This window comes from Canis aureus, chromosome X (genome assembly GCF_053574225.1).
Source record: "Canis aureus isolate CA01 chromosome X, VMU_Caureus_v.1.0, whole genome shotgun sequence".
NCBI classification, from domain to species: domain Eukaryota; kingdom Metazoa; phylum Chordata; class Mammalia; order Carnivora; family Canidae; genus Canis; species Canis aureus.
The window spans coordinates 63,723,617-63,967,409 of NC_135649.1; the positions used below are offsets into that span (position 1 = coordinate 63,723,617).

At 38.3% G+C, this 243,793-nt stretch overlaps 5 protein-coding genes and 1 pseudogene across 16 annotated transcripts; 2 read left to right on the top strand and 4 right to left on the bottom strand.

Annotated features, from left to right (window-relative positions):
- Positions 1-23,643: 23,643 nt before the first annotated feature.
- TAF9B (TATA-box binding protein associated factor 9b) lies at positions 23,644-34,030 on the top strand. Its single transcript, XM_077890116.1, has 8 exons — positions 23,644-23,662; positions 24,938-25,054; positions 25,685-25,766; positions 26,080-26,216; positions 26,478-26,612; positions 27,935-28,010; positions 31,048-31,158; positions 32,047-34,030. The coding sequence occupies exons 2-8, from the start codon at positions 25,004-25,006 to the stop codon at positions 32,214-32,216; spliced, it is 762 nt and encodes a 253-aa protein (XP_077746242.1). The 5' UTR covers positions 23,644-23,662; positions 24,938-25,003; the 3' UTR covers positions 32,217-34,030.
- A 3,440-nt stretch (positions 34,031-37,470) lies between these two features.
- PGK1 (phosphoglycerate kinase 1) lies at positions 37,471-59,396 on the bottom strand. Its single transcript, XM_077889063.1, has 11 exons — positions 59,223-59,396; positions 52,647-52,697; positions 49,126-49,281; positions 48,870-49,014; positions 44,727-44,830; positions 43,934-44,053; positions 40,670-40,784; positions 40,241-40,420; positions 38,882-39,059; positions 38,329-38,427; positions 37,471-37,954 (listed from the first exon to the last, which is right to left on the bottom strand). Exons 1-11 carry the CDS (start codon positions 59,285-59,287, stop codon positions 37,914-37,916), a joined length of 1,254 nt encoding a protein of 417 aa, XP_077745189.1. The 5' UTR covers positions 59,288-59,396; the 3' UTR covers positions 37,471-37,913.
- An 18,246-nt stretch (positions 59,397-77,642) lies between these two features.
- Positions 77,643-232,331, bottom strand: ATP7A (ATPase copper transporting alpha). 12 transcript variants are annotated; one of them, XM_077889246.1, is made up of 26 exons: positions 232,067-232,331; positions 211,966-212,051; positions 208,764-208,798; positions 189,378-189,439; positions 186,569-186,709; positions 156,736-157,225; positions 155,335-156,060; positions 144,998-145,201; positions 141,467-141,630; positions 136,113-136,274; positions 134,566-134,642; positions 133,963-134,188; positions 132,628-132,861; positions 131,150-131,241; positions 129,778-129,905; positions 128,618-128,772; positions 128,270-128,404; positions 107,184-107,378; positions 105,455-105,637; positions 102,987-103,203; positions 97,374-97,520; positions 95,280-95,422; positions 85,369-85,572; positions 84,728-84,845; positions 82,126-82,228; positions 77,643-81,576 (listed from the first exon to the last, which is right to left on the bottom strand). In XM_077889246.1, exons 5-26 carry the CDS (start codon positions 186,686-186,688, stop codon positions 81,300-81,302), a joined length of 4,500 nt encoding a protein of 1,499 aa, XP_077745372.1. In that variant the 5' UTR covers positions 186,689-186,709; positions 189,378-189,439; positions 208,764-208,798; positions 211,966-212,051; positions 232,067-232,331; the 3' UTR covers positions 77,643-81,299. The 12 variants fall into 12 exon arrangements, with proteins under 12 accessions (XP_077745372.1, XP_077745374.1, XP_077745373.1 ...); XM_077889248.1 differs by lacking the exon at positions 211,966-212,051; XM_077889247.1 differs by lacking the exon at positions 208,764-208,798.
- LOC144308246 (solute carrier family 2, facilitated glucose transporter member 3 pseudogene) lies at positions 117,385-120,762 on the bottom strand (annotated as a pseudogene).
- LOC144308534 (large ribosomal subunit protein P2) lies at positions 172,026-172,490 on the top strand. Its single transcript, XM_077889152.1, has one exon. It carries the CDS (start codon positions 172,085-172,087, stop codon positions 172,430-172,432), a length of 348 nt encoding a protein of 115 aa, XP_077745278.1. The 5' UTR covers positions 172,026-172,084; the 3' UTR covers positions 172,433-172,490.
- A 5,732-nt stretch (positions 232,332-238,063) lies between the features above and the next one.
- On the bottom strand, positions 238,064-242,913 carry COX7B (cytochrome c oxidase subunit 7B). Its single transcript, XM_077887448.1, has 3 exons — positions 242,753-242,913; positions 239,385-239,509; positions 238,064-238,262 (listed from the first exon to the last, which is right to left on the bottom strand). Exons 1-3 carry the CDS (start codon positions 242,790-242,792, stop codon positions 238,185-238,187), a joined length of 243 nt encoding a protein of 80 aa, XP_077743574.1. The 5' UTR covers positions 242,793-242,913; the 3' UTR covers positions 238,064-238,184.
- Between the last annotated feature and the right edge of the window lie 880 nt (positions 242,914-243,793).

Genomic DNA, 243,793 nt, shown 5'->3' on the forward strand with positions numbered 1-243,793 from the left:
AGCCTCGGTGTCCATCAACAGATGAATGGATAAAGAAGATGTGGTCTATGTATACAATGGAATATTATTCAGCCATTAGAAAAAACAAATACCCACCATTTGCTTCGACATAGATGGACCTAGAGGGTATTATGCTGAGTAAAATAAGTCAATCAGAAAAGGACAAACATGATATGGTCTCATTTAATTGGGAGATAAAAAAATTAGTGAAAAGGAATAAAGGGAAAGGAGTGAAAATATCAGTGAAGGTGACAAAACATGAGAGACACCAACTCTGGGAAATAATCAAGGGGTAGTGGAAAGGGGTAGTGGAAAGGTAGTGGAACAAGGGGTGGGTGGGGGGTTGGGGTGACTGGGTGATGGGCACTGAGGGGGGCACTTGGTGGGATGAGCACTGGGTGTTATGGTATATGTTGGCAAATTGAACTCCAATTTAAAAAATTAAAAAATAAATATAAATAAAAGTATATTAAAAAAGAATTCTGTTGGACTATCTCCTTTATTATGAAATACTTCTCTTCTTTCTTTGTATACTTTTTACTGGAGTTCAATTTGCCAACATATATCATCACACCCAGTGCACATCCTGCCGAGGTCCAGCCTCAGTGCATGTCACCAGTCACCCTAACACCTCCCTTTCCACCACCCCTTGTTTGTTTCCCAGAGTTAGGTGTCTCTCATGTTATGTCACCCTCACTGATATTTCAAACTCATTTCCTCTCCTTTCCCCTTTATTCCCTTTCCTTATTTTTTATATTCCTCAAATGAATTAGACCATATAATGTTTGTCTCTCTCCAACTGACTTACTTCACTCAGAATAATACCCTCCAGTTCCATCCACCTTGAAGCAAATGGTGGCTATTTGTCGTTTCTAATGGCTAAGAAATATTCCATTGTATATATAGTCCACATCTTCTTTACCCATTCATCTTTCGATGGACACTGAGGCTCTTACCACAGTTTGGCTATTGTGGACATCGTTGCTATAAACATTGGGGTTCAGGTGTCCTGCCATTTCACTGCATCTGTATCTTTGGGGTAAATCTCCAGCAGTGCAATTGCTGGGTTGTAGGGCAGTTCTATTTCTAACTCTTTGACGAACCTCCACACAGTTTTCCAGAATTGCTGTAACAGTTCAAATTCCCACAAAGTGCAAGAGGGTTCTCCTTTCTCCACATCCTCTCCAACATTTATGGTTTCCTGCCTTGTTAATTTTCCCCATTCTCACTGATGTGAGGTGGTATCACATTGTGGTTTTGATTTGTATTTCCCTGATGGCCAGTGATGTGGAGCATTTTCTTATGTGCTTTTTGGCAATGACTATGTCTTCTTCCGTGAAATTTCTGTTCATGTCTTTTGCCCATTTCATGATTGGATTGTTTGTGTCTTTGGTGTTGAGTATAATAAGTTCTTTATAGATCTTGGAAACTAGCCCTTTATCTGATACGTCATTTGCAAATATCTTCTCCCATTCTGTAGGTTGTCTTTTAGTTTTGCTGGCTGTTTCTTTTGCTGTGCAGAAGCTTTTTATCCTGATGAAGTCCCAATAATTCATTTTTTATTTTGTTTCCCTTGCATTCATAGAAATATCTTGCAAGAAGTTGCTGTGGCCAAGTTCAAACAGGGTATTGCCTGTATTCTCCTCTAGGATTTTGATGGAATCTTGTCTCACATTTAGATCCTTCGTCCATTTTGAGTTTATCTTTGTGTATGGTGTAAGAGAATAGTCTAGTTTCATTCTTCTTCATGTGGATGTCCAATTTTCCCAGCACCATTATGAAGAGGCTGTCCCTTTTCCAGTGGATAGTCTTTCCTCCTTTCTCGAATATTAGTTGACCATAAAGTAGAGAGTCCACTTCTGGATTCTCTATTCTGTTCCATTTATCTAATGTGTCTGTTTTTGTGCCAGTACCACACTGTCTTGATGACTACAGCTTTGTAGTACAAACTGAAATTAGGCATTGTGGTGCCCCCAGCTATGGTTTTCTTTTTTAATATTCCCCTGGATATTCGGAGTCTTTTCTGATTCCATACAAAGGCTAAGATGATTTGTTCCAACTCTCTGAAGAAAGTCCATGGTATTTTGATAGGGATTGCATTAAATGTGTACATTGCCCTGGGTAGCATTGACATTTTCACAATATTAATTCTTCCAATCCATGAACATGGAATATTTTTCCATATTTTCCATCTCTTTGTATCTTCCTCAATGTCTTTCAGAAGTGTTCTGTAGTTTTTAGGGTATAGATCCTTTACCTCTTTGCATATGTATATTCCTAGGTATCTAATGCTTTTGGGTGCAATTGTAAATGGGATTGACACCTTCATTTCTCCTTCTTCAGTCTCCTTGTTAGTGTACAGAAATGCCACTGATATCTGGGCATTGATTTTGTATCCTGCCACGTTGCTAAACTGCTGTATGAGTTCTAGCAATCTTAGGGTGGAGTATTTGGAGTTTTCTCGGTACAGTATCATGTCATCTGCAAAGAGGGAGAGATTGACTTCTTCTTTGCCAATTTGAATGCCTTTTATTTCTTTTTATTGTCTGATTGCTGAGGCTAGGAGTTCTAGTACTATGTTGAATAGCAGTGGTGAGAGTGGACATCCCTGTCATGCTCCTGATCTTAGGGAAAGGCTCTCAGTGTTTCCACATTGAGAACTATATTTGCTGTGGGTGGGTTTTTTAGGAGGCTTTTAAAATGTTGAGGAATGTTCCCTCTATCCCTACATTCTGAATAGTATTGATCAGGAATCGATGCTATAATTTGTCAAATGCTTTCTCTGCATCTATTAAGGGATTATATGGTTCTTTTTTCTTTTTTTTCTTTTTTGAATTTTATGTTAAAAGTGAAAGTTTATTTTTTAAATTTTTTAATGGAGTTCAATTTGCCAAAATATAGCATAACACACAGTGCTGATCCCACCAAGAGCCCCCCTCAGTGCCCATCGCCCAGTGGATCATACGGTTATTGTTTTCTCTTTTTTTTAATAAAATAATTTTTATTGGTGTTCAGTTTACCAACATACAGAATAGGACCCAGTGCTCATCCCGTCAAGTGTCCCCCTCAGTGCCCGTCACCCACTCCCCCCACCCCCTGCCCTCCTCCCCTTCTACCACCCCTAGTTTTTTCCCAGAGTTAGGAGTCTTTATGTTCTGTCTCCCTTTCTGATATTTCCCACTCATTTCTTCTCCTTTCCCTTATATTCCCTTTCACTATTATTCATATTCCCCAAATGAATGAGAACATACACTGTTTGTCCTTCTCCTATTGACTTACTTACTTCACTCAGCATAATACCTTTCTTTTTAAAAAAAAATAATTAATTAATTAATTTAATTAATTAATTTTTTTAATTTAAATTTTAAATTTTTTTAAAATTCCCCTGGCTATTCGGGGTCTTTTCTGATTCTACACAAATCTTAAAATAATTTGTTCTAACTCTCTGAAGAAAGTCCATGGTATTTTGATAGGGATTGCATTAAACGTGTATATTGCCCTGGGTAACATTTTCACAATATTAATTCTGCCAATCCATGAGCATGGAATATTTCTCCATCTCTTTGTGTCTTCCTCAATTTCTCTCACAAGTATTCTATAGTTTTTAGGGTATAGATCCTTTACCTCTTTGGTGAGGTTTATTCCTAGGTATCTTATGCTTTTGGGTGCAATTGTAAATGGGATTGACTCCTTAATTTCTTTTCTTCAGTCTCATTGTTAGTGTATAGAAATGCCACTGATTTCTGGGCATTGATTTTGTATCCTGCCACGATACCAAATTGCTCTGAGTTCTAGCAATCTTGGGGTGGAGGCTTTTGGGTTTTCTATGTAGAGTATCATGTCATCGGCGAAGAGGGAGAGTTTGACTTCTTCTTTGCCAATCTGAATGCCTTTTATGTCTTTTTGTTGTCTGATTGCTGAGGGTAGGACTTCCAATATTATGGTGAATAGCAGTGGTGAGAGTGGACATCCCTGTCTTGTTCCTGATCTTAGGGGAAAGGCTCCCAGTGCTTCCCCATTGAGAATGATATTTGCTGTGGGATTTTAATAGATGGCTTTTAAGATGTCGAGGAAAGTTCCCTTTATCCCTACACTCTGAAGAGTTTGATCAGGAATGGATGCTGTATTTTGTCAAATGCTTTCTCTGCATCTAATGAGAGGATCATATGGTTCTTGGTTTTTCTCTTGCTGATATGATGAATCACATTGATTGTTTTATGACTGTTGAACCAGCCTTGTGTCCCGGGGATAAATCCTACTTGGTCGTGATGAAAATTTTCTCAATGTGCTGTTGATCCTATTGGCTAGTATCTTGTGAGAATTTTTGGTCCTCTTGTTGGATAGATCCCTTAAGTATGATATAGTGTCCCTCTTCATCTCTCACTACAGTTTTTGGGGAAAATTTTAGTTTATCTGATGTAAGGATGGCTACCCCTCCTTTCTTTTGAGGACTATTCGAATGGTAAATGGTTCTCCAACCTTTTATTTTCAGGTTGTAGGTGTCCTTCTGTCTAAAATGAGTCTCTTGTAGACAACAAATAGATGGGTCCTGCTTTTTTATCCAGTCTGAAACCCTGCGCCTTTTGATGGGGTCATTAAGCCCGTTCACGTTCAGAGTTACTATTGACAGATATGAGTTTAGGGTCATCATGATATCTATTCAGTCCTTGTTTATGTGGATTGTTGCACTGAACTTCTTAAAGGTGAATTTTAAAAGTCCCCCTTAAAATTTCTTGCAGAGCTGGTTTGGAGGTCACATATTCTTTCAGTTCCTGCCTGTCTTGGAAGCTCTTTATCTCTCCTTCCATTTTGAATGAGAGCCTTGCTGGATAAAGTATTCTTGGTTGCATGTTCTTCTCATTTAGGACCCTGAATATATCCTGCCAGCCCTTTCTGGCCTGCCAGGTCTCTGTGGAGAGGTCTGCTGTTACCCTAATACTCCTCCCCATAAAAGTCAGGGATTTCTTGTCTCTTGCTGCTTTAAGGATCTTATCCTTATCTTTGGAATTTGCAAGCTTCACTATTAAATGTCGAGGTGTTGAACGGTTTTTATTGATTTTAGGGGTGGATCTCTCTATTTCCTGGATCTGAATGCCTGTTTCCCTTCCCAGATTAGGAAAGTTTTCAGCTAGAATTTGTTCAAATACATATTCTGGCCCTCTGGCCCTTTCGTCGCCCTCGGGAACACCAATTAAACGTAGGTTTTTCTTCCTCAGGCTGTCGTTTATTTCCCTTAATCTATCCTCATGGTCTTTTAATTGTTTGTCTCTTTTTTCCTCAGTTTCCCTCTTTGCCATCAACTTGTCTTCTATGTCACTCACTCGTTCTTCCACCTCGTTAACCCTGGTCGTTAGCACTTCTAGTTTGGATTGCATCTCATTCAATTGATTTTTCATTTCTGCCTGATTAGCTCTAAATTCTGCAGTCATGAAGTCTCTTGAGTCCTTTATGCTTTTTTCTAGAGCCACCAGGAGCTGTATAATAGTGCTTCTGAATTGGCTTTCTGACATTGAATTGTAATCCAGATTTTGTAACTCTGTGTGAGAGAAGACTATTTCTGATTCTTTCTTTTGAGGTGAGGTTTTCCTTCTAGTCATTTTGCTCAGTGCAGAGTGGCCAAAAACAAGTTGTATTGGGAAAAGGAGGAAAAGAGCCAGAGAAAGAAGGAAAGAAAAGAGAAAAAGAAAAGAAAAAGAAAAACATAAAAAAGAAAAGAAAAGGAAAGAAAAATAAAGACAGGAAAAAATAGGTTGGGGGAAGCTAACAGATATCAAAAACCAAAAAAAAAAAACAAACAAACAAACAAACAAACAAAAAAACCACGGGGGAGTATCTTCTGTTTCTGTATACTTTAAGTCCCTTGACTTCCCCTGTAACTTGTCCTTCTAGGTGGTCTTCTGGGGGAGGGGCCTGTTGTGCTGATTTTCAGGCGTTACCACTTGGGAGAGCTGCTCTGCCCGCTGCCTAGTGCAGGGCTCCGTGGATGTTGTTTACCCTGTGAGGCCCCAGGAGGAACAACCCCAGTGGTGGCGGCCAGCCCTGGAGCCGTGAATTCAACTCACACATTAACTACAGAGCTCTCAGTCTGCAGGGCCTGGAGGCTCCGGGGTGGGGCCCTTGATCTGCTCATTTCAGGGCAGGAGTGTCCTTGCTCTCCTGGGCCCTCCTGGCCTCTGCCTGTCCCGGGGGGAGGTCGGGTCCTGGGCTGTGTCCCGGCGCCCTGTGCTCCCGGGCCTGTGCTGTTGGATTCGTGCTCCCATTGGCGCAGCCCCTTCTGCGGAGCCGCCGCCAGAGCCCCTTCAAGCTGCTCTGGGGGCGCTCAGCCCCCTCCGTGGGAAGCCTCTTCCTCTGCCTGAGCCCCTCCAAGCTGCTCCCTTGTCCCTCCATGCGGGCTGAAGCCCTTTAGGGAGCTGGGCGCACTCTCCCCGGGGGCGCAGGCATCTGTTAGTGTCCCAGGGAGCCCGAGAGCATCCCCGCCCTCCTGAGGTCCTGCTCTAACTCCCTGCGGGAGCCTTTGTGTCTGGGAAGATTGGTGAAGCTCCTGCTTCCAGCTGTTCTCTCTTTAAATCTCAGGCCGAATTCATAGATTTTCAGGATAATTTGAAGGTTATTTAGGCAATCTGGTGGTGACAGGTGACTTGGGGACCCTACTCTTCCGCCATCTTGCCTCCTCCACCTTTTGTTCTTGTATTGTTTTAGTCCCGCTTCATTATCAGATTAGTACCAGCCTCATGGAATGATTTTGAATATGTTTCTTCTATTCCTTGTAAGATTTTGATAAAGACTGTCACTAATTACAGTTTTTTTAAATGTTTGGTGGGGTTCACCAGTGAAGCCATGTTGTCTTCGGTTTTTCTGCGCTGGGAGATTTTGTATTCCTAATTCAAATTTCATTCTTATTGTTGGTCTAAGAACATCCCCTATTTATTGGATTCAAGATTCATGATTCAATCTTGGTAACTGGTGCATTTCTAGGAATTACCTGTATTTTTTTCTAAGTTAACTGACTTGTTAGTATATAATTGTTTATAGTAATCTTATCATACTATGTATCTGTGGTTATCTGTTGTATTCTTTCCTTTTCCATTTCTCATTTTTTAAAAAATATTTTATTTATTTATTCATGAGAAACAGAGAGAGAGGCAGAGACACAGGCACAGAGAGAAGCAGGCTCCATGCAGGGAGCCTGACGTGGGACTCGATCTCCGGGTCTCCAGGATCATGCCCTGGGCTGAAGGCAGATGCTCAACCGCTAAGCCACCCAGGTGTCCTATCCATTTCTCATTTTTTGTTTTCAAGTCATCTCTTAATGTAGTTAAAGCATTTCTAAATTTTATTTATTTCTGGGGGGAGAAAACTGGTCATTAATTTCAGTGTTATATAATTATATATCCTGGTCTCTATTTTATTTATTCCTGATTTTTCTCTATTATTTTCTTCCTCTACTAAATTTCAGCTTTCTTCTTTTTCTAGTTCCTTGTTGTAATGTTGTTTATTTGAAGTTTTTTTCTTAATAGTAGCATTTAAGGCATAAATTTCACTCTGACATCTGCTTTGTTGCATCCCATAGGATTTGGAATATTATGTTTTCTTTTTCTCTTGTTTTGTGATAAATTTTTATTTCTTATTTGGCCCATTGCTTATGCAAGAGTCTGTTTTTAATATTTACATATTAAATATTTAATATTTTTAAAAAGAAATCTATCTTGAAAATTAAAAAGATAATGACTGATTTAAAAAAAAAGACAATTTGAGTCAGAGTATCTCTTATTTGAAGCTGAGGACAATCTAACCAATAAAATTTCCAAACATAGAGGAGGCAATCACATATTTTAATTTGATCCAAAATGTAGTCTTTATAAGCTCATCTACAAAAATCTTCATCATGCTTCTGAAAGTTAAAAAAGAAAAAGTGTATTATTACCTAGAGGTGAGTTAACAGTTTCTGGCAAACCTTGACTTTCATTTGATGTCACAGTTAACAGCTTTGAAGTGACAATGGGGTCTAATTGTATCACAAGCAAATTGAACTATGCCCTAGAGAGCAAAATGAGAGGAATTCTGAGTAAAAGAATATGATTCTATAGTTGATTGATGAGAGGCAATAGCAGGAAAAAGAATAAGAAGTTTGTGTAATCTCATTGTATACTTGCTTTGTTAGTAATATTCTTCAATGCCAAGATTCAACCTAAAAAATTGAATGATCACAAAAGATATTACAATGCTTTGGTGAAGCTCCTTTCTTCTAATGGATTCATAATTTCTTTTAGAAGTCATTAGATACTATCTCATTCATCCTTACTCCATCCCTGTGATTATTTTTGTTGTACAGATTGGTAAACTGAACTTTTTGTGGTCAATGGTAGTACCTTGTTTAAAACTATCCTTTGGCAAGGAAGAAAAATAAGCAAGCAAGGTTGTCTATTGCAGAGTGAAGGTAATGATACTAGCTGCCTGGAGTGGAACTAGAATCAACAAGGTAAAAGTAACAGGAACCACTTTTAATTCACAATAAAAAAGTTATCATAGGGACTCCTGGGTGGCTCTGCGTTTGAGTGTCCACCTTTGGCTCAGGGCATGATCCTGGAGTCCTGGGATTGAGTCCCACATCGGGCTTCCTGCATGGAGCCTTCTACTCCCTCTGTCTGTGTCTGTGCCTCTCTCTGTGTGTCTCTCATGAATAAATAAATAAAAACTTTAAAAAAAGGTTATCCTAGCAAGTAAAGGCCCAACCATGGAGTTGGCTGCTCCAAAGATTCTTGCTTGAATGTAACTTCTCATCATTATAAGTTTGGGAGCTACATCTATCAGGAATGCAATAGAAAGGATTCTCCCATTGTTGTCATATCCAAAATTCTATGAAAGTTAAGATTATATGATTCTACTCTCAAATACTGTAAGAGAAATGACACTCTAGTGAGTATTGGTATGCATAAAAAGGTAAAATTATTAGAATAGCTAGAAGTTCAAGAAAATAAATTATTATTTCTTTAATAATCATGACTGTAGGCCCAAGAGGGTAATCTGGGCACCAGTTCTTCCACATATTATTTATCTACTATGCTACCAATCCCATGAAAGGACCAGAGATGACTCCCTTACTTTCCTGGAAAAATGAAGAGATAGGAAGGTTTAGCACACCACTTATAAGTGCTGCTGACTAATGAGATAAGTGAATGTATTTATTTTTAAGAGTCTGAAATCAGTATTGATTTATTTTACCACTGGAACCCTATTATACTTGTCTCTCTGGACTGTTCACTCACTCTCCCTCTCTGGCTTGTCTGTCAACCTTCTCCCTGTTGAGTGTGTACCCACATACTGTGTTTGGTGATTATATCACTGTTTGGCTGGACAGCAACTAAAAATCACCCTGGGTGGCCTGACTCCAAAAATAGTATCTACTCATTAGGCCAATGGTTCCTTGTCTATCTGGGAACAATCTGGGAACAACTTTTCTCATTAACGTTCTTTATCTACCCTATCCCATTTTTGTTGCCCTGTCTATGTTTGTCTACATCTCCATTCATGTACTCTTCTAAACAAAAGCTATTATAAGGCAGCGAGGGAAATCTCAACATCATGACATGCCAAAAACTCTTTGCATTATCCATTACAGCACTTATCGCATTCTATTTTTTTAGTATTCCTGTCTGGTTTTTTCCATTAAACTGTGAGCTTCAGGGAAAGAACTGTGGCTTCATCTTCATATCCTCACTGTGTAATTCAGCGTTTGGCATAGGGTAAGTTTTCAATGTGTACTTAAATGAACAAAACTACCAAAATGCTTACTATCAATATGTTCATAGTGAGTATACAATAATCTAGACAATATAGTTTTATACTTGATCAAAAGCATTCTGACCAACATAATATGCCTGGAAAAGAACACAATGCCTTTTTTTAAAAAGAAGGATGAAGCGCTTCTCAGTTCTGTTTTATAAACTCGCTTAGATACTTTGTTTTGTCACACTATAAGAGTGAGTTTGTTAAAAATTTCCTAATCACACTGAGTTACTTTACTGTGAAAATCACAAAGGCTAAGGATTACATAGTCATTTATGGTTATAAAATACATGTACTTAGGTAAGTGTGTAAAATTCAAACTTCTAAAGGACTTCAAACTTTGAAAACAAGAGTGTTTGTTGGGCACAGTCTGGAGATAAATTAGGAGTGTTAGCAGATTTAGAATGAAGGCTGGAAACAAAAAGGATTCAAAATAATAATATAGATACAATAAGCAACATGAAGTAATTTTATGTCTTTATTTTTATGATTTTTATTTTTTATTTTTATGATTTTTAAATTAATAGCATTGTGTTTTGTTTTTATATAAGGAGTGTGTGCTTATAGGAAAAATTTAAATTCACCACTATAAAAACAAAAAATCACTTGTAGAACTATCATAAAAAATAATTATAATTAGCAATTTGGTGATGACTTTCTAGTCTTCCTTTGTTGAATATTATGAATAATTATAAAAGTAATGGTATGACTGATTTAATTTAATAGCTGCATTAAGGGGAGGAGCTAAGATGATAGCATAGGTAGACCCTAGGCTCATCTCATCTCTCAAAAATCACTAGATAACTATCCATTCTAAATACCCCAGAAATCAACCTGAAGACTGACAGAATAAACTCTACAACTAGAGGGGCAACGAAGCCACAATGAAGAAGGTTAGGAAGTGTAGAGATGTGGTTTGGGGGAGAAATGGATCATGGGTGCTGTAGAAGGGAGGGAGCCATGGTCATGGAGAAAGGCAAGAAAGAAGAACAAATGGAATGCATAAGGAGAACACTTCCCCAAAGTCATTGGTTGGGAAAAGCACAGGGGCTGATTTTTGTGAGTTCTTGGCAACTACCTGGGCTTAAAGCCTGGAGTTTTGCAAAAGCTTCTTATCTTGATGAAGTCCCAATAGTTCATTTTTGCTTTTGTTTCTTTTGCCTTCGTGGATGTATCTTGCAAGAAGTTACTATGGCCGAGTTCAAAAAGGGTGTTGCCTGTGTTCTTCTCTAGGATTTTGATGGAATCTTGTCTCACATTTAGATCTTTCATCCATTTTGAGTTTATCTTTGTGTATGGTGAAAGAGAGTGGTCTAGTTTCATTCTTCTGCATGTGGATGTCCAATTTTCCCAGCACCATTTATTGAAGAGACTGTCTTTCTTCCAATGGATAGTCTTTCCTCCTTTATCGAATATTAGTTGCCCATAAAGTTCAGGGTCCACTTCTGGATTCTCTATTCTGTTCCACTGATCTATGTGTCTGTTTTTGTGCCAGTACCACACTGTCTTGATGACCACAGCTTTGTAGTACAACCTGAAATCTGGCATTGTGATGCCCCCAGATATGGTTTTCTTTTTTAAAATTCCCCTGGCTATTCGGGGTCTTTTCTGATTCCACACAAATCTTAAAATAATTTGTTCTAACTCTCTGAAGAAAGTCCATGGTATTTTGATAGGGATTGCATTAAACGTGTATATTGCCCTGGGTAACATTGACATTTTCACAATATTAATTCTGCCAATCCATGAGCATGGAATATTTTTCCATCTCTTTGTGTCTTCCTCAATTTCTTTCAGAAGTGTTCTATAGTTTTGAGGGTATAGATCCTTTACATCTTTGGTGAGGTTTATTCCTAGGTATCTTATGGTTTTGGGTGGAATTGTAAATGGGATTGACTCCTTAATTTCTCTTTCTTCAGTCTCATTGTTAGTGTATAGAAATGCCACTGACTTCTGGGCATTGATTTTGCACAGCAAAGGATACAGTCAACAAAACTCAAAGACAACCTACAGAATGGGAGAAGATATTTGCAAATGACATATCAGATAAAGGGCTAGTTTCCAAGATCTATAAAGAACTTATTAAACTCAACACCAAAGAAACAAACAATCCAATCATGAAATGGGCAAAAGACATGAACAGAAATCTCACAGAAGAAGACATAGACATGGCCAACATGCACATGAGAAAATGCTCTGCATCACTTGCCATCAGGGAAATACAAATCAAAACCACAATGAGATACCACCTCACACCAGTGAGAATGGGAAAAATTAACAAGGCAGGAAACAACAAATGTTGGAGAGGATGTGGAGAAAAGGGAACCCTCTTACACTGTTGGTGGGAATGTGAACTGGTGCAGCCACTGTGGAAAACTGTGTGGAGGTCCCTCAAACAGTTAAAAATATACCTGCCCTACGACCCAGCAATTGCACTGTTGGGGATTTACCCCAAAGATACAAATGCAATGAAACGCTGGGACACCTGCACCCCGATGTTTCTAGCAGCAATGGCCACGATAGCCAAACTGTGGAAGGAGCCTCGGTGTCCAACGAAAGATGAATGGATAAAGAAGATGTGGTTTATGTATACAATGGAATATTACTCAGCTATTAGAAATGACAAATACCCACCATTTGCTTCAACGTGGATGGAACTGGAGGGTATTATGCTGAGTGAAGTAAGTCAGTCGGAGAAGGACAAACATTATATGTTCTCATTCATTTGGGGAATATAAATAATAGTGAAAGGGAAAATAAGGGAAGGGAGAAGAAATGGGTGGGAAATATCAGAAAGGGAGACAGAACATAAAGACTGCTAACTCTGGGAAACGAACTAGGGGTGGTAGAAGGGGAGGAGGGCGGGGGGTGGGAGTGAATGGGTGACGGGCACTGGGTGTTATTCTGTATGTTAGTAAATTGAACACCAATAAAAAAAAAAAGAAAAAAAAATAAAATAAAGCCTGGAGTTTTATTTTTTTTATTTTTTTTTAATTTATGATAGTCACACAGAGAGAGAGAGAGAGAGAAAGAGAGAGAGGCAGAGACACAGGCAGAGGGAGAAGCAGGCTCCATGCACCAGGAGCCCAACGTGGGATTCAATCCCGGGTCTCCAGGATCGCGCCCTGGGCCAAAGGCAGGCGCTAAACCGCTGCGCCACCCAGGGATCCCAAAACCTGGAGTTTTAAAAGTCAGTGGGTTTGGCTGAGGCCAAACCCTAAAGGTACTGCTAGGTCATAAATCAGGCCTCAACAATTACAAAAAAACTGAGATGAAAGCATGCATATTTTCTGACCATAACACCATGTAATCTGAAGTCAACCATAAGAAAAAATCTGGAAAGGCTACAAATACATGGAAGTAAAACAACATGCAATCGAACAATGAATGGGTCAAGTTAGGAAGTCAAAAAAGAAAAATACAGGGAAAAAATGAAAATACTATGGTCCAAAACCATCCCATGGGGATGCAGCAAAAGTGGTCCTAAGGGGAAAGTATATAGCAATACAGGCCCACCTCAAACGGCAAGAAAAAAATCTCAAATATACAACCTAACTTTACATCAAAAGGAACTAGAAAAGGAATAACAAAAGAAGCCCAGAGCCAACAGAAGAAGGAAAATAATAAAGATTAGAACAGAAATAAATGATATAAATAAGTAAAATCTTTTGGAAAAAAATAAATAAATGATATAGAAACTAAAAAAAAAAAAAAAAGAACTGGTCAATGAAGCCAAGAGTTGGTTCTTTTTCTTAAAAAAAAGATTTTATATATTTATTCATGAGAGAAACAGAAAGAGAGGCAGAGACACAGGCAGAGGGAGGAGAAGCAGGCTCCATGCAAGGAGCCTGATGCAGGACCCGATCCCAGGAATCTGGGATCATACCCTGAGCCAAAGACAAATGCCCAACTGCTGAGCCACCCAGGCATCCCCAAGAGTTGGTTCTTTAAAAAATTTTTGATAAACCTCTAGCCAGACTCATCAAAAAGAAAAGAGAAAAGACAAAATAAACAAAATCACAAAGGAGACTGGGAAGTATCACCACAGAAGAAAAACAATTAAAAGAGAATTATAAGAGAATATCATATAAAGAAAAACTATATGCCAACAAATTGGACAATCTGGAAGAAATGGATAAATTCTTAGAAACATATAAACTACCAAAACTGAAACAAGAAGAAATACAAAACCTGAACAGACTGATCATCAGCAAGAAAACTGAGTCAATAATTAAAAATTTCCCAACATACAAGTCCAGGGCCAGATGGCTTCACTGGTGAATTCTACCAAATATTTAAAGAAGAATACCTGTTCTCCTCAAACTATTCCAAAAATAGAAATGAAAGGAAAACTACCAAATTCATTCTATGAGGGCAACATTACCCTGACACCAAAGCCAGATAAAGACTCCACTACAAAAGAGTACAACAGGAAAATATTTCTAATGAACACGGATCTAAAAATTCTCAACAAAATACTGGCCAATCAAATCCAACAATTATTAAAAGAATCATTCATCACAATCAAATGGGATTTATTCCTGGGCTGCAAGTATAGTTTAATATTCATAAATCGGGCAGCCCCAGTGGCGCAGCGGTTTAGCGCCGCCTGCAGCCCAGGGTGTGATCCTGGAGACCCCGGGATCGAGTCCCACATCGGGCTCCCTGCATGGAGCCTGCTTCTCCCTCTGCCTGTGTCTCTGTCTCTCTCTCTAGCTGTGTCTCTATGAATAAATAAATAAAATCTTTAAAAAAAATAATATTCATAAATCCATCAATGTGATATACCACATTAATGAAAGAAAACATAAGAACCATATGATCCTCTCAATAGATGCAGAAAGAGCATTTCACAAAGTACAACATCCATTCATGATAAAAACCCGCAACAAAGTAGGTTTAGAGAGAACAGGCATCAATATAAGAAAGGCCATATATGAAAGGTTCACAGTCAATATCATCCTGAATAAGGAAAAACTGAGAGCTTTTCCTCTACAGTCAGAAATAAGAGAGAGATGTCCACTCTCACCACTGCTATTCAACAGAGTACTAGAAGTCCTAGCCTCAGCAATAACGCAACAAAAAGAAATAAAAGGCATTCAAATTGGCAAAGAAGAAGTCAAATTCTCCCTCTTCACAGATGACATGAAAATGTACGGAGAAAACCCCAAAGACTCCACTCCAAGATTGCTAGAACTCATACAGCAATTCGGCAGTATGGCAGGATACAAAAATCAATGCGCAGAAATCAGTGGCATTTCTATACACTAACAGTGAGACTGAAGAAACAGAAATTAAGGAGTCATTCCCATTTACAATTTCACCCAAAAACATAAGATACCTAGGAATAAACCTAACCAAAGAGGTAAAGGATCTATACCCTAAAAACTACAGAACACTTCTGAAAGGCATTGAGGAAAACACAAAGAGATGGAAAAATATTCCATGCTCATGGACTGGAAGAATTAATATGTTGAAAATGTCAATGCTACCCAGGGCAATTTACACATTTAATGCAATCCCTATCAAAATACCATAGACTTTCTTCAGAGAGTGGGACAAATCATCTTAACATCTGTGTCGAATCAGAAAAGACCCCGAATAGCCAGGGGAATATTGAAAAAGAAAACCATAGCTAGGGGCATCACAATGCCAGATTTCAGGTTGTACTACAAACCTGTGGTCATCAAGACAGTGTGGTACTGGCACAAAAACAGACACATAGATCAATGGAACAGAATAGAGAACCCAGAAGTGGACCCTGACCTTTATAGTCAACTAATATTCGATAAAGGAGGAAAAACTATCCACTGGAAGAAAGACAGCCTCTTCAATAAATGGTGCTGGGAAAATTGGACATCCACATGCAGAAGAATGAAACTAGACCACTCTCTTTCACCATACACAAAGATAAACTCAAAATGGATGAAAGATCTAAATGTCAGACAAGATTCCATCAAAATCCTAGAGGAGAACACAGGCCACACCCTTTTTGAACTTGGCCACAGTAACTTCTTGCAAGATACATCCACGAAGGCAAAAGAAACAAAAGCAAAAATGAACTATTGGGACTTCATCAAGATAAGAAGCTTTTGCACAGCAAAGGATACAGTCAACAAAACTAAAAGGCAACCTACAGAATGGGAGAAGATTTTGCAAATGACCTATCAGATAAAGGGCTAGTTTCCAAGATCTATAAAGAACTTCTTAAACTCAACAGCAAAGAAATAAACAATCCAATCATGAAATGGGCAAAAGACATGAAGAGAAATCTCACAGAGGAAGACATAGACATGACCAACACGCACATGAGAAAATGCTCTGCATCACTTGCCATCAAGGAAATACAAATCAAAACCACAATGAGATACCACCTCACACCAATGAGAATGGGGAACATTAACAAGGCAGGAAACCACAAATGTTGGAGAGGATGCGGAGAAAAGGGCACCCTCTTACACTGTTGGTGGGAATGTGAACTGGTGCAGCCACTCTGGAAAACTGTGTGGAGGTTCCTCAAAGAGTTAAAAATAGACCTGCCCTACGACCCAGCAATTGCACTGCTGGGGATTTACCCCAAAGATACAGATGCAATGAAACGCCGGGACACCTGCACCCTGATGTTTCTAACAGCAATGTCCACAATAGCCAAACTGTGGAAGGAGGCTCGGTGTCCATCGAAAGATGAATGGATAAAGAAGATGTGGTCTCTGTATACAATGGAATATTACTCAGCCATTAGAAATGACAAATACCCACCATTTGCTTCAACGTGGATGGAACTGGAGGGTATTATGCTGAGTGAAATAAGTCAATCGAAGAAGGACAAACATTATATGTTCTCATTCATTTGGGGAATATAAATAATAATGAAAGGGAATAGAAGGGAAGGGAGAAGAAATGGGTAGGAAATATCAGAAAGGGAAACAGAGCATAAAGACTCCTAACTCTGGGAAACAAACTAGGGGTGGTGGAAGGGGAGGAGGACGGGGGGGGGGGTGAATGGGTGACGGGCACTGAGGAGGGCACGTGACAGTATGAGCACTGGGTGTTATTCTGTATGTTGGCAAATTGAACACCAATAAAAAATAAATTTATTATTTAAAAAAATAAAAAATAAAATAAATAAAAGATAAAATAAAAAATAAAAAGATATTAAAAAAAACAAAGCTGTGGTCATTAAGACAGTGTGGTACTGGCACAAAAACAGACACATAGCTCAATGGAACAGAATAGAGAATCCAGAAGTGGACCCTCAACTTTATGGTCAACTAATATTCGACAAAGCAGGAAAGACTATCCACTGGAAAAAAGACAGTCTCTTCAATCAATAGTGCTGGGGAAATTGGACATCCACATGCAGAAGAATGAAACTAGACCATTCTCTTACACCATACACAAAGATAAATGGATAAAGAAGAAGTGGTCTATGTATACAATGGAGTATTACTCAGCCATTAGAAACGACAAATACCCACCATTTGCTTTGACGTGGATGGAACTGGAGGGTATTATGCTGAGTGAAGTAAGTCAATCGGAGAAGGACAACATTATATGGTTTCATTCATTTGGGGAATATAAAAAATAGTGAAAGGGAATAAAGGGAAAATGAGAGAAAATGAGTGAAAATATCAGGGAGGATGACAGAACATGAGAGACACCTAACGCTGGGAAATGAACAAGGAGTAGTGGAAGGGGAGGTGGGCAGGGTGGCTGGGTGATGGGCACTGAGGGAGGCACTTGATAGGATGAGCCCTGGGTGATATGCTATATGTTGGCAAATTGAACTCTAATAAAAAAAAGATTGAAGCAGAAATAAATTGTACAGAAACTAAGAAAAAAATAGAACAGATCAATGAAGATTACTGAAGTAAATAAAATCAGAAATGAGACAGGAGAAATAAACAATACCACAGAAACACTAATCATAAGAGATTACTGTGAAAAGTATATGGGGCAGCCCCGGTGGCGCAACGGTTTAGTGCCGCCTGCAGCCCAGGGCATGATCCTGGAGACCCTCTCTGCATGGTGCCTGTTTCTCCCTCTGCCTGTGTCTTTGCCTCCCTCTCTCTCTCTATGTGTGTCTCAATGAATAAATAAATAAAGTCTTTAAAAAAAAGAAAAAGTATATGGCAACAAATTGGACAACTTGGAAGAAATGGATAAGCTCCTGTAAACATAAACTACCAAACTGAAACAAGAAATAGAAAATTTGAAAAGATCAGTAACCAGCAAAGAAATTGAATCAGTAATCACAAGACCCCAACAAACAAAAGTCCAGAGCCAGATGGCTTCACAGGCAAATTCTACCACACATTTAAAGAGTTAATACCTATTCTTCTCAAACTATTCCAAAAAATGAAAAAGGAATGAAAACTGCCAAAATTATTCTATGAGTCCAGCATTGCCCTGACACCATAACCAGATAAAGACATCACTAAAAAATGTACAGGCCAATATTCCTGATGAACATGGATGCATAAATTTTCAACAAAATACTAGCAAGACAAATTCAACAGTATATTCCCTCTGATCAAGTGACTTATTCATGGATTGCAGTGAGGTTCGATATTTGCAAATCAATCAATGTGATACATCACATCATTAAAAGAAAGGATAAGGACCATATGATCATTTCAATAGGTGGAGAAAAAGCATTTAACAAGGTACAACATTGATTCGTGATAAAAAAAAAAAAGCTTCAACAAAGTAGGTTTAAAAAAAAATAAAATAAATAAAAAAAAAACAAAGTAGGTTTAGAGGGAACTTACTTCAACATAATAAAAGCCATATATGAAAAACCCACAGCTAACATCATCCTAATTGGGAAAAAACACAGCCTTTCCCTAAGGTCAGGAGTCAGACAAAGACAACTCTTTAAGGTCAGGAGCCAGACCAGACAACTCTCACCACTTTTATTTAACATAGTACTGGAAGTCCTAATTGCAATCAACAACAGTAAGAAATAAAAAGCAACAAAATCAGTAAGAAAAAAGGTAAACTTTCACTATTTGCAGATGACATACTATATACAGAATACCTGGAAGACTCTATGAAAAACCTGCTAGAAGTGATATACAAATTCAGTAAATCTTCAGGATACAAAATCTATATACAGAAATCTGTTGCATTTCTATATACCAATAGTGAAGCTGCAAAAAGAGAAATTAAGATAATCCCATGTACAATTGTACCCAAAATAATAAGGTACCTAGGAATAAACCTAACCAAAAGAGGTGAAAGATCTATATTCTGAACACTGTAAAACACTGATAAAAGAAATTGATGAAAACACAAAGAAACAGGAAGACATTCCATGTTCATGGATTGGAAGAACCAATATTGTTAAAATGTCCATACTACCAAAAGCAATCTACAGATCTAATGCAATCCCTATCAAAATAGCAAAAGAATTTTTCACAGAACTAGAGAAAATAATCCTGATATTTGTATGGATCTACAAAAGACTCCAAATAGCCAAAGAAATCATGAGAAGGGGGGGTGGGGAACAAAGCTGGATGTATCAAGCTCCCAGATTTCAACCTATACTACAAAGCTATAGTACTCAAAATAGTATGATACTGGCAGAAAAACACATGTATCAATGAAAAAGAATAGGGAACCCAGAAATAAAGTCACAATTATATGGTCAATATTCAATGACAAAGGAGGCAAGAATGCACAATGGGGAAAAGACAATCTCTTTCCAATAAATGGTATTGAAAAAACCAGACAACATGCAAAAGAATAAAAGTAGACCTCTTTCGTACACCATACACAAATATAAACCAACTAGATTAAAGACCTGAAACCAAAAACTCCTAAAAGAAAATATAGGCAGTAAACTCTTGGACATCAGTCTTGGCAATATTCTTCTGGAACTGGCTCCTCAAGCAAAGTAAATAAAAGCAAAAATAAACAATTGGTACTAGATCAAACTAAAAAGCTTTGGCATGGCAAAAGAAGACACCAACAAAACAAAGGCAATCTGCTAAATAGGAAAAGATATTTGCCAATGATATATCTGATAATGGGTTAATATGTAGAATTCATACATCTCGGGGCACCTGGGTGGCACAGTTGGTTAAGCATCTAACTCTTGGTTTCAGCTCAGGTGGTGATCTCACGGTCATGAGATTGAGTCCTGCATCAGGTTCCACACTCAGCAGGGAGTCTGCTTGAGATTCATATTCTCTCTCTTTCTCTCTTAAATAAATAAATCATTAAAAGGTAAGAATTCATACAATTCAATGTCAAAAGACAATCATATTAAAAAATATATACCATGGTGAAAACAGTTTCCAAAAACTTAAAAGATATAAATACCATATGAGCCAGAAATTCCACTTCTGGGTATTTATCCAAAGAAAACAAAAACACTAATTTGATATATGCCACTATGTGTATTGCAGCATTATTTATAGTACCCATGATATGAAAGCAATCAAATGTCCATCAATAGATAAATGGATAAAGAAGATGTAATATATATATATTAATATATATATATAGGGGCAGCCGGGTGGCTCAGCGGTTTAGCGCCGCCTTCGGCCCAGGGCGTGATCCTGGAGACCCGGGGTCGAGTCCCACATCGGGCTCCCTGCATGGAGCCCGCTTCTCCCTCTCCCTGTGTCTCTGCCTCTCTCTCTCTCTCTCTCTCTGTGCCTCTCATGAATAAATAAATACAATCTTAAAAAAAAATCTTATACACACACACACACACACACACAATAGACTATTATTCAGCCATAAACAAGAGTGAAGTCTTGCCATTTGTGAAAACATGGATGGACCTAGAGAGCACTATGCTAAATAAAATAAGACAAAGACAAATACCATATGATTTTACTTATATGTGGAATATTAAACAAAACAAACAAAATAGACTCATAAATACAGAGAACAAACTGGTGGTTTCCAGATGGAAGGGGTTGAGGGGGATGAGCAAAATAGATGTAGATTAAGAGGTACAAAATTCCAGCATAAAATAAATAAGTAACTGGGATATAAAGTACACCATAGGGAATATAGCCAACAATATTATAATAACTATGTATGATAACTAGATTTGTCATGTTGATCATTTCATAATGTATATATCTAATCACTATGCTGTATACCTGAAACTAATATAATATCGTACGTCAACTATACCTTAGTTTTAAAAATACTATTAAAAAAATAGAAGAATTTTTTAGGTGCAGGGAGGAGCAGAGGGAAAGAAAATCTTAAGCAGACTCCACATCCAGTGCAGAGCCTGATGCAGGGTTTGATCTCATAGCCCTGAGATCACGGCCAAAGCTGAAATCAAGAGTTGGACACTCAACTGACTGAGCCACCCAGATGCCCTAAAACAAAAGAATATTGATATCTTGTCCAAATACATATTTTGTTCATCCATGTTCATATTCAAGCAGAGAATGTAAATATAAATTTTGACATATTCCATTCAGTCTATAAACTTTGAAACACAGAAAATGAAAAGATCTTATCTGCTTAGGGTACATACATCTTATATACAATACTGCTTTAAAAAAAAAAAGGAATGTGATTTCTTACCTGGGCATTTGAGGCTTTCATAATGAAGTTTTCTTCACTTTTAAGTTTTCTCAAAATGTGTACAAGGGCCTAATGAGATTTTTTTCCTAAACTGTAATGTAAGGAATAATCTCCATAAAACATGTGCCTTACATGATGGCTATTACTGTTACTGGCTGTAGAAAAGGTGTCAAAATGTTGGCCTGCAGGCGCCTGTGTGGCTCAGTGGTTGAGCATTTGCCTTTGGTTCAGGCTGTGGTCCCAGGGTCCTGGAATCAAGTCCCACATCAGGCTCCCCATGGGAGCCTGCTTCTCCCTCTGCCTGTGTCTCTGCCTCTCTCTCTCTCTCTCTCTCTCTCTCTGTCTGTCTCTCATGAATAAATGGATAAAATCTTTTTAAAAAATGTTGCCCTGCTGTAAACTTGCTTTCAAAATGTAGGACAAGGAAAATGGCTTTTAATTTATAAATACATTAAGGATGAGAATGGTGAAAGGATTACAGTAAAACAAAGATGTATATGTTGTCTCTCTAAAACTGCTTGATATTTGAAGAGGCCATATGGACACTAGAAAAGAACTGACTGTACCCAAGTTGTCTAATGTTATGTGCAGACTATAACAAAAACTCATACAGAAAAAAAGACTCAGTTTTTGGAAACAAGTCTACCTCAGAACAACAAAAAACTCACCAGAAAGGCACCTAAGTTAAACAAGACTCTCTAATTTCTTTGCCAAAATTTTAACTTATTTGGAATTTAACTTCAATTTCACAAGTTGAAATTCCCTCTGCACTTTAAAATCTTTTTCCCGAAGGAAAAAAAATTAATTTATGTTGACATCTAAATGCTTTGGAATGTTAAAAAATTATGAATGTTTTAGTCATGGACAGTTTAGTGAATGAATGTATAGCTGCAAAGGACCTAACTGGCTGGTCTACCAAGACAAGCCTCTAGTACTAAGTGAATAGACATTTCTAGAGAACTGAAAACTAACTCCTAAACATCTAAAAACCTGCAATTCCTAATAAGTAATACTTAGGAATATTATTCAAACACCTTTTTTTTGAAAGGACACTTATGTTGATGAAACCATACTGGACTGACACCAAGAATCAGTCTAATGTGGGCTTGATAAGACCAGAGATGCATATCAAGTGAATGTTATGTTAAACTACATTCAGTTTTACCACTACATAAAAGAAAAGAAGGATGTCCTAATGGCTGCAGGCAGTTCAGAAAAACATTACTGGAAAAAAAAGACGAGTAAAAGTATCCTACTGTACCACAGGGCCAAAAGAAACATTTGATTGTTATTTTTTACTAAATATAGGTGATAAATGATATGTCTAATTTGTCATATTGTATTTATATTCTCCTTTTATTATTATTATTTTTTATTTATGATAGGCACACAGTGAGACAGAGAGAGAGGCAGAGACACAGGCAGAGGGAGAAGCAGACTCCATGCACCAGGAGCCCGACGTGGGATTTGATCCTGGGTCTCCAGGATCGCGCCCTGGGCCAAAGGCAGGCGCTAAACTGCTGCGCCACCCAGGGATCCCTATATTCTCCTTTTAAAAAGTCTTATATTTATGTATGTTAAGAATATATACTACAGCCTATAAAATTTAAATATTTAAGAATTAAGATAAATTGCTGTAACAGGGACAGAAATATGAAAAATACTGTCATATTTTCTCACACAAAGTATTTACTTAGTCCTACTATTAATGCTAATTGCCACTGTTAACTAGTCCTATTGTTTTGTTTAAATAATAGCGTGTAAGTACAGAAAAGTAAATAATATGGGAAAACATTATTTTGAATATCTATTTTCATATTTTTATATTAAAGTAAGAACACTTTGTGCAATTATTTATTATATATCATAGGTCTTTTCATCTAATCTAGCTGTGTCCTGTGTTGGCACTCTAGAGGTTGGTCACCCCAACAGTATAGTACCATTTGGACAGGGAATAAAATAATAAATAATAAAATATTTGTAAATTACATAGATAAGAAACTGGTAAACTGTGGTGCCTTCTGTGAAAGATAAATTAGTGTATGGAACATGCCAGAGAGAGTTTCTTTTTTTTATTTTTAAATGTATTTTTAGAACTGTGCAACCTTGTGCATGTACTACCTAGTCCAAAGGGAGAAAATCATTATTAGCCTTAAACAGTAATTGCACACAGTGAACTGGGAAAGGTGCCGGTGGAAGCAGAGGGATCAGGGTTCCCGCTGGAAACAATGTGTTAAGAACACGTGGCTCTTGGGGGACCAGCCCCAAATTCAAGATGGCTGCCTGGTGGATGACTGATTCAGATGAGCCTGATGAGGTAAACTGGTGCTCAAAACTGAAGGGTCTTCTAACCCCCCAAAATCAGTATGAATTTGTTTTGTGAAGGAAGCCATTAGAGGGTTTTAAAGAAAGGAATATAATTACGTGATTTATGACTCAGAGATCACTTTGGTTGTGAGAAGAACGTGGGGTAGCTCAATCTTGAGGGCCTATTTCTGTATTCTTGGTGAGTACCGCTGTTGGTTTGGACTGTTAGCATGGTAGCACTGAATGAGGATGTGGAGACACAGACATGGTGTGACCTTGGGAGTTAGCCCTGGTAAGACTTTCTATATAGATTGAGTGTGGATTGTGGAGAGAGGGATGCATAAGATGGCTAGCTGCTGTTTCTGACTTGGGTAGCACAGTGTGTCTTTTTGGGATGGAGAACACTAAGGCATTGGTGGATTGTAGAAGAATAAGGAAGAGTTCTCTTTGGGGCACTTTAAGCCAAAGATGGTTAACTAATGCATGGTTTTTTTGGAAGTCACTCAGGTTATTGTGTGGAGACTGGGGAAGGGAGGGCATCTGTGAGGCAAAGTGACAGCCCTGAGTGGGCCTCAGCGGGGACAGAAAGAAAACTACTTGGGGCCAAGGGACAAGGCTAGAGGGGCTCTGGCAGGGATTCTTGCAGGCCTGCAAAGTCTTTAGCTTTTCATCAGTGTGAAATGGGTGAGAATGACAGGGCTTTGAGCTTGATGAGAGTTGACCAAAGGCCTGCTGTGTAGAGGGCAGACTATAGGATAGAGTTGCCAGATTTAGCAAATAAAAATACAGAATGCCAAGTTAAATTTAAATGTGAGATCAACCACAAATAATTTTCCAGATAAGTATAGCCCATGTAGTATTTGGGATATACTTTAGCTAAAAATGTATTCGTTGTTGATCTGAGAAATTTAACTAGGTGTTATTTTACTCAAGGAACCCTATCACAGGGGCAGGTGGAGGGAGCCTCTGCAGGCATTACAGGGAAATGAAAGGGGGCAGAGTAGCAGCAGGGAGGATGTGAGGAGGGGCCACAGAAAAGACAAAGGTGACCCATTTGGTACATTTTACCGGAGAACAACTCTAGGAAGACGAGCTTCTTGGCCCTTCCAAGTGTTGGCCAAGGGCTCCCCAGGGAAGGCTTAACTGTCTCTTCCAAACCTCCTGAGACCGCGGCTTCACAGCTACAGCTAGCCCTGCTCCCCTCAGCCTCCACACAGTTGAGTAGCAGCTGAAAAGCAGCAGGCCTCGGGGCGGGCGCTGTAACCCCGCCTTCCGCACCCCGCAGGGGTGGAGCGTGAGCGAGGAGCCTGCGAGCTGCCCTCTCTCCCCGGATGACGGGTGGCAGGATAACATGGAGTCGGGCAAGATGGCGCCTCCCAAGAACGCTCCGAGAGATGCCTTGGTAAGTGCGAAGGATGAGAGGCGGGGCATGAAGCTCCGCGCTGCTAACATCTTGGGAGGCAGGCCCTGGCGGAGGGCCTCAGGGTGGACGCGTGTGCCCACTTCAACCCAGTCGGGGCGGCCGGAAGGAGTGGGATTCCGGGGTGCCGTGGACCCCGGGGCGCTTCTCCAGTAGCCCCGCTAGGGGGAGGCTTGCGGCCCGCCAGAGTGCGCGCAGTCCAGCCACCCGGCTTTGTCTCCTGGGCCTTGGGCTCCAGACGCTTTGTCGTCTCACCAGGTCTGTGAGCCCTGACTCTCACGTCCAGTATTCTGATGCTAGCTTCCCCCATCGCCACATCCGAAAATGACAACCAGCTGTAGCCTCCCCTACCTTTTCCGGTGGGAAAGCCAACCCAGGCCTTTTTCTTCTCCTTGCCCCCGCCCCCACCCCCGCTAAAAAAAAGTTTTCAGCAGAGATTAGGACGGGGTTTGGTGTGATCCTGACACTCACTTGAGAGGAAAAGTATATGAGTACAAGTCTGGAGCCCAGAGAACGGGGACCTTTTATCTTAAACATAAATACTACCTTCGGTCTAGTCTTAATTTCTAGTACCTAGATTATGCATCTGGCGTTTTTATTTTAAATCCACAGGTGATGGCACAAATCCTGAAGGATATGGGAATTACGGAGTATGAACCAAGGGTTATAAATCAAATGTTGGAATTTGCTTTCCGTAAGTTAAAACACCAAAAATTTGTCTAACTTGTGAATTTGAAAACATTCTTTTATCGTAAGAATATTTTCAACTAAATCGTTTTAACAATCAATATCACAGAATTCAGCCTAAAGCAGTAAAAAGGAGCTCAACCTATGGAAACAGTAGTATTTGTACTGTGATATCGTTTAAAATTAGTCATATTGCTAGGACAATTAGATACTAGAACCAAAATTAATAAATGTTCTAGAAGTTAGAAGAACCTTACATTAAGAAAAGTGACCATAAATATTAAGCTGTTTTCATGTTTAATAATGTTTTGTTCTTAAAGGATATGTGACTACAATTCTGGATGATGCAAAAATTTATTCAAGTCATGCTAAGAAACCTAATGTTGATGCAGATGATGTAAGGCTGGCAATCCAGTGTCGTGCTGATCAATCTTTTACTTCTCCTCCCCCAAGAGATGTGAGCAAATTTATTTGAAGTTCATTTTACTTAAAATTTCCTAAATTGTAGTTTTTTTTAATAGTAAATTTTTTATTGGTGTTCAATTTGCCAACATACAGAATAACACCCAGTGCTTATCCCGTCAAGTGCCCCCCTCAGTGCCCGTCACCCATTCACCCCCACCCCCCGCCCTCCTCCCCTTCCACCACCCCTAGTTCATTTCCCAGAGTTAGGAGTCTTTATGTTCTGTCTCCCTTTCTGATATTTCCTTTTTTTTAGTTTTTACTAGATATTGCAAGGCAGAAAAATCAAACCCCTTTACCACTGATTAAGCCATATGCAGGACCCAGACTGCCACCTGACAGATACTGCTTAACAGCTCCAAACTATAGACTGAAGTCCTTAATTAAAAAGGTAAGAATTTTTAGTCAACAGTTTTTTTTTTAAGGTGAGATGTGTTAGGGGAATTTGTAAAAAAGCAGAGTCCTGTAGATAGATTATAGATTAAAGACTAGGGATCCCTGGGTGGCGCAGCGGTTTGGCGCCTGCCTTTGGCCCAGGGCGCGATCCTGGAGACCCGGGATCGAATCCCATGTCGGGCTCCCGGAGCATGGAGCCTGCTTCTCCCTCTACCTGTGTCTCTGCCTCTCTCTCTCTCTCTCTCTCTGTGACTATCATAAATAAATAAAAAAAATTTAAAAAAAAAGACTAAAATAATTTGCTAATATTTTTTAAATTTATAGCCTTGAAAATACCATGTCTGCAATTAGCTACTATGTTAAAATATAAGATCCAAGATTTTTAGAGCTAAAAGGAACTTTAGTGTTCATCTAATTCAGCAATTAGTGTTCATATCAAGGACTTGATCCTCAATTCATCTATGGAGTTAGTAGCAAAGCTCAGACTGATTCCCAGGTCTCATAACTGCCAGTATTTCCACTATATCAGTTCTTTGTGGCACCTGGTAACAGAGTAAATTATGTACCATCAGGAATTGGACTTGCTTTCTGAAATACAACCTAGGGTTCTCCCACCATTGAAAAAGTTCTCCCCATATATTCAGCTAGCTGCCTTTGTTGTCTGAAATTCTCCTACAAAAGAGTATCTTTCTTTTTAGGTTAAGATATTGACTAGTTAAGATTAAAAGTTGTTGTAAGGATGTTAACTGTTATCCCCAAATAAGACTCTACCCTAAACAAACTACATAGAATTTTATATGTGTGTGTTCATATCCATGTTCATATAGATATGTATTATGTTTATATATGTTTGTGAAGACCCTAGTTTAAAAGTTGAATTTAAAACACTGATGGGAGGGATCCCTGGGTGGCTCAGCGGTTTAGCGCCTGCCTTTGGCCCAGGGCGCAATCCTGGAGTCCCGGGATCGAGTCCCACGTCGGGCTGCCAGCATGGAGGCTGCTTCTCCCTCCTCCTGTGTCTCTGCCTCTCTCTCTCTCTGTCTATAATAAATAATAAATAAATAAACCTTTAAAAAATAAAATAAAAAAAATAAAACACTGATGGGTTGGGCAGCCCGGGTAGCTCAGCAGTTTAGCGCCGCCTTCGGCCCAGGGCGTGATCCTGGGGACCTGGGATCGAGTCCCACGTCGGGCTCCCTGCATGGGGCCTGCTTCTCCCTCTGCCTGTGTCTCTGCCTCTCTCTCTTTCTCTGTGTCTCTCATGAATAAATAAATAAAATCTTTAATAAAAAAAACTCATTTTTTTTAATCCCTTAGGGACCTAACCAAGGAAGACTAGTTCCACGGTTAAGTGTTGGTGCTATTAGTAGTAGACCTTCCACTCCTACTGTAGGTGAGTGAGAGAATGAAATGACTTTTCTATCTGGTAAAGAAGTGCCTCGGCACTTGATTTTGAACAATAATCCAAGTCAAAACCTGAGTCAGAAATTCCCAAATATGTGTTGTCATTGATACATTTACTCATCTTCTAATAAAACTATAAACATATATTTGATCAGATTTCAAAATGAGAAAGCCACAAGGAATATCTTGCCCAAATGAGTATAAAATTAGACATTACCCAACGTTGTCATTGGTATAGACTGAGTACCAAAAACAGTTTAAGCTGTGTTCTGCCTCTGTACAAATCAGGCTGCCAGACACTCAGTGCAGTAGCCTACTTGTCAGAAATTGAAGAAATTTGAGTAAACTGGCAAGAGAATGCAACCAAAAGAAAGAACTTTAAAATGTGCAAAAAGCTTAAGTATATCAAATTTTAAAATCAGTATTTTTAATACTAATCTTTTCTAAAGTAGTATTGACCATCCTATATTGCTCCTTCAAGCTGTCTCCTGTGTTCCTTGTGACAGGTCTCCCATCATTCTTAGAGCATTTCTTGCTTTCTGGCACATGTTCTAAGCTTCTTTACCCCAGTCCTGCAACCAGCCACTTTCTCCAAAGAGCCCTGGTTTCTTTTAGTAGAGAATGGTACTTAGAAACCATTGCTTCCTTTTAATGTCATTGTTTAGGTAATAAAACACAAATGGATTTGGATTTCCTGATTTCTTTGTCCTACATTCCTGCTGGATTTCTTTCAAAATTGAAGTATTTTCAGAAATTATCCTTCTCTTTGACCAGTATTGATTTCTTGGAATGCTCTTATAGTTTATAAATTTGAATCCTACAGATGTAATATAGCTCTAACATAGGTAGCATTTGATTTTTGCAATGTGTAGACAATCTCTTCATATTCTCATTTTAACATTTTAAAACCAATCTGGTATATTATACACTTCTAATTTACCTTCATGTGAACTTTGTGGACAGAAATTTACATATATAATTTGTGCAACTTTTTGGTCATATATTATTTGTGGATTCATACTACTTCATTGAATACCAGGTTTACAAAACTCTAAGCTGTGGTAATCCGTTACACATGTTGGCAAGTTAACCAATTTTATTTTTTTTAAGATTTTATTTATTTATTCATGAGAGACACAGAGAGAGAGGCAGAGACACAGGCTGAGGGAGAAGCAGGCTCCATGCAGGGAGCCCAATGCAGGATTTGATCCTGGGACTCCAGGATCACAATCTGAGCCGAAGGCGGCGCTAAACTGCTGAGCCACCCAGGCTATCCAAGTTAACTAATGTTAGTTATCTGTTGTGATTTTTATCCCACTTAGACATTATACATGTTTTAGAGATTTTTAAATCTAGAATGAGGGAGCCACTAAAACCTAGATGTAAGTTTTAAACTTTAAAAAAATTAATTTTATAAAGCATTCAAGATTTAAGCATCTACTGTGTTCAATTTTAAAGCCTAAATTCCATACTTAAATGTTAACAAATCCTTATGGTAATGGCCAAGAAAACCTCTACCTATTGTGAATTTCCTTGACAAAATAAATACATAACACTGTTTCATTAAGCTTCACCAAATTCTTTGAACCAATCCTTCATCAGAAAACTTGACTAGGAATGAAGATATGTCAGAGTAAGGCCTCACATTCTGAGTTGGGGAGAGAAAGCACTAGAACCAGATTCCTGGGTACCTTTGAGCTTTCTTCCCCCATTTCCCCATTTAAACTTTCTTCCTCTTTGTCCCTGGGGAGGATAGTTGTAGTTTCTTCAGCAACTCTTCCCTGGGCCGACTGCTGGTTCCAGGGGAAAGGATGATGTATGGAAAGCCTGAATTCCCAAAGGAAAAACTAGGAACAGACATGTTTCTATAAATATATTTTTTAGAGAGCTATATTGTCAGTATATCTTTGAGTCTTGCAAAATTCATTCACTAAGAAAAAATTTGTTGAGTGCCTGTAAGGAGTAAGGCACAAAAACCATATGCTCATAAGGATAAAAAAGTGTCAGCCAAGGCTTATAATCTTGAGAACAAGATAAGATACTAATAAAGGCTCCTATAACAAAGGAATTTCAGAAGCAGGCAATGACTTCTGAGCAAATCAAGGAAATCTTATAAAATAGGGTGGTATTTGAGTTGTACCTGGAATAATGGGTAGAATTAAGATGAGGGGAGTTTGGACTAAATTATCTCCAACATCCCTTTCTGCTTAAAAAAGTACCTGGATGTAGAAAAGGAATAGGACTGGGATGCCCTAGTGGCTCAGCAGTTGAAGGTCTTCCTTTGGCTCAGGGTGTGATTGTGGGGTCCCAGGATGGAGTCCCACATCAGGCTCCCCGCAAGGAGCCTGCTTCTCCCTCCCTCTGCCTATGTCTCTTTCTCTGTGTCTCTCGCAAATAAATAAAATCTTCATAAAAAAAAAAAAGGAATGACTTTCGTGCTCACCTGGGGACCCTAAGAGGTATATTTGATGGGCTTTTTGTTACTTGCATGTTGATTTAGCTTCACAAGCCTAGTAGACATCTTCTAATTCTCAGTAAGTAACAAATTAAAAATGCCACCTAAGGTAATGAATAGCAAAGTTGGGTCTTTATTCTGCTAGTTTTAGACATCCAATTTCACAACTTCATGTAGCTACAATTCAGTGTCAGATGCTGTTTGAAGAGCTTTAGGTAGATTATTTTAATTTTCACAAGAATTTTATGTAATAGGTACTGTTATCCCATTTAACAGATGAGAAAACTTAAGTACTAAAAGATTAAATAACTTGCCCAAAGACATTCAGCTAGTAGATGATAAAACCCGGATTCAAACTCAAGTAGGTAGGCTCCAAAGCCTACATTCTTTACCACTATACTATCCTCTGAATTTTTAGCATCTATAAACTATTGAGCTTGTACTTTGCTTATTTTGATGATTTTTCTCACCTTTATTAGTTCCCTGTGCTTTGAAGGTAGTTTCTGATATGCCAAAGAGTACAGAATAATGAAGTTATGTAACTAACATGGTATGTTAATTACAACTACAGCAACCCCACAAACAGCATCTGTCCCAAACAAAGTTGCACCTCCAGTGTCAGTGACAAGCCAAAGATTTACGGTGCAGATTCCGCCTTCTCAGTCTACACCTGTCAAATCAGGTAACATGATGGGCGGCAGGTGGGGGTAGGGGTGTTGATAGTGTTTTTCTTTTTTAAAGTTTTTCTGAATTTTAAAATTTGTGAATAATTTTTGATTATAGAACAGTTTATATTCCTATAGCAAGAGTTGTTTTAATATCATACCAGGAAGGTGGCAGTAATGCTACAAATCAGGGTTCTTCAGAAGGGCCTATATGAGCCTACTAAAATTGTATGAAATTTTACATATATGTAATGTTTTGATAGGAGAGAGTATTCAGAGCAATCATCAGATTCTCAAAGAACAATGAATTAAAATAAGCTAGGGTCCACAAATCTAAGGCATTTTCAGGGAAAAGCACTAGGGTCAAAGCTCAAGAAAATAATATAACTTAGTGTATATCAAAAATTATACCTTTACTTCACGGAAGGATACATATAAAGTTGGAATAATATATAAGTAAAATTCTGCTATAGCATGATTTATTACTGCATATATTTAAATTTTACATCTTCTGAAACCTAGCTGTACATAGTAAACTACTTATATAAAATATTGGCATATAAGGGAAATGTGATTCCTAATCTTGAACATGGGCCTTTAGTATGTTCCATGAGGAGTCCAGTGCACTGCTTCCCATGGCTAAGTACTAACTAAAATTTTAGGTAGTTAAGTTTTAAAAAAAAAAGAACTTTAATGTTGTCCTAGATACTAGTTTAAGTACTTTAAAGTATTAAAAAATTATATCCAACTCTTAATGCAACATAAATACCCATTTCTTCTATGATGTAATTGCAATTCATGTTATTAAAGTTCTAATTAGAATTATATTTTGCCTTGTTGAATACTATTTACCATGTTTCTGATTTGGGGTAATTCAGTTTGAGGGTGTTTTCTCCTGTTTACAGTTCCTGCAACAACTGCAGTTCAAAATGTTCTGATTAATCCTTCAATAATTGGGCCCAAAAATATTCTCATTACCACCAACATGGTTTCATCACAGAACATGGCCAATGAATCAAACCCATTGAAGAGAAAACACGAAGATGATGATGATGATGATAATGACACTATGTAAAGAATACAATCAAGATGCATTTCAAATGTTGGTTTGGAGCCCATTATACTAAACTAGAATATTCTATCTTCTCAAGTTTTATCTTAGAAAACTTAAAAGTAGCTGCAGTATTTTTCATATTAGCTTAAACTGTTAGATTTCTCTTTTTTAAACTGTTAGATATCGTAAGTAAGCATACCAATGCTTTTTCATTAGGCTTCAAGTAAAGAAGTATTTGTTTCTTAATATTTTGATTAATGTTGAATTCTATAACAATTTTATATTTGGAAGCAGTTTTCTGCCATGTATTATCATGGACAGTAGCACTCAAGTGTCAGCTTCTACAGCCTTATCAGTGGACATTAGTACAGCATAATTTCTAATTTACATTTAAATACTTTCTTTTGTAAGGTAAAATAGTCACAATTTTTGTTTTCACCAACTTTTTTGACCAAACCTCTAAATTTAGGAAATATTTTTTGGAAAGGATAGATTTAAAGGGATTCTAAATTCATTTTGAGTGTATTTGTTTCTTGGTATTCCCTAACTTCCCACCTCCTCAACCCAGTTTCTAGATCCCATTCATTTCTGTATCACCTCTTCCCCATAGGCCTAAGTTTCTACCAATACTCTTAGAAGGCCAAAACTTGAACTGAAAAAGTCTAATTCCTAATAGTACAGTTCAGTGTCATTTTCCTATTTTTAAAACCTGCTTTACATGCCTAAAGGTTTGCTTTGCTGTTTTTCTCTCCATATTAGAGCAGTTGAGTTTTATCCATTGCCTTTTATGCTGTTTGAGCTTTCCTCTGCTTTTAACAGGTAGTTTTGGGTCAGTTAGTTTGTCTTATATTGCAAGTGGATAACACCACATATTTCATATTTCTAATGTTAACAGAGATGCCATAGCTTAAAATCTGCCTTGAAAAGTATATTTACACTGGACCTAGGCAGAAACCACTAAAGAGCAAGTGTTTTTTTCCTACCATACATATATATGCTATGTTCACTACTGCTTGAACCCTTCTATTGGTATAATTCATTTTTCTAGCTTGTTGCTGAGGATATCATACATGAGATGGCATCAGACCTGAAAATCCTCTAGAAGGCCAACAACAAAATCAAATCAGTGTAATGTGACCTGCATTTAGGTGTACTATGCATAGGTTTCCTGGTAATGTTGCTAAACACCTTTCATTATTTTCCACTTATACACATGTAAACATCTTAGGGGAAAACATTGCAAAGCTTTCAAAAATATAAATAGGCTTGTTGTTTTTAAGTAAGTTTGACATATTCAATATAGGAATACTTTTGCAGAGTTTTCTAAAATAAATTTTCATATATCATAATTTAGAACTTACAGCCAAGGATCCTCAAACTTAAAGCACAAAGTTTCATGTTAGGATGGTGCTTGATACATTGAAGAGAAATAGTCCAGTGACAGAGAAGACCTGTCTTATCACAGTTTGAGTGTTTTTAGATACTAGGAAAAAGGTGGTATCAAACTTATAAAAACAGGTCCAATCATGATAGGAGAAAGATGTTCATTATATAGCATAGGATTATCATTACTTGAATGTTCTCAGGGAAGCAGCATGTCAAAAAGCCTAGGTTCTAGTCCTGGCTCCATCATTTACCAACTATGTGACCTTACTTCACCTCTGAACCTAGTTCTCAGTAATAGAAAAATAACACCAACCCTGCCTACCTCACAGGGATGTTGTGAGGGTTTAATTGGTATATGAGAAAATTCTTTCAAAATTTTAAAATGGTTTATAACACCAAGAAAGTGTTAATGTATTTGTTCTAAGATTATTAATAAAAAATTGAACTTACCATTTATCTTTTATTTCTGATTTAAGGGATTCAAAGATGAAAAAGATCCAGTAATTCTGAGGTCCAACAGGCAATTAAGATTTAATGGGTGACTTAATCTTAAATCAGGGAATTGCTTGCTTTTATTTGTAATCAGCATGTAACTCATAGTGAAGCAAAATAAAAATGATGAGGCTTAAGTCTGTTAAAAACATAACATGCCTAAACATGTTAAAAACATAACATGCCTAAACATGCCTAACATAAAATTCATTGGTAGGAATTTGTACATATAATTGAAGCTATAGTCTGAATGTTCATCCATTTGCTAGGTCAGCCAGTCTTCAAATGAAGACAGCTTTATCTTGCATAACTCCCTCATTAGGTCTACCTAATATAGCTTCTAGAAGGACTTAAGGCAGTTCTTGTCCTCCAGCTTCCAGGTAGATTTTTTTTAAAAGACATACTGATGATAAATGTGGTGAGGACATTGTTGTCCTTTTACAAGTTCTTCCTTTTAAAAATAGGAAACAAGTGTTTTTGATCTGAGTATGAATATAGGAATACAGCCAGTAGTGGGTAAAATAGAAAACATAATGCACACTGGTCCTAAGGAGTCCTGAGTGAAAGGAAGTACTCGAGAGTTAGGAAAGACAACACTAATCAGAACAGCAGGTACAAAGCAGTGTGTAATATATTAACTACCATGTTTTAATTCATATGTATACATATACATGGAAATATGCTTTTATATGCATTAAGCAGCTCTAGACCAAAGGAAACCATTCTGAACAGTGGCTATTTCTAAAGAGGAAAACTGGTAGCTAAGGGACTAAGGTAAGAAGGTATCTTTTCATTTTATACCCCTTTTTGACTTTTGTATCATGTGCTAGAGGGGGGTTTGGGACATAAAAAGGAAAACAAGGGAAGCAGGAAACAGTGAGCTTAAGAGCTTGAATTAGTTTCTGACACAAAGATTGTCATTTCTCTGTACAGGCATACACATCTATGCTACACTTATGCCTAAATCCTCACAATATTTTATCAAAAATTCCTAATTCTTTATCAAATCAGGAAGCATATCCTTATACTATTCTAGTTTATGTGCTCATAAGTTAATCTTCCTCAACGAGGTTGTAAATTCCTTCAGGACATAAATGCTATCTTAGATTTCCTCCATTATGTCCTAAGCATATTGCAGGTACTCAAATATTTGGCTATTTATGTTTCTCCATCCATTCTCTGGATTAATGACCCAAATAAATGGGGAATAATCCTGAAAGCAGGGTCTAGTAGAAAGCACTTAAAAGGTACAATCAGGGATTGATGGATGGATGGATGAATTGGCAGTTGTGGAATCTAAGTGCTAAGTTTATTGGTATAAAATTCTTTTAATCCCTCTGTACATATGAAATAATAAAATACTGAGGGAAAGGTGATCAGTAGGGGAGAAAAGTCATCAGTATGCTAGAGTTCTAGCCAGGCTGTGACATTAATTTGCTGGATCTATGGGTAGCACTTCTGGGCCTCCTCTACAAAAATAGATCGAATTCCTGCTTCTCATACTAGGGTATACTGTACCCTGTATGCAGAAACATGGTACATTTTAAAATTAACTACAACTGTGGGGACAGTATTAAGATGCAAATGAAGTTTTAAAAATTTCAAGTCTTCAAAATGGTTTTGTGTAAAGCAACCACCAAAATTTTCTTCTGCTATTCTTTCCAGAGTTAAACAAATAATCCTAGGCTAGAAGTATCATTTCAAGGAGTGGGACACCATGAAAAAGCAGCCTTCAGAATCAGACAAACCTGGATCTGAATCCCTGCTGTTGCCTACCATCTCTGTGATCCTCCAAGAGTTTATTTCTCTTAATAAAGGTGAAATACACATCTAGTATGTAAAATACTCAGCAGAGGAATTCTGATTAAACATGGCCTTTTGAAATCCCATGTTTACCTTTGCTCACTCCCAAACCTCTATTAAAATAGCAGAAAGAGAAAGGAAGGGAAAGTTACAAGGACAAACGAATCAGAATGACATTAGAATCACTTCTCAAAGACAATTATCATATGGTGTCACTCATATGTGGAATATAAATAATAGTGAAAGGGACCAAAAGGGAAAGGAGGGAAACTGAGTAGGGAATAATATAGAGAGGAAGACTCCTAACTCTGGGAAACAAAGGGTTGCAGAGGGGAGGTGGGTGAGGGGTTGGGGTAACTGGGTGACGGGCATTAAGGAGGGTGCATGATGAGATGAGCACTGGGTGTTATACTATATGTTGACAAACTGAATTTAAAATAAAAAGAGATGATTATATTTAAAAAATAAAATAAAAAAGAAATCACTTCTCAGCCTTTTAGCTAAGATCAAGTGTAGAATGTCATTAGATTTTAAGCAATGACAATAAAGCAAAGCCTTCAAGTCTGAGAAACTGATATGTAGGTGGACATTCTACATATAGCCAAACAAGCAAGTATTAGGGGGTTGAATAAAGATATGTTCAGACATAGAAGGTCTCAAAAATCTTGCCTCCCAGGTATTCTTTCTCAGGAAGCTAGTAGTCTTATGTGTCACAAAAAGGAAAATAAACCAAGAGGGTAGGGGAGGGATCCAGGAAAGGGGAGATCCAACACAGGAGGTAAAAGGAATCCCCAACAGGGTTACCCCAAAGTGATTTCTTCAGAAAGGAAATCCCAGAGCAACAGCTATACAGCAAACTTAGAAGGCAGCCAGGGCAAATTGCAGTGGAAGCACAAAGGACTCCAGGAGGGATTATCTCTAATAAAAATGAACAGACTTATAAATTTGAACATACTGGGAATGAAGAAGTACATAGAAAAAAAAGAAAACTTCAAAACTTACTAACACCAAAGAAAATAAAAAGGTACATAACACGATCATATCATACAACATAGCTCAGCTGTGAATACTTTTAATCACAATATACTCTATTGATCTAATCTAAGATTGTAATAAGACTATACTGGGCAAATGAAGAAGGGCAAGTATATGTGGAACAGAGGCTATAAGAGAGCTAAATCTTCCCATGTGTTAAAGTAATAAATAGCTTTTTAGAAAAATCAAGAAATTAAAAGTTTGTTACTTAGGAACATGGAGGTAAAAACCCAAAAATGCTAAGAGGTAAAAAGCAGTCATCTCTGGGGAATGGGAATCACAAATGGGAGGAATGGGCTGAAGCCTATATTTTGTTGTTGTAAGCCTGAACTTTTTAAACTATGGTCATGTGTAACAGATAAAAATAAAACCTAAAATAAAGCACATGTCACATTATGTGCCATAAAGTAGGACCTCAGTAAAAGAGTAGACGTTTATCTAATCTCCCCTACCACCCCCACCAATGCTGTCCCATTTTTTGCATTCAGAAAGTAGCTGATTTGACAGATTTCTCGAGATTCTGTTCTCACCCTGACAAAGTATAACAGGAAAAAAAAAATCCGTTTCAGTGGATACTTTTATTGATTTAATAGATCACCAACTTTGTCTTCCTACCTACCTACAATTGGAATTTCATCTTATTTCCATACTGAGTAGTGAAACAATGACACAGCTATAATCAGAATAAGCTACTTCAAAAAGAAAAGCCAACACAGCTCATTTTCTTCTAACAGGCAAAATATAAATATATGCACTCTAGAATGCACAATGGTTTAGTCACTAAGAAATTCAAATGGGATCCTGAAGAATGTAGGCAAATCCAGGGTGCAGTAAAGAGGAGCTGAGATGCTGTGCGCCTGTTTAAGGGTTCCTGGTACTGCATCTCTTGGCCACTAGCTGAATCTTGACGTGAGGGAAGATTTTAGCTAATGCCAAGGAGAGATGCAGCAAGTGCTAGGTTGACTTAGGGACTGTGCACAGGAACCAAAAGGCAGGAAAGTACTAAACACTGCTGAGAGCATCCACCCCAGGAAGGACTTTACCTGTTTTTGAGAGAGCACACATAGACAGCATTACTGTAAGACCCACTGAGCCAGATACGCCTATCTTCCCAATAATACATCCCTATAATATGTCTGCTCTTCCTTAGAATATATGACCAAGACTTGGGTGACTTTTACATCTTGGGTCCCAGGTCTACTTGAGTATAACCTCTCTGGAATAAGTCTTCCTCTATGCCCCTCCCCACACAAAATTGATGCCAAGAAAATTATCTGAAGTTCCTCCATTTGTACTGCCCAGATAATAATGAACACTAATGATAATACAACGTACGATCTCCACTCCATTCTACCCACCTGTCACTGCATCACCCCAACCTTTCCCCCAACAAGTCAAATAACAGGAAGAATCTCACCTTCCAAGAGTTCTAAACTCGCACCACCCCCAGTGCTCACATGGCTGACTTTATCCTCTGTGTTCCATTTGGCACAGCAAGTGGCAGTGTCTCCACCACCTGTTGAATGAAAGCAAAGTTAAAAGGAGAGAAAAGAAAAAATTAAAAAGGACTGGCACCAAACTATATGACAGTATGCTCTCTTTTTTAAAGATTGTATTTATTTATTCATGAGAGACAGAGAGGCAGAGACATAGGCAGAAGGAGAAGCAGGCTTCTCAAGGGGACCCCGATGTAGGACTTGATCCTGGGATTCCAGAACCCATGCCCTGAGGCTCAACCATTGAACCACCCAAGCATCCTAAGGCAGTATGCTCTTAAGCCCAAAAGGTAGATGATGAATCCCCAACTCCATCTCATTAAGAAGGCCCTCCATGAATTGTACATCCGTTCAGCTCTTAAGATTCATCTGGCACCAAGAAACCCAATAAAAGTTGATTATCTCCCTTCAACTTTCCTCTGATCAGAATTCTGCCAGATTACACTGGCATTAACTTTGTAAAGGACCCTTTACCTATGATGGTGATGCAGCCCCTAGCAGTGGCTTTCACCACCTCATCCATGAGGGCTTTGGTTCCTTGGGCAAAAGCTTCCCATTCAAATACACCCACAGGTCCATTCCACACGATCTGCTTAGCCCGAGCAACTGCCTCAGCATATTTCTTGCTGCTCTCAGGACCACAGTCCAAGCCCTAAGGGGCAGAGTTAAAAAAGATGAGCTACCAAGAAAAGCTTCTTAGAGGAGTAATCACCACGTCCACCAAGACCTGAACTCAAGGTTGAACACTAGAGTTTCTTGTAGAACCAAAAAATACCCCTCAGTCCTTAAAATTATAAACCTGCTCATGTCCGTTATGAACGATAAAATGGAAGGGAAAACCTCAGATTAAAACATTTTTAACCACACTATTTATGACTGTGAAGAACTAAGTCAGTAGTTTTAACCTAGGGTTAATTCTACCCCTCCCCAGGGGTCCCGTAGCAATGTCTGGGGATATGGTGGTTGTCACAATTTGAGGAGGGAGGTCAAGTTCTACTGACATATAGGAGACAGAGTCAGGGATGCTGCTCAACATCCTGCAATGTGGAGGACGGCTCCCCACAACTATCTGAGACATCAACAGTGCCAAGGTTGAGAAACAATTATCTAGACTCAGTGGTTCTCAAACTTTGGCATGTGTCAGAATCACCAGAAGGGCTTGTTATAGCAAAAAATTGCTGGGTCCAACACCCAGTTTCCAATTCAGTAAGACTGGGATAGGGCCCAGAAACCTATGTTTTTTAAGTTCCAAAATGCTGCTGATGCTCTTCTTGGAACCACACTTTGAGAAACACTGAACAAAATAATGCCCACATGCTTAATAAGAGGAAAATAAGCAAACTAGTATATCAACATGACAGTTTTATACAGCTATTAAAACGACAATATGTACATGACATTGCAGCCAAATATTTAGTCTTTATTATACACATACATTTTTTCCCTGTTTATAATCAGCATATTTCTGCTATCTTAAGGTTTTCATTAGAGTTCTTATACAGCTTTCTAGGTAACAACATAATCCAGAACAGCCCAAATCATGAAAGTACATAGCACCAACCCCAGCACATAGTTAAGTATTTAACAAACATTAAATAAAAGAAACAAAAAATGGTTTTGCCCCCACATTACTGATGAAGACAGAGGCAATCATGCTTTTCCCCCTCAGATTCCCTCTTGAAGAAGGCCTCAATGCTACATCTGGAGCCCTCTCTGACCGAGATCTCCCGTAGAGATTCTTTTAAAATCCTTGCTGGTTGGTTGAATGAAAGAATGAATGAAATAAAAATGTTTTTGTTCACTTGTACTACCAACCCACCCAAAGTGACTCACCATCCAGCCAGCAGGTATGCCAGAGGCCACAGTGGCTTGGCCAATCTTGGCATGCTCATCAAACTTTTCAGCAGTGACAAAGTCAACTGGCAAGGTAATTTTCACACCATTCTTCTCAGCTTTGGACATCAGGTCTTTGACGATCTTGGCTCCCTCTTCATCAAACAGAGAAGTGCCAATCTATACAAGGGAGCCAAGATAAAGATCAGCCTCTATACTAAGAACATGATTACCTCACAAAGGAGACAGGAATAAGATACAACACAGTATAAAGAAAAAATTCCAAGACAAAAGATATCAACTTTCCAAAATAAGTAAGAATAGGAGTTTTGAGGGCTCACATCAGAAGCTGACTTTCTTTTTAAATTTACATAACCTGATATTTCTCATGGAGAGCCATTTCACATCCACTTGGCATCGGTTTCCTACCTCCATGTTGTTGAGCACCTTCAGGAAGGTAAAAGCCATTCCACCACCAATAATCATCTCATTGACTTTGTCCAGCATATTACTGATCAGCTGGATCTTGTCTGCAACTTTAGCTCTAGGAGGGAAAGCAATCAATAATCATCACCAAAAGAACAAATGATGGACTAAGGAAGTGATATTACATAGTGCCTGAGTTTTTATATCAAGGCATAGGAACAGAGAAATGTCCCACAAGTTACAAAAGTATTGGCTAACTACACAGGAAAATAGTATGGAAGTTCCTCAAAAAGTTAAAAATAGAACTACCCTATGATCCAGCAATTGTACTACTAGGTATTTACCCAAAGTACACAAAAATACTGATTCAAAGGGATACATGCACCCCAATATTTATAGCCACATTATCAACAATAGCCAAATTATGGAAAGAGCCCAATGTCCACTGACTGATGAATGGATAAAGTTGTGGAGTATGTATATGTGTGTACACACACAATGGAATATTACTTAGCCATAAAAAGTATGAAATCTTGCCATTTGCAATCATATGGATGGAGCTAGAAAGTACTATGCTAAATGAAATAAATCAGATAAAGATAAATACAATATGATTTCACATATATGTGGAATTTAAGAAAAACAAATGAACATAGGGGAAAAAAGAGAGACAAACCATAAAACAGACTCTTAACTACAGAGAACAAATGAGGGTTGCTAGAAGGGAAGTGGGTAAGGGGATGGATTGAGTGATGGGTATGAAGGAGGGCACACATGATGAGAACTGGGTGTTGCATGTAAGTGATGAATCATTAAATCCTACACCTGAAACTAATATTACACTGTATGTTAGCTAACTGGAATTTAAATAAAAACTTAGAAGAAAATAATTTTAAATAAAAACTTGGAAGAAAAAAACATACTGGCTAACTTTGCCCCATGTTTCTTCAACCAAAAGGCCCATCTGTTTCTAAGAAAATCTCTTAGAGGTGCAATCCTAGACAAAAAGGACTTAGAAGACCTACTATTGTCTAAAGAAACCGTGAGACCCAAATACATCTATTTTGCCCCTACTCTCCACACAGAAACCACAGTCAAGACAGATAATTATACCTGAGCAAGACTGCTAATCATGGGATCCCTGAGCCCACTCAAAACTGTCCCACAACTCAGGGTGCCTGGGTGGCAGTCAGTTAAGTAGTCTTGGTTTTGGCTCAGGTCACGATCTCAGGGTCATGAGATCAAGTCCAGTGTTGGGCTCCACACTCAGCACAGTCTGCTTCAGATCTCTCTCCCTCTCTTTCTGACCCTCTTGCCTGTGAACATACTCATGCTCTAATAAATAAATCTTTAAAAAAATGTGGGATAGACATTCTACAGCTCACATGCCCTGCTTCTTCAACAAATCAATGGAATGAAAATAAGAAAAGGGGGACTATTACAGAATAGAAAATGCCTAACAACCAAATACAATGCATGAACTTCATCTGGATCCTTATTCAACCAAGCCAACTATGAAAAGACATTTCTGAGATGACAAAGAACTTCTGAGTACAGGCTAAATGTTAGATGACACTAACAAAAGTGTTAAATTGTGTTAGATAGAACATGATGGTTATTTAAAAAGAATCTCTTTATCAGTTATGAGATACATACAGAACTACTAAGTGAAATTATATGTCTAAGACTTGCTTACAAATACTCCTGATAGGGATCCCTGGGTGGCTCAGCGGTTTAGCGCCTGCCTTTGGCCCAGGGCGTGATCCTGGAGTCCCAGGATCAAGTCCCACACCTGGCTTCCTGCATGGAGCCTGCTTCTACCTCTGCCTATGTCTCTGCCTCTCTCTCTCTCTCTCTCTCTCTCTCTCTCTCTCTCTCTGTGTGTGTGTGTGTGTGTCTCATGAATAAATAAAGTACTCCTGACAAAAATGTCAGTAATTATTCAAACAGGGTTTAGGTATCTGGGGGCTTATACTGTTCTCTCAACTTCTATACATGCTTCAGTGTTTCCACAGTAATGACTTAATAAAATGTAAAATTTCCCCCAAAACTGTTAAAGGTCTAAGAAGACTACACTGGAAGAAAGAGTTGGCAAAAATAAAATAAAATAAAATAAAAAATAACCTCTACATCAACTTCTCCAAAACAGCTATTTCAGGCTGAGCCTAAAACCTAATCATAATCACTAAGTGGTACTCACTTCCATACTCCAGATCTACAAGAAAAATGGAAAACAAAAATCAGCTCAAATCCTCATCTCCATAGAAGATGAGTGTGACCTTATTACACAGTACACAAGAGGAGTAATGCTTCTAGAATACAGATAACAACCTGTACCCGCCTGAATTATTTTTAGAACCCTGAAACTGGACTCATGAAGTCTGAAGAATAACTATGCTACCTGAAATTGACACCCAACTCCAGTCAGCTATCATAGGAAAATGCTGAGTGTGTTCAATCCCATGGGAAAAAAAAAACATAATTATAGAAGGGTCAGTGGCATTCAGCCATAAAGAGGGTGCTACCTAGATAGCCAGGCCAAGTGACAAGAAGTTCTCTTATCCAAGCAGTACTAAGGTCCCTGTCCCCACTCTAAAATTTATCTTCCTAGGTTCTTAACCCGCAATTCTCAAAATTTCTACTCTAAGCCATTAGAGTACCATTATCCACATGATACACTTTCCCACAGGAAAAAATATAAAAAGATATATAATCTGGAGAAATAAGCTCTAAATGATATATTAAATACATGTGAGGAAATGTTCATAGTTACTCTTGCCAGACTTTATGTATGTGAAAGGCTCAAGTGCTTCAAAAATTTAGGTAAGCACCTATGGTGAATCTTTCCCATTATTCCTTCCAAAAACACTTACTATCCTTCTTGTCCCTGTTTTGTCCCAGGAGGCTGACCTGCATGGACTGCATCAAGGGACTCTTGTATCCCTGAACCCTACCCACACATTTATAGATAGTCCCTTTATTAAATTCTCCTCATTGGGCACCTGGGTGGCTCAATTGTTGAGCATCTGCCTTTGGCTCAAGACCTGGGATTAAGTCCCACATCAGGTTCCCTGTAGGGAACCTGCTTCTCCCTTTACCTATGTCTCTGCCTATCTGTGTCTCTCAAGAATAAATAAATAAAATCTTAAAAGAAATAAAATCTCACTTACTCAGTTTGATTATGCTTTCTGACTATAATAAACCACCCAAGTCATAGGCTACTACCATGCAAATACACTAAAGCATGATCTTAAGAGTCCTTCATACCCGCCCAGGATGGCCAGGAAGGGTCGCTCTGGGCATTCCAAGGCCTTGGCAAAGTAGTTCAGCTCCTTCTTCATCAAGAAACCTCCGGCCTTCTGTGGCAGACTGACTCCCACCATGGAGCTAGAAAAGACCAGAGACATTTAAATTTTGGTAAATCCTTACCAATTCTCCCAATTCTAGAAGCCATCTCATCACTGAAATACTTTCACTTCTGAGATTCCAGGAGACCACAGTTTTCATCCGTAAACTGCAACAAAAACAGGTATAAGATGAGGTTTTTGACTAAAAGAGTAGGGACAAAAATAATTAAATAAATAAAATAAAAGAGTAGGGACAAGGGGAACAAGTAAAAAGCAACAATCTTAAGTAGAATTTAAGATACCCAATTAATAGTCTTCAAGTCTATATTAAACAATCAGCCAATTGATGACAACAGGAGAAGATTCCTCAACTTGCTTCCTAATGACAAGATTCTGATCCTACAATGTTAACAAAGGGAGGACTCTACCTGAAGTATCCTAAGAGCAATCTCTTCCTGAAGCTTGACAAAAAGCTCCACAATTCTCAACACATTTTACTTTTATTTCCTCAAAAAAATAAGGACCAAGCATACTCAAAAAGAATCACAGTCTAACTGGCAGCTCCAATTAGAGAGAGAAGCTGAAAGGATGATGTTTCATATAATTCATCATTCTATATAATACAGAATTCTCCAAAAACAACCCAGAACTTGGGCTGCTTGAGTAAATAGAGGAATACTGCTCCTAGCTCAACATCAAAAGACTCTTGGTACCTGTGGGCTCGGTGAGCAGTGCCAAAAGCATCATTGACATAGACATCTCCTAGCTTGGAAAGTGAAGCTCGGAAGGCTTCTATTTTGGCTGACTCAGCTTTAACCTGCAGGAAAAAAAATGGGAAAAAAAAAACACAGAAAATGTTGATGGCTCCAAAGACAATTGTAAAAACATTTCATACCAAGAGTCCTCTTGAATATCTCTAAAGACCCGGAGTTGGCAGGACAGCAATTTTCACAGCTAACAACAGGATCTATTTCTTCTTCCAAATATTCCGGGTCTTGAGGCGTGTGGGTGCCTCAGTGGTTGAGCGTCTGCCTTCGGTTCAGAGCATGACCCTGGGGGTCCTGGCATAGAGTCCGGCATCAGGTTCCCTGCCTCTGCTTATGTCTCTGCCTCTCTCTCTGTGTCTCTCAGAAAAAAAAATCTTCCAATATTCCAGGTCTTTTGGTCACTTCTTCATTCTGCTCTCCTTCATCTTGCCTCAAATTGCAAATTTAAGATTCCTAAACCATGGCTTAACTGCTAATCACACGAGGCTAATCATATCCCACCCACTGGCCTCTCCCAAACTCCTAAAATAAGATTCTGATTATCTTTTCCTTTCCTTATCTTGACTCATATCCTCATTTTAACATATTCTCCTTGCAAAAGTTGGAATTATACCTGATTCAAGCTTCTAGCTACCAAGGCCTTTCTATGGGAAAGGAAAAGAGGCCCTCACACACCTTTTTCATGAAGCTGGAACAGAGAAGGCAGGAAACATGACACAGAAAAGGACCTCAGAAGCATTTTACATATATTAAAAGAGAGTATTCTATATAACCTTCCCTAGAAGTTAGGCCTCTAAGAAAACAAGAAATACCCTTCTACAAAAAAGAAACAAAAAGTAGAAGTAAAACATTATGGCTTTGACATAAGTTATCAGCTTATTATTCAGGATCCCCCCCAACAAAACATAAAGTAGGATGGCAGGATGAACAAAGAATCTCCAGAAATAAACCAAGCAGAGATGCACAAGGGGACATGGCACAGAAGAATACACAGTTCAGGACAGGTGTTCGTTCATTTTAGTCAACACCCACTCACATCCTCCTGTTTCAAGGTGAAGGAGACTGCCACAAAGAACAGGGGCTTTCCTCTAATGACCCAAAGAATGCAGGGGAACTAATACTAAAAGTAAAACAACTATAGAACCCACAAAGTCTTTCTGGAATGGAGTATCATCTGCCACTAGTGACTGGAAGATAATCTGTGTAGTAATGAAAATACTGTCCAAATGGCAGGACACCTGGATTCTAGGCCCAACTCTAACACTAATTTGCTGTGTAACGTTTGGCAAGTGATCTCTGTCCCCGAAATCTTCCCCATCTATTAAAAAGGCATGATAACCCCTAAGAATTTTCTAAGGAAAAAGGGAGCAAATTGAAGCTCTTTATGAAAAAGGCACTATAGAAAGTAATAATCTGAATCCATTTTTCATTTCATAGCGTTTTTTCATTCAGATCTGTCAATAACTAGAAGAAAATGTTCCTCAAAAACTAATGTGAGCACACTGGGAAAAGGAAAAACATTATGTCCTTTTTTTTTTTTTTAATTTTTGAACTTATTACTGGCTCTTGAAATTTCATGCATCAAAAGTCACTGGACACTAAATGTAAAGTTAATTAACTAAAAAAGTCATAAACTAGCACTGTTAGTTCATCATTTCCTGAATAAGTTTTGCCTCAGTTTGCTACCATTTCTAAGTCCTAGAATCTGTGCGAGTTTCACTCTAAAAGGGCACCAAATTTGAGATCATTACTTGACTCCTTCTACTGTACCAAGACTATGCCAAAGGCAAGATAAGGCAAAACTAGGCCCTGAGGTGCTAAGAAAAGAAACTGCTTGAAAGCAGGTACTCCAATGACCTTAAGAAACACCAGAAGTAGGGATCCCTGGGTGGCGCAGCGGTTTGGCGCCTGCCTTTGGCCCAGGGCGCGATCCTGGAGACCCGGGATCGAATCCCACGTCAGGCTCCCGGTGCATGGAGCCTGCTTCTCCCTCTGCCTGTGTCTCTGCCTCTCTCTCTGTGACTATCATAAATAAATAAAAATTAAAAAAAAAAAAAAAGAAACACCAGAAGTAGAAAAAAATGAGTGGGAAATATCAGGGAGGGAGACAGAACATGAGAGACTCCTAACTCTGGGAAATGAACTAGGGGAGGTGGGCGGGGGTGGGGGTGACTGGGTGACAGGCACTGAAGAGAGGCACTTGATGGGATGAGCACTGGGTGTTATTCTATATGTTGGCAAATTGAACAGCAATAAAAAATAAATTTATTTTAAAAATTAAAAAAAAATAAAAAAAAGAAATGTAGATGAACAAATAAACGTGAGGTACTACTTCCAGACCTAGCCTCTGAACCTCACATGCTCCCTTCCGTTCTTTCCTCCCACTCCTTCACACACACACATGCACATGCACACACACACACACACACACAGATATTTCTGTCTATATTAGCAGGTGTGTAAATACTAGATGAAAGAAATGCAAATTAAAACCACAGTGACATACCATTTGGGGGAGTGCTATACATGAAAAATATTAAACACTGGCAATATGAGATATGGGGAAAAGGCCCTCTTATACTGCTAGTGGTAATATAACAGAAACACGTTTTGGGAGGCCTCATTTGTCTGTATTCATCAAAATCAAAATAAAATATACTTTCTCAAAAAAAAAAAAAAGGAAACACCAGAAGTACAACAGGAGACTGAGATACTAGCCTTAGAGAATCTTCTTCCCCCAAGACACTAAAACCTTAAGAGTGGAAAGTTCTAAAGGATAACTTCAGCTTCACTCTACCAATAGGCTACCAATAGGCAAATTCTAAATCATCCTCAAAGAGCCAGTTTTGTCATTTAATATTTGAATTCTGGTTGTCAGGTCACAGTAATCTATTTTGTAGATTATCTATGGTTGCTCTTTTTTATTTGTTTTGAGTGGTTTTTTCCTATGTTCACTTTTGCAGGACAATAGCAAAAGTTTAGGCGTTCCAACAGAGACCATCTACAGTTTGGACTGTATGGCCTACAAAGCCTAAAATATTTATTGTCTGGCCCATTATAGATAAAATTTGATCTAATGGACTGAGCTATATATAAAGCCAAGCAACAGCACCACTGCCTCTAATTTCAGTAAAATGACTGCCTTTCTGAGACTTACATTTCTTTACGAAATGATGACAATACCTGCACTTCCTTATCCTAAAGAGAATTCAAAAAAATGCTTTACACTTCATAAAAAAATGTCTTAAATCCAAGGCAATACCATCATGACCATCATTTACCCAACTACAATCAATTTTCCCATATAGTCCCTAGTCCCCCTTTCCACTTGATTTCGGAAAGTATGTTTTCTGCTCATATAATTCTTTATTATGAAAATCCCAATTATATCACATTTCATCTACAGTTTTAAGAGTACCAAGGTCAACCATTAAGTTAATTCCCCTTCTAAATAATATTACTGTCCCTCCATAACAGACTAGGGTTTGTTGCTTAGAACAACTGTTCAGCCTTGACAAAACAATCTAACTGGCTCTGCTGGAGGAACACCTGGTATAGCATGGACACACACAACTGCCTGTGAATGTCTGCTCTCAGCACTTGGAAATCATAGCCTACCCTTCAATAGGATTATCACACACTGTCAGGAAAAGAATTCTCATGTATCATAGGCCAAGTGGGTAACAAAGAAACAATTGCAAAGGCATGTCCACTGAATACTCATATCCAAATGGTATTCACTTATTTTTCAAAGATATTACAAAACACTTAAGCTTGAGAAGGGCTTCTGGGATCCTAGCCAATATTCTATTCCTTGACCTAATTCATCAAGCTATGCATATATATACAAAAGGGCACCAAATGTGAGAGCAATACTTGATTCCTACCTCTGCATCAAGACTATGCCAAAGGCAAGATAAGGCACATATGTGTGTGTGTGTGTGTGTGTGTGTGTGTGTGTGTGTATTTTGTTATACTTTCAGTATAAAGGTGTCTAAGGAAAAACTAAATACAAACTACCTCTATTCTTCAGCCTCTTACAGACTCTGTCCTCCTCACCTCTAATAATGTAAAAGTCACAGGTCCTACCTTATTCCCAGAAGCATCTTTTCCCTTCCCTTCTTCCTCCACATGAAAGCGAAGGTTCTCCAGCAGGATGACAGACCCAGCAGCTGGGTCAGCACAAGCTTTCTCCACTTCTTGGCCCACACAGTCCTTTAAGAATAAAACATCCCTGGGGAAAGCAGTAGATGGAGATACTTGAACAGTCTGAAAGAACCAGTAACAACATGCTTCACAACATCTCCTGTCACAGAGTCCACCAGCTTCAGAATCTGGCACTTACTTGCCCAGCAGAGACTTAAGTTCTACAGCAACTGGCCCCAAAGAATACTTGTCTGGCATGGGGACACCATCAGGCCGGCCCAGATGGCTCATAAGAACAACTGACTTGGCTCCATTGTCCAAGCAGAATTTGATACTTGGGATGGCAGCCTTGATTCTGCAACCAAAAAGAGACAGCAAGTAGATCAAGGTTAGGAATTAGTGGGAACTAATTTTACTTATGGCCTTGTAAAACATAAAGACCCTTTTGTCTCTAAACTCCTTCAAATCTACTGTGGGCAACTCAGTGATGGTCCTCAGGTTCATGTTCAGGGGAAGAAGTCCATTATGATGCCAACCTACCTAGGATTATTCAATCCGATCATGTTTTGCTCCTTATTTTTTTTTAAAGTGAAGGAAGTCCTTCTTTTTATTTTATTTATTCATGAAAGACAGAGAGAGAGAGAGAGAGAGAGAGAGAGAGAGAGAAAGAGAAGCAGGCTCCACGCAGGGAGCCCAACGTGGGACTCGATCCCGGGACTCCAGGATCATGCCCTGGGCTAAAGGCAGGTGCTAAACCGCTGAGCCACCCAGGGATTCCCTGTTTTGCTCCTTATAAAGAAAAGAGTTACCCTAGCAGGACTGAAGCTGCTATGTTTAGAAGGACTTGCTTGCAAGGTTGTCCCTTGGCCAGTGTCTGAGAACCTGGCTTCCAAAGTGGTCCCTCAGTTCTCTGACACAGGCCATTCTAACTGACACTGCTCCTAGACTGTACAAACTATGTGATTTACGCTGAACATCTGCTTTCCTCTAATAGTCTGGAATTTTGTTGGTTGCTAGGCAGAGGGTACTCATGACCCAGTAAAAATCTTGGGAGCCAAATCTCTTATGGGCTTCTCTGGGCAAAAACAATGCATACAACTACTGCAGTGAGAGCACTGGAGCCTATGCATGGATTCCAGATTTTGTGTTGTCTTTTTCCCTTGCTGATCTTGTCAGGCATCCTTTTGCTATAATAATAAACTTTAGCGATGAGAACTATATGCTAAATCCCATGAGTCCTTTTAGTGAATCACCAAATATGTGGGTGTCTTGGGGAATCCCTGAAACATCCTCTTGTAAGACTGAGGAAGAAATTGAAAATTCCCAAATCTTGAGACCATTAAAGGAAATTTAGGAAAAACTTAAAAATATGTAGTAACTTTTTTGTACCTTATTGATCCTAAGGCACATTTTTTGTAGGAAAAAATAAATTCATTATATAGAACATAGGTTCTTTTTTATTTTATTTATTTATTCATGAGAGACAGAGAAAGAGAAAGGCAGAGACATAGGCAGAGGGAGAAGCAGGCACCTTGCAGGGTGCCCGATGTGGGACTTGATCTCGGATCCTGGGATCACGCCCTGAGCTGAAGGCAGATGCTCAACTGCTGAGCCACCCAGGCATTCCAAGACTGTTTTATTTTTTATTTTATTTTTTTTAAGACTGTTTTATTTAGCGTTGTATTCTCAGAGTTGGGAAAGGTACCTGGCATAATAAGAAGCAGTCAATAAATATATGTTGAGTAGATGAATGATTTTCCTTATTATCAATTTTAATTTTTTAAAGACCGGCAAAAATGGAAAGTTAGTATCAAGTTCATAACAAAAATTTGACATGTTTAAAGGAAGTTTAATAATTTTTTGGTTAAACTATAATGTAGATAATATGACCTTTAAACTATGTTCTAGGGCAGCCCAGGTGGCTCAGCATGCTCAGGTTTAGTGCCGCCTTCAGCCCAGGGCCTGATCTGGAGACTTGGGATTGAGTCTTTAAAAAAACTGTCTCTGCTCTCATGGAAGTGAAATTCTAATGGAGGGAGAAACAATAAACATATATATGTGTGTACACATATGAGTATGTGTGTGTGTTTGTGTGTATCAGGTGGTAATAAGGGTATGGAAAAAATAAAGGTAGAGAGAGAAGAATGACTGAGGAATAGTGGTAAAGGGGATTTTAGATAGGGTTGTCAGGAGTCTCTGATAAGGGGACAGATCAGCAGAGAATGGAATAATAAAAAACCAAGTTATCTTTCTAAAGTATCTTATGCTATTTGACATATACAATAACTCACTAATACCAAATAAAGAAGAAACCTTCATCAAGTCTGAAGTTTGCCCAAAGAAACCAAATTATTCTTCAGGCCTATCCCTTTTCAGGAAGTTCTATTATTTCTAATGCTTCCTTTTGTTATGTCCATGGATTTCTGAAAATGGAAAAATGTGCTCAGACCCGCTTCTCTACTTGTATTTATTTTTTTGCTTCTCTGCTTTTAATTCATAAAACACCTTGATAGGCATATTTCCAATCTTTTCTGCTGTGTGCTGCAGAAAATAATGAAAATCAAGAAGGATCGGCACTGCCTTGTACAAAACAAAGACCTTCCAGTATGTTGCAGCAGGGATGTACTTGGTAAAAATGCCAGACTCTACCCTGGGGCCAATATCTGAAAAAGTTCTGGGCCTAGAAGATTTAATACCAAAAAAGTTAAATGCCCCTTTGATTAATTTTTTATTGATTACATATTGAAATGATTATTTTGATCTTACTGGATTAAGTAAAATATACTACTTAAAATTAAGTTCACTCAGTTCTTTTTATCTTTTTCATTTAACAACTAGAAAATTTTAAATTCTATGTGGCTCATATTATATTTCTATTAGACAACACTGCTCTAGATTATTGGAAAGCATACCTCTCCAGCTCAAACCCCTCATCTGAAATTTAAAGTTAAACCTTCTTTACTAGATTGTAAAAAAGCAAAAGCAAAAGTAGTACTATCACTTAAAATTGTGGCTTCTGGTTTTGAAGCCAAGATATTTAGAACAGCCTTAACTAACAGAAAATATTACTTCTGAAATCTTTTCCCTTACATCAAAATTCTTAAAAACTGATTTTATCTGGGCCATCTTGAATAGGGGCTTGTAAAAATACATGTACGCTTAAAAATTAATAGTATTAAAAAATCCTCTTGCACAGTTCTTCATTTTACAAGGGAAGCAAAGTAACCTTCAGCTTTGATATTCTTTAAAAATGCATGACCCTAAATTCTTCAAATTTTCAAAAAATGGGGAGAAAAAAAATCACTTTAAGATGACTTTTTAAAATTTCTACATTCTCGTAAGAAAGCAGACCAGATAGTGGGTTTGTGGAAAACCAAAAACATACGGCTTAAGTCACCACAGTTCTGCAGTAAGAAAGGAAAACCATTCATCCTATATACCCCCAGACATAGACATCTTTTTTTTTTTTTTTTTTTTTTTTTTTTTTTTTTTAAAAATTTTTTAATTTATTTATGATAGTCACACAGAGAGAGAGAGAGAGAGAGAGAGGCAGAGACACAGGCAGAGGGAGAAGCAGGCTCCATGCACCGGGAGCCCGATGTGGGATTCGATCCTGGGTCTCCAGGATCGCGCGCTGGGCCAAAGGCAGGCGCCAAATCGCTGCACCACCCAGGGATCCCGACATCTTAAACGAAACTCAAGGTTTAGCAGAGACCTTACCTCTGGTTGTTTGTTATCTGGTTGTTCTTCATAGGAACGTTGAAGTCCACTCTAAAAAAGAAACAAAGTTTCAGATTCTCTCAAAGATTAGTAGAAGCACTTTTTAAAAAAATTTATTTATTCATGAGAGACACAGAGAGAGGCAGAGACTTAGGCAGAGGGAGGAACAGGCTCCATGCAGGGAGCCCCATGTGGGACTTGATCCCAGGACCGTGGGACCATACCCTGACCCAAAGGCAGACACTCAAACGCTGAGCCACCCAGGCGTCCCAGTAGAAGTACTTTTAATGAACCAGTCAAATAAGGTGGGAGTCCAAAATCCACCATCAGTGGTATTAGAAGTCAAGATAGTGGTTAGCCATGGGGTGGGGGACTAGTGACTGGGGATAGGACATCAGAGAGTCCTTCTGGGGTTGTCGTGTATTTCTTGACCTGGGTGATTACAGAAATGTGTTTGTTTTGTGATAATTCCTTGAGCTTATGATTTGTGTCCTTTTAGGTATGTTTTTCATACTTTAGAGAAAATTTTAAAAATAAAAACAAACCTAACATCATAAGAACTAGCCCTGAAGACCTGGGAAGCTAAAACCAGTTCCATCTAAAAAGATTTTTTTTTACTGGAGTTCCATTTGCCAACATACAGCATATCACCCAGTGCTCATCCCACCAAGTGCCTCCCCCTCAGTGCCTGTCACCCAGTCACCCCAACCCCCCGCCCACCTCCCTTTCCACTACCCCTCGTTCGTTTCCCAGAGTTAGGAGTCTCTCATGTTCTGTCATCCTCACTGATATTTTCACTCATTTTCTCTCCTTTCCCCTTTATTTCCTTTCATTATTTTTTATATTCTCCAAATGAATGAGACCACGACCAGCAATTGCACTGCTGGGGATTTACCCCAAAATACAGATGCAGTGAAACGTCGGGACACCTGCACCCCAATGTTTATAGCAGCAATGTCCACAATAGCCAAACTGTGGAAGGAGCCTCGGTGTCCATCAAAAGATGAATGGATAAAGAAGATGTGGTTTATGTATACAATGGAATATTACTCAGCCATTAGAAATGGCAAATACCCACCATTTGCTTCGACATGGATAGAGCTGGAGGGTATTATGCTGAGTGAACTAACTCCATTGGAGAAGGACAAACATTATATGGTCTCATTCATTTGGGGAATATAAAAGGATTTTTATGTGGACCTAGCCACGATAGTAACTAATAATGGCAGCTGGATGGATAAGGGGTAATTAAGGAACACATTTTGATTCTGATTCCTTTGATACTGTTTCTGGGTCCTAGTGAAGCTCGCTGAAATCACTCAAAAGAAAAAAAATGACTGGAAAATAAAAAAAATCAACAGAGCATCATTCCTTCTAGAGAAAGCCTGGAGCCTCATGATCAGAAAAAACTCACCGTCCAAGACCAAGTTCACACAGTACTCTTCAAGCAAAATACAGACAATAAAAATAAGATAGCTTCTTTCATGAAAACTGAGAGGAAAGAGTAGAACATGTGATCCTGCCTACCTAACAAACAGGCAATTAGAAGAGAAGTGATCATGATGGCACAAGCAAATATTTTATTGCTGTCTCTCCTTTTTCACCTACCAGATTACTCCATCATTTTTTAAGAACGAATAATTCTTTCCCTTACTTCTGGTTGAACTTCTGAACTCATTGGAACCTCAGCCTATTTCAATCTGACTGAAAACAACAATGTGTGATAGCTAGTTGTTAGGTCTAAATGTTGCCTGCCAAGATCCTGTTTAAATGCTTTCTTTCTCATCTGCAGAATGGGGATGACATCTATCTCACAGTTATTGTGAGAATTAAATGAGTTAGTGTTGAATTGTAAAGGGCTTAGAAGAGTACCTGCTACACAGTAAGTACCATACAAATGGCAGCTATTATGATATATGTTAATGCTTCTCCAAAATCTAATTTGTGTTTTAAAAGGCAGATCAACCATTACAAAAGCAGCTAGCGTCACATGCTAAGGGACTACAGGGAAGATATGACCTAGTCGAGAAGACTGCTACCATGCTTGAGGCCTAGCAGACACTTAAAAAATCCTTAGGCCTATTAAGAAGACCACCAATGTCCTATATCCCCTAGGACTATACTCCAACCCCTACCTCATCGAAAACCTCACAGCCTTTCCAAATGTGGGTTGAGGAAATAATTCTATATTCAAACATTTTAATTTAATATTCAAAAATAAAAGCAGTATACCTCTGAAGAAATATATTCTATTCAGTTTCAGGTTACTTGATTCTGATTCTAAGCATCTTCTCTAAATATCCCGAACAAGGCTCCTGCCAGCTTTAAAAGTACATTCTGAAGAGGACAGAGTATCCCATTACCTGTGTCATTTTCCCTCTCGCAGCTTCCCAGAAAGGCCCATGGTCAAAAGGGCTAATGGCAACAGGCTGAACACAAGCCACCCTACTCCCAAGCCAGTACAGGAAGGAAATTCTTTGGGCTGAAATATTCAAGACTCTGTGTCATCTATCCAAGCTGCTATGACATAGCTTACTGATGAGAACTGGATGTCTCTTTGCCTGTGGTTTACTCCCCTTCATCACCTCCTAGACTCTCAAGACAGCTTTGCTTTTTAGCTTCCCCTTTCTGAGGACTCTAACACACTGCTCTTGCCTACACATTCCATTTCTTCCAGTCTATGTAAAATATGCACCCCTTCCTTTTCCACTTTCCAGAAACACTCATAAGCTTAGCTTCAGGCATGAACTCAGGTATCATTACACACCTATCAGAATGGCTGAAATAAAAAATAATGACAACACCAAATACTGCTGAAGATGCAGAAAAACTGATCACTCATACTGCTGGTAGGAATATAAAGTAGTGTACCTGCTTTGGAAACCAGTCTAGGAATTCAATATATGACCCAGTGATTTACTCTCGATGTCTACCTAAGAGAAATGACAGCATATGTCCATAGAAAGAATTGTGCAGGACTATTCAATGTTCACAGCAGCTTTATTTAGAATAGCCCCAAACTGGAAATAAACTAGATGTCTTTCAATGAGTGAATGGCTAAACACACTGTGCAACATCCATACCATAAAGGACTACTCAACAATATAAAGAATGAACTACTGATGCATGCAACAACTTGGATAAGCCAAAGGTATTAAGCTGAATGGAAAAAAAAGCCAATCCCAAAAGATTATATACTGTGATTCTACTTATGTAACATTTTTGGAATGACAAAATTTTAGGGGCAAGAAACAGATCAGTAGTTACCAGGGGCTGGAATGGAGGAGTGAGTTAGGGTGTCATGACTCTGAAGAGGTAGAATGAAGAAGGTCTTTGTGGTAATCAAACAAAACAGTTTTGTAACTTGTGGTGGGAGTTACACAGATCTATACCCATGATAACATAGCACAGAACTATACACATTATTCCAAAGTCAACTTCCTACTTTCAATATTGTACAGTAATTTTGTAAGATGTATCTTTTGGGGGAAATTGGGTGAACAAAGACTTCTCTGTACTAACTTTGCAACTTCCTGTGAATCTATAATTATTTTGAAATAAAATGTAAAAAAAATAGAGTTAGTCAAAATAAGAATATCAAGTCTGTCACCTGACGTCTCAGGGGTCCAGGCCCAGTCCCATTAAAAGCTCTCAAAAGGGATCCCTGGGTGGCGCAGCAGTTTGGCGCCTGCCTTTGGCCCAGGGCGCGATCCGGGAGACCCTGGATCGAATCCCACGTCGGGCTCCCGGTGCATGGAGCCTGTTTCTCCCTCTGCCTGTGTCTCTGCCTCTCTCTCTCTCTCTGTGTGACTACCATAAATAAATTTAAAAAAAATTTAAAAAAATAAAAAGAAATAAAAAAAAATAAAAGCTCTCAAAAGTACCATGCCCACCCTTGTGTCGCTGCCCAACTAGAAAATTGGGGAATTATGAGTGTCTTTAAGACTTTTTCTCTGCTCAGTTTTTCCTCTCCATATTTTCCACTACATCAGAGCTGTTGTTTAACAAGTTAGAACAGGTTAGAGAAAAACAGTGAGGTTTAAAACAAAACAGGGGTGGAGGGAGCAAGCAAAAGGGAAGTGCTTCACAAGTCCCCATAAAACTGGCAATCTGTGAGGGGAAGACCGGAAATGATACTGCAAATACAAGCGGGGAGATTACTCAAAAGGCTGTAAAGTCAACTGGAATCCTAAAAAAAAAAAAAAAATGGAGGTAGAACCTGGTAATTATCCAGTCAGAGGTTTCTGGCTTTCTAAAGTTCCCTCAGCAAATCAGCCTGTTTCCCTTGGCAATTCAAAGCAGGAGCCACAGACTCAGCTAACAGGCTAACATCAGTTTTCTTTCCTAGGACAAAGAGAGGAGGCCAGTGAAGCAACCACTACTAGGGAGGCCCCATTTCTGAAACACTGCCAGCAACCACCATGTAAAGGCATTGAAACAAAAAGAAATTTGAGCTGAAAAGGCATAGCTGACTAGGCTCTTCCAAAAAGTCCTGCAAAATGTATTCAAAAGAGATACATTAATAATCAAGGAACAAAGTAACTTCCTGTCCACAGGCAAAATAAGCACAATTTATCCAGATTGGGGGGGGGGTCAGATATTGATCTCAACCTTCAGCAGTCTTTTTTCAGCCTGTCTTTGTTTACAATGTTGCATATTTAGAGGATCTGGTTAGCAACCAAAGAGACCCAAATTCTAGGCCTAGCTAGCCACCAATTTGCTAGTTCAGTGACGTTGGACAGGTAATTTTCTATCAGCAAAACAGGACTAGCCAATCATTTCAAGGTTCAGGGTTAATCTGTGTTAAATGAAACTCTGACCCCTTGGACAGCAAGTCGTTTCATGTCAGGTCCAGAGGGAGGAAAGATAAGCACCTCAAGTCCCACTCCTGGGCAGCCCAGTTAATTACTCAAATCAGTTTCCAGGAGAAGATAAACCCCAAGATGGCAATTGTAGGAAGGTGACCAGCATGATGCTCCACCCCTGGTCTTTTGGCTAGTGTTATGTATTTGGAAAGGTCAGTCAGCCTTGAGCCCAGTGAAGATGGGAGGAAATAAATAAAATATAGCTGCATGCCAAAGTCCACTGCCAGGACTACTGTTTTTCGTAGAATCTATACTGTCTCTTAAGACCACCTAAAGAATAGGAAGAGCCCTTTTCTAATACTAGGATGGCTTTGAATCCTTTGTCCTAGATTGCAAATCCCTAGGTCATTTGGGAAAATGTAGACAACCAGGTGTTTCTCTTGGCTACTGAGTTCTTCTATTTCCACAAGGCAGAGAAGGCCACTTGCAAACTAATAGTGGCCATAATGAAATTAGAGAAAAGAGTAGAGCTGCATTTACTTTTATGGTACCCAGAGTACTGAAATTCAGCGTGCCCTCCTATGTTTAAGCCTTGGGTAAAGGGAGCTTACCTACTGCTTTATGTGTCTGTTAATATCTAAAAGATGCCCTCACTTGAACCAGCCCAAATTGGAAAAGGGGCTGGATCACACCATTCACATGCCTGTCCATCAATCAATCACGTCCCAAAAAGGACAGGGCTGCAAAGGGCTAACAAGGCAAGCCCTATGACGCGGAACGCACCACCCTTGGATCCTACATCAAGGTATATCAACAGTCATTCCATGAGTTACATACCTTACTGTCCTGCACTTTGCTCCTGAATTGCAAATATACCAGACATTACAAAAAGGATAAATATAAAAGCTCCATACACCATACTACTAATTTTGGCATATAAGGGAGAAGTCATGTGGGTAAGTGACCAGGGATCCACAGGTGCAAAGTAGAAGACCCCAAAGTCCATGGATAGCCATCCTCACTTCTAATATCCTGCTTCTCTAGCCATCTGAGAGGTGAGGTTGGAGAACAGCAAGAATGAGCACCCACACCCTGCTCTACCATTACCCAGCATGTGTCACAATTCTGATGAAAACCCCTGTGGCCTGTAGTCCGACGGTGTCATGCAGAGGCCTGTTACATAAGCTCTGCAGGGCCTCCTTCAGTGTGCCCCACCCTTCCTCATCCTCCCATCCCCAATGTTTTAGGAGGTTCTATTCCTGAACATCTAAGTCAACACCTTCTGGGAAAATTACCCTTTTGTGCAGGGGCCTTTGAAATGTGTGCCTTTTCTCATTTATCTGGGATGATCTAGGGCGGTGGGGGAAGGGAAACCAAATGACCTTTCAAGGTCCCTTCTTTGGGGCCTAGGGATTTGCTAGCTAAGCATTAGGTCCCACCTCGCCTGCTGGGAGCTGGAGGCGACGTAAGTGCATTCAGGAATAGGAAAGAGGGCAAAACTGGTCCCGGAATTGAACCCTTCTTTGGTGGATCCACTTCCAAAGGACAAAAACGGCTCCCTTTCTGCGCTGAGGCAAATGAGATCAGAAACCATAAAACTAGGGCAAAGCCTCAGCCACAATGGTGGGAAGCCTCATTCTGCAGGCCTAGAACCCATGGGGCCGAGCCAACGACTAAAAGCAACTTTGGGCAGGGGAGGAAGCAACTTGGCTCTGGCCGAAGAGGCTGCGGCCAAGCCCTTGAGGGAGCAAGAGCAGATGTGTATAATTACCTCATGACGACCCGCTTGCCCTTCACGTCGAGCTTGTCCAGAGTCAGCTTGTTAGAAAGCGACATCTTGGCAATAGAAGGCTTGCGAGGCTGAGAGCTTAAACAGCGGAGAAGAAAGCCGCCTGCGTGCGCTACAACCTCGTGCGGAATGTAGAGAGCGGCCCGGGCCACCCCGCCCCACCTCCCGCCCCGCCCCTTCCTCAGCGCGCAGCGCTATTGGACGCGGCCGAAAGGCGCCAGCACCCTGCCATTGCTCCGAGGCACTGTCTGTCTGCGAGGACACTGGTGAGACGTGCGGTTTTCATTTGTCACGTCTGGCACGTAGCAAGCTGCCCAAGACCTTTGTGACTTGAGGGCGGGAGCTGGAGTCGGTCCACGGAGTTGGCTGGGGGAGGAGAAGGGAACTGGGTGGTGCCTCCGGGCGGATGAGGAGGGAGTGAGACGCCCAAGGCCTCCGCCTAGGTCCCTGCCGCTGCCAAGCCCAGAGCAGCTGCAACGCCCGGCAAAATCCACAGAAGCGCCGTCTCCCACCCCAGGGAATTCTTGGCAGCCCCACCGGGATAGATGCAAATGGCACTTCCCTTTGGAAAACTAATCTGGTTTCCTGGCTCCCCAAAATTGAATTCTAAAGTAAGGCCGCCAATTGCCCTTGATAACTGAGACCGATCAGAATTCGGGAAAAGCTCAGGTCCCTCCTAGATCCCCCTTTTTTTATAATAAAAAGTTCAATGTAATTGTTCTGATTTTGACACAATGCTAATTGCAAACAAATAGCATTTTTCATATATTAACTAGTAATGGCCACAAAACTCGGAAGTAGATATTGCCTTCCTCATTTTACAGATGAAGTAAATGATGCAAAAAGAGGTTTAGTGACTTGCTTAAGATTTCAGATTTTTCTAAGTGGTGGACCCAAACCTAGGCAGTCCAGATGTAGAGTCCATACATGTAACTACACTGTAATACAGACACCATTGCCGGGAAATAGTTACTCCACGTCCCACATGTTTGTAGAGTTGGCTGGAATTGTAAGCATGATTTGGGGTCCCCGAGAAAAGAAAGACGAGATATAACGACGCCTACAGACCAGTCCGAGGACCCAGACAGAGTCCTGCAGGACCAACCAAGAGTGTCCTTGGCTTCACTCAGGATAGAAGTCAAATGTGAGCCAGCAGGAAGTGAGAGCAGAGTTTATTGAAGATAAAGACAAAGCAGATTCAGATGAAGCATCTGGAAGACTTGGAAAGGAAAGAAGCATGTCTTCTTTTTGTTTGGGGCCTGGGGGGGTTTACTGAGGATGACTGTCTGGTATACGTGTCCCCTCAGGCATCCAGGAACCTGTTAGAACAAAGACTAGGTGTTATTCCTTGGAGCCAGAGGGCCTTAGCATCTAGATGTCTAGCACCAGTGGTCTGGAATATGCATATGATAGCGTCCTCCTTTCACTCTCCTTTCCTCAGATGTTATCTATTCTAGAGAAATCATTAACTCCCAGTCTTTTACAAGGAGGATATCTGCTATTTGCACTACAGGCCATGTGTAAAGTAGGTGGGAGTGCAGGGCCTAACAAGAATAGAAGCAGGAAAAGGAGCAAGAGCAGATTCTTATGGAGTCCTTCAGTTTACCTGTGTCAATAGCTTTCTTGTCATATATGTAAGTGATGAATCACTGAATTCTACCCCTGAATCCAATATTACACTATATGTTAACAAATTAGAATTTTTTAAAAATCTGGAAAAAAAATAAAATTATACTGACAAGGTAAGGTAAGCAGGGACCGGATCCTTTGGGCCTTATAACCATGAAAAAGATGCAACTTTTATCTTAAAAGCAATGAGAATCCATTTTTGAAGTCACTGTTTTGCCTACCCAACAGCCATTCCCCAGCCACCATCTTCCTTGCTAACAGAAACCTGATTTGATTATTGGGCCCAAGACAAGTACTCAGGGAAGGTAGGTTTATCTCAAAGCCTCAAGAGATGAATCACAATTTACCTAAACTAAGCTTGGCAATCCCATTCCCCTTTGTCATGAATTGGTCTGGGAATGGGCATTTACTGAATTTAGGCAAATGACATACAAAAAGTCAGGGGTGTTTGGAAGGTTCAGTGGTTAGAACACATGACTCTTTTTTTTTTTAATCTGAACACATGACTCTTGATCTCAGGTTGTGAATTCAAGCCCCATGTTGAGCAGTGGAGCCTACTTAAAAAAATAAGTCAGCTGACACTTTCTGGGAAGGACTTTGTTCTCTGATAAAAGAGAGAGGAGCTATAGGAGCAAGGTAGTTTTTTGCCCCTGCTCCCAACTTCTTGCTCAGAATGCTGTCCTATAAGAACATCATGTTTGCAATTCATGGTAGTCTTAAAATATGTCCACAAATTATTTGATACTCATCTTTTCAAAAGGCAGAGCCTGAGACGCTTGAATGGCTCAGCAGTTAACTGTCTACCTTTGGCTCAGGTCGTGATCCCAGGGTCCTAGGATGGAGTCCCACATCGGGCTCCCTGCAGGGAACCTGCTTCTCCCTCTGCCTTTTCTCTACCTCTTTCTTTGTCTCTCATGAATAAATAAATAAAATATTTTTTAAAAAGGCAGAGCCTGATTCCTTGTCCTTGAATGTGGGCTATACTTACTGATTAACTTCTGACGACCATGAAAGAGGACTTAAAACCATCTCCCTTTTGACCTCAGTCTGTGCTTTCTAACTGATTGAGTTCTTTCCAGCTTATCTCTCTCTTTTTTTAAATATTTTTTTTATTTATTCATGAGAGACACAAATTGAGAGGCAGAGATATAGGCAGAGGGAGAAGCAGGCTCCCTGCGGGGGGCCTTATGCGGGACTCGATCCCAAGACTGATCACGACCTGAGCCAAAGGCAGATGCTCAATCACTGAGCCACCCAGGTGCCCCCTTCCAGCTTATCTCTTAACTCAGGCAAAAGACCTGTGGACAAAGTATCCCCTGATAGGAACTGAAACTACCCCTTAAGCAATAAGGACTGCCTTGAGCCAGCAAGCCCCCTTTTGATTGACTGGAAGGCAGTGATTTACCTGACCTTTACTGCCTACCTGCATGTACCCACTGACCTTTGTCCCACATTTCCTTATATAAACCTAAAAGTATTTTCAGCACTTGGGAGGCAGTCTTTGAGATGTTAGTCTTCCCAGCTTTGACCTCACTTAAATAAGTTCCTTTCTTGTTTCACCACCACTTATCTCTCTGCCTTTGAATTTTGTCAGTGGTGAGTGGCCGAACCTGGTCTATTTGGAACCCCCAGAGCCAGGTGCTATTGTACCCCTGCACTCCAATTACAAACAATGTGATAGAAATGACTGTGTGTGACTTCTAAGATAGGTCTTAAAAGACATTGTGGATTTTTCCTTCCTCTTTCTTAGATCGTTCACTCTGGAGAAACCAGCTGCCATGTCATGAGGATATTCAAATAGCCTGTTGGAGAGGCCCCTGTGTTACAAACTGAGGCCTCTTGTCAACAGCCAGCAAAGAACTAGGGCTTCCTTCCAGTAGCCATGCAAATAAGCCATCTTGGAAATGGATCCTGCAGGCCCACTCAAGCCTTCAGATGCCTCAAGTTCTGTCCAACATCCTTACTACAATCTCACAAGAGACCTTGAACCAAAACTGTTTCCACATCATGACACATAAAAATTGCATGACACATAAAAATTGTGAGACAATAAATATTTAGTTTTTTAATTAATTAATTATCTGTTGTTTTAAGGTACTAAGTTTTGAGGTATTTTGTTACTTAGCCTTTAAAAAGCTATTTCTTTTCCTTGCTCCTTTCCTTGCTTTTATTCTTGCTAGAACCTGAACTCCTACCTTACACATGCCTTGATATATATCCTCCTTGTAAAGGTCAAGTAGTTAATGATTTCTTTGGGGTCTTTCAGCACAATAGATAACACCTAAGGAGTGACCAGGCAAAGTCTTCATGAACTTTCTCCAAACACATTGGCACCAAGACTCCTTGCTCCAGGGCATAAGTGACTTATGGAGGACACCTAAACACTGATCTTTGTTCAACTAGTTCCTGGATGCCTGAAAGGACATGTACACAGACCATCATTCCTAGTAGAAAACCCCAGGCCCCAACAAAAACAAGACTCATGCTCTTTTCTTTTCCAAGTCTCCCAGATGTTTCATCTGTATCTGCTCTCTATCTTCAAAAAATTCTGCTCTCACTTCCTGCTGGCTCATATTCAATTTCTATCCTGAGCAAAGCCAAGGACCCTCTTGGCTGGTCCTGTGGTACCCACCCTGCATCTTTGGACCCAGCCTGCCTGCATCACTACTGCCCAATTTCTTACCATTGAGATTAACAAACCTTATAATTTTTTAAAAGATTTTACTTATTTATTCATGAGAGAGACACAGAGAGAGAGAGAGAGAGAGAGAGAGGCAGAGACATAGGCAGAGGGAGAATCAGGCTCCATGCAGGGAGCCCGATGTGGGACTCAATCCCAGGACTCCAGGATCACGCCCTGAGCTGAAGGCAGACGGTCAACCGCTGAGCCACCCAGGCATCCCACAAACCTTATAATTTAAGCCACATTTCACTGAGTATACTGTTGCTTGTAGCTGAAAATATCTTTCTACACTATCGAAGGGATTTAAGCAAGAGTGGTATAATCAAGTATACATTTTTAAAAGTTTGTTTCTGGGAGGGTTTCACCTCTGCTACCGGGGTAATCTTGGACTCAGTAATTAGAACTAATCCTCCCACTGAGAAGTAGAAAATCTGGACAAATTTTTTTGGACGAATTTTAAAAGCATCTATTCAAGGTATTAGAGAACTACCAAGGTCAGTAAAGTGTAATAAAGAATTATGAAGCCGTGATTCAAGATTAAAATGAAACCCCGAGAAGTTAAGTCCATATCTGGGGCTCTTTTTCTTTCCCATAAGGACATGTACCAACTCCAGAAGAGGCAGAGGAGAGACCTAGCATAACTTTGGTTAGATTCAGGGAACTAAAGAGGAAAAATTATACTTCGGGGCTACCAAGGAAACGGGGCTTTCATAAACCATCAGACTTGGGGTTGTGACCTTGAAGGCAACACCTTAGGAATAAGGGAGAATAGGAATAGATCAGCTTTCATATGAAGCCCAGCTTCTTATCTCAATCCATATTGAATAAAGTGACCTGGAATTTCCTCTAGCTTAGTGGTCCACCAGAAAGAAACAAATATAAACACTTTCTGGAGGAAGACAACATTATCAAAAAGCCTCAAATTATTACTACATTTTTCATATACAAGCAAAAGTTACAAAGTATAAGGGTGTCTGGGTGGCTTAGTTGGTTAGCAGTCAACTCAGTCTCAGCTCAGGTCTCATTCTCAGGGTTGTGAATTCAAGCCCCATGTTGGACTTCACACTGGGTGTGGAGTCTACCTAAAAAAAATACGGGGATGCCTGGGTGGCTTGGTTAAGCATCTGCCTTCAGCTCAGGTCATGATCCTAGGGTCCTGGGATTAAGCCTTGCATCAGGTCCTCTGCTCAGTGGGGAGACTGCTTCTCCCTCTCCCTCTGCCTGCTTTCCCCCCTGCTTGTTCTCTCTCTCTCTCTCTCTCTCTCTCTCTCTCTCTCTCTCCCTGTTAAATAAATAAATAAATAAATAAATAAATAAATAAATAAATAAATAAATAAATAAATAAAATCCTTTAAAAAAATACAGGGGCACCTGAGTGGCTCACTCCATTAAGCATCCAACTCTTGATTTCGACTCAGGTCATGATCTCATGGATCACAAGACTGAGCCAGGCCTGCATTGGGCTCCATGCTCAGGGAGGAGTTTGCTTGGATTCTCTCCCTCTGCTCCTTCTCTCACTCTCTCTGTCTCTCTCTCTAAAATACATAATAAATCTTTCTTAAAAATTATGAAGGGGGCAGCCCCGGTGGCGTAGCGGTTTAGCGCCGCCTGCAGCCTAGGGCATGATCCTGGAGACCCTGGATCGAGTCCCACATCAGGCTCTCTGCTAGGTGCCTGCTTCTCCCTCTGCCTGTGTCTCTGCCTCTCTCTCTCTCTGTGTCTCTATGAATAAATAAATAAATAATCTTTAAAAAAAATTATGAAGTATATTACTTATCTATTTCTATTTGTCCCAAAACTCAGCACCTTAAAACAACAACAAAAAATATCTCAGTTTCCGTGGGTCATGAATTCAAGAATAGCTTAGCTGCTTGGCTCTCACTCTGGGTCATTCATGACATTGCAACTATCTGAAGGCTTGACTGGGTCTGAAGGATCTGCTTCCAAGATGGTGCACTCACCTGGTTGTTGGAAAGAAACCTCAGTTTCTCACCATATGGGCCTCTCTGTAGTGCTGTTTGAGTATCCTCATGACGAGGCAACTAGCCTCCTCCAGAATGAATGATTAAAGATAGGATGAGAAAGAATCCATCATGCCTTTTATGACCTAGTCTCAGAAGTCACACACCATCATTTCAGTCATATTCCATTCATTAGAAGTAACCACTGGGACGCCTGGGTGGCTCAGCAGTTGAGCCACCCTTTGGCTCAGGGCATGATCCCAGGATCCAGGATCGAGTCCCATATAGGGCTCCTTGCATGGAGCCTGCTTCTCCCTCTGCCTGTGTCTCTGCCTCTCTCTCTCTCTGTCTCTCATGAATAAATAAATAAAATCTTAAAAAAAGAAGTTACCACTAAATCCAGCCCCACATTTGGGGGTAGGAGTATTGGGTTTCACCTCTTGAAGGGAGAAAAATAGAGGAATTTGTGGACATATATTAAAACCACCACATACATTTTACCTGGGTCCTAATTTTGCTGAGGCCTAGACCTGAAGATATCCTACAGCATATTCTTCAACCCATGAAGAGATGAACATAACAATTCTGAGGAATATTAAAGGCATATTTCAGCCACTGTGGCCACTGCCTACACTTATATCCATGTCTTGCTTATGCTTATATTTTCATGTAATTATAAAAATTTCACAGTTGGTAGCAATTTGAAGATACCACAGGTCCAAACTCTTACCTCCTATATTATAAAAATGCCTTTTAAACTTCTAGCTTCTATTTGAATATTGAACAATGGATATTACATTAAAGGGCATTTAGTTACATTACTGGATATATATACAATTATTAGGATATCACATATACTGTAGTATTAGTTTTAGGGGTAGAATTTAGTAATTCTTCAGTTGCATATAATACCCAGTGCTCATTGCATCAAGTGCCCTCCTTAATGCCCATCATCCAATTACCCCATCTCCACACCCACCTCTCCTACAGCAACGCTGTTTGTTCCCTACTGTTAAGAATCCCTTATGATTTTCCTCTGTCTTTATCTTATTTTATTTTTCCTTCCCTTCCTCTATGTTCATCTGTTTGTTTCTTAAATCCCACATATGAGTGAAATCGTATGGCATTTGTCTTTCTCTGAATGACCTATTTCGCTTAGTGTAATATACTCTAGTTCCATCCACATCATTACAAATGACAGCCCTATTTATTATAGAGAAATAAACATTCAAGATTAGAGAGATTGAATAAATTTTGATACTGCCATGTGATGGAATCTTATACTGATTGCAGCATTTAGCTCATTCACATTCAGAATAACTATTGAAAGATATGAATTTAGTGCCATTGTATTATCTGTAAGGTCCCTGTTTCTGCAGATTGTCTCTGTTTCTTTCTGGTCTGTGTTACTCTTGGGCTCCCTCTTCACTTACAGGATCTCCCTTAATGTTTCTTTGCAGGGTTCTCTTGGTGGTCACATATTCTGTCAATCTCTGTCTGTCCTGGAAGCTCTTTATCTCTCCTTCCATTCTGATGACAGCCTTGCTGGATAAAACATTCTTGGCTGCATATTTCTCTCATTTAGTACCCTGAATATATCTTGCCAGCCCTTTCTGGTCTGCCAGGTCTCTCTGGATAGGTCTGCCATCATTTTCCCACTGTATGTTAGGAATCTCTTGTCTCACGTTGCTTTCAGGGTTTTCTCTTTATTTTTGAAATTTTCAAGCTTCACTATTATATGTCGGGGTGTTGATCTATTTTTATTGATTTTGGGAGGGATCCTGTATACTTCTTGGATATGAATGCCTGTTTCCTTCCCCAGATTAGGAAGGTTCTCAGCTATGATTTGCTCAAATATACCTTCTGCCCCCAACACCCTCAGGAATTCCAATAATTCAGTTTTTTTTTTCATAGCATCATTTATCTCTCAGAGCGTCTCCTCATGGGCCCTTAGTTGTTCTTCCCTCCTTTCCTCAGCTTCCTTCCTTTCCATCAACTTGTCTTTTAATCCACTTACTCTCTCTTCTGCCTCATTCATCCTAGCTGTTAGAGCATCCAGTTTAGATTGCATCTCAGAGTATTTTTAATTTTGGCCTGATTAGATCTCATTTCTGCACTAAGAAATTCTCTAGAGTCTTTTATGCTTTTTTCAAGCCCAGCTAGTAACTTTATAATTGTTATCCTGAATTCCATCTCTGATATTTTACTTAAATCCATATCCATAGATCTGTGGCAGAGAGCATTACCTCTCTTTCTTTCTCGTGTTAATTCCTCCCTCTAGTCATTTTGTCCAGTAAAGAATGGCTGAATGAGTGAACAGAATCAATATCAATCATGACCCAAGCAAAATACACACTAGACAAATATGTAGAGGTCAGAAACCAGAAAAGAAAAAAGACCAAAGAAAGAAAGAAAGAAAAGAAAAAGAAAAACAAGTGAAGAAAGAAAAAGGGTTAAAAGAAGGGGAGAGAGGACATAATCTCACAGAGTGGACAAAACAGGGTGATCCACTTGGACCTGAGTGTATTTTGGTCTGTGTTAGAAGATACTAAATTCCAAAATTATAAAGAGAGCAAAATGTACATATATATGTATATATATATAATACAAAATGTATATATACCATACAAAAATGTATACAAAATGTATATATATAATACAAAAATAAAATTGAATACAGTGATAGGAAGCCAAAAATTAAGAATATATCTCTAACATGTAATTGTAAAAAATGAAAGTTAAAAAAGACTTAAAACAAAGAGGTTTTCTTTTAATAAATTTATTTTTTATTGGTGTTCAATTTGCCAACATACAGAATAACACCCAGTGCTCATCCCGTCAAGTGTCCCCCTCAGTGCCCGTCACCCATTCACCCCCACCCCTCACCCTCCTCCCCTTCCACCATCCCTAGTTCGTTTCCCAGAGTTAGGAGTCTTTATGTTCTGTCTCCCTTTCTGATATTTCCCACACATTTCTTCTTCCTTCCCTTATATTCCCTTTCACTATTATTTATATTCCCCAAATGAATGAGAACATATAATGTTTGTCCTTCTCCGATTGACTTACTTCACTCAGCAAAACAAAGAGTTGATAAAATAATAAACAAATTGAAATGGGAAAAAAGAAAAAAATTGGAAAATTTTAAACAGAAAGATAAATGAAACATAAAAAACCCCTAGGGTTCTATACACTATTTTCCCCTAGCACTGTAATTTTACAGTCCTGTTTGGTCCATAAATTTTCTGTTCACCTGTTCTTCTAGGTGATCTTCTGGGGGAGAGGCCTGCTATGCTGATTCTCAGGTGTTTGTGCCTGGTGGGGGGAGCTGCCCCGCCCCTTGCCAGGGGGCCAGGCTCTATGTAACTGCTGTGTGTGGCAAGGCTTTCTGTGCCTCTCTGGAGGATGAAAATAAAAATGTCCGTGCCCTAATCTCTGGCCCTGGAGCTGAAAGATCCCAGTGTGTGCCAAGCTCTGCAGATTACTACAGGTATTTTTACATGAAGCCATTGGAACTGTAATTTTTTAAAAAAAAACATATTTGGAAATGTATGTAGTTAATTTCTCTGTCAACAAATCTGAAATAATAAGAGGTTTTAATTGGAACAGAAAAAAAAAGGATTTAGATGAGGAAAAGAGAAATTTTCCTTTGCCAGTAAAGGTAGAAATAGATTAAGCTTATTTTATTAAAAATATCTGAAATTTTCTTCTTTACAGATACTGAAAAAAATGGATAGAAATCTCTCTGTTTAGAATTATCTATATGGGCCCACCTGGATGATATTCAAGCTCATCTTCCAAACCAGAGTTTCAGTACCAGCTCTTTATTTGTGGGAAAGGGACAATGTCTCCACCTACTTAATATATTTCCTTGTAACCACATACTTGCTCTTAATAATAATATTAGTGATTGGGTTTAAAAGGCAGAGCCAAAATTATTCCTTGTCACTCACAGTGTGGTCTATAGATAAGAAACATGCACACCACTGGGAACTGTCAGAAATGCAGACACTCAGGCCCTGCCCCAGACCTACTGAACCAAAATATGCATCTTAACAAGATCCCTCAGAGATTATTATGGACATTAAACTTTTGAGAAGCACTGGGTTCTGAGAGACAGAGAAAGATAGAGAGGCAGAGACAGAGGCAGAGGGAGAAGCAGGCTCCATGCAGGGAGCCCGAGGCCGGACTCCATCCCGGGACCCCAGGATCAGGCCCTGGACAGAAGGCGGCACTAAACTGCCGAGCCACCCAGGCTGCCCCCAAAATTTAATCATTAAACATTCTTTGGATTTCTCTTCTTGTGATATTTATTTTAAAAATAATAGCAGTAATAATATAACTTAACATGTGTGTAGTTGATTACTGTTTCCAAAGACTTTCATATCTATGATCTCATTTGATATATTTATGATGGGTAACTCACTAAACCAGTGCACCCTAATCATTCTACCAATAAATATGAAGTTGGGGCAATACTGTATTGCTTTTTCCTAAGGACCATTGAAAACTTCAAGAATACTATAGTGCTAATCATTTTGCAATGTATAAGTTTATCAAATCAACACATTGTATACCTTAAACTTTTACAATGTTGTATGTCAGTAATATTTCAGGAAACCTGGAAAAATACTAAGAATGAAATACTGGTACAGTGAGACTCAAATAAATTATGAATTCAAAGTAGACATAAGATATGAGTCATGAGATAAAAAGTAATATAGTGAGGATAAATTTCTTTTTTTTTAAAGATTCCATTCATTCATGAGACAGAGAAAGAGAGGCAGAGGCAGAGACACAGGCAGAGGGAGAAGCAGGCTCCGTGCAGGGAGCCCGATGTGGGTCTCGATCCTGGGACTCCAGAATCATGTCCTGGACTGAAGGCAGGCGCTCAACCGCTGAGCCACCCAGGGATCCCGTGAGGATAAATTTCTAAGCATAAAATGGTTCATTGAATCCCAGAAGGGATCTGCATGATTGGATAGATTTAATTTTTATGTCTAAAATAACATTCATTCTAATTGTTGAGGTTAAAAAAAAGGGGGTTCTGGAAGCTACATATGTGTTAATTTGAATCAATTGCAACTTAACTTGAGTGAGTTAGAATTAGCCTAAGAAAAGTGAAAACAGCTTAGAGGATCTATTCACTATGAAACTATAAAAACAGGTTTGTTGTAGATGTGTCTGGACACAAATGACTGTAAAGGTTTGTTTGCAGATTAAGAAGGTGACACTGACCCAATGTCACTTACTACAATCATCTTTGATTTTACTATATAATACCTGCAGGAGGAATTTAAGCCTTTGATAAATGGCCTATTGCATCCTACAGCATTTAGGAAGAATAAGGATAAAGCTATTATGGATTATTGTAGTTCTGAATCCAGTCCTAACAATTTTTTGTTTTCAAATAAAGTTCTCAATAGAATCTTTCTAAATTGAAAATTATTAAATAGAGTAACAAGGACAGGATTCTTTTTTCAAAGATTTATTTATGTATTTATGTATTTATTTATTATTCATTCACGAAAGACAGAGAGAGAGAGGCACAGACACAGGCAGAGGGAGAAGCAGGCTTCCCATGGGAGCTCTATCCAGGACTCCATCCCAGGACCCCGGGATCACACCCTGAGCTGAAGGCAGATGCTCAACCGCTGAGCTACCCAGGTGCCCCTGTAATAGCTTTTTTATGCTGCTTTAAGGGTTAAATATAATAATGTATAGAAGGACTTAGCAGGATGCTTGGCCCATAGATGTTAGCTAAGAAATTTACCTTCCTTATGATTGAAAGACCTAGGGCAGAAAGAGCAATGGGTGTAAAAGAGAAAGGGCTTTTACTGAAGAGAAGCAGCTAGAAATATAGAGGCCACTAGCTTTGACCACTTCACCATTTGACAAAAGACATCCCTAAAGGGAGACCTGGATTGCTTCCCCCCAAAATTACAGCTTTGTTGATACTTCAAGCTTTGTAGAGTACTGAAAGACAGATTTTCTTTTCTTTTTTTTTTTTAAAGACAGATTTTCATTTCATTGCTTACCACCACTCGATATGCCCAACCTAATATCTATAATCTAAGCTACCTGTGGATATCCAAGGCCAAAGTCTACAGCTCTTCAGATCCAGAGAGAAGATTCCAAGTTAGTGAGATGGAGTCATGAAAGGCAAGTTAATATCCAAAGGGGAGAGGAAGTGAAGTAACTGGAGTTTCCTTGCTCTACCCTGCATAGCACTGCCACCTTTTGGTTATTTAATGAATCATACTATCACACACGCACTCCCCCCCCCCCCCCCATCAAGGGTCTTGTCTTAATGTGCAGCCTAGTGCTAAGTAACAAATTACTACAAAAATAGTGGCTTAAAACAACAGAAATTTATTCCCCCATAGTTCTGGAAGCCAGAATTCCAAAAATCAAGGTGTAGGCAGGGCATGATCCCTCCAGAAGCTCTGAGGGAGAATCTGTTTCTTGCCTTCTCCAGATTCCGGTGGCTGATGGCCAACATCCCTGAGCTTGTGGCCACATTGCCTCAGCCTGTGCCTTCCTCTTCACATGGCCTTCTCCTCTTCTGTGTGTCTGATCTTCTCTCTCTCTCTTATAGGGACACTTGTAATGGCATTTAGGTCCCACAGTTTAAGATGCTTAATCCAATTAGCATCTGCAAAGACTCTTCCAATTAGGGTTACATTCATTGGTTCCAGGGATTTGATGTGTATATCTTTTGAGGACCCTTCTTTTGGCCTAACATTCATATCTGATCTTTATTATCTTTTAATTAATTGTTGGTAGTTAATATATAAGATCTATTCGCTGGCCAGTGATTAAGGCATCACAGAGGACTCTGGGCAAATGGGTATAGAAGAGATATATCAAGGGCAAGAAAGGGCTGAGAGAATAGAGCCTATTTGGTTGTGGTGAATAATTAAGAATTAAGAATAATTCTTTTAATGTACTGTGGATTTGATTGGCCAATATCTAGTTGAGAATTTTTGCATCCATGTTCATCAGGGATATTGGTCTGTAATTCTCCTTTGTAGTGGGGTGTTTATCTGGTTTTGGAATCAAGGTGATGCTGGCTTCATAGAAGGAATTTGGAAGCTTTCCTTCCATTTCTATTTTTGGAACAGTTTGAGAAGAATCGGTATTAACTCTTCTGTAAATGTCTGGCAGAATTCCCCTGGGAAGCCCATTTGGCCCTGGGCTTTTTTTTTCTGGGTGATTTTTGATGACTGATTCCATTTCTTTGTTGGTTATAGGTCTGTTCAAATTTTCTATTTCTTTCTGTTCCAGTTTGGGTAGTTTGTATGTTTCTAGGAATTTATCCATTTCTTCCAGATTGCCCAGTTTGTAAACATATAATGTTTCATAATATTCTCTTATAATTGTTTATATTTCTATGGTGTTGTGATCTCTCCTCTTTCCTTCATGACTTTCTTTATTTGGGTCCTTTCTCTTTTCTTTTTCATAAGTCTGTGTAGGGGTTTATCAATTTTATTAATTCTTTCAAAGAACCAGCTCCTAGTTTCATTGATCTGTTCTACTGGGTTGTGTGTGTGTATTAATATATCATTTATTTCTTCTCTGCTCTTTGTTTCCCTTCTCATGCTGGCTTTAGGCTTTATTTGCTCTTCCATTTCTAGCTCTTTTAGGCGTAAGGTGGTTGTGCATTTGAGACTTTTCTTATTTCTTGATACTTTCCTGTGATGCAACATACTTCCCTCTTAGGATAGCCTTTGCCACATGTCAAAGATTTTGGAATGTTGTGTTTAACGTTGTTGTGTAATTATCAGCAAATTGTCATTTGCTTCCATGTATTTTTTATGTCTTCTTTATTTTCCTGGTTAACCCATTCATTTTTCAGTAGGATGTTCTTTAATTTCCATGTATTTGTGGTCTTTCCTAATTTTTTTGTGGTTGACTTGTAGTTGCATATCATTATGGTCTGAATATATGCATGGTATGATCTCAATATTTTGTACTTGAGGCCAGAGTGTTACCCCATATGTGATCTATTCTGGAAACTGTCCTTTATGCAGTCAAAAAGAATGTGTATTCTGCTGCTTTAGGATGAAATGTTCTGAATATATCTGTTAGGCCCATCAGGTTCATGGGAGCCTGAAGTAGCTCAGTTGGTTAAGCGTCCAAATCTTGATTTGGCTCAGTCATGATCTTAGGGTTGTGAGATGGAGTCCTTCATAGGGTCCACTCTGGGCATGGAGCCTGCTTAAGATTATATCTTTCCCTCTTCCTCTGCCCCTCCCCTTTCTCTCTTTCCCTCTCCAAAACAAAACAAAGGAAACTGGATCCTATTTTCCCTAGGGCTGAAGCTTTGCAGCACTCTATGATCAGTAGACTTGTTGCTTGTGAGGGTTTCTTACCGGTTTTCTGTGGGGTGGGACTTGGTACACATTGATTCTCAGGCTGACTTGCCCTAGTGTTAATGCACCTGCAGAGCACAGGAGGGCAGGGTTTGGTGTTAGCGGCTCTGGCCTCCACTTCTGGTGCTATTTTGCTCACTTAAGTTGGTCAGTGCTGAAGGGCAGCAGCGGAGGGGGGCCGGGACTCCAGCAGCAGGAATGGCGTTGTTCCTGCTACTTCCTGGAATGCCGGATGTCTACTTCCTGCAGCCGGATGTTTGCGCCTGCCAGCTTCGGGAAACCCTAACAGAAGAGCAAACAATCACCCGTGTTGTGTCCCCGGCTTCAGCCAGATCCCTGCCTTCACTCTGCCTGTGTCTGAGCAGCACAGTACTCCTGTGTTGTTGCTCAGCCGTGTGGCCAGGTTTCAAAACCCCAAAATTTTATTGATCTGTATGTGGCACAGGCCCGCACTGATCCTCTGGGAGAGGGTCTCGCTTCACTGTTGACAGGTGCTGGCACGTCCCAGAAAATGGACACGTGACAGCACAACAAAAGGCAAGCACCACGTCTCTCGCCACCTTCAGCCAGCATCCCAGTGCCTGTTAGTGATCTGAGCAGCTCAAAGGAGCCTGCTGGGTCTTTTGTCCCCAGCGAGGCTGCGCCACCTCTCCCAAACGCACACTAACAAGGGGAACGTTTCTCCCTGAGACACCCAGGGAATCCTCAGACCAGGCTGCCCACTCCTGGAGTCTGCCCTCCTTCCCCCTCAGGGAACCCCCTGAGCTTGCCAGTTGACACCCTGACCATGGCACTGACCTCTAAAACTTCAGACTTTGACTCGTCTAGCCCTATGCTCAGGCCAAGGAAACAGCAGCATTTACCACTGTGGTTTGGGTGTTTGGGAAATATTATCCCCAATACTAGCAAGTCTCACAATTGTGCAAGGTGAGTATTCGTATCCTCATTTTGCACTTGAAGAAACTGAGGTTTGGTTAGATTTAGGCAACTTGTCAGTGGTCACTGTTGTAGGCAGCATAACAGCCTCTCAAAGATGCCCAGGTCCCAACCTCCAGAACCTGTGGAAATGTTACTTTATATGGCAAGAAGAGACTTGGCAATACAATTACAGGCATTGTGATGAAGAAATTATTCTGGATCAGCAGCATAGACCCAATGTAGTGACACAGGTCTTTGTAATATGGAGGCATAAGGATCAAAGGCAATAGAAAATGTGATGATGGAAGGAAGGGGCCCTGAGCCAACAAATGTAGGCAGCCTCTAGAAGCTGAAAAAGGCAAGGAACTGGATTCCTTCTAGAGCCTATAAAAATAATACAGACTTGCTGACACTTTGATTTTAGCCTCGAGACCCATTTCAGACTCTGACCTTCAGAACTCCAGAAAATAATTTTTTTTCAGAAAATAAATTTGTATTAAGACACAAAGTTTGCTGTAATTTGTTACAGCATTAAGAGGAAACTAATAGGGGCACCTGGGTGGCTCAGTGGTTGAGCGTCTGCCTTTGGCTCAGGGTGTGATCCCAGGGCCCTGGGATCGAGTCCCACATCGGGCTCCCCATAGGGAGCCTGCTTCTCCCTCTGCCTCTCTCTTTGCCTCTCTCTCTGTGTCTCTTATGAATAAATTGAATAAATAAGTAAAATCTTTTTAAAAAAGAGGAAACTAATAGTCACCCATGTGGTTATGGCTAAGTGGCAGAACTGGGATTTTGCAAATAGCTCCTGTGGGCTCCAAAATCAGTGTTTTCCCTATCACTATGGGGATGTGATGCTTTTTAAAGAAATGGTGGATAGAAAAGTGGAAGGTAGGGGCACCTGGCTCAGTTAAGTGGCTGCCTTCAGCTCAGGTCATGATCCTGGGGTACTGTGACTGAGTCCCACATTGGGCTTCTTGTTCAACAGGGAGTCTGTCTCCCTCCTTAGTCTCCCTCATCCTCACTCACTCACTCACTCTCAAATAAATAAATATCTTTAAAAAATTGGAAAGTAAAAAGCTGCAAAAAAGAGCCGAGGAGAGTCGATTCTGGGGTCTACTTTCCCCAAAACCTCTTCCACATGGCCAGAGGTTTTTCATTTCAGTAAAGTTATTTGGATAAAAAATAATCTTTCCGAATAACTGCAAATACTTCTGGCCATATTTAAAGGTCATTGGCATTTTTGGATGTGTGAAATTAATCTCAGTTTTTGTCCTATTACCTGGTGATGAAACTGGAATGAAGAAATCAAAGTTTTGTTTGGGTGAGGTAAAGCAAGTAATGTAGACGTAATAGTAGCACTTGAGTTTATTGGCAGGCCTGTGGGCATGGAACAGGCTGCTGACAATGAAGGCCACTTCATTGGGGGCCACTCCAGGGCCATGGGTACATTATGCAAGACTACACAGCTTATTTCAAATTTTTCCGGAGAGAAGGCTGTATGGGAGTTCTCAGATTTCTTAAATTGCAGGAGATCCTATTTATAATAACATCATCACTTAAACCTTGTCCTGGAGGCCAAGGCCTCCATTCCTTTCATTCCTTTGAGGAATAGTTGAACTCTGCTCTTCATGTGTTAAAGCATAAATGTTCACTTTTCCAAAGCATCAAAGCCATTGCCATAGTAAGTGAAAACTTGGACTTCCATTGGATTTTTATTAATTTTCTACATTTTGATTGTGTGCACTACCATTGCTATATCAGTTTGATATCAGTGTTGAAAAACTACCAGTTATATTTGCTGTTTATAATCTATTTGTAGATTAGGATTAAAATGGATTTAATCCATTTTTAAAGCTGTGTGAATTTTTCTAAACAGGAACAACTATTTGCAATATGGGTTTTCATAGTGATTAAATCAGTTATAACTCTTATTAGCAACTGAGAGCACATGTTCATATAGCAATGTAAAATATATTAATGAGTATTTGGTAAATTTCAACAGGCTTTTACCATTAGCATAATTTTGTGTTGTACAATTAAGTTACAATTACATCTATAATTTTGGATAACATTCATTGGTTAACAATAAAGTGACAAAAGCTCAAAAAAATTTTTTTTAGCAGGGATGTCGATGCCTAACATAGGAAGCATTCCCCAATAGGAAGCTTTTCTGGTTTTTTGTTTTTTTGTCTGGAAGGTTTTGAAACCTTCCCAGGATATTGCTATCCTGCACATCCTTCTGAGGTTAGTCAAGACACCAATGGAAGAGAGAGTGACCAGCTCAGTGGATTGAGTTCAGTAAATCCACTGAGGGTCAGTAAACCCTGACCAGTTCAGGGATTTTACTCATGTTCAGATATAAGTAAAACCTATCTCATCAACCTGAATGGTCTCAAGACTAAGGGAGAGAAATGAAAATGAGTTTTTCCTTACAATAAGTTAAAAACCCTTTCCTTAACCCACAAAAGTGTTTGGTATAAGAATATATTTGGGGTGGGATCCGCACTGTATAGGGACCCCCAAATGCAAGAAAACCTCTTGTCTCCATTAAGCTCATTTGGGATAGACAATATCAAGAATGTATTAGAGATTACAGAATTCCTTTTGAGGACAACTATATTCCTCTCATTGTTTCTCATCCTCACTAAATGATATAGCAGGTGGAGTGGAAGTGAAGGAAAACAGTTTTCTTCCCTCCCACTCTTCGTGAATGTGTAGTGCTGCCTCCAATCCTACCCCACCATTGAGTAACAGTCAAAAAAACATAACTTAATCCAGGGTAGTTTGGGACTGCTGGAAGAAGAGTTGGATGGTTTAACAAAAGACACACTGACAAAAAACATTTCTCTGCAATACTATAATTATAAATTTGAAGGCACATCCTTGGCAGAAATATAATCAATTACATGCTTATGGAAAAACAAACTACTAAATATCTTAACTGTAGTAGATGATTATTGCACAACATTGTCCACTGCTCTGTTGGGTACCAAACAATCAATGTTTAACAATGTTTAGTTAAACATTTAACTAAAACCACAAGGTTGAGACACCTGGTTTTGGCTACTGATGGTATCCATTATCAATGCCATTATAGAAGCACTTTAAATTGAAGAACAAGATTTCATACTTTTGTGTTTATTTGGTGATTCATACCAGATAAACTTTCGGAGGGACTATAGCAACTTAGTGTAAAAATAGTAATTTGGCATGAATTTATATTTTTAATTTATATTTATTGTACATTTGTCAAAATAATATTTTTAAGTATAGAAAAGTAAGAAATAAACAAGCAAAAAATCCAAAGGGAGTGATTCCAGGAATGTTTTTATTCTTATTAAAATAACCAATAACCAGATGCCTCACCCAAAGAAAATAACAAAATAGAGTAGAATAAATATTAAGAAAAAATAATTTTAAAGCAAGATTCACCAGAAATGGGAAAAAAGTCTCAAAGAACATACATTTTTGATTTTAAGCTGTGTACATAAAAGATATGCACACTTAAATTTTCGGAAACACTTTGTCTACAGTGCTATTTTAAGCATTCTGAAGAAAGAAAACATTTGAAAAAAGAAAAAACTTGTACAAAGTTAAAGCACAACGTAAAATTTTTTGTTCACAAGGCATCAAATTTAACACCCTAAAATGCTGATACTAAGCTAGGAAAAAGAACATCTCTATTTTCACAACTGATAACATACTTCTTTAGACTACGAAACTAACTATCCTAGTTGTGTTTTAACCTTTGAAATTCAAAAGGCATCTTTGGATATTCAAGATAAAAGGTGCCCCATAGTTGAGTCAGAACCAGAACTGGATATCAAAACATCCTTTTTATCTTCAGACTGAGGGCATGGTTACTGAGTGAATACAGAAGAGTGATAAAGGAACAACAAATAAAGAACTTCAAATATTCAAAAATCAAATTCAGATATAAATCCATTTTCCTTCTATATGGTAAACATGTATGTGTACATACACACATATCTATTTATAACATTTGTTCTCACTAGTCACTAGTTATTTAAAGCTAGTTATTAACTGAAAGCAATGTTTTTGATCCAGATTCATCTTTCTCCCCTGGGAATACAGCTGCTCTATGAAGCTAATGGGAGTTCAGGATTACAAAAGAGACTTGGGGTAGAGAATTCAAACGTGGTTACAGATATTTAAAATAGGATTCTTTCTAAACAACATGTTTTCTGTTCTGATAGTAAGGGTTGAAATTAAATCCTTGATTTTTCCCAGATTATAGGGTGCTCTTCTCACTGTCCTAGGACATGTGGGTCCCTTGGCAAGTGGAGGACAAAAGGACAACTCAAAAACACACATAGAAATAAAAGTAGTAACTGGCTATGTTCAAGTGTTTCAAAGACAGAGAAAGAGTAAGGGAGAAGGAGAGGTGCTTCTTTTTTCAAGAGTCTATTGTACATTTGTCATATTAGCTCTTTCTTCTAGAAGAAATAGGTTGTGGTATGAGGAACCACTAGAGTTAAAATAAAAAACAAATATTAAAATTCAAAGTGGAAGCATGGAAGATGGCATAAGTGTTTAAAGACCCTAGACATACAAACGCATCCATATTTCATTAAAATGGGTTTGCCTTTCTAGATTAATAGCACCTTCATCAATAGTTTCAATTCTCTAAGATAGTTGAGATAAAAATGAGATTTTTCCCCAAATCTGAAAAGCTAACATAGAATATGTTGTAAACTTTTTTTGTGAGTGTATGAAAGGATAAAAGAAAAAGGAAGTAGGAGAGGAAGAAACCCATCCCCCCACTCCCACCTGATTGTAGACTCTGTCCTAAAAAAATTGATTATTAATATTGATTACAGATCTCAAGGGGAGAAAAGAACTAACATTTACTGAGTACAAGTCCTAGGTGCTAGGCATCATGCTAACAGCTTTACGTATGGCAATGAGAACAAAATATTAGGTATTTATTTATTTTCACTTCCATATTCTATATATGAAATCTATCTGGCAATTAATGAAGAATTTCAATAGTGATACAAATACCAGATCTCTGAGCAGTGTATTAACTCCTAGGCACTCAGGGGGATTATTTCTAACTCTATATGGCACTGAGAACAGCCCCTGAATTTGTGAACTATGCTAACTAGTGAGGGCAAATGCTTTAAACTAGAGAAAAGTATAGATTTGGCTAAAAGGTATCACAACCTAGGGAGATTTTCATTTCTGTAGTACAACTTATTGTATTTTTTTGGTAAATGCGGCTTTGTGTAATAGCAGTATTTTAAAGTCATTTTGAGAAGTAATCTAAAATACTAAAATATAATTAAAATCTATTAAATTATATATACCAGCTAAAGTCTTATATTCTCTCCAAAAAAGGACACATTTAGTGAATCCAGGTAACTACATAGGACCCGTATAGGTTAAAGATGGTACTGTTAATCTTTGAAAAAGTCAACTGCAGAAGAGGCTCAAAATCTTAAGTTTTTGGACTAAGGCTGAAAAGACTAAGAACAATTTATAGTGGAACTCAGCAGGAGCGAATTGAAAGGGTTTTTTTTTTAAAGATTTTATTTATTTATTCATGACAGACACAGAAAGAGAGAGGCAGAGACACAGGCAGGGAGGAGCAGGCTCCCTGCAGGGAGCCCAACATGGGACTCTGGGGTCAAGACCTGAGCCATAGGCAGATGCTCAGCCACTGAGCCACCCAGGCGTCCCACAAATTGAAAGTCTGTACAGAGCTAGGGAGTCAATGAAAGAAAAATCTGATGTATTTTTTACAGGAATGGAAAGATCGGAAACAGGGAACCCTATGGACCCTCAAGGTTTTTGGGGGCTACAAGACAAAGGAAAAAGATATTGGAAAAGTTGTCAGTTATTTTTATCAATCAAAAATCGCCTACACTTAGCTCACTTGAAAGAACAACAACAACAAAAAACTACTGGTGCATCTAAGAAAGCAACCACAAAGACAAAGATGCGGGGAGAATAAGGGGGGAAAAAGCCACTAATAAATAAGGCACATCTATTTTTAAACAGTTTCTACTGTTTTCCTTCTAAAACCACATGCTTTATACAGTGTTTTAAAAGCCCTTGTTCCCCAACCTGGCAGGGATGAGAGCTCAAGAATGTCCTCAAGATCATGCTCTCAGATCTTCAAACTTTTAAGTATCCTTTTTCTTGAGCCTTTTCTTTTTGGTCAAATAAAAAAGTATCTATCACTTTAGCAGCAATTCAGCAATCTTCAATTGTAGGGCTTGTTGTAAATCTTACTGGCCTACATTCTCTGTTTCTAGTGAAAATAAAAAGAATTGGAAATTCACTTTAAATAAAGCTAGGTTAAGAGCCAATGCTCTGAAAAACAATATTTTTGCCATTAGACAAATGCAAGTCAGATAGATTCCCTAACATAAGGGCATGAGACCAATGGAAAATCCTTCCACAATATTTTGAAAAGTTAAGAAGACATCATTAATGCTGTATCAGTGCATAACATCATCAGCTGGATGGCCTGTTACAATGTGGTGTCATCATCTTCCCTGTAGTCTCCCACCAGAAGTGAATGCTTGTCAGGTTCACTGGTACCAATGCTATTTAGGGACCGTTTATCAGACAGTAGTGAATTTATGGAGGCTCTGCTGTAATTAACAATCCGGTCCAGCAAACCCAGTTTAGGAGAATTTCTTGATGTATCATCTATTCCAACATGAACGCTGATTTCTGAAGGCCTTTTCTGTCCCATCTGGCTTCGCGCATGCAGTTCATAATTCTCATAAGTTGGTTTTCTGTAACTGAACACATACAAAGGTACACTAGTTTGAAATAACCAAATGTGAACTAGAAACTTGTTATATTCAAAACTGGAAATATATTTGCCTGGTATGAAATCTACAAAGGTGGTTCCTGTTAGGAAAGTAGCTCAAAAAAATTTTATGGAGTCACACAATCAGAAATTTTACTTCTCAGAGCCAATGCATTACATTCTTACCACACTCAGAGCTAGGTAGAGACTACATAAGATGATAATTACATAGCTAACATTCATTATTTTTTTAAAGATTTTATTTATTTATTCATGAGAGACACGAGAAAGAGAGAGAGGCAGAGACACAGGCAGAGGAAGAAGCAGGCTCCATGCAGGGAGCCTGACGTGGGACTCGATCCTGGGTCTCCAGGATCACACCCTGGGCTGAAGGTGGCGCTGAGCCACCAGGGCTGCCCACTAACATTCATTATTAAGAACAGTTTGGGCCTATCACACAAAAATAAGACCTACCAAGACCGACTGTGGATGATAAAAGGAATATAAAATGCGAACATGAGCAAGCCATCATACTTACAGTTTAAGGAAGAGAGAAGAAAGTACTACTGAAACAGATGAAGCAGCCATTGCAGCAGATCCCATCCAGGGCTGCAAAACCAAACCAATAGGCATAAAAACTCCTAGGAAACAAGTTTGGATTAGTTAGAGCAGACAGTACTAAACAGATTGTTAATGTTTTTCTAATACATAGATACAAATAATTTCCTTGTTTGATAGTTATTCAGCACTTTATAAGTGAAAAATCAGCAGTCACATAAATCTCCACCAACAGGAGGATAGAGTGTTGCTGTGAACATTTCTTGTACATGTCTCCCTGTGCATGTGTTTGAGAATTTCTCCAGGGTACATACCAGAGGTGAAACTGGATTATAACATGGGCACATCTTCTACTTTAGGTGGATATTTGTCAGTTGTTCTCCAAAGTGCTTTGGACCAGATCATAATCCCACCAATAGTGTATGAATTCATGTTCTACAAACTCATCCACTATTTTTAAAAAGACTTTATTTATTTGAGAGAGCAAGAGTGAGTGCATGAGTGGGGGGAGGAACAATGGGAGAGAAGCAGACCCCTCATTGAGCGGGGAGCCCAACACAGGGCTTGATCCCAGGACCCTTAGATCATGATCTGAGCCAAAATCATAATTTGGATGCCCAATTGACTGAGCCATCCAGGCGCCCCTCCACACTTGGTTTTGATAGATATTTGAACATTTGGCTTATATGATAGGAATAAGATAGACTTACTGTCTTCTAACTTTTTATGTGCTTATCTATATTTTTCATTTTTCTATAATGATCATATATTACTTGCATAATTTTTTTCTACTCTGCCCCTACTTACATAATTTTTTAAAAAATCATTTGCTACATGAATTAATCTTTCTGGATTTTGACTATTCTTTTATTTTTTGTTCCCTCAGCATTTGTGTCCTTGTTTATAAACAGGTTTGTAATTGTTCTAACATCATTTCACGTCCTTCTTTGGCTCTCAAACCAGAGAGAACATGAGAAAGTGATAACTATTTCTCTTCTGTTATTACTAACTCCTGGGGCGCCTGGGTAGCTCAGTTGGTTAAGCATACGATTCTTGGTTTCAGCTCAGGTCATGATCTCAGGATCTCAGGATCATGAGATCAGTCCCACATCAGGTTCTGCATTGGACATGGAGCCTGCTTAAGATTCTCTCTCTCCCTTTCCTTCTGCCCCTCCCCCTGCATTCTCTTTCTCTTTCTCTCTCTCTCTCTCTCTCTAAAAAATTACAATGGGGATCCCTGGGTGGCGCAGCGGTTTGGCGCCTGCCTTTGGCCCAGGGCGTGATCCTGGAGACCTGGGATCGAATCCCACGTCGGGCTCCCGGTGCATGGAGCCTGCTTCTCCCTCTGCCTGTGTCTCTGCCTCTCTCTCTCTCTGTGACTTTCATAAATAAATAAAAATTTTAAAAAAAAATTAAATAAAAAATTACAATGTATTACTTTTCCTACCAAATCCCTAAGTACAGGACATTTTCAAGTGTTTATTTAAAAATTCTAAATTGTTTTTTCTTGGTCATATTCCTTTATTCGCTCCATCAATCTCCCTCCCTCTCTTTTTCTCCTCCCCTTTTCTCCCCCCCCTCCATCTCCCTCCCTCTCTGTCTCTCTCTCTCTCCTGGAACACACATAAAAAACCCTGTTAAAAAAATCCTGTTGGCTATTAGAATATAAAGTGAAGAGCAAACAATTCCCCATATGCTATAACTATGTAACAAAACAAAAACACTGATGCAAAGTAAAAAAAAAGACTGGAAGCAAATACACTAAAATGCTTACACAGTAAGATTAAAAGTAAATTCTGTTAAGCATTTGACTCTTGATTTCAGCTCAGGTCATGATCTCATTGAGATTGAGCCTCGTTTTGGGCTCTATGCTTAGCGGGAGTCCACTATAGATTCTCTCTCCCTCTCTCTTTGCCCCTCCCCCACTCATGAGCTTTCTCTCTCTCTCTCTCTTTCTAAGTAAATCTATAAAAGTAAATTTGTTCTCTTCATCAAAAGATAAATAAATAAATTAGTGATAGCATATGGAGAAAGAGATGAAATAATGTGGCAAAGTATTAGTAATTGGTGAATCTAAATAAAGACTATACAGATTTTCATTGTACCTTTTTTCCTTGTTATACATAGCTTTGAAATTTCTCAAAATATAAAACTGGAGGGGAAAAGAAAGTAAATTAAAATAAACCTATCAGAATCCTTATACATTTTATGCCATAATGAACATTGCTCAAAATTACAATTATTGATTTTATTTTTTTAAAGACTGTATTTATTTACTTGACAGAGAGACAGCACAAGCAGGGGGAGCAGCAGGCAGAGGGATAGGGAGAAGCAGGCTCCCTGCTGAACAAGGAGTCCAAAGTGGGGCTCGATCCCAGGACCCTGGGATCATGACCGGAGCCTAAGGCAGACACTTAACTGGCTGAGCCACCCAGGTACCTGTACAATTTTTGGTCTTTCACCATACCAGCAGACTACATATAAAAACTGAGCTTGAAGCAAATAATAAGATTAAAACTTCCAATATGATAGATCTCTAATGATTTCAGAGGAAAAAGTAATACTAGCCAATAGTCACATACCAGCAGCTATGGGAATTCCAACTAGATTATAAATGAGAGCGAAAACAAAATTTATCCGAATCCTCTTGACTGTCTTCCTTGATAAGTCAATACTTGCCACTACATCCAGAAGATCATTCTGAGAACAGAAAAATTTGTGATATTAGTGAGAGACTCTAACTTAATAAGTACTTTTGTATTTGATACTGTGATTTTGAAGGTGATGTGAACCTGAGGGTGGGTAATATGAATTAACTATAAATCTCAAATATTGCTAAAAATTTCAGTCAGCCTTGGAAAATGTTTTTCAGGAATTTTCTCAGAGGTCTAGAAAACATTTTTTGGGTTATATGCTGGTATGTAGATTACATCACTTAAAATCATCTCAGCAAGTGTTGTTGAAGATGATTTTTTATAAAGTATATTCCAATCTTATTCTATACTTCAGAAGCTTGGAATTCTCATTTGCTTTGCTGGATTGAAAAAGTCTGGAAGTAATTAGAATGACTTCTCATACTCCCACCTTGAATTCTCCTAATATCAAAGGCTGGGAGCATGTGAATTAGAAGGAAAGAACTGTTCTACTCAATATACTTTACAACATTATCTCTGACCATGTGGAGCAGTGTCACAGACCTCAACATTCAGGACACAGGACTTACCCTTATCAAAACCACATCAGCTGCTTCAAGGGCTACATCTGTACCTGTGCCAATGGCAATTCCTACATTAGCCATAGCCAGAGCTGGAGAGTCATTGATTCCATCTCCTACCATTGCAACCCATTTCCCTTCTTCCTGAAGTTGCTTCACCTTAGCTACCTTATGAGAAGGAAGAACTTCAGCAAACACCTTTGTGATGCCAACCTACGTGAGGAAAAATAAATTCATTTCAATAAATATTACTAGGACCTCAAATACAACACAGCAATAATAAGCATCATTTTTCCACCCATCAGATGTCCAAAATTTTAAAAATTGATAATATCCAGTGATAGTAAGGATATGGAGAAATGAGCTCTTATACACTTTCAGTGGACATGTAAACTGTTATTGTCTTTTTGGAGGGCATTTGGCAGGATCTATCAAAGTGCACACATCATTTGATTGAGCAATTCCACTTCCAGCCATATTCTGGACATAATTATACAAGTATAAAAAGATGCATGTTTGACTTCCAGGAAAGATGGCAAAGTGGGGAGATCCTGGGTTCACCTCATCCCATAGATGTAACTGGATGCACCCATGTCAGTATGAATGGCCCAGAGAATGGTCTAAGGACAGGCGGAATAGACTATCTACAGTTAGGTATACAAAAGAGGCCATGTTGAGGAAGGTGTGGAAGGGAAGACACGGTCTGGAGCCAGGTGGACTCATGGGGAAGTCTGTGGGAAGGAAGAATGTGATGGGCCTGGAGAGGGGAGAGGAACAGATCCCTACACTGGGTGCCCCAGGTACAGGGGCCTGCACAGGGAAGGCAAGTCCACATAGAATTTGGCTTTGAGAACCAGAGGGGCCTACTTTGTGAGTTCTTACAATCAATGGGGCTTAACACCTGGAACTTTAAAAATCAGCTGGTTCAGCTCTGGGAGAGCCAGAGGATAATAAGAAACTCAGTCCCTCCTCCTCTCTCCTCACTTAGCACAACAAACAGCTTCTATAGCATAGAAGCAGCAGTTTGAAAAATGCCTGGGGTATACAGGAGGGAGATTTGTTTACTAATTTCAGAGTGTGTTCAGTAGGGGCAGGGATCTTTGGGAGACTTCTCCAAGAACCAAAGAACTGGCAGGTAGCATTTTTCTCCCCTGCCCCCAGCCTACATACACCAATACCTGTGGTAACTAACATAGTTCCAACTCTCTCCACATAGATTACTAACAGTGTGCCCTGCTGCCACACAATTCTACAGATCCACCCCTTCCAACCCAGCCAGACTCAGCGGTTTTCCCTGATGACTACAGGTCCCCTCCCATAGCAGGCCAGTACAGACCTTGCTGGAACCCCATGCCCTGACCACACTTTCTCCTGTGGACCTGCCCCCTCCCCTTGGACAGAGCCCATCCAAAACGGTGCCACAAGCCTGGCAGTGTACAAGCAGCCCTGACAGGGGTCAGAACCACTACAACGTGGCTCTAGCCCCATGCAGAGGGAAATATAATCATACACACAAGTCCACCTGGGGCCCCAACAGTGTGGTGGAGGTAGATATTGGGTCTGATGGCACGCTCTACTCACCAAAGCAAGCTTCTCAGGGGACAACACAGGTAGAGTACTCTATAGTTTGGTGCTACTGAATCTCTTGCAAATACCTGGTCTGACTCAATTCATGCTCAAGATGGCCCCAGAATGGTCCACTAACACCACCGGGACCAAACCTTGCTGCCAACAGGCAAAGAGAGACAGTGTAGACAACTGAACTGAAGGCAAAATGTGGCTCAGCCAAAATAGTCCAGTGCATGCAACACACATAGGAGACACCAGTAAACTGCCAGGATCTAGTGAACAGAGGAGACTGTACTACAGGGTAGTAAAGGACTCTCCTTCATAAGGACACTAGTTTCAAGAGCAGGAACTGCAGCTGACTTTTCTAACACATGGAAACAGACACAGAAACTTAGAAAGAGGAGATAAAGGAATATGTCCCAAGTGAAAGAACAGGACAAAATCATAGCAAGAGAGCTGAATGAAACGAAAATAAGTAAATATGTCTGATAGATAATGGTCATAAGGTCATAGTAATGGTCATAAGGATACTCCCTCGACTTAAGAAAAACAATGGAGACTTCAATGTTACCATCAAAAAAGAGACAGAAAGCATAAAAAAGTAGAGATGAAGAACTCAATAGCTGAAATTAAAAATATATTAGAGAGAATAAACAGGAGACTAGAGGAAACAGAAGAATAGATCAACAACCTGGAGGAGAGAGTAATGGAAAGCAATCAACCTGAACCAGAGAGAGAAAAATAATAACAAAAATGAAAGTAGACTAAGGTAACATAGCAACACTATCAAGAGTAATAACATTGACATTATAGGAATCCCAGAAAGACAAGAAAGGGAAAATGGGGCAGAAAATTTATTTGAAGAAATAATAGCTGAAAACTTCTCTAATCAGTGGAAGGAAATAGAAATCCAGACCCAGAAGGCACAAAAACTCCCAACAAAATTGACCCAAAGAGGTTCACACTAAGACACACAGTATTTAAAATGGTAAAAAGAGGTGATAATGAGAAAATTTTAAAAGCAGCAAGAGAGGGGCACCTGGGTGGCTCAGTTGGTTAAGCATCTACTTTCAACTCAGGTCATGATCCCAGGATCCTGGGATCAAGCCCCACATCGGGCTTCCTGCTCAGTGGGAGCCTGCTTCTCCCTCTGCCTCTGCCTGCCACTCCCCCTGCTTGTGTGTGCTCTCTCTCTCTCTATTAAAAAATAATAATAACAAATCTTTTACAAAAAATTAAAAATAAAAGCAGCAAGAGAGAAAGGGGAGCCTGAGTGGCTCAGTCAAGCATCTGATTCTTTATTTTGGCTCAGGTCATGATCTCAGGGTCATGAGATCAAGCCCCATATAAGGCTCTGCACTCAGCATGGAGCCTGCTTAAGATTCTCTCTCTCTCACTCCCCCTCTGCCCTCCCTCCCTCTACTCATGCTCGCTTTCTCAGAAGAAAGAAAGGAAAAAAAGAAAAGAAAGGCAAGAGAAAAGAAATCAGGTACATGCAAGAGGAACCCCATAAGACTACCCCATACCATAAATACCAGAAGATATTTCAGAAGAAACTTTGCAGGACAGAAGGGACTGGAATGACACAATCAAAGTACTAAAGGAAAAAACCTACAACCAAGAATACTTTCTTCAGCAATGCTATCATTCAGAATAAAAGGAAAAATAAAGAGTTCCCCCCAAAAGTTAAAGGAATTCATCACCACTAATCTAGCTTTACGAGAAATGTTACAGTGGACTCATTGAGTGAAAAAGAAAGACTGCTGTTTAAAAAAAAAAAGGAAAGACTGTAAGTAGAAGTAAGAAGTAGGAAGCACAAAAGCTAAAATTAAATATATCTATAAAAGTCAGCTAAGAGATTCACAAAATCAAAGGACGTAAAGTGTGACACCACATACCTAAAAAAATAGGGGAGAGGAGTAAAAAACTGGCTTCAAACTTAAGTGACCATCAACTTAATATAGATTGCTATAAGATGTTATATATAAACCTAATGGCAATCACAAATCAAAAACTGGTAATAGATACACAAGAAACAAAGGGAAAGGAATCCAAGTATATCATTAAAACAATCCAGCAAACCATAAGAGAAGAGAGCAAGACAAGAAAGAAGAAGGAGAACTACACAAACAACCATAAAACAAGTAACAAAATGGCAAAAAAAAAAAAAAAACCCCATACTATCAGTATGTACTTTGAATGTAAATGGACTAAACATTTCAATCAAAAGATACTGGGTGACTGGATAAAAAAGCAAGACTCATTTCAGACCTAAAGACATATGCAGATCGAAAGTGAAGGTATGGAAACACATTTATCATAAAAAAGGAAATGAAAATAAAGTCGGGGGATCCCTGGGTGGCGCAGCGGTTTGGCGCCTGCCTTTGGCCCAGGGCACGATCCTGGAGACCCGGGATCGAGTCCCACATCGGGCTCCCGGTGCATGGAGCCTGCTTCTCCCTCTGCCTATGTCTCTGCCTCTCTCTCTCTCTCTCTCTCTCTCTCTCTCTCTCTCTCTCTCTGTGACTATCATAAATAAATAAAAATTAACAAAAAAATTAAAAAAAAAAGAAAATAAAGTCGGGATAGCAATATTTATATAGGACAAAATAGACTAAGAGACAAAGAAGGTATAATCACAAAAGGAACAATCCAGCAAGATGTAAGAATTGTAAATATTTATGCACCCAGGGTGGGAACACACAAATACATCAAGCAGCTAAGAATAAACATGAAGAAAGTAATCAATAGTAATACAATTATGGTAGGTGACTTTAACACCCCACTTGCCATCAATGGATAGATCATTCAAACAGAAACTCAACAAGGAAACAGTGGCTTTGGACACAATGGGACACAATGAAACAGATCTTTTTTTAAAATTGTATTTATTTATTCATGAGAGACAGAGAGGCAGAGACATAGGCAGAGGGATAAGCAAGCTCCCTGAAGGAAACTCCATATGGGACTCGGTCCCTGGACCCTGGGATCACGCCCTGAGCCGAAGGCAAACGCTCAACCACTGTGCCATCCAGGCATCCCCACAATGGGCCAGATTTAACAGATATACTCAGAACATTCCAACCTAAGACAGCAAAATACACATTCTTTTCATGTGCACATGGAACTTTCTCCAGAATAGATCACATATTAGGCCACAAAACAAATCTCAACAAATTCAAAAAGACTGAAGTCATACCATGCACCTGTTCTAACCACAATACTATAAAGCTAGAAATCAACCACAACAAAAAAACCTGTAAAGAAAACAAGAACATGAAGGTTAGATGCTAAACAGTGAATGGACTAATCCCAAAATTGAAGAGGAAATCAAAACATACATGGAGACAAATGAAAATGAAAACAAAATGGCTCAAAAACTTTGGGATGCAGCAAAAGCTGTTTTAAGAGGGAATGTTAGGGACGCCTGGGTGGCTCAGGGGTTGAGCATCTGCCTTTGGCTCAGGGCATGATCCCGGAGTCCTGGGATCGAGTCCCACATCAGGCTTCCTGCATGGAGCCTGCTTCTCCCTCTACCTGTGTCTCTGCCTCTCTCTCTCTCTGTGTCTTTCATGAGTAAATAAATAAAATATTTTTTAAAAAATAAGGGAAGGTTATTGCAAACAGGCCTACATCAAGAAGAAAAATCTTGGCTACAGTTAGGATGGTGGAGTAGGAGGGGGGCCCTATGCTTGTCTTGTCCCTCAAACACAGCTAAATAAATATGAAATCATTCTGAACACCCAAGAAATGAATCTGAGGACTGAAAGAATAAACTTCACGTCTAGAGGGGAAAAAGTAGCCACATTGTGGAAGGTAGGAGCTATAGAGAGTTGATTTGGGGGAGAAAAGAGCTGTGGGTACTATGGAGAGGAGGAAGCCCTGATCACACAGAGAGGAAAGAGAAAAAGAGAAAGAGAGAGAGAGAGAGCAGTGTGCAGGGGACTGCACAAGAAAAACTCTTCCCCAACACCACTGACTGAGAAAAGGAGAGAGGCTAATTATTACAAGTTTTTACAAGCATCGGAGCTCAAAGTCTAAAATTTTAGCAGTCTGTGCCTTCACTGGGGTCATGCCTAGCAGGCTTAGTGGCATTCCTATGGGGACAGAGAGCAGACGCCTGGGAGTGGACAGCATGATATTAGGATCTCCTGGATCACAACAAGATAAACAGTTCATCTCCTTGGAGTACATTTGGAAAAGGTGGCACTGCCTCACAGGGGACCAAAGAGATAGCAGACACCACTGAGAGACCCTGTTACTTTTTTTTTTTTTTAATTTATTTATTTATTATAGTCACACACACACAGAGAGAGAGAGAGAGAGAGAGAGAGGCAGAGACATAGGCAGAGGGAGAAGCAGGCTCCATGCACCGGGAGCCCGACGTGGGATTCGATCCCGGGTCTCCAGGATCGCGCCCTGGGCCAAAGGCAGGCGCTAAACCGCTGCGCCACCCAGGGATCCCGAGACCCTGTTACTTAGCATAGCAGCAGAGACACCTGCTGAAGGCAACTAACCCGGAAGCCAGCTTTTGGCTCTGCTTTAACGTAAACTCCAAGCCCCTACATGGTCATGTGACTGCTTTTCTGGGACAAACTGGCACCACCTACAGCATAGTGAGACCCTCCCCCAGAATATCAGCATGGGTCCTTGCTGTATTGGATCCCTAAAATTTGGAGTTTTTGAAATCCAGCCACAAGCCTGAGATAAAAACACAGGAGTACTGGCAGGCAGACAGATCAGACACGGACAGGATGAAAACAGGGTTCTGATGGAAGCCTGGGACACAAGAAGGGAGATTGTTCGCTCTTCTGTGGGGGATTCCTGAACAGCAGCGAATGCCAACTCCCCTCTCTAGGGAGGACAGGGCAGGGTGATGCCATCCCCACCTAGCACATCAGCATGTACAGACTTCAGTGAGCAACACAGCACTCCCCAGTGTTGGGTAGAGCCGCTTACAAGTTCTGCCTTCCTGTGCCTGCAGGTACATTTTTACCAGGGCTAGTCAGCCTGATAACCAGCCCAGTAGGGCCCTATCCCTGAAGACCAGCACAAACCCACTGAACACACCAAGTATATTGATCATAAAGTGCTACAAAGCTTCAGCTCTAGTGGAAATAAGATTATGTTATTTTAACAAGCAGACCAAAGCACACCTTGTTAAAATGCCACACACTGGACAATATCCAAACACCTCACATGGCAGGCAAGGACAAATTCTGCAGAGGACTGACTTGAGAGAAAGAGCATCCAAAACACAATAGCAGAGTACACACTTGGAAAACACTTTCTGAAGCCTCAGGCCTCTTAATATAGCCATTATTCTAAGGAACAGAAAATATAACAGGCTTTCCTAACATACACCAAAAAAACAGTGCCCTAGGCAAAATGCCAAGACAGGTATTCACCACAAAAGAAAGAACATGAAGAGGTGACAGCCAGGGATCTAAACAAAACAGATATACATAATATACTTGAGCCAAAATTTAAAACAATAATCATAAGGATACTAGCCGGGCTTGAGAAAAGCATAGAAGACACTAGGGAATCCTTATTGCAGAGATAAAGGAATGAAAAACTAGTCAGGCCAAAATTTAAAAAGCTAATAACTGACATGCAAAACCAACTGGATGCAAAGACAATGAGGATGGATGAAAAAGAGGAATGAATCAGTGATACGGAAGATAAAAACTATGGAAGATAATGAAGCTGAAAAGAAGAGGGAAAGAAAAATACTGGATAAGGAATGTAAACTTAAGGAACTCAGCGACTCTATAAAGAATAATAACATTCATATCATAGCTGTCCCAGAAAAAGAAGAGAAGGAAAAAAGGGTAAAAGGTTTATTTGAGCAAATTACAGCTAAAAACATCCCTAATCTGGGGAAAGGAACAGACATTGAAATCCAAGAGGCACAGAGAACTCCCATCAAACTCAAGAAACGCTGGCCAACACCAAGATATATTGTAGTCAAATTCACAAAATACACAGAGACAAGGAAAGAATCCTGAAAGTAGGAAGGGAAAAATGTCCTTAACCTACAAGGGAAGATCAGGTTTGCAGCAGATCTGTCCACAGAGAAGATATCTGCAAATGACATATCTGACAAAGGGTTAGTATCCAAAATATATAAATACATATAAAATATATAAAGAACACACAAAACTCAACATCTATTAAAAATGGGCAGAAGACATGAACAGACATTTCTCCAAAGAAGATATACAGATGGCCAGCAGACATGTGAAAAGATGCCTAACATTTCTCATCAGGGAAATGCAAATCAAAACCATAATGAGATATCACCTCACATCTGTCAGAATGGCTAAAATAAACTCGAGAAACAGGTGCAGGTGAAGATGTAGAAAAAAGGGAACGCTTGTGCACTGTTGGTGGGAATACAAACTGGTACAGCCACTGTGGAAGACAGTATGGAAGTTCCTTAAATAAATAAAAATAGAATTACTATGTGATCCAGTAATTCTACTATTGGGTATTCACACAAAGAATGTGAAAACACTAATTCAAAAAAATATATGCTGAGTGAAATGAGTCAATCGGAGAAGGACAAACATTATATGTTCTCATTCATTTGGGGAATATAAATAATAGTGAAAGGGAATAGAAGGGAAGGGAGAAGAAATGGGTAGGAAATATCAGAAAGGGAGACAGAACATAGACTCCTAACTCTGGGAAACGAACTAGGGGTGGTGGAAGGGGAGAAAGGTGGGGGGTGGGGGTGAATGGGTGACAGGCACTGAGGGGGGCACTTGATGGGATGAGCACTGGGTGTTATTCTGTATGCTGGCAAACTGAACACCAATAAAAAATAAATTTATTATTAAAAAAACAAAAAGATATATGCAGTGCTATGTTTATTGTAGCATTATTTATAATAACCAAGATATGGAAGCTGCCCAGTGTCCACTGGTAGATGAATGGATAAAGGATATGTAGTATATATAAATACAATGGAACATTATGCAGCCTTAAAAAAGAATGAACTCTTGCCATTTGCAATGATGTACATGGAGTTAGAGACTATTATGTTAAGTGAAATAAGTCGGTCAGAGAAAAACAAATACCATATGATTTCACTCCTATGTGGAATTTAAGAAACAAAAGCAAATGAACAAGGAAAGACAGAGACAAGCCAAAAACCAGGCTCTTTACTATAGAGAACAAATTGATGGTTACTAGCGGGGAGTTAGGTGGGAGTACGGATAAAATTAGGTGAAGGGGATTAGGAGTATACTTACCATGATGAGTGCTGAGTAATGTATAGAACTATTGAATCACTACATTGTACATTTGAGTCTAATATAACACTGCATGTTAACTATACTGGAACTAAAATAAAATGTTAAAAAATAAAAAATGAAAGCACTGTGAAATCCTCCCCCTTAAAAAAAGATATATGTCCAAGGATGTACATCATTATCTGTTTGTAACAAAATCTTCAAAACCACCTAAATATCCATCATTAGAGGAATGTTTAAGTAAATTATTATATATCCATACTATAGAATTCCATGTAGTAATGTTGAAAGAATAAAATAACTTTGTATGTTCAGGTATGGACAAAGTTCCAAAGCATATATGTTGTTATATAAAAAAAGAAAACTGCTGAGTAAACAATCTATAGAAAAAAGATGTAATTTATGTAGAAAATATCAGAATATACATTTGTATGTGAACACACATGCATACGAAATATTGGAAATAAGACTGGACAGGGAGATTGGGAGAAAGATGACTTAAACTTTTTACTTTATATCCTTCTGCATTTTTTATATAAGAATGTATTCATATTCATATGTGTTATTTAGTTGAGGAGGAAGAAGGCATTTTGAAGTAGAAAAGACTAATATGAGAAAAGTTCTGTAGGTAAGGCAAATGTAGGGGGTCAGTAGCAGAAAAATATGTCAAAGTGGTGCATTAGGTGATGGTTCCACCAGTGATGTTCAGGATGGAAAGTGCCTGGAGCTCTTGCTGTAATTTAGGCATGAGAGATTGGGTATCTGAGAGCCTGGCTTAGGCTTGCAGCACTGATAAAGAATATGAGCAACATTTCAAAGGAAGTATCAACAGACACTGGTGTATGGTGTAACTGAAGTATTTCATGAATTAAGTAAATGTTTCTTTACTTATAATAGTAACACACAAAGTCCAAAGTCCTTCCCATACAGCATGCCTACTGTTCTTCAAAGAACCAGATATCAGTACTCAGTGATACAGGAAAATAATAGGTAACGTGAATCTTTAGCACTTGAAAGCAAGAAAAAAACTGTATATGACAGAAGTAGAAGTTACACATACCCTTCACCCCAACAACTAAGTAAACCAATTACCTGAGAAGCAATAGATCTAGCTGTTCTGCTGTTGTCTCCAGTCATCAGAACTACTTCTAAGCCCATAGATTTCAAAATATGGACAGCCAATTCTGCTTCAGGCTTCACTGTATCAGCAATAGCTATTAAACCACACAGCTCATCTAAACAGGAACACCAGAAAATAAGAGTTTGGAATATGATGGAAGTAGGAATAATATTCTAACTTAAAATTTAAGAAAGAAATTAATTTTGTTAAGCAAAGTTATTCAGGCCTTAGCTTAATTCAAAATGTTTCCAAACCCACACAGGCTGTATTCCACAAAATCTGTGACAACCTCCAAATTTAGTTATGAAACTTTCACAGAATGAGGTACCGATTACTAATGAAAGTAGTAATTAGAAAATGAAAAGAGACCTCATAGGATACTAAAAGACTCATTTTCTTTCCTTTGAGAAGTATTGGTTGATAGCACCTATCAACAGTGATAGTTCCTAGCACTGTAGTTCATTTTAAGGCAAATGACACTGAAAACTAATACTTTCTTTTTCTTTTTAAGGTGAAGGGGGTGGATTGAGACAAAACTGACATTTTATACTGGGGGAAAGAAATCACTGCAAGTAGTTATTTTAAAAACAAAACTAAATGGTAGTTTCTGCTTCTTCCTGGACCTAAAAATGTCATAGTTAAGATACTGCCTTCATACTTAGCAAGGATTTTAAATGTTGACTAATCTCATAGCTAGAAATTTACCCAAGAAATAATTTAACAAAAGAAAACACCTAAAACCTCATATATGTTTATCAGTGTTTTTTATAATAAAGAAATATTACAAATAGCTTAAATTTCCAACAAGGGAATGATTATGTTAGTTACAGTATATGATAAATTATGCAGAATTAAAATAAAATTAGAAAATATTTATGAATATAGTAAATAAACGAATAAAGCAAAATATAAGGGTATGTGTACAAGGGAGTTTATTTTTTTAAAGATTTTATTTATTTATTCAAGAGAGACACAGAGAGAGAGAGGCAGAGACATAAGCAGAGAGAAAAGCAGGCTCCATGCAGAGAACCCAATGTGGGACTTGATCCTGGGACTCCAGGATCATGCCCTGGGCTGAAGGCAGGTGCCAAACCCCTGAGCCACCCAGGGATACCTGTACAAGGGATTTTACATTTAAAAATTTAAAATTTTATTCAACTGCATTGAGGTAAAATTTATATGCAAAATACACCCAATTAAAAACAATATGTTTGGGCAGCCCCTTAGCACCGCTGTCAGCCCGGGGTATGATCCTGGAGACCTAGGATGGAGTCCCACATCGGGCTACCTGCATGGAGCCTGCTTCTCCCTCTGCCTGTGTCTCTGCCTCTCTCTCTCTCTGTGTCTCTCATGAATAAATATATAAAATCTTTTTAAAAAACCAATACGTATACTGATATTATAATTCTATATATGTATGTATTATATATTATATATTATACATATACAATATACATATTTGGTACATTACATTTTTGGTATCAAAAAAACTAGAAATGGAATACATGTAATTAAAACTGACATTGAGTTAGGAGGATGAGATTATAGACATTATTTTATTTTGCTATTACTTTAATGTTATGTCATTTTTAGATTCTTTTTAAAGATTTTATTTATCCATTTGAGAGAAATTGAGTGAGAGAGAGCATGAGCGGGGGGTGGGGGGCAAGGAGAGGGAGAAACAGGCTCTCAGCTGAGCAGGGAGCCCAACATGGGGCTCAATCCCAGTACCCTGGGATCATGACCTGAGCTGAAGGCAGATGCTTAACTGACTGAGCCACCCAGGTGCCCATGATTTTTAGGTTTTAAAAAAACCCTTGATTAGTTTGTTTATTTGTTTGTTTGTTTGTTTGTTTGTTTGTTTAAAGAAAACCATAGGCTAGGGAGGAAAATAACAAAGCCAGGCAAATGTAAGAGAATTCTAAGTTAATCGTAACAATTATGTATTGCTAACATTTTTACTTTGTATTCAGGCTGCTTTTTAAAAGCCCTTAAGTTCAGATGTCTTTCAAAAATATACATAAAATAATAACTGAGAGCACATCATTGAATCATAGCATACTTACCATCAACTGCCACCAATACAGCAGTCCGACCTTTTCTTTCATGTTCAGTCATGGAATCATCTACATCGTTGTTAATAACAAGACCATTTCTAATCATCCACTCCCGGTTACCAATGAGGACTCTGTACTGCTGAGCATTAAAAGTATCTGAAATAAAGTACAGAAACAACATTTAGTGAGATCATTTAATACTTATAAAAACCCTGCGAGGCACGTTCTTCCTGTCTAACCTTACTCAGTCAATATGTTGTATTTTTGGTAGACTGTAGTCCACAACAGTAATTTCCAAATTTTCAAGAAACACACTCTGCTCTTCTATGCCTTTGGGCCTTTGCACATTTTGCTTTGTCTCCACCTGGAATGTCCTTACCTTCTTCTCCAATTATCAAACTCCATCATATTCTTCAACAGCCAGTTCAAATGTTACTTTCTTGGTGAAGCTTTCCCTTTGATCTTCCACACAACTGAATTAAATTAAAAATATTTGCTATGCCTCAGTAGCTGAATATGGTTGGATGAAAACATACAACCATACTGATATCTAATTTTAAACATGTGACCACTAACTTTACACAAGCCCTTAGAGTTGTCTGGCAATTTTACACTTCCCTAGTCCATTCATTCTCCATTCCTTCTAAAGGGCTATTTTATATCTTCCCTTCTCTAACCCTCATATATGGCCAGATAATGAATCGGCTTCCTACTTTAAAAAGAACTAAAAAGCAATCAAGAGAACTTCTGCAAGCTCTCACTGCCACATCTTTTTTTAAAATTTAAATTCAATTTGCCAACATATACTATAACACCCAGTGTTCATCCATCAAGTGCTTGCCTCAGTGCCCGTCACCCAGTTAGGTCATCCCCCCACCCACCTCCCTTTCTGCAACCCTTTGTTTCCCAGAGTTAGGAGTCTCTCATGGTTTGTCTCCATCTCTAATTTTTCCCACTCAGTTCCCCTCCTTTCCCTTACAATCCCTTTCACTATTTCTTCTAATCAACTACCTATGCCTATGTACACACAAATGTAGCTTCCCTTCTGTTATTATAAACTGCCCTTGCTCCTACTTAAGGCCAACTTCTCCACTTATGCACTAGACCTCTTTCCTTTGCTTATTCTAGAACATTTCTCCAATAATTTTCTTTTTCTACTGCATAATCACATGTTCTATCTTTGTTGCACATAGTCCTATCTTAAAAAAAAAAAAAAACTCTCTTGATCTTACTTACCTCTTTACTACTGCCCTAATTTTCTGCTTCTGTACTGCAGAACTTGGAAGTGTTGTCTCTATTGACTATCTCCAATTCATATCTTCCCATTCTCTTGTGAACCCACTCCAATAAAGCTTTTGTCACATAAGGGTCTCCTAACTCTGGGAGGCGAACTGGGGGTGGTGGAAGGGGAAGTGGGTGGGGGGTGAGAGTGGGTGATGGGTGCTGAGGTGGGCACTTGACGGGATGAGCACTGGGTGTTGTTCTATATGTTGGCAAATTGAACACCAATAAAAAATAAATTTATAAAAAAATAAATAAAATAAAATCCAAAAAGGCCACCAAAAAAAAAAAAAAAGCTTTTGACTCTACTACTCCAAAGAATTGTTCACACAGTGTACCACTGATCTTTACTTTCATAAATCTAATGGCTAATTCCTGTTCCTCATCTTACTTGCCCTATTAGCAGCATTTAACACAGTTGATCACTCCCTCCTTCCTGAAATACTTTCTTTCCTTGGCTTCCAGCACATTCTTATGAGTTACCTTCTCATTCACCACTTCTTCCATCTTCTTTGCTGATCTCCCTGACCTATTAACCTATCATATTGTAGGACTCAATCCTTTTTTTAAAAAGATTTTATTTATTTATTCATGAGAGATACAGAGAGAGAGAGAGAGAGAGAGAGAGAGAGAGAGAAGCAGAGACACAGGCAGAGGGAGAAGCAGGCTCCATGCAGGGAGCCTGATGTGGGACTCGATCCCAGGACTCTAGGATCATACCCTGGGCCAAAGGCAGGCACTAAACTGCTGTGTAGGACTCAATCCTTAAATCATTTTCCCTCCTTCTTCTATCTATCTACTCTCACTCCTTGGTGATCTTATCCAGTCTCATAGCTTTAAATATAAGCTATACCAGCTTTGTCCAACAGAAGAATTTGGAAATGCTCTTTTTCTACTGTTTAATACAGTAGCCATTAACAACATGTGGCTATTGAGCAGTGAAATGTGGCTAGTATGACTGAAGGGCTGAATTTTAAATCAAAAAAATTTTAAGTTTATTTATGTATTTATTTTATGCAATCTGTACACTCAACATGGGACCCAGACTCATGACCCCAAGATCAAGAGTCACATACTCTTCTGACTGAGCCAGCCAGACAACCCTGAATTTTAAATTAAATACAAATAATTTAAGTTTAAATAGTCATATACAATGAATGGCTATCATATTGGATGACACAGATCTATAAGTGGATGACTCCCAAATCTACATCTCCAACCTACTCTGTTTCACTGAACTCCAGACTTGTATACCCAACTGCCTAGTTGTTATTTCCATTTATATGGCACCTCCAATTGAATATCTAGTAGGCACTCAAATTTAACATGTAAAAAACTGATCTCCTGATCAGTTCTCATCAATATTGCCCTTTCTTTTAAAAAAAAAGATTTTTAAAATTTATTTATTCATTAGAGACATAGAAAGAGAGAGAGAGGGGCAGAGAGACATAGGCAGAGGGAGAAGCAGGCTGCATGCAGGGAGCCCGATGTTGGACTCGATCCCAGGACTCCAGAATCATGCCCTTAGCCGAAGGCAGGCGCTCAACCACTGAGCCACCCAGAGATCTCCAATATTGCCCTTCCAATGGTCTTCCCCATTTTATTTAAATGGTAACTTCATCCTTCTAAATTGTTAGGCCACAAACCTTGACATAATTCTTGACTCATGTTTCTCACACACCTCATATCCAATGTTAGAAAATCTGTCAGCTAGCTCTCCCTTCAAAACTCATTCATATTTTGATCACTTCTTATGACCTCTACTATTAACACATTGGCCCAAAACACTTATCTTTCACCTGGATTATGGCAACAGCCTACTAACTCATCTCCCTGCTTCTGCCCTTCCCCTTATTCCTCCAACCATGTATTTTTATCAGAGCATCCAGGGTAATACTTTTGAAACATTAAGTTGGATTCTGTCACTCCTATACACAAAACTCTCCAATGACTTCCCATCTCAAGGGCAAAAGCCAAAATTCTTTCAATGTCCTTACATAATCTAGCGCTGTACTGCTCTCTAACCTCATCTCTTACCCACTTCCCACTCATTGACTCTGCTCTAGGCACAGTGTTCTCCTTGTTGTTCCTCAAACTAGTCAAGCACCCTGGACTTTGGTACTTAACATCCCTCCTACCTGGAATGTTCTTGTCACAGATACTCACATAGGTTTCTCCTTCCTCCTTCTCAGGTTTTTGCTCCAGCACCAACATCTCAATGAGGCCTACCCTGATCATCCTATATAAAATGGGACACAATACTCAACAGCATTCCCTATTCCCTACTTTACCTTCCTTTATTTTCCTCTACACTACTATCTCTGTCAGACATATTATATTTTCTTATCTATTTGCTCACTGTTTTGTGTTCTCCCACCAGAAATACAAGTTCCAAAAGATAGTCACTTTGTCTATTCTGCTTAGCTGATTCTTTAGTGTCTTGAACAGTGTTTAACAAAAGGTGTCAAATGAACAAAATTACTATGTGTCAGTATACTTGATGCTGGAACTTCACAGACAAATAATAAAATATAGTTGGGTAGAATCAAGCAGGTAAAGTATTATCATGCTAAAAACAGAGAGTACGTACAATTGTGATTTAAAAAGAGGAGCAAATATCTCTACCTATACATGTCAGTCAGCAAAGGCTTCACTGAAGAAAGAGGTGAGCTGAATCTTGAAGGATGAAAATAAGTTCATGAGGTAGATGCCACTGTAGGAAAGGACATTATCCAGAGAAAACAGTGAATTAAATGATCTAATAGCCGTGAAATGACACAATGTAAAAAGGAACTGTAAGTAATTCCATATAAATGGAACACAGAATGCATGGAGGTCAGTGGAAAAAGACAAAATGGTTGGTGCAGGGAGATAGGAGACATAGCATGGGGAACAGACCTAGAACAAAGTCCAGAGAGACTGGTCTTTGTCCCACAGGAGACAACCAGCAAAGCCAGAATCCCTAACAGAACTGCATTGATAGGGTTTAGGATACATACAAATCTCCAAAACAAAAATTTTCTGAGGGGTAGGCATAACTTTCATTACATTCCTCCAAAGGTTCATTATTCAAAAAATAAGTTATAAAACACTATAATAAAAGGTATTAGTCAGAAAGTTATATAATCATATTTGCAGGTTAGCAAAATCACTCAAGCATAAATGGGTAGGGAGGTGCTATAACACTCAGGTGGGTATATTATGTTTGGGGGCAGATGGACAAACCAACCAGAAATTTAGGAAAACAGGTTTTGGCTAGAGATGTGGATTTTGGAGTGGTGGTAAAAGCCTAGAGGTGGCAGAACAAGCAATAGATATGAATGAGATTGTACACAGAGTATATAAAATAAGAAAAAGACAAAGAACAAAACCCTGAGGATACCCAGTATTTGAGAGAAAGAGAAAAGAGGAATTAGAGGAGGATTGGAAGCAACAGCCAGGTAAGTGACAGGATAATTTAGAGAAAGAATGGTCATGAAATTAAGAGAAGAAAGAACTTTAGGAAGAAAGAAATGGTCAATAGTTCTCAAATGCCTTAGGCATTTGAGCTCATGCAAGATGTGGACTTGAGAAGAAACCACTGGAATAAGTATTGAATAAGGTCATCAATGCTTAGAATGCTACTTAGAAAACGTAGTTTCAGTAGTATGGATGGGACAGAAGACAGGCTGTGCAATGAATAAGTGAATTAAGTAAACCTAGACTACTCCTTCTAGTAGCTTAGATATAAAGGAAAATAAGAGACAGGATACAATCTAGACAGGATTACACTGATATTGATGGAAGAAATGTTTTTATGTTTAGGAGAAGGAGCCAGCACAGAATTGGAAAACAAAGAAGCAAGGGGAGTAACAGAATAAGGTCCCTGGAGAATCAAGAGAGGGTGGGATCTAGAGCAAAGAGGAGGGATACCTCTTCCCCTGAAAAAGGAATCATTCTGAGCAAAAAGTTCAAAGAACAAATGTCTGAGAACCTTAATTTTCTATGTGAAAAATAAACTTGATAATTTGCTTAGGGAACTAAGGAGAAGGCCACAGTATCTTGTGCAAGATATAAAAGGTTTAGAGTAGCTGTGATGAGAAATAAAAGAAAGATAGCTGAACTAATATGGAAGATCAGCTAAGACTAGCATTTGTCACCCTATGGTACAATCAAGGAGCACAGTTGGGAAATATTCTCGAGTAACTCAAGTGAAGTGATCAGAAGGCCTATGGTAAAATCATTTGAGAGAATGAAACCATGATGCCAATTTTTGTTTCTTATCTAACAGTTCAGGATTATAAAGTTAGACATCTGTTAATATTTGTCCCATAATTGGTACTATGAAGAAAATTAGCTTACTTGAGAGCTGGGCATCAATAATCATGGAAGATGAAGTTGATGACTGTTCATTATTTGCACCAATTTGAACCAGGGATGCATTTTTAATATTATTTTCCTCTATCTTCCAGTTATCCTTATGTAGCAAGCCTTCAATATTGATGACTTTACAGCTAATACCACAGCCTGGCACAACCTGGAAATCTATGCAGGTACCCAAGGTTTCAGTGTCCAGCTCCTAACAAATAGAAACAGAAGGATTTCTTCTGCTGTTCTAATAATCCAAGATCATCAATAGCACACTCAAAGATTACCACTGGTTAATTCTAAATGTTTAGACACATGCCACATGCCCAGTTAATTCTAAATGTTTAGAACAAAATATCAGAATTGTTTATTTAAATCCCACTCTCTAAAATGTATACCAAGTTTAGAGAAAGAAAACAGGTAAGATTTACCAATATTCTCTGCCTTTTCCAGTAGAGAATTACAAGTTAAATTTTTAATTCTATTGTCAAGTCAGATTTTCTATTCAGTACAGGGCAAAGGGTAACAAAGAACAGGGCCTTTAGTTACCAGAATGCCTCTCTAGTATGATTCTGTGTCCTTAGTAAGCCAAAGAATTTTGGTGGCCATCATTGTTTCCTGGCTCTTTATATCTTCATCCTCTCTGTTGTTTGGTTTGGGTGTAAAGAAGCCAGGCCAGTAATAGTAAATTGGTAAAAAGGAAAGAACACCAATGATAGGAATTGCCATATCATAACTGTAAAATTATGAGATAATTTACAAAGAACTTATACAAATCAATGATAAAAAGATAAATAATCCTATGGAAAAAAACAGGCAAAGGATACAAGCAGAAAGAAATTCAAATAGCCATTGAAAAGATGCTCAGCCTATTTACATAATTATGTAAATGCAAAGCAAACCACCAATGAGTAAATATTTTTTATTTATTAAATTGGAAAAAATAAAGTAAGAATGTGGGGAAATGAGCACTAATAACTTTTGGTGAAAGTATAAAATGGTACAACCCTTCATGTGGGTATTGGTAATATTTGCTATGTAGGCATTGGTCGTATTCATCAAAATTTAACTGCATGTATCCTTTGATCTAGCAATTGCACTGATACGCATTTAACATAAAGATAAACTTGCAAAAGCTGACAAGAACATTAACTGTACATTATAAAAGACAAAAAACCAATCATATAGTAGAATACAATATAGCCATTAAACATAATGAGGCAGATCTATATGTCCTAATATGGAAAAATCATTCAATAAAATAAAACAAGGTACCAAAGATTGGTCACAGTGTGACCTTTCTACATAAAGTCTAAAAAGTAATAAATGCATATATTTTCAGATATGCATTAAAAATGGTTAACAAATGCACACTTTTGGGACTATACTAAAATTTACTGAATTATACAATTTACAATGACCTTTATAGTATGTGAATTGTATCTCAATAAAGCTGCATAGTTATGGTCTGGAAGCAGATTATCCTCTTTCTGACATTGTGACAGAAGGTCAATTGTAGCCTAATGCTATGTCACAATGCCTACATCATTCATCTCATTTAAACTCATCACTCAGGCATTTTACCATCTCACATCATCCTAAGAAGGATTAGTATAGTAAAAAAAGTAATTTTGAGGGAGAGAGAGAGAGACTACATTCACATAACTTTTATTACTGTATGTTGTTATAATTATTCTATTTTATTATTAGTTATTCTTATTAATCTCTTACTGTGACTAATTTATAAATTAAACTTTATCATAAGTATGTATGTATAGGAGGAAACACAGTATATTTGGGGTTCAGCACTCTGCAGTTTCAAGCATCCTATTGGGTCCTGGATTCCCTGTAGATAAGGGGAGACCACTGTATTTTATCTTATTTTATTTTTTAAAGATTTTTATTTATTTATTCATGAGAGACAATAGAGAGAGGGAGAGAAGCAGAGACAGAGGCAGAGGGAGAAGCAGGCTCCATGCAAGGAGCCCGATGTGGGACTTGATCCTGGGACTCTAGGCTCACGCCCCACGCTGAAGGCAGGCGCTAAACTGCTGAGCCACCCAGGGATCCCAAGACCACTGTATTTTAAAAGACTGCTAATGAATTAACACTTGCTAAACTTTGGAAAGAAGAATTATGAAAGAGGGCAGGGAATGAGGCTTTCCTTTTTCATTATGCAACTCTCTGAACTCTCTGAATTTTCCTACCATAAATAGGCACTATATTTTAATTTTTTAGTCAACAGGGGTCATCTGTGTGATAAAATTATAATTTCCTTTTCCATCTTTATAGTCTTCTGTATGAAGAAACTAACACATATTATAAAATAAAATGAGAAAATAGAAGTCTTTCTAGCCTCCTACCAACTATATATGTAAATCATAGTCAAACACCAGTTTAGATTTGGTCTGTATAATTTTTGTAGAGGACAACTACACTAATAAATAAAGGAAAAATTGTACCTGTTTGCAGTATTTGGTTATGGCTGCTCCTAGAGGGTGTTCACTATTACTTTCAGCAGTCCCCACGATGGCCAGGATCTTATTGCGTGATATTCTGTTACTTTCCACTAGAATCTTTACTTGATTCACTACTGGGGTTCCATGGGTAATGGTTCCAGTCTTATCAAATACGACTACTTTCACCTGTAAGAAAATTAAAATACACTGTACCTATATGACTTAATATCACTTTCCCAAAAATAAGAAAAAGGTTTATTTTACCATATGAATATTTTGTTTCTTAATAAATTGACCTTTCACTTAATTGGAGTTGAACTGTCTTTGAGTGAGCAAAAGTAATGGAGAATAAGGAAAAAATACTCTTATTTATATCTAATAACCCTCCCTTGCAAATGTTTAACCATACTGTGAATATATGTTAAACAACTAGAACTAATTGTTAATTGTTGACTATTAGTAAGTAAAGAAGAGATGACTCTGCCTCCAGGGAAAGAGAAAGGCTTTCAATACTAACCAGTTCCAGAACTGGAGTGGAAATCTGGGCAGTAGGCATATGATTATAAAAGAAAGGTAATTGTGAGCACCAAATAAGACCTGCTGGTTTGCTATGACTTTATTGGGTCTGGATGAGAAGCCTGGTCTGAGAAGAGACAGCTCAGTGAACCCATGAGGGCAACTGAGCCCAGACTTCCTTAAAAGGAAGAATCTGGAATTAGAGAACACAGTCACTCCACAGTAAATTTGGAATATGAACCTTGAAAACTGAATAGCTTGAGGAAGCAGGATGAAAAGAAAAAGAAAAACTAAATACAAAGCATAAATCTGAACATAAGAAGAAATAGCTATAAAGAGTATTATGGAAACAGCTGAGGAAACTGGAATATGGACTAAAGGTTAGATAACAGTATTATAGCAATGTCAACTTCTTGCTTTTGATCTCTATATTATGATTATGTAAGAGAATGTCCTTGTTCTTAGGAAAGGAGCCTGACATCTGCAGTAAACGGAATACAAGAGTTCTTTATACTGTTCTTTCAATTCTTAAGTTTGAAATTATATCAGAGTAAATAAAAAATCACTATAAAAACTAACAGCTTGTATTCACTGGTTATATGAGGTTCCAAGTCTGTTGTAAGCTGTGTTCTGTGTTTACTACATGCATCTGTATATAGTTTATATCCTCATAATAAGAACATATTAGAAGGAATACGGTTTTAGTTGAAGTCAAGCAGCCTTGATTGAAATTGTTGTGGAAATCCTAATATGAGAGAGATGAGGAATAAGATTATATTTCTGAAGTCATAGCTGCAAACTGTCAGCTAGTGGCAAAGGCAAAGAAACTACAATGTTACTACTATAAGCACTATCTTACCTTGAAGAACACAAGCAAAGACTTGCATTTTTCCTGGGCAAATATGTCTTCTATCATCCTTATCTAAAGACATTTTTAATCTAAGCTGGAATAGGACTCCCAAGTTTTTCACATCAGGGTCTGCTCTAAGAAAGAAGACCTGTAGTAGTTTTAGAGATCTTACAGAACTAAGACCAATCCAGAACAGAACCAAAAAAAAAAACACCTTTCCTACCTCAACCCTCAAGACAGTCCCAGAAGCAGCTCATGGGATCATGAGAAGAAGCTTCTGCACCATGTGGAAATAATTTTAGATTCTGTTTCTCAAAAGGGGTTCTACTGCCAGTTTGGATGGAACAGTTCTGGAGACTATCTTACCTTATGAGCCATCTCCAATGGCTCGCCACCTTTGATTAGTATGCCATTTTGAGCGCCTACTCCTGTACCCACCATCACAGCAGTTGGAGTGGCTAGTCCCAGTGAACAGGGGCATGCAATGCACAGAACTGTGATAGACGCTTGGAAAGCAAAGCGTATTATCGTTTCTGTTCGGGAGATACTTCTGTTATATCCCTTTAGAAGAAAGGCATGAATTTTGGTTATTGATCTAGAGCTGTATAAAACAAAAGGAACAAAGCTTAACTCTATTTAAATAAAACCACATTTTTCAAGTCACACATAACCTACTTAGCTGCCAACATATACATTTCAGTTACTAGTAAGAAAACACTTTTTTTTCTTGTAGGAATATAAGAAATTGTGACATTACTGGTAAACAAGTCATAGTCCTAAAATTAAAAATTCAATTTTGCTGATTCCTAAGTTACAAACTACACAGTTAACCTAAAGAACATGAAAACACCTGGGTGACTCAGTGGTTGAGCGTCTGCCTTCAGCTAGGGGCATGATCCCAGATTCCTGGGATCGAGTCCCGCATTGGACTCCCTGGAGGGAGCCTGCTTCTCCCTTTGTCTGTGTCTATGCCTCTGTGTGTGTGTGTCTCATTAATAAATAAAATATTTTTAAAAAATCTAAAGAACATGGGCAACCCCAGTGGCTCGGTGCCTTCAGCCCAGGGCCTGATCCTGGAGACCCGGGATCGAGTCCCACGTCGGGCTTCCTGCATGGAGCCTGCTTCTCCCTCTGCCTGTGTCTCTGCCTCTCTCTCCCTGTCTCGCTCTGTGTCTCTCATGAATAAATAAATAAAATCTTTAAAAAAAATCTAAAGAACATGAAAGTCACCTTGTTCCCTCTATATTGAGAATAATGGCTTTTATTAGAGATTTTCAAAAATAGCTGCAAACATGGGACCTAATTCTTAACAAATCTGATCCTGAACAAAAAGAATTCTGAATCTCTACATACTAAGACCATAAATCTGCCTTTCACACTATACTTTAAAGACAATGGAAAAATCACCCAGCATGCAAAGGAAGCTTAATCCTATTTCAGTAAAATTTTCTTGAACATAACAGGGTGAACTGAATATATCAGGTAGTACAGCTCTTAGTGACATTGAATATTTGCTTGTGTGAGTAAATACAATTGACAGCATTAGGGGAAATCTCCTAGACCCCCTTGAACTCATGAGAAAAATTCCTAAGGGATACACATTCCAAAATACTCAGCAATCTTCTTGTTCAATGTGTAATTAACCAATATGAATCATTTAAAAAATTATACTAATGAGCATATATCATGAAGTAGACATGTAGTTTTTATTACTCAACCTGTTCTATTTCTTTTTTACATTCAGAACCACAGTAATAGTATAATAGGAAATCCATTTGGAAATATTCACAATCTGGTCACTGAGAAATGGGAAAAGTTCCACCCTGCATTACAGCCAACCCACTGTGTTTGAGGAGCCAGAAGCACAGGTGAGATTAGAAGTCACCTGTCCCAACAAAGCCCCATTCCATAGCTCTGTGAGTTTTTATCCCAAGCTTCAACAACCAGAGGGAACGGTGAGAACTGGTAACTAAAATACTGGCATAGGTAAGGGTTTGGCTAAAGGCCCTGAAGAGCCTAAGCACCAAGGAGAGAAAGGGAGATCAAGTAACATATGAAAAGGGGAAGAGACAGGAACTATCATGGGGCCCAATTTCCATTTTAAAAAAATAGCAGGAAACTAGATGATTTGTGGAGGTGTCTGTCATCTGTGGCAAGAGTAAATCCCTCCACCTCATCTAACTCTCTGAAATGTTCCAGAGTTAGAAGACTTCAGTTTGTTTTTTATCCCCTTAAAAGAAAGACCTCTTCTCTCCGACCACTCCCCTCCATTGCCCCCAAGAAGCCACATGTCCTGATCTCACACTCTTCTTTCCGATTTCCACTGTCTGAGTCTAGAGTGAGACAGAGTCCCTCCTCCCTGAACCCAAGATTTAAGGAGTTCTTCCCCAATGCACCAAGGAAAAGTAGCCAGATGAGACTGAACACTAAAGTTTTGGAAAAAAGCACAGATGCAATTCCACAAAGTAGAGGCAGTATTATTTATACACAGAGACAGGTTTAACACATTCTATCCAAAAAGGGGCTGTAGGAAGCTGTGGTCATCAAAACAAGCTGTGGTCATCAAAACAGTGTGGTACTGGCACAAAAACAGACACATAGATCAATGGAACAGAATACAGAATCTGGAAGTGGACCCTGAACTTTATGGTCAACTAACATTTGATAAAGGAGGAAAGACTATCCATTGGAAGAAAGACAGTCTCTTCAATAAATGGTGCTGGGAAAATTGGACATCCACATGCAGAAGAATGAAACTGGACCACTCTCTTTCACCATACACAAAGATAAACTCAAAATGGATGAAAGATCTAAATGTGAGACAAGATTCCATCAAAAGACTAGAGGAGAACACAGGCAACACCCTTTTTGAACTCGGCCACAGTAACGTCTTGCAAGATACATCCACGAAGGCAAAAGAAACAAAAGCAAAAATGAACTATTGGGACTTCATCAAGATAAGAAGCTTTTGCACAGCAAAGGATACAGTCAACAAAACTAAAAGACAACCTACAGAATGGGAGAAGATATTTGCAAATGATGTATCAGATAAAGGGCTAGTTTCCAAGATCTATAAAGAACTTCTTAAACTCAACAGCAAAGAAACAAACAATCCAATCATAAAATGGGCAAAAGACATGAACAGAAATCTCACAGAGGAAGATATAGACATGGCCAACACGTACATGAGAAAATGCTCTGCATCACTTGCCATCAGGGAAATACAAATCAAAACCACAATGAGATACCATCTCACACCAGTGAGAATGGTGAACATTAACAAGGCAGGATACCACAAATGTTGGAGAGGATGAGGAGAAAAGGGAACCCTCTTACACTGTTGGTGGGAATGTGAACTGGTGCAGCCACTCTGGAAGACTGTGTGGAGGTTCCTCAAAGAGTTAAAAATAGACCTGCCCTACGACCCAGTAATTGCACTGCTGGGGATTTACCCTAAAGATGCAGATGCAATGAAACGCCGGGACACCTGCACCCCGATGTTTCTAGCAGCAATGTCCACAATAGCCAAACTGTGGAAGGAGCCTCGGTGTCCATCGAAAGATGAATGGATAAAGAAGATGTGGTTTATGTATACAATGGAATATTACTCAGCCATTAGTAACAACAAATACCCACCATTTGCTTCAACGTGGATGGAACTGGAGGGTATTATGCTGAGTGAAGTAAGTCAATCGGAGAAGGACAAACATTGTATGTTCTCATTCATTTGGGGAATATAAATAATAGTGAAAGGGAATATAAGGGAAGGGAGAAGAAGTGTGTGGGAAATATCAGAAAGGGAGACAGAACATAAAGACTCCTAACTCTGGAAAACGAACTAGGGGTGGTGGAAGGGGAGGAGGGCGAGGGGTGGGGGTGAATGGGTGACGGGCACTGAGGGGGGCGCTTGACGGGATAAGCACTAGGTGTTATTCTGTATGTTGGCAAACTGAACAATAAAAAATAAATTTATTATTTAAAAAAAGATGTGGTTTATGTATACAATGGAATATTAGTCAGCCATTAGAAATGACAAATACCCACCATTTGCTTCGACGTGGATGGAACTGGAGGGTATTATGTTGAGTGAAATAAGTCAATCGGAGAAGGACAAACATTATATGGTCCCATTCATTTGGGGAATATAAATAATAGTGAAAGGGAATAGAAGGGAAGAGAGAAGAAATGGGTAGGAAATATCAGAAAGGGAGACAGAACATGAAGACTCCTAACTCTGGGAAACGAACTAGGGGTGGTGGAAGGGGAGGAGGGTGGGTGGTGGGGGTGAATGGGTGATAGGCACTGAGGAGGGCACTTGACAGGATGAGCACTGGGTGTTATTCTGTATGTTGGCAAACTGAACACCAATAAAAAATAAATTTATTATTTAAAAAATATATTTTAAAAAGGGGCTGTAGGAACATAGAGGAAACAAGCTACTGATAAACTACTTCCTACTAGAGCAAAGTAACAGTGCATATAAATTCATACTCTCTTAAGTGCAGGCTACACTGCACATTTACTCATACTATCTCAAACATATGGACCCCTAAAAGGGTACTTGACCTAATACAGTGGAAGTGTGGTAATAAGGGTAACATGACATGGTAATGGATGAACAAGCATATGGTGATGCTAAAGCAACAACATACATCAACAAGATAATAATTGTTCAGGAAAAATCCTTTTTCATTGCTGAGGTTACAAATTCAAAGTTACCTATGAACATTCTCCTCTGAATTCTTTTTATTTTCTTTAACATTTTTTTCTTAAGATTTTTATTTATTTATTCATGAAAGACACACACACAGAGAGGCAAGAAACACAGGCAGAGGGAGAAGCAGGCTCCTCGCAAGGAGCCTGATGTGGGACTCGATCCCTCATCTCCAGGATCACACCCTAGGCTGAAGGCGGCACTAAACTGCTGAGCCACCCGGGATGCCCCCTCTGAATTCTTTTAAAGCTATGGCTTAAAACAAAATAAAAATCCACACCAATAAGAGAAAGGATAAAAATCATGCGATCATTTCAATAGATGCAGAAAAAGCATTTGACAAAGTACAACAATCCATTCATGATAAAAACACTCAACAAAGTAGGTTTGAAGAGAATACAGCTAACATAATAAAGGCCATTTATGAAAAACCCATAGTTAACATCATCCTAGAGAAAAACAGAGAGCTTTTCCTCTAAGGTTGGGAACAGAACAAAGATGTCCACCCTAACCATTTTTATTCAACACAGTACTAGAAGTCCTAGCCACAGCAATCAGACAGCAATAATCAAAAATAAATAAAGGCAAAATCTAAATCAGTAAGAAGTAAAACTTTCACTATTTGCGTATTACATGATATTATATACAGAAAACCTGAAAGGTTCCACCAAAAAAACTAAATTCAGTAATGTAGCAGGATACAAAAATCAATCTACAGAAATATGTTGCATTTGGATACACCAATAATGAAGCAGGAGAAAGAGAAATTAAGAAAATAATCCCATTTATAATTTCACCTTAATAATAAGATGCCTGGGGATCCCTGGGTGGCTCAGTGGTTTAGCGCCTGCCTTTGGCCCAGGGCGCAATCCTGGAGTCCTGGGATCGAGTCCCACGTCAGGCTCCCTGCATGGAGCCTGCTTCTCCCTCTGCCTGTGTCTCTGCCTCTCTCTCTCTCTCTCTCTCTCTCTCTCTCTCTCTCTCTCTGTCTATCATGAATAAATAAATAAATAAATTTTAAGAAAAGAACTGCTTTAAAAAAAATAATAAGAGGATACCTAGGAATAAATCTAACTAAAGAAACGAAAGGCCTGTACTACGAAAACTAAAACACTGATGAAAAAAATTGAAGATGACACAAAGAAATGGAAAAATATGCCATGCTCATGGAATAGAAGAACAAATATTATTAAAATGTCTATACTGCCTTGGGCACCTGGATGGCTCAGTTGGTTGGGTGGCTAACTCTTGATTTCAGCTCAGGTCATGATCTCAGGGTCCTGGGATCAAGCCCTGTGTTGAGCTCCATGTTCAGCAGGGAATTTGCTTGAGGATTCTCTCCCTCTCCCTCTGCCCCTCCTCCAGCTCATGCTTGCTCTCTCTGTCTTGAAAATAAATCTTTTAAAAAAGTCTATACTACCCAAAGCAATATAAACATTTAATGTAATCCTTATCAAAATACCAACAGCAGGGACACCTGGGTGGCTCAGTGGTTGAGCATCTGCCTTTGGCTTAGGGCATGATCCTGAAGACCCAGGATAGAGTCCCGCGTTGGGCTCCCTGCATGAGGTCTGCTTCTCCCTCTGCCTGTGTCTCTGCCTCTCTCTCTCTCTCTCTCTCTCTCATGAATAAATAAATAAAATCTTTTTAAAAATACCAACAGCATTTTTCACAGAACTAGAGCAATCCTAAAATTTATATAGACCCACAAAAGCAATCTTGAAAGAACAAAGCAAAGCTGCAGGTGTCACAATTCCAGACTTCAAGTTATATTACAAAGCTGTAGGAATGAAAACAGTTATAATAATGGCATAAAAATACATAGGCCAATAGAACAGAATAGAAAACCCAGAAATAAACCCACAATTATATGGTCAATCAATCTTCAACAAAGTAGGAAAAAATATCCAATGGGAAAAAGACAGTCTCTTAAGTGGTATTGGGAAAACTGGACAACTACATGCACAATGAGGAAACTAGACCACTTTCTTACACCATACAAATAAATAAATTCAAAATGGGCAAAAGACCTAAATATGAGACAGGAAACTATCAAAATCCTAGATGACAACACCGGCAGCAACCTTTTTGATCTCGGCTGCAGCAACTTCTTGCTAGATATGTCTCCAAAGGCAACGGAAATAAAAGCAAAAATGAACTATTGGGACTCCATCAAGATACAAAGCTTCTGCACAGCACAGGAAACAGTCAACAAAACTAAAAGGCAACCTATGGAATGGAAGAAGATATTTGCAAACAACATACTGATGAAGGGTTAGTATCCAAATTATATAAAGAACTTATACTCAACACCTCAAAAAAATCCGGTCAAGAAATAAGCAGAAGACATGAACAGACATTTCTTCAAAGAAGATATCCAGATGGCCAACAGACACATGAAAAGATGCTCAACATCACTCATCAACAGGGAAATGCAAATCAAAACCACAATGATATATCACCTCATACCTGTCAGAATGGCTAAAATCAACAACACAAGATATAACAGGTATTTGTGAGTTTGTGGGAAAAAAAACAACCCCTCTCATACCATTGGTGAGAACTGGTGCAGTGACTCTGGAAAACAGTATGGAAGTTCCTAAAAAGTTGAAAACAGAACTACCCTTCAATCCAGAATACTACTGAGTATTTACACAAAGAATACAAAAACACTAATTCAAAGGAATACATGCATCCCTATGTTTATGGCAGCATTATTTATAATAGCCAAGGTGGAATATTACTCAGCCATAAAAAAGAATAAAATCTTGCCATTTAATTATCAAGGCAGGAAACAACAAATGTTGGAGAGGATGCGGAGAAAAGGGAACCCTCTTACACTGTTGGTGGGAATGTGAACTGGTGCAGCCACTCTGGAAAACTGTGTGGAGGTTCCTCAAACAGTTAAAAATATACCTGCCCTACGACCCAGCAATTGCACTGTTGGGGATTTACCCCAAAGATACAAATGCAATGAAACGCCGGGACACCTGCACCCCGATGTTTATAGCAGCAATGGCCACGATAGCCAAACTGTGGAAGGAGCCTCGGTGTCCAACGAAAGATGAATGGATAAAGAAGATGTGGTTTATGTATACAATGGAATATTACTCAGCCATTAGAAATGACAAATACCCACCATTTGCTTCAACGTGGATGGAACTGGAGGGTATTATGCTGAGTGAAGTAAGTCAGTCAGAGAAGGACAAACATTATATGTTCTCATTCATTTGGGGAATATAAATAATAGTGAAAGGGAATATAAGGGAAGGGAGAAGAAATGTGTGGGAAATATCAGAAAGGGAGACAGAACATAAAGACTGCTAACTCTGGGAAACGAACTAGGGGTGGTAGAAGGGGAGGAGGGCGGGGGGTGGGAGTGAATGGGTGACAGCACTGGGGGTTATTCTGTATGTTAGTAAATTGAACACCAATAAAAAATAAATTTAAAAAAAATCTTGCCATTTGCAACCACATGGATGGAGCTAGACAGTATGATGGTAAGCAAAATAAGTCAGTCAGAAAAAGACAAATACCATATAATTTCACTCATAGGTAGAATTGAAGAACTAAAACAAAGAGTAAAAAAACTAGAGAGAGAGAGAGAGAAAGAGAGAGACAGACAGACAGACAAACCAAGAAACAGACTCTTAACTACGGAGAATAAACTGACAGTTACCAGAGGGGAGGTGATGGAGGGATGAGTTAAATAAGTGATAGGGATTAAGGAGTTAATTTGTCATGATGAGCACTGGGTGATATATGGAATTACTGAAACATTGTATTGTACACCTGAAACTAATACAACACTGTATGTTAACTAGCTGGAATTAAAATTAAAACTTTCGGGATCCCTGGGTGGCGCAGCGGTTTGGCGCCTGCCTTTGGCCCAGGGGCGATCCTGGAGACCCGGGATCGAATCCCACGTCGGGCTCCCGGTGCATGGAGCCTGCTTCTCCCTCTGCCTGTGTCTCTGCCTCTCTCTCTCTCTCTCTCACTGTGTGCCTATCATAAATAAATAAAAAAATTAAAAAAAAAAAAACTTTCAAAAAAATAAAAATCAACAGCTAAAATTTCCTAAAAACCAAAATTTGGTTGCTCATCGGGAAGGCTCCCTCACCAGATGGCTGGTTAGGAGTACTTTTTAAAAAAAGAAGTGAGACTGCTACATGGGGAAAAACTTGTTTGGTTCAGAAAAGGGAGAAAGGATTTCTAGAATTAATCTTCCTTTCTCTGTACTCCATCCAAAATTAGAATCCATCAACTATCATTAATTATGATGCCTATATTTTTCTTTTGTATATTTTTATTGGAGTTTGATTTACCAACATATAGTATAACACCCAGTGCTCATCCCGTCAAGTGCCCCCTCAGTGCCCATCACCCAGTCACCCCATCCCCCCATCCACCTCCCCTTCCACTACCCCTTGTTCGTTTCCCTGAGTTAGGAGTCTCTCATGTTCTGTCACCTTCTCTGGTATTTCCTACTCATTTTCTCTCCTTTCCCCTTGATTCCCTTTCACTATTTTTTATATTCCCCATATGAATAAAACCACATAATGTTTGTTCTTCTTGGATTGACTTACTTCACTCAGCATAACACCCTGCAGTTCTATCCATGTTGAAGCAAATGGTGGGTATTTGTCATTTCTAATGGTTGAGTAATATTTCATTGTATACATAGACCATATCTTCTTTATCCATTCATCTTTTGATGGACACTGAGGCTCCTTCCACAGTTTGGCCACCGTGGACATTGCTGCTATAAACATTGGGGTGCAGGCGTCTCAGTCTTTCATTGCATCTGTATCTTTGGGGTAAATCCCCAGCAGTGCAATTGCTGGGTCGTAGGGTAGCTCTATTTTTAACTCTTTGAGGAATCTCCACACAGTTTTCCAGAGTTATTGTACCAGTTCACATTCCCACCAACAGTTAAAATGCCTATTTTAGTAATCATCCTATATTTCAAGTAATACTGCATATAATCTTCAACAAAGAAAGAAGTTCCAAAGGAAACCAGCAGCTTCTTAATATAGGCACATGACTTTCTAAGAAGTTAAACTTGAGTTTCCACCTGAAAGAAATTGTTAAGAGGCAACGTGCAAACCTTACACACCACATATGTATGCTTCAATAACATTTTACATTTCTCTTTAAAGTCTTGTCTTCTTATTGCACCTTGACTTTTCCAGTATCAAATCTTCTACCCTATAACCTCTCTTTATGCACTTTCCTCTAACCTCAATTTCCTTATGTTCTCATTATTTGGTAAAACTGCTTTATACTTAAAGAACTATAAATATATAAATATTTATGTAATAAAACCAGAAGATAAAATAAATAAAACTCAAGTTAATTTTCTCTGCAGAGCTGTATGGAAGTGAGGAAGGTGCTCTCATTTAATCCCTCTCTACCCTCCACACTCATGTAGATTTGCTTCCTGTTAAGTCTGTGGTAGGGGAAACTACACCTACTCTTATACTCCTATATGTCCTTGTGACGTAATATTAGAACCCAAGGGAGGAAAAGCTGGCAAAGCTGTCATATGTCAAGCAATCAATTCTTCTTGAAATGAAGGAATGTTCACTTGGTCTCTCCTAAACAGAAGAGAATGTCCAAGAAATAAAATGTTTAAAAAACCATTGAAGGTCCAACTAACTCCAGTATTGGGTTCCTCTGAGTGCTCATGAAGTGTGTTGAGAGAAAGAAATCAAATAGCAGCATTCAGAAACAGTCCTGGGTAACAATCTGATGAGGTTTCTCTCTCTCTCTCTCTCTCTCTCTCTCTCTCTCATTCATTCAGGGAGAGGTTGCTTTTTTGTGTTGGTTAGGTAGGCAGGAAGGATGCATGGCTTAGACCTTGGTGGTAGTCTCCTTAACAGGTTGGATGCTGTTTATCTCCACAATGGGGCCTTTGTCAGCTCTACTGGCCTCTTTAACCTGCCCTTCAAAGGCTCATGTAATTTCCTCAAAAGTCCTGCTGTGGGTCTCAGGGATGGAAGACCAAGAAGATACCAAGCAAGCCAGTGAAGACAATAAAAATGAAAAATATAGGCTCCTAAACAGAATGCAGCTGAGGGGGAAGAGTTGCCCAGCCAAAAAGTTGGAGGTCCAGTTGGAACAACCAGCCTCTGTCATTGCACCTTGATGGGGTCCCTGGTTAAAGAGTTTGGCCACAATAAACCATGGAATGGAGCCTGGGTCCATTTCAAAAAAGTGCATGAAGACCAAGACAACTGCAATACAGACAAAGCTCTTTCAGTTATACTTGTCCTTTAATAACAATGAAATAGTCATGAAGATGGAATAAAAATCCATCCCTCCAAAACCAATCAGATGTAGAGTCTTCCTCCCTGTTCTTTCTTTTTTTTTTTTTTTTAATTTTTATTTATTTATGATAGTCACACAGAGAGAGAGAGAGAGGCAGAGACACAGGCAGAGGGAGAAGCAGGCTCCATGCACCGGGAGCCCGATGTGGGATTCGATCCCGGGTCTCCAGGATCGCGCCCTGGGCCAAAGGCAGGCGCCAAACCACTGCGCCACCCAGGGATCCCCTCCCTGTTCTTTCCACCAAAAACAAAGAAACTACAGTGAAGACACTATTAACCACACCCACACCAATGGCTTCCCAACACCTGCATCTTTGAAGATTCCTATTGAGTAACAGAACACAGCACTGATTCCAGAGAGCTGCTGGGAGAGCTGGAGCATGGTGAAAATGATGATACGCTGTCAGTAGCTGAGTACTTCTGAAGAGCTCCAGTACAGTGACCTGTTTTTCTTGTGCCATCCTAGCACTCTCATCTTTCATTTCCCCAGTGTCTTGTCTGAGTCACATCCTGGGTGCCCCATGATCACTAGAAGATCTCCTTAGCACTCACCTCTCCCTTTCTGTTAATGGCCAAGAATCTAGGACATTCAGGGCAAAATGGAAGGGCTAATTTGTAGGACAGCTAGAATGATGGTGAAGCCCAATAGCATGGGCCAAAGCTCTTTAGTCACCAAGATGACTTTCAGAACAAAAATCTGAGCCACCAGAATCCTGGTAACAATACCCAGCTGGTTAGGAATGCCAAAGGGCCCCCACTCCATCTGCTACCATAAAGCATGTAAGAGATACCTTCCCAATGCACATGGACACAAAATCTGTACAGTTATCAGAAGAAGAGGTCAATAATCTATTGGTCCAGGGTCAGCATTTCAACAGACTCTCCTAACTTGGAGGAACCCATAAGGCAGGTACCAGCAACAGCCAATAGGTTGACAATAAGCACTGAATTTCACCTGCCAAAACTATTGACAAAAAGCCCATTGGAAAAGGAGTCAATCAATACTAATGGAGAAGATGGCCCAGACAACGACCAGAGGGCCACAGATAGAGACAAGACAAGGATCCTGAGTTGAGGGAGATTTCTAACCTCTCTTCCAAAGAATTGAGAAACTCCTTTATGACTGTCTCAGGAACACTGATGACTCCAAAGTTGTAGACAAACTAGAAAGAGTCTATTGTATCAATGGAGATAGCAAAGATCAGAAGTGCTATGACATTCTGTGTCTCCAAGGGCCCTGATTTAATTTTTTTCCAATCTTCAATAAATACCTAGGAATGAGATCCCAGAGACACATCTTCTAGACAATAATATCTTCAAAATGTCCTTCCTGGCAGCAAGTTTTTCTTCAGGTCCCCAGTAAGGCTCTACATCTCACTCTCACTCCCCTGATTCTAATTGTTTTATCTATCTATCTATCTATCTATCTATCTATATATATATATATATATATCTGTCTATCTATCTATTTATTTTTCTACTTGTTCTTTAATTAACAAATAACATGAAGCAGTGTATATCACGGCATTTTTAAAAATAAAGAAACACAACAAAGACTTTCTTAGTAGTAATGGCTTTATGATGCTAGATTCTTTTTTTAAGATTTTATTCATTTATTCATGAGACACAGAGAGAGAGAGAGAGAGAGAGACACAGGCAGAGGGAGAAGCAGGCTCCATGCAAGGAGCCCGATGAGGGACTCAATCCTGGGACTCCAGGATCACACTCTGAGCCAAAGGCAGATGCCCAAACACTGAGGCACCCAGGCGTCCCTATGGTGCTAGGTTCTTACAAAGTTCTCAAATACTTGAACTTAATGTTCACCTAAGAGGTATTTATCTGTATAGAAACAGCTGGAAGATACTCTCATAGACATGAAAGCTTATGCTCTTTTTTTAAAGATTCTATCCATTTATTCATGAGAGACACACAGAGAGAGAGAGAGAGAGACAGAGAGACACAGAGACAGAGAGACAGGCAGAGGGAAAGCAGGCTCCCCACTAGGAGCCCGATGTGGGACTCGATCCTGGATCCCAGGCTCACGTCCTGAGCCCAAGGCAGATGCTCAACCACTGAACCACCCAGGCATCCCACTATGCTTTAATATATGTCATATGTGCATGTTTTCACCTATACTAATTCCAATCTTGCAATTTAGGTATTACAATCTCTATATTACAAGTGACAAAACTGAGGATAACAGAAGTGACTTAAAGGTTCTATCTCTAATATCAGGCACAATCCAGGTCTACTTTAACACTTTATAACACCATACTTTAGAGAGGAACAAGCACTAACATTACATTTATAAAGCATTTAACAAATTACAAAGTGTTTCCAATATATCATCTTATTTAACTTTCACAACAACTGTAAGTTATGCAGGATGGATATTATTAGAATCTCACTTTATAAATGAGGAAACTGAAGCTCAGAGAGAAATTAAGTTGACCAATTCCTTGGGCAAGATGGCGGAGGAGTAGGGTCCCCAAGTCACCTGTCCCCACCAACTTACCTACATAAATTTCAAATCATCCTGAAAACCTATTAATTCAGCCTGAGCTTTAAAGAGAGAACAGCTGAAACACTACAGAGAGAAGACTTAGTGCTTCTAACAAGGTAGGAAGACAGGAAAAAAAAATAAAAAAGAATCAATTGGGGGAGGAGCCCCGCGATGAGCCGGGCTAAGGCTGGGCAGTGAAAGCCTGGTCCCAGAGAAACAGGAACTTTAAAAATCTGCACAGATTCTTCCCAGACGGAAAGGTGCTTAGCAGGGAACTCGGGAAGAACCGCAGAGGGGCAGTGGAGCCTCCAGGTTCCCAGGGTCACTAACAGAGGAAGTGAGCCCGGGGGTACAGTACCACAGACTGTGGGCAGAGCTCAGTAAAGGGCTAGAGCGCATGCTCGGCGGGGACTCAGGAGAAGATCATGCGGCGGCTCCAGATGGAGGGGGCTGCGCCCTGCTGCCGTCAGGAGCCACAGCCACGGGAGCACAATTCCAGCAGCACAGGCCCCAGATCCCAGGACTCCAGGGGACACAGCCCAGGATCCTGCATTCCCCCAGGACAGATGGCCACGGGGAGGGCCCAGGACAGCCAGGATGCTCCTGCTGCCGGGCACCCCAAGGTGTGCAGATCAACTCCCCCCACCCCAGGAGCATCTAAGCCAGGGCAGACTGAGAGACTGCGGTAGTTACCACGGAAGCTGACTCCAGAGCTGGAGGGCTGGCCGCTGCCAGTGTTGTTGTTCCTCCTTGTGTCACCCTGTGCCTGGGATGGAGCGGGGCCCACCAGGGAACAGGGGCCTCACAGGATAAACAGCTACCACTGAGCACTGAACCTGGCGGGGGCGGGGCAGGTACCCCAGGTACACACACATGAGAATCAGCACAGCAGGCCTCTTCCCCAGTAGACCAGCTGGAATGACAGGGGAGAGCTGGAAAGTTCCAGGGGAAGTCAAGGGATTTACAGTATATAGAACCAGAAGATACCCCTCCCCTTTTTTTCCTTCCTTTCTCCGGTACAATTCGCTTTTAGCCACTCTGCACTAAGCAAAATGACTAGAAATAACTCACCACAAACGAAAGAATCAGAAACAGTACTCTTTCCCACAGAGTTACAGAATTTGGATTACAATTGGATGCCAGAAAGCCAATTCAGAAGCACAATTATAAAGCTACTGGTGGCTCTGGAAAAAGGCATAAAAGATTCAAGAGACTTCATGACTGCAGAACTTAGATCTAATCAGGGTGAAATTAAAAATCAATTAAATGAGATGCAATCCAAACTGGAATTCTTAACGACGAGGATTAATGAGGTAGAAGAACGAGTGAGTGACATAGAAGAAAAGTTGATGGCAAGGAAAGAATCTGAAGAAAAAAGAGAAAAGCAAAAGACCATGAGGAAAAAGTTAAGGGAAACAAATGACAGCCTAAGATGGAAAAATCTACGTTTAAATGGGGTTCCAGAGGGCGCTGAGAGGGAGAGAGAAACAGAAAGCATATTTGAACAAATCATAGCTGAGAACTTCCCTAACGTAGGGAGGGAAACAGGCATTCAAATCCAGGAGATAGAGAGATTCCCCCCCCCCCAAAATCAATAAAAACTGCTCAACACCTCGATATTTAATAGTGAAACTTGCAAATTCCAAAGATAAAGAGAAGATCCTTAAAGCAGCAAGAGACAAGAGATCCCTAACCTTTATGAGGAAAACTATTATATTAACAGCAAACCTATCCACAAAGAACTAGCAGTCCAGGAAGGGCTGGCAGGATATATTTAGGGTTCTCATTTAGGAAATGAGAAGAACATTCGGCCAAGAATACTTTATCCAGCAAGGCTCTCACTTAGATTATGAGAGATAAAGAGCTTCCAAGATACGCAGAAACTGAAAGAATACGTGACCACTAAACCAGCTCTACAAGAAATATTAACGGGGACTCTGTAAAAGAAAGAGAACACCCAAAGAAATAATCCACAAAAACAAGGACTGAATAGGTATTATGATGACACTAAATTCATATCTTTCAATAGTAACTTGAACGTGAAAGGGCTTAATGATCCAATCAAAAGAGGCAGGGTTTCAGACAGGATAAAAAAGAAAGACCCGGGGATCCCTGGGTGGCTCAGCAGTTCAGTGTCTGCCGTTGGCCCAGGGCATGATCCTGGAGTCCCAGATCGAGTCCCATATCAGGCACCTTGCATGGAGCCTGCATCTCCCTCTGCCTGTGTCTCTGCCTATCTCTCTCTCTCTCTCTCTCTCTCTCTCGCTCTCTCTCTACATATCTCATGAAAAAATAAATAAAATCTTAAAGAAAAAGAAAAAGCAAGACCCATCTATTTGTTGTCTACAAGAGACTCATATTAGACCTAAGGACACCTACAGCCTGAAAATGAAAGGGTGGAGAACCATTTACCATTCAAATGGTCCTCAAAAGAAAGCAGGGGTAGCAATCTTGCTATTTATCAGATAAATTAAACTTTATCCCAAAGACGGTAGTAAGAGATGAAGAGGGACACTATATCATACTTAAAGGATCTATCCAACAAAAGGAAGTAACAACCATGAATATTTATGCCCCTAATGTGGCAGCTGCCAAGTCTATCAATCAATTGATAGCCAAAGTTAAGGGGGATCCCTGGGTGGCACAGCGGTTTGGTGCCTGCCTTTGGCCCAGGGCGCGATCCTGGAGACCCGGGATCGAATCCCACGTCGGGGTCCCTGTGCATGGAGCCTGCTTCTCCCTCTGCCTCTCTCTCTCTGTATGACTATCATAAATAAATTAAAAAATTAAAAAAAAAATAACCAAAGTTAAGACATACCTATATAATAATACACTAATACTGGGAGACCAACACTGCGCTATCTGTAATTGACAGATCTTCTAAGCACAACATATCCAAAGAAACAAGAGCTTTAAATGATACACTGGACCAGATGGATTTCAAAAATAATTACAGAACTTAACATCCAAACACAACTGAATACACATTCTTCTCAAGTGCACATGGAACTTTCTCCAGAATAGACCACATAGTGGGTCACAAATCAGATCTTAACCAAAACCAAAAGATTGGGATTGTCCCCTGCATATTTTCAGACCATAATGCTTTGAAACTAGAACTCAATCATGAGAAGAAATTTGGAAGAAATTCAATAACGTGGAGGTTAAAGACCATCCTGCTAAAAGATGAAAGGGTCAACCAGGAAATTAGGGTAAAAGTAAAAAGATTCATGGAAACTAATGAGAACGAACATACAACCATTCAAAATCTTTGGGATACAGGAAAAGCAGTCCTGAGAGGGAAATACATCGCAATACAACCATCCATCCAAAAACTGGAAAGAACTCAAATACAAAAGCTAACCTTGCACTTAAAGGAACTGGAGAAAGAACAGCAAATAAAACCTACACCCAGCAGAAGAGGAGAGTAAATAAAGATTCGAGCAGAAATCAATGAAATAGAGACCAGAAGAACTGTGGAACAGATCAACAAAATGAGCAGTTTGTTCTTTGAAAGAATTAATAAGATAGATAAACGATTAGCCAGCCTTATTAAAAAGAAAAAAGACTCAAATTAATAAAATCACGAATAAAAAGGAGAGATCACAACCAATACCAAGGAAATACAAACAATTTTTAAAAACCTATTAGGAGCGGCTATACACCAATAAATTAGGCAATCTAGAAGAAATGGATGCGTTTCTGGAAAGCCAAAAAACTACCAAAAGTGGAACAGGAAGAAATAGAAAACCTGAACAGGCCAATAACCAGGGTGGAAATTTAAGCAGTCAACAAATCCTCCCAAGACAAAAAAGTCCAGGGCTAGATGGCTTCCCAGCGGAATTCTGTCAAAAGTTTGAAGAAGAAATAATACCTATTCTACTAAAGATGTTCCAAAAGATAGAAAAGGATGGAATACTTCCAAACTTGTTTTATGAAGCCAGCATAGCATAGCCTTGATTCCAAAACCAGACAAAGACCCCACCAAAAATTAAAATTATACACCAATATCCCTGATGAACACAGATGTAAAATTTTTCAACAAGATACTAGCCAAGACAAGAGAAACAAAAGCAAAAATGAATTATTGGGACTTCATCAAGATAAGAAGCTTTTGCACAACAAAACTAAAAGACAACCTACAGAATGGGAGAAGATATTTGCAAATGACGCATCAGATAAAGGGCTAGTATCCAAGATTTCTAAAGAACTTATTAAACTCAACACCAAAGAAACAATCCAATCATGAAACGGGCAAAAGATATGAACAGAAATCTCAGAGGAAGACATAGACGTGGCCAAGAAGCACATGAGGAAATGCTCCACATCACTGGTTCAGGGAAATACAAATCAAAACCACAATGAGATACCACCTCACACCCGTGAGAATGGGGAAAATTAACCAGACAGGAAATAACAAATGTTAGAGAGGATGTGGAGAAAGGGGAACCCTCTTGCACTGTTGGTGGGAATGTGAACTGGTGCAGCCACTCTGGAAAACTGTGTGGAGGTTCCTCAAAGAGTTAAAAATAGATCTGCCCTACGACCCAGCAATTGCACTGCTGGGGATTTACCCCAAAATACAGATGCAGTGAATCGCCGGGACACCTGCACCTCGATGTTTATAGCAGAAATGTCCACAAAAGCCAAACTGTGGAAGGAGCTTTGGTGTCCATCAAAAGATGAATGGATAAAGAATATGTGGTCTATGTATACAATGGAATATTACTCAGCCATTAGAAACGATAAATACCCACCATTTGCTTCGATGTGGATGGAACTGGAGGGTATTATGCTGAGTGAAAAAAGTAAATCAGAGAAGGACAAACATTATATGGTCTCATTCATTTGGGGAATATAAAAAATAGTGAAAGGGAATAAAGGGGAAAGGAGAAAAAATGAGTGGGAAATATCAGAAAGGGAGACAGAGCATGAGAGACTCCTAACTCTGGGAAACGAACTAGGGGTGGTAGAAACGGAGGTGGGCGGGGGGATGGGGTGACTGGGTGACGGTCACTGAGCGGGGCACTTGATGGTATGAGCACTGGGTGTTATTCTATATGTTGGCAAACTGAACACCAATAAAAAATGAATTTATAAAAAAAAAGATACTAGCCAATAGGATCCAACAGTACATAAAAAATATTATTCACCATGACCAAGAGGGATTTATCCCCGGGATGCAAGGCTGGTTCAACACTCGTAAAACAATCAATGTGATTGATCATATCAGCAAGAGAGAAAACAAGAACCATAGGATCCTCTCAATAGATGCAGAGAAAGCATTTGACAAAATGTAGCATCCATTCCTGATCAAAACTCTTGAGAGTGTAGGGATAGAGGGAACATTCCTCAGCATCTTAAAAGCCATCTACAAAAAGCCCACAGCAAATATCATTCTCAATGGGGAAACACTGGGAGCCTTTCCCCTAAGATCAGGAACACAACAGGGATGTCCACTCTCACCACTGCTATTCAACAGAGTACTAGAAGTCCTAGCCTCAGCAATCAAACAACAGAAAGAAATAAAAGGCATTCAAATTGGCAAAGAAGAAGTCAAACTCTCCCTCTTTTCAGATGACATGATACTGTACATAGAAAACCCAAAAGACTCCACCCCAAGATTGCTAGAACTCAGACAGCATTTTGGCGTGTGGCAGGATATAAAATCAATGCCCAGAAATCAGTGGCACTTCTATACACTAACAATGAGACTGAAGAAAGAGAAATGAAGGAGTCAATCCCATTGACAATTTCACCCAAAAGCATAAGATACCTAGGAATAAGCCTAACCAAAGAGGTAAAGGATCTATACCCTAAAAACTACAGAACACCTCTAAAAGAAATTGAGGAAGACATAAAGAGATGGAAAAATATTCCATGCTCATGGAATGGAAGAATTAATATGTTGAAAATGTCAATGCTACCCAGGGAAATTTACACATTTAATGCAATCCCTATCAAGTACCATGGACTTTCTTCAGAGAGTTGGTACAAATCATCTTAAGATTTGTGTCGAATCAGAAAAGATCCCGAATAGCCAGGGGAATATTGAAAAAGAAAACCAGACCCGGGGGCATCACAATGCTGGATTTCAAGTTGTACTACAAAGCTGTGATCATCAAGACAGTATGGTATTGGCACAAAACAGACACATAGATCAATGGAACATAATACAGAACCCAGAAATGGGCCCTCAACTCTATGGTCAACTAATATTCGACAAAGCAGGAAAGACTATCCACTGGAAAAAGGACAGTCTCTTTAATGAATGGTGCTGGGAAAATTGGGACAGCCACGTGCAGAAGAATGAAACTAGACCATTCTCTTACACCTTACACAAAGACAAACTCAAAATGGATGAAAGATCTCAATGTGAGACAAGAATCCGTCAAAATCCTAGAGAAGAACACAGGCAACACCCTTTTTAAACCTGGCCTCAGCAACTTTTTGCAAGATACATCCATGAAGGCAAGAGAAACAAAAGCCAAAATGAACTATTGGGACTTACTCAGGATAAAAAGCTTCTGCACAGCAAAAGAAACAGTCAACAAAACTCAAAGACAACCTACAGAGTGGGAGAAGATATTTGCAAATGACGTATCAGATAAAGGGCTAGTTTCCAAGATCTATAAAGAACTTCTTAAACTCAACACCAAAGAAACAAACAATCCAATCATAAAATGGACAGAAGACATGAACAGAAATCTCACAGAGGAAGACATAGACATGGCCAACACCACATGAGAAAATGCTCCACATCACTGGTTCAGGGAAATACAAATCAAAACCACAATGAGATACCACCTCACACCCGTGAGAATGGGGAAAATTAACCAGACAGGAAATAAAAAATGTTGAAGAGGATGTGGAGAAAGGGGAACCCTCTTGCACTATTGGTGGGAATGTGAACTGGTGCAGCCACTCTGGAAGACTGTGTGGAGGTTCCTCAAAGAGTTAAAAATAGATCTGCCCTACGACCCAGCAATTGCACTGCTGGGGATTTACCCCAAAGATACAGATGCAATGAAACACCGGGACACCTGCACCCCGATGTTTATAGCAGCAATATCCACAATAGCCAAACTGTGGTAGGAGCCTCGGTGTCCATCAAAAGATGAATGGTAAAGAAGATGTGGTTTATATATACAATGGAATATTACTCAGCCATTAGAAACGACAAATACCCACCATTTGCTTCGACGTGGATGGAACTGGAGGGTACTATGCTGAGTGAAGTAAGCCAATTGGAGAAGGACAGACATTATATGGTCTCATTCATTTGGGGAATATAAAAAACAGTGAATGGGAATCAAGGGGAAAGGAGAGAAAATGATTGGGAAATATCAGTGGGGGTGACAGAACATGAGACACCTATGTCTGGGAAACGAAAAAGGGGTAGTGGAAGGGAGGTAGGCTGGGCATTGGGGTGACTGGGTGATAGGCACTGAGAGGGGGCACTTGACGGGATGAGCACTGGTGTTATGCTATATATGTTGGCAAATCGAACTCCAATAAAAAAATATCCAGAAAAAAAAATTAAGTTGACCTAAGGTCACACTGATGGCATATGACAGAGCTGAGATCCCATGGTTTTTTTCAATATTATCTACAGCCCTGTTAGAAAGCAAAGTCATGTTGGGAATGAGACTAGGTATAAAATATAAAAGTTCAGTACTTGCTTTGGGAAAATCATAATGAAAATAAGTTTAAAAATTAAAGAAAAAATTCCTTTCCTGAAGGAAATTTTTATATTTATAGAAATGCAAATGTTATTCTTATTACACTTCCATTCTAGGCCCTTAAAGATAATAGTAATTACTAAAATTATTTTCCAACTAATAGTTTATACAAAAGATTCACAAACTGTTTTGCATATGGTAAAGAGTTGTTACAAGTCACTTACAGGAAAGTAGGTTTCCACAATTTCAAAATTCAGGAATCCAATTATAATCCAAACCAAAAGGGTAGCAATGGAAATAATAACAATAAAGGGAACAAAGTAGCCACTGAGTTTGTCTGCAAACTGCTGGATAGGAGCCTAGAATAATAACAACAACAATAATAATAATACATGTATAAAAGTTTCCTTTTTTGATAATGAATACAGAGTATATTTGGTATTATACACAAATATTTTAATAATCTCCATATTAATGCAACTAGAGTTAAAGGAAAATATAAAAGCTAGGTCAAGATTTATACTGAGTAGTCTTTTAAAAAATACTTTGTTTTTTCTAGGGAATTAAGTTACCTTTGATGTTTGTGCCTCTTCCACAAGTTTAACTATTTGAGATAGTGTTGTTTCAGCTCCAACATGGGTTGCACGGATAAGTAGTGACCCATTCTGGTTAATGGAACCAGCAATTACTGTGCTGCCAGATTTCTTAGCCACAGGCATTGCCTCCCCTGCATAAGGAGTAAAGATAGATTTAGGGAACATAAATAAATACTATCTTGAAACATGTTGTTATTTATTAATTGTCAAAGATATGTGTAAAGTATATTCTTATTTCATGAAATAGAATCTGGATAAATGCCTAGGTCAAAGTTTTCCTCCCTTTTTTCTTATGTCAGTTCTGGGCCAAACCCAGGTATACATACCTTAAACTAGAAAAATCTATTAATTCAGCTCTTATATGCAGACACCTTTAAAGCTGCATCCTAGTCTTAGATCATTGGTTTTAAATATGTTCCCAAGGAGCATTTAGAAATGTGGGAGTTCTTATTTATAATAACTATTGGAGCATGGGGTACTGCTACTCCAATTTAGTGGGCCAGTGTCAGGGATACTAAATGTATTACAATGTGCAAGCAGTCTCCCAGAAGAACTGTCCCACCTGAACTGGCAATAGAACCCTATTGAGAAACACAGATTCCTAAATCATTTCCTCATAATCCATAAACTGAGCCTTTTCTGGGACTATCCTGAGGGTTAAGGCAGGAAAGGTATTACGTTGGTTCTGTTCCAGATTGGCCTTAGTTATCTAAGATCTCCAAAACTACTCTAAAGCTTAATCTCTTAGAGCAGACCCTGATGTGGAAAACCTGGCGTCATATTCCAGCTCAGACCAGACCAGTCTTTAGGGCAGGAAAACAAAATAGGTATTTGCTCAGGAAAATCTGCCAAAGTCTCTTGGACAACACATTAGAATGAGACAACTTCCTTGGGTTACACATTGTAGTAATTAACAATCTTCAGTGAAAAGAGCTTTCAGTAGCATCATGGAAAACACAAAGTAAATCTACAGAAATTGAAATAATACAGTCTTAAACAGAATTCATATTCTCTTTACTCATCATTTACTCATTCCATAGTTTCTACAAAAAGCTCTCTACCTTTTGTTCCTATTTTTTTTATTAACACTGTGGATTCACTTTACTTTCATGTCATGATCCTCTGAAAGAACATACCTGTGATGAGGGACTCATCTACCATAGAATGTCCTTCAATAACACGGCCATCCACCGGAAATTTGCCTCCTGGAACCACTTTAATGATGTCTCCACGTTGTACAAGTTCTACATCCACTTGTTCTTCACTGGATAGGAATTAACATAAAAAGTATTGGGAAAATATGCTTTTCAGCCTGATCTTTCTGTGCCAACTTATTGGTTCAGGTCAAGCTTGTGGCAGCATAATTGCTATCAATGGAAACTAGAACTAACATGTAAGCTGGAGCTGCAATGTCAGTTCTGTTTACTATTGGGGAACAGCTCAGTACCTGGCACACAGTGGGTGCCCTGTATTTTTGTTGAATAGTGACTGAATGAATAAGTTAAATCTTTAGAAAATAATGTGAGAGGTTGTATTTAACTAAACTATTTATTTATTGTGTAAATTTGCCTATATAATTGTATGAGTATACAAATAAGAAATAAAAAAGAATGAAATTTTTAAAAACAGAATGAAATCTTCTCACGTCTTTAGCTCTAACTTCCAGTTTACAGGTAACACAGGAGTTATAGAACAAGTTAGGTGACACCACAAGGAAGCAGAGTTTGATTCAGACTGCGTGATATTCTACAGGACAAATGATGCATGGTTCTTTAACAAGACACCTGCAAAGGGCGGCAGTGAGAGGGTGTGAATAGGAGGGAAGAGCTGTTCTAGATTAAAAGAAACATGTCAGTCAAATGCTTGACACATGGACCTTGTTTGATTTCAATTTCAAACAAAGAAACAAAACTTTTGGAGACAGAGGCACCTGGATAGTTCAGTCAGTTAAGCATCCGACTCTTGTTCTGCTCAGGTCATGATCTCAGGATGAGATCAAGCCCCACCTTGGGCTCTGTGCTCAGCAGAGTCTGCTTGAGATTCTTTCCCCCTCCCTTGCCCTCCTCATCTGCTCTTCCCTGTCTGCTCCTCCCCCAACTCACACATGTGCTGACTCATGCTCTCTCTTTCACCCCTCTCTAAATAAACAAATAAATAACTTTTTGGAGATAAAAGGAAAAATGAGAATATAGACTACATATTAGATGATACTAAAGTATTGTTAATCTTCTTAAATGCAATATGGTATTATAGTTACATAAGAATGTCCTATTTTAATAGAGGTACTATAGGAATATTTAGCAATAAACCAATATGATTGTAATTTAAAATACTACTGCAACAATGTAAAGATAGGATGTATAAATGAAGTTTGATGAAATGTGAATAACTGTTAAATCTGGGAGATAGATTATGTAGGTTCATTATATTCTTCTCTCTACCTCTGGGTATATTCGACATTTTTCGTAAGAAGTTAAAATGAGAAGGGGGAAGAATGAAAATAAATACCTTAGGAGAATATTATCAGAGTCAAGAGTTACAATAGTTGCTTCTGTAGCTTGTAGTGAAATTAGCTTGGCAAGTGCCTCTGATGTTTTGCCCTATAAATGAAAATAAACATGCTAACAATGCTAAGGCAAAAAAAAAAAAAAGCTCAGGTTTTACCTAAAATAAAGATATAATACTTAACATTTGCCAAAAAGGTAGCTTTAGGAATATTAATTAGTTCAAATTAGAATATGCTTCACTTCAAAAATATGAAGTATACAAAATATAAAATGTATTATTAGGTATAGTTTATAAGTAAGTAATGTAAATTAATAGGAAAAACTTCAAGAACTCAGGTATATGAGCAAAGGACATCATCAGGCAATTCATTTAAGAAGAAATAAAATAACTGATGTGTAGAAACAGATTTGTTCCTGCTATTAATAGAAGAAATGCAAACAAAAGCAACTCTATGATACCATTTAATGCCTACTAACTAGCAAGAATTTATACAGGAGTTAATCCTAATGAAGTTGTAAAACTACTTCACTAACATATTCTTACTGACAAAAAATTGTTACAACTTGTAGCATGAGCCAAAAAAAGATTTATGCCCTTTACTCATATACTTTGTAATTTATCCTAAGATACTAATTCAATAGAAATTACTATTAAACATGAATATGTTTAATGCAGGATTATCTAAAATTTAAAACTGGGAACAATCTAATTGAGAACAAAACTGAAATGGTTTAATGAGTCACAGCACAATGATTTGACAGAATACTTAGAAAATACCAAATAATTATCTGGAATGCAAAAATAGGGAAAAAACTTTCTAGTGTTAAGGATAAACTAGTATATATACTAGGTTTGCCACTTTCTAAAATATAAAGGTATACAGAACAGAATTAGAAAGTAATTTCCATTATAGCATGGGATTACAGGTGAATTTTTTTTAAAGATTTTATTTATTTATTTATTTATTTATTTATTTATTTATTTATTTATTTATGAGAGACACAGAGAGAGAGGCAGAGACACAGGCAGAGGGAGAAGCAGGCTCCATGCAGGGAGCCCGACATGGGACTCCATCCCAGGCCTCCAGGATCACACTGTGGGCCAAAGCGGGCGCTAAACCGCTGAGCCACCCAGGCTGCCCACAGCTGAATATTTTTTTCCATCATTATTTTAAATCTTGTGGTTACATCAATTTTTCCATTAGAAACGTGATATAAATAAGTACTTAGGAAATCTCTCTCTCTTAAAATAAATATGGATATACTGTACTATTTACAGTATTAATTCCATAAATTTGGTAAATCTTCTAAAGGAATATTTAACTTAAAATATTACCCAAATGAAAAAAAAAATTACCCAAATGGAAGTACTTCTTTTGTTAACTATATAAATCAATGTATATTTCCAATAACTGGTCTAGAAAATATGATCTCTTATCCACTCAAGATGTTAACAAATGTCATCCTTTCTTACTTTACCTTTGCTATATGTTCCAGCCACCGGCCTAGTGCAATAAACACAAATAGCATAGGAGGTGTATCAAAGAAAGTAATAGGGTTTACTTTTGCTCTTTCATACATTGCAACCAGAAGAATAACCAAAGAGTAGGCAAATGCAATGGTGGTTGCCAGCACAATCAGTACATCCATATTTGCTGTTTTATGCTTCAGTGCTTTGTAGGCCTGAATGTAGAAGTACCAGCCTCCAAAAAACTGTAATATAAACACAATAATTATTGCCTTTTAAAAAATGCTGAGATTCACATGTAGCTCAACAACAAAGGTACAGTCTCAATGTTAATTTCCTTTTGCTTTGATCTAATCCATAAACACTACAGAAAGATTTTAAGCTGAAACAATAATGTTTGTATTTTAGCAGGTATGTGTGTATTGAGATTCAAATTGCTATAGAAGTCCTTGGCAGCTGTCCTCTACAACCCAATGGATATTCCAAAATACAAAGAAAGTTAAATGATTCATGGATTTTTCTTTTAGATGCTAGCAAAAACAAGAACTAAGAAAATAATTACATTCTTTTGACAAGGGTTTTTTTATATAAAACTCAGCTCCCCTGCCTGAAATTCAACCTAAGTAGTATATCACAAGCTACTGGAACTGCTGGCTGTTTTCACTGGTAAACATAACTGAAAAGCTTATTTTTTCATTAGGACAGAGAAACATACTAAGTTGTTCTTAAAATCATCATTGCCTTTTATAAGGATCAGAAAAAGGAATAAATTAATTAGATGGAAGTGTTCCACAGTAAAAGTTTATCTAAAAAGAAGAGTTGAAAAAAAAATTAAAACATAAAAAATAAATAAACAAATAAAAAGAAGAGTTGAAAACATACAAAAGTAATGTACTTCAGTACCAGGGAGAAATAATAAAAATAATAACATGGTATTATAATTATCACCATAATTTTATATAATAAATTACTAATTAATTAAATATATATTTATAACATACTAATATGAATATAATTAATTTTAATATATTTAATATAGAATATAAAATACAAATGTAACTAAAATATAATCTATTTTATTATTATAACTTTAAAGATGAAGTTATATACAACAGCAGATATGAATTGAACTATTTCTCTGCTTTGTTGTTAAACAATATCCTTAGGAATTAAATGGAATTCATTATCTATTCAAACCACTCAGTTTAAGATTGTTTTTATGAGACATCCAGCATAAAATGATCAAACTTCTGGCTAATATCTGTTTTGCAATTGAAAATAGCCTTGCCTGTCACATTTTGCTATTTTTCATTATTAACATATATACTTATTAACATTTCACTTGCCTGTACAGGTACACACAATAAAAAGGATAGCAAATTCATAATGGACAATCCTGGCAGGATCTGGCGCTCCAGGAACATAGAAGAATGAATGTTGATCATTTCTTCTTGACTCATGTTCTGATTATGGTGAAGAATTGCTAGATGGTGATCCATAACCATCATATATATCATCAGCCCCATCACAGGAATACAGAAAAAGAGGCTCACAAGGAAGGATCGTCTCCACCTTACATAGAAAAGAAAACTCATTTTAGTTAAGTAGCTAATGGTTAAAGATTCTATCTACTATAGGGAAACACAAATTGTGACCACTTCAACCAATATAAGGATGACATTGTAAAAACTGACATGTCAACAGAATGTTAAATTTGTAACAAAGAGGGCACCTGGGTGGCTCAGTCCGTTAAGCCTCCAACTTTTGATTTCAGCTCAGATCATGATTTCAGGGTCATGAGATCAAGCCCCATGTCAGGCTCTGTGCTGAGTGTGGAACCTACTTAAGATTCTCTCTTCCTCTTCCTCTCCCTCATTCTTTCCCTCTTAAAACAAATTTGTAACAAAGAGTCAAAATCTGTTTTTCACTGACACACCAAAAGTACTTACTGTCTTATTTCTCGTTTATGGTCCAAGTGGCTTGCTGACCGATCCTTCTTGACCAAAGAAGCTTCAAAACCTAAGCTCTAAGGAAAGTCACAAGAAAACAATTACTTTACTGAATGTAAAAATATTATAGAGAAATTCTAAGCCACTGTATTGTCATTAAGAACAACTCAGTTATTGAGTGTAAGTCAATAATTGTGAATTAAGTCACTCCGGTGAATGCACAGATGAAGATGTGCTCCCTTTTCTTAAATAAAACAAAGTATTAAAGAAAACTACACATAAGTAAGATTCATATCCATATAGACAGTAACATATACTATATTTTCAACTGCTAGGGAAAATGCTGCCATCTTATATTTGTTGGCAGTGTAGCCCAGTGAAAAAAGAAAGGATGAGCTTTAGAGTCAGAAAGAATAGGCTCAAATCCCAGCTATGACACTTTCTAGCTATGTGATTTTGGGTAAGTAACTTAACTTCTATTAACCTGAGTTTCATCACCTCCAAAATGAAGAGGACAACACTGTTGTGAGAATAAAATTAAGAGGTGAAGCTTTGCAATCTTGGTAACTGGTTCTAATAAATACTGGATAATGCTAGCTTCACAAAGATGTTAATATTATTATCTATACCAATAGGATCTTATTTGAACTATTAATATGCTCCAATTATTATAATACCAAGGCTATACCGCATTAAATCTTTTATTTTTTTTATTTTTTTCGCATTAAATCTTTTAAAGCATTTTCACATGTACTACCACTTCAGATTAATTGAAGAACACAAGATAAGTTTCTGACAAAAGGGTTTGTTCCTTTAAATTTCATACTTTTTTTTATTTCATACTTAAAAACACATCTTTTTAAAGCAGCATCAGACCCATAAATACAAAGAACGATCTGATTACTGGCAGAGAGGAGGTAGATGGGAGATGGGTAAAATGGGTGAAGAGGAACAGGAGATACAGGCTTCCAGGTATGGAATGAATAAGTCATGGAAAAAAACATACAACATAGGGAATGCAGTCAATGGTACTGTAATAGTGTGTATGGTGATAGATGTGGTGTCACTACACTTGTGGTGAGCACAGCATAACTACTGAGTTGTTGAATCACTATACTGTATACCTGAAACTAATATAACATTGCTGTGTTAACTATACACAAATTTAAAAAATTACATAATTTGCTTTGACCTAACAATAAAGGATCTAACATGATGCTGCTTGCTTTCTTAATGATTAAATAATCTTATAACAAATTATACTTTATTGCCATTTTCTAAATATTTTTAAAGGATTTGTGGTTCTACCTGCAGTCTGCTCCTGATTAATAGTGCCAGTATGGCTTTGCCTAACTCTTCCTGACAAAGACCAAGAAAAAAAACCATATTATGTTGTAAACATATTTATGTTAAATTTGAGACATGTTAATTGAGAGTAATCAAAGGGACCAGATCTTTTTCATCATATCTGATACAAACCAGAAATGATTCAACGGAGTGCTGACTGAACAAGCAAGAACACAGAAATGCAAAATCTTACCACTTACTTCAACCATATGGATAATATCCCTGGGACCAATAATTTCTGGGTCATATTTAATATGTGCTTTGTTGGTTGCCAGGGCCACAGAGCAGTAGAAGATCCCTCTGTGTTTTGTGAGGATAGACTCTATTTTATGTACACAGGAGGCACACGTCATTCCTCTCACCTGTAAAAGACAAAGGTTTTGTTACTCAGAAATCTACTCTTACCTCCATTAAACATTGATTGTAACATGGGATTAACACACAAGACCTTATCTGCACTATTAATATCCTTCAGATATGTTCATTAGAATGCTGTTTTCATATAAAATTAAATGGAACAAAGATATGGTCCCAGCTGCAATAGGTTAAACAGAAGAGGATCTCACTAAGTCAGTATCCCTCTTCCTGTCATTACTCTGTGATAGAGGATTTGACATCTATTGTTTCCTGTATTTTTAAAAAGATTTTATTTATTTCTTCATGAGAGACACAGAGAGAGGCAGAGGGAGAAGCAGGCTTTATGCAGGGAGCCTGATGTGGGACTCGATTCCGGGACTCCAGGATTATGCCCTGCCAAAGGCAGATGCTCAACCGCTGAGCCACTCATGCATCCCTTGTTTCTTGTATTTAATGTCTTGTTTCTGTCCAGAATTTTTAGTCTTTTTTTATTACTTTTAATAAAAGTTAATGGGTGACAAAAGTATCATACTTTTGTCTAAAAATGCATTTTGCCTTATGTCTTGGGTGAGGTTATAGTTCAGCTTGGTATTAAATTCTAAAATAGAATAGCAGAACTTCTGGAATGACTGTGTGTGAAACTCAGCAAATCCTTTCCCCAAAAAGCAATGATAAAATTGAACAAAAGTTTTAGGGCACCTGGATGGTTCAGTCTGTTAAACATCTGCCTTTGGCTCAGGGTCATGATCCCAGGGTCCTGGGATGCAGCCCTGAGTCGGGCTCCCTGCTCAGTGGGGAGACTGTTTCTCTCCCTCCTCCCCGCTCATGCTTTCTCTCACTTTCTCTCTTTCTCTCTCTCTCAAATAAATAAAATCATCTTTAAAAATTGGACAAAAGTTTCAAAAAACAACCATTTAAAGACTCTGGGAAGTGACTAACAAGTATACAACAAATTACAAAGCTTCTATTCAAGAATATCTACTGAGATGGGATGAGCACTGGGTGTTACATGTTGGCAAATTGAACTTCAATAAAAACAAGTAAACAAAAATATCTACTGAAAGAATATCAGTAATGGTGTAGTAAAGGCCTTTGAAAATTATTTCCTCCATAAAAGCAATGAGAAAACTGGCAAAAACTGTCAGAACCAACTTTTTTTTTGAAATTTGGAAATTAAACAGAAGCTTTCAGCAATCCAGGAAGCATTTATTCAAGAAAATCAGAGGGGGCACCTAGGTGGCTCAGGTGGTTAAGGAGCCAACTCTTGATTTCAGCTCTTGTCATGACCTTGAGGTCCTGGGATTGAGCCCCATGTCTGGCTACGTGCTTAGTAGGGAGTCTACTTGAGGATTCTTTCTCCCTCTCTCTCTCTCTCTCTCTGCCCCTCCCCCCACTCACACCCTCTCTAAAATAAATGAGTCATTTTTAAAAAAGAATTAAAGGAAAATATGAGAATAATATCTCATCAAATAAATAATATTGATAAAGAGAGATCATTAAAAAGGCCCAATGGACAGTCTGGAATTGAAAAGTACAATAACTGAAATAAAAGCAGTACTTGGAAATGTGTAGCTGTAAATGTCAATATTAAAAAATAAGAAAGATCTCAAATAAATAACCTAACCTTCCATGTTGAGCTACTAGAAAAGAAAAGCAAACTAAACATAAAGTGAGCAAAAGGAAGGAAATTAGATTAGAATGGAAATTAATAAAAGAAAGAATAGAGAAAATCAATAAACCAAAAATTATTTTTCTGAAAAAACTGACAAAATTGACAAACTTGGTAGACTGACCAAGGGAAAAAGAAAGAAGACACGAATGCTTAATATTAAGAATAAGGAGTAACTGCTAACAGGCAAGGCATTTCTTTCTTGGGTTAATGAAAATCTCCTAAAATTAGATATGGTGAAGGCACCTGGGTGGCTCAGCAGGTGAGCGTCTGCCTCTGGCTCAGGTTGTGATCCCGGGGTCCTAAAATTAAGTCCCGCATCAGGCTCCCTCCCTCTGCCTATATCTCTGCCTCCCTGTGTGTCTCTTGTGAATAAATAAACATCTTTTTAAAAAAATTAGATATTGGAGGCAGGGGAAGATGGCAGAAGAGTAGGGTCCCCAAGTCACCTGTCCCCACCAACTTACCTAGATAACTTTCAAATCATCCTGAAAACCTACTAAGTCGGTCTGAGATTTAAAGAGAGAACAGCTGGAATGCTACAGTGAGAAGAGTTCACGCTTCTATCAAGGTAGGAAGACGGAAAAAAAATAAATAAAAAAGCATCCAAGGGGGAAGGGCCCCGCGAGGAGCCGGGCTAAGGCCGGTCGGCGAGAGCCCCCAGGACAGGAGAGCCCAGTATCGGAGAAGCAGAAACTTTACCAATCTTCAGGAAGGAAAGGCGCTAGCAGGGAGCTTGGGCAGGATCCCAGGAGGGCAGGGATGCCCTCAGGCTCCCAGGGGCACTAACAGAGGAACTGCGCCCCAGGGGAGAACGCGCCCCACACCGCGGGCCGAGCTCCCTAAAGGGCTAGAGCGCGCGCCTGGCGTGCCCTGGAGCAGCCCAGGCGGCGGATGTGGATGGACCTGGAGGGTATTATGCTGAGTGAAATAAGTCAACAGGAAAAGGACAAACATTATATGGTCTCATTCATTTGGGGAATATAAAAATTAGTGAAAGGGAATAAAGGGGAAAGGAGAGAAAATGAGTGAAAATATCAGTGAGGGTGACAAAACATGAGAGACACCTAACTCTGGGAGATGAACAAGGGATAGTGGAAGGGGAGGTGGGCGGGGGGTGGGGGGGTTGGGGTGACTGGGTGATGGGCATTGAGGGGGGCACTTGGCGGGATGAGCCCTGGGTGTTATGCTATATGTTGGCAAATTGAACTCCAATAAAAAAATTGTTTTTAAAAATTAGATATGGTGATACTTGCACAACTCTGAAGATATAAAAAAAAACAAACACTGAATTGTACACTTTAAAAGGGTGAGTTTTGTGGTATGTGAATTATATTTCAATAAAGCTATTATGTTTAGAAGTCTTTAAAAATAGGGGCGCCTGGGTGGTGCAGTCAGTTTGGCATCCCACTCTTGATTTTGGCTCAGGTAGTGATCTCCAGGTAGTGAGACTGAGCCCTGCATTAGGCTTTACACTAAGCATGGCATCTGCTTAAGATTTTCTCTTCCTCTCCTGCTGCCCCTCTCCCTACTTTCCCTTTCTCTAAAATAATGTCTTTTTAAAATTTTTTAAATAAATAATAAAAAATAAACACCCATCCATTCTTTTTAATAGCTGCTTAGTATCCCACTATACGAATGTACTGTAATTTATGTAACTAGTCCCCAGTGATTCATTTAGGTTTTTTTCCTATCTTTTGCTATAATAAAAAATATTATAATGAATATATTTGCACTCATGTCATTTCATACATTTGCAACGATTTCTGTTGGATAACTTCCTGTGAGTGGAACTTCCAAAGCAAAGGGTATGTGCAATTTTATTTTTAATAGACATTGACAAATTCCCTGAGAGCCTGTATCAATTAACTCTCCACCAGCAATACATGAGAGATCACAAACATAGTGTTACCAAAATTGTGTATGATCTTTACCAACCTAATAGGTGAAAAAGCATTTCAATGCAGTTTTTATTTGCTTTATTCTTATTACAAGTGAGGGTGAACATCTTTTCATATATTTAAAATGGTAATATTTTGGATTTTCTGTGAACTGTCAGTTCATATCCTTTACTATCTCCCTTTTGGGTTGTTGGTTCTTTATTATTATTATTGATACCTCTTTATATAATTAAGAAAATTAATCTTTATCTATGATAAGAAATAAATTCAATTTACTTGTCTTGACTTTGTTTATGGTGTTTTCCTTCCAAAACAAAATTTTTATGTACATGAATTTATCAATCCTTCCTTTTATAGGTTTTGTATGATATTTAGAAAGGCCATTTCCACTCTAATATTATTTTTTAAGCGACAGATTAGATATTGTTATTGTGGCAAAGCTGGGTGGAAGCTTCATAGAAATTCTCTACTAGTTTTGCAACTTTGTGAGTCTAAAATTATTTACACAATGGATTAACAGACTTGCATATAGTAAAACAAATACACTAAAATGTTATTGGGGAATCTAGGTGGAGTGTATAAGGGTGTCTGCTGTACAATGCTTTTGACTTTTCTGATGTGTCAAGTTTTTATAATAAAATACTGGGAAGGGCAGCCCCGGTGGCGCAGCGGTTTGGCGCCGCCTGCAGCCTGGGGTGTGATCCAGGAGGCCCGGGATCAAGTCCCGCGTCGGGCTCCCTGCATGGAGCCTGCTTCTCCCTCTCCCTCTGCCTGTGTCTCTGCCTCTCTCTCTCTGTGTGTGTGTCTATGAATAAATAAATAAGACTTTAAAAAAATAAATAAAAATAAAAAAATAAAAAAGATTAAAAATAAAATAAAATACTGGGAAAAGAGCTCTAAATATTTCTTCTAGTAATTTCATGTTTGTTTTTTTGCATTCAAATTTCTGACTGAGCTGGAACTAATCTTGGTACAGTGTTAAGTTTTTTGTTTTAATTGTTTAAGTTATACAAATAAAATGCAACTCGTTGGATTGGAGAAAATGATCATTTTAAACCATTTTAAGCCTTAAACCTGGTTCTATGACTTCATTTATAAAATTTCAGTCTTCGGTGCATCTGAAATTTATTCTTTTCTATTCCTACTTGGTAGGAATCATACTATATTTAAAAGTTGATTTTTGGGATGCCTGGGCGGCTCAGTGGTTTAGCACCTGCCTTCCGCCCAGGGCATGATCCTGGAGTCCTGAGATCAAGTCCCACATCAGGCTCCCTGTGTGGAGCCTGCTTCTCCCTCTGCCTATGCCTCTGCCTCTCCCTCTCTCTGTGTCTCTCATGAAAAAATAAATAAAATCTTTTAAAAAATAAAATAAAAGTTGATTTTCATTTCTTTATTCAAACCTAAATCTTCTTTTTTTGGTTCTTAATAGAGTTATGAGTATCTTTTACATTCCATGCTCAAAGGCCACCATTCCATTAAGTTATATCTTATCCTTCTATTTTCCATTTTCCTTAACTTTTCTTTTATGTCTTATTTTCCCAACCCTTAAATACCTTTGGAACTATTTTCTGAATCCTCCCTAAGTTTTCCTAGAAATTGTATTAATCACATAAAAATAATTACTTACAACAAGTTCTAAAACACCATCTACTTCATCAGCATTTTCTATCATAGTGGCTCCAAATCCAAGCTCTCGGATGAACTCAGCTATCATTGGAGGTTGTATAACAACAGGATTGTATCTTACTTCTGCCTTGCCAGCCATCAGAGCCACAAGTACAGAATATATTCCTAGAAGCATTGATAAGAAAAACAATTGAGATAATATCCTTATAAAAAGAGTAATACTATTAGTTTTTTTCACTTGTAAAAGGATTAAAGTGAACCTAGAGACATTTATTACTTAATTTTTATATAGTCTTGAACCCAAACAAAACTACTTTGAAAGGGGGCCACGACTTTTTATTATGGAAATTTTCAATTACATATACCCAAAACAGAGAATAACATAATAAACTTAATACAACCACTGCCCAGTTTCAACAATTATCAATAATACTAGGGCTAGGGACACCTGGATGGCTTAGTCAGTTTTGTAGCTAACTTGATTTCAGCTCAAGTCAGGATCTCAGAGGTCCTGGGATCAAGCCCTACATTAGGCTCTGTGCTCAGTGGGGAGTCTGCTTGAGGATTCTCTCTCTCCCTCTCTCTCTGCCTCTCCCACAATTCTCTCTCTCAAATAAATAAATACATCTTTTTAAAAATTACAATTGTGGCTAATCTTGTTTCATCTATATTCCTATCCTTTTACTTCCTGCACTCTACCTCCAATTATTTTGAAGCAAAACCCAGATAACATTTCATATGTAAAAATCTAAATACATATCTCTAAAAGACTCTTCTCTTAAAAAATACCTATAATACCATTATCACATCTAGAATAATTCCTCAATATCACAAAATATCCAGGCAGAATTTATATTTCCAGAATTGTCTTGTAATTATTAGTTTATCTAACACAGTTTGTCTTTTTAAATTGGGATCCAAATAAGATCCATGAATTGTAATAGATTGAGACTTTATCATATAAATGTAAAGCATTTGTAGAAACTAACTTAGAGACCTACAGAAAGGATCTCAGGCACTTAAGGAAATCACTGCAGTTACAGCAAAGAATCCAAGAATGTACCAACATGCACATTATAACAAATAATAGTCATTTCTTACAATTATCAAATATGACTGACACACACTAATATAAAGTATTCTTATTTATAGGGGTAAAAAGTGCCATACTACTTGTCAATAAAACAAAGGAGTTCATTTTATCACAGTTATCCTGTTCTGTAGCACAAGCCTTTTATTAACAACCATCCTACTTCTCTAGGCCAGCTATTGCTGTCATTGCCAGGAAGAAAATTAATTCTGCATAGCAGAAATGTCATCTCTTTCCAGTAATCTATGGCACTTGGTGACTGACAGGGGATCCCCTAATGGGGATCAATAGTCCATAGGTCAACTCTGCAGTTTGATAAAAAGAAAAAATAATAACTTAATAACTTAATATTAACTTAATAGTTTTAATAAGAAAACAAAGTACCTATATAATCTAAGTTTTCTATATAAAATGCTTGCATTCTGGGCTCTGTGGATACCAAATAATTCAGAGGATCAGTTCATAGGAAACCATCAGTAATAAGAGTAGGTTATAGAGAAAGTAGGAAAAATCTTTTTTGCTCCAATTGCATGTAATCTATAGCCTAACAGAAAGAAAAGGGAAAATCTGACTCTCAAAGATAGGTTTCATAAGTACATAAATTATGGATAATTTTTAAAACTCTTACTTCAAACTATAATTAGAATTCTATTCATTTTTAGAAATATAATGCAAATTAAACTGAGACAACCAGTGTTACTTAGTTTTTAAAAAAGTAAATATAGTGACCCTAGCTAGGCCAATGGTATTCCCAACTGGGTAAAGAGGTGGTAAAGGGGATAATAAGGAGCAACTGGAAGAATCAATCAGCACAATGGATTTTTTTAAGGGATTCATGATTGGCATAGGCATTGCTTATCTCATGAAAAGGGCTATTTCTGGATTGCCAAAAAAATAGTTGGTCCTAAAATTAGACAGGAACCTTACAAACTTCCTTTGCTTTCATTTGTTTGTAACCTCCCAGCCTTCCTCTTTTAATCATTCAAAGGGCACCTGGGTGGCTCAGTGGTTGAATGTCTGCCTTTGGCTCAGGTCGTGATCCCGGGGTCCTGGGATCAAGTCCCACATCGGGCTCCCATGGGAAGCCTGCTTCTCCCTCTGCCTATGTCTCTGCCTCTCTCTCTCTCTCTCTCTCTCTCTCTGTCTCTCATGAATAAATAAATAAAATCTTTTTTAAAAAAGCATGATACAAGCTTCAGCCTCAAATGCATTTTAATTAGATAAAACGGAGACTGAAATGACAGGCAAAAATGACACAATGCAGATAAAGTAATAACTGTATAACATACACTTTGTTATAATTTTCTGGCCTTTATATATAAAGTAAGGTATGTGTGTATATGTGTGTATATATACACACATACATATATATATATATATATATATATATGGAATATATAAGGCCTTTATATATAAGGCCTGTGGACCACAAGCTTGTATTACTATTACACACTTTGAGTTATCTTCCCACAATAGAAGGGATAAGCTGATATTAATCTTACTTATTTGGCCCTTGTGACTAAGGGCACGTATTAAGACACTGGGGCTAGGGCTGCCAAAGTACCAACTTCAGTCTCATTAAACATAACTGTATATCTCTATCTATAGTTAACAAATCTTTTTTTTAAAGATTTTATGTATTCATGAAAGACACACAGAGAGAGGCAGAGACATAGGCAGAGAGAGAAGCAGGCTCTATACAGGGAGCCGGGACGCGGGACGTGATCCCAAAAGTCTGGGATCACACCCTGGACCGAAGGCAGAGGCTCAACCGCTGAGCCACCCAGGCATCCCTAACAAATCTATTATGTCACAGTGTGAAGCCAATTAATATGAGTGCAAACTTATAACACAAAACATTTGAGTTTGATTGAATAAAAAAAAAGGTTTGCTGTAAATTTTCTAAGATTTTGTAACCTAGAGTTAAAATTTGTAGAGAATATTAAGTAACTTTTTAAACATTTTTACTGCAAGCAATGATCAGTGATCAAACTGTTGGAAGAGAATAACATAATTCTAAACAAACTTGGTTCTGGTCTGGTTTTTGGTCCAAGTACATTAATATTGAAACTAATGGACTGTGGTTATTAGGTTTAAGTGTAGTTTTATCAGAAAATTGGTATGTTTCTTAAAATCCATTGCAACCAAGGTCCATAGAGAATAGTAACCTTATATCTTTCCTTCTGCTGTTTTCCTACAAATTTCATTGATATTAAAATGTGATCATGAGGTAAACAAGATAGGAACTTGGGAACTAAGGTAACAAAACACAAAAACTGGCTGTCAGAAAGTCAAAGTTGTCCTGCACATCACTCATATGCAGGACTTCATAAGGCCTTTTGTGGCAAGAACCACAAAAATGGTTACAAAACACCTAAGAGAACAAAAAGGACAGAGTCCTCAAATCAATACACAAAATGAGAGGCTTCAAGAGTGTCTCACCTTCTTCTCGTCTTAAATTCCGTTCAATGTTTGCTACACAGGAAGCACAAGTCATACCAGTGACCTGTATGTAACACTTAGATGAAGTCTTTGTCTCCACATCGTGAATTGGTGTCATCATCTTAGTATAAAATTCATTAGTTGAGGTCAAAAGCGGCATTTCCGATGAGGTCTGACCTATTATTACCAATGGCTCATTTATATCTGGTGGACAGGGAAAGATTCTTTTCATTTGAGGTACTCTTCAGTTGCATCCTTGTCATTCATCACAATCCACACCTCTAGACACTGTCAATCCATTCCTTTAAAACCAGCATGGACCTAGAGCTCTCAGCACTGTTAACTTTTATACTTTCCAGAAAGTGACTTTGAATTCCAGTACTGCCCATCCCAGTTCTCTAGAAAACCTGAACCAACTGAATAAACAAAACATTGGTTATACCAAGTTATTTGGGGCACCTGGGTGGCTCAGTGGATTGAGCGTCTGCCATCAGTTTGGGTCATGATCCCAGGGTCCTGGGATCGAGCCCCACATCAGTCTTCCTGGTCAGGGGTGAGTCTGCTTCACTCCTTCTCCCTGCCCCTCCTCTCTTATGCTGGCTCTCTCTCTCTCAAATAAATAAATAAAATCTTAAAAAATGAACCCAAGTTCTTCTAGCTATTATCTCTACTGCAAACCCCAGGTAGAGAGTAGTTTGTTGATGGATAGCTCTTATTTTTATAATGAATTTTTATTATCATGTTAATGATTTGCATACTGACATTAAAGTAACTCATGATATAGTAAGTAGAACGAAAAGCAATTTATAAAACAGCACTGCAGTATGATGTAATTTTAAAACTTTTTGTGTATATGTATATATGAGACCATACATAAGAAAGTCAAAATATTAATGGTGGCTATTTCTGAGAAATGGGGTTAAGGCAGGAATAGAATGGACAGATGAGGGGCACCCGGGTGGCTCACTGGTTGGGCGTCTGCCTTTGGCTCAAGGCATGATCCCGGGGTCCTGGATCAAGTCCTGCATCGGGTTCCCCACAGGGAGCCTGCTTCTCCCTCTGCCTGTGTCTCTGCCTGTGTGTCTTTCATGAGCAAATAAATAAAATATTTTTAAAAAGAATGACAGGGGATCCCTGGGTGGCGCAGCGGTTTGGCGCCTGCCTTTGGCCCAGGGCGCGATCCTGGAGACCCGGGATCGAATCCCACATCGGGCTCCCGGTGCATGGAGCCTGCTTCTCCCTCTGCCTGTGTCTCTGACTCTCTCTCTCTCTCTCTGTGACTATCATGAATAAATAAAATCTTAAAAAAAAATAAAAAAAAATAAAAAAGAATGACAGATGAACACATTTTCTCTATAGACACTTCTGTATTGTTTGAATTTTAAACACTAATACATAGTATTTTTTTACATTAAAATGTCTTTGTGGACAATAGAAGAAAAGGCAAGGAGTAAGTCTGCAGTAATCTTTGTTCTGTGCAAAGGAATATTTGGGGGGTGCCTTTGTGACTTAGTTGGTTAAGTGTCCGACTCTTGATTTTGGCTCAGGTCATGATATCAGGGTCGTGAGACTGAGCCCCATGTCAGACTCTGTATTGGATGTGGAGCCTGCTTAAGATTCTCTTTTCCCCTCTCCCTTCACCCCCCCCCCACAGTGTGTGCAGGCACGCACACGCTCTCTCTCTCTAAAAAAAATATAAAGTATAATAAAATAAAAGTAATATTTGGAAAATCCCTCCATACAATGTTTATGCACTGTGGAACAATGGAAGCTCCTATCATCCAGAAGATACCCCGCAGTCTCAGAAAATCTACCATTCTGTTTGAGTTTATCCACAGCAGTATTAATCACCTCCAAGAAGGGAGAAGTTATTCTCTCTAGCACATCCATGCACTTCCAAAGCTAAAGATTTTATACTCTCTTGCAGAGACAAAGAGTAAAAGAGATGACGTGGAAATTTTCAGGCACCTAACTTGTTCTTTCTTCCCCTTGGGCAAAAAAACTGGTTCAGGTCTATTTGGCTAGCCCATAGAGGAATCCCTGCATCAGGGCTGGTTTTCAGGACGTTAAAGAAGGCATCTTTTGCAAAAACTTTAACCTAACCATTTAACTCATAAATAATGATATAGATTTCCCAAATCAGTATAGTAATAGCTCTTAAATTTTAATGCACATATAATAACCTGGGGGTTTTGTTAAAATGCAGATTCTGGTTCAGTACATTTAAGATGGAACCTGAGATCCTGCATTTCCACCACTCTTCCAGGTGATGGCACTACAGCCAGTTGGGTTACAGCAAAGGACACTAATCACAATGGATTAGATACTCACAATCCCAAAACTAGTCAGTCTCTGGTCTTAAGAAAATCAATTTAGAAAACTATACTAATTCATTCAGATTATGAGAGCATTATTTAGAAGACAGAAAAAGTTACCAAATACTATTGTTATCTTAAAGAATTCAAATTTTTAAAATTTTTAAAAATTTTTTAAAAATTTTTATTGATTTATGATAGTCACAGAGAGAGGGAGAGAGACAGAGAGAGAGACAGAGAGGCAGAGGGAGAAGCAGGCTCCATGCACCGGGCACCGGGAGCCCGATGTGGGATTCAATCCCGGGTCTCCAGGATCACACCCTGGGCCAAAGGCAGGCGCCAAACCGCTGCGCCACCCAGGGATCCCTATCTTAAAGAATTCAAAAAGGAAGTTCATTTGCTCAAAGAAAATAGCTGTGGCTTTGAAAAAATACATGATTTTAATCCATCCAAGAGCTTACTTCATTCTCTCATAATTACTATAAAGACTTAATTTTGAACTTAGATACTGGAAAAAAAAAGTTTATACTGCTAATTACTTTAGGTCCTGTTCCAGAGTAATTCAGGTATTTCAGGTACCAGAGATAACCCATAATACAATCTGCAATTTTCATACTCTGGTAGTATAGTATTAAAATAAGTCATAGAGGTAGTTCCTTTTAGCTACCTTGGCATGACCTCTCAACAAAGATCCATAAAATTGTGCCCTTTACCCCAGTGAGTGTGGCAACCAGAAATGCAAAAGTTTTCTTCTTCCACAGAAGCAGTGCAGGTGTTAAAAAGCCACACTGAATTAAAGGACTACTTTTCTTCAATTAGATTTTCTATAGGCTCTAGCAACATGGCGTATGCTTAAGTGAATTCAAAAGGAAGGAAGGTTGACTTTCCTGCACTTGAGGCAACAATCAGAAAAGATTCCAAATATTTCAAGAAAGAGTTTCCAATCTCATCCTCAAAACTGGTGGGATCAGTGTCTGAAGTAATATGAAAATCAAATAATAGATTAAAAAGAATTAAGAACATCATTTCTGCAACATACTCTCAAATGATTCAGAAAAAGTGTGTGTGTCTATGTGTCTGTCAACAGATAATTATAAAACAAATGTGGTAAAATATTAAAAATGAGGGAATCTGAGAGAAATTGGTAAACAGGAATTTTTTTGTATTACTTTTGCAGCTCTTCTGTAAGTTTGAAATTAGAAATAAAAAGTCACAAAACAGGAAAAGAATTTCAGTATTTTTATGCTTTAATTGGTTAGTGAAGACTTAACTTCATATATTATATATCTTTTTAAGAGAATGATGAGATTAATGATCATGATAAAAAGAACTTCCCATGCAAGGGTGGTGCAGTATTTGCAAGTCAATCAATGTGATACATCACATCAACAAAAAAAGGAAAAAAAACCCATATGATCATTTCAACAGATGCAGAAAAAGCATGACAAATTACAATATCCATTTATTATAATATACTCTAAAAAATGTAAGTCTAGAGGGAACAAACACACTGCAATGTAATAAATGCTTTATATGAAAAACCCACAGCTAACATCATACTCTATGGTGAAAAACTGAGTTTGTCCCCCTAAGATCAGGAACAAGGATGTCTGTTCTCACTACTTTTATTCAACATAGTACTGGAAGTCCTAGCCACAGCAATCAAACAATAAAAAGAAATAAAGGCATCCAAATTGTCAAGGAAGAAATAAAACTTTCACTTTTTGCAGATGACATGATATTACATAGAAAACCTAGAGTCCACCAAAAAACTACTCATAAATGAATTCAGTAAGGTCGCAGGATACAAAATCAAGGTACAGAAATCTGTTGTATTTCTATGGAAAAAACCCATATGATCATTTCAACAGATGCAGAAAAAGCATGACAAATTACAATATTCATTTATTATAAAATGAAGCAGCAGAAAAAGAAATTAAGAAAGCAATTCCATTTACAATTGCATCAAAAATAATAAAATACCTAGGAATACACTTAGCCAAAGAGGTAAAAGATCTGTACTCTGAAAACTATAAAACATTGATACTGATGAAAGATATTGAAGACAACACAAAAAAATGGAAAGACATTGCATGCTCATTGATTAAAAGGAAAAATAAGGGCAGCCCAGGTGGCTCAGAGGTTTAGCGCCACCTTCAGCCCAGGGTGTGATCCTGGAGACCAGGAATCGAGTCCCAAGTCAGGCTCCCTGCATGGAGCCTGCTTTTCCCTCTGCCTGTGTCTCTGCTTCTGTGTGTGTGTGTGTGTCTCTCATGAATAAACAAATAAAATATTTTTAAAAAGGAAAAATAATATTAAAATGCCTATTCTACACATCTAATCTAAGCAGTCTACACATTTAATGCAATCCCTACCAAAATGCCAATAGCATTTTTCACACTAGAACGAACAATCCTAAAGTTTGTATAGAACCACAAAAGACCCTGAATAGCCAAAGCAATCTTAAAAAAGAAAAACAAAACTGGAGGTATCACAGTACCAGACATCAAGTTATATTACAAAGTTGTAGAAATCAAAATATTATAGTACTGACACAAAAATAGACACATAGATCAATAGAACAAAATAGAAAGCCCAAAAACAAATCCAGAATTTATGGTCAATTAATCTTTGACAAAGGCAGCAAGAATATGTAATGGAAAAAGTCTCTTCAACAAATGCTGTTGGGAAAACTGGATAGCTACATGCAAAATGAGGAAACTGGACCACTTTGTTACACCATACACAAAAATAAATTCAAAATGGATTAAAGACCTAAAAAGATCTAAATGTGAGACAGGAAACCATCACAATCCTAGAAGAGAATACAGGCAGTAACTTCTTCGACACTGGCCATAGCAACTTTTTTCTAGATATGCCTCCTGAGGCAAGGGAAACAAAAGGAACAATAACTATTGGAAGGACGTCAAAAGAAAAGCTTCTGCACAGCGAAGGAAATAACCAACAAAACTAAAAGGCAAAAAAAATAAAAAATAAAAAAATAAAAAAAACAAAAACTAAAAGGCAACCTACTGAATGGGAGAAGATATTTGCAAATGGCATATCCAATAAAGGATTAGTATCCAAAATATATAAAGAACTTATCAAATTCAACACCCAAAAACAAATAAGCCAATTTAAAAATGGGCAGAAGACATGAACAGATATTTCTCCAAAGAAAACATACAGATGGCCAACAGACACATGAAAAGATGCTTAATATCTGTGATTATCAGGGAAATACAAATCCAAACTACAATGAGATATAACCTCACACCTGTCAGCAAGTGTTGGCAAGGAGATAGGAGAAAAGGAACGCTCTTGCATTGCTGGTGAGAAGGCAAACTAGTGCAGCCACTGTGGAAAATATTATGGAGGTTCTTCAAAAAGTTAAATCTAGAACTACCCTATGATCCAGCAATCACACTACTGGTTATTTACCCAAAGAATATAAAAACACTAATTCAAAGGGATACATGCACCCCAATGTTTACAGCAGTATTATTTACAATAGCCAAATTATGGAAGCAGCCCAAGTGTCTATCGATTGATGAATGGACAGAGAAAGTGTCATACACACACACACGTACATATACACATATACATATGCATACACACATGAACACACAGAGGAATATTATTTAGCCACAAAAAATGAAATATTGCCATTTGCAATAACACAGATGGAGCAAGAGAATATAATGATAAGGGAAATAAGTCAGAGAAAGACAAATACTGTATGATTTCACTAATATATGGAATTTAAGAAACAAAACAAATGAGCAAAGGGGCAAAAAAGAGAGAAATAAATTAAGAAAGATTCTTAATTATAAAGGATAAACAGATGGTTACTAGAAGGAGGGTTGGGAGGATGGGTTAAACAGGTGATGGGGATTAAGGAGTGCACTTGTGATGAGCACCCAGTGATGTATGGAATTGTTGAATCACTATGTTGTACACCTGAAACTATTGTAACATTGTATGATAACTAAACCTGAATTAAAATTTTTAAAAATAAAATTAAAAAAATAATTCACCAATGAAGAAAAAAACACCTCATATTTCTCTATCTCCTTTAACTTTTACAGCCCACCCAGGATTAGTGTGTCATAAAGACAAATCATGCAGGCCCCTCTCTGTCTGGAAAAGGATTATGGTGATAGGTTGTGAGGCCAGGATCAGCATTGACACTGATATTCAGAAAATGGACAGCCACCATTCTGATGGCATCTTAAACTCTGAATGATCTCTAGCAGAAATACAGAATGCAATCACTTGATATCAACATTTTATCTCAATAATATGGGTCACTGTAGTCACAACTCTATCAGTTCTTTTATGATGACATTCACTGTGCCAAGTTTTTTGTTTGTTTGTTTGTTTGTTTGTTTTTACTTATTCATCATGACCATTAATGTGTTTGTTATGACCCCTAATGGATGTAGGGCACATAACAGGCTCCTGGTAATTATTTGTCAAACAATTAATTCCTGGGGCCCTTGGCAATAGTTGGTTAAGGTAAAAGCCATTGTTAATGTTACTGAACATGTTGCACTCATGGATCCTGAGGACTAAGTAGATGATAGACATGGTACAAGAGACTATCAAATACTCCTGAATTCCACTTACTAGTCTGACCAAAATTTCTCCTATTGCTAAAATATTACATATTTGAAGCCATAGGAGGTAGCTGGAAATTTACTTTTACTCAGCTCACATCTGCTATATAGAAACTCTTAAATGCCATCTTATATTATTTAATATTATGATATATATAATTATATAATATAATATAGATTTAATTCAGAGAGTTTATTTATGGAGGTCACTGTGGAAAATTATTTATGCCAGTGCTTCTCAAACTTTAATGTGCATATGAATTACCTGGAGAGCTTATTAAAAAAAATAAAATGTAGATTTTTAGTTAATGGGTATGCAGTGAGTCAGAGAGTATAGTTCTAAGAAGCTCCCAGTGATGGTGCTGCTACTGCTGATCTGTGAACAATACTTTAAGCTGCAAAAATACAGACTCAGATGAATAGGATAAATCCCTTTTTTTTAAGATTTTATTTATTTATTCATGAGAGACACAGAGAGAGAGAGGCAGAGACATAGGCAGAAAGAGAAGCAGGCTCCTCCATGCAGGGAGTCCGATGTGAGACTTGATCCCAGGACTCCAGGATCACGCCCTGGGCCGAGGGCAGGCGCTCAACTGCTGATCCACCCAGGCATCCCAATAGGATAAATTCTAATTTGGGGGTCCAATCTGAAAGTCTGTAAGGTTCCTACTTACAATAATGCCAGATATTAGATTTTACTTTTAAAAAGTATATCACTTTTATACTATATAAGTTGATATGATTTGAGTTCCTAATTTAAGAAGCACAGGAATATCACAGTGTAAGTAACTTGTCTGATTATTAAGGTAAACTAATTTATGTGGTGTCCATTATGCATCATATATGCCAAATTATTTTAATATAAACTCTGAAGAATAATTCAACATTATGAGTTAGCAAAATGTGAATCAGTTTCAAATATTGTCATTTTGAAAATTTTAAAAATTATAAGCAATGGGGGCACCTGGGTGGCTCATTTGCTTAAGCACCTGACTCTTGATTTCCACTCAGGTCATAATCTCAGGGTTGTGAGACTGAGCCCCGTGTTAAGCTCCACTCCAACTTCTCCCTCTCCTTCTGCCTCTCCTCTGTGCTCAAGCTCTCTAAATAAATAAAGTATTAAAAATTGTAAGGAATGATAGATACAACTAAATTTTGCTGAAACCAATTTTATTCATTTTTTATGGCTTCCTGATACAGTTTTACTTCAGTATTTCCAACTAAAATTTTTCTTCTGGTTTCATAATTATTTTCTTTTGCAATTATGGATCTCCCAGGTACTTTGTTCAGACTTTTAGTACCGAAGGCTCTTTAACATTTCAGTATTCTATTTGAATTTTCTAATAAGGAATTATGTGTCTCCTTTTTAGAGCACAAAAACTTTGGTCTTTTGAGATTTTTCTTTATTAAAGTCAGAATTCTAGGTGACAGTGTGAAGTGGTTCAGCCACTTTGGAAATGTATGGAAATTCCTGAAAAAGTTAAACATTCACCCTTTGACCCAGAAATTACAACCCTAGGTATACACTCAAGAGAAAAAAATATATATTCATGTAAAAACTCATACACAAATGTCCTTAGCGGCATTATTCATTAAAAAAGAAGTAGAAACAACCCAAATTTCCATGAACTGATGGGGAAACAAAACAAGGTATATAAATACACATATTTATATATTTATATATATACGTATATATTAACTGTAGTTTTATTTTTTAACTGTAGTTTTAAATTTAGACATTCATATATATATTATATATACTATTTAGCAATAAAAAGAAATGAAATATTGATATATGTTACAAACATAAGATAAACATTTGTGTACCTTGAAAACAATATACTAAATGAAAGAAGTTAGACACAAATGGACAAATATCCTATGGCTCCACTTATATGGTACCTAGAATTGTCAAATTCATAAAGATAAAAAATTGAACAGTAGGGGGATCCCTGGGTGACTCAAGTGGTTTAGCTCCCGCCTTTGGCCCAGGGCATGATCCTGGAGTCCCAGGATCGAGTCCCACATAGGGCTCCCTGCATGGAGCCTGCTCCCTCTACCTGTCTCTCTCTCTCTCTCTCTCTCTCTCTCTGTGTGTCTCATGAATAAATAAATAAAATCTTTAAAAAGTTGAACAGTAAATAACAAGGGCTAGGGGAGGAGTGGGGAAAATGAGGAGTGACTGCTAATGAGTATAGGTTTCTTCTGGGGTGATGAAAACGTCATAAAATTAGATAGTGGTAACGGCTGCAAAACTCTGAATATACTAAGAACTACTGGATTGTATACTTTAAAAGGGTAAATTTTATGGAATGTAAACTACATGTTTACATTAAAAAGTGAGAATTCTATGATTTCCACCATTTGTCATGAATATGAAAAGTAAGAATATTTAGTATGTTTCTGGGTCCTCTTCCAGTGACATTTATCTACCACAATAATTTGAGCATGTGTTTGATATAATTTTTTATGCTTCTCAGTTTTAGTGAGCTTGAAAAAAGAATATAGCTATTTAATATCCTTCATTCTGATCAGAATAGCAAAAGTTAATAACATTATCTGGAAATTAGTTATATTGTTTTTCTATTTTATTTACAGCAGGAAATTTCATTAGAGCATTTCCAATTTAATTCAAGCCTAGGTTCAGTTCTAGTTCAAAATAACAAGTTCACATAGGCAAATTCATTGAATATTCATTTTTGGTTTCAGTTCAAGAGCTATCAGGAAATAGACTTTTAGGCAGTTCTAGAGTCAGTTTCATTTGAATGTCTAAATTTAAAACTAAGTTTAAATTCTATTATTTATATCTACCTTTTTTCTTTTCAAAATAGCATTTGCTTCTCTAATAATACATGTATACATATATCCTTGTCACAAAAAACAAAACACATAGGAAAGAAAGTACAATGGAAACAAATATCACCTTTATCCTACTACTCATATAATAACCACTGTTAAAATTTTAGTTCATGTCCTGCCAGGAATTTTATTCACTTATATACATAAACAATATACACATGGCATAAATCCTTATATATGTGTTTATAAAATTTCGATCATACTGAATATAAAGATTTTTAGCTTTTTTTCATTTAACAAAATATCTCAGACACTTTCCTGTGACATTAAGTATCAGTATTAAAATACTGTCATTTTTTATAGTTTTATAACATTTCATCATATGGACATATCATGATTTAATGTTTCTAGTTTTTAAATATTACAGATAATTATGCAAACATCCTTATGCATCTTTGTATACGTTGCTGACTACCTCTAGAGGACTTACTTCGAAAAACTTGAATTGCAGTGCCTATTACTCACTTATTATTGATGAAAGCCAAAGAATCCAAAATAGGAAATACAAAACATTAGAGGAATCTGAGAAAAAAGTGATAATTACCTGACAAGGCAGCATCAAATCCCATGTCTTCTATTGCTTCTCTCAAGGTTTCTGGAGAGGTTAGTAGAGGATCATACTCAACAGTCCCATTGCCATTTGCAAGAGATACTCGTATGGATTTTACACCTTCCTTTTTTGATATGACACCCTCAATAGACTGCACACAAGAATTACAAGTCATGCCATCAATGTTTATTACAGTTTCTTGAGTCAGAGGATGGCTAACTATGTTCAAAGGAATCTTTTGAAGAGGTGAGCTGGAGGGAGAGTTTGAGGTACTCTCAACTTCACTAGCAATACTAACTCTGTATTGTCCTGGTGATATGGCCTCTATTGCTTTTCTCAGGGTTTCTGGAGTGACTAAGCTTGCATTGTACTTTACTATGGCAGATCTATTCTCTAAAGAAACTACTATGCTGCTTACATATTGGAGTGTAGATAAAGCACTTTCAATATTTAACACACATGATTTACAATGCATGCCATCTATAATGAAAGTGACTGTTGAATCACTGGTATAAGATGGACTCCTTTGCTGAGATCCTTCTGAGGATTTGACTGGTGTATTCTTTAGGCGTTCTATATCAATAGCTCCCAATTTCAGGTACTTGGGCTGTTTTTTGATGAAGGCTGGAAAGCCCACAGCTTCAATCTGCTTTTTTATTTCCTCTATTGTTATAAGATGAGGTTGATAACCAATAGTAGCTTCTTGGTTGTCCAGGGAGACTAGTTAATAAAAAGAGAAATATTATATCAATATTATATCAATACCACACACAATTGTTTCTCTGTCTTTGTTATCATCATCCTTTAAGATATTTCAGTTCTTTTCAGAAAATGTTATTGACAACAGACTGGAAAAAAAGCAAAAAATATGACCACTATATCTACAGTCTCCAAGTTTCCACATGCCTGAATAGAAACGCATTAGAGGTAGAGAGGACCACATGCATGTTGCAATAAAAACCCTGAAATCCAGGGATGCCTGGGTGGCTCAGTGGTTTAGTGCCTGCCCAGGGCGTGATCCTTGGAGTCCCGGAATCAAGTCCCATGTTGGGCTCCCTACATGGAGCCTGCTTCTCCCTCTGCCTGTGTCTCTGCCTCTCTCTCTCTCTCATGAATAAATAAATAAAATCTTTAAAAAAAAACCTGAACTCCATGAACTGCCACTCAAGCTACCTTTTTTACTTGTTTAATACTCATGTAATTTTTCATTATAATCATTAACTTTACCCACATCAACCCTGTGAATACCCACATTGTACCCAGACTTCAATGAAACAGTAAGTATTCTAGTCCACTGGGGCCAAAATCCATGCTTAGGTAAAGTAAAAACCTCAAAGACCAAAACAGAAAACTAAGCTCACAAGACAATTAAAAAAATAACACAAGATATATTACCTTTAATTCGCTGAACACCTTGCAGCTTCCCAATTTTTCCTTCAATGGTGCTGGTGCATGAATGGCAGGTCATCCCTTCAATTTTCATCTTCAGCATGACTTCACCTGCTTGAGCCATACTGTAATCTTCACAGGTTCCTGATTTTTTCTCCAGAGTTCTAATATCTAAACTGAGATCTGGAAGCAGCTCTATTATCTGATTGGCATTCACTATAGAAGGGATTAATGTCACCACTATAGTTCTTTGCTGAGGGGAAATTTTAATGTCTGTCACACCCTTGGTCTTGAGCAATGTGTTTTGGATATGATCCCATGGCAGAGCCAGTGAACCAGCAACAGTCAGAAACACAGTATCAGTTAAAACAGGGAGAGGATTAGGATTGTGGAGAACAGCATCAAAGCCCATGTCATCAATAGCTTCCAGTAGGGTCTTTGGAGTCTGTAGTTTAGGGTCATAAATAATAGTTGCATTTTTTTCTTCCAGTGAAACCTTTTGGAAGAAAATTTCAAAAGTCCGTTTAATTACATTTCATGGCCTAGAACTTAAAAAATTGCAATCATCATATCACATTCAAGAAGAATGCAACAAATAATTCAACCTGGGAGTTTCTCTATTAGTTCTCTTCTTTATTATTCTCTTTGGAAAGAAACAGACTACCAGTCAAACAGTACAATGTCTCCTGTACTTATAGGAATGATAAAATTATATGTAGGTGTATGTGACTCAAGTACTAATTGTGCACTTGAAATATACACATCGACAAACACACCCTAGAATTTCACAACAGAGTATAAACTCCTTCTTACTATCTCCTTTCACAAATTATTCCAATACTTTACACTCTACCAATTCAAAAGATAATAAAAAAACAGGATCAGTTGCAGAAAATAAAAGGTGATATGAAGTTTAAATTTTAAGATGTTCAATTAAGATAACTTTGGAAGAAAAGATATAAACATGCTAGTTTATGATTAAAGGTAGTACTGTAGATTTTGTAGCATATATTCCTATAACTTTCTAAGTTACTACAGCCTAATATTACTTTTATTCAAAATAAGAACGTGTTTATTGTTTTGCCTGATTCAATGATAAAAACAATGACTGGATTCCTAAAGCTGAGCTACTATATAATTTTACTACTACCATGACTGCATTGTATATATTTGGCTGACAGCTTACAAAAGTTAATGATACAGTCATACACACAAACACATATGTACAAACACACAACTACTGGGCTGGGAGTCAGAAGATTTGAGTTCCATAAAAAATTCTCCACTTCGGGCACCTGGGTGGCTCAGTTGGTAGAACATCTGCCTTTGGCTCAGGTCATGATCACAGGGTCCTGGGATCGAGCCCCATGTCAGGCTCCCTGCTCAGTGGGGAGTCTGCTTCACCCTCTCCCTCTGCCTCTCCTCCTGCTTGTGCTCTCTCTCACTCTCTGACTCCTTCAAATAAATAAATAAAAATCTTTTTAAAAATTCTCCACTTATTAGCCAACCACACTCATTAATTCTGACATCTGAAAAATGGGGAAATATGCCCTATAGTCTTCTAGGGTTGTTATAAGGATCATATGAGTAAATAAAAAGTAGTTCTTTGCAGCAGTGAGTTAAAGGTAAACACTGAACAACTAATATTTACCGAGCACTTATTATATGTGCCAGGAACCAGGATTCTCAAGACACAAAGCTGAGCGTGACACAGTCACAGGGAACAAAACTAGAAAAGAAAATACAGAAAACAGACATGTATTCATCCCGGGAATATGGTTCAGAAAAGGCTCCTTAGGGGAGCCTTTTATTATCTCCCTTAGGGGAGATAATATCTTCATGTAAAAGGACAAACAGAAATCAGCAAGGATGCATGAGGGAGGAATTCTAGACAAATGGAAAAAGTAGATAAAGATCATAAGCAAAAGAATTAGGCAACTAATTTATTATGGGGCCCCTTTTCTGCCAATAATGGTTTGTAATAGGGAGCTATGAAAAAGTTAAACAAGGGAATGACATGATTGTTTTAGCATTTTAGAGAAGAATCATTTTGGAGACACTATAGAAGATGTGTGTGGGTGGAATGGAGTGACAGGATGGAAGATCAGTTAAGAGACTACTGCAATTGTAATACTGATACAGAGAAGATAGATATTAAGGCATGAACACTGGGGACAAAGAAAAAGGGGACATTTCCAACATATATTTGGTGCATTTGCAAGGGCAAGAACTAGTAAGGAGATTATAGAGAATAAAGGAGATGATTACGATGACTTATATGTTTATGGTTTGGGCCAATAGATGGTGTTGTCATTAACTATTATGAGAGAGAGAGGAGGAAAACTGGAGGAAGTTAAAAGTGGAGGGAAAAGAAAGATGACAAATTTAGTTTTGGATTCATTGATTTTGAGAGGCAAGAGGGTATTAATGTTCTAAAAGCAGTCAAAATATGGGCATTATTATTATTAATACTATCATTTTGGATTCCTGGTGAAAACCTTTGTTCTATAAATAAAAGCAACCCCAAAATATAATTAAAAGTAATTAAGAGTCAGGGCGCCTGGGTGGCTCAGTCAGTTAAGTGTCCGACTCTTGATCTTGGCTTGGGTCTTCATCTCAGGATCATGAGTTGAAGCCCCGTATTAGGCTCCATGCTGGGTGTGGAGTCTACTTTTTTTAAAAAAAGTAACTGAGAGTAGGAAATCTCACTTTAAACTCAAAAATAGGGATGCCTGGGTGGCTCAGTGGTTGAGCATCTGCCTTTGGCTCAGGCTGTGATCCCAGGGTCCAGGGATCAAGTCCTGCATCAGGATCCCTGCAGTACCACAACAGTCTGCCTATGTCTCTGCTTCTCTCTCTGTGTCTCATGAATAAATACATAAATAAAAATGTAAACATTCAGGGGCACCTGGGTAGCTCAGTTGGTTAAGCACCTGCCTTTTGCTCAGGTCATGATCTCAGGGTCCTGGGATTGAGCCCCAAGTTGGGCTTCCTGCTCAGCGGGAAGTCTGCTTTTCCCTCTCCCTTTACCCCTCCTCCCAACTCATGCCTGCTCTCTCTCTCTCTCTCAAATAAATAAAGTCTTTAAAAAAAATTTAAACATTTGGGACACCTGGGTGGCTCAGCGGTTGGGCATCTGCCTTTGGCTCGGGATGTGATCCCGGAACAAGATCAAGTCCCACATCAGGCTCCTACATGGAGCCTGCTTTTCCTCCCTCTGCCTGTGTCTCTGCCTCTCTGTGTCTCTCATGAATAAATAAATAAAATCTTTAAAAAATTTAAACTTTCAAGCTAAGGAAGAAGATGGTGAACAGATGAGGGGTAGGGAAGGAGGGGCAGCACAGGGGACTATAGTGTCATGGTTGTGGTGATAGTTAAATGAATCTATGTACATGTGTTAAAATTCACCGAACTAAAAAAAAAAAAAAAATAATAGAACTGTATACCAAAGAAGTCAATTTTACTGTATGAATGGTTTTAAACAAAAAAATTAAGATTAAAAAACTCATTAGTTGTATTAGCTAAATTTCAAGTGTTCAATGGCCAATGTAGCTAAGTGGCTGCCATATGGTACTGGGTCTATATAGAACGTTTCCATCATTGCAGTACATTGCATTGGACCATACTGCTTCAGGCTCTAGTGTATTTTATGATAAAGTACCAAACTTTTTTAAAAGGGTGGGAATTTTTCTCTTTATGTTTAAATACACATTATATGGTATTTTTTAAGATTTTATTTATTTATTCATGAGAGAGAGAGAGGGAGAAAGAGAAAGAGAGGCAGAGACACAAGCAGGCTCCATGGAGGGAGCCCAATGTGGGACTCAATCCCGGGACTCCAGGATAATGCCCTGGGCCAAAGGCAGGCGCTAAACCGCTGAGCCACCCAGGAAACCCTATATCATATCTTTTTAAAAAGATCTGGTTTCGAATAATTTCCACCCCCTCAAAAAATGCTAATTTACCAACATGCCCAATGAGAAACTATTCTTAAAACTGACTATATAAGCAAACCCACTTTCTCACTACATGGTTTGCTGTAATTTCTACTGCATTAGCTTATATTCTAATTATAATAGGCATAAGGAGATAAGGAAACTAAGTATATAAAATACTTTATTAAAAAGTTATATTACCTTATGTTGTTTTCATGCTGTAGACTAAAAACATTTCCTCATTTAGTAACTTCTATTTGTGTGTTTTAAAGCTGGCCAACCACCCTTAGCACAAACAAAAATGTTCCCCTTTTGAGTAACGTCACTTAACTTTTCCTCTGAATGTTAAATATCTAAAGGTATCTAAGAGTTAGATATCAAAAAGTCATATAAGAGTTAGATATCAAAAAGACTTTTCAAGCCTAAAGTCTCAAAGGAAACAAAAACAAGCAGCACCTCTGTTTCTTTTAAGAGGAAATTCATATAGTGATTATCACAATACTGTTCTAGATACCAAATCCTTAGGCAGGAAGCTTAAAATAACATTTATTTATTCAACAAATATTTACTAGGTGCTTATTATGTGCCTGGCACTGTGCTAGCTGCTAGGATACAATGGTGAGCCCGGAAACTGCTGGTAGCAATATGATTCTGGGTCAGCTTAACCCTTTCACATTAACCCTACCAACAATTATCACCTCCACCTATTCACCACGTTATTCCAAAGTTTCATCAGCCTGTCTTGTTCTCTCAATCTTTCATTAAGAGCCAATGCTGTTAATCACACTAATAGGAATTTACCCCAAATATACAAATGTAGTGATCCAAAGGGGCACCTGCACCCCAATGTTTATAGCAGCAATGTCCACAATAGCCAAACTTTGGAAAGAACGGAGATGTCCATTAACAGATGAGTGGAAAAAAAAACAGATGAGTGGATAAAGATGTGACATATATACACACATACAATGGAGTATTACTCAACCATCAGAAAGGATAAGATCTTACCACTTACATCAACATGGATGGAACTGAGTATTATGCTGAGAAATTAAATAAGTCAATCAGAGAAAGACAATTATATAGTTTCTCTCATATGAAGAATATAAGAAACAGTGCAGAGGATGATAGGGAAAGGAAGGGAAAAACGGAATGGAAAGAAATCAGACAGGGAGACAAACCATGAGACTCTTAACTATGGGAAAGAAATTGAAGGTTGCTGGAGGGGAGGTCACTGGGGAGATGGGGTAACTGGGTGATGGGCATTAAGGAGGGCATGTGATGTGATAAGCACTGGGTGTTATATGCAACTGATGAATACTGAACTCTATATCTGAAACTAATGATGTTCTATATGTTGGCTAACTGAATTTAAATAAAACAAAAAAAGAACCAATGCTGTTTTTTCTATTTTCATAAGAACTATTCTTCCATTAAATCAACAGTTCCTCTAAAAATAAACATGTAACAGGCTACAAATTATGAATGTGACTTGTAGGAAGGACAAAAAGAGGAAGACTATTCGCTGTATTTAGATGAAGGCAGAAGTGGAAGAGAAGAAAAGAAAAGAAATCAAAAATACTCTGTGGCCTCATAGCATTAACAGTGGAGTAAAGGGGTGCTAAATGCCCACAGGAATTGTAAAGATCCATTATTTTAATGAGTATGGTATTCTTTACTGAAATGTTTAAAACATGAAATTCAAGCACAGTATACTTTATCTGCATGTGATTTCTATATAATTTGCTCTCAAGTAGGATGAAAGCTAGAACTTTGGACAAGTTACCCTAACTTAAAGGACTTCATTTTCCTAAGAGACCAGTTTAAAGTTTACTTTCTTACATTTTCATAACAACTCAACATAAAAGTAATCAGAGGTTTTTCAGACCTTGAAAGGATTCGGTCATTTTATATAGACCAAAGTCATTAAAGTGAAATGATTCATCAGTTATCTTGAATTTCTAATATATTTGATTCACCAACCACAAATAGTTTTGACTCAACTAAAAACTATTTAAAATACATAGGAGACACTTGTCATGCATGGTGTCCTCCATCATGAGTCCCCGTAGTGTGGCCTGACATATCCATAGCCCTGAGGGGAAACTTCTTCTGCCCTGCCCCAAGCCTGGCTCCCCATGGGCTCCGCGATTGCCCACCACCTCCCCACCTCACAGAAGCAGGTTATACAGACTCCTCTCCTCTCATGACCATTTGCAACTCTTCACCAGGGGTCTTCAGCTGACAGTAATGAAACCTGAAGGCCCATGCAAGAAAGGGTAACATTTTTATTTTGAAAGTGAGGTTTCCACCATTTGCTTCGACGTGGATGAAACTGGAGGGTTTTATGCTGAGTGAAGTAAGTCAATCAGAGAAGGACAAACATTATATGGTTTCACTCATATGGGAAATATAAAAAATAGTGAAAAGGATTATAGGGGAAAGGAGAGAAAATGAGTGGGAAAAATTAGAGAGGGCGACAAAACATGAAAGACTCCTAACTCTGGGAAATGAACAAGGGGTAGTGGAAGGGGAGGTGGGCGGGGGGATGGGGTGACTGGGTGACAGGGAATGGGGGGGTACTTGGCGGGATGTGCATTGGGTGTTATACTATATGTGGCAAATCGAACTCCAATAAATAAATAAATGAATAAATAAAACATAGGAGACACTGGGTGTTCTGTATGTTGGCAAATTTAATTTAAATAAAATATTTAAAAATGAATGAATGAATAAATAAACATAAAATATATAGGAGGAACCTGATATAAATTACACATTTTATAATCCAAATTCTATTATTATTTGTTGAAAACAATAATATTAATCAAGCGATACTCTACTTTGATGCTTCAATACAGAGTACTGAAAACTAAAAGTCATTAATATAAACTGTTCAGTACTAGCACAAAAATAGACACAAAGATCAATGGAACAGAATAGAAAACCCATAAATAAACCTATGCTTATATGGTCACTGAGTCTATGACAAAGGAGGCAAGAATATACAATGAGAAAGAGACAGTCTCTTCAATAAATGGTGCCAGGAAAACTGGACAACAGCATATAAAAGAATGAAACTGGATCACTTTCTAACACCATACAGAAAAATAAGCTCAAAATGGATTAAAGACCTAAATGTGTGACCTGAAATCATAAAAATCTTAGAAAAGAACACAGGCAGTAATTTCTCTGACATCAGCCATTGCAACATTTTTCTAGATATGTCTCATAAGGCAAGGGAAAGAAAAGCGAAAATCAACTATTGGGATTACACCAGAATGAGAAGCTTTTACATAGCAAAGGAAATAAACCAACAAAACAGAAAGGCAACCTACCAAACGGGAGAAGATCTTTGCAGATAATATATCCAATAAAGGGTTAGGATGCAAAATATATAAAGAACTTATCAAACTCAACACCAAAAAAAAAAAATCCAAATGAAAAATGGGCAGAAGACATGAATAGACATTTTTCCAAAGAAGACATACAAATGGCCAATAGACACATGAAACGATGCTTCAAGATCAGTGATCATCAGAAAAATGCAAATCAAAACTACAGTGAGATATCACCTTACACCTGTCAGAATGGCTAAAATCAATAATACAAGAAACAACAGCTGTTGGCGAGGATGTGGAGAAAGGGGAAATCTCCTGTATTGTTGGTGGGAATCCAAACTGGTGCAGCCACTCAGAAAAATAGTACAGAGATTCCTCAAAAAGTTAAAAATAGAATTACCCTATGACCCAGCAATTGCACTATTTACCCAAACAATACAAAAATATTAATTCAAAGGGATTCATGTACCCTGATGCTTACAGCAGCATAATCTGTACTAACTAAATTACAGAAATAGCCAAAGTGTCCACTATCTGATGAATAGATAAAAAAAATATGGAACAATGGAATTATCACTCAGCCATAAAAAATGAAATCTTGCCATTTACAACAATATGGATGGAGCTAGAGAGTATTATGCTAAGTGAAATAAGTCAGTCAGAAAATGATAAAAACCATATGATTTTACTCATATGTGGAATTTCAGAAAAAAAACAAATGAGCAAAGAGGAAAAAAAGAGACAGAGACAGAGAGAGGGCAGCCCCAGTGGCTCAATGCTTTAGCGCCGCCTTCAGCCCAGGGCCTGATCCTGAAGATCCGGGATCAAGTCCCATGTCGGGCTCCCTGCATGGAGCCTGCTTCTCCCTCTGCCTGTGTCTCTGCCTCTCTGTGTGTCTCTCATGAATAAATAAATAAAGTTTAAAAAAAAAAGAGACAGAGAGAGAGGCAAACCAGGAAACAGAGTCTTAACTATGAAAAATAAACATAATGGCTACCAGAGGGAGGTGGGTGGGAGGATAGTTTACATAGTTGATGATGATTAAGGAGTGGACTTGTTGGGATTAGCACCAAATGTTGTATGGAAGTGCTGAATCACTATATTGTACACCTGAAAGTAATAATACACCGTATGTTAACTAACCAGAATTTACATAAAAAGCAGGAAAAAAAGAATATTGGACAGTACAGATTTCCCATAGAACTCTTCCTTTACAATATCCCCTATTATTGCTTAATGTATTACATTAGGTGTGATACATTTGTTAAAATTGATTAGTTTATATTTTATGAAAAAAATTCAAAAACCAAATTTTATAATTTTTTAAGTTGTAGCATTGTTTTTTCATACACTAATCTGTAAACTGAGTGCATTAGCAAAATTTTCATTGCTAATATATTATCATTTTGTTCAAAAATATAACTAATGCATAGTTATTCATTATGAAATATTTAAATATAAAACCATACAAGGAAATAATGAAACTCTCCATCCATACCATTCCTCCACTGCTAGTTTTTTATATTGAATTTGACCTTTTTTTGAAATTTGGGATAAAGTTCAACTAAATCAGAAACCTAACCCTCTTCGAATAATCGAATAATTGACTCTACATCTTCATGGATGGATGATTATCACCTAGGAATTATATTAAGCAAAATGCCGGTTTTACTCTAATACAGTGTTTGAAAAACACAATGTTCAAAGCTCTATCATTTGTCATAGCAAAAGTTAGCAAATGAAGAAAGTTCCAAATTGAAATAAAGATTCAGCTCTATATGCTGATATGGCACAATCTTTAAGATGTATTTGCTAAGTGAAAAAAGCAGGGCAGCCTGTGTGGCATAGCGGTTTGGCACCTGCCTTCAGCCCAAGGTGTGATCCTGGAGTCCTGGGATCAAGTCTCGCGTTGGGCTCCCTGCATGGAGTCTGCTTCTCCCTCTGCCTGTGTCTCTGCCTCTCTCTCTCTCTCTCTGTGTGTGTGTGTGTGTGTGTCTCATGAATAAATAAATGAAAATCTTTTAAAAAAGAAAAAGAAAAAAGCAGGGCACAGATAATACATATGGTATATGTGAAAAGTGAAAGAAAATGGAGTCATTTATGTCAAGGGGTTTTAGAATGGAGCCAGAAGGCCATTAAGGAGATGGGCCTTATACATATCCTCACCTGGTGGAACCATGAACTTCTAAACCGGGACAAACAACAAATATTCCAAGGACTCTCCACAAACATCAACAACTTACCATATTAACAGACTTTTGCTTAGTGATAGCCTTAGCAATCAATTATGTTTAGCTAAAATAAGTTTTCTGCCACCAATACCAATCAAAATTCTTTGTAAACAATGTGTACAAGCATTCCTCTTTGCCTTTAAAAACCACTGACTTGGGCAGCCCTGGTGGCTTGGCGGTTTAGCACAGCCTTCAGTCCAGGGTCTGATCCTGGAGACCCCAGATCGAGTCCCATGTCGGGCTCCCTGCATGGAGCCTGCTTCTCCTTCTGCCTGTGTCTCTGCCTCTCTCTCTCTCTCTCTGTGTGTGTGTCTCTAATAAATAAATAAAATCTTTTAAAAAAAAACTAAAAATAAAAATAAAAAATAAAAAAATAAAAACTACTGACTTTTGTTCCCTAGAGGAACACAATTTGTGTTGCTATCTAAATCTGTGCTTCATGAATTGTAATCCTGAGACCCCAAATAAATGCTTTTATTTTAGTTCTTCCTCTTTTCTCAGTGGACATATGCTTTCATTTATATAAAAGGATATATGTAGATAGATATAGATAGATACACATATATACATATAAACCATTTTACATTCATAATCTATTTCCGGAAGGATACATACATTAGCAAACTAATAACTGGTTTCCATTGGGAGGGGGATTTTACTCTGTGTTACTTTTTCAATTAAAAAAAAAAACTGACTCTTCCCCCGAGCGGCCTGAGGTGACCTCCGAAGATGGGTCGCTACTCGCTGGACCCAGAAAACCCTACAAAATCATGCAAGTCGAGAGGTTCAAATCTTCGTGTTCACTTTAAGAACACACGTGAAACTGCCCAGGCCATCAAGGGTATGCATATTCGAAAAGCCACCAAGTATCTGAAAGATGTCACTTTGCAGAAGCAGTGTGTCCCATTCCGTCGCTACAATGGTGGAGTTGGTAGGTGTGCGCAGGCCAAACAGTGGGGCTGGACACAGGGTCGGTGGCCCAAGAAGAGTGCTGAATTTTTACTGCACATGCTTAAAAATGCGGAGAGTAATGCTGAACTTAAGGGTTTAGATGTAGATTCTCTGGTCATTGAGCACATCCAGGTGAATAAAGCCCCCAAGATGCGACGTAGAACCTACAGGGCTCATGGCCGGATTAATCCATACATGAGCTCTCCCTGCCACATTGAGATGATTCTTACTGAAAAAGAGCAGATTGTTCCTAAACCAGAAGAGGAGGTTGCACAGAAGAAAAAGATATCCCAGAAGAAACTGAAGAAACAAAAACTTATGGCCCGGGAGTAAATTCTGCATAGAATAAATGCAAATAAAAATAAAAACAGAAAAAAAAAAAAAAAACTGTTGGCAAATCAAACTCCAATAAAAAATATACAAAAATTTAAAAATAATAAAAAATTAAAAACCTGTTATATCAACTATACTTAAATTTTTAAAAACCAGTTAATTTTAAAGGGGGGCAAGGAATGTATTGGTCCACAGGATGAATTTGGTAACTGCTAGCATCTAGGTGGCCATTTTTTAAAGGATAATCTAAATTAGGTGTATGGACTGCAGCCTTTACCTCAGTAAAGGGAAAAAGCACTCAAAATGTTACCAGTATCAATTTCAAGGACAAAAGTAATTTGGTAATAAGGCATTAATCTTTGGAGTCATCCAGTACTTATATCTAATTAAATTTGTTTTTACATTTCCACTTTCAAAAATGCGAAATGATTCCAGAGAAAGACCTTCATATCATCTGCCCATTTTTACCCTGAACAGACCACTAGAGTGATTAAGTTAAACTTTGGGTTAATCTCTTTAAAGTCTCCAGTCTTCACACTGACAAGACAAACAAGAGTATTATACTCATTTATAAACTTCACAAGATAAGACCATTTCCCAAAATGTATTTAAATGCTGATGCTGCAAAGAGAAATAATCACATTACTTCTACTTATTACAAAATTAGAGACATCTTGACTATTCAGTTCTCCTTGAATTCTGTTAAAGCTCTAATCTGTTCCGCTGTAGCATTTTTTCAATAAAACAACCCCACTCAATTTAAGATCACAATTACATTACCTCATATCGGGGTTTTATTCCAAACACAAGAGCTCCTTGATTTAGTTGAAAAAATGTCCTCTTTAAATCTGTTTTCTTTCTTTTTAAAAAGATTTTATTTATTTATTTTAGAGAGAACATAAGTGCATGTTCCCGTGCCCACCAGCCAGGAAAGGAGCAGAGGGGGAGGAAGGGGGGTAGAGGAGAAAAAATTTCAAGCAGACTCCCCACTGAGTGGGAGCCTGAGACAGGGCTCTATCTCATGACCCTGAGATCATGACCTGAGCCAAAATCAAGAGTTGGACACTTAACCAACTGAGCCACCCAGGTGCCCCATCAAATCTGTCTTCTAAAGTGACTGCACATTAGTCTTAATGGTAATCTCAGCTATAACTATGATCCAGAAATTTTCAACCTTGAGTTCTTAAAAAGTAACCAATAGGGGCACCTGGGGGGGCTCAGTGGTTAAGTGATCCTGGGGTCCTGGGATTGAGTCCCTGTGGGTAGCCTCCATGCTCAGCAGGGAATCTGCTTCTCCCTCTGCCTCTCTCTGCCACTCTGTGTTTCTCATGAATAAAAAATAAATAAAATATTTTAAAAAGTGACCAATATTTATGTATTAACATGTTGAGTTGCATTCTGACTATAAATTATGTTTGCACATGAAAATTTTCTATGTAATGCCTAGAAAGAAGTGAATCCACCTTTTTAAAAAAACTTTTATTTTTTAAAAGATTTTACTTATTTCTTCATGAGAGATACAGAGAGAGGCAGTGACATAGGAGCCTGATGGGGGACTTGATCCCAGGACCCCAGGATCAGAACCTGAGCCAAAGGCAGACACTTAACCACTGAGCCACCCAGGTGCCCCATAAATCCACCGTTTATGGCCTCTGAAATGCAAACATTTTAAGGGCTTTCCTTAAGAAAAATAACACAAAACTATAAATAACAAAATTCAGTACAAAAGTAAATATTTCAAATGAGTAACAAAATCACAAGTTACAAAGTTTAGAAAGCTGCTAAATACCATAAAATCCTGATATGCCTATTTTCTTTTCCTATATTTTCATGTATATTCTCCTATTTCATTTCTTTTTTTAAAAAATTATTTATTTGAGAAAGAGAAAAAGAGAGAGCATGAGCGGGGGGAGAGGCAGATGCAGAGGGAGAAGCAGATTCCCTGCTGAGCATGGAGCCCAATGCAAGGCTGCATCCCAGGACCCTGGAATCATGACCTAAGCCAAAGGCTGGCGCTTAACCAACTTAGCCACCCAGGCACCCCTCTCCTGCTTCATTTAACAATAACTTTTTAAAGGCATTTTCAAAAAGAGAAAAGAAAGATAATTTAGCTATCCCTGTATGTCAAAATATTTTTTATTAATGATAGCTTAGTAAAGTTCCTTTCAATATCACAACTAGGTATTAATAAATTTTTAGAGCTGTTGTCAAGTTTGGGAAAACTATCAAGTTTCTTTCATATGTGTACTAGAAAAGTTCAGAGAATTTCAGAGAAGTTTACTTGTGTACTGATTAGTATTAAATACTCTTTGAATTGATAACAATCATTTACCATTTTTACACTGGACCCTACATTTTTAAAAGATTTTTATTTATTTATTTATTTATTTATTTATTTATTTATTTATTTATTTATTTATTTATTTTTTATGAGAGAGAGAGAGAGAAAGAGAAAGAGAGAGGCAGAGTCATAGGCAGAGGGAGAAGCAGGCTCCATGCAGGAAGCCTGATGTGGGATTCGATCCCAGGACTCCAGGATCACACCTTGGGCCAAAGGCAGACGCTAAACCACTAAGCCACCCAGGTGTCCCGGCCCTACATTTCTGTGTCATGATACTGAGTGAGTTGGTAATATGGGTGGTAGGAGCATTATTGGAAGACATTCCTACATCAGAATTCCTAGCAAAAATTTCACGATACACAGAAGTGACTACCACATTTGGCCAAATATTCTACTAATCCCAAACCAAACATCCCCATCTCAACCTTTCCTTAGTCAGATCCCCAAAATACCCATGGCAAATCTAATACCACTCAACACAAAGGGAAAGTCTAACAGAGGACAAGTTTAAGTGGAAATAGACAATGGACTTAAATGCTTGTGCTTAAAATATTTTACTTTTGCAAAAACACATAACCATGTGAACAAACTGCTAAGACTCCCTCCAGAGTCTCAGAAGGGGTCAATACAAGTGAAAGGCTATGAAACTTAAACTTCACAATAAATCTGTCTCTTGGCCTAGAATACTAGGCATTTAGTAAAATATTTTTAAAGGAAAGAAAAAAGAAGAAAGGTTACTAATAATATATACTATATCATCTGGGCTTTTGACTGAAGGAGGAGAGGCAGAGCTAGGAAAAAAAGGTTTGTGTCTTTTTATTTTCAGCAAATTATGAATGTGCCCTGGAAAGTATAGCTTATCTATCACTGGACTCCATATAAATCACTGTTGATAACACAAAGTGCTTTCATATTATATTACTGCTACTTTTCCAAGTTAATCCAATTCAATTGTATTTTTCTGACCTTAAACAGACTTTATTAAGTACAGGGGAATTCTAGGAAGATGCAGGAAAAATAGCAGTCTTAAATATGAATGGGGTGCAACAGACTTTTTTGGAAAATCTATATAGGAATGTACTTGCAAATGTCAAGCAGAATCCCTTCCTTTAGGGATCCCTGGGTGGCGCAGCGGTTTGGCGCCTGCCTTTGGCCCAGAGCACGATCCCGGAGACCCGGGATCGAATCCCACATCGGGTTCCCAGTGCATGGAGCCTGCTTCTCCTTCTGCCTGTGTCTCTGCCTCTCTCTCTCTGTGACTATCATAAATAAATAAAAATTAAAAAAAAAAAAGAATCCCTTCCTTTAGTTATACATGAATATGTGGGAAAAACATATTAATCTAAAATAGTTGGCCATGCAAAGAGTTGGAGATTCTAGAAAATACACTAGCTGTTAGTGGACAATAAGCACCTAAGTCATCTGAAAAAAAATTATGTGAACTAGTTTTTGGATGGTTAAAATAGCTTTACTGCAGTTAGCACAGACAATTAGTTAGATTCAGCTTCTATTTTGGCCCTCCAAGATCAGCTACCTTGGATCAAGTAGAGGAGGTTTAACTGCTTTCATTTGAAGATAAATCAAATGTAGGTGTCATACTTATTACTCAATGAAATTAAACAACTAATTTTTAAAGATATGGGACTGAAGGGTGCAGAGCTACTTTTATCATCATTTTTTCTAATCAACAAACTGGAAAATATCCATCTAATTGTCGGATAGTTACGATCAGTGAAAAAATTACAAAATGTAATTGGGTAAAATCAATGTAGATGGGTAAAACTTAATGTTTTAGATTAATTAAAAGGCAAAGCTCTCATAAGTATCTAGCTGATCTGGGGATACATCAGATATTCTAGTCCAAATTTAATGACTCATGTACTTAAAAATATAATGATCTTCTGATTATTAGAAGAATCCATTGATCTCTGAATTTAAATGTTGTGCTAAATCTGATTGTGCTAGGGCAGCTCAGGTGGCTCAGCAGTTTAGCGCCGCCTTCAGCCCACGGCCTGATCCTGGAGACCCAGGATTGATCCCATGTCAGACTCCCTGCATGGAGCCTGCTTCCCCTCTGCCTGTGTCTCTGCCTCTCTCTCTCTCTCTCTTTCTCTCTGTGTGTGTCTCTCATGAATGAATGAATAAAATCTTTTTAAAAATCTGTGCTACTTTCCGTCCCTGACGCCGCCGAGGTCGCACGCGTGAGGCTTCTCCGCCGCCGAGATGCGCTACGTCGCCTCCTACCTGCTGGCCGCCCTCGGGGGCAACACCTCCCCCAGCGCCAAGGATATCAAGAAGATCCTGGACAGCGTGGGCATCGAGGCGGACGATGACCGGCTCAACAAGGTCATCAGCGAGCTCAACGGGAAAAACATCGAGGACGTGATCGCTCAGGGTATTGGCAAGTTGGCCAGTGTGCCTGCTGGTGGGGCTGTGGCCGTGTCTGCCGCCCCAGGGTCTGCAGCTCCTGCTGCTGGTGCTGCCCCAGCCGCAGCGGAGGAAAAGAAAGATGAGAAGAAAGAGGAGTCCGAGGAGTCAGACGACGACATGGGATTTGGCTTATTTGATTAGGGTCCTGCCCACCCCCACCCACTGGCAAATAAAACCCTTTTTGTGTAAAAAAAAAAAAAAAAAAAAAAAAAAATCTGTGCTAAATGCAGCTGGACAAAATTCCTTTTAAAATATTAATATATACTCTGGGTAGTGTGTCTAAAAATGTACCTTTTGTATGTAGATCTGAACTACTCATAGGAAAACCACTTTAAGATTGATGCAATTGATCAAATTTCAAGGTTGCATTAATTTCCACCATCACTGTAACAAATATTGTATAAAAGCAAAATTATAGAAAACCTCCAGTAAATAGAACCACCACCAACACAAAGTTGTTTAATGATGTGAAAAACTCAAATAACACATTGAAATAATCAGTACATTACACAAATGAGGAAACAACTCAGTTAAAATGACATATCTGGGGATTGACTCATTAAGCTGCGATTGTGAAATAAGTTCAAGAGGCAGTAATTCATAGTATAATATTTAAGATAAAGCAGCCATATGTTACTGTCATGATAGTAGAAATTCCTAAACTTCTGGCAAGAAAGCAATATTGTTTCATTCCTTTGGACTCTTAGATACAAACTGGAGAGAAACGGGAGAACAGGAAAGGAACCAAACTGAATGAAGCATGAAAGAGTGCTGATATTAGCTACACTCCAAACAGTGCTGAGAATCCTGAAGAGTAACAAGGAAAGAGGCAGGGGTGGGCAGCAAAAAGGTTTGGAAATGGTATTGAGATATACTAGGAAATTCCATGCACTAGTCAGGGACTTCTACCTTAACAAAGTACAACAGGCAGAAAGGCCTATATTAACTCTTAGAAGCATCAGCAAAATACATTACCAAACACAAATGATGAAAATAAACAGCAAGGATTCTCCTGGGGGTAGGTAGAGGGAGGTTCCTTGTACTAGGCTCTCCACTTTTGTGTATGTTTGAAATTTCTCATTAAAAGTTAAGTACTCAAAAAAAATAAAATAAAAAATAAAAAAATAAAAGTTAAGTACTCACACACAAAAAAATAAAGTTAAGTACTCAGGGTGTCTGGATGGCTCAGTTGGTCAAGCATCTGACTCTTGATTTCAGTTAAGGTCATGATTTCAGAGTTGTGAGATTAAGCCCTACATGTGGATCTCTGCTCAGTGGGGAGTATGCCGCCCTCCTCACTCTCCCCCACCCTTCCCCTACTTATATACACTCTCTCCCTAAAATAAATAAATATACCTTTAAATAAATAAGTAAAAGTTAAGAACTCAGTTGATGGACATTTGGGTTGCTTCCACAATTTGGCTATTATAGATATTGCTACTATGAACACTGGGGTGCATGTATTCCCCTAAATTAGTATTTTTGTATTTTTTGAGTAAATAGAGATAGTAGTGTAACTGACTAATGAATGGATAAAGATGTGATATATATATACATATTTTATATATATATATCTCACGTGTGTGTGTGTGTGTGTGTATACATAGACACACTATGGAATATTACTCGTCACCAAAAAGAATGAAATCTGGCCATTTGCAATGACATGGATGGAGATAGAATGTATTATGCTAAGTGAAATAACTCAGAGAAAGACAAATACCATATGATTTCACTCATGTGGAATTTAAGAAACAAAACAAATGAGCAAAAGGACAAAAAAAAAAGAGAAGTAGAGGCAAACCAAGGAACAAACTCTTAACTACAGAGAACAAACAGATGGTTACTAGAAGGGAGGTGGGTGGGGAATGGGTTAATACTAGATGGAGATTAAGGGATATGTTAGTTGTGATGAGCACCAAGTATTGTATGGAAGTGTTGTATATTGTACAACTGAAATTAATATTACATTGTATATTAACTAACTGGAATTTAAATAAAAACTTTTTTAGGGATACTTGGGGAGCTCAGTGGTTGAGTGTCTGCCTTAGGCTCAGGTCATGATAATCCTGGGGTCCTGGGATCGAGTCCTACATCAGGCTCCCCAAAGGGAGCCTGAGTCTCCTACTGCCTATGTCTCTGCCTCTCTCTCTGTCTCTCATGAATAAATCATAAAATCTTTATTTTTTTAAAGATTTATTTATTTATTTATGATAGACAGAGAGAGAGAGAGAGGCAGAGACACAGGCAGAGGGAGAAGCAGGCTCCATGCCCGGAGCCTGATGTGGGACTCGATCCCGGGACTCCAGGATCGTGCCCTGGGCCAAAGGCAGGCGCCAAACCACTGAGCCACCCAGGAATCCCCCATAAATCATAAAATCTTTAAAAAAAAAACTTTTTTTTAAAAAAAGTATGTACTCTGTGACCAAGTAGGCTTTACCATGTGAATGCATGGCTGGTATAACATTTGAAAATGAATCAATGTAATTCACCATATTAATACCCTAAAGAAGAAAAATAATATGGTCATCTCTACATGAAAAAAAGGAACTTGAAAAATTTCACCATCAGGGATCCCTGGGTGGCTCAGCGGTTTGGCGCCTGCCTTTGGCCCAGGACGTGATCCTGGAGTCCCGGGATCGAGTCCCACGTCAGGCTCCGGGCATTGAGCCTGCTTCTCCCTCCTCCTGTGTCTCTGCCTCTCTCTCTCTATGTCTATCATAAATAAATAAATAAATCTTTAAAAAAAAGAAAAATTTCACCATCCATCCATTCATAATTAAAAACAAAAGCTCTTGGGACACCTGGGTGGCTCAGCAGTTGAGCATCTGCCTTCTGCTAAGGTCGTGATCCCTAGATCCGGGATCGAGTCCCACATCAGGCTCCTGCGAAGAGCCTACTTCTCCCTCTGCCTGTGTCTCTGCCTCTCTCTCTTTCTCTGTGTCTCTAATGAATAAATAAATAAATCTTTATAAACAAACAAACAAAAACAAAAAGTTCTCAGAAAACTAGGAATGGAAAGAAACTTCCTTAACCTGATATACGGCATCTGCAAAAAACCCTACAACTAACGTAATACTTAACAATGAATGACTGAATGCTTCTCCCCACCCCTGCCATGATCAGGAAAAAGACAAAGATGTTCATTCTTATCACTTTTTTTTTAAAGAAAGGCAGACTGCCAAATGCAGCACCCCGTTTGGATGTGTAAGGAGTCTTGGAAGCTTGACTATCCTACATTCTTCTATAAATGGACCTTGAGAGCTTGTTTGGAAGTTCAAGCTGGGGAGCACAGCTACTTGTATATCCTTGACCAAAGAACTGTCTTCCTTTATCAGGGAAGGTCATACTCTTCAACCAAGCATGCAGCTTTGGGAAGGATGCACATGGAGTAGTGAGGCAGGAAGGTGATACCCGCCTAGCCAGCCAGATCAGCTGAATCAACCTTTGCAGTCAATGGGGTGACAGATGTTGCAGCCCGATCACCCTCACATTCCATTCTTACCACTTCTATTCAAAATTGTAATGGAGGGCAGCCCGGTGGCTCGTCGGTTTAGTGCCGCCTTCGGCCCAGGGCGTGATCCTGGAGACCTGGGATAGAGTCCCATGTCAGGCTCCCTGTATGGAGCCGGCTTCTCCCTCTGCCTGTGTCTCTGCCTTTCTCTCTATGTGTTTCTCATGAATAAATAAATAAATAAAATCTTAACAAAATTGTAATGGAGATTCTATCCAGTTCAATAAAGCAAGAAAGAGAAGTCATACAGACTAGAAGAAAATAAAATTCTTTATGCCCTGATGACATAATTACTTATGTAGAAAAATCCCAAGGAATCTACAAAAAAGCTAATTATTATGACAATTTAGCAAAGTTCAGAATACAAAGTCACCATACAAAAATGAATTGCAGGGAACCCTGGGTGGCACAGCAGTTTAGCGCCTGCGTTTGGCCCAGGGCGGGATCCTGGAGACCCGGGATCGAATCCCACGTCAGGCTCCCGGTGCATGGAGCCTGCTTCTCCCTCTGCCTATGTCTCTGCCTCTCTCTCTCTCTCTGACTATCATAAATAAATAAAAATTTTAAAAAATGAATTGCATTTCTATATGCTTATAATGAACAAATGAAACTAAAATTTAAGAAACAGTACCATTTAAATATCATTAAAAAACATGAATTACTTAAATATATACCTAAAAAATATATTCAAGATCTATATGCTGAAAACTATAGATCTCTGATAAAAGAAACCAAGGAATACCTAAATAAATGGAGATATATATCATATGTAGATTAGAAAATTCAATATTGTTAAGATATTAATCCCAGGGCAGCTGGGTGGCTCAGTTGGTTAAGCATCTGCCTTTGTCTCAGGTCATGATCCCAGGGTCCTGGGATGAAACCCCACATCAGTCTCCCTGCTCAGCAGGGAGTCTCTTTCTCCCTCTCCCTCTACTCCTCTTCCTTGTTTGTGCTGGCTATCTCTCAATTAAATAAATAAATAAAATCTTTATAAAAATTTTTTAAAAGATGTTAATACTATCCAAACAGATCTACCGAATCAACACAATCCCAATCAAAATCCTAGCAGATATTTTTATAGAAATGTATAAGCTGATTCAAAAACTTATATGGAAATGAAAAGGAACTTGCATAGTCAAAACAATTTTCAAAAGAAAAAAAAAGTTGAGGAAACACAATATCTGATTTTAAGATTTATTATAAAGCTACAATAACCAAAACTTTGTGGTATTTATTGGCAAAAGGAGAGAAACACAGATCAATGGAACAGAACTGAGCATACAAAAATATACCCATAAATATGTGGTCAACTGATATTCAAAAAAGGTACAAAGGCAATTCAATGCATAAAGGATAGATTTTTCAACAAATGGTGTGTGTTGGAAAAACTGGACATTTGTATTAAAAAATTAACCTCAACCCATATATCAAATGTGTACACATTAATTCAAAATGAGGGGCACCCGGGTGGCTCAGTCAGTTAAGCATCTGACTCCTGATTTCAGCGCAGGTCATGATCTCAGGGTGGTGAGGTCAAGCCCCACATCAGGCTCCACAGTGAGCATGGAGGCTGCTTAAAATTCTCTCTTCCTCTGCCTCTGAACCCCCTTGTGTGCACTCATTTTCTCTCTCAAACAAAAACGAATCATAGACCTAAAATGATAGAATTTTAGATAACATAGAAGAAAATCTTTGTGACCTTGGGTGAGACTAAGATTTCTTACACACGACACCAGAAACCTGACTCATAAAGGAAAAAAGTAGATAAATTAGAATTCATCAAAAGTAAAAACATCTGCTCTGGGAAAGATACTTTTAAGAGAATGAAGACAGGGGGAGCTAAGATGGTGGTTTAGTAGGAGGACCCTAGGCTCATCTCATTCCTCAAACACTAGATATCTATCAAATTATTCTGAATACCCAAGAAATTAACCCGAGGACTGAAAAAACAAATTCCACAAGTAGAGGGAGAGAAGAGACCACATCAAGGAAAGCGGGAAAGTGTGGAGATGTGGTTTGGGGGAGAAATGGATTGCAGGTGCCACAGAGGTGCGGGAGCCCTGGTCAATGGAGAAAGGCAAAAGAGAGAGGAACACACAGGGAAATGCACAAGGAGAACACTTCCCCAAAGCCATTGGCTGGGAAAATGAGAGGGGCTTATTTTCATTAATTCTTAGAACCAGCAGGGCTTAAAAGACTGGAGTTTTAAAGGTCACTGGTTTGGCTGGGATAGAGCTCTGAGGGCATTGTGCTGCTCCTGGAGAAATGGCAAGCAAACAACCCAGGGGCAGACACCATGATCTGAGGAACACCTGGGGCACACATGGGGGGAGATTATCCACTCTTCTTGGAGCACATCTGTGAGAGGTAGTATTCATAGAGACATCTCTCCAAAAACAAAGGAGCTGGTGGGTCACTTTTCCATCCCCTGCCCCTCAGCATAAACACACAGCCACCCAAGCAGGGCTGTTTGGTCCCAACGCTGGCTGCCTAACCTGCTCGATCCCAGTCCCATGCCCCTGTGCTCTGGCACAACTGCCCCTCTCAGTCAAACCTCCTTCAGTCCCAGCACAGCAAAACCCTCTCCCAGAAGAACACTGCAGGCCCCTGCCCCCATCATATCCCTAAAGCCTGGAGTTTTAAAAGTTAGCAAGCATGGCTGACATAGTAGAGCCCAGAGGCTACTGTGCTGTTCCTGGAGAGAAGGCAGGCAAACAATCCATAGGCAGATAGCATGAAAACAGTGACTGAAAATGCCTAGGGCAACACAAGGGGGAGATTATTGGCTCTTCCGGGAGTGATTCCTTAGTGTAATAACCACAGAGACCCCTCTCCAGGGGAAAAAGGACCTGTCTGGCACGATTTCCCTACCCAACCCCAATAGCATAAACACACAGCCACCTGCAGCAAATAGCACAGTGCTGACCCTGGCTGCCTAACCTGCTTACACCAGGTCTCATACTGCTGTGCTCTGCCAGTACTGCCTTTCTCAGTCAAGTCTGCCTCAGTCCCAGAACAGCAAGCCCCTTCCCCAGAAGACCAGTGGAAGCCCCTGCCCACTGCATGTCTCCTGACCAGACAGTTCTGCAAGGCTTCTATGCTAGTGTAAGTAGTATCAAGTCTCATTTAACAGCAGACCAGAAACTAATTAAAACTCTCCACACTCTGACCAAGGACCAAACACTGCCCACTGCAGGCAAGGAGACCCTCTCCAGACAATTGGCCTGAAGGACAGAGCAGCCAAAACACAGCAGCAGAGTGTACACAGCACACACCAGAGACATTTCCTAAAGTGCCAGGCCCTGACAGTAAATGATCTCTTCCTCATAAAGCCATTATCTCAAGAGCACAAAACATAAAAGGTTTTCTAACACAAAAAAAGAAGACAGAGACTTAGACAAAATGCCAAGATAGAGGAATTCATCCTAAATGAAACAGCAAGATAAGGTCATGGCCAGAAATCTAAGCAAAACAGATATAAGTAATATGTCTGGTGGAGAATTTAAAGCAACAATCATAAGGATACTTGCTGGGCTTGAGGAAAAAATGGAAGAATTCAGAAAGGTCCTTGCTACCAGATAAGAGTTAAAAAAGAATCACTCAGAAATGAAAAATGTAGGGTGCCTGGGTGGCAGCGTTGGCTGAGTGTCCAACTCTTGGTTTCAGCTCAGGTCATGATCCTAGGGTCCTGGGATCAAGCCCCATATTGGGCTCCCTGCTCAGCAGGGAGCCTGCTTCTCCCTCTCCCTCTCCCTGACACTCCCCCATTTTGTGCATGTGTGCATGTGTGCTCTCTCTCTCTCTGTCAAATAAATAAAATCTTAAAAAAGAAGAATTAATAAAATTGATAAACCTCTATCTGGACTTATCAAAAATAAAAGAGGACTCAAATAAACAAAATCACAAATAGGAGAGGAGAAATAACAACCAACACCACAGAAATACAATTAAAAGAGAGTATTACGAAAAACTAGATGCCAACAAATTGGACAACCTGGAAGAAATGGATAAATTCCTAGAAAAAATATAAACTACCAAAACTGAAACAGGAAGAAATAGAAAATTTAGTAGACTGGTAATCAGCAAATAAATTTGAATCAGTTATCAAAAATCTCACAAAAATACAAAAGTCCAGGGCTAGATGGTTTTATGGGGAATTCTACCAAATGTTTAAAGAAGAGTTAATACCTTCTTCTCAAACTATTCCAGAAAAAATAGAAACGAAAGGAAAACTTCCCAATTCCTTTTATGAGGACCACAATACTTTGATACCAAACCCAGATAATGACACTACAATTAAAGAGAACTATAGGTCAAAATCTCTGATGAACACAGATGTAAAAGTCCTCAACAATATATTAGTAAATCAAATCCAAGAATATATTTTAAAAAATCATTTACCACAATCAAGTGGAATTTATTCCTGGGATGCAATGTGGTTCAATATTTGTAAATCAATCAATGTGATACATCACATCAACAGAAGAAAAGAACCATATGATCCTTTCAATAGATGCAGAAAAAGCATTTAACAAAGTACAACATCCATTTATGATAAGACCTCTCAACAAGTAGGGTTAAAAGGAACATACCTCAACATAATAAAGGTCATTTATGAAATACCCACAGGTAATACAATTCTCAATAGGGAAAAAACTGAGAGCATTTTCTCTATGGTCAGGAACAAGACAGGGATGTCCACTCTTACCACTATTTAGCATAGTACTAGAAGTCCTAGCCTCAGCAATCAGACAACACAAACAAATAAAAGGTATCCAAATTGGCAAGGAAGAAGTAAAACCTTCACTATTTACAGATGACATGATACACCATATAGAAAACCTGAAAGACTAGACCAAAAAAAAATGCCATAATTGATACATGAATTCAGTGAAGTTGCAGGATACAAAATCAACATACAGAAATCTTTGCATTTATATACACCAATAATGAAGCAGCTGAAAGATAAATCAAGGAATCAATCCCATTTGCAATTGCACCAAAAACCATGAAATACCTAGGAATAAGCCTAACCAAAGAGGTAAAAGATCTGTACTCTGAAAACTATAGAACACTTAGGAAAAAAATTGAACAGGACACAAAAAAATGGAAAAATATTCCATGCTCTTGGATTGGAAGAACAAGTACTGTTAAAATGTCTATATGACTCAAGCAATCGAAACATTAAATGCAATGACTATATCAAAATACCACCAGCATTTTTCAGAGCTGGAATCAACAATCCTAAAATGTGTATGGAACCAAAAAAGACCCCAAATAGCCAAAGCAATCTTGAAAAAGAAAAGCTAAGCTGGAGGCATCACAATTCCAGATCTCTAGTTATATTACAAAGCTGTAGTGATCAAAACAGTATGGATCTGGCACAAAAATAAACACATAGATAAGTAGAATAGAATAGAAAACCCAAAAATGAAAAATATATATATAAGTAAATAAATTAAAAAATAAATTAAAAAAAAAGAAAACCCAAAAATGAACCCACAATTATATGGTCACTTAATCTTTGACAAAGCAAGAAAGAATATCCAACAGGAAAAAGTCTCTTTGACAAATGATGTTGGGAAAGCTGGACAGCAACATGTAAAAGAATGAAACTGGACCACTTTCTTACACCATATATAAAAATAAATTCAAAATGGATTAAAGACCTAAATGTGAGACAGGACCATTAAAATCCTAGAGAAGAACACAGGTATAACCTCTTTGACACCAGTCATAGCAACTTCTTACTAGATACGTCTCCTGATGCAAGGGGGAAAAAGGCAAAAATGAACTAATGGGACTTCATCAAGATAAAAAGCTTCTGAAAAGCAAAGGAAACTTTCCATCAACAAAATTAAAAGGCAATCTCTGGAATAGGAAAAGATATTTGCAAGGGACATAACTGCCAAAGGGTTAGTATCCAAAATATATAAAAAAGTTAAAAACTCAACACACACACAAAAGAAATCCAGTTAAGAAATAGGCAGAAGATATAAACAGACATTTTTCCAAAGGCTTACAGATGGCTAATAGATACATGGAAAGATGCTCAACATCAGTAATCATCAGGGAAATATAAATCACAATTACAATGAGCTATCACCTCACACCTGTCAGAATGGCTATAATGAACAACACAGGAAACGTGTGAGCAAGGATGCAAAGAAAGGGAAACCCTCTTATACTGTTGGTGGGAATGTAAGCTGGTGCAGCCACTATGGAAAAGAGTACAGAGATTCCTCAAAAATGTAAAAACAGAACTACCCTGAGGCACCAGGGTGGCTCAGGTCATGATCCTGGGGTTCTGAGACTGAGCCTCACATTGGGCTCCCTGCTTAGCGGGGAGCTTGCTTCTCCCTCCCCATCCACTTGTGGAATCTCTAAAATAAATAAATAAAATCTTTCAAAAAATAGAACTACCCTACAATCCAGCAATTGCACTATTAGGTATTTACCCAAAGAATACAAAAATACTATTTCGAAGGGATACATGCTCCCCGATGTTTACGGCAGGATTATCAACAATAGCCAAATTTTGGAAAGAGCCCAAATGTCCATCCATTGATGAATGGATAAAGCAGATATAGTATACATATATATACAATGGAATATTACTAAGCCAAAAAAGAATGAAATCTTGCCATTTGTGATAACACAGAGCTAGAAAGTATTATGCTAAACAAAATAAGTCAAAGATAAATATCATGATTTCACTCACATGCAGAATTTAAGAAACAGACAAACATGAGGAAAAAGAGAGGAAAACCAAGAAACAGATTCTTAATTATAGAGAACAAATTGATGGTTACCAGAGGGGGATGGGGTAAATATGTGACAGGGATTAAGGAGAGCACTTGTGATGAGTACCAGGTGTTTGTTGTATGTAAATATTGAATCACTAAATTGTACCCCTGAAACTAATATTATACTGTATGTTAACTAAATGGAATTTAAATAAAAACTTAATTTAAAAAAAACAGAAGGAGGGGTGCTTGGATGGTTCAGTCAGTTAAGCGCCAACTCCTGGTTTTTGGCTCAGCTCATGGTCTCATGTACCATGGGATCAAGCCCAGTGCTGGGCTCCATGCTCAGCAGGAAGTCTACTTGAAGATTCTGTGCCTCTGCCCCTCCCTACTGCTCATGTGCACACTGTCTCTCTAAAATAAGTAAATAAATCTGTTTTAAAAATAGAATGAAAAGACAAGCCATAGACTGAAAAGATATTTGCAAAAAAATCACATATCTAAAAGAAGATTTTTTTTTTTATGATAGTCACAGAGAGAGAGAGAGAGAGGCAGAGACACAGGCAGAGGGAGAAGCAGGCTCCATGCACCGGGAGCCCGATGTGGGACTCGATCCCGGGTCTCCAGGATCGCGCCCTGGGCCAAAGGCAGGCACCAAACCTCTGCGCCACCCAGGGATCCCCTAAAAGAAGATTTATTTGGAATAAATAAAGAACAATCAAAATTGAATAAGGAAACAAAAGAAAAACAGCAAAAAATTTTGAGAAAAGTTTTTACAGCCATTTGACCAAAGAAGGCATACAAATGCCTAACAAACACACGAAATGCTCAACAGCATTAGCCATTAAGGAAATGACAGTTAGTGTGATACCACTACACACCGACTAAAATGTCTATAACTAAAAAGACTGATAATACAAAGTGTTGGAGAGAATCTGAAAAAGCAGAACTCACAAACATTGCTGGTGAAGATAAAATAGTACAGCCACTGTGGTAAATCATTTGCCAGTACCTCAACAAATGAAACACACACTTACCATACAATGGAATAAATCCAATCCTAGGAATTTTCCCAAGAGAAAACATATGTCCAAACAAAGACTTGTGTGAACACTCAGAGCATTGTTTTATATAATCACAAAAAAGTTGCAACAATCCGTATGTCTTTCAATGAATGAATGGGCAAACAAATTTTGGCACATCCACAAAATGGAATACCACTCAGCAAGAAAAAGAAAAGAACCAGTGATACAAAAAATAATATAAGTAGATCTCAAATGCAAGATGTTACATGAAGGAGGCTAGATTCAAAAGGCCATATGATTCCATTTATATGACAGTTTTTAAAAAGTAAAATTTGGGGTATCTGGGTGGCTCAGTTGGTTAAGCATCTGCCATCAGCCTAGGTCAAGATCCCAGGGTCCTGGGATCAAAAGAGCCCTGCATCGAGCTCCCTGCTCAGCAGGAGCCTGCTTCTCCCTCTCCTCTCCATTTGTGTTCTCTGTCACTATCTCTGTCTGTCTGTCTCTCTCTCTAATAAATAAATAAAATCTTTTTTAAAAAGTAAAATTTATAGAGACAAAAAAACAAATCAGTGGTTATGAGGGGCTGAAAGTAAGGAGGAGGAATAACTTCAAAGTAGGGTTACCAGATTTAGCAAATAAAAATACAAGATACCCATGGACACGTAACTCTTGATCTTGGGGTCATGAGTTCAAGCCCCATGTTGAACATAGAACTTACTTTTAAAAAATTAGAATAAAATAAAACATATAAATAAAATTTTTTATTAAAAAACACAAGACACCAAGTTAAATTTAAGTTTCAAATAACAAATAATTTTTAGTGTAGGTATATCTCATGCAATATAATCATCCTAAATTGTGGTTCCAGGGCCAGCACCACTAGAATTAATTGACTATTTGTTAGAAATGCAAACTCTCAGGCCCCATCGGACCTACTAAAACAGAAACTCTGAGAGTAGGACCCAGCACTGCATGTTTTACCAAGTCTTCTAGGTGATTCTCACAACTAACCAGGTTATGGTTTGAGGACCACTACTCACTGTATCTGTCACTGGCAATAAAGAACCATAAGAAGTGATTATGAAGAGAAGGTGGCACATGAACCTATTTAATAAATCAATTCATCATCATAAAATACTAACTAAACAGCCAAAATGTGTATAGTAGGTTCTCTGAGAAGGGACCACAGCAGTGAATCCCAACTGAGGGCAACTCTGCCCACAGAGGATATTTGGCAATGCCTAGAGACACTTCTGGTTGTCATAAGTGCAAGCAGGAAAAGGCTATTGGCATCCAGCGGGTAAGGCCAGGGGTGCTGCTAAACATTCTACAACGCACAGAGCAGCCCTCAGACAATAAAGAATTATCCAACCCAAGATGTCAACAGTGCTGAGATTGAGAAAGCTGGATGATAAAGATTAATCAAAACATTTTTTACCCCAAAAGCTTTAATTTCAAAGACATTTTTATGAACATGGAAATAGAAAGTTTAAAAAAGTAATGACAAAACATAATTTGAGGTTTCTCATACTAAAAATACTAGAATTAAAAAAATAAATAAAAATAAAAATAAAAATACTAGAATTATTCTGAGAAGAATTTATAGAGACTAGCAATACATAGCTAATACATCAATTGGTGGTAAGAGGCACCTTCATGATTAACTTTTTCAGAATTTATGTGATAAAATAATTCAGAGACAACCAGTTTGAGAACATATGCAAATTAAAATGCATCTGTAGACACTGTATGACCAGAAAACACTGGCCCAGGAATCACAGAACTTGAGTTCTAGTTTTGCTTTCGTAATAGGTAACTGTAATTTAGCACAGGTCACCTCATTAATCTCAGCTTCCATTTGCTAATCTGTAAAATGAAGAGGTTAGATTATTGAATTCATTATGTAAGAGCCTTTGTAGCTTTAACATATGTCTATGTCAAAAAAATGAACATGGGAAACATTCCAAATTTTTTTTTTAAGATATGAGGGGGGATGGCATCATTATATTCCTTGTAGGGTAGTTTTATATTGACTTTTGGACTTTGGTTCTTGTGTTTATAAGGTGTAAAACAAAGCCATTTAGCTTATCTATTTATAATGGTTACAATTCAGGTTCATTATAGACAAATTAGAATATATAGTGTTAAGATGGTTTGACGAGGTCAATTTTATTTTTGCAATTAAAAATTGAAATGAAGAGGTGCCTGGGTGGTGCAGTCAGTTAAGCATCTAACTCTTGGTTTCGGCTCAGGTTATGATCTCAGGGTCACAAAATGGAGCCCTGCATGTGGCTCCACATTCAGCATGGAGTCTGCTTGGGTTTCTCTCTCACTCTCTCTCTACCCATCCTCCCAACCCCTACCCACTCTCTAAAATAAAATCTTTTTTAAAAAACTGAGTGAACTGGGCACCTGGCTGACTCAGTTAGTAGAGCATGTAACTATTAATCTTGGGGTTGTGAGTTCAAGTCCCATGTTGGGTGTATAGGTTACTTAAATAAATATATATACATATTTTTTAAAAACTAGAAACATTTAAAAAATTGAAGTAAAAAAGCTTAGAAAATTGCTGTTACACCTTGTATGCATGTACTTAAGGAAGACTACATTATTATTTCACATAATTGTCACACTATATAAGAGAAGAAAGCCTACAACCCTTTACCTGAAAACATATATTTTAGTTCAGTATGAAATTAAGAGTAATAAAGAGTATATTAGCATCTATACACTTAGAAAAAAAATCTATAAATATACAACCATAATAATGTCAAGATTCCATTTTCAGATGTTTTAAGTTGAAAAAAATATATAATTTTGTATTTTTTTATAAAAAGAAAAGTTAAAGGGGCAAAGAAAATATATTAATCTTCTCAGTTTTTATTATCAAACATGTCAGTGTGTCTGCTTCAATCTCAGTGTTAGAAGCAATTTTCTAGAATTCCAGTCAACAACATTTGACTTCACTGATTTCCAAAGACAAACTTACTTTAATATGATATACACCATTCAGATTTCCAATCTGCTGCTCAATGGTCCAAACACAGGAATCACATGTTATCCCCTCCACAGAGATGGTGACCGAATCCACACTCATACTTCGATCCATCTTGATTTCTTCTTTACATTCCTATTAGAAAAAATGAACTCACTAATTTCAGCCATGGAAATAATCCTTCCTCAACTTTTCCCCTACCTTCTCAACTGAAAATATTCTACTAATAAAATGTTGTCAGCATTCTTGTCTCTCATCTCATTTTACTCTCCCCTCAAGACCACTGATTTAGCTATTCCCTTGGAATAGACTTTCTTCCAGATACCTGCTTAGTTAACTTCCTCATCTCTTTCAAGTCTTTACTCAAATCTAATCCCCTTAATGAGTTTTACACCGACGCCCTGCTTAAAATTGCAATACACATCCCTTCTACACAAATACACTCTGATTCCCCTTACATCTGCTATATTTTGTCTTTTTATAGAACTTATTATCTTCTAATACAGTCTATAATTTAGTTACCATTTGTTGCTTATTATCTGTTTTCCTGTGGCAGTTTTAAAAGATGCTCACAAAGTCTTCATTACTCCTTTCAAGAGGTGGAATTTAAATCCTTTCCCCTTGAATGTGGCCTGTGTTCAGTAACTTGTTTCCAAACAGAATATGGTGGAATAGACAAGGTATGACTTCCAAGAGTAGATTATGAAAGGCACTGGGGGAGGAGGGAGTCACTGTGGATTCCTCCTTGTCCTCTTCCCTGAATGACCCGATCTAGAGGAAGCCATCTTCTACATCATAAGGACACTCAAGTAGCCTTAGGGAGATGTTCATGTGGCAAGAAATTGAGGCCTCCTGCCAACAACCAGATGAGTGAACCATTTTAGAAGCTGATACTTCAGACTTAATTAAGCCTTTAGATGCCTGAAGCTCCAGTCCACATACTTACTACAATTTCATGAGATATCCTAAGCCAGAACCACTCAGCAAAACCACTCCCAAACTTATGACTCACAAAAACTATAAGATAATAAGTGTTTGTTCTTTCAAGCCATTACATTTTTAGGTAATTTGTTACACTGCAATAATTAACTAATATATGTCCCACTAGAATGAAAATTCCATGAATGCAGCAATCTTTTTTTTCCCACTGATGTTAGTTTGAACCATGTGAAGTTGCCATTGTTGTGTATCAAAATAGTCAAATACTGCCAATTTCATATAGATCAACCTAATATATCCCATGAAAACAGTGTTTTCCTCTGGTGAGGGGAACTAAGTGGTTAGGGGATAAGAATGGGAGAAAAAATTTCAGTATATGACCTTTTGCATCTCTTTTTAAAGTTGAGACATAATTGACAAAACATTGTGTAAGTTTAAGGTGTACAATGTGTTGGTTTGTAGGATTGTTGGTTTGTAGGATTAAAACCATTAGCTAACACCTCTATCCTATCACTTAATCATCATTTCATTTTTTGTGGTGAGAACAATTAAGATCTAGTTTCTTCTGTATCTTCTAAATTTTGTACCATGAAGATGTATTATCTATTCAAACACACACACACACACACACACACACACACACACAAAGGAACAATGTACCTGAAATAATAAAAAACAATAATAGGGATGGGCGTTTATAGCTCAGGCATTCTGAGATCCCTGGTCTTGTTTGGAATGTATAAAAAGAAATAAACCTTAGATTTTGTTAACAATACATGTTAAAAATTTAAAGGTACTTAGTAGGAGACTAGAAATAGAATATATAGCTTCCAAAATAGTAGAGGGAGAAAAAGAATAAAGAAAATTAAATTATGCCAATAGAGAGCAAGGGAGATAAATGAAAATTACAAGAAAAGAAAACTAAGAACATATTTCTTTAAAACTATTTTCTTTAATGGATTATATAAAATGATTATGATAAAAGCAGCTAGAATCAGGCTTAAGAAATTATTCAGGAATAAAACCAGAGACTTCCCAATATAGATCTAGGGGCCGGGATCCCTGGGTGGCGCAGCGGTTTGGCACCTGCCTTTGGCCCAGGGCGCGATCCTGGAGACCCGGGATCGAATCCCATGTCGGGCTCCCGGTGCATGGAGCCTGCTTCTCCCTCTGCCTGTGTCTCTGCCTCTCTCTCTCTCTCTCTGTGTGTGACTATCATAAATAAATAAAAATTTTAAAAAAAAAGATCTAGGGGCCTCTCTTAGAGCACTAGAAATTATTCATGTTTAGGTAAATTAGAGGGTTTAATTAGAAAATGTTTAATTACAGGACGCCTGGGTGGCTGAGCAGTTGGGTGTCTGCCTTTGGCTCAGGTCATGATCCAGGGTCCAGGGATTGAGTCCCACATCAGGCTCCCTGTGAGGAGTCTGCCTCTCCCTCTATCTATGTCTCTGCCTCTCTCTCTGTGTCTCTCATGAATAAATAAATAAAATAAAATCTTTTTTAAAAAAGAAAGTGTTTAATTATGGAAGAAAAATTTTATTTGGAAGAATATATTAGCTCAATGTACAGAACTTGCAAATTATATAGATTTGCAACAAAAAGTTTTGCAAAGATTATAAATTATGTAGAAAGGACCATTTTGTCTAAGAGGGAAAAGAGTGGCACAGCGGTTTAGCGCCGCCTGCAGCCCAGGGTGTGATCCTGGAGACCCGGGATGGAGTCCCACATAGGCTGCATGGTGCCTGCTTCTCCCTCTGCCTGTGTCTCTGCCTCTCTCTCTCTAGCTGTGTCTCTATGAATAAATAAATAAAATCTTAAAAAAAAATAAGAGGGAGAAGAGAAATACTGAAGTAAAACTTACCCAAACCAGTGATGAGGGAAAAGAAGAACAGGAAATAACCAGTTATCATGAGATGCTATCACCTGAAATTGAAGTACAAATAAAAAAAAAGTCTTAGGTCCAATAAAATTAATCCAATATTCATTAGGGTCTCCATGACCTGGGATAAAGATCTTGTTGTGTGACCATAATAAAAAATTAGAGACAAAGTATTTCTCTTAGACTTATTTGTCAAAATTAACAATGGCCAACTACAGAACTCAAAAGGTATTATACAAATACCATGATTTACATTGACTCTATTTTGCCCCAAAAGTAGTTTCTTTAAAAACACCAAACTACAAGAGGGCAGTAATTTTAAAAATCAAAACACTATGTAAAAGGATCTTTGGAAGGACTCATAAATATTATATCAGTAACATTAGTTAACTCCAGAGAGGGAAAGAGACTGGGTGGTTGGGGAAGCTTTTGCATTTTGTATATTTATTAATGAGAGAGACAGAGAGAGAGGCAGAGACATAGGCAGAGAGAGAAGCAGGCTCCCTGTGGGCAGCCTGATGCAGGACTCGATCCCAGGTCTCCGGGATCACGACCTGAGCCAAAGACAGACGCTCAACCACCGAGCCACCCCAGGTGCCCCTAGGAAAAACTATTTAAACTGAAACATCTCTTGCAATAAATTTATTCTGAGTGGTATAAAAACAATTACTACATCATCCTAGCTTTGCTAAGTTCAGAGAAACAAACAGAAACTGCTGCTGACCCACATCCTCTGCTCCTAACAAAGCAAGTTAAATGGACTCTTCTTATTTCTTTGATTTCGTTGGAGCTTTGAACAACTGGACCAATATAATTTCCAAATATCTAAAACCACAGAAGTCCTTTGGGGATAATTTTTTTCAAATGTTAATTCATTTTCAGCACATATTTTTCATTATACATGTTCTTTTTTTGAGATATAATTCGAACACTATAAAATTCACCCTAAGATGTACAATTCAGTGCTTTTTAGTAATTTCACAAGGATATGCAACAATAATGACTATGTAATTGCAGAACATTTTCATTACCTTCAAAAAAAACTCCATACCCATCAGCAGTCACTCCTTGGTCCCTTTACAGCTACTGGCAAAAATGAATCTACTTCCTATCTCTATGGATTTGTCCATCCTGACAATTTCATAAAAAGGGATTAATTCAATATGTGGCTTTCTGTGTCTGGAACTCTTTCCCTTAGCATAATATTTTTAAGGTTTAACAATGTGTGGAATGTATCTGTACTTCATTGTTTTCACTTGCTTGATGGCATCTTTTGAAGCAAAAAATACTTATTTTTTGTGAAGCCAAATTTATCAATTTTGTCTTTTGTTGCTTGTGCTTTTGGTGTCCTATGTAAGAAACGACTGCTACACTGAAAGCCATGAATATTTACTTCTATGTTCTAAGAGTTTGGTAGTTTCAGCTCCTATATTTAAGTCTTTAAATCAACTTTGAGTTAATTGTTGTACATGATGTATAGTAGGGATCCAAGTTACATTCTTTTACGTGTGATGTCAAGTTCTCCCAGCACCATTTTTTTAAACAGCTTTACTGAAATAAAGTTCGCATATAATTCACACACTTAATGTGTAGAATTCAGTAGGTGTTACATTCACAGATATTTGCAACCATTACTACAATCAATTTTACAATATTTCTTTCACCTTAAAAAGCCTGATACCCTTTAATTATCACCCTCCCATCTCCTAAGCCTCTAACCCACTGCCAGGCAACAATTAATCTTTGTGTCTGTATAGATTTTTCTCTTTTGGACATTTCATATGAATGAAATCATACAATATGTGACTGGCTTCTTTCACTTAGCATAATGTTTTCAAGGTTCATTCATGTCGTAGCATGTATCAGTACTTCATTCCTTTTCATGACTGAATTATATAAGGATATATCACATTTTGTTTATCCATTCACCAACTGATGGGAATTTAAGTTGTCCCTATCTTTTGGTTACCGAGAATAAGGCTGCTATAAATATTTATGTACAAATTTTTGTGTTTTCATTTCTCTTGGGTAAGAGTGGAATTGCTGGGTCCTATAACTATGTTTCAACTGAGGAACTGCCATATTGCTCTCCAAAGCAGCTGTACCATTTTACATTCCTACTAGCAGCATATAAGGGTCCTAATTTCTCTAGCTCCTCATATAAACACTTGTTATTATCTGGTTTTTTATTTTAGCCATTCTAGTAAATGTTAAGTGATATCTCATTGTGGTTTTGATTTGCATTTCCCTGATACTTAATATCTTTTCATGTGCTTATTGGCTATTTGTATATCTTTTTTGGAGAAATCTCTACATGAGTCCTTTACCCAAATTTTTTAATTGGGCTTTTTGTTTTTTTTTTGTTGTTGAGTTGCAGGATTTCTTTATATATTCTAGATATTAATCTCTAATCACATATATGATTTCCAAATATTTTCCCCTATTCTGTGGGTTATCTTTTCACCTTCTTGATAGAGTCCTTTGGTGCCCAAAAGTTTTTAATTTTGATGAAGTCCAATGTATCTATTTTGTTGTTGTTGTTGTTGTTGTTGCCTCTAATCATTTTTTAACTGAGATATAGCTTATATATAGCATTATATTAGTTTTAGGTGTACAACAAAATGATTTGATATATATGTATACTGTGAAATGATTACCACCGTAAGTTTATTTAGCACTTATCACCATGTGGTTAAATTTTTCTTCTTATGATAAAAACCTTTAAGATCTCTCTTAGCAACTTTCAAATACACAATGTAGTACTGTTAACTATAGTTACCATGTTGTACATCATATACCCAGAACTTATTTATCTTATAACTGAACATTTATATCTTTCGACCACCTTCACCCATTTCACCCATCTCCAACACTCACCTCTGAAAACTCAACAATCTGTTCTGTAGGAGTTTGCTTTTTTCAGATTATACATATAAATGAGTTTACATACTAATTTGCCTTTCTCTGACATACTACATTTAGCATAATGCCCTCAATCCATATTGTTACAAGTGACAGAATTTCCTTCTTTTTAATGGCTGAATAATGTATGTACATATACACCACATTTTCTTTGACCGTTTATCCATCGAAAGACACTTAGGTTGTTTCCATGCCTTAGCTATTGTAAATAGTGCTGCAATGAATATGGGTGCAGACATCTTTCAGACAGTGATTTCATTTTTTTTATAAATACCCAGAAATGGAAATGCTGGATACAAAACTAAAAGACAACCTACAGAATGGGAGAAGATATTTGCAAATGACGTATCAGATAAAGGGCTAGTTTCCAAGATCTATAAAGAACTTATTAAACTCAACACCAAAGAAACAAACAATCCAATCATGAAATGGGCAAAAGACATGAAGAGAAATCTCACAGAGGAAGACATAGACATGGCCAACATGCACATGAGAAAATGCTCTGCATCACTTGCCATCAGGGAAATACAAATCAAAACCACAATGAGATACCACCTCACGCCAGTGAGAATAGTGAACATTAACAAGGCAGGAAACCACAAATGATGGAGAGGATGCAGAGAAAAGGGAACCCTCTTACACTGTTGGTGGGAATGTGAACTGGTGCAGCCACTCTGGAAGACTGTGTGGAGGTTTCTCAAAGAGATAAGAATAGACCTGCCCTACGACCCAGCAATTGCACTGCTGGGGATTTACCCCAAAGATGCAGATGCAAAGAAACCCCGGGACACCTGCACCCTGATGTTTATAGCAGCAATGTCCACAATAGCCAAACTGTGGAAGGAGCCTCAGTGTCCATCGAAAGATGAATGGATAAAGAAGATGTGGTTTATGTATACAATGGAATATTACTCAGCCATTAGAAACGACAAATACCCACCATTTGCTTCGATGTGGATGGAACTGGAGGGTATTATGCTAAGTGAAATAAGTCAATCGGAGGACAAACATTATATGGTCTCATTCATTTGGGGAATACAAATAATAGTGAAAGAGAATAGAAGGGAAGGGAGAAGAAATGGGTAGGAAATATCAGAAAGGGAGACAGAACACGAAGACTCCTAACTCTGGGAAACGAACTAGGGGTGGTGGAAGGGGAGGTGGGCGGGAGGTAGGGGTGAATGGGTGACAGGCACTGAGGGGGGCACTTGATGTGATGAGCACTGGGTGTTATTCTGTATGTTGGCAAATTGAACACCAATAAAAAATAAATTTATTATTTAAAAAAAAAGGAAATGCTGGATAACATGGTAGTCCCATTTTTAATTTTTTGAGGAACCTTCATTCATACTATTTTCTATATATTCATTTTTAAAATGTAAAAACTTAGAAAAGCTGAAAGAGGGGTACCTGGGTGGCTCAGTTCGTTAAGCAACTGACTGTTGATTCAGCTCAGGTCATGATCTCAGGGTCATGAGATCAAGCCCTGCTTCGGGCTCCACACTCAGCAAGGAGTCTGCTTGAGATTCTCTTACCTTCCCTGTCCCTCTCTCCATCCCCCCACTTGTATGCTTTCCCTCTAAAGATAAATAAATAAATCTGTTTTCTAAAAAAGAAAAGCTGAAAGAAAAATTCATCACTAAGCTCACCATTCTGTCTTAATTTCATTCAACTAGCATTAATTATGGAATAATTATATGGTATGACTTATCGGAAATTGATTCATAAATTAGTCTACTTGTGTTATTTTATTCTTTATATTTATTTTTATTGAAGTATAGTTAACATACAATGTTACATTAACTTCCAGTATACAATACAGTGATTCAACAGGTCTATGTATTATGCTATGCTCACCACAAGTGCAGCTACCATCTGTCACCATACAACACTATTCAATACCATCGACTGTATTCCCTATACTATATCTTTCATCACTATCACTTACTCATTCCACAACTGGAAGCCTTGTGTTATTTACTTTTATTTTTTTAAGTTTATTTTTCTTTTTGTAATCTCTACACCCAATGTGGGGCTCAAACTCAACCCTGATCAAGAGTCACATGCTCTACTGACTAAGCCAGCCAGGCACCCCCATGTTATTCACTTTTAAAGTTATGGCTAGGGATCCCTGGGTGGCGCAGCAGTTTGGCGCCTGCCTTTGGCCCAGGGCGCAATCCTGGAGACCTGGAATCGAATCCCACATCGGGCTCCCAGTGCATGGAGCCTGCTTCTCCCTCTGCCTATGTCTCTGCCTCTCTCTCTCTCTCTGTGACTATCATAAAATAAATAAATAAATAAATAAATAAATAAATAAATAAATAAAGTAAGTTATGGCTAAAGCTATTACAAATGTGATAGGTAACAATTCAGTTGTGTCCACTACTACTTCTTATGAAACCAGTATTAAATTATTATCTATTTTTACATGGACTTACAATATTTATTCAATATAAAGGAATACATTTTGCCTAATTTTTAATGACCTGAAGAAGCCTGTATTCAAGGTAAAAAAAAAAATCAAAACCACAATGAGATACCACCTCACACCAGTGAGAATGGGGAAAATTAACAAGACCAAAAACAACAAATGTTGGAGAGGATGTGGAGAAAGGGGAACCCTCCTGCACTGTTGGTGTGAATGTGAACTGGTGCAGCCACTCTGGAAAACTGTGTGGAAGTTCCTCAAAGAGTTAAAAATAGATCTGCCCTACGACCCAGCAATTGCACTGTTAGGGATTTACCCCAAAGATGCAGATGCAATGAAACACCGGGACACCTGCACCCTGATGTTTATAGCAGCAATGTCCACAATAGCCAAACTGTGGAAGGAGCCTCAGTGTCCATCAAAAGATGAATGGATAAAGAAGATGTGGTTTATGGATACAATGGAATATTACTCAGCCATTAGAAACGATAAATACCCACCATTTGCTTCGATGTGGATGGAACTGGAGGGTATTATGCTGAGTGAAATAAGTCAATAGGGGAAGGACAAACATTATATGGTCTCACTCATTTTGGGAATATAAAAAATAGTGAAAGGGAATAAAGGGGAAAGGAGAAAAAATGAGTGGGAAATATCAGAAAGGGAGACAGAACATGAGAGACTTGGGATCCCTGGGTGGCGCAGCGGTTTGGCGCCTGCCTTTGGCCCAGGGCGCCGATCCTGGAGACCCGGGATCGAATCCCACGTCGGGCTCCCGGTGCATGGAGCCCGCTTCTCCCTCTGCCTGTGTCTCTGCCTCTCTCTCTCTCTCTCACTGTATGCCTATCATAAATAAATAAATAAAACATGAGAGACTCCTAACTCTGGGAAACAAACTAGGGGTGGTGGAAGGGGAGGTGGGCGGGGGGTGGGGGTGACTGAGTGACGTGCACTGAGGGGGGCACTTGATGGGATGAGCACTGGATGTTATTCTATATGTTGACAAATTGAACACCAATAAAAAAATAAATTTATAAAAATATAAAACAACAATACACATTAAAAAAAAGAAAAAATAAGAAAAATCATGATCTCTAATGAAGCACACTGCCAAAGATTTTCACATTCTGATAATCTATGATTTACAAATCTACATGTAAATATAAGTTGTCACTGCCTTATGAAACTCTGTCTGCCTTTCTCTAGCCAGAGCAGCTGCTGCCAATAAGATAAAATCTGAACCTTTGAATAAATGATAAGTGAAATAAGGGAAGTAGGAGATCTGAATTAGTTTAGAGGAGCTATAACTAGCTACTGTAGATGAAAAAAATTCTCCACATTGCCTGAATTTACTATTATGATTATTCAAGATTTAAAAGTTATATTAATGCATATATTCCCTTTTCCCCAAACTTTTATTATAAAAAATTTCAACCATACAAAAAAGCTGTAATAGTACAATGAACATCTACCTGCATATCCTCTGCATAAATTCAACAATGGTTAACATTTTGCTATATTTGTCTTATTTTTCTAAACTATTTGAATGTAAATTTCAGAAATCATAATACTCCAGCATGCATTTCCAAAGAAAAAGAACTCTCGCATAACCACAATACTTTATCAAAGCTAAGAAAATTAATGATTGTACATCATTGAATACAAATTCTCTATTTATGTTTTCCCAAATGTCCCAAGAGCATCTTTTATAACTTTTATTTTTCCCAAATCAAGATCCAGACAAAGTTCACACACTGAATTTGGTTGTGTTTGTTTTAGTCTCATTTAATCTAAAACTGCCCCTCTCCTATCCCTAGTCCCCCATGGACTGACTTTTTAAAGAATCCAGGTCACTTATCTTAAGAAACACTCTATCCTCTTTTTAAAACACAAACTCCACGGATGCCTGGACGCTCATCGGTTGGGCATCTGCCTTCAGCCCAGGGCCTGATTCTGGAGTCCCAGGATCGAGTCCCACATTGGGCTCCATGCATGGAGCCTACTTCTCTCTCTGCCTATGTCTCTCTCTCTGTGTGTGTCTCTCATGAATAAATAAATAAAATCTTAAAAAATAAAATAAAATACAAACTCCTCTTTGATAGTTTAAGAGACTCATAGCTAGAATTATATCCCCTAATACCTATGAAGCCCAGATGGGACAGGAAAAGCAGGTAATTGTGAACAAATGATACCTCAGATGAAGGGAATTCATGGGCCCAGGTGAAACATCCAAAGGTGAGGTACTTAAGGCCAACATAAAGGCATCAGGGGCTAGGGAGAGGGTCACTCTCCCTAGCAGTAATGGGTATAAAAAGGGAAGCAGAGTAACATCTAAAACAAATGATCCTATCAAAATGTTGTCTAGTGTCAGTCCTCTGCCTTATAAAGGAGACCCTTTCTCTTTCCTCTTGTAGCACATGGATGCCTGCCTCTAGGACAGAACACTTAGACTTAGTACTATGTAACTCAGATATGTTATGGGTCAAATGGGGCTTTTGAAGGTTGATCTAGGCATACTACCAAAACTAAATTGTTTTATGGGAAAATGTCAAGTTCAAACAGAATTGGCAACAAACTTTTAGACTATAATACATTCATCAGATGAAAGCTAGTTTATCTGGTTATTTAGAAATGTAATACTGAAATACGGTTTTCTAATAGGGTATGTCCCAGACCAAAGTACTGGAGCATCTCTCAGGCTTACTGAGGAACTGAGAGAAACTTAAATAGAAAGGCACTTTTAACGTAACTGGATAGGGACACCTGGGTGGCTCAGTGGTTGGGTGTTTGCCTTTGGTTCAGGTCGTGATCCTGGGGCCCTAGGGTCCTGGAGTCAAGTCCCACCTCGGGCTCCGTGCAGGGAGCCTGCTTCTCCCTCTGCCTATGTCTCTGCCTCTCTCTCTGTGTCTCTCATGAATAAATAACTAAAATCTTAAAAAAAATAAAGTAACTGGATAATTCACCTGGAAGTATGTATTGAAGAGAGAATTTCTGAGCACAAATGAAAATTACATTAATATAGCCACATTTCTGCCTAAATCCTAATTCAAACATGTTAAATCATCTATGAAAATATGTATTTCCTCCTGCCTTCATAATTCACCTGCATTTTCTCTTCAAAATTCTACTCAAATTGTCCTTTACACACAAAAGCTCAGAAGAATTCCATCTCCCTCATACTACTCCTATATGTATAACTAATTGATTTTGTCACATATGCTACGTCCCCCTTTTGAATTTTAAATGTCTCAATGATAGGTACAAAGTCAGGAACATATTTTATAACCTCCTACTGTACTTAGCAAAATGACTCAGAAAACAGAGTAGGAACATAAACAATTTCATATGGTATGGAAAAACACGTAGGCTTCTGGGAGATCACAATATCAAAGAACAAATCTGACATGCGGCTATTAGGAATGAAGTAACTCTTAGAACAACAGCATCCAACAACACTGAGGGAAATAACTTCTGGTTATTAAAATATTTTGAGCCACTCCCTAAACACACATGGTAATCACCATTAGAAACATTTTCTAAGAGGAAGAACAGCATTATGACTAGATCATCATCTCTGGTTTTAGAAACAGAAACTGAATGAGTTGAATACAAACATGATACATATATATGGAGTCTGCTCAAAACCACTTCTTAAAGCTGATCACAGAAGCTCAAATATCATTTTTAAGCCCCCTAAAATAATTAGCCTTCATAATTTTGGAATGGTTTCTGCATTAATAAATTGTAATTAAGTAAATGCAAATTAAAACCACAATGAATATCATTTACATCCATCACGTAGATAAAAATTTCAAAATCTGGCAATACCAAGTGTCAGTGACGATGTGAAGCAACAAGATCTTTCCTATTCAGCTGCTGGAGAATGTAAATTAGTACAACCATTAGGGAACCTGTTTGGTGATATCTGGTAGAGTTGAAGATATGCATATACTACAACTTAACATTTTCACTCCTAAGCATATCACCCCACACATGTGCAGAGGAAACATGAACAAGAATGCTCATTGCAATAGTGTTCCTAATAGTTAAAACTTTGGAAATGTCTGTCAACTAGAAAAGGGAAAAATAGGTGGTGGAAAATATATATATATATATATATATATATATATATATATATATATATATATAATGGAGAATGATACAGTAGTTAAAATAATGAACTAAAACATGGTTCTTGCTGGGAGAAGGGGAGATTTTACCACGAAAAGGACATCTGGCAAAGTCTGGAGACACTTTTGGTTATCACAACTGGGGAATAGGAGGAGATGCTACTGGCATCTAGTGGGCAGTGGCCAGGGATACCACTAAACATCCTTAAAAAACAAGAAATCCATTCACAGGGGTGTCTGGGTGGCTCAGTCAGTTGGGTATCTGACTTGATCTCTGCTCAAGTCATGATCTCCGGGTCTTGAAACAGAGCTCTGCATGGGGCTCTGTACTCAACAGGGAGTCTGCTTGAAATTATTTCTCCCTCTCCCCCTGCCCCTAACCCTGCTCACACCTGCTCGCTCTCAAAAATAAATAAATCTTTAAAAAAAAGAAATCCACTCTTGAGCTTGAGAAACTAGAAGTATAAGCAGCAGCGTGGATAAATCTAATTAACATAGTTGAGGCAATAAAAATTTTCGCAAGGACACAAAAGTCTAGAAACATAAAACAATACCATATATTGTTTCTGTATGCATACATATGTAGTAATGTTAGTCAAAATATAAAAATGTGCATGGGAATAACAAATGTCAAATTCAGAAGTTTGGGGAGGGAGGAAGGGATGCAACTAGAGCACAAAGAGGAATTTCAACTATATATGTAATGTTTAACTTCTTAGGCTGTGTAGTAGACACACACTTATCTTACAGGGCTTTCTATACTCTGTTGACCTAAATTCTTTTATTGTAAGAATTTTTAAAAGGAAAATAAATGAATGAACTTGGTAGGCATTATGCTAAGTAAAATAAGCCAGACACAGAGAAAAACTGCATGATCTCACTTATATGTGGAATCTAAAAAATGTCAAACTCATAAGTAGAGACTAGAAGGGTGATGACCAGGGCCTGGAGGGGGGTGCAGTGGAGGAGATGAAGAAGTGTTGATCAACGGTACAAAGTTTCTCACTCATTATCAGGGAAATAGAAATCAAAACTACAATTTGATATCACCTCACACCAGTCAGAATGGCTAAAATTAACACAAGAAACAACAGGAGTTGGCAAGGATGTGGAGAAACTTTTGGCGGAAATGCAAACAATGCAGCCAATCTGGAAAACAGTATGGAGGTTTCTCAAAAACTTAAAAATAGGGACGCCTGGGGGGCTGAGTGGTTGAGCTTCTGCCTTCGGCTCAGGGCGTGATCCTGGAGACCTGGGTTTGAGTACCACATCAGGCTCCCTGATATTATTCAGCCATAAAAAAATGAAATCTTGCCATTTGCAATGACATGGATGGAGCTAGAGAGTATTATTCTAAGTGAAATAAGTCAGATAAAGACAAATGATTTCACTCATATGTGAATTTAAGAAACAAAAAAAGAGGGGCAGCCTGGGTGGCTCAGCGGTTTAGCGCTGCCTTCAGCCCAGGGCGTGATCCTGGAGACCCGGGATCGAGTCCAGCGTCGGGCTCTCTGCATGGAGCCTGCTTCTCCCTCTGCCTATGTCTCTGCCTCTCTCTCTGTGTGTCTCTCATGAATAAATAAATAAAATCTTTAAAAAAAGGAACAGACTTTTTTTGTATATATTTTTTATTGGAGTTCTATTTACCAACATATAGTATAACACCCAGTGCTCATCCCATCAAGTGCCCCCCCTCAGTGCCCCTCACCTAGTCACCCCAACCCCACCTCCCCTTCCACTACCCCTTGTTCGTTTCCCAGAGTTAGGAGTCTCTCATGGTCTGTCTCCCTTTCTGATATTTCCCACTCTAAATGAATAAATCTTTTTTTAAAAAGGGCACTTTACATAAAAGGGCAATATTTCTTTAAACAAAATTTAAAATAGTGGGTACTAGAGAAAAACTGATGCTTACCAGAGCGGAACTAGGTGAAGGGATGGGTTAAACAGGTGACAGGGATTAAGAAGGGCACTTTTTGTAATGAGCGCTGGGTGTTATATATAAGTGTTGAATCTATATTGTACAGCTGAAATTAATATTACACTGTATGTTAACCAACTGGAATTTGAATAAAAACTCTTTTTAAAAGGTAGAAAGTTTCAGTTATATAGGATTAATATCTGGAGATTTACAGCATGGTAACTATGACTAAAAATATTGTATACTTGAAATTTGCTAAGAGAGATCTTAATTGTTCTCAATAAACAAAAAAGGTAACTGTGGGGTGATGATTAATTAGCTTGACTGTGGTAATCACAATGTATAGGTATATCAAAACATCATATTACACACTTTAAATATATATAATTCTTATTTGTCAATCATACCTCAATAAAGCTGAGGAAAAAACATTTCTAAAAAGCCAGCTTATTTTAGGGGGAAATAAAGAAGAAAAATAAAGGGAATGTGCAGAAATTAAGAGAAGTGTTACTAAATTTGAAATAATTCAATGTGAGACTAATGATAAACATATAAACAGCCCAAATCCCCCTATTATACCATTTTATAAAAACAATCTCGATGTTGTTAAACAAACTGATGATTTCTAGCTGTGCAAACATTAAACCAGCTGCCTTCAAGGTATCTATATAATATTTCCAAATCTATTTAATTGTTTCCTACCCATTTGCTTTTATTTAAAATCACTATCACCTCTAGGGGCACTTGGTTGCTTAGTCTACAGAGCATGCAACTGTTGATCCTGAGGTCATGAGTTCAAGCCTACAGCTTACTTACAACAAAAGAACAGCAAGATAAAATTACTACCAACTCTAAATTGCAAACAAAAAGGGAAAACATTAACTTCTCTATTGTCTTATATAATGGCACCTCTTTCGTTTAAATTGTGTAAGCCTTTATGGGACACCTGAGTGGCTCAGTGGTTGAGCGTCTGCCTTTGGCTAAGGGCGTGATCCTGGAGTTCTGGGATCAAGTCCCACATCGGGTTCCCTGCAAGGAGCCTGCTTCTCCCTCCGCCTATGTCTCTGCCTCTGTGTCCCTCATGAATAAATAAATAAATCTTTAAAAAATTGTGTAAGCCTTTAAAATGAAAATTGATCTCACACTTTAACCTATTTTCAAAATACCAAGTACCTAATCTCTTCCATCAGACAATTGTCATTATATAAATAGAGGATGAATATTCTAGATGAAACTGCTGGAGTAGACAAGCACGTTTTCAAAACATAAGTTGACCATTCCCAAAAGATTAGGAGTCAATACTTAAGACATATTAATAAGGTCAAATAAAGAACAAAATAGAACATTCAAATTGAGAAAAGTTAATGTGTCTTGTTGGTCATTTTTGTGACTCCTGGGCTAATTATTGCCTTGCTACAAAAGAGCTGTCCTTATAATAACAATATAGATGTTTCAATTTCTTGTAACACTGAATAGTTGACAAAACCATCATATACATGAATTTCTCAATTCTTCCATAAAATAGAGTGATAGTCTCCTTTTAAAATTAAGGGAGCTAACACTCAGGCTTATTCACCCTTATATAGACAATTCAGGCTGAAGTCCAGACCTAACAATAGCCTCAAATGAATAAATAAGGCAGTGTTTGCAAAATGCATAAAATAAAACCAGCCAAAGGTTTGGGGGTAGGGTGGGGAAAATGCTTGAGAAGTACTGATATCTTTCAATGTACACAGGTAAGGACAGGTTCTAACCAAACTGAGAAATAGTCCTCAAGTTACTAGGTGCCTTTCCACCAGGGGCTGAGCATCTGCTGCAATGTCAATAACAGACTAGAGGGAAAAACATGTTTTTAGTACAGATAAAAATTTTCATTGCCTCAGACAACACCATTGTTATCCCAGAAAAGTAGAGGGTAGTAGGATTCAACTATCTGACAATGAAATGTGTCAGATACTTTTCAACCATATTATAGTATAATATGGTATTGCTGTAGCACTCACTCAGATTCTAAGAAGACTGTTTGGTATGATTTTCCCCCCTGTCAAAATAATGATCTAACTCAAGCTTGTCAGATACAATCTGTAGGTAAATAACAGACTGCTTGCAATGACATCACTTTCTTCATAAGGAAAAATCCACCTTACAATTTTAGTTCTAAGACAAAACAGGGACACGTGGGTGGCTCAGCGGCTTAGCGCCTGCCTTTGGTCCAGGGCATGATCCTGGAGTCTCGGGATCGAGTCCCACATCGGGCTTCCTGCATGTAGCCTGCATCTCTATCTATGTCTCTGCCTCTCTTTCTCTCTCTCTCTCTCTCTCTTTCTCTCTCTTTTTCTCTCTCTCTCATGAATAAATAAAACCTGCAAAAAAAAGCAAGTGTTTTTAAAAAAATAAGACAAAACAGTGCTACAAACCATGATGAAGAAACATCAAATATCTATGAAAAATAAAAGCAACTGTCGGTATTTAATCATTATAGAGAGTAAGTAGAAAAAGCATTTATTTTATATTCGCTATAACTGATTAAGAATAAGAAAACTGTAAATAATAAAAGTTTGGTGAGGCTGAAAATAACAACTCGGTTTGACCAAACTTTTCAAGTGTATTATTAATTTTATAAAAAAACATTACTAGGGGCACCTGGGTGGCTCAGTGGTTGAGCATCTGCCTTTGGCTCAGGTCGTGATCCCCAGGTTCTGCTCAGCGGGGAGCCTGCTTCTCCCTCTCCCTCTCCTCCTCCCTCCCACTCATGCACTCTCGCTCTTTCTCAAGTAAATAAATAAAATAAAATAAAAAAAGAAAGACCAATGTATCTATTCAATATGGTCAAGGGTGCAGAAAAATATTCTACCATACTGTCAGTGAAGTGCAAATCATTATGGCCTTTTTTGGAGGGCAATTTTGCAATACCTATCAAGATATGACCCAGCAATTGTACACAAAAGAATCTAAACTACAAAATATACAGATGTAGAAGGCTATAGGATAAGTAGTTAAAACGGTCAAAACTTGGAGACTCTCTAAATGTCTGTCAATACAGAAATAGATAAACTGTGATGCATTCATACTATAGAAGACTACACAGCTGTTAAAGAATGAGCTAAATCTGTCTTGATTCAACTGAAAATGATGAAAGCGTATCAATGAATAGAAAAAAAGTTTAGAAAGATACAAACTATTAAAAATAATTACCCTTTGAAGGGGTGACTTTTTTTTACTTTATATACTTCCATATTATTATTATAATTTCATGAAAATAAGCACGTAATACTTTAGTATTCAGAAAAATATAATAAATAAAAGACTAAAATTTCCAAACATATTTTCTTTGCTGGAAATGGATGCATATATTTTTCTTCCTAGAGCTTAGACATTTGCAGATAGCTTTTTTTTCAAATACAAAAGAGGAAGAAAGTCACATACAGTTCTTATTTTTAAAAACAAGCAAAGGTTAAGGATGACCAAAAAAAAGAGATTGCAAAAAATAAAGGAAATGAGGAAAAGAGGAATATGAGCAGACTGATAGAAAACCTACAGAAAGGAATTCTTTTAGTGCTGGGCATGAAAACAATGAGCAGAATATGATTCTGTAATCTTAAATTGGAAAGAGAAGTGAAAAGAAAAACTGAGATATAATTTCCTTAGTCACAGAAGGGGAGTTTAAAATAAACAGCAGCAATAAAAAAAATCTCACTACAATTAGTTTTAAAAACCTAGGAAAATCCACCTGTAATCAGGAAATTATACAAAGCCTCAAGAGAAAGATGAACAAACCAGTTTCTAAACTGCCTGATTGGAATCTTTGGAATAACTAGGAAAACACACAGCATCTCCTAATAATCTGACTTTAGGAATAAATTTGGGACAAAGGAATTTGCAAAATTTCTATAACCAAATTAATTGAATCTTCTCCAAAATTAGTAATATAGAAAGTCTATCAAATTAGGAATAAGACACATAAGTTACATTAAACCCTATGAATAGGGACACCTGGGTGGCTTAGCGGTTGAGTATCTGCCTTCGGCTCAGGGCATGATCCTGGGGTCCTGGGATCCAGTCCCGCATCAGGCTCCCCACAGGGAGCCTGCTTCTCCTTCTGCCTATGTCTCTGCCTCTCTCTGTGTGTCTTTCATGAATAAATAAAATCTTTAAAAAAAAAAAAAAGCTCTGAATAAGCAATTATAGAGTCTTGCATGTTAAACGAAGATTTTGACATTAGGAGATAATACGGTGGTTTGGAGTTCAGAGAATCTCTTTTTCAGACTCAACAACAAGCAACAGCAATAAATCTGCCTTGGGCAAAATAACTTTAGAGTTATGCTGCCTTGATAATCAAGATATTATGCTCATTTCAACTTCCCTAAAAACAGTAAAACTGATAAATCACTTTTCTGACCATTCTTCCTACTCAAAAGGCTGAATGAAAGACCTGGATTGCTACCTTGTCACATCATTTCCAATCCTTGGACTTATAAATTGACATTGTTCTCAGAGAAACAAATTCTCTTAATAAAATAAGCTTAATTAATAAGCAGAGAAATATAATAATTTATTCTCATAATCTTTAAGGTATCTCATATAAAGATATTTTATATTTAGTTTAAAATAGCATGTAGGGCAGCCCGGGTTGCTCAGTGGTTTAGGGCCGCCTTCAGCCCAGGGTGTAATCCTGGAGACCTGGGATTGAGTCCCACATCGGGCTCCCTGCATGGAGCCTGCTTTTCCCTCTGCCTGTGTCTCTGCCTCTCTCTGTCTCTCATGAATGAATAAATAAAATCCTTTAAAAAAAATCCTATTCATATAGCACCTCAATATCTCCCTGAAAAAAAATTTAAGACTTAGTAATAAACTTAATGCGTATGAAGATATTGTGAAAACAAGTTAATTCTACCCAAATTAATCTATACATTTAAGAGAATCAGTGGGATTTTGAGGTAAGTAAAATCTGACACAATGATCCTAAGGTTGATATGAAAGAATAAAGAATAAACATCTAAGAACGCACAAATTGTGAAAGAATGGTAAGGGGAAAGTATGTATATGTATATATTTACACACTAAAATATGACTTTCCATATATCACTATATATAAAATAGAGACAGCATTTCCTTTTTTTATTAGGATTTTATTTTTTAAGTAATCTCTACACCCAATATAGGGTTCAAACTCACAACTCTGAGATCAAGAGTCCCATGCTCCATGGACTGAGTCAGCCAGGTACCCCAACACAGCATTTCAAGTAGGTGAAGAAACAGTGGCTCACTTAACAAATAGCATTGGGACAAGTGGTTAATCATTTTAGAAAAAAATAAAGTTAGTTCCCTGTTATATATCTAAACTAAATTTTAGATGCATTGCAAATTTAAATGTGAAATACAAAAGCTACTGAAAGAAATTATAAGCAAAAATTAGTATAATGTTGCGATAGAGAAAGCCTTTTTTAAGCATGATACCAAAGGCAAGGACATAAAAAATAAAGCCTTCTGCATAGGGAAAAAAGCACAGATAAAAGATAAATAACAAATTATAAAAATGGACTAGCAATATATATGATAGGCAAGTGATTAATATCTTTAGTATACAAATATCTCTTACACATCTATAACAAAAAGATGAGCACCCAAAAGAAAAAATGCACAGTGGAAATAAGCAGGCAACTCATAAATGAAAAAATACAAATGGTCATAAAGTCTCACTCATCATGGAAGATAAAAATAAGCAGATAATCATTTTTCACATAACAGACTGACAAAGCTTAAAAAGAATTTTAATAACATCTGGTGTAAGTGTGGTTAAATGGACACACTCCTACACTGTTAGTGGAAGCATGAAATGGTAGCTTTCTATTTTTTTTAAAGATTTTATTTATTTATTCATGAGAGACACAGAGAGAGACGCAGAAACACAGGCAGAGGGAGAAGCAGGCTCCATGCAGGGAGCCCAACGTGGGACTCGATCCTCCTGGGTCTCCAGGATAATGCCCTGGGCTGAAGGCAGCATTAAACCGCTGAGCCACCTGGGCTGCCCAAATGGTGGCTTTCTGAACAAAAGTTGGCAGTATGTTATCAAAAGTCTTAAAAACTATTAACCACTTTTATATATGTTACTGGAAGTATATATTTGTACAACTTTTCTGGGGGCCATTTTGGCACTATTTATCAAAATATTTAATGTATATGCCCTATAACCTAGCAACTCCACTTCTAGTAATTTTATATAAAAGATATGCTCATAAAGATATATATACAAGAAGGGAAACCTGGGTGGCTCAGTGGTTGACCATCGGCCTTTGGCTCAGGTTGTGATCCTGGGGTCTTGGGATCGAGTCCCGCATTAGGCTCCCTGCAGAGAGCCTGCTCTCCCTCTGCCTATGTCTCTGCCTCTCTCTGTGTCTCTCATGAATAAATAAATAAAATCTTTCTAAAAAAAGATATAGGGACGCCTGGGTGGCTCAGCAGTTGAGCATCTGCCTTTGGTTCAGATTGCGATCCCAGGATCCTGGGATCAATTCCCGCATCGGGCTCCTTGCACGGATCCTCCTTCTCTCTCTGCCTCTCTCTGTGTGTCTCTCATGAATAAATAATTCAAATATTTTTAAAAAGATATATACACGTATATGTATACATATATATATACACACAAGAATATTCATTGAAGCAGTTTATTATTATAACACAGAACCGAAAACCTAAATATTAATCAAAAAGGAATTAATTTAAATAAAATACAGCATATTCACACAATGAAATATCATACAACCATTTAAAAAATAAGGTAGGTCAATATTTCTTGATATAAGATGCACAAGATATGTTAAATGGAAGATGGAAACTGCAAAATAGTGTGTACATACATATATAGTAATATACATATTATATATGCATATATATTATATTATGATCATACAGAGTATGATCCCATGTGCAAAAGAGAAAAAAAAAGAGGCATTACATAGGCTTGAAAATGCACTGAAAATTTTTGAGGAGTATACAAGAATCTGCTAACAGTTTCTTAGAGAAGGGGGCTGGGAAGTCAGAAAATTTTACTTTTCACTTTTGTATTGTAACATTTTATCACTATGAACATACATATTATCTTTGATTTAAAAAATGAGCTTAGGGATGCCTGGGTGGCTTGCCAGTTGGGTGTCTGCCTTCGGCTCAGCGCGTGATCCTGGAGTCCCAGGATCGAGTCCCACATCGGGCTCTCTGCATGGGGCCTGCTTCTCCCTCCACCTGTGTCTGTTTCTCTCTGTGTCTCTCATGAATAAATAAATAAAATCTTTTTTAAAAAAAAATGAACTTAGAAAAAGTGCCACTCTCTGATCTGGAAGAGTTAGTTGTATGATACCTGATGTTTATGAGAAGATTTAAATTTATTTTTAAAACGATATTAAAATAGGGGCACTTGGCTGGCTCAGTAGGAAGAGAGTGCAACTCTTGTCCTTGGGGTTGTGATTTCCAGCCTCATGTTGGATGTAGAGATTACTTAAATTTTTTTTAATATTTTTTAAAAGGCACTAAAAATGAATGAGCCTTTTGAAAATTTCAATGACATGGATGGAGCCAGAGAGTATTATGCTAAGCAAAATAAGAAAAACAAATACCATAGGATTTCACTTATATGTGGAATTTAAGAAACAAAACAGATGAACATATGGGAAAGAAAGAGAGCCAAACCAGAAAACAGACTCAACTACAGAGAACAAACTGAGGGTTAGTGGAGGGGGAGGTGAGTGGGAGCATGAGTTAAATGGGTTATGGGTATTAAGGAGGGTATTTGTGATGAGCACTGGCTGTTGTATTTAAGTGATGAATAACTAAACCCCCTACACCTGAAACTAATATTACAAAGTATGTTAACTGGAATTTAAATAAACTTGAAAAAAAGAAAACATTCTCTGGAAAAATATCTTGTTCCCTCTAACATTTAAACTTTAAGATACTTACAAAAGGAAAGCATTTACCTTATTTTAGCACCTTCCATCCTGGGCTGCCTGTACTGCAAGATAAAAGCTTTTCTGTAACAATCTGAGGAGCTCAAGTAGTTTGCTTATAACATTTATCATTAACTTACCCATATGGTTTACTGAATGATCAAGCAGTAGTAAAAGTTCATCTGATATGATCAGCAAATTCCAATGAAATGAGAAGGCTTTTGGTTTTAACATAGAATTCCCCATTTTTTAAATGAAAAAGGCACTTCTATGACTTTCCATATGACATTACAGTTAATAAAGTTGCATTTACTTTCATTAGGTGAATTGCACTTTATATGCTACCAAGTTGATAATACAGATTTCGGGGGAGGGGAATAATTAGTTGCCTTTATTTCTACTTATGAGAGTTGACAGACCAGAATGTATTTAACCCTCACTACATGCCTGTTACTTTGGTGAGAGTTGGCAACAGAGGTTGGGGGTGGGAAGGATGTGAGAACCACTTCCAAAATTCCCTCATGCTATCCCTTTATAGCCAACACTTCCCTGAATCCTGGCACCCACTGATCTGTTTTCTTCTTTATACTTTGGCTTTTTCAGATTGTCATATAAGTGGAATCACATAAGGCTACATAAGCCTTTTGAATCTGGCTTCTTTCACTTAAATACATACTAAGATTCACCTGATATTGCATGAATCAACAGGCAGTTCCTCTTTTGTCATGGGGTAGTATTTCACAGTATAGGTATAGAACAACCTGTTTATCCATCAGTTGAAATAACTGGGTTGCTTCTAGATTTTAGTGATTAATACTTAATAATGCTGCTCTAAATATTCAGATATAGGTTTTTACATGAACATAGGTTTCATTTCACTTAGAAAGCTAGAAGAATTGCTGAATCATATGGCAAATATATGTTTAATTTCATTAAAAAACTAGCAAACTCTCTTCTAAAGTAGCTGTACTATTTTTCATTCCCACTAGCAATATCTGAAAGTTCCAGTTGTTCTGTCTTGCTAACACTTGGTATTGCAGCTTTGTTTTGTTTTGACATAGGTGTATAATGGTATCTCACTATAATGTTTTAAAGTATTTTTTAAAGCACTGTTAGGTTCACAGCAAAATTGAACAGAAAGTATAAGATTTCCCATATACTCTTCCCCTCCCATGTACAATCAACCTTCTCCACTATCAACATCCTGAATCAGATTGTACATGTTACAATCATCACTGTGGATTTAATTTACATTTCTCTAACGGTTTTCATTTGCATCAGCCTAATTTGCATTTACTTTATTTGCTTATTTGTATGTCTTCTAGATGAAGTGTCTATTCAGAGCTTTTGCCCATTTTATTATCGGGTTATTTTCTAATTGCTGAATTTTGAAATTTGAGGGTTTTAAATTTTAAAACCTACAATTTTTCATCAGAAATGTTATTTGCAAATATTTTCTCCCCATCTGTGACTTGTCTTTGCATTTTCTTTCATATGACAAAAAATTTTAATTTTAATAAAGTCCAAATAACCATTTTTTCATGTATGGATTGTGCTTTTGGGATAATATAGATTTCTAATCACATTTCTTTGTTCATGTCTTTTTGTATGGAGTAACAGTTCTCCTAATTAGCAGCCTCAGTCACAAAGGCTGAGAACAAATAAACAAAAACTGCCACTAATATTGTTTAATGGGTACAGAGTTTCAGTCTGGGAATACTAGAAAAGTTCAAGAGACAGATGGTGATGATGGTTGCATAACAACATGAATTTACTTAATGCCACTAACCTGACACTTAGAAAATGGTTAAAATGGTAAAATTTTGTTACCATAATAATATAAATTTACCATAATAAAAAGGAAAAACTGCAACCAAGCAACAATATGTCAGGGATGTCTATGTTCCAAAGCTCATACATATTTGTTAAAACACTTCAAGCAGTACTGAAACCAATGCAACAGAGCCAAAGGTTCACTTTGGATCCATGGAAGATGAATGAAGATTCTTTTCCAAGATGAAAAATAGCCAGACAAAATGAGCCATGTAGAAAAGTTGTCTCTTTTAGTCCTCATACTCATAAGGCAGATAGTATACTACGCTTCTTTCTTTTAAAAAAAAAGATTTTGGGATCCCTGGGTGGCGCAGCGGTTTGGCGCCTGCCTTTGGCCCAGGGCACGATCCTGGAGACCCGGGATCGAATCCCATGTCGGGCTCCCGGTGCATGGAGCCTGCTTCTCCCTCTGCCTGTGTCTCTGCCTCTCTCTCTCTCTCTCTGTGACTATCATAAATAAAAAATTTAAAAAAATAAAAAAATAAAAAATAAAATAAAAAATAAAATAAAAAAAAATAAAAAAAAAGATTTTATTTATTCATTCATGAGAGACACAGGGAGAGAGAGAGGCAGAGACACAGGCAGAGGGAGAGGCAGGCTCCTCGCAGGGAGACCAATGTGGGACTCGATCCTGGAACTCCGGGATCACGCCCTGAGCCTGAGCCAAAGGCAGATGCTCAACCACCCGGGCATCCCCGCTTCCTTCACAATAAAAAGAGCTGAGGCTTGGAGGGCAAAGTTGCCTGTTCAAGGTCATACTTGAGTCAGTAAATCAAGGAGTGAAGATGAGTAGAAGCTACCAGACAATCCAATCCCAGAGCTCTAACTGTAGACCATTCCCCTGTACTACCTCTAAATCTCTGAAGAATAACTCTCTCTTCAGCTTTTATGTTTAAAATTTTTTAAGTTTTAAGAATTACAAATAATTTAACAAACATTCCTTGGGGATTGTTGAATGTAATTTCACTACATTGGTTTCCCACAATACATTGAACAAAGATAAGCTACATGTTATTTTACTTTGCAATGGAGTAGATAACAGCTCTAATCTAAAATCAAATGACCTCATGTCAAATCCTGGCTCTGGCTTTGTGCTGAAGTAACTTACGCATTTTAGTTCATATGAATGAAATTTCCAACTTGGGGTGATAAAATCATAGCACTAGAAACTTGTTCACTCAAATGTGCTGCTTTTCTCATCTTGAGGTTTCATGATATAGGTAAGTTCACTGATACTGTGAAGACCTAGTAATGCTTAGAATACTTTGAATCTCTATAAAAGTTAGCTATTAATTGTAGGGTGGTTTTTTTTTGCTATTATTGTTTATAAAAAAGAGTTACCTTGGACAAATCTATAAAATATAAGTATTTAAGAGCACGTGTTCCAGAATCAGTCTACCTTGGTTTGAATCCTGGCTCTGTCATTTGCTGAATTTAAAGCCCTGGACCTGTTAATTTGTCTCTTTAAGCTTCAGTTTTCCACAGCTGAAAAATAAAAATTATTAAAACATTGCTGTAAGAATAAAATGAAACAATCTATGCAAATTGCTTAGTACAGTCCTTCATATACAGTAAGCCATCAGTGCACATGAACTGGGTTTTGGGGTTTTTTTAAGATTTCATTTATTTATTCATGAGAGACACAGAGAGAAAGGCAGAGACATAGGCAGAGGGAGAAGCAGGCTCCCTGTGGGGAGCCAGATGTGGGACTCGATCCCAGGACCCCGGGATCACGCCCTGAGCAGAAGGCAGATGCTCAACCCCTGAGCCACCCAGGCATCCCGAACTGCTATTGTTTTTTTATTAGCAATGTCAAAATGTGCCTATAGCATTAGGAATCAAATCATAAAAAGGGCATTTTGCAAATCTGCAGAGACAGCAATACTCTAATCAATTCTTAGAGAACTGTCACATCTCTTATTTGATACTCATAAACATTGACCTCTCCATTAAAAGCTACCCTCTGCCAGTCTCTTAATATCACAATCTTCTTGTTTTACACTTTACCATACTGTGTATCACTACTTGATATCTATGTACTTTAATTATCTACTATCTGTCTTCCCCTTCCAAAACGTAAGCTCCATAAAAGTAGGGAGGCATAATGTTTAAAAACAGACTTGAGAGCCAGACTGTTTGATTCCTATCTCTGCCACTTGCTATGTGTCCTTGGGCATGTTACTTAAGTTCTGTGCCTCAGTTTCCTTATCTATAAAACAGAGATAACAACATCTGTTCCCACAGGGTTGTAATGAGAATTATAAAACTTTATATATATAAAGCACTTAGCAAAACAGTAAGCACTCAATAAATGCTATTATTATTGACCTGTCATTCCAGTAGCCTGAGTAGTCCTCAGCACAGAGCAGGCACCCAATAAATATTAACCGAGTAAAATAATAATAAGAGCTTAATGATCCAATTGGAGCCAGTCTTACAGCTCAAGACATCCCTAAAAGAGTTGGAAGCAAAGGAGAGGGACTGGGAAAGGTGCTTTCTGCAGGGTCAAAACCTCTGTTCTGACCCCATCTTCCACCCTAAGTATTAAAGCCTGCTAATCACCATGGGGCATGATGTAAATTCTTTTTTTTTTAATTTTTAATTTTTTTTTATTTATGATAGTCACAGAGAGAGAGAGAGAGAGGCAGAGACATAGGCAGAGGGAGAAGCAGGCTCCATACACCGGGAGCCCGACGTGGGATTCGATCCCGGGTCTCCAGGATCGCGCCCTGGGCCAAAGGCAGGCGCCAAACCGCTGCGCCACCCAGGGTTCCCCATGATGTAAATTCTAGAGCTGCCTTTGGCAACTAGGAAGTCCCTGGGCACCACATCTCCTTTCTCAACATTCATCAAGAGGTTACCATGAACAGTATTTTGCACATATTACCTCATTTAATCCTTACAACAATCTTGAGGTAAATACTATAATTGCCTCCATCTTACAGATGGGAAAACTAAGGTAGAAATAGGTTAAATAACTTGTTCGCAGCCACATTATTTCCCAGGGTAGGATGGGGAAACAAGCAAGAGGATCACCTTAGTGTAGCAGGAAACAGAAGAGACCTGAGGGGTCCAATCCTGTTCTATCAGTTATTTTTTTTAAAGATTTTATTTATTTATTCATGAGAGGCAGAGATACAGGCAGAGAAAGAAGCAGGCTCCCTGCAGGGAGCCCGATGTGGAACTCAATCCTGGGATCCCAGGATCTTGCCTTGAGCCAAAGGCAGGCGCTCAACCACTGAGCCACCTAGGTGTCCCTGTTCTGTCAACTTTTAAAACATTTCCTTTATTTTCAGCCATGGGTCTCCTCCTCACCTTTCAGTAATAAATACTTACCTCCAAATTCTGAACCTCTCATGGGTAATATGATAAAAGACCTCACTTTCATTGATATCTCCCTTTGCAGGCAAGATTCCCCCTCTTCTGTTTCCTATGTTCCACTTATGTGTTTAAACCTTTCGTCTGCTGATGTTACTCTTCTGTTCTCTTTGTCCTTGTGGGTTTAAGCCTTTTAAAATGTCTTTACTATCGGGATGCCTGGGTAGCTCAGTGGTTGAGCATCTGCCTTTGGCTCAAGGCATGATCCCAGAGTCCCGGGATCGAGTACATCGGGCTCTCTGCGTGGAGCCTGCTTCTCCTCCCTCTTCTTATGTCTCTGCCTCTCTCTGTGTGTCTCTCATGAATAAATAAAATATTTTTTAAAATTTGTTTACTATATCATATTAGTGGAGTTTGAGACAGACAAGAGCTAAACATGTGTGGTTGGGTGGCCATATTTAACTCCATATACTACTTTTATGATTTTTTTTCAAATAAAGATTTAAAAACTGGAAGATGATGCTGATAGTAGGTAGAAATATGGGTAAAGGGGAAGATAATAAAAGGGAAAAGTAATTAAAAGTTACTGAGTTACTATTATATGCCAAGGATTTTAAAATACTATAATCCTAACAATCATGTTAAACTGTCCTCCTTGGGCACTTGATGGGATGAGCACTGGGTATTATACTATATGTTGGCAAATCAAACTTCAATAAAAACAAATGGAAAAAAATAAACTGCTCTCCTTTTGAATATGAAATTCAAGTTCAGAATAATGAGAGCTTCTTTGCCTAATGCCAAGAAGCTAATGAATGATAGAGTCTGATTCTAAGTCACATCTCTTAGACTCCCCAAAAGTATGTTCTTTCCTCTAGAAACAACAGTTTCTTTGTCTAGAAACAACAGTTCAGGCAAAAGATGAGGGCCTGAACTAAGATAACAGTCATTAAAGTTGAAATAGGGAGTGGGTTCAAGAGATTCTTTGCATATACTATAGCAGCAGTATAGCACTGCTCTCAAGTACTCAACTATAAACAGAACACTAGTGATCAGCTTTGTACAGGTATTTGCAAATACTAATATTCACACATGGCATTTTGGTGACAAATACAATTTAACATGAATGTCCAACTTCACTCATTCTGAAAAGACACACAAACAGTATCCCCCCCTCCCCAAACAAACATTAAACTTTCCAATTCTTTCCATTTCTCCTACTTCCTTATCATTCCCTAGCTGTTTTTTCCTTCTGTTTCTTCTGAGTAGCTATTCTTTTGATTCTGGTCCCCAAAGTTCTATAGAATCCCCTCCCTCTGGTCCCCTACCTGGTGCAAACACATACATTCTAGCAACGTTTCCTCCCCAAGTTAAAACTGCAACTGGTTATACTGTCCTGAAAGTAAGTGTTGACTAGGTGCCTTAACAGTGAATCAAGAAAAAAAATATCCTTTGAGTGCCTATTTCTCTGAAACATATGACAGGTCTCAATAAGTATTTACTGAATTTAAAATGGGTTATTTATTTATTATTTTTCAATTTAAAAATGGGTTCCTTGAGTGCAACTTACAGAACATGGAAACAGTGGGTTTTCTGTGTTTGGTAGCAGCAGTCCTAGCAAGGGGCTTCGTATGGGTTTGGGACTCCAGGGAACAAATGAAAAGTCAGGAGCTGACTGGCATGCTAGGAGATGGAAGCAGGACCTTCCTGGTGATCCCGCACCTCAATGATAAAGCCATGTTCTTTGCTCTCACTGTGCTATGCCCGGCCTGCCTAAAATACTGGCTGTCCTTGCTCTGCTTCTGTGCAGGGTTCTCTGTTGTAGGGCACTAAGTGAATATACCAAAGGCCCCTTCTCTGGGTGCTTCACTGAGAATCAGTGGCCCTAGCTTGTAGACTGTAGCAGCCAGCTTCCTAGGTGGATTGGGAGATGTCACCAGCTTGCGTACTTCATTGCCAGCAGGATTGGGGAGCATAAGAGAACTACTCACATTTTGTTCCATTTAATACCTACGTTTCTGTTGGGAACTATGACTGTACTCATTCTGTGGAACTTTTTTATGTGAAAGGACCAAGAATAATGATCTTGGGACGCCTGGGTGGCTCAGCAGTTAGGCGTATCTGCTTTCGCCCCAGGATGTGATCCTGGAGTACCAGGATTGGATCCTGCATCGGGCTCCCTGCATGGAGCCTGCTTGTGTCTCCCTCTGCCTTTGCCTATGTCTCTGCCTCTCTCTTTCTGTATGTCTCATGAACAAATAAATAAAAATCCTTAAAAAAAAGAATAATGATCTTACTATGGGACACCAAACAGAATCTAGGCTGTATCATGCCTGCCTAACCCTTAAAATTTTACTACTAAAGATAGCAAAGGACCTTCCTGCTGCTTTTAAAATCCATTTTGTGGGGTGCCTGGGTGGCTCAGTTGGTTAAGCATCTGACTTCAGTTCAGGTCATGATCTCACAGTCCTGAGATGAAACTTCATATCCAGCTCCCTGCTTGTGGGGAGTTTGCTTCTCCCTCTCCCTCTGCTACTACCCCATCTCTCCTGCATGCTTACATGCATGCACATGTGCACTCTCTCAAAATCTAAAAAAAGAAAAAAAAGAAAAAGAAAAAATCAATTAAAATAAAATCATTTTGTGCTATTAAGATGCATATGTCAAATTGAAGAGAGAGACTCAGATCATTAGATTAGAAAATAATTTTAGAATCCAACATCCACCATCTTTCAATGAAGAGGCCTTTCATTTTTTTTTGAAAAGGCCTTTTTTTTTTTAAAGATTTCATTTATTTATTCATGAGAGACACACACAGAGAGAGAGAGAGAGAGAGAGAGAGAGGCAGAGACGCAGGCAGTGAGAGAACCAGGCTCCATGCAGGGAGCCTGATGTGGTACTCAATCCCGGGTCTCCAGGATCACACCCTGCACCGAAGGCAGGTGCTAAACCACTGAGCCACCCAGGGATCCCTGAAGAGGCCTTTCAAAGATGACTTTACCATACAGAAAAGATGGACTGAGAAAACAAAAATTGACCCTGACGCTGAATTACAATAATAATTGCACAACTGCATAAATGAACTATTAATAGACAATGGGTGAATTTTATGGTATGTAAAATTATACCTCAATAAGCTACTTTTAACCAAGAAATGGGTTCCTTGAATAGTTGTTTCTCAGTTGATTTTGAAGATGAACCATGTTTTCTCATAGAAAGAACATTATACATGATGGCTAGGTTCACATATTGATCTTCAGAAGTTTCTTGGCTAGGTTCACAGATTGATCTTCAAAAGTTTCTTGGCAATAATGAAGCTAGATTATATATTAATAGTATTTTAGCACTGACTTTTATGAAGAAATGCACAGTGAGTTCCAATTAGGAAATCAAGATGCCAACAGACACTTATCTCCTATTTACATTTTCAGCTCTAGAAAAGATGTCTCTGCCCCATGCAGGCAGTGATAGGGGTAAGTGATGCCTATCTTCAACAACAATAACAAGTGAACTCATGCCAGGTCTTTCATAGATAATTAAGTCAGGTCCTGGTATTCTGCTTAGGAAAGCAATATATTACTGAATGAAATACTTGATATATTTTACAAGGTCTTTTACACAAAATCTGCAATATAAAAATAGTTTTGGGGCACCTGGGTGGCTCAGTCAGTTAAGCATTGGACTCTTGATTTCAGCTCAGGTCCTAATCTCAGGGTCCTGGGATCGAGCCCCGTGTCAGACTCCTCACTCAGTAGAGTCGGCTTGTCTCCCTCTCCCTCTCCTCCTGCTCATGTGCTCCCTTGAATGCTCTATCCCTTGCTCTTAAATAAAACAATCTTAAAAAAATAGTTTTGAGTGAATTAATTCTGATGCACTGCTGATGGGAACACAAACTAAAACCCTGTAGGGTTTCTAAAAGATAATTTGGCAATATTTATCAAAGCCTGAAAATATGCATGCCCTTTTAACACAGAAATGCCAATTTTTTAATTTATTTATTTTACAGAGAATGAGAGAGAGAGAGAGAAAGAACAAGTAGGAGGAGTGGCAGGCAGAAGGAGAGGGAAAAGCAGACTCCCCACTGAGCAGGGAGCCCAATGCAGTGCTCGATCCCAGGACCCTGGGATCAAGACCTGGGCCAAAGGCAGATGCTTACCTGAGTAAGCCACCCAGGTGCCCCACTTTTGGAAGAATTTATATCATAATCTTAACAACAGCTACTACTTAGATGATAGAATTAGGGTAATAATCACTTTCTTCATTCATTCAGTCACCAAATATTTATTAAATTCCTACTATATTTCAAGTACTATTCTAGATGCTGGTGATAAAGCAAGTGAAGAACATAGACACAGTTTACACCATCATGGAGTTTACATTCTCATGTGGGAGATGGACAGTAAGCCAACAAAGTAATATATAAAATCAAGTAGTGATGTTATAAAGAAAAAAACAAAACCCTGTAAAGACAGATATCAAAATATTGCCTAGATTTTGTTTTTACATTGACCATTTACTAATTTTCTTTTTTTTTAATTTATTTATTTATGATAGTCACAGAGAGAGAGAGAGAGAGGCAGAGACACAGGCAGAGGGAGAAGCAGGCTCCATGCATCGGGAGCCCGATGTGGGATTCGATCCCGGGTCTCCAGGATCGGCGCCCTGGGCCAAAGGCAGGCGCCAAACTGCCGCGCCACCCAGGGATCCCTACTAATTTTCTAATAAGAAAAAAAGTATTTCTACTTATAAAAAAGTTAACGTATTTCAGTGATACATTTGGAGGATTCATACAATAAGGGACCGGACCAAGACACATTTAAGACCTCTGAATGACTAAAATTTAAAGGGTAGACTTCAGGGATCCCTGGGTGGCGCAGCGGTTTGGCGCCTGCCTTTGGCCCAGGGCGCGATCCTGGAGACCCGGGATCGAATCCCACGTCGGGCTCCCGGTGCATGGAGCCTGCTTCTCCCTCTGCCTGTGTCTCTGACTCTCTCTCTCTCATTCTGTGTGACTATCATAAATAAATAAATAAATAAATAAATAAATAAATAAATAAATAAATAAATAAATAAATAAAAATAAAGGGTAGACTTCAGTTATCTGGAAAATTCACTTCTGTGAAATTCCTCATTCCTCACCAATGCTTAGTAAAAGGTACTACAGATCACAAAGACCCTGGACTGCACTGGAGGCTCAATTTCATGGGATCTTCAGAGGCTCACTTAAAACTTCTCTACAGATGAGCCTATTAAACCCCCAAAAAGCTATTTACTTTCAATTCCAAAACTGTAGATCTACAACTTCAGAGACATTTGTTGAGATCACTTTATGGAGATGAAAAAAAAAACTATTACTTTTTACAAATGTATATAGTGAGCCAAGGCTTTCCTTGGTTCTCTGAAACCATGAAAGGTTTTGTTGTTGTTGTTGTTGTTGTTGTTGCTTTAAAAAGATTTTACTGGGATGCTTGGGTGGCTCAGCGGTTGAGCTTCTGCCTGTGGCTTGGGTTGATCCTGGGTCTGGGGATGAGTCAGGGAGCCTGCTTCTCCCTCTGCCTATGGCTCTGCCTCTCTCTGTGTGTCTCTCATGAATAAATGGATAAAATCTTTAGAAATAAAAAATAAGAAGATTTTACTTATTTGAGAGATGGAGAGCGAGAGCATATGAACGAGGGCGGGGGGCAGAGGGAGAGGGAGACTCCACACTGAGCAGGGAGCCCAAGATGTGTCTTGATCCCAGGATACCAAGATCATGACCCAAACTCTAAGGCAGACGCTCAACGACTGAGCCACCCAAGGGTTCTTTTAAGGCAAAAGAGTCTAGAATAAAGGCAAAAGGGACCTAGAGTTGAAAGCACAGAGACATGAGCAGAATATTCTGGAAGTCCAAAGGAGTAAGTTTCTAAGTGCAGCCTCCATTGATAAGTAAAAATATGTATAAAGTGTTTGAAATTACAAATACACCTAGGTATCATAGACCCTCCTATCAAGAGAAAAAAAAAGCATGGGAATTGATGATGACTATTTTAGTGACCTATCTCTCCTCTGGACAAGTCTGCCTCTTAACTAACAAACTACACTCAGAAAACTGTGAAGCAGAGTTAGAGGTATAGCTAATGACACCAGGAGACAAGTACACACAGGGATGAGATCTATAATTTTGGCTTCATTAATACTGTTAAATCAGCCAAACCATAAACGCATCAGGTAGATTTATATCACCAACACCATGCACACTAACATTGAACTTGTGTTGAAGGAAACTGTAATACTCAGTACATGTGGTATACCTTGGTGACTCATCTTGCTGATTATGCAAAAATATCTCCCCTATCAGGTAAGAATATAATTAATCTTTCCAGGACTTGAAAAAAAAAGTAGTTAAAATATTGGTAGAAAAACTATTTTGTCTTGGGGCACCTGGGTGGCTCAGTCAGTTAAGCATCTGCCTTCAATTCAGGTCATGATCTCAGGGTCCTGGGATCGAGCTCCACAGGGAGCCTACTTCTCCCTCTCCCTCTGCCACTCGCCCTGCTTGTGCTCTCCCTCTCTTTTACTCTCTCCCTCAAATAAATAAAAAAAAAATTTTAACTGTTTTGTCAGGGATCCCTGGGTGGCTCAGCGGTTTAGCGCCTGCCTTTGGCCCAGGGCGTGATCCTGGAGTCCCAGATCCTGGAGGATCTAGTCCTGCGTCAGGCTCCTGATATGGAGCCTGCTTCTCCTTCTGCCTGTGTCTCTGCCCACCCACCCTACTCTATGTCTATCATAAATAAATGAATAAGATCTTTAAAGATAAATAAATAAAAATAAAAGGTTTTTTTAAAAAACTGTTTTGTCTTCTTAGAGATGGACTATTTGTATGCTATGACTAAAACATAAAAATATGTATCTATTTTTCAAAATAGTTTGACTACTCCTAACATGCATATTTTTCATATTTTTTTATCAAACCAAGGTTCAAAGAACAATTTTCAGTATGAAGCAAGCAGACACCCTGTAAATATAGTCCAGATCTATATCCCCACCCACACCCAACCCCTTAATTCCTTTAATGACCTGTTTAATACACTTCAGTTAACGAAGGTGAAAATCTGATAACATTCTCTCCTATTCAAAGTTCAATCACCATCAGAACATATAAGGATGAAAAACTATGTACTAGGAATGTATGGGGAGTTCAGCTTTTAAAAAGAGACTAGAAGTTCCAAATTGTCAAAAGCAACTGTTTAGCTGGGTATTTTTTGATACACATAAATGAGAATGAATTCAGAAAAGGCCTATATCATTCCATACCCTTTAGAGTTTTTAACTGGGAAGTTTCAACTGCTTTGTTTTTTTGTTTTTTAAGTAGGCTCCACACCCAACATGGGGCTTGAACTCATGAAACCTGAGCCAGCCAGGCACCCCTCAAGTGCTTTGTTATCACAAGCAAGCAAAAGCCATAATAATACACAATAATGAGTTTGATGGAAATGCATGGATTAACCTGAAAAGCTTCACATCATTATTAGAAACCAAGTTCATAAAAAGTGGATAGAGCATGAGCAATATAAAAAGACAAAAGGAAATAAAATGCCAGTTGAACAGAGAAGAAAAATTGTGTGTGGGAACAGGAAAACAGGTTTGCCTAGTCAAAATTGAGGGTGTAGGTGAAAATAGAATATCACAAAAGAAACAACAACAACATATCCTTACATTCACACAGCACATTTTTGTTTACAAAGAAGTGCTTCATAAATTATTTCATTAGAAACAGCAAGGATATTCATTAAGCAATTCATTAATTTGATATACATTAAAAAGAAAATCTTTGGCACCAGGCAGAGTTGGACTTGAATCTAAATTTTGCACCTTAGTAGCCATATGACTTTCAGCAAATTGTTTGAGCTGTTTGATACACAATTTTCTCATTTAAAAACATAGATAACAAAAAAAAAAACATAGATAACTTACTCATGGGACTGTTGAGAGAAACATTATGAGGTAATACATGTAAAGTGCCAGGCTCATACATAATTCCATTTCTTCTTCACCTTACTGATACTGCCAAGTTCCTAGTATCTTCTAGATTCTATACTAGGCCCAGCTGGGAATAAAAAAAGTGAATGAATACAACATAGGCTCTGCCTTCAAGGAGTTTAGCAATGCATGCTACACTGGTGATCTAAAGGATGAAGGAAGGGAGTTCAGTGAAGACTTCATAGAAGAGATATTTTGTGTCTTTTTTTCCTTTAAAATATAACGAATAATCAAAAAATATATATATAAGGAATAAACATCAACTAGAGAAAAATATAAAACATAGATAAGCAAATATAAAAATAAACAACAAATCAATCTACGACCAAGAGATAACTACATTAACATTTTGAGGTAGGGGTGTGTGTGTGTGTGTTGTGTTAGTTTAGGAGATAAACACACACAGTTTTAATAAAAATTATGTACTGTGTTTTATGACATGCTTCTTTTTATTCAAACTAAAATTTTTGTCAGTGAATAATAATAAATAATAGTACTTAATATTTTTGTCAGTGAATAATAATAAATAATAGTACTTAATATTTTTTACTATTTTAATCTTCACAACTTAATGGGATAGGTACTAATATTATCTCCATTTACAGATGATGAAATTGAGACAGAGAGGTTAAGGAACTTTCCCAAGGTCACACAGCTAGTAAGTGACAACCAAAATCTGAACCCAGTAAGTTTGATCCAGAGTCTGTGCTTTTATTTTTGAGAGAGAGAAGAGAGCAGGAGGAGCAGAGGGAGAGGGACAAGCAGACTCCCCCAATAAGCGTGGAGCCAAAGCAGGGTTAGATCTCACAACCCTGAGATCAGGACCTGAGCTGAAACCAAGAGTCTGACACTTAACCCACTGTGCCACCCAGGTACCCCTACCATAAACTTTTAAAAGAGTATAGCCCAGAAAGGAAATGATTAGGGACTAAATGGAGATACAGAAGAGGGAGAAATGTTGATAAATATCAAGAACTAGACAACAGGGGGGCCTGGCTAGCTCAGTTGGCTTAGCATGTGACTCTTCATCAATGGGGGTTGTAAATTCAAGCCCCATATTGAGCATAGGGCTTACTTAAAAGAAAAAAGGTAACTAGACAACAGACTTGGTAACCTGACTCAATGTCGGGGCAAGGAAAAAAATAACTCTTGGGTTTCTAGGTAGAGAGGAGTGGCATTATTAGTTTCCTTTTATAGACAGAAACAAAGGCCCAGAAACACTAATTTGTCCAAGGTACAGTTTGTTAATAGCAGAAATGGAACTTAAACTCTAGACTATCTCCAAAGTCAGTACTCTTTTTTTTAAGATTTCATTTATTTATTCATGAGAGATACAGAGAGAGAGGTAGAGACACAGGCATAGGGAGAAGTAGGCTCCATGCAGGGAGCCTGATGTCGGACTCTATCAAGATCACACCCTGAGCCGAGGGCAGACGCCCAACCACTAAGCCACTCAGGCATCCCTCAAAGTCAGTACTCTTTCCACTACAAGACAACACATCAAGAAAGAATATTATGCTACATTTTATATAGCACTCTATAATCTATAAAGTGATTTCAACATTATTTCACTTGATACTCTTAACAACCTATGAGTGAGGGCAGGTATCACCATTTTACTGATGAGTACACTTAAATAGAGTAAGAAACATGATGTAACCCTTAAAATCCTCAAAGATCTAAATTTCATCTGTTGGATTACAGAAGAGCCTCAAGGTGGGAAGTGAGATTCAAGTGATGAGCTTGGGACTACCTGGGCTGCTGAATGTTGTAGGTATTGAGAAGAGAAAGGGGCTAGAAATAGAAATGGTTTGGGTAGGTTTCAACACAGCCTATTGTATAAGTCCACATCATAATATTTATAGACTTACATATATTTATAATATTTATGTACTAACAATGTGATTGCTGCCCCCAGAGTTGTGTAAGACAATAGCCCTAGATGAACAAAAGAAGTCTCCAACCTGCAGATCAGGATCTACTGGTAGGTCTAGGAGTCTTGCTTCATGGAGCCCCAAGGTGGCTTCCAATAATGTTTTCTCCACTCTGCTACAACCCCTTTCTGCCACACATCCCAGCTAACATTCCCAGAGCGAAAGGGAGAACAGTACAGCCAGCAACTACTTCTCAGGAACTACAATGATTGTATCTGCCCTAATCTCAAGACTCAGATTAAAAGAAGGTCCACCAGGAGCACTGGCTGGCTCACTCAGTAGAGCACATGACTCTTGATCCCAAGGTTGTGAGTTCAAGCCTCATTTTGGGCGTGGAACCTACTTTAAAGAGAGAGAGAGAGAAATAAAAAGAAGGCCTTCCATATAATAAGGTTGGAGATCACCTTGATAAAGGATTGGGAAGAGATGAAAATGGTCTGATGTAATCAATCATTTCTACTTATCTGGCAGGAAAAAATTCTAGAAAGTGCCAGAATAACAGTATTCTGTTAAACCTCCTTAGAATATGATCACACTTACATTAAAGTCAAAGGTAACAAGAAACAAAAGGCAGATCATAACAAGCATTCATTTGGTAATCCACTCATGCCTTAAACCAACTGAGAGAACACTAACACAGATTATAGACAAAACTTACTATATCAGCTTCTGACCAAGTTATGTTTAGGTAAAATACAAAACTTGGACAGAATAATCTAGTCGGATGCTTCAAATATAGAAGATAATCTGAAACTGACCAGATGACTCAAATGTAGAATAAAACCTAAAATAACATTGGTAGTCCTCAAGTGGTCATGTCAAGTAACTGCAGTTAAGTTTCTTTTCCTCATATCTGGACAAAGAAAACACACTATTCTTAAAAGAACACAACTGAAAACAAAGGCGAAGCAAGTGTACTCTGTAGTGCTTGAAGATATTTCTGATAGCATTCTACCAACCATCACAGAATGTATTTCTTTCTCTTGCCTAACCTCCTTCTTGCACTTCCACTGACACATTGCTCTCTAGTGCTACTTGGTGCTACTAGGGTTACTAATCCCAGCTGCTCTGTGTAAATATCATTTTATTGCTTACATAGTCCTGTCACTAAGAAAACTTAATACAAAATTCTAAACTCAGGGGGCACTTGAGTGACTCAGTTAAGCATCTGACTCTTGATTTTGGCTCAGGTCATGATCTCAGGGTCATGAGCTGAGGCCTGCATGGGGCTCCAAGCTGAGCATGGAGCCTGCTTAAGATTCTTTCTCTCTCCCTCTCCCTCTCCCTCTGTCCTGCCCCTCACATGCGCTTTCTCTCTCTCTCAAAAAAAAAAAAAAAATTCTAAACTCAGGTAACAATTAGAATGAAAATGGGATCAAATTGAGGCCTATGACTCCAAAGCCCATGCATGCTAACCCTCTCCAAAACACCCTATCCAAGGAATTTACCACAGATTAAATAGCTGCTCAAAGCATTCAAAAGATGGCTGTATTAGAAAATCCTAGTCTTCCAGGCAGCCCGGGTGGCTCAGCGGTTTAGCGCCTGCCTTCAGCCCAGGGTGTGATCCTGGAATCCTGGGATCGAGTCCCATGCCAGGCTCCCTGCGTGGAGCCTGCTTTTCCCTCTGCCTGTGTCTTTGCCTCTCTCTCTCTCTCTCTCTCTCTCTCTCTGTCTCTCATGAATAAATGAATAAAATCTTTAAAAAAAAAAAAAGAAAATCCTAGTCTTACTTCTCATGTTTCTCCTAAACTCTCATACTACTACCACATTCACAACACTTCTGACACCAGATGTTTGGCAGTTTTCCCCTACCAAGTAATTCTCTGTAACACCAGCAGGGTATCCTACAATTTAACTCAATTCTTAGGCTATCCACCTGGAGATAGAGTTAGAGATAGAGTCAGATCCCCCAGGTTAAGGGCTTAATCCCACAAGACTGCTCCCACCCCACTTTCCACAGACTTAAATAGCTATTCAAAGCATTCAAAAGATGGCTCTCACCTATCCCTTTCAAAACTCTTCCCCAACATAAAATCTCTACTACAATCAGGAAGTACCCTCACAGCCATATAGTCCATGCTTGCCATTTCTTTCTATGATTTTGTTTAGCTTGGTTCCCTCACCTGGAATGCTCTCTTCCATATATTTAAATCCTATCACCTCACTCATCTGTAAACTCCAGAAAAGCAGGACCACATCTGCTGTACTGACAAGCATATCCCCAGTACCTTGCAAATCATAGCTACCCAAGTAACTGCTGAGTTAATCAATGAACCCAAGTCCCACCTCCTCCATGAAAAACATATCAAATACTCATACCCACTTACTTTTTAAATTCTGAAGACCTTTGGAATCAGCATCATAGTTTAGTACCTAATTACTCTGTAATTGTTTGGTATTAGATTTCTTTTTCTGGCTAGACATTGGAGCATATGCCTTATGCTTCTTTGCATATCTTACAGAACCCACATAAACACTAGATATACAACAAGCACACAATAAACACGTATTCATTGGAGTGCTGACATAGGATCAGCACTATTTTGCAGAGTAGGTTAGACATACATAAAGCCTTCTCTTCTGCCTATATTTTGTAAAAACATAAATCATTCAGAAGTATGTTTCAGCATTCAGCAATTAGAGAAATAATCCAGAAAAGTTCAATGGCCCAGGGTCTGTAGCTCACTAATTATACAAGTAGATCATCATGAGTTTTCTCAGTAGAGAAGCAGGAAAAGTACATCAGGGTGATTTGACTTAATAAGTGTCATAATTAGTTTTGAGATATGATGTTAGCTTACTGTAGGTGTACGTAGACTACTGTGCCCTCCTAATCTGAGTTTTCCATATTTCTGTGGTGTCATTTGGAAACTAAATATTGCCTGCAAATACTGATTGATCAATATATTTCTCCTACAGTCCACTCAATTTGTATTACTGCAAAACTATAATTTACAATTTTATTATATAGGTAGGTTGCTAACATTACTTTAACAGTAAATAATTTTTTTAAAGATTTTATTTATTTGTTCATGAAAGACACAGGGAGAGAGAGAGAAACTGGAGGGTATTATGCTGAGTGAAGTAAGTCAACCGGAGAAGGACCAACATTATATGGTCTCATTCATTTGAGGAATATAAAAAATAGTGAAAGGGATTATAGAGGAAAGGAGAGAAAATGAGTGGGAAATATCAGTGAGGGTGACAGAACATGAGAGACTCCTAACTCTGGGAAATGAACAAGCGGTAGTGGAAAGGGAGGTGGGCGGGGGGATGGGGTGACTGGGTGACAGGCACTGAGGGGGGCACTGATGAGCACTGGATGTTATGCTATATAGTTGGCAAACTGAACACCAATAAAAAATATACAAAAAATAAATAAAAGAAAGTTTTTTAAAAAGAGCAAATCCTAAGACTGATTCTGAAATTTCTGAAATCTATTCATGACTTTCTAACATTGCTATAGAGCATTCCAATAAAAATACAAAAACAAAGAGAAAAAAACATAAAAAAAGATTTTATTTATTTATTCATGAGAAACACAGAGAGTGGCAGAGACACAGGTGGAGGGAGAGGTAGGCTCCTCGAGGGGAGCCAGATAAGGGACTCAAATCTTTAATCTCGGGACTCTAGGACCACGCCCTGAGCGGAAGGCAGACAATCAACCACTGAGCCACTCAGGCGTCCCTTTTTTTCTTTTTTTTTTTTTTTTGAATAAACATTCTTTCTTTTACAAAAAAGATAAAAATAAACACACAGACCATTTCTCTTTTCTTCATGGGAGACTTAGAAAATACAAAAAAAAAGACTAACCATTTTAAACGTTAGGTCTTTTAGCATATCTTTTTTTTTATTTTATTTATTTATTCATGAGAGACCCAGAGAGAGAGAGAGAGAGAGAGAGAGAGGCAGAGAGAGAACAGGCTCCATGCAGGGAGCCCGATGTGGGACCCGATCCCCAGATCCCGGGACTCCTGGACCATGCCCTGCGCCGAAGGCAGTCACTAAACCTCTGAGCCATCCAAGGATCCCCCTTTTTGGATATCTTTAAATAATGTAATTAGCTAAAAACAAAACTATGAGTCCTTACTTACGAATTTAGTTTGAATATATCAAGGAAATTCTGAGCCACCAATACTTTATTTTTTTTTATCATCAAATCTATTTGCTCATTCATACTTTCAAAGAAGATAAATGAGTTATTTCTCCCTTTAGGACAAACAAGGAACTTAATTCCAATAGAGTTAATTTTGCACAAATGTCTACTTTAAAAAAAATACAGTTCCATTATGTAAGGTAAGAACACAGGTTCTGGGCAGCCCGGGTGGCTCAGCGGTTTAGCGCCTCCTTCGGCCCAGGTCATGATCCTGGAGACCCGGGATAGAGTCCCACGTCGGGCTCCCTGAATGGAGCCTGCTTCTCCCTCTGCCCGTGTCTCTGCCTCTCTCTGTGTGTGTCTCTCATGAATAAATAAATAAAATCTTTAAAAAAAAAAAAAAAGAACACAGGTTCTAAGACCAGACTGACTGGCTTTAAATCTCAGCCTAGCCACTTGCCAGGTCTAGAAATAAAATTTGGCCCTATGAAAGAATATGTCAACTCGTACCAAAGCGCAAACTATAGACAAAATACCAGATTCATTTTATCACACCAGAGGAATGATCAGTTCTAGTCTCCTTCATTTCCGTGCACAAAAAAAAAAGTTTCAAGATCCCATGACTTAATACTTCCCCCAAAGTTAAGAAACAGGCACTTGTGCGTTATTTTTGTAATAAACACAGTGGACACACTCTTATGCAATCCTAATCATACCTTAAATTCAAGGTCAAATAATATACTGCACTAAATAAATTATTATTTTTTCTGTCATCATATAGTGAATTTAACACTTTAAAACTATATGAAGGGATGCCTGGGTGGCTCAGTGGTTGAGCATCTGCCTTGAGCCCAGGGCGTGATACCAGGATCCCAAGATGGAGTTCCACATAGGGCTCCCTGCAGGGAACCTGCTTCTTCCTCTGCCTACGTCTCTGCCTCTTTCTCTCTGTGTCTCTCAATAAATAAATAAAACCTTTAAAAAAAACTATATGAAGACTACAAAGGTTTTTTATGACTAAAAGTCATCCAATTACCACCTAGCTAGAAACAGAGAAGCCAGATAAAACACTTTGCTTTTGACAAACAATACTTGAAGACATATGACACCAATTTGATTGCTAATACATAAAAACCCACTTACAGCTGTGATTAGAAATTAATACCAAGATACTGCGGCTGTAAGTCTGAACTAAAAACTGATACTTAGAATTAATGGTGAAATGGCATAGTAAAAGAACAGAAAGCATTTGTTGGCCAAAATGAAATTGGTCGTATATAAATAATATTAATAGTAATGTTTTAATAATATATTTATTAATAATCAATACAATATACTTTATATTGATAGCATTATTTTTTTTCCATTTTTCTGATAGGTTGTTAGCCTTTTTTTTTTTTTAAGTAGGCTCCATGCCCAGCATAGAGCCCAATGCAGGGCTTGAATTCACAACCTTGAGATCAAGACCTGAGTTGGGATTGTATCAGATGCTTAACCGAGTGAGCCACCCAGGCACCCCTTAATAGCATTATTATTAATTGATTTAATAATTCAATTAGGGATCCCTGCGTGGCGCAGCGGTTTGGCGCCTGCCTTTGGCCCAGGGCGTGATCCTGGAGACCTGGGATCGAATCCCACGTCGGGCTCCCGGTGCATGGAGCCTGCTTCTCCCTCTGCCTGTGTCTCTGCCTCTCTCTCTCTCTCTGTGTGTGTGACTATCATAAATAAATTTAAAAAAAAATAATTCAATTAGATTTCTTAGAGCAAATAATCTTATTATCACAAAAAAAGATACCTTTTTTCCTTACCAATATAAGTGCAAAGATCAACAAAGGAGATAACACTTGGAACTACTTTACAACCAAGCTTTGTAACCTTTTGTTAGCTCAAGGATCAATTCTTAAGTATTCTCATGACACTAGAAGTCAGCTACAAATTAAATAGTCCTGAGAATTTTCTTTAAAGGGCTCTGCACTATGGAATTCTTTTTCTCTGTCCTTATATCTCTGTTGACAGTTTTTCAGGTCTTAACAGAAGCCCTCTTAATGCTCTCCTCTCCTAAATGGCAGGTAGCACACTTAAATGAACACTCAAGAGAGTGGAAACCATCTTCTTCACAACTCCAAGAATATACAATGCCCTGCAAACTCTCAGATCAGAGTAGAGGAGGGAAGTGATTCCAGTATTTTTCCCTCCCAATCTTTGGGACATCAATGCCCAAGCAGAATCAGCAACAATTACAAGAGCATAAAACAAAACATTTCTTAAAAACAAAATGGCCAAGTTAAAACAATTCCCCTAAGATGTAAAATAACCCATTAAATTTCAATTAGTATATTATGAAAATGTACTCCTGAGTATAGGTCTGGAAAATTGGATTTCTGCACTAGAGAATTAGAGTAAAAATAGGTTTAAAAAACATAGCTGTACAAAAAAAAAAAAAAACCATAGCTGTACAATTCTAAATGTGGACAGAAAACATGAGACAAAGTACAATTAACTGGCTCAAAATGGGGATATTTTATCTTCATTTTCTTTAAGGAAAGAAATATTTGTGAAAACTAATGTAATCTACCAATATCCCACACATTTAATTCAACAAAGATATGGAAATCATTTCGATTTTCTAACAGTGCTGAAGAAGCTAGGAACATATTTATTAAACAAGAAACATCCTACCCTTACACTTTAATGAAACACATTCTTAAAGTATTCTGATAGTTTTCTTGCCATACTGCTTCAGCAAGTAACCAAGCAAGTTATATCACATTAAATTGACCTGAAGACTAAGATTTATAAGTAAAAAACATGATTGCTGGGATGGTAAATTGAACCAAAATAGGCTTGTTGCCTCTCTCTCCTGCCCACCACCCACCTCCACCCACACTTTGATTTATGTTTTAAGAAAGATCACAACTTAGAAACAAAACTCTGTAAAACCTTTAACAAAGATGAGTAGAGGGAATTTTAAAATTCCCAAATATTATTCTCACCTGTGCCAGTGCCTGTATCACCTCAGACAAATCTCTTTTCACAGTTTAATTTCCCAGCTGGCAAATAAACATTATTTTCAGTCATTGGAATGTATCAAAATTCTTGATTAAAGTTAGTCAATATTGGGGCACCTGGGCGGCTCAGTCAGTTGAGCATCTGCCTTGGGCTCAGGTCATGATTTCTGGGTCCCGGGACCCAAACCCTGCCTCAGGCTCCCTATCTGAGGGGAGTGTGCCCCTCCCCTTGCTCCCACTCCACCCTACCCCCGCTCCTGCAATTTTCTCACTCTCACACTCTCTCAAATAAATAAATAAAATCTTTTTTAAAAAATAATAAATAAGGATGAGATACGCAAAGTATTCAATCAGTGGGGCTGCTAGAACCCACTGTCTTCATAACTGAACTAAACCAACTTGATTGCATACTCATTTGAGGCCAGGGACTCCATCCTATTTCTTGTGTATACCTCCTACCACCCCTACACCTTAATATCACCCAATTCAATGTTCTGCACACATTAAGACTCAATGTGTCTTAATTGAGACCATATTTCTGTAGATGAACAGACTCTAAAACAAAAATCAGATGCTGAAAATACGAACTTGTGAACAACAAAAAGAGTTGTTGGTGCTAAGAATAACCTCAACGTCTACAACAAAAAGTGTCAAAGATAAAGATGCCACAGAGATGGAGAATAACTTTACTGGGAAAGGGGCGGAATGAACAAAATGAAATGGAAATAAGAGTGTTCTCTCAGTTTAGCTTATGCTCCCAGAGCGAGACAAGAAGAAAAATAATTTTTTTACATTATTAATCGTCATCAGTCCATACGACTTCCAATACCGGCCACGGACCTTCTTGTACCTTCAACTAATTAGGTAACATAGGCCACTGGATAATCAAGACAGTTCCCCAGGAGGGTACAAGGAAAGTGACTTGGGTCTGGACTCAATCTCCCCTCGATTATCCCCTACTAGGAAGATAAAACGTGAGGGTGGTAAATACGAGAGTCGTGGAGAAGTGAGAGTTTGGAGACTGCCCCTGATTAAAATGACCCCACTACACTCCGTAGTAAAGACTGACAATACAGAACACCTCTCCAGTAGAAGGGGACTACAGGAAGACAATATAGGACTTACCTGGTTTTTCTTTATTATGGTTAAACCTCGCGAGCTATGCAGCCCGTGGCAGCCGCAAATCCACGCACAGGCTCCGATCTCACACACCGGGAGAAGAAACAGTAGTGGTGGCGTGGAAGGGGGGTTGCGGGGAGGGGGGCGGCGGCGTCAGAGCCGCGGCGGCTGCGGCAGCAGTGGCGGCACTCCCACGGTTTCTCTTCCTCCACCCACCGCCGCCAGGGCCTGTGGCCTTTACTCGTCCTTTCCTCACTCCCCCCACTTCCGGGTGACGCCCAGGCCGGAAGCAAGGCCTGAGACGCAGAGTGAGGGACGCGTCACGTGAAGAGGGACAGGAGCCCCAGAGTTGAGCTTCTCCCGCCCCCTACTGCCCCTGGGTTGACACGCAGCCTGGGGCGGAAGTCTTTTTGGCGCGGCAGAGACCTCTCCTTCCCCCATCACCAAAAACAAAACAAAACAAAATCCCACCAAAACCTGTATCGTCTGTAGTAGCCTAACCCCAAGCCAAGAAGTACCATAGACCTGTTTGCAAATCATCTTCTGCATACTTCAGCCCTTCCCAGCGTGAAATTAACGTGCTGCTGTTACTGTGTAGCCTAACTCCAGTTGCAATTCCAAAACTATGAACTTGCACTCGTCCCTCTATTCAAAAATGATCTCAAAAAAATTTATGATTTTTTATTCATGCTTTTGAATTCATAACCTTTATGTGTGTGTTGGAGTTGGGGCAGGCGTCTCACCTCATGCCTACCTTCATATCACCAATCTAAAGCTTTGAACCACTTGCCCATTTATCCATTACTTGTCTATCATTCTAAAAACCTAGAGGATTCCAAGGATGCAAAGAATGTTAGAGTATCTACCACCATGAGTTTAGAAAGAAATGAGGGATCCCTGGGTGGCGCAGCGGTTTGGCGCCTGCCTTTGGCCCAGGGCGTGATCCTGGAGACCCGGGATCGAATCCCACGTCGGGCTCCCGGTGCATGGAGCCTGCTTCTCCCTCTGCCTGTGTCTCTGCCTCTCTCTCTGTGACTATCATAAAGAAATAAAAATTTAAAAAAAAAGAGATGCATAAAATGTTGCAATATGATGCACTGTTACAGAAAGCGTTTGAGAAAAATGTATTCTTTTAATCCTGTTTTCCCATTTTCACATTTTAAGAAATGGTAAAATCCTAATTTTTTTTAAGATTTTATTTATTTGAGAGAGACCACAAGCAGGGGGGCAGACTCCCCGCTGAGCAAGGAGCCCCATGCAGAACTCAATCCCAGAACCCTGGAATCGTGACCTGAGTCAAAAGCAGACACTTACAAAGCAGACACTTGGCCACCCAGGAGCCCTAAAATCCTAAGATTTTTAAAACAGTGAATATTAACTTTAAGAGGGACAGGCTACATCTCACTAAATTCGTAGTGAGGTGTGATCTTTTCATATTTCCTTTCATTGAATATCTGTCATGAGATGTATGGGGAAATTATTTTTTTTTAATTTTTATGATAGAGAGAGAGAGAGAGAGAGAGGCAGAGACACAGGCAGAGGGAGAAGCAGGCTCCATGCAGGGAGCCCGACGTGGGACTCGATCCCAGATCTCCAGGATCACACCCCAGGCCAAAGGCGGCACTAAACCACTAAGCCACCAGGGCTGCCCTAGCCAGTTGGTTTATAACTACAATATTATCAGTTAAGCTTACAAAGAAACTCACTAAAAATGAGAAACCATTAATAAAGCCTTATCAGAGTCTCAAATTCACCAGCTAATTTTTATATAAAGTTTATCATTATGAGCTGCAAGACTATTATGTATATAATAGTTGAACTTTTCCCTCACTATAAAACACCTCACATCTCTAAGTGCATCATCCCTAACCTCCCTTTATCAATGCATAAGCATACTAACAGTTTTATACATACTATTAACTAGTTTTCAAATAGAAGTGAATATCAAGTAATCGAGTTTTCTGGTGTTGAGCTGATAGTAGGTGCCCCCAAAATGATTATAAAATGATATTAATATATCTCAAAAAAAGTTAATAGTCACAAGGGTGAGAACTCAATATCTGTTAGTATCTAGTTCTTAATAAGTTTAATGAATTTTTTTATTTTTTTTATTATTTTTTTTAAGATTTATTTATTTATTTATGATAAACATAGAGAGAGAGAGAGAGGCAGAGACAAAGGAGGAGGGAGAAGCAGGCTCCATGCCGGGAGCCCGACGTGGGACTCGATCCCGGGACTCCAGGATCGCGCCCTGGGCCAAAGGCAGGCGCCAAACCGCTGAGCCACCCAGGGATCCCTAATGAATTTTTTTAATTAAAGATTTGAGAGAGTGAGTGCATGAGCAAGCTGAGAAGGAGCAGAGGAAGAGAATCCTCATGCTGACTTCCCACTGACCACAGAGCCTGACATGGGGCTTGATCTCATAATCCTGAGATCATGACCCAAGTGGAAACCAAGAGTCCGACACCCAACTGACTGAGCCACCCAGGTGCTCCAAGTTTAATGAATCTAAAAGAAAACATATAGTAACATAATTTACAACGAAATTAAGAATGGGATTTATGACATTTACCCTAATTTAAAAGAATACTTCACAGCCCTCTAACACAAATAACATTTAAGGGATTGGCAATGCTTCTGAAGTCACTTCCCTACATTCTTCAAACGTTCAGATTTTTGATCGAAGACTAATTTGACAATCTTCCCACCCTAGATACTAAAACTCCTGGGACACCTGGGTGGCTCAGGGTGTGATCCTGGAGTCCCGGGATTGAGTCCCACATCGGGCTCCAGTCCAGCATCGGGCTCCCTGCATGGAGCCTGCTTCTCCCTCTGCCTGTGTCTCTGCCTCTCTCTGTGTGTCTCTCATTAATAAATAAATAAAATATTACCAAAAAATAAAACTCCCACTGATGCGTTTTGGGATAAACTGAGTGCATTTGTGAAAGGATAAAGCTTTGACTCTCAGTACATTAGGAAAGCTGCAAGGTCAGAACATTGTGAGGACACTAATTTAGACCTGTATTACTGCTTCATTTCTAATAGTGGCCAAGACCATTTTAGAATTACTCATCAGAACAAGATTAACTACAAAATTAAGCTTTAAGTCTGTTCAAAAATGTCACCTACCACCACCAGGTATTATCACACAAAGCAACATATATGCTGGCAGATGAACAGACATTTTTTTTTTTATTGGTGTTCAATTTACTAAAATACAGAATAACACCCAGTGCCCATCACCCATTCACTCCCACCCCCCGCCCTCCTCCCCTTCTACCACCCCTAGTTCGTTTCCCAGAGTTAGCAGTGAACAGACATTTTTGAATGCCGTATTCTTTTGCTGGTAAGAATAGTTGACAATTATCACTTACCTGAAATTGGTACAAATCATATTGAGAATTATCTGTAGGGGTGTCTGGGTGGCTTAGTCAGTTAAGCGCCTGCCTTTGGCTGTCAGGATCCCAGAGTCCTGGATCAAGCCCCTCATCAGGCTCCTTGCTCAATGAAGAGCCTGCTTCTCCCTCTCCCAGTGCACCCCTCCTCTCCCACTCGTGCATGCAGGTGCGCTTGCGCTCTAATAAAAATCTTAAGAAAAAAAAAGTTTCAACAATGCCCCAACTTCCTCCCCAAATCTCCCAACTCCCAGCCCCCAGCAACGGTACAACTGTATTGTCCTCTTAAGCACCAAGCGATCCAGTCTACGGAGGCAGGGAAGATTCCATTCATGGGGAAAAAAAGCAAATTGGAAAAAAATAAATGTTCCTGCTCTCCAGAAGGAAAACGTAGACGGAGCCGCCAAGCTCCAAGCCTGCCTCGGGCTGCCCGGCTGGAGTTCCTGGGGGGGGCATTTAGGCCGTTGGCTACATTGATGTGACCCCCCCCTCCTCTTTTTGGAATGATCTTTTTGGCATATGTTGGATTTGTTTTCTTTTCGGTTTTATATGTACAAGGGCTGTCTTCTCAAGCAAAATTTACCGAGTTTCCGCGGAACATGATGGCAACTGAGGGGCAGAATGTGGAGATGTCCTGCGCTTTCCAGAGTGGCTCTGCCTCGGTGAATCTGGAGACCCAGTCATGGTTCCTGTGAGGGCCCGAGGACCTAGAGTCTGGGGCCGAGGTGACTGGTGCCCAGGTAGCTGAGTCGCACCACCCGCAACACCCCATGCGTCTGTCCGGATCACCCCCTTAGTGCTCTTCGTGCTCTCAGCGGTCCTGGAAGTCCCTGGGGACCAGCCTGGCTCTTAGCGTGAGCGGCGTTGGGGATGCCAGGGAGTGAGCTAAAATGTGTCCTGGCGACATTACGTTAAAACCAAGGAGGTGGGACGCCTGGGTGGCTCAGCGGCTTAGCATCTGTCTTCGGCTCAGGGCGTGAGTGATCCTGGAGACCTGGGATGGAGTCCCACGTCGAGATTTCTGCATGGAGCCTTCTTCTCCCTCTGCCTGTCTCTCTCTCTCTCGGTGTCTCTCATGAATAAATAAATCTTTAAAAATTAATTAATACCAAGGAGGTAGTCATGTTGTGGTCTTTCCCGATTAAAACTGAAGATAACCTCCTCCTCCTCGGAAGAAGAGGAAAGAAAGAAAAAAAGAAAATGACTACTATTACCTGTAGTCATTAGTAATCCTCAATGCCAATTCAGGAATAAAAAAGTAAATAATGGAATGTTGAAACTTCCTCAGCACTTATTTTGCTTAATCACATTTCAGGGTTACATGCAATTGAATACTTCAGTCCTATTTTAACATGCTTTCTAAATGATAGCAAGCGTTCGTTCAAGTTTTATCAAATACTGGCACTATCACGTAGTTACTAATCTTGCAAGCACTTATTTTGCAAGGACATTCAACTTTTCCTTCTCAAGGAAATTACTTACTGGATTTGATTGATGCGTTTAATGAGAAAACAGAACATATTGCCAGGAGAGCATTCTTCTAGTATTTCATATAATTAAAAATCTTTCAAAGGTTTGGTTATGCATAAATCCTTATCTACATCAGGTAAGTTTGGGGAATCCTAAAAGTCATTCATCTGATAACTTACTGCATAGGTAAGTGAATTTAGGAATCTCTAATTTAGCTTACATAGATTACTCCACTCAAATTCCATTTTCTGCTTGCGCACTATCAACAAACATGAGGCTTTTTACACCTTCAGCCAAGGAAGTAATGAAGTACATGGTACAGATGTTTTCTTCATTTAGCATCTTACATACAAAATCTAAAGTCATACTGAATTCAGAATATATATCAAAAAGTTGGTATAATTACAGAGCCAACAGCAGGTCACCACTGATAGTAACTGGAGAAGTGAAAATAAACTTTATTTGGCAGATCCTTTAATAGCATCATAAACATCTTAAATATAATGAAAGTTTCAAAGCTCCAAGATAAATGTCAATGGAGCCAAGGAGCTACCTAATCTTCAGATGTCCTAGGAGTTCATATGATAGGACCACTCTTCCCTTGGTCTGGTGACACCCCAAGTTCTCTTGGCAGGAGTAAAAAGGACTTAACAATGCCAATTTCAAGTGTAAACAAATTAGAGGTGAAAGTAGTAAGCATATTCAGTATCTACTCAAAGATGACCTAATATAACTCTGTGATCAGTTATTCATGAACTTTAATTTCAGCCTACTGTAAAGTTGACTTCCAGGTAACAGCCAAATTTTACTTTCATACTACTACCTCAGAAAGAAAAATTATTTAAGAACTTGTAAAGCATCTGACTTTAATAGTAACACTAAAGTTAAATAAATGAAAAGTGAGGGCAGCCTGGGTGGCTCAGCGGTTTGGGGCCATCTTTGGCCCAGGGCATGACCCTGACATCCGGGATCGAGTCCCACGTCGGGCTCCCTGCATGGAGCCTGCTTCTATCTCTGCCTTTCTCTCTCTCTCTCTCTCTCTCTCTTTGTGTGTATCTCTCATGAATAAATAAATAAAATCTTTTAAAAAAAAGAAGTGATCAAGCTTGGTTTCATTACAAAAGAAACAAACCAACAATGAAGGTTTCAAATGTACTTTATTTCTTAAATCATGCCATATTTTAGTAGGTGCACAGTGCTTTCACCTGGCATCAATTATGAGTTGGTTTTGAAACAATTCATTATTACACCAGCTGGGATTACTGATCCCTCCATTCCTTTGGGGTGACTCTGCCAACAGGGGACAGGTTCCATTCTATTCCAATTTGTGTTGCTGTCTGTAAGAATTAAAACACTATTAGTTATAAATGTTTAAACCAGAATCCACTCTTCCTTGGAGACTATTTCTTAAAAGTGACAAAGCTACTCTACAGGTTAAAAACACACAGAAACTCAGCTGGGATGTAGTGCCTTCCACGTAGGCCAAAGCTAATTGCTGTCCTAATTCGTTAGAACAGTACTGTTTGATAGGGTGTCCTGAGATGCAAGAAATGTCTAGATCTTCACTAACACAATAGCCACATAAGGCTATTGAGCAACTGAAATATGGCTTGTATAACTGAACAATTGAATTTTTAATTAATTCAAATTTTTACTTCACATTTCTCTACTATCTCAAAACATTGCTTCACTCAACCAGAACTACCCAAATACTGCCAAACATTACTTTTATAATATCCTTTCATCAAGGAACACCACCTCCAAAAGTGCCCCCGATCACACATTTGTTCACCACCCATTTACTCTTCTAATTAAGTACACATATCTATTTTAACAATATATTTAAGGAAGGTTGAAAACAAGAATGAAAAGCCCCATTAATAAAAATCTTTGTTTATAAAGGCAAGGGTTGATAGGTATCTCTTAAGAACTGTATGCATGTATGTATTTATCCTACTTTTAACCAACAAGTAAAACTGGTAAGACTAAAACTAAAATGAAAGCAAGTCACTTTACATCTCATCCATAATATTTTGTACTCAGTTCTGGGGTACAACAGTTTCTCTTCTAAAATTCTTTTAGAAGAGAAACTGATTAAGCGAAGGACGGTGACCCAAAGATGGTGAAAACCCTGGAAATCATGTAACAAAAAGTGATTAACAGATCTAAGGATATTTAATCTAAAAGATAAGATCCAGGAGACATGATAACAATCTTCTAATATCTAATGGTTGATACAATACATGGAAACGGGATCAGAATTTGTTGCAAGAAAATGATGGGTAGAATATGAATGCTTAACGCTATGGAAGATATTCCTGCAGTGGGTGGGTAATTACATCAGGAAGTCTTTGAAGTCCCTCCTAACTAGAAATGTATACTGTGTGAAAACATTTTGAATACATAAATAGGAAGAGAAAAACATCTAACATAGAAAATTATCAATCGACAGTACTTACATATGCCCATACAGCAATACAGAAAGTGGCTCCGCTAGCTAATACAGCATTACCATATTTATCATGGAAATCAGGTGCCCGTTTCTGGTGACTCTGCCTTGCCATTGTTTGTGGAATGCTTTGAACTTAAAAAAAAAAAAAATACAGAAGTGTATCAGTTACAAGGAAAAGAGAACATGTAATTGATATTGCTAATCAGGAAAGCAAAGTTATCTTTATAGTATTATGTTCAATAAAATGTTAAAACGCATTGTAGCTAAAAGCAAAGTAGTGAACTTTAAAATGCATCAAAGATAATTTGACAGATGTATAGATATGTGAGAAAAATATGTCAAAATTTAATCGTACTTCTGCAGTGCATATGTATTTATCATACAATTCTTCCAACTTTTCTGTCTGAAACTTTTCATAATAAAATCTTAGGGGAGGGATTCCTGGGTGGCTCAGCGGTTGAGTGCCTGCCTTCAGCCCAGGGTGTGATCCTGGAGACCCAGGGTCGAATCCCATGTCGGGTTCACTTCATGGAGCCTGCTTCTCCCTATGCCTGTGTCTCTGCCTCTCCCTCTCTCTCTCTCTCTCTCTCTCTCTCATGAATAAATGGATAAAATCTTAAAAATCAAATCAAATCAAATCAAATCTTAGGGGATAAAACAGAACAGGTGATGCCAGTAACATTCACTACAAACCTCTGGAACTTGCCTCCTATTCATAATATGAATATTTAGGACTTAAATTTTCACTAGTTTAACTCTGCAGTGCTCAACAACTTGACAACATAAAAAGGTAAACCCAAAATGAATTTTGAATGAAAGCACATTAAATGTTTATGACCTTACAATTACAAAAAAAAAAACCTCCAAAACTAGAGTAAACTTGATTTTTTTTAAATTACTAATAAATGCAACACTTGCTGAAAGAAATGGAGTATATGAAAATATGTAAGACATAGACCCTGTCCTCAAGTAACCTGCAGTCTATAGGATACGAGATTTATATACACAAATCACTCTAAGTAGAATATTAGCTAAATACTTTGAACAGCAGGTAGGATTTGCTTATGTAGATGAAGGAAAGGGAAATCTGAAAAAAGGTGGAGGAATAAAAAGCCCAGCGTACTACAAAACCAATTATGTATGAAGAACAAGGTATATAGACAAGTAATAGGAATAAAACTAGAAAGGATAATGGAGGGCTACTCTTTTGGTAGAGGCAAAGGTTTTTGAGAATGATATTAAAACTTTGCCTTACTATTATTTTAGTAGAATGAGTTTTAAAATTGCTTCTAGAGGCTCTTAAGAGAGCTTGCTTGGCAAAGAACCAAAACTGCAAAATATGTTATTTCCAGATTTTTTTCTCTTCCTAAGTATCAGATCCTTATTGTTTTACAGCCTCAAATGGTACTTACATAATGGAAAGCATATATTTTTTTAAAGATTTATTTGAGAGACCGAGAATGTGCAAGGGGAGGGGTAGAGGAAGAGAAGCAGACTCCCCGCTGAGTACGGAGCCTGACTTCTGCGGACCCCAAGACACTTGAGATCACAACCCTAGCTGAAACCACGGATTGGAGGTTTAACACGCTGAGCCACCCAGGCGCCCCTGCAATGTAAAGCATATTTAAAAAACAGCAAGGTGGGACACCTGGGTGGCTCAGCAGTTAAGTGTCTGCCTTCAGCTCAGGGCGTGATCCTGGAGTCCGGGGATGGAATCCCACATCGGGCTCCCTGCATGGAGCCTGCTTCTCCTCTGCCTATGTCTCTGTCTCTCTCCGTGTCTCTCATGAATAAATAAATAAAATCTTTAAAATAAATAAAAAACAGCAAGGGTGCCTGGCTGGCTCAGTCATTTAAGTTTCTGTCTTTGACTCAGATCATAATCCCAAGGTCCTGGGATGGAGCCCAACATTGGGCTCCCTGCTCAACAGGGAGTCTGTTTCTCCCTCTGCCCTTCCCCCTGGCTTGTGATCTCTCTCTCTCTCTTTCCAATAAATAAATAAAATCTTTTTAAAAATTTAAAAACAGCAAGAAAAAAAGAAAAAATAAACAGCAACGTCGCCCGTTCGTTAGCATTTAAGAATATAACGGCTTCTATGTGATACAGTGGGTTATTTCAGGATAGTTACTTGGCCATTAATGATTTCTCCTCTTAACTGCCTTACAGGTTTTCTTTTCTTCTTTCATACATGGGATGAGCAAATTTAGAAACATTTCACAACATATTCTGCTCTAAAGCAGTTAAAAAGTGAATGTGTGAATTCTACATTGAAAAAAAAAAAAAAACTCCTTCTGAGGTACAAGGCCCTACCTACTCAAAGGGTAAATAAATAAGTTAAAATTATGAAACAATTCTGCAACATCTCGTGACCTCAAAATTCAGGTCACCCAAGTGGATTTCTTTAGACCTCTCCACTGTAATAAGAAATGGTTACTATTATCTATTGGTAATCTCATATAATCCTCAACAATTGTATGAGGTAGGAATAATTTACTAACCCCCTATTTTACAAAGGAGGAAAATGAGGTTCAGAGAAAAATCCCTTGCCCAAAGTGAAAGAAATAATAGATGTGGCTTTTGAAATATTGAAAAACAAGCTGAGCAACTCTTTTTTTGGTGACTGTCAAAGCTGTTTGAGTGTTTAGAACGCAGTCTCGTAATACCTTTAATGACTCTAAACTGAAAATAAAAGGATAGCTAAGTGGTAATTGCTTAAGGTCACTTTCAATATTAAATAACTGCTCACGTTACTCAAGGTCACCTTCACTGCAAGTCAAGTACGGAAATGAATTGTCTCTTTCCAATATAATGCATTCTCAATACACACGTCTGGTCTCAAAATTCGCTCGTACCTGCCTGTTAGATGAGAAAAAAATTACAACTATTTTCCTATAAGCTAATACTCAATTAATAAACAACAAAAAAACATAAAAGCTGCAGTGTTGTCTCCTTGCAATGAAACCAGAGAAAGAGCTAGATTTACAGTATCCTTCCATTACAGTTACAGGATTAGAAAAGGAGGTTCTTCTCTTTGAGGGTAAATGTATCCTCAAAGCTAAAATTTACGAAATTACTGAAGGAATGAGTAGTGTCCACCAAGAATCTCCTTCCCTGAAATCGTATTAAGTGAATTTTAAAAAACAAAAAACTATGCTATGACTCTGGTAACAGAAAATGAGCTGAGAACCAAAACGGAAACACCAGGCGATAAAGTTAAAGCTAAGGACAGCTTCCCAATTACTTGGGGCGAGGTCGGAGACCTCGCATTTTTAATTAGGAAATCGGGATGTAGGTGGAAGGAAAGGGCGCGAGAGACTACCAGGACAAATGCGTAAAAGGCGGTTGGAAATTATTTGCTCATAATTTTTGCTTACCTCGGAGACGACTTAGAGCGTTTCTGGCCACGGGAAACATCCTGAAGCTGAAGGCAGAACGGTGCAAATGCGGTAACTGCTTTGCTACAACTTCGTGCTAAGTACCCTTGCAAAGAGCCCTGAAAAACAAAATGGCTTCCGGCTGGGCTCTTTAATGAGATTTAGAGAAATCTCGCGAGACCTGTAAAAGAAAACCCCAACTTTATGGAAATTTTAATCCTCTTTACAGGCAGGAAAGATAAAGGTTTTTTGGGAAATGTAGTTTCACGCTTCGTAGGTGAGAGATGATGGTATTCAGTGAAGAATGAGAGAAACTCCACCACCACCACCACCACCTTGGAGCCAGGTTTAAGGCTGTGCATAGGAAAACTGAGATGCTGATCTTAGACTGAATAATCAAAGGCCCTAACTTCAAGATGGTGTTTCAGAGGCTTGAGCTTGTATTTCGCTCCACACTAGGAATTCTTTTGAGTCCCCCAAACTTTCTTCACTTCTCTAATTTTTTTTAATCTCCTATATACTATATTATATATATACTATATACTCCTATATATATATACACACATACTGATTTAACTTTTAATTTTGAGATGATTTCAAATTTAGAGAAAAGTTGCAAGAATAGTAAAAATAAATAAATAAATAAATAAATAATAAATAGTAAAAAAATAATATGTAGATAAATGGGTGATAAAGTAAATACAACAAATGGATTGTAGAATGGATATTCAGAGTACAATTATTTCACTTTTTCTGTTCTTTTTTTTTAAGATTTATCTAAAATCTTAACCTTTTTTTTTAAATGACTTTATTGCACTGGATTTCCATGAATCAGAGACAACTTTTAACCATTAGGTGTCCTGACTTCCCATTTGTGAAGAGTGGCATGACTCTGACCAAGAAGTATGGTCCTTTTCATGGGTATTTTCAATTTTTTTTCTTAAGTAGAAGCCCAATTAGAAGTTATTTATTTGTTGAATTGGTTGTTTATTGATTAGCAATAGTGCAGATCTCATGCTAATTGGGAGTTCAGAGCCAAAC

Coding starts and splice junctions, on each gene's coding strand:
- TAF9B (XM_077890116.1), top strand. CDS start 25,004: ATGGAGTCGGGCAAGATGGCGCCTCCCAAGAACGCTCCGAGAGATGCC. Junction 26,217..26,477: donor CTTCTCCTCCCCCAAGAGAT/GTGAGCAAATTT, acceptor CCTTTTTTTTAG/TTTTTACTAGATATTGCAAG. Junction 31,159..32,046: donor GTCTACACCTGTCAAATCAG/GTAACATGATGG, acceptor TCCTGTTTACAG/TTCCTGCAACAACTGCAGTT.
- PGK1 (XM_077889063.1), bottom strand. CDS start 59,287: ATGTCGCTTTCTAACAAGCTGACTCTGGACAAGCTCGACGTGAAGGGC. Junction 38,428..38,881: donor GGGCTGCATCACCATCATAG/GTAAAGGGTCCT, acceptor TTCATTCAACAG/GTGGTGGAGACACTGCCACT. Junction 37,955..38,328: donor GAGTTTAGAACTCTTGGAAG/GTGAGATTCTTC, acceptor TCTCAAAAACAG/GTAAAGTCCTTCCTGGGGTG.
- LOC144308534 (XM_077889152.1), top strand. CDS start 172,085: ATGCGCTACGTCGCCTCCTACCTGCTGGCCGCCCTCGGGGGCAACACC.
- ATP7A (XM_077889249.1), bottom strand. CDS start 186,688: ATGGATCGAAGTATGAGTGTGGATTCGGTCACCATCTCTGTGGAGGGG. Junction 136,275..141,466: donor ATGGTGTTTTAGAACTTGTT/GTAAGTAATTAT, acceptor TGTCTTTTACAG/GTGAGAGGAATGACGTGTGC. Junction 134,643..136,112: donor ATATTATCCATATGGTTGAA/GTAAGTGGTAAG, acceptor GACTTTCCTTAG/AGCTTAGGTTTTGAAGCTTC.
- COX7B (XM_077887448.1), bottom strand. CDS start 242,792: ATGTTTCCCGTGGCCAGAAACGCTCTAAGTCGTCTCCGAG. Junction 239,510..242,752: donor CGCTCTAAGTCGTCTCCGAG/GTAAGCAAAAAT, acceptor TTTTTTTTTAAG/TTCAAAGCATTCCACAAACA. Junction 238,263..239,384: donor GTATTGCTGTATGGGCATAT/GTAAGTACTGTC, acceptor TAATTCTTACAG/ACAGCAACACAAATTGGAAT.